Source organism: Pygocentrus nattereri, chromosome 24 (assembly GCF_015220715.1).
Source record: "Pygocentrus nattereri isolate fPygNat1 chromosome 24, fPygNat1.pri, whole genome shotgun sequence".
Taxonomy (NCBI): Eukaryota; Metazoa; Chordata; class Actinopteri; order Characiformes; family Serrasalmidae; genus Pygocentrus; species Pygocentrus nattereri.
Window position 1 is genome coordinate 12762130 of NC_051234.1, and position 230818 is coordinate 12992947.

General features: G+C 39.0%; 6 protein-coding genes and 1 gene segment (V, D, J or C); 4 read left to right on the forward strand and 3 right to left on the reverse strand.

Annotated features, from left to right (window-relative positions):
* Positions 1–66630: 66630 nt before the first annotated feature.
* LOC108431061 (ankyrin repeat and SAM domain-containing protein 6) lies at positions 66631–85042 on the forward strand. Of its 3 annotated transcripts, XR_001858121.2 has the most exons (17): positions 66631–67232; positions 71031–71557; positions 72851–72895; positions 73038–73242; positions 74894–75000; positions 75108–75247; positions 75881–76127; positions 76447–76496; positions 76640–76849; positions 77503–77671; positions 78886–79082; positions 81196–81382; positions 81570–81637; positions 81856–81972; positions 82287–82383; positions 82514–82807; positions 84312–85042. XR_001858121.2 is itself a non-coding variant. In XM_017703956.1 (16 exons), exons 1-16 carry the CDS (start codon positions 66898–66900, stop codon positions 82561–82563), a joined length of 2751 nt encoding a protein of 916 aa, XP_017559445.1. In that variant the 5' UTR covers positions 66631–66897; the 3' UTR covers positions 82564–84305. The 3 variants fall into 3 exon arrangements, 2 of the variants coding, with proteins under 2 accessions (XP_017559445.1, XP_017559446.1); XM_017703956.1 differs by lacking the exon at positions 84312–85042 and having other exon boundaries at positions 82514–84305; XM_017703957.1 differs by lacking the exon at positions 84312–85042 and having other exon boundaries at positions 81199–81382; positions 82514–84305.
* A 5331-nt stretch (positions 85043–90373) lies between these two features.
* Positions 90374–154325, forward strand: LOC108431062. Of its 2 annotated transcripts, none has more exons than XM_017703958.2 (9): positions 90374–90616; positions 91028–91117; positions 93780–93964; positions 138222–138334; positions 145489–145578; positions 149398–149530; positions 149760–149893; positions 150756–150964; positions 151327–154325. In XM_017703958.2, exons 2-9 carry the CDS (start codon positions 91056–91058, stop codon positions 152369–152371), a joined length of 1971 nt encoding a protein of 656 aa, XP_017559447.2. In that variant the 5' UTR covers positions 90374–90616; positions 91028–91055; the 3' UTR covers positions 152372–154325. The 2 variants fall into 2 exon arrangements, with proteins under 2 accessions (XP_017559447.2, XP_017559448.2); XM_017703959.2 differs by having other exon boundaries at positions 93783–93964.
* On the reverse strand, positions 147863–174329 carry pigm (phosphatidylinositol glycan anchor biosynthesis, class M). 5 transcript variants are annotated; one of them, XM_017703965.2, is made up of 7 exons: positions 174212–174329; positions 173953–173999; positions 170422–170468; positions 163351–163877; positions 162965–163223; positions 162332–162433; positions 159325–159508 (listed from the first exon to the last, which is right to left on the reverse strand). In XM_017703965.2, exons 3-7 carry the CDS (start codon positions 170443–170445, stop codon positions 159341–159343), a joined length of 1080 nt encoding a protein of 359 aa, XP_017559454.1. In that variant the 5' UTR covers positions 170446–170468; positions 173953–173999; positions 174212–174329; the 3' UTR covers positions 159325–159340. The 5 variants fall into 5 exon arrangements, with proteins under 5 accessions (XP_037390081.1, XP_017559449.1, XP_017559454.1 ...); XM_017703963.2 differs by having other exon boundaries at positions 170422–170484; XM_037534183.1 differs by having other exon boundaries at positions 170422–170551.
* A 58-nt stretch (positions 174330–174387) lies between these two features.
* On the forward strand, positions 174388–195386 carry LOC108431064 (zinc finger CCHC domain-containing protein 2-like). 2 transcript variants are annotated; one of them, XM_017703966.2, is made up of 14 exons: positions 174388–175323; positions 177115–177229; positions 179031–179101; positions 183944–184015; positions 184268–184368; positions 184833–184936; positions 186260–186325; positions 186568–186628; positions 187118–187229; positions 187772–187833; positions 188012–188109; positions 188524–188640; positions 191107–192516; positions 192884–195386. In XM_017703966.2, the coding sequence occupies exons 1-14, from the start codon at positions 174562–174564 to the stop codon at positions 192940–192942; spliced, it is 3210 nt and encodes a 1069-aa protein (XP_017559455.1). In that variant the 5' UTR covers positions 174388–174561; the 3' UTR covers positions 192943–195386. The 2 variants fall into 2 exon arrangements, with proteins under 2 accessions (XP_017559455.1, XP_017559456.1); XM_017703967.2 differs by having other exon boundaries at positions 188015–188109.
* Positions 195387–201992: 6606 nt separating this feature from the next.
* On the forward strand, positions 201993–209084 carry LOC108431065 (leukocyte elastase inhibitor-like). 4 transcript variants are annotated; one of them, XM_017703968.2, is made up of 8 exons: positions 201993–202197; positions 203024–203204; positions 204903–205019; positions 205497–205637; positions 205996–206113; positions 206646–206788; positions 207880–208047; positions 208179–208586. In XM_017703968.2, exons 2-8 carry the CDS (start codon positions 203037–203039, stop codon positions 208584–208586), a joined length of 1263 nt encoding a protein of 420 aa, XP_017559457.1. In that variant the 5' UTR covers positions 201993–202197; positions 203024–203036. The 4 variants fall into 4 exon arrangements, with proteins under 4 accessions (XP_017559457.1, XP_017559458.1, XP_037390082.1 ...); XM_037534185.1 differs by lacking the exon at positions 201993–202197 and adding an exon at positions 202878–202901; XM_017703969.2 differs by lacking the exon at positions 204903–205019 and having other exon boundaries at positions 202001–202197.
* A 3228-nt stretch (positions 209085–212312) lies between these two features.
* On the reverse strand, positions 212313–215882 carry LOC108431066. The segment is given in 4 exon segments: positions 212313–212786; positions 213283–213320; positions 215005–215314; positions 215444–215882. Coding segments are annotated over 4 exon segments (711 nt in total).
* Positions 215883–224520: 8638 nt separating this feature from the next.
* On the reverse strand, positions 224521–228127 carry LOC108431067 (trypsin-2). The gene is made up of 6 exons (XM_017703971.2): positions 228015–228127; positions 227070–227220; positions 226663–226913; positions 225237–225373; positions 224910–225011; positions 224521–224673 (listed from the first exon to the last, which is right to left on the reverse strand). Exons 1-6 carry the CDS (start codon positions 228052–228054, stop codon positions 224626–224628), a joined length of 729 nt encoding a protein of 242 aa, XP_017559460.1. The 5' UTR covers positions 228055–228127; the 3' UTR covers positions 224521–224625.
* Positions 228128–230818: the final 2691 nt, after the last annotated feature.

A 230818-nucleotide genomic window follows, 5' to 3' on the forward strand; every position in this document is an offset into this window, starting at 1 on the left:
AACAGGTGCTAAACCAGGAACTCAGTGTTAATGACTAAACTACAACTGTAGAAAAAAGCAAATAACTTATTAATGTTGTTCAGCAGAAGGTAAAGTAATGGTATTTCACTGCTGTTGGACCAAAACTTCTTATCTCCAAAATGGCAACTTTACAGGAGAAGGAAAAACACACTTTTAATTTACTTTTAATGTCAGTCGATGGAACCAGAAGTTTTCCAAGTAATTATGGGTTGTTGCTTTTGGTCCATTCATCACGAAATTTACACACAATATAAAGGCCATAAGGCATTTTCAAATTATGCCAAAAATTTCTTCAAATTGAAAACACTCTGAGGATTCTGACTCAGTTTAGTCCACATTTGGGCCCAATCCCATTTCACTCCTCGCCTCTACCACTTAGCCCTTAGCCCTCCCCTCTAGGATTAGGGTGTCCCAAATTTTGTTGAGACAGAGGAGTATGGCGAAGTGTTAGAGCTACATGGCCCTCCAAACGGATGTTTTTCAGAGACACTCAAAATGCAGTATTATAAGTAAAAACAGAAAAACTGGCAAAACGGAGCAGAAGAGACTAAAGAAACCCACAAATGTGAGAATTTCCTCTGTTAAAAAATATGATAACTATTGTTTTATCTTGGTTTAATGTGTTATGGACATTTTCTTCATAGCAAGCACAAAAAATCACTAATAGCATACTATTGTCTTGGTAGCTAGCTAGCTAACTTTTCCATTCCACCTTAAATAGTCCAGCAGTTCTGATGCCTAAAGTGCCAGAATGTAACTGCCTACCATTTAAGGTGGAACAGGAAAATTCAAACAAGAAACTCGTGAATATCGACCTTTTTTCATTGGAGGGTCTCATTTCATATTGCAAGATTTGACATGGTGACCAAATAGACAGTGTTCCTCCAGAATCTTCAGGCTAATGAATGGCTGGTTCATGATTTCTCTGATCGTCTCCATCCACCCTGTAGCTGGTCATCCTCTTTACCTTCAGCTCTTCTCAGCATAATTGACTTTTCCAATTAACTGGTTCTTCTCAGAGTGGGTCCAAAATAACAGCTTCAGTTTGGTCGTCTGCACTTCGAAAGAAAGGGTGAGGCTTGATTTGGTCAAGGATCCATCAGTTTGTTTTCTTTGCTGTCTGAGGTTCTCTGAACCATCGACAGTAAAGTTCAAAGGCATGAGTATTTTCCCTGCCCATAAAGAACCACAGAGAAGACGACAGCCTGGACAATCCGGATCTCTGTTTGCAGAAACACATCATCACATCTGAAGATTATTTCAAGCTCCTTTTTTCTCGTTCAGCCTGGCTATATGTTTTTAAAGGCTCTGTTGTTAATAGTTGATCTGATCTTCTCTCTCAGTGGTTGAGTTTGCACTCTTCTCCACTGTGATGATGTTGTTTTCTTCATATTGAGCTGAAGTTCTTTCTTTTCTGTTATTTATCTTTCTTTATAAGTGTCTTCAGATCTTTGTGAGTGATACATAAAGTAAGTGTGAAGTAATCTATATTAAAGAAGGTTATTAATGTTTCTTCCACAAATCCTGACCCCTCAATCATCTTCTTCCAGTCCAGCTTCACTCAATGTAAGGGTCATTCGACAGAAACATTCACTTTTCTATCTGTCCATAGGAGTCACTGGTGTGACTGCTAATCATTGGTGTTGCACATTATAAGACATTTTTATGAAAGACGTTTTTAATGAAAAATGCACTTTTACAGAATGTCTGCTACAGAGCATCAAACCACTAACATTGTATTCTAATTTTTCACAATAACCTCAGAATAAAGTAGGTCACACCAGCGGCTTCAGCTAAAAGCTTCATATGAAATCATGAGCTAAATGAGAAAATCTCTGATAACTGAAAGACACAGTGGACTTATCATGTGCTTTTCTTCATAGACCCTTAGAAAACGGGTAAAAGGAAGTTGAGTGATGCCATCAGCATGATTTTTATTTAAAAATAAGAGTTTTTTTGTTACACAGTAACACCAGTGACACAACACCTGGGGACCACAACTTTCATTGTATTTTTTTCCTAATATGTATTTGGTATTTATTTTCTTTATGTCATTTAATTCATATATTTCATAGTCATGTTTAAATTATTGCTGTTAAAATTGCAGAAAAATGCTTTTTATGGCCTGTAAATATGGCCTCAGCCTTCACACATGACTGTGAGGATGAGCTCTTCTGTGGTGCTTGGAATTCTATATAATTGATTTAAAAACCAATATTGCTAAATTGAGGCTCAAGAAGGTGTAATTGTTAAAATAAAATATTGTTTTATTTTAAAACAAGTAAATGGTAACTCTAACGTGTTTTTTAAGGGTAATATATCTGTAGGGATATAGGAATGCTAGGGACAGAAAAAAGTTCCTAAAATAACCTGTTACACTGTTATTACTGTTCTTCTTGGAGAAGAGCCCTACAGTGAAACATCTCCTCTCACACACTACACGTGTGTGTGTGTGTGTGTGTGTGTGTGTGTGTGTGTGTGTGTGTGTGTGTGTGTGTGTGTGTGTGTGTGTGTGTGTTTGTGCGCGTATGTGTGTGTGTGTGTGTGTGTGTGTAAATGCTAAGGACACAAAAATGGACGTTTCTGGCAAATGACCCATGCACAGGTTGACCAAGTGTGGTGACAGTGGGCAGCCTTGGCTTAGTCCTTTGCTGATGTGGAACCAGTCTGTCCATTTTTTGCAGCATTCAGTTAGCACCATGCTAATTGGTGGGGTATAAGCTTCTGTTACTTGTTAGCTATATTAGTGCTAAAACTAAAGAAGCTAACTATAGACAGCATATGTTGTCATGTTGGCTGATTGACAACATCTGGAGTAAGGGGTAAATAAACTGGGGAATCAGATGTTTTTCCATTGACATAACGCTTTAAAGCATCACGTACAGACCTGTTGCTCTCAGCCCTGCAGCTGTGTCTGTTAATGACCGTTAATATCCACTCTTCACAGCCTCTTTCTCAGTGTTGAACTCTGCTTTAACACGCAGCCAGCGGTGATCACCTGTCTGTCAGGTGAGGAGACTGGCTCTGATCTCTCTTCTTATTTTTAAAAACCCTGGAGGAGCCCAAAAAAACATAATTACTCAAGGAACAGTGATTATGTGTGTGTGGCATTTGACTGTTTGCAGGGGCTAAAATCACTTGCTATGCTTTTTATTGTTAAATACTTTCTCCAGTCATACTTTCATCTTTGTATGCACTGTATTTTTACACACAGTCACATACCAGCATAATTCTGTCCTGAACTGAATCGCAGTGAAATCCACTGAATCATTTCTGTAAAGAATCGTAAGAATCGTTTTACACCCCTGCTGACCAAACAACGGCCCAGTCATAAATAACATCTGATTTCCTTAAGCAGCAAATGAGAGCAGCTCTTGCAGCGGGAGTTTTGTCTGTGTATGTGTTTTGGTTTGTTTGGTTTAGGAAGGGAAAGGGCGCTGTGTCAATACCCCACCGAACATAGTTAAAACGCCTCTGTTGAACACTTTTGTTCTTGACTTTCCCATCTGCACAGCCAAAAACAAAATCCTCCCAAAGGTCGTAATTCTGTTATCGTGTTCAAACCCAACGTTTAACGAGACGTTTGAAATAAACGCTTTTATTCAAAACTGTGACCTCAGCAATAATATACAGTGGCTCTGATAACAGCGCAGTTCCTAAAATAACCTGTTACACTGTTATTACTGTTCTTCTTGGAGAAGAGACCTACAGCGGAACAGCTCCTCTCACACACTATCATGTGTGTGTGTGTGTGTGTGTGTGTGTGTGTGTGTGTGTGTGTGTGTGTGTGTGTGTGTGTGTGAGTGTGTGTGTCAAGTCAAGTCAACTTTTATTGTCAATTCTACAATAAGTACAGGACATACAGTCCTGTCAGGTCATACATATGGAAATTGCATTAATCTCAGACCCCATTGTGTAGCAATAACATTAAATAGACAGTAAACAGGAAAAGTGTGAATTTAAATAGACACTAAAAACACTAAACACTTAACACTAATTATAAAAATAAACATTAATGGTAGAAAAAGAATAATAGAAAATATATTTATAAATATAAGAAGGTCCTGAAATGAACAGTAAAGTGATGTAAGGCACATACAGATTTAGGTCTGTGGGTATAAAGAGTTAAAATATAAACAGAAGTGCAATTACAATGAGCTTGTATTTGCGTGTGTGTGTGAGTGTGTATGTGCAGTGGAAGCCTGTTGGAGATGTGAAGAATGCAAACAGAAAGGCGGCATGTAGAACTCTGGCTCCACAGCTTATCTGAGTCCCTGCTCCAACCCTCCACAGTGCTTACAGCGCTCTATAAAACGCTGCTTGAGCTCTCTGTAGGCGCACCCTAACCTTCTGTAGCTCAGTTTAGTTATACCCTCTATAAAACTGCTTTATCCATCTATAACACTGCTGTAACTCTCCATGACTCTGCTGTATCCCTCTATAACTCTGATGTAGCCCTCTATAGCTCTGCTGTATCCCTCTATAACTCGGCAGTAGCCCTCTATAACACTGTTGTAACCCTCTATATCTCTGCTGTATTTCTCTATGACACTGCTCTAATTGTCTATAACTCTGATGTAACCCTCTATATCTCTGCTGTATCCTTCTATGTCTCTGCTGTATCCTTCTATGTCTCTGCTGTATCCTTCTATGTCTCTGCTGTATCCTTCTATAACTCTGATGAAACCCTCTATTGCCCTGCTCTATCCCTCTATACTACTGCTGTAACTCTATGACTGCTGTATCCCTCTATAATTCTGCTGTATCCCTCTATAACTCTGCTGTAACCCTCCATAACTCTACTGTAACCCTCTATGTCTCTGCTGTAACCCTCTATATCTCCGCTGTATCCCTCTATATCTCCGCTGTATCCCTCTAAATATTCGCAGTATCCCTCTATAACTCTGCTGTATCTCTCTGTAACTCTGCTGTAACCCTATAACTCTGCTGTATCCCTCTATAGCACTGCCATAAACTTCTATGACTCTGCTGTATCCCTCTATAACTGTGCTGTAACATTCTATAACTCTGCTGTAACCTTTTATAATGCTGTTTTAATACTCAATAATTATGCTGTATCCCTCTAAAACTCTGCTGTATCCCTCTATAATTCTGCTTTAACCCTGTATAACACTGCTGTAAACCTCTAAGACTCTGCTCTAATCGTCTATAACCCTGCTGCATCCCTCTATAACACTGCTATTACCCTCTATAACTCTGCTGTAACCCGCTACAACTCTGCTGTATCCCTCTATAACTCTGATGGATCCCTCTTTTTACTCTGCCGTATCCCTCTAGAACTCTGATGGAACCCTCTGTTACTCTGCTGTATCACTCTATACTACTGCTGTAACTCTATGACTCTGCTGTTTCCCTCTATAACTCTGCTGTAACCCTCTATATCTCTGCTGTATCCTTCTATGTCTCTGCTGTATCCTTCTATGTCTCTGCTGTATCCTTCTATGTCTCTGCTGTATCCTTCTATAACTCTGATGAAACCCTCTATTGCTCTGCTCTATCCCTCTATACTACTGCTGTAACTCTATGACTGCTGTATCCCTCTATAACTCTGCTGTATCCCTCTATAACTCTGCTGTAACCCTCCATAACTCTACTGTAACCCTCTATGTCTCTGCTGTAACCCTCTATATCTCCGCTGTATCCCTCTAAATATTCGCAGTATCCCTCTATAACTCTGCTGTATCCCTCTATAACTGTGCTGTAACGTTCTATAACTCTGCTGTAACCTTTTATAATGCTGTTTTAATACTCAATAATTCTGCTGTATCCCTCTATAACTCTGCTGTAACCCTCTATAACACTGCTGTAAACCTCTATGACTCTGCTCTAATCGTCTATAACTCTGCTGTTCCCTTCTATGTCTGTGCTCTAATCCTCTATAACCCTGCTGCATCCATCTATAACACTGCTATTACCCTCTATAACTCTGCTGTAACCCTCTACAACTCTGCTGTATCCCTCTATAACTCTGATGGATCCCTCTTTTATTCTGCCTTATCCCTCTAGAACTCTGATGGAACCCTCTGTTACTCTGCTGTATCCCTCTATACTACCGCTGTAACTCTATGACTCTGCTGTTTCCCTCTATAACTCTGATGGAACGCTCTATTATTATGCCCTATCCCTCTATAACTCTCCTGTATCACTCTATGACTCTGCTCTAATCCTCTATAACTCTGCTGTATCCCTCTATAGCACTGCCGTAAAATTCTATGACTCTGCTGTATCCCTCTATAACTCTGCTGTAACCTTCTATCACTCTGCTGTAACCCTTTATAATGCTGTATTAATACTCAATAATTATTCTGTATCCCTCTAAAACTCTGCTGTATTCCTCTATGACTATGCTCTAATCCTCTATAACTCTGCAGTATCCTTCTATATCTCTGCTGTATCCCTCTATAACTCTGCTGTATTCCTCTATAACTCTGCTGAAACCTTATAACTCTGCTGTATCCCTCTATAACACTGCCATAAACTTCTATGACTCTGCTGTATCCCTCGATAACTCTGATGTAATCATCTATAACTCTGCTGTATCCCTCTAAAACTCTGCTGTATCCCTCTATAACTCTGCTGTAACCCTCTATGAATTTGCTCTAATCCTCTATAACTCTGCTGTATCCCTCTATAACTCTACTGTATCCCTCTACAACTCTGCTGCAACCCTCCATAACTCCAGAACTGCTGTATCCCTCTGTATATTCGCTGTATCCCTCTGTAACTCTGCTGTAACCCTATAACTCTGCTGTATCCCTCTGTAACACTGCAATAAACCTCTATGACTCTGCTCTAATCCTCTATAACTCTGCTGTATCCCTCTATATATCTGCTGTATCCCTCTATAACTCTGCTGTATCCCTCTGTATATTCGCTGTATCCCTCTATAACACTGACATAAAGTTCTATGACTCTGCTGTATCCCTCGATAACTCTGATGTAATCATCTATAACTCTGCTGTATCCCTCTGTAACACTGCAATAAACCTCTATGACTCTGCTCTAATCCTCTATAACTCTGCTGTATCCCTCTGTATATTCGCTGTATCCCTCTATAACTCTGCTGTATCCCTCTATAACTCTGCTGTAACCCGTTATAACACTGTTTTAATACTTTATAATTATGCTGTATCCCTCTAAAACTTTGCTGTGTCCCTCTATAATTCTGCTGTAACCCTCTATAACACTGCTGTAATCCTCTATGACTCTGCTCTAATCATCTATAACTCTGCTGTTTCCTTCTATATCTGTGCTCTAATCCTCTATAACCCTGCTGTATCCCTCTATAACTCTGATGGAACCCTCTGTTACTCTGCTGTATCTCTGTATACTACTGCTGTATCTCTATGACTGCTGTTTCCCTCTATAACTCTGCTGTAACCTTGTATAACTCTGCTGTAACCCTTTATAACACTGTCTTAATACTGTATAATTATGCTGTATCCCTCTATAACTCTGCTGTAACCCTCTATGACTCTGCTCTAATCCTCTATAACTCTGCTGTTTCCTTATATATCTCTGCTCTAATCCTCTATAACCCTGATGTATCCCTCTATAACACTGCTGTTACCCTCTATAACTCAGCTGTAACCATCTACAACTCGTTTCCCTCTATATCTCTGCTGTATCCTTCTATATATTCACTCTATCTGTCTATAACTCTGCTGTATCCCTCTATAACTCTACTGTAACCCTCTATAACTCTGCTTTAACCCTTTATAACACTGTTTTGACACTATAAGTATGCTGTATCCCTCTATAACTCTGCTGTAACCCTCTATCACTCTGCTCTAATCCTCTATAACTGCTGTTTCCTTCTATATCTCTGCTCTAATCCTCTATAACCCTGCTGTATCCCTGTATAACACTGCTGTTACCCTCTATACCTCTGCTGTAACCCTTTATAACTCTGCTGTATCCCTCTATAACTCTTATGTAACCGTCTATAACTCTTATGTAACCGTCTATAACTCTGCTGTATCCCTCTATAATTCTGCTGTTTCCCTCTATAACTCTGCTGTAACATTCGATAACCCTAATTTAACACTCTACAACCATGCTGTTGGCCTCTATAGACCTGTTCTAGCTCTCTGTAGCCCTACTTTTACCCTTTATAACCCTGTCTTTATAAACCAGTGATCTAGCTCTCTATATCCTTCATCCCTCTATAGGCCTGCTCTTGTACTCTGTAGCCCTGCTCTAGCCCGTTTTGGCCTTCATTAGCTCTGTGTAGCACTGCTCTGGCCTCTATAATTTTGATCTAGCTTTCTGTAGCCTCCCTGTAGTCTTATAGCTTACCATAGCCCCATTTTAGCTTTCTATAGCTCATTCTTTAACTTTACGATGCTAGTATTAGGCCACTTTAGCACAGCACTAGTCATCTGAACCCTGCAAACCAGCCAGAGATTGCAGTGACATCATTAGTGTAGTGGACAGACTGTCGGACTGTGTGTGTATGGGGACATTTGATGATGATGTCATCGCACAAGGCCTTCCGGATTGAGTCACAGGCGGTAACTCCCTGTTCCTCAAAGTGGTCAGACTGTAGGTTTAGTCCTGCAGATCTCTGGAGCTTCTCACCCAGAACTGTGTTTGTGGAGCCACAGAGCAGATTAGAGCGGCTGGACTCCACTCGTCTCCAGCTTGTGTTTTCCCTGACCCTTCTCTCTTATCAAGGACACCAAGGCAGCAGTAATTAGATTAAATGTGGCTTTGTACAGACGTGCAGTTTGAGTGTGTATGTGTGTGCTATATGTAGCAGATGCAGTGATGTATTAAGGAGGGTCTGTAATGGAAACTAGTTTGTGCAGATGCTGCTAGCATTCAAAGCTGCACAATCAGAACTGTGAACTATACTGTGAGTCTATAGTGTGTATAATGTAGAGGTCTGTTTCCTGACTCAGTCCAATGGGGCTCGACAAAACATGCTGGGTTCGGGACAATCATTCACTTTAAATCAGGCTCTGGTTTATTTATTAATGAGTGATTTTTATGTAGTAGACTCACTCACTCATTACTTTGAGGAGTGGGTAGATGTGACCTGAATGAAACAGGGATAAAGTTCAACAAACCATTAGTCTCAGTCACTCTATGAATAATGAAAGGAACATGTCTGGTCGGTAAAGGGTCATAACAGATCTTTCCTCTCACTTGTTCAGCTCATTCAAAGCCGATAAGCATTTCTGCAGTAGCAGCAGTAGCGTGAGGAACTTCAGCGTTAACAGTTGCTCAGAGGAAGGTGGATGCTGTTCTCTGTTAGGTACGATTAGCAATACCACAAACTATGTCCTGATTATAAATACTGTTAATCCATTACAGATGTGAGTAATACAGTTTATTACACTGTGACATTTTCTGTCCACCAACAAAAGCACATAATAACAGCAAAGCTCTGAAAAATAGTAACAGTCCATCTCTTTTAGTGTGTGTGAGTGGGTTTGAGTACCAAACACAATGTCTAGGCAGCCAAAGACAGCATGTATGTAAATTCTCATCCACAGACCCTTGAACTTAGTATTTAATCACTGTGTCACTGTCTACTTAAGATCTACACAGTGTCATATAAACCCTTTTTAATAATCATGAAAACATGGTGTAGCGAATTAATGCCATTTAATTTATGTTATTATAGTTATATAAGTGGATAAAATAAGCTTCATAAGAATTATTATTTTCACCTTTAACAATTCAATTACATTATTTTGAGCACAGAACTTTAACTTGAATATCATGTAATCTCCAGAGTGAACACATATAATTCATATATACATTCAATGGGTGAACATATACATATTTACATATACATCTCATATATGTCATACATTCAGCCAGTGGTTCAGCTGCTCTGTGATTGTATCTCTTGCTCTGGCTCATTTAGCTTGTGGCTTTAGTTGAAGGCGAAGTGAACAGTGAAGAACAGTGAAGGTTCTTTAGGGGAACTGAAGCACCACCAAACTGCTGCTTTTGTTAGTTTGCTGCAGGTTGATTTATCCATAATTCTCCTTTGAGTGTTTGTCCAGCATTGTCTGCTGAAGGTGCTGAAGAATTCACTTTAAAGACCTTTAAAAGCTGTATTTGAAAATATTTAAAATCTTTCAATGTAGTTGATATACAATCTGTTCCTCTCCTGTCTGCATACAATCCCATTTACAAAATAATGTAAATAAAAACAAAATACAAAAATTTAAATAGTACAAAGACAACATATCAAAGGCTGAAGTGGAGAAATTTTATTGTTTTTTGAAACAGGAGAGCAAGAACGCTTAGAAACACAGTCAGTTAAGCTCTTTAGGCTGGTTGATAATCAGTACATGGACACTTTTTCATTAAATTGATATTTAGAAAAAAATAATATGTGTTTATGCTGTTCTGAATAATTAAAAAAATATATTCAAATATCATCTCAAATATTTATAACATACAACATTTAATGATATATTGTTGTTGCCGTACTGAGTCTTGTATATCTCTTTCTATCATGTTTTAATTTTTACAGAATTTGAGGAAGTTTGCTGTTTTAAATCTTCATGATACACAGACCAGAAATCCTTCTCCTGTAAAGTTTCTGTTTGTAGATATGAGCTTTAGTCCTGTCAGTGACGATACGCTGATTCTCTTGGCTTCTGAGTGTGTGCTGTATGTTGGTGTGAGTGGGTGGATAAGGACTGGACTGTGGCGCCGCGGTGATCCTCCTCACAGCAGTTTAGATAGCCTCTCCTCTCTCTCCAGCAGGGCGAACGAGAACACCTACACTCCCAACTTCAGTCTAATGCTGGGTTTGGGTGCTGGAAACTCAGAAATACCCAATTTTCCTACTTTTAAATTTCACTTGAACAGCTGAGAAAGTTGTATTAAAATGCTAAACGTGGCAGTGAATGTAAAAAACACACCTGTTTACGTTCTAAATGATCTGTGTGCTTTTTAATATAAGAAAAAGCAGGACACAAATTCTCTTCCTGCATTGTGGGCATGTCTTCCAACTAGCAAACAGAATAGAGTCCTATTTATTCGTCACTCTGGACAACCACTCAGCCTAGTGGTGGTATAAATGGAAATGAGATGTGACTCTAAAAGTAATTTTAATTAATTTTAAGGAGGAAATATTTTGGAACATTTGTAAAATTATACATTCTATTTCATTTAAAAATCCTCAAAATAAAAAAAAACACTTTTTAAAATTTTCTTATTTCATAGAAAAGTGATTTATAACTTTTCAGTTCTCTCAAAAAATTGATCCTCAGAAGACTGTGTGTTGAGCTTGTTTGTCTAAAGAAGAGGACAGTCAATGACGTTTCTAAAAGCTGACTGACTACTCACACATTCAGATCCAGTCTAGTCGTCATCTTTAAATAAAAAAGCAGGTCTGACCTTAATTTTCAAGACTTTCTGGCTTGTTTTCAGTTTTTTGTGGTGAAGTTAGCAGTTAGCATGGTCATTTACTGCTTATTATAGCCTCAGTGTCTTTCTCTTCTGATCTGCGTTCAGTTTTTGTTCTCTGTTTCTGTGTTTTTGATCGAATGAATGTCGAGACATCCATTAACTGTGGAAACGTCTTCAGTCGTGAATTGTAGCATGATCAACACAGATAACCAGCAGCACAAACACATAAGAAGTGGCCATTGTTCACACAGAGGTTGTGCGGTGTCGCCTGGACGAGCTCCTGCGAATGCTAATCAGCACTGTGGGTTACACAGGGAGACGGCCAGCAGCCGCTTTGTTGCTGAAATCTAATCTAGCTGTGTTATGTTTGCTGGCTTTGTGCTGAGCGGTGGGCTTCATTCCCCCTGTGGTTCACCCTCCATCACTGCTGCATTAGTGAAATTAGCACAAAAGCTGCAGAGGAGAGGAAACACCGGAGCCTTAAAGGGGACAGGAACCACCAGGAGCACCGCTGAGCTTAGCAGGGGCCTAAACGAGGATGAGACACTACTCTAAAATAGATAATAATTAATGGAAGCTAGTATAAGTTAGCATGATCTCAGTGTACATCTAGCAACAGTTTTAAAATGAAACAGTCAGTTAGCATGATCTTTTACTGGCTAAGATTTGCTAACTATTTCTCTCAAATGAAAAATGTACTTTTTAGAAAAGTAACAGGATAGAGAGAGAGAAAGTTGTGGAGACTGAGCTGGTGAGTAAGGGGTGCTGTTGGGCATCTGTTTGTGAGAACATGCTTGATGTCCTTCAGTCGTGAGCTCTCTGCTATGATCTGAATGAGCTGTTAGAGAACCGTTCTGTATGATAAGATTCGAATGACTGAATGGTAACAAATATTATACAGTGTGTTCTACGACTGGAGCATATTTAAATTGTGATTTTTGATCTGGAAAGATGTTTATCTGAGCAGGAAGTGTTTATAAAAATGCTAACATTAAGTCTCTGTTTAACCCTTTCCTCTTCTGGAGAAAGTCCAATATTTACAGTTACCACCCAATACCTGCTTTATCTAATCAATACTTCATTAAATTAAATCAGGTGACGGAACTGAAACTGATCAAATTCATGTGAATTCTGGAGAGCAGCAAGAAGTCAGGAACCGAACATGTATTCTTTCACCCCTTTAAATGGCCAGAGCCTGGCAGCAGTTTAATTACACACTTCTAAAATCTAAGAACAGCTCAGCCAATTTACATTGAAGTCCCTGTAGTTACTGAATAATAAGCTTTAGTATGTAATAAAACTGAGATTTTAAGGATTTAAAACCTGCATTATAGCTGGTTAAGTGTGAGATTCAGTCTCTGTGCTGTGAGGTTCAATCAGTGCTGTGAGGTTCAGTCTCTGTGCTAAGAGTTTCAGTCTCTGTACTAAGAGGTTCAGTCTCAGTGCTGTGAGGTTCAGTCTCTGTGCTGTGAGGTTCAGTATCTGTGCTAAGAGGTTCAGTCTCTGTGCTGTGAAATTCAGTCAGTGCCGTGAGGTTCAGTCTCAGTGCTGTGAGATTCAGTCAGTGCTGTGAGCTTCAGTCTGTGTATTGTGAGGTTCAGTCTCAGTGCTGTGAGATTCAGTCAGTGCTGTGAGTTTCGGTTTCTGTGCTGTGAGGTTCAGCCTGTACTGTGAGATTCAGTTGCTGTGAGGTTTAGTCTGTGTTGTGAGGTTCAGTCTCTCTGCCATGAGGTTCAGTCTCTGTGCTGTGAAGTTCAGTCTCTGTACTGTGAGGTTCAGTCTCTTTGCTATGAGGTTCAGTCTGTGTTATGAGGTTCAGCCTCTGCGCTGTGAGGTTCAGTCTCTTGCTATGAGGTTCAGTCTCTGTGCTGTGAAGTTCAGTCTCTGTGTTGTGAGGTTCAGTCTCTGTGCTGTGAGGTTCAATCTTTGTGTTGTGAGGTTCAGTCTATCTGCTGTGAGGTTAAGTCTCTGTGCTGTGAGGTTCAGTCTTTGTACTGTGAGGTTCAGTCTCTGTGCTGTGAGGTTCAGTCTCTGTACTGTGAGGTTTAGTCTCTGTGTTGTGAGGTTCAGTCTCTGTGCTGTGAGGTTCACTTTCTCTGCTGTGAGGTTCCGTCTCTGCTGTGTGGTTCAGTCTCTGTGCTGTGAGGTTCAGTCTCTGTGCTGCATGGTTCAGTCTCTGTGCTGTGTCATTATTTTGGCTAAAATAGTAATAAATAATCAAACAGTTTAATTAAACTATGCTGAAATGTCACATGTGTGTTTAAACAGGTGAGTAAATAAGAAAAAGTGTAAATATTAGAAAATTCTACTGGGATAAAAAAGACTTTTATAAAGTTTTATATATGTTCATTACAGAGAACCTGAGCTGAATCTGTGAAAGAACGCAATGATTCCCACTGTAGATTTACTGGGTTCTCAGCATTTTCTTGTTTTACAACCACATAGTTAAGTTTAGTGTGAGTTTGTTAGCACTCATGACTCCAATAATGAATCGTTTATGAAATATCTAACTTTTCTTCTCTTCAACATCTATAACCTGTGGTTTGTTTGTGTTTATTGTGATGTATTTGGACCACCTGAGTTCTTACTAATCAGTACCCTGACTCAAAGCATGATGTCATTTTCAGTGTCATTTAGTTACATAATTAACTGCGTGATTACACTGTTGGGGGCAGTTTGTTTCCCACTGATGTTATATTTACACACATGTATGTAAAGATAAAAAGAAAGTTCAAACATAACATGTAAATCAAACCTTTCAGCATTCAGTTCACTATAACTGTAAACTCTACCTTAAAATATGATCATGACAGAATTTAAACAGGTCAGTATTTTGAGTCCGTATTAGAATCCATAAAAAAGCACATTCAGTCCTTAAACATTCGCTCAGTGCTGAACTATTCACCAGCTCACAAATTCAATAAGGTCATCGTCATCATTGGTGTTTTTCTTTGTTTTCAGTTATATTAGTGCCTGATGAGATCACTCTGAAAGATCAACACTGTTACCCAAACTATAGACTGAAAATGATTATATGTTTTTTGCATGTTAATTATATATATTACACTTCTTAATTGAACAAAAATGCGAAGTAAATCTTTAGAAAGTCCTTAATGTCCTGATGCTGTTAGCATTTCATGTATTTGCTAATTCTGCACTAAACTCTGCCTTGTTGCTCATTAAAGCTGCCGTCAGCAGAGAAACCTTGTAAACTCTGAGCTGTTGTTCCGGAGATTATTCACTTATTTTAAATGATTTAAAGCTGTTTTATTAGATTTAATGTTGAATAATAATAAAAACTAAAGTCTTAAGAAAGAATTCTTAAGAATTAAATGGCACGTCAATTATGTAATCACCCACCACGTACTTACACTTAAATGTCTAGTACTTAGGAGGACTGACTCTCTCTCTCTCATTCTCTCTGTCTCCCTCTCTCTGTCTCTCTCTCTCTGCCTCTCATTCACTCTGTCTCCCTCTCTCCGTCTCTCTCTTTCTGTCTCTTGCCCACTCTCTCTGTCACTCTGTCTCTCTCTCTCTTTTTGTAGAATAATTTCTTCCTCTTCTTCCTGATGAACAGATCAGCAGCATGTTTTGAATGAAATATAACAGTTTCTTCCTCTGAACGAGCACTAAAGGTCTAAAATTAGGAGTTCCTGAGACAGGCTTGGCCCCCGAGACCTCCACAATGATTCATGCTGTGTTTTCTCTTGAAACAGCCCAACATCCTGGCATTGTGAGGGGAGCTGCAGTCTGGAGGAGTGAAACGCTCCAAGCGGGAATGTTCCTGGGTGGTCAGGGAGACGTCTATCAACACGTTTGGACACAGCTTTACGCCCCTGACAGCTCTCGTCCAGACCAATTGTTTGTATTTGAGGTGGCAGCAGTTCTTAATGCACAAGAAGAACCACGATGAACACGTTGCCTTCAAATCTTCAAAATCAAAGTTTGTGCTCAGCATGACATCACAACAAGGAAAGAAAATACACTCAAAAATAAATTGTTAATCCTTAATTAAATTATGTCACACATTTCTGTTCGATCAAACAGAATCAGTAAATAGAGATTTTACCTCAACACAAAGTTCAGCTGCTGATGGAAATGCTTCAGTTGATTTGGGCCTTAGAGTGAAATTCTCTTTGGATCAAAATTAACTGTGAACTTTCATTTCATGTAAACCTGTTAATAAAGACATGATTCATTTATTGAATATGGACAAAATTGTCAGTTTGTAATCAGTCTGAAAGCTGTATTCTCAGCGTAGTACTGTGACTAAATTTGGCACAAATACACTATGTTGCCAAAAGTCTTCACTCACCCATCCACATCATTATATTTGTGTATAAATGGTCTATAAAACCAAGCACCTAGGCATGCAGACTGCTTCTGCAAACATTAGTGAAAGAATGGGTCGCCCTCAGGAGCTCAGTGAATTCCAGCGTGGTACCGTGATAGGATGCCATCTGTGCAACAAGTCCAGTCGTGGAATTTCCTCGCTACTAAATATTCCACAGTCAACTGTCAGTGGTATTATAACAAAGTGGAAGCAATTGGGAATGACAGCAACTCAGCCACAAAGTGGTAGGCCACGTGTAATGACAAAGTGGGGTCAGTGGATGCTGAGGTGCGTAGTGCGCAGAGGTCACCATCTTTTTCCAGATTCAACCTCCAAACTTCATGTGGCCTTTAGATTAGCTCAAGAACAGCGTAGAGACCTTCATGGAAGAGGTTTCCATGGTGGAGCAATTGCATCCAAGCCTTACATCACCAAGAGCAATGCAAAGCATTGAATGCAGTGGTGTAAAGCGCTGCCACTGGACTCTAGATCAATGGAGACATGTTCTCTGGAGTGATGAATCACACTTCTCCATCTCAATCCAATGGACGAGTCTGGATTTGGCAGTTGCCAGGAGAACAGTACTTGTCTGAATGCATTGTGCCAAGTGTAAAGTTTGGTGGAGGGGGATTATGGTGTGGGGTTGTCTTTCAGGAGTTGGGCTTGGCTCCCTTAGTTCCAGTGAAAGGAACTCTTAACGCTTCAGCAGACCAAGAGGTTTTGGACAACTTCATACTTCCAACTTTGTGGGAGCAGTTTGGAGATGTTCCCTTCCTGTTCCAACATGACTGCACACCAGTGAAAAAAGCAAGGTCCATAAAGACATGGATGAGCAAGTTTGGTGTGGAAGAACTTGACTGGCCTGCACAGTCCTAACTTCAACCTGATAGAACACCTTTGGGACGAATTAGAGTGGAGACTGTGAGTCAGGCCTTCTCATCCAACATCAGTGTCTGACCTCACAATGTGCTTTTGGAAGAATGGTCAAAAATTCTTCTTCTTAAACCTTGTGGAAAGCCTTCCCAGAAGAGTTGAAGCTGTTATAGCTGCAAAGGGTGGGCTGACATCATATTAAACTCTAGTGTATTTATCTGTGATGTTGTTTCCACTAAATGACCCTGATTAGGCTTTAATATCATCAGTTATTGAAATGTCTTCATTTATAATAAACACATTTAGAAAAACTGGGTGTCTCATCTTTTCATAGACATGTTTTGTTTATTCTTTGCCTGCTGATCCTCACTTTCAATTGCCCACCCCCCTCCCTTCCCCTCACACCCCCACCCACCCAGGCCAGCTATTGATGACCCTCTAACAGGATTACAGCATTTTCTGCTGCCATATTCAGATGATGGAATGGTGAGGTGTTAAAGCCTTAAACCGTTCGATAAGGCCTCCATTAACTCCCCGAATCCCACCATTCAACTCATAACCTTTCAAATACACAGTTAGTTAGAAACTTATTATTAGATTTATTACTGTCTTTTTGATAGTTACACTACTTAATTACATACTTAGGTACACAGTTAATTACAGTCATATTAAGATTCCATTCTAACCAAAAAATGGTTAAAACACCAAAAGTGTAAAGGAATGTTTTTTTTCTTTCTGCAAAACAAAACTGTAAACAGCAACACTGTTTGATTAACATGCCATAATAATAAGATTTCTCCTCTTCTTCACAAACACAACTGCGGTCTGGACTGAACGTTTACAATCTGCACTTTCCACAGTTTCTCCACTTGTTTCAGTAAAGAGTCAGAAAGAATTTGACCAAATGTTAGATGTAACCAGTTCAGTCTGAGTGACAATAAGAGAGACTGAAGGTTGAAGTTTATTGAGTCTAATGCATTTTTTACTCATCTGCAACAAGATCATTCAGAGCTTCAGTTCCTCATTAAGGGAAAATTAAAAAGAAGATTTAACCAGTTTCCCGTCTGCATAGAGGAGTTGAATTTTGCAGTTGGTGAGCTGACTAAAGCTCGACCAATTCCACTCTTTACCCCTCTGGTTTTGGTATAAGGTTTTAGTGTTTCTTTATTTTAGGTTTTGAGGGTATATTTTAAGGCTTTAGTGTTTTTTAATTTTATGTTTTTATGGGTTTTTGGGATTTTGGGATTATACATTTGACGCAATCACATTGATTCACACAATCATATTGTGAATCATCTGCAAATAATATTATTTAGGTGTTTACAGCATTTTATTCTATTAACAAATATGATTGTGTGAATCAATGTGATTGTGTCAAATTTATAATCCCAAAATCCCAAAAAACCCATAAAACATAAAATCAAACAACACTAAAGCCTTAAAATATACCATCAAAACCTAAAATAAAGAAACACTAAAACCTTAAAACAAAACCCTCAAAACCTAAAATAAAAAAACATGACAACCTTAAAACAAAACCCTAAAAAAACACTAAAACCTCAAAACAAAACCCTCAAAACATTAAATAGAAAATGCTAAAACCTTAAGACAAAACCCTTAAAACCTAAAAAAAAACACAAAAACCTCAAAACAAACCCTAAAAACCTAAAATAAAAAGAACACAAAAGCTTAAAACAAAACCTAAAATCAAAAAACACTAAAACCTTAAAACAAACCCTCAAAATCTAAACAAAAAAAAAAACACTAAAACCATAAAAGAAAACTCTCAAAAGCTAAAATAAAAAAAACACTGAAACCATAAAACAAAACCCTCAAAACCTAAAATCAGAAAACTACTAAAACCATAAAACAAAACCCTCAAAACCTAAAATAAAAAACACTAAAACCTTAAAGCAAAACCCTCAAAACCTAAAATAAAAAAACACTAAAACCATAAAACAAAATGCTCAAAACCTAAAATCAAAAATATTAAAACCTTAAAGCAAAACCCTCAAAACCTAAAATCAGAAAACACTAAAACCTTAAAGCAAAACTCTCAAAGCCTATAATCAAAACACCCTAAAATCTTAAAGCAACACCCTCAAAATCTAAAATCAAAAAACACTAAAATCTTAAAACCAAACCCTCAAAACCTAAAATAAAAAACACTAAAACCTTAAAGCAAATCGATCAAAACCTAAAATCAAAAAACACTGAAACATAAAAGCAAAACCCTCAAAACCTAAAATCAAAAAACACTAAAACCTAAAAGCAAAACCCTCAAAACCTAAAATCAAAACACCCTAAAATCTTGAAACAAAACTCTCAAAACCTAAAATCAGAAAACACTAAAACCTAAAAGCAAAACCCTCAAAACCTAAAATCAGAAAACACTAAAACCTTAAAACAAAACCCACAAAACCTAAAATCAAAACACCCTAAAATCTTAAAGCAAAACCCTCAAAATCTAAAATTAGAAAACAGTAAAACCATAAAACAAAACCCTCAAAACCTAAGATCAAAAACCACTAAAATCTTAAAGCAAAACCCTCAAAACCTAAAATCAAAAACATTAAAACTGTCACGATTGGCTCCTCCCACTCCTCCATGTGCTTTGTGTTTTGGTCTTCCATGGGCATTTGTTGTGATTCCTTCCCAGTCCAGCCCCCTTGTTTTCTGCCCCTGATCGTTGCCACCTGTTTTCCATCTGTATCCTGTTTTCTGTCAATATCCCGGTTTGTATTTAAGCCCCTTGCGTTTGCTGTCTTTGGATGTATGTTTGATATGTACTGGTTGAATTATTTTGTTTGGTGTTTCTTCTGGCCTCCGTAGTCTGTTTTTTCCTGTGTTCATTTTTGTCATGTCTGTTCCCCACTCTATCCATATTGGCTCCCTGAACCTGGACTGTCTCGACCCTGAATATGGATTTTCCCTCAATAAATCTGCACATGCATCCGTCTCCTCATTGCTCCACCTTACAAAAACCTTAAAACAAAACCCTCAACACCTAAAAAACTACACCGTCAAAATTTCCCGCAACATCCTTGAAATCTAAAAACAACCCCACCCCCCCCCCCCCACACACACACAAAATAAAATCATTGAAACTTAAAACCTTCAAAACCCCAACAAAATCATCAAAACCCCAAAACCCCTCAAAACTGCAGCCTCCTTCTTATTACTGCATTGTTCAGAACTGACCCTTGCCAGGGCCGCATGTCCTGCCCCCTTGAAGATGTGTTTTAGCTAGTGCACGCTGGTCTATACCAGGTTCCATGCAGATGCCCGTTGTCCAGTTTGGCGCGCACTGTGTTCTCTGACAGTCCTCCTCTCAGCGGCTGTAGGATGCTGGACTTGCACCGCGGATGTTCGAGGTAGAGGCGCAATTCTGTTATGGTCTTGTTATAGAAAAAGTCAATCCCAATAAAAGCAATTGTAAGGTTATTATCTTCTTAGGGTCCCATTTATAGCGAGTAGCACTCAAGGGGGCTCAGTGGGGGGCTTTAATCTCATCGCGAGCTTTCTGGCTCATCAGATTTACTTTGTGCTGCCACGGCAAACAGCACCGCTCTTCATCCTCCTGAGTGAGGATGAGGAGACTGGAAAGTGAACAGGAGGAAGGGCGTGACCTGCTGAGGGGATGTTGAGCACATTTTCACAACAAGGTGTCACACAGTGTCAAAATTCAGGAAGTATTATGAATTATTCAGTACCTACTATAAATTATTCAGTATCTATTATGAATTATTCAGTACTTACTATAAATTGTTCAGGACATACTATGAATTATTCAGTATATATGAATTATTGAGTATCTAATATGAATTATTCAGTGCCTAAATGATTCAGTATCTGTTACAAATTACCCACGACCCTGAGGGAGAAGCGGCTTAGAAAATGTGTGTGTGTGTGTGTGTGTGTATTATGAATTATTCAGTATTTACTATAAATTATTCAGTACCTACTATAAATGATTCAGTATCTATTATGAATTATTCAGTGAATACTATAAATGATTCAGTATCTACTATAAATTATTCAGTACCTGCTATAAATTATTCAGTACCTAATATGAATTATTCAGTATCTGCTATGAATTATTCAGTATCTAATATAAAAGTGCTGCACTTGAGAAAATTTACCAGACTCAGTGTTTAGTTAACTCAGTGTTTATTTTATAAACTGAAAGTTTGTCCACATTGTGATTGTATTGTGCATTTAAATAAAATCAGTATGTGCTGATTATTTTCTATATGATTGAACTTTCAGTTATATTCATTATATTTCAGTTCACATTTATTTCAGTATTTCAGTTATATTATTTTTCTGGGTGTATGAGAGTTCTATGGTTCTGACAATGAGGAACTGAAGCGTGGACCCTACAGTTTTTAAAGGGTTAATGTGGAGCACATTTTACAGCCACAGAGTGTCAAAAGACGAATGAGGCCCTGTCAGCAAAATGAATTATCAGTTTCATTTGTTAAAGTGACAGAATGTGCCATTACAGCCACACGGATCAGTCATTATGTACAATAATCACACTAATAATAATAATTCCATCATCCATCAGTGAACGGAGATGAAAATGTCTCTGCTGAGCAGTGAACACATTTCCCTCCAACCGTCTCCTTTATTACAGAAAAATAACAGCAAAAAAAAATCAAACGTAACCCTCTTTACTCCAAATGTAGTCCACCAGCCTGAAGTTTGCTTCTTTAGCTTTAGTGCTGGAGCTACGAGGCTAATGTAGTTAATGAGTAATGGAAACTTAAGACTCTACCCATTAGCACTGCAAGTTCATATTAAGTTCAATATATCGCTATTAACAGAAGAAAACTTCAATTTTTGATATTTTTCAGTTTTGGACTGTGAAAATGCCTGTTGCCCTTAATATTGTGTCTTACAATATTACAAATAATGTTGCCCTTAACATTTCATGATGAATGGACTAAAAGAAATGGCCTAAAATCACTTGTAAATAAGTCTGGTCCCATTGACTTACTTGAAAAAAGTAAAGTAGGTTTTTCCTTCTCCTGTAGTTACCATTTTGGAGATACAATGTTTTCTTCCGACAGCAGCGATATCTGATAGACTAGATGATCTGGTTTCTGACACTGCACAGGCCTGTAGCCAGTGGGGATCGAAGGGTTCGAAGGGTTTCTGTTGTTAGCTAGTGGAAAGAATAAGAATCAGGGGATTAAGTTACTTGAGAAAATGGGTAAAAAAGAAGACAAGGAGCGAAAACGGAAGAAATCGGCGGCAACATTGTCCCAAAACATTGGTGACTTGTTCAAAAAAAGGCCCAAAATCGGTAAACTGCTGCTGCTGAGTGCAGGGCTTCTATTTCTTTACAACTCCCCTGGGTTAACAGTGCCGGACAGACAATGGTGGGTCATTTCATGTGAAATCAGACACTTTGGGGCCCGACCAACACGGATTTTAATCAAACTTTGTGTGCCTTTTTAGTGGCAATGTAGAACCCCAGAACTGCATTTGCATAAATCTACCACTAATATAAAGGGAGAAAGGGACTAAGAATGTTTTAAGTAAGAGGGTAGGGCACTACACATTCAACCTTGATTATGTCAATTTAAATTACAAACAGATGGTTTTGATGCTGTTTGAAAGCTCTTTTCTGGCTCTACAGAGTACACAAACAACATTGAACTCAACAGTTAGCCAAGTATAAATTATGAGATATTAAAATACTAAAATCTGAATATAAAAAAAACTATTTTAAAATGGTCAGTATCTTTTCCACACATAGCCTGCAATGTCATGAACAACCTCTGAAATATTAGTGCCAGATTCATGCAAACGCAGTTTTGGAGTTCTACCTTGCCACTAAAAAGGCACACAAAGTTTGATTAAAATCTGTGTCGGTTGAGTTCCAAAGTGTCCGATTTCCCATAAAATGACCCTAAAGGAGAGGAAAAACAGACAGACAGTGAAGGCAAGACCCAATTAAAAAATAAAGAAAAAGAAGGCAAGATACAAAAGATGGAGAGGAAAAATAGACAGACAATGAAGAAAAACAACAGAGACAGACAGCAACAGAGATACAGAGGAGGGAGAGCAACAACAGACCTAGGTGAGCAAGAGAGAGAGACAATGAAGTCCCAGCACAGTTGTAGGAAGATTTGAATAAGACGGAACACTTCAATTTATATCATTATTAATTCCTGTTTAAGTTTTAATGACCATACCAATAGTGTACCTCATGAAGTAATTCTTATCTATTTATGTCAACAGTAGAGAGATAGGCAATAAAGGACAGCAACATCAGAGACAGACAATGGAGGGCAGCAACAGAGACAATGGAACAAAGCAGCAGACAACTGAGGTGAGCAACAGAGACAGACAATGAAGTCACATCACAGATGTAGGAAGTTTGAGTAACACTTACATTTATATCAAATTTATGTTAACAGTGGGGAGCAACAGACGAACAAATAAGGACAGCAACAACAGACTCACAACAAACTTATAATGAATAAAATATGTTTAAATTAAAAGGTTTGAAGTGTGCTTGTGTATTTAGGGGGCATTGGAGTAGAGAGCCAAATGAAGTCCACTTTTGGGGGAAAAAGATCCCCCCCCATCACAATGCTGGCTTGATGATGGCCTGCTGCATGACTCACTGTTATCTATAACATGGGAAAACTACATTAGCATAAATTAACTTGAAAATGATGGTGATGAGACCACTGTAAATCAGAAAAGTAAAAGTGAGAGATACTTTTATTAATTACATTTTCAATCAGGCCACTAATTATGCAGTTTCCAGCATCAGGAAAAAAGCAGAAACACATATTTAACAGAAAATTACCCACAATCGTCAGCAGCTAACTCTACTCTCAGCTGTGTGAGGGTCAGTGAGTCACTCTTCACCTTTATTCCAGCTTCCATTCTTTTCAGGAGAAATGATGAATTCAGTGGTGTTGAGGTCTGGACTCGGGGGTGTTCAGTCCATTGTTCAGCTTCTTTGTTGTGTCCATCTCCTGTTCTCAGTGAGGTTCTTCTTGACAGCTACACATCCTTTCAGACCCATAGCGCTGAGTGGTCTTCTCACAGTGGAAGGATGGACAGAAACACCTGTGGATGTTTTCAGATCTGAAGCAGCTTGATTTTCTCCTCTCTCTGAAAGATGAAAGCTGTAAGTGCTGTTTATCTGATGTGGGCAGTTTTGGGGTCTACCAGCTCTTCCAGCTGGTTGTTAGGAGCCTATATATATATATATATATATATATATATATATATATATATATATATATATATATATATATATATATATATAGAGAGAGAGAGAGAGAGAGAGAGAGAGAGAGAGAGAGAGAGAGAAAGAGAGAGAGAGAGAGAGAGAGAGAGAGAGAGAGTCATCTCCACTGCAAGTGGATAATTTCAAATCTAATGTCCTCACAGATGTCTTCTGAAGTACTGAATAATAGGCTTGAGTGTGTAATTAGCCTGATATTTTAAAGAATTAATGGCAGGTCTGACTGTAAATGAATAAATACAGAACACAGTACTGTTTTGCCTCAAAGTGGGCCATGTTGGGTCAGTGTGCATAGTGGGCATTTGTGTTCGTCTGGCGGTCAGTCAAGGGTCCCTCACAGACGATGGATGTCAGAAGTGTCAGACTAAATAAACGCAGCGCGCCGTGGCTTATTTGCGTGGTGTTAACAGGCCGACGAAAAAACCCAAAGAGCTACAAAAGAGCCGGGCCGCCACCCAACACGCAGGTAAAGACAGACCAGAGCAAAATCCCACATACAGAAGAATTTACTGGCAAAATATACAGCGTACAAACACACACATACACGGCAGGGAGAGGGTCCGCGCTCGGGACCGGCCGTATTGATCTTTTAACATAGGATCATACAGTCTGGCTCTATAGGCTTTACCCCCTTTTAATTCCTGCACTAAATAGATAGACTGACTGTGGCTCTATACATATCTGGATCAATGCAAATCTGCTTACGTCCCCGCTGGTTCAATTTTAAACGAATTCCATTAGCCATAAGTAAAAGTTTTCCCGGGTAATGTGATTAGGCTCTCCCTCAGCAGCAGACTTTCTCCTCCGCAAGCAGAGCGGTGAAATGCTCGGCCTTCTTTTCTTCTCTCTCATGCCAGTCACAGCATCACCCCCACCCCGCCTCGCCCATTCGCTGTGGAGGAAGTGCCACCTGTCTTCTCTCCTTTCTTCCTCTCAGTCTGAGGGGATAGCTGGGCTCGGCCTCGTGGCTCCTCTTCTTGTCCTCCTCGCTTATCCCTCCGTCACAGCACCCCCGCAGTGTCACCCGCACGGCTTAAAACGTTTCCTTCACTTCATCAGGCTGATCCCGCCTGGCATCACTGCGTCTGGAACGACTTCAGGCTAATCAGGTTAGCGCACAGCTAAGGCCTCGCTACTGACATTTATTTCCTTTTGTTTACAGTGGGTTTTTTTTTAGTGCACACAAGATCGGAGTTATGTACAGAATTAGAGAGATGTGTGACTTCATCATTAAAAAATGCAAAAGGTTTTTTCAAAAACCCCTTAAACTACAGGCTCAGTGTTCAGGTATTCAATCTCTGACTTAGAATTCAGTGTCTACTTTAAATGATTCAGTATTCAATTATTCTGCCAACAAAAGCTTGTTTTTTTCTTAATGAGCTGAAAATCTCATCTTTTTCATCTCTTCTTTAACCTTTCTCACCAGGACCTTCTGCTCTGTTTCTCTACGAGTCGTAAGCCAGGGTTTGCAAATGTTATGCACAATTTGGAATAATACAAATAAAAAAGTGAATTAATTTGTGTTTCCATCCAGTTCAGTTCTGTGAAGAGACTTTAGGTGACTTAGCTGCTGTGATTCGGGGCTGAAGCGGAACGGAGAGATTTAACTCTGCCTCTGCTCTAGTTACCCAGCTTTGATTAGGAATTTCAAAATGTTGAAAACAGCCTTTAAAAAGCTCTGCACTGCGATCAGGCCGTCTGTAAACCGCAATCGGATCACCTGCAGACCGGACCGCCTGTATACCGCGACCGGATCGTCTATAGACCTTGACCGGACCGTCTGTAGACCGCGATTGAACCATCTGTAGATCGCGACCTGACTGTCTGTAGACCAAACGTTTATCACTTAGGGCTTGATGCCTCATTGTATATTTGAAAAACCCTTTTCCAACATTATTTTCTCATTTTGGCTTTAATGCTATTCTAACATTTCCACTTACTGTATACAAAAAAACTCATTTTGCAATATCTGCCGATACCAAGTACCAATAATGATATAACTCTATCTAACCTAAGTCACCTATAGGTCCTGATATTTTTACAAATACATTTTTTAAATGTTTTATTTAGGTAAAATCTGCGTTCTGGGTAACAAATAACACACACCCAGCTTGACTAGATGATTTACTGTATAATTTTGGTAATTGGTGTTATACAATTAGTGATAAGAACCATGTTTAACAGCTTACATACATGTAAAATATCTTTATTGTGCAGATCAGTGTTCAGATAAAACTGTGTTATTTACATATCAGCACACAGCAGTTTCTCTGGCTCAAAAACAGAGCTGAATGTTGTGTCAGGGCTCTGTTAGCGTGCTTGTCGTCCAGCACTGCTGACATGGTGTTAACTTCTGTCTGGTGATGCACATGAATATGTCAGAAACTGCTTCGTGGCATCAGTCATATGTATCAGTATCTCTGTCACCCATACCAATATGGCATTTAAATGCCAGTATTGGTGCAACACTATAGAAAACCCACTGTAGTCATATTATGCACATATGAAAGGTTACTGATGTCTCGTCCACCAAACCTGAATCCTCAATCTTCTTCCTCCATCCTGCTTCTCACATTATATGTTCTGTAAGTAGATTAAACAGGTGTGGAGATGGTGGGCAGCCCTGTCTGACTCCTTCACTGATGTAGATCCAGTCTCACTGTCCATTTTTTGCCTTGACTGTTGTCTTTTGATCAGTGTAGAGACTTACCATGGTGAGATGCTCTGGTCTTCTTGTTTTCCTGAAGACATTTCATAATTGACCTCTTCCAATCTGACGGAGACGGAGAAAATGGACAGAGACAATGAGAGAAATCATAAACCAAAACAGAGTAAGAATCAGCATGTTTACACACTGCCACCATAAACGAGTCACTATATCTGACCCCAGACTGACACAGACCCGCATAAAACCAGAGCAGCGTCCAAAAGCTCAGCTTCAGCCAGACAGGAATAAAAGGCAGCTGAGAGATAAAAGGAGAGACGTTGCTGAGGAGGATGAGTGCAGCCGCTCAGCCAACGCCGGCAGTCAGCGCGGTGAAAAACGCATTGTCATCACCAGAGAAATAACAAAGAGTCATTCAGTCCTAAGAATTTGCTGACAAGGAAGATTGTCTGAGTCTGAGCAGTGAGGGAAAAACTGTGAAGATGGATTTAAGACATTAGCTTCAGCCTAATCTAATCACCTTCGCTCATTCATAGCTCCTTCAGCTCCTTCAGCTCCTGACTGATGCTCATCACTGAAAATAATTCTCTCTCTCTCTCTCTCTCTCTCTCTCTACCTTACTCAGATCAAAAAGAGGAAAAGGAGTGCTAAAATTCACACCCTTATTACCCACAATGCTCCTCCTCATCTTCTTTTAAGCTTTCAGGGTGTGGATACATATACACAATCGTGAGTAAAAGCCGTCATGTCACTGATGTTTTTAGGTTAATTTATTTCTCATAACAATCTGTTTATGCATTTATAAAATCACACTTCATCTATGGGATTCCTTAATGATAATTTCTGCTGTATTATTCAACTAAATTAAATAGTGACAAAATATTTTTACATTAGACTTTCATTCTGGATGTACAGGTTCAATTTGCACATCTGACTTTTCGGTTTCGACATCAAAACATGAAACAAAAACCACTTAAGAATGTTTTTCTTTCTGCAAAACAAGAGTGTACAGTCATAAGTTTCCATCAAATTCAGGCCTTAAATAAGAGATAGATTCAAGGACTAAAACAGAGCCAAAAATGAACTAAAAGCCAGCGTTTAGTCGGGAGGTGTGGAGAACCGTAAAAAAACAGAAATGTTCCTTTTTACTTTATACACATAACCTGTTCCTCAAACCACCTTCACAGTCCGAGCACTTAGTCTCTGTCATCCTCACATGGCAACAATCACATGCACATGGTGGTTCTGGATAGTAAATAAAATCTATATCTGTGTTGTAGTCATGGCGACCCCTGTACCACCACTGTAAAGACATCTGAACCATTTCACACCAAACCACTCTGAATCTCTCTGATTCTGCCTCACACACTGAATTATGGAGGAATTTCAGAAAATTGTCCTGATTGGACAGCAGCCATCTTCTCTGAGCTGCAATCCTCACAATCCGGTTGTCTGATTGGCTAATAAGGTGAAACTTCATGTTTTATTATTAATCAGTTCTCAGAGTAAAGCTCTTTTAGACACACACACAGACACACATAGACACACACACTGTTAGGAAAGCTGTGGAACCAAACACAGGACATGGTGTGCATCTGTGTGTGTGTGTGTGTGTGTGTGTGTGTGTGTGTGTGTGTGTGTGTGTGTGTGTGTGTGTGTGTGTATTTTATCCTACAGTTTGTGAGAACACAGCCAAATAAAATAACATACTGCTGTTTTAACCACTGATAATAAATGAAATAAAAAAAATAAAAACAATTAGCAACTAAATTTGTATTAAAAAATAAAATATTAACCAAACAACAATTCTAAAGAAAAAAATAAATCTAATAAACTCACTGGAATAAACACATGATTTACTAACTGAAGGACTGAGTAAAAATCAGTCATATAAGATAACATAAAGATCAAACAAAGATCAGCTCTCCACCTGAAACTCTGTCATTTAGTATCATAAACCTACTTACAACCTAATAATAAAGTAATTCTGTACTTTCTGTCATTTCTATAATCCTATAACTACTCTAATCTTACAACTTCTGCAATTATAATTATAATACTATAATTTAGAAATTCTTTCTATAATTCTTTAATTTCGCTAGGTCAGTGTCATGAATAAGTGCTTCTGTCATTTTCTTAAATTCTGTAATTCTGTATTTCTGTAATTTAATATTTTCTGTAATTATGTAATTTCTGTAATTTTTGTAATTCAGCATGATAAATCAATAATTCTGTCATTTCTGTAATTCTGCAAGTCTGTAGTTTTCAAAATTATGTAAATATGCAATTATGTAAGTCTATAATTCTGCAATTTTTGTAATTATGTAATCCTGTAATTCTGTCATTTCTGTAATTCTGTAATTCAATGTCATAAATCAGTAAATCTCTCATTTCTGTCAAATTTCTGTTATTCAGTAAATTCTCTAATTCTTTAATTGTGTATTTTCTGTCATTTTTATGATTCAGTAATTTCTGTTATTCCATCATTTCTGTCAAAAACAAATTAAAATAAATAAAAATGAAAGACTGAATCATCATAAACTGTTAAATAAAGAATGTAGCTGTTGAAGCTGTCCACTGAAGACTCAGTGTGTTCTGTGAGAAAATATTCAAAAAATCATTTTGATTTTAATTAAAGTACATATTTAGGATGAAAACAAAAATCAGGAACAGACAGTGGCAACGTGTTTAATCAGTCTGTAAATGTCAGGTTTGTTTCTTCTATAAAATACCGCTGTTGTCGGAAGAAAATCTCCAAAATGATAACTTTACAGGAGAAGGAAAAAAACGACTTTACTTTTAATGTAAGTCAACGGAACCAGAATTTTATCCAAGTCGTTTTGGGCCATTTCTTTCGGCCCAATCATGATGAAAATTACACACAATGTAAAGGGGAACAGGCATTTTCAAATTATGTCAAAAACTAAAAACCGTCATAAATGGAGATGCGAGGTTTTGTTCCGACAGCACCATTAAAGTAAATATTTATTTATTTATTATTACTTTTTAATCATACAATCTCTGTATTACCATATTAATCTTTTAATGTAATACAAATACTGTTTGTTTACTGAATTGAACCGTTTTTGGGGTGAAAATTAAAGTGTGGAAAAGTTATGGAGCATTTCATATGTTATCTTTAATAAAGAACAATGTTATTTGAGCCGCGACGCTGACGGAGGAGCGGCTTAGAAAATGGATGGATGGATGGATGTTATTTGAACAGAGGTGCCCAAAATGAAAATCTCATTTATTAATGTATTTATTTATTTATCCCAGCTTGCTGCACCTAAGTCTGTCCGCCTGTAAGCATGTAGCTCTGCACTGCACGCGGTCAGTCTGTCCATATGAGGTCAGTAAGTGTTGGTGAGTTGATCTTCCTCACAGATGTTCAAACTGAAGCTGGCGGTCAGTGAAGTCTTGCTGCGCTGATTCCAGAACTGTGGAATATATGTTGAAGTGTCTGGCACCGTCAGTCTGGCACCGTCTCCTGTCCGTGCGGTCATTTATACTAACAACTCTGCTGATCAGCGCTGCTAATGAGCGCCAGCCTGCAGGCTAAACGCTGAACGATCTGAGAAGCTTTATTAAACGTGGAATTGATTTAGCTGCAGATAATTATCAGTTCTGCAGAGTGAAGAGTGTGACGTGAAGACGAAGAACTAAAAGTGGACAGAATGAGTGGTCACTAAAAAAAAAACAAAAAGAAAAAGATGAATATGCACCAAACCACGCGCAGAGAAACGGGCTGTGTTCCGGGAACGGCCCACAGTCCCCTTCTGCTCATCATTTGTCCAGGATGACACCGTTTAGCGTGCTGTGCTGTGTGTGTGTGTATATGTGTGTGTGTATGTGTGTGTGTGCTCCCGATGCCAAACTAAATAAAGACGTTTAGTGACAGGCTAATGAACAAATGGACCTTCTTGATTTAACCTTGATGAATGGTCCGGCCAGGTGTTTTCAATAACGACAATAAGCACTGCTGCCCACAGGCCCACTGATGCTGCTATAATGCATTATTAGACCATTAGAGGCCGGCGGAGAGAGACCACTTATGCAGCGGCCTATCAATAATGCCGTGTCCCAGTGTACATTTAGGCCCAGGGAATTAGTCATACTGATATTCTATTTAATAAAAAATCAGGAGAAGACGCATAAAGAATCTCATTACATTTTAACAGGGTTACAGTAACCCGGGAGCAGCGTGCCTTTAATTTTCATAAGAGCATCCATTCTTCAATTATGTCAGAGTCAGGAATGTAAATGGCAAATGGAATGCTAACAATATCTCTACAAGCGCATTGGCAGATAGGAGCCTAAGGTCTGAGAGTGAGTGAGTGAGAGAGTGAGAGTGAGAGTGAGAGAGAGAAACAGAGAGAGGGACAGAGAGGGAGGTGGGGAGAGGGGAAGAGATAACAGAGAGAGAGAGAGAGAGAGAGAGAGAGAGAGAGAGAGAGAGAGAGAGAGAGAGAGAGAGAGAGAGAGAGAGAGAGAGAGAGATAGATAGAGAGGGAGGTGGGGGGAGAGAGGGATAGAACAGAGAGATAGAGATAGAGCGAGAGAAGGAGAGAAAGGGGAGAGAGAGAGAGAGAGAGAGAGAGAGAGAGAGAGAGAGAGAGAGAAAGGAGAGAGGGACAGAGAGAGAATGAGAGAGAGAAAGGGAGAGAGAGAGAGAAAGGATACAGAAATGAGAGAGGGGGAGGACAGAGAGAGAGAGGGAGAGAGAGGGGGGAGAGAAAAGAGAAAGGAGGGAGAGAGAGGGAAAAAAGGAGAGAGAGGGAAGGAAAAAAGGAGAGAGAGAGAGAGAGAGAGAGAGAGAGAGGGGAGAGAAAAGAGAAAGGAGGGAGAGCGTGGGAGAGAAAGGAAAGAGGGAGAGAGAGAGAGAGAGAGAGAGAGAGGGAGAGAGAGAGAGAGAGGTAGTTTATTACCTGCCTCTATAAATCCAGTAACGGTCAGCATTCTGTGTCGTGCTGATTTTATTCACGACTGATGGATCTGTGGTCACATACATAAAACAGCTTAAATGAATTTTGGCCTTAAGTTTTCCTTTTACCTTAAATGAGCTGCACAAAATCTCTTCAGGGAAATGCTTACGTCAAAAACACATTTCAGACTCTAATTTAGAGTTTGTTACAGTTGCAATTAATTAAGTTGTTTTTTGCCAGCAGCCCCTGTTTACCTAACACAAACACCCTCAGATGAGTGTTTTACTCACCAGGCCTGCCGTCCACTTACTGATCTTAAAACTTATTCAGCATCTACTGTGTTGTATTCAGTATCTGCTATGAGTTTTTGAACACCTACTATGAATAATCCGGTAAAAACAATTAATCATTCAGTAAAAAAATGTATTATCCAGTAGTAACTCAGTTATTCAGATTTAGGAACAGTTGCTAAATGGGAACAGAATGTAACATCTACAGCATCTTAAGGTGGAACAGAAAATTCTGGTACCCAGTTCTGGTAGATACTATGCTGATAGAATCTGGATGTTGGTAGAAGTTCTACTGCAGGTCTGCAGAGAAGCTAGGTGCTCAATGAGTTTTGGACCTTTTTGACCACAGCAACTTTCACTTCTACTGCAGTATTTTTTTTTATGTTTAGGCTGCCCTATCCACCTTTTGTCTCTATAGTAACCCCGACCCCTCTTTCTGGAACCCGGTGTCGGGCCCCTGGCCCCCATGGCGTCAGTAGCAGTATTGGCATGTGGCTATCAGCACTGCTGCAGTCGGGCCTCTGCAATAATAAAGTGCTAATTGAGCGCAGTGCTGGGGGTGTGGGCTGTTAGCAGCAGCTGCTGAAAGATTACAGCAGCACAGCGGTTCGCTAAAGCTGCTGAAAGAGGCTATTACAGCACCTCAGCTCTACCTGCACACCCACACACTCGCTTACTCATTCACTTTCTCACCTAACACACATACACATTCTCACCATAATTAATTCATTCTTTCTCTCTCTGTCACACACACTCAAACACACAAATATACACTCACCAGCCACTATATTAGGTAGACCTGTTCACTTGCTTGTTAACACGAATCTAATCAGCCTCTAATCAGGCTGCAACTCAATGCATTTAGGCATGTAGAGGTAGTCAAGACAACTTGCTGAAGTGCAAACCGAGCATCAGAATGGGGAAGAAAGGTGATTTAAGTGACCAGTGGCATGGTTATTGGTGCCAGACGGGCTGGTCTGAGTATTTCAGAAACTGCTGATCTACTAGGATTTTCACACACAACCATCTCTAGGATTTACAGAGAACGGTCAGAAAAAGAGAAAATATCCAGTGTGCAGCAGTTGTGTGGATGAAAATGCCTTGTTGATGTGAGAGGTCAGAGGAGAATGGGCAGAGTGGTTCAAGATGATGAAAAGGCAACAGTAAGTCAAATAACCACTTGTTACAACCAAGGAATGCAGAATACCATCTCTGAACGCACAACACATCGAACCTTGAAGAAGATGGGCTACAGCAGCAGAAGACCACCCCGGGTGCCACTCCTGTCAACTGAGAACAGGAAACTGAGACTGCAATTCGCACAGTCTCACCGAAATTGGACAAGAGAAGATTGTAAAAATGTTGCCTTGCCTGACGAGTCTCGATTTCAGCTGCAACATTCAGATGGTAGGGTCAGAATTTGGCGTAAACAACATGAAAGCACGGATCCCCCACACGGATCACCCACACCATTACACTATCACTAGCATAAACCGTTGATACAATGATCTTGTATTGTTTCAACGGTTTATGCTAGTGATGGTGTAATGGTGTGGGCGATATTTTCTTAGCACACTTTGGGCCCTTTAGTACCAATTGAGCATTGTTTAAATGCCGCAGCCTACCTCAGTATTGTTGCTGACCATGTCCATCCCTTTATGACCACAGTGTACCCATCTTCTGATGGCTACTTCCAGCAGGATAATGCACCATGTCACAAAGCTCATATCATCTCAAACTGGTTTCTTGAACATGACATTGAGTTCAGTGTACCCCAATGGCCTCCACAGTCACCAATAGTCAATCCAATAGAGCACCTTTGGGATGTGGTGGAATGGGAGATTCACATCATAGATGTGCAGCCGACAAGTCTGCAACAACTGCGTGATGCTATCATGTTAATATGGACCAAAATCTCTGAGGAATGTTTCCAATACTTTGTTGAAAGTATGCCATGAAGAATTAAGGCAGTTCTGAAGGCAAAAGGGGGTTTAACCTTTTACTAGCAAAACCGGTGAGTGTGTGTGTGTGTGTGTATATGACACTGACTGAAAAGACCTGCTTCTATTACTCACTCATTTTATTAAAGCCAATAACATTTGAAACTGCATTTTCTTATTTTTGGAAATTTAGGTTGATGTAACACAAACGCTGTTCACATTTTAAAATGTACTTCAGCCTCCAGTTCACACACTATTCTGAATTCATTGTTTTTTGGGATGTCAGTGCTTTCACAGGTAAGTTTAGATACAGCAGTTTAACCCCGCCCACTCAGCCTACAGCAGGTTGGCCCCACCCATTCAGCCTATAGCAGTTTAGTTCTGTCTGTTTTTCAGTGATGTATAATAAAGGACAGCCAAGGAGAAACAAACAGAGCTCATTTACATATATCAGTCTTAGAGGCACAGTAACAGAAACTGACTGTTTGATTATAAGCCATAAAGAGAGGTTAGAAAATAATCAAATAAAAATTAATTATGTTATGCTGTGCAGAGAACTCAAATAATATGTGGGTAACAATGGCTCTGTGTTCAGAACCTGAGCAGTGATGAGTGTTTTAGAGCAGCTGATAAACTGTACAGCAACAGATCAACTACAGTTGGTAACTGAACACCTACAAAGAGGAGCTATTGGGGAGGTGTTTCCGATAAAGTGCCCAGTAAGCATATCTGCTGTAGACAATAAAGAGATTATTGGTCAAATAATTGATATCATGGCATACTTATTATTTAAAATAAACACTTTACTATTAATTTAAGACAATATAGAGAAATTTACAATATGTACACAGGATATATAGACAACATGTGGAAATTATATATATATATATATATATATATATATATATATATATATATATATATATATATATATATATATATATATATATATATACTGCTCAAAAAAATAAAGGGAACACTTAAACAACACAATATAACTCCAAGTAAATCAAACTTCTGTGAAATCAAACTGTCCACTTAGGAAGCAACACTGATTGACATTTTCACATGCTGTGTGCAAATGGAATAGGCAACATGTGGAAATTATTGGCAATTAGCAAGACACACTCAATAAATGACTGGTTCTGCAGGTGGAGACCACAGACCACTTCTCAGTACCTTTCTGCTTTCTGGCTGATGTTTTGGTCACTTTTGAATGTTGGTGGTGCTTTCACACTCGTGGTAGCATGAGACGGACTCTACAACCCACACAAGTGGCTCAGGTAGTGCAGCTCATCCAGGATGGCACATCAATGCGAACTGTGGCAAGAAGGTTTGCTGTGTCTGTCAGCATAGTGTCCAGAGGCTGGAGGCGCTACCAGAAGACAGGCCAGTACACCAGGAGACATGGAGGAGGCCGTAGGAGGGCAACAACCCAGCAGCAGGACTGCTACCTCAGCCTTTGTGCAAGGAGGAACAGGAGGAGCACTGCCAGAGTCCTGCAAAATGACCTCCAGCAGGCCACAAATTTGCATGTGTCTGCACAAACGGTTAGAAACCGACTCCATGAGGATGGTATGAGGGCCCAACGTCCACAGATGGGAGTTGTGCTCACAGCGAGATAAGATCCTCAGACCCCTTGTGAGACCATATGCTGGTGCGTTTGGCCCTGGGTTCCTCCTAATGCAGGACAATGCTAGACCACATGTGGCTGGAGTGTGTCAGGAGTTCCTGCAAGATGAAGGCATTGAAGCTATGGATTGGCCCGCCCGTTCCCCAGACCTGAATCCGATTGGGCACATCTGGGACATCATGTCTCGCTCCATCCACCAACAACACGTTGCACCACAGACTGTCCAGGAGCTGCCGGATGCTTTAGTCTGGGAGGAGATCCCTCAGGAGACCATCCGCCACCTCATCAGGAGCATGCCCAGGTGTTGTAGAGAGGTCATACAGGCACGTGGAGTCCACACACAATACTGAGCCTCATTTTGACTTGTTTTAAGGACATTACATCAAAATCAGCCTGTAGTGTGTTTTTCCCCTTTAATTTTGTGTGTGACTCCAAAGTATTTTGGGAACAACAGTATTTTTTATCAAATGATATGCTTGTAGATTTGATCACTAATTTTATAATACTAAGTATTACGAATATTAATTTCATTAGAACTTAATTCTTGATGTTCTCCAGCTTTCACAGTGACTGAAGAACCTTCTGCAGCTCTGTTCTTCATTCTGAACTCACATTCTTCTTGTCTTGCTGATGATCTGAAAACTGTGAAGCTGCTCAGAATGAATAGATTACAGTCATTTATACATGTATCTGAATCAGTGTTTGTTTCATATTATTGTAAATTTTGTACAATTAATAAAGACTGCAATCGACTTTCTGTCTCTACAGTTTAACAAACGTGATTAAAGTATAGTCAATAATGATAGTCAAATAAATTCTGAGTCTGTGGTTAATTACATTTCGTTGTTGTTATGTCAACATGTATTAGTTATTGTTTTAAAGTTTTATAATGAGATCTATGTAAACTTCTGATGGGCTGCTGTTTTTTTTTTTTTTGGACAGTGTTCCTGTTCCGGAGAGGCCAGAGCGCCGGTGTGTCGGCCGTCCAGCCAAGCACAAAGCTTATAATCTTTTAATGCAGGAAAGATTAAAACATTTGGGTGTTGACAAGCGCAAGAGAATCTCCTCAAGTGTTTAAGCCATTCTGCAGGAGTCACACACCACCACGTCCCTCCGACTTCATTAAAGTAATTGGCTTTTCAGATTGATCTCCATAGTCAATCAGGTATATCTGTGAGTAAGAGGCTTAGCGGAAATATTTCTCGTAATTGGATGGTTAGCGCAGCAGGCAGGACGGTGGAGAAAAGGCTGGAGAAATGAAGGAAAAACAAACATGAATATGGCCAGAAGGTCCTCCCATATGACAGATCCTCTGATGAACAAGAACATCAACACACTTATTAACCTTCTAGCTCTATATATTTATGTATAGCATCTCACAAAAGTGAGTACACCCCTCACATTTCGGCAAATATTTTATTATATCTTTTCATGGGACAACGCTATAGAAATTAAACTTGGATATAACTTAAAGTAGTCAGTGTACAGCTTGTATAGCAGCATAGATTTACTGTCCTTTGAAAATAACTCAACACATAGCCATTAATGTCTAAATAGCTAGCAACACAAGTGAGTACACCTCATAGTGATCAAGTCCAAATTGTGCCCAAGTTTGCCCAATTGTGTTGTTGTTCCTCCTTGGTGTCATGTGACTTGTTAGAGTTGAATGGGGAGCAGGGCTGTTAAATTTTGTGTTTTGCGTACAATTCGCTCCAACTGGCCACTGTACATTCAACATGGCACCTCATGGCAAAGAACTCTCTGAGGATGTCAGAAATAGAATTGTTTCTCTCCACAAAGATGGCCTAGGCTATAAGAAGATTGCTAACACCCTGAAACTGAGCTGCAGCACGGTGGCCAAGGTCATGCAGTGGTTTAGCAGGACAGGTTCCACTTGGAACAGGCCTCACCAGCGTCGACCAAAGAAGTTGAATCCACGTGTTAAGCGTCATATCCAAAGGTTGGCTTCAAAAAATAGACATGAGTGCAGCCAGCATTGCTGCAGAGGTTGAAGAAGTGGGAGGTCAGTCTGTCAGTGCTCAGACCATATGCCGCACAATGCATTAACTCAGTCTGCATGGCCCAGAAGGAAGCCTCTTCTGAAGCTGACACACAAGAAAGCCCGCAAACACTTCGCTGAAGAAGCATTCCAAGAACATGGATTACTGGAACCATGCACTGTGGTTTGATGAGACCAAGATAAAATTGTTTGACTCAGATGGTGTCCAGCATGTGTGGTGGCGCCCTGGTGAGGAGTACCAAGACAACTGTCTCTTGCCTACAGACAAGCATGGTGGTGGTAGCATCATGGTCTGGGTCTGCATGAGTGCTGTCAACACTGGGGAGCTGTAGTTCATTGAGGGAAGAATGAATTCTGACATTTACTGTGACTCCCTATGGAAACTGTGCCCCATGGCAGTTTTCCAACATAATAACCTCCAAGATGACAACTACCTTGCTGAGGGAGCTGAAGGTAAAGGTGATGGACTGGCCAAGTATGTCTCCAGACCTAAACCCGATTGAGCACCTGTGGGGCATCCTCAAGCAGAAGGAGGAAGAGCACAAGGTGTCTAATATCCATCAAATTTGTGATATGATGGAGTGGAAGAGGATTCCAGTAGCAACCCGTGCAGCTCTGGTGAATTCCATGCCCAAGAAGGTTAAGGCAGTGCTAGATAATGTTGGTCACACAAAATATTGACACTTTGAGGACAATTTGGACATGTTGCCTGTGAGGTGTACTCAGTTGTGTTGCCAGCTATTTAGACATTAATGGCTATGAGGACAGTAAATCTATACAGCTATACTATACTAACAAAATGCACCACAGAGCGCCACAGGTAGTCATTCTTACCTGTGGCCATCAAAATCTATAACTCCTCCCTCAGTGTGTGATTCACAAAGTGTGGTTCATCTGTGCAAAACTCAATACCTAACAGTACTGTTCATATGTGTAACAATAATAATTGTGTGCAATAACTCAGAAGTACAATAATAATTTTGAACTGCTTTATACTAGATGTTTAATATTTATTCTCAGTCACCACCACTTTACTGTATTCAGAAGAACTTAAATCTGTACATATTGTAAATTTCTCTTTCTCTTTGTTTTAAATTATTAAAGTGTTTATTCTTTTACATAAATGGTTGCAACTGTAACAACTGCAATTTCCCTCTGGGATCAATAAAGGATTCTGATTCTGATATACAAGCTGTACACTGACTAGTTTAAGTTGTATCCAAGTTTCATTGCTATAGTGTTGTCCCACGAAAAGATATAATAAAATATTTGCAGAAATGTGAGGCGTGTACTCTCTTTTGTGAGATACTGTATATGCTAATCTGTAATAGAGGTGGGTAACAGTGATGAACACACACCTACTTGGTTTTCAATCTGACACAGTTTGGGGCACAGAGAAGAAGTCAGCTTAGTTTTTCCTGTTCCACCTAAAATGCCAGAATGTACCTGTTGCACTGCTTCACTTCTGAGGCAAGTCTGTGATGATCTTGGCAAGCAGTTAGCACCATGCTAACTAATATAAGCTTCCATTACTTGTTTATCCCTTTGCCTTATATCCCTTAGCTGCAGTCCTAAATCTAAAATAGCAAACCTCGGTCACCAAACATGTCTTAGTTGATGGACTGTGTTTGGGGTAAAGATGTGTGTTATTGAACTTTTACGTATACTGTACCAAAGTATCACTTTAACCCTGCTGTTTGTGTCTTCTGTAGAGTTGTGGAGGTTATATATGTGGAGGTTGCTGTTATAAAGCCCCTCACTGGTTATTCAATGCAATAATCGTTATCAGACTGATCATAGATCACCAAAGAGAGCAGCAGGTGACCTCAGGACAGGTGAGTGGGATTAAAGTGAGGGTCTCTGAGAGCAGGTGCATCCTTTGAAGTCCTCTCAGATTTCATAACATCACTGTTCTGATTCAGCATGAAGACAGAATTAGTGTAAACAGTGAAGCAGTGCTGCTTTTGTACGGAGTCAAATAAAGTCCTGTAAAAAGTATATATTTATTTATTTATTTCTCTGAAATGGTAACTTTACATTCCTTTTAATGTAAGTCAATGGAACCAGACTTTTTTCAAGTCAATTTGGGCTGTTTGTCCACTCATCATGAAATTTACACACAGTGTAAAAGCCAACAAACATTTTTACTTTCTATACACACACACACACACACACACACAATATATATATATACATACATACATACACACACACACACACACACACACACACACACACACACACACAGGGTTGTGATAGCTACTGAAAAATTAGTAGCTAGCTACAATTTAGCTACTTTTCCAGAAAGAGTAGTGGCTACGTTTTAGCTACTTTCAAAGTGTGACTGTCAGAATGTTTGTAGTTGAAAGAAACACGCAATTGAAAAGCTGCAAATATACAAAAAGATCACCCAACAACCATTGGGTGATGAACAATCCAACTTACACACCCAAAGGCATAATATCCAACAAAAATTAAGACTAAATGCAAAGTCAATCATTCCAAGTTTTTCCTAACAAAAATCAACAAAAATAACTTAATATAAACCACAGAATTTCGTTGACATAAAACTGCTCCAATTTAAACATTTCAGCAAGATACACCAATCAGGTATAACATTATGACCACCTTATTTTGATGCTCATTGTCCATTTTATCAGCTCCACTTACCATATATGTGCACTTTGTAGTCCATCTGTTTCTCTGCATGCTTTGTTAGCCCTCTTTTACCCTGTTTTTCAGTGATCAGGTCCACCATGGACAGCAGGTACTATTCAGGTGGTGGATCCTTCTCAGCACTGCAGTAACACTGATCTGGTGGTGATGTGTTAGTGTGTGTTGTGCTCATCTTTAAACACCTCAGTGTCACTGATGGACTGAGAATAGTCCACCAACCAAAAGCTTCCAGCCAACAGCGTCCTGTGGGCAGCATCCTGTGACCACTGATGAAGGACTAGAGGATGACCAACACAAACTGTGCAGCAGCAGATGAGCTGTAGTCTCTGACTTTACATCTACAGGGTGAACCGACAACGCAGGTGTGTCTTATAGAGTGGACAGTTAGTGGACACAGTGTTTAAAACTCCAGCAACACTGCTGTGTCTGATCCACTCATATCAGCACAACACACACTAACAAACAACCACCATGTCAGTGTGACTGCAGTGCTGAGAATAATCCACCACCCAAATAGTACCTGCTCTGTGAGGGTCCATGGGGGTCCTGACCACTGATGAACAGGGCAAACAGGGGCTATCAAAATATGCAGAGAAACAGATGGACTACAATCTGTAACTGTAGAACTACAAAGTGCACCTATGTAGTAAGTGGAGCTGATAAAATGGACAATGAAACAAGGAGGTGCTCATAATGTTATGCCTGATTGGTGTGTGTACAGACATGACATTCAGAGTCTTTGTTAAACTTCAGCAACACATTAGCCTCAAAATCCTCATCATTGATTCTGACTCTGGGGTGAGAATCAGGCCTGAATAGTCTCTCCACTGCTGCTGCGGCTCCACAGCAGAACTAGATTTCTAGGTAAAATAACATAATAATCCTCCTTGTAAAATCGTTATAACACACAGTTCCAACACAGTTTTCACAATAAATGGTCTTAAACCCTTTAGTGTATAAATGCTAATTCACCAACCTTTAACTCTGAAGACTGACGTGCAGACTGTTGGACACACAGCAACGCAGATGACAAAATGGCAAAGACAGAGATTTGAGATGAACATCGATCATTTGGAGACAAATGGACTTATTTACATTTATAAATCACTCTGGTTTGCTGACAAGTTTAATCTGCAGCAACTCGAGAAACAGTCAGCTTCTCGTTCCAATTCTACCGTTCCATCTTAAAGCGTGCAGCAGGACAATCTGGCGCCTCAGGCACTATTTAAGGTGGAACGGGAGAATTCGAATGAGAAGCTGAAGAATGAGAAGCGACTTCAGCCTCATAAAAAGTCAAACACTGAGAGACATTTTACAAGAAACTCGTGGAGAAGTTTCCAGAGAAAAGCGGCTACAGCTGAGCTGAAGGTTAAAGCGGAGCAAAGAAAGTCTGAGTTTGCATTTATATTTTTAGCCTGTATATCAGCACATACTGAGATATACTTACAGCCAAGAGGGTAAAACGGACATAAAATGTCGTGCCTCCCAAGGTGGTTTGATTTTCGAGACCCCTGAGTTAAGCCTTGCTAGTTAGGCGTGATCAGCGCGTGGGGCGTGCTCGTGCACATTTGCTCAAGCTGTCCACGGCTCAGTCAATACTGCACAGTCGCCACCAGCCTGGTGAACGGCCGCATACTGTGCTTCATTTTTCCCGGATTGTCTGAAGCCTGTAGCGAAATTGTAGTGAAAATTTTCGCTACAGCTACTAGTTACATTTCATAAAACTGTAGCGGCCACAGCTACTAGCTACATTTCATAAAACTGTAGCGGCTACAGCTACTAGCTACATTTCATAAAACTGTAGCGGCTACAGCGACTAGCTACATTTCATAAAACTGTAACGGCTACAGCGACTAGCTACATTTCATAAAACTGTAGCGGCTACAGCGAATAACTACATTTCATAAAACTGTAGCGGCTACAGCGACTAGCTACATTTCATAAAACTGTAGCGGCTACAGCGACTAGCTACATTTCATAAAACTGTAGCGGCTACAGCGACTAGCTACATTTCATAAAACTGTAGCGGCTACAGCGACTAGCTACATTTCATAAAACTGTAGCGGCTACAGCGACTAGCTACTAATATTTGTAGCTAACTACAAAAAGTAGCAGCGCTACTTAGCTACTGCCCCATCCCTGTCTGTGTCTGTCTGTCTGCCCTGCGATGGACTGGCGACCTGTCCAGGGTGTATCCTGCCTTTCGCCCGAAGACTGCTGGGATAGGCTCCAGCATCCCCCCGCGACCCTGACGGAGAAGCGGCTTAGAAAATGGATGGATGGATGGATATATATATATACACACACACACACACACACACACACACACACACACACACACATATATATATATATATATATATATATATATATATACAAACACATACACATGCTCTGTCTTACATCACTTAAACAATACAGTTAAATATATGACTTTTAACATGATAACACTCATGTTTGAGACTCTATGTTATGCAGTTGTCCTCCAGTGCATGAAAACAGGCAATAGCGGCTAAATCAGTGTTCTTAATGTACTTGTTTGATCATTTATTTCTTAATTCTGCTGCGCTGTATCTTCTGCTGAGTCCTGAATGAATACATGGAGGCAGATGTAACTGTGTAGACATGTAATGTTTATGTTGGCAGGATTTTAAGGCAGCATGTACAGTATATATGTGCACTCTCCTAAGTCTGGAGTTACTTTTGTGCCAAAAGCTTTGAAGAAAATAATAAAATCCACAAGCAAAATATTCAGTATCAAAATATCCAAAATACTGTGTGTTGCAAATACAGAACAATTTAAATCAAACTCACCTTTTTAAAAAAGATTACTCTGCAGCTCACCTTTCCTGCACATGTGGGGAAAACATGGCAGAGCCGGTGCCACGGATGAGGTCATTCTGGAACAATGAAAAATACTGTAAGTTACTGGACGATGTAAAATTTCTAAATACTTATTTTTTTCTGCTCTGTTTGTCTTGAATTGCTCTGTTCACCAAAATGACACCAGTGTTTGGTGAATGCTGACTGCTAAACTTCAGACACGGGGCTCATAAATCAGATGGAAATGGATAAAAAAAATGTATATTAGCCGCTTGGCAGATTATATGTGATCCTTTTTTTCTGAAAGCATTTTGTTCAAAATTACAAGGATTTTTATCTTTCATGTGTTAGAAATAAAGCAGACTCATTAAGGTGGATGAGGACAGTGAATGAGTGAGTGGCGCTGAGTCGAGTGAATCACGACATATAAAACTGTTTGTGTGTCAGATGTGAGGATAAATTGTGAATATGTGTCTCCAGTAGTTTGAGGTCCCAGTTCTAGGGAGAAGTGTGGATACATGCTGGACTGGATGCTTCGGTATCGGTGGGGTCTGCACTTTCAGGACGGCTGAAAATGTGATATTTCTGCTGTTTGGTGAGAAAACAAATCCCCTCGGTGTGGTCACAAGCTGTGCTAACAGCACTGACGTTTTCAGTGGCACCCTCGCCCTAACGCTGGACACGGGCATGCAGTCTGATTATTGTGTTTAGGTTTTGAAGTCTAACAGCCATGAATCGACCGTGAAGAACCAAAATGGCACAATGAGAACGAAAAGCTGAACATGTTCCAGCCCAGCCTGTCAGCTTAGTTAAACAGATTAGCGGTAAAGGGAAAGATCTGGTCAACAGCGTTTTAAGTAATTGTCCGCTTTATGTTCCCTGATAGATGTAATTTTGTGCACCCAGTATGAGGGAATGAATGTCGCAGTGATAGCTTAGTAAAAACCCCGAAATGTCAACAATGTCTGCGTCTTTAGTTTTAGCAACAAAGCTATGACGCTAATGTAGCTAACACTTCATGGAAACTTCTATTCCACCAATTAGCTTAACGCCGAAACCAACACAGACCGTGTGGAGTATCTCTAATAGATGTGATTCTGAGTTTTCGGACTCTTTTGTCTATAAACATGCACTAGTGCACCAGCCATATTAGCCTTGTAGCTCCAGTGCTAAAACTAAAAACACAAACTTGGCTGAGGGGACTTTTTTCTCTCATTGCTCTAAATATACGTTTTCACAAAAAGCAAAAGCTCGTTCCTTCTGGTACAAAACGCTGACATTTCTCTGGTAGATGGGTCGGCTCCCAGGACGGAGGCCGAGGGAAAACAAACAGCTCCACTCCAGCTCTCTGTTTGCAGAGATGGTGAGAAGCTGTGATGATGTCACCACCAGAACACAGAACATCCCAAGCTGTCTGCTCCGCTCCATTCCAAACACATGAGTTCACCTTAACTCTGCTTACCAACCAATTCATCTCTCTAACTGCTTCGTAACGCACTGATACAATGGCAGTGGGCCTATTAAGTTGGCCAACAGCAAGAGGCAGGAGGTACTCGGCCTGTCACGATCAGGAAATTTTTTAGCTGACGACGAATTTCCATGAATAAATCCACTTTTAAATAAATATTTGTGATCAACAGATTAATTATCTCTTTTAAATGGTTGACTAGCTGTGGCTTCCTAGCTGTCGAAACTTCCAGCTGATGGCAGAAGCAGCTGGAGCTTAAATAAATTTTACTGCATGTTATAACATCAATGAGCCCATATGGGAAAAATATGTTCCAAAAATATTTTTGCAATGTATAAAAATGGACAAAAAATCTATTTGTTAAATGTATGTTTATAAAGTTTGCAGTAAAGGTAGCCGATGTTACTAAACGTACTGACGTCTGTGATCTGCACTGTTCTTTACATTAACCATGTACGTCTGCAGTGAGACTTTCACACACAATGTATTTCACATAAACAAGATATCAGATCATAACTGCATTTTCACAGAGTATCAATACCTACAACTGGAAGGGTTGCAGCGGTCCCGGCCACCAGAGGGAGACGACGCGCTCCTCCCAGAACCAGAGAGCTTGTAGAGAGGAGATCAGAGCCGGTTTTTGAGGACCCTGGCCGCTTCCTATCCCCCCGTTTTCTTTGCTTTTTTAGTGAAATACATCCTCCTATTTAACTAAAGAGACTTTCTAGGCGAGTGATTAGAAGCTATTTTAACTTTTCGTTTTTAGCCGTTGGGCTCCATTTACTCCCATTCATTCACTCACTCGCTCGTGCCCTCTGCTGGTTAGCGGTGATTTTTTTTATAAGGGGGGAATAGGAAGTGGCCAGGCTCCTGATAAACGGCTCTGGAGATCTCCCACTCTGCAATGTCTTCTGGTTTTCTCAAATGCTAGAGGGCGCTCATGAGCGAGTCCAAAATGAATGGGTTGATATGGAGCATTTAAGCAAAATCAGTTTATAAATGTTTAAACATTTTTAAAGTAAAAGAATACGATCATTTCCTGAGCACAGAACAGCATAAAACATTTGATCACCGCTGTTAAATTTTTAAGAGCTTTTAAACTCCATGTATAGGAGCTTAAAATGGTGCCTAATGTCTGTGCGTGACGTCACTGAGCGTGAACAGCCAATGAGCTGCTCCGCTCGCCAATCAATCATCACCCTCTAGCAGTAAAGCCCGCCTCCTGCTGCCTAAAACCCTTTTGCTGTAGAAAAAAGGAAAAATACGAGTACGATTTCTTTGCTGTTTTACTGAAATACATCCATCTACTTTCTAAAATTGAAAGGAGGTTCTGTGAAAGTGATTAGAGATTATTTTAACTTTTCGCTTTCAGCCTTTGCGCCATTTACTCCCATTCATTGAGGACTCACTCGCGTGCGCCCTCTGGTATTTAGTAGTCCTGTTTTTGATATAACGGGGGAATAGGAAGTGGCCAGGCTCCTCATAAACCGGCTCTGGCCCAACGTCCTACACCAGGGCAGAGGGCTTTATAACCGGACAGGAGAGACACATTGCTGTGTCTTTGACTGGTCGTGAGCCAAAAGAAACAGCCGGTAATTTTGGTATGAGGGCTGAGAGTTTCGCGCTCCCCCTCCTCTCACTTCTCTGGAGAAACTCCTCCAGCCTCCTCTCCAGATTTCCTTCTTTGCTCTAAAATAAATAAATAAATAAAATAGATTCAAATTAAAAAATAAAATAAAAAAGAAATAAGATTAAAGAACAAATACAATAAATAATCAAAACTTGTTTTCAGTTCTGTTTTGGTTCTGTTTCTTTTGGGAAAGTAATTTGTCTTTTTTTTTTTTTTAATTTTCTCTCCATTTCTGAGAGCCCTGAGAGTTTTCCCCTGGTGTCCTTTGTTAATTTTCCCGCCTGACAAAAACGGGTGGATTTACAAATTGGGACAGCTTTTCCCCAACTATTTTCGGGGAATCCCATACAAGGGCGCTTCACAGCGCTGTGACGGCGTAGGGGTAGAGCGTTCGCGCAGCACCAATAGGGCACGGGTTGGATCTCCGGACTCATCAGGTGCTGACGTTCTTTAGTTCAGCTCATCCAGCTTGGCACTTGGGTCCTGTGTTCCCAAAACCTGTGGTGGCTCACCTGGTCGGCCCTGCAATATAACCTGACAGATAGCCTGGGTTCACATCCTCAGTCTGGTGAGACACCCTTGTTACAACACTCACTTCTGACCTGTTAAAGGATCATTTGATCATATTTAAACACATTAAATGCATTTACCTACATTTATATTTGTCCACAAACATTTTCAAATTTATGTATTGTAAAGTATATTTGGTTAATATGGCAAAATATTCTGAAATGCAATTTAGTGTTTGGAGTGTATTTCTCACACACACACACACACGCACACATTTTCTAAGCCGATTCTTCCTCAGGGTCGCCGGGGTGCTGGAGCCTATCCCAGCAGTCATTGGGCGGAAGGCAGGATACACCCTGGACAGGTTGCCAGTCCATCGTAGGACAGACAGACATACACAATCACACACTCACACCTAGGGGCAATGTAGCATGTCCAATTGGCCTGACTGCATGTCTTTGGTCTGTGGGAGGAAACCCACACAGACATGGGGAGAACATGCAGACTCCGGACAGAAAGGACCCTGGTCACCCAGCTAGGGAATCGAACCCATGACCTTCTTGCTGTGACAGCACTACCCACCACGCCACTGTGCCGCCTGGAGTGTATTTCAGATAAATCAAAAATAAGTCTGATTTACCAAACTGGAATTTCCTCTTTGCAGAGACAATGTCAACATTTCTACAGTGTGTTTATTGTATGTAAATGCTGTGTGTGTGTTTATTGTGTGTAAATGCTGTGTGTGTGTTTATTGTGTGTTAATGTTCATCAAATTTATTCAACCCCCACTGAAATAAAGTGTTTTGGCCAGTTTGACATTGATTTTGATCATTTCAGTCATCTTATTTACAATTATATCAAAGAGGCACTTATAAATTAGACAAATATAACATAACATTTATGATGAAATAACCACAAATGTCTTTTCTGTGCTCACATCATTATCAGTTTTATTCAACCCCCTAGTGACATTATTTTTTAGTACTTAGTACAACATCCTTTTCCAGTTATGACATCTTTCAAGCGTGAAACATAGCTTGACACAAGTGTCTTGCAGCGACCTATGGGTATCTTAGCCCATTCTTCATGGGCAAAAGCCTCCAGTTCAGTCACATTCTTAGGCTTGCGTGCTGCAACTGCCTTCTTTAGGTCCCACCAGAGGTTCTCAATTGGATTTAAGTCTGGTGACTGCGATGGCCACTCTAGAATGTTCCAGCCTTTCATCTTCAACCATGCTCTATGGAATGGTCTGAGGAAACTGAAGAGGCTCTGAAGGACTGTTTCAGCACAACGGTGTGGGATGTGCTGTGTGATCATGAGGAGGACATAGACAGCCTCACACATTGCGTAACGGACTATGTGAACTTCTGCGTGGAGAACACTGTACCCACCAAGACTGTACAGTGTTTCTCTAACAGCAAGCCATGGATTAACCCTGACATAAAGGCTCTCCTGAAGGAGAAAAATAGGGCCTTTAGATTAGGGGATAAGGAGGAGCTGAAAGCTGTGCAGAAGGAGCTGAGGAGGAAGATCCGGGAGGGGAAAGCTAGCTACAGGAGGAAGATGGAGGAACAACTACAGCAGAAGAATGTCAGTGGAGTCTGGAAAGGCCTTAAAGCAATCTCTGGCCACAAGAAGTCAGACTCTCAAGCAATAGGGGACCAAAAGTGGGTGAACGATCTCAATCTGTTTTTCAACAGGTTTGATCACTCACCCGCCCCTCCCACTACACAGACATCTCTGCTGAAACCCTCCTGTCTGGCACTTCCAGCATGCTGCTCTACCCCCTCTCTCACACCCACCCCCAGCACAACAACTTTCAGCTCACACCCACCCCCCACTGGTTCTTCTACTGGTTGTCGTAACACCCCGTTCACACATTCCAACACTCAGCAACCCCCCTGCTCCAGCCTGACCTTCACAATGGCCCAGGTGAGAAATGGGCTCAGGAAGATCAAGGTGAGGAAGGCTACAGGCATCAGTGCCAGGCTCCTCAAGTCCTGCGCAGATCAGCTGTGTGGGATAGTGGAGCACATTTTTATCACAAGCCTGAAGTTGGGAGAGTACCACAACTGTGGAAAACATCTTGTGTGGTGCCATTGCCGAAAACACAGCACCCAAAGGACCTCAGCAGCTACAGGCCGGTGGCACTGACGTCACACCTGATGAAGACACTGGAGAGGCTGGTCCTTGGACAACTCCGCCCTATGGTGAGCTCATCTATGGACCCACTTCAGTTTGCCTACCAACCTGGCGTCGGGGTGGATGACGTCATCATCTACCTGCTGCATGGAGCTCTTTCTCAACTGGAGAAGCCTGGGGGCACTGTGAGAATCATGTTCTTTGATTTTTCCAGTGCTTTCAACACCATACAGCCTGGGCTCCTGAAGGACAAGCTGGAACAGGCAGGGGTGGGCCATCACCTAACACACTGGATCCTGGACTACCTCACCAACCGTCCACAGTATGTGAGGACAAGGGACTGTGTGTCCGACATGGTGGTCTGTAACACAGTGGCCCCACAGGGGACGGTGTTAGCACAGTTCCTCTTCACCCTGTACACTGCAGACTTCATGTACAACTCACCAAACTGCCACCTACAGAAGTTCTCTGATGACTCAGCGATCGTCGGCCGCATCACAAATGAGGACCACAGAGAGTACAGAGAACTGATTCAGGACTTTGTGGACTGGTGTCTGCGGAATCACCTACAGAACTGGTGGTGGATTTCCGCAGGCGCACACATCCCCCTCCAGCAGTGAACATCCAGGGAACGGACATTGAAAGAGTGGACTCCTATAAGTACCTGAGTGTGCACCTTAACGGTAAACTGGACTGGTCAGACAACACAGCTGCACTTTACAGGAAGGGACAGAGCAGACTCTACCTGCTCAGGAGACTGAGGTCGTTTGGAGGCCAGGGGGCAGGGGCCACTCCTGAGGACCTTTTTCGACACAGTGGTGGCATCAGCCTTCCTCTATGGAGTTGGGCGGCAGCATCTCCACTGCAGACAGGAAGAAACTGGACAAATTGATCCGGAGGGCTGGCTCGGTCCTAGGGACTCCTCTAGACCCAGTGCAGGCGGTGGGAGAAAGGAGGATGCTGAACAAGCTAGCATCCATGCTGGAGAACGACTCCCACCCCATGCGTGAGACTCTGGCAGCACTGGGCAGTTCCTTCAGTGACCGGCTCCTTCACCCCAAGTGTGTGAAGGAGCGCTATCGCAGGTCCTTCCTTCCTGCTGCTGTGAGACTGTACAACCAGCACTGCTCCCAGTGGACCACATACAATATACACTTACATTCAGAATGCGAACATTTTTCATTGTGCAATATGCTAAGTGAAATACAGATTCCTATGCAACTCATTTTATTTGATTATTATCCTTATTTTCCTGTAAATAGTCTAGAGATTTAGCTTTAATTTTTATTATTTATAATGTTGAAAAGGTTTATACTGTTTCCCGTTTCTATTACTGAGTGCCTTACTCCTGTTACTCTGCTGCTGCTGTAATATTGTGAATTTCCCCGCTGTGGGACTAATAAAGGATTATCTTATCTTATCTTATCTCTAGTGGACTTGGATGTGTGCTTCGGATCATTGTCCTGTTGGAAGGTCCAACGTCTCCCAAGCCGCAGGTTTGTGACTGACTCCATCACATTTTCCTCCAAGATCTCCTGGTACTGAAGGGAATTCATGGTACCCTGCACACGTTGAAGCTTTCCTGTACCATTAGAAGCAAACAGCCCCAAAGCATAATTGACCCCCCGCCATGCTTCACAGTAGGCAAGGTGTTCTTTTGTTCATAAGCCTGGTTCTTCCTCCTCCAAACATAGCGCTGGTCCATTGGCCCAAACAGTTCTAATTTAATTTTATCTGACCACAGTACACTGTCCCAAAACTTTTGTGGCTTGTCCACATGACTTTTGGCATACTGCAGTCGACTTTTCTTGTTCTTTGGAGTGGTGCACCTGGGAGTTCTGGCATGGAGGTCTTCATTATGCAGTGCGCGCCTTATTGTCTGAGCTGAAACTTTGGTGCCCACATCTGACAGGTCTTTTTTCAGTTCCTTAGCAGTCACACAGGGATTTTTCTCCACATTACGTTTCAGGTAGCGCACAGCAGTCGCGGTCAGGATCTTCTTTCTGCCACGACCAGGTAGCGTTTCCACTGTGCCCTTTAACTTGAACATGCGAATGATACTTCCGATAGTGTCTCTTGGAAAATTTAACAACTTCGCAATCTTCTTATATCCATTGCCATTCTTGTGAAGAGAAATAACCTCTTCTCGTGTCTTCTGGGACCATTCTCTTGCCTTCACCATGCTTGTAAAAATACCAGTAGATGTCTAGAAGGAGCTGAGTATCACAGTCCTTTTAAATCTGCCTAATTGGTGCTTATTATGCTTGATTGCTGCTCGTTGACATCCACAGGTGGTTTTAATACCTGATTGAAAACACTGGAATGAACTTCTGTTCTTAAGAGTGGTAGTCGTAAAGGGGTTGAATAATTGTGTCAATGAAGAAATCACAAAAAGGCCATTTAATACTTTATGACAAAAACAACTGATGCTATTTTAGTTGCATTTAGTTCTTTAACAAGTCCTTGAAAGATTTAATGATGAACGCAATTACAAATGTGCACTGAATTCCATAAAACCCTTCACAGCATTGGGGGTTGAATAAATTTGTTCACAACTGTAGAAACCTACCACTTCTTAAACTTTTATTTAAAGCTAAGCCAGCACATAGACGTGTTATTTTGCAAACGGCGTCTAATTAACTTATTTTAACTCTCTGTGAAGTAGCTCTGCTGCTGTTTTGCAAAGATATTTAACTATTCCTAAACAGGGTGACATGGAGACCAACACATTAACATGATCCTTTCCACCCACAGATGATGATAAGAAAACAAATGTTATTGTTCAGACTGATGACAAAGACAATGTAATCGATTATATTCTTAGAAATGTACCATCATGAAACAGGAGGTTACATTTAAGTCAAAATGTCTAAGATAAAAAGTCAAATTACGTGTCTTCAGCCGCGCTGTCCCAGGGTTGCATATTCTGAACTTGTTGAAAAGTATCACAATGTCACACAGGGTTCACAACGATGGTAGACCTCAGGGGTGGGCTGAGTTTCTAGACTGAAACGAGCCTCTAGTCTTATATTACCTGAATTGACAAAAGACACGTTGTCCGCATTCTTCATCAGGCGTAAGATTAAACGCATACAGAGTGTAGCCCTGTAGGAAATCTGTCCTATCAATAGGCAATGCCTGTTTTTTCAAATGCCTTCCAGATGTGAGAGCTAACTGATAAAATTCACATAGAGCAGAGCCAGATTGAATTAGGGTTGATGTGGTTTAGCTGGATATTGTTATCCATCTACATAGACAGCAAGAAACTCTATATCATAATGTTTGAATGCGAAAGGATTTTTATTGTATACACCTGTGAAAGCATCATTCTCAGCCATTGCTATTATCATGGACTTTGGTAGAGTCTCCAAGAACACATTTTCTTGGTTAGAAACATATGTTTCAGCAGGTATTGAAAAAATTTCCTCCTATGATAACTGTTGTTGTACCCACACATTATGTCTTGTAAAATATCAATGTACCTTTTGGAATTTACAGCAAACGAGTTAGAGACTTCTAAACCCAACTTATTTTGGGGCCTACGCATATATGCTACATATGTCAATACATGTCAGCATACACTGTATTGCCAAAAGTATTCACCCATCCAAATCATTGAATTCAAGTGGTAAAATCACTTTCAGGGCCACAGGTGTATGAAACCAAGCAGCTAGGTATGCAGACTGCTTCTACAAATAGGAGCTCAGTGAATTCCAGCATGGTACCATGATAGGATGCCACCTGTACAGCAAGTCCAGTTGTGAAATTTCCTCGCAGCTGTCAGTGGTATTATAACAAAGTGGAAGCAATTGGGAACGACAGCAACTCAGTCACGAAGTGGTAGGCCACGTAAAATGACAGAGATGATGGATGCTGAGGTGCATAGTGCACAGAGGTCGGCGACTTTCTGCAGAGTCAATCGCTACAGACCTCCAAACTTCATGTGGCCTTCAGATAAGCTCAACAACTGTGCGTAAAGAGCTTCATGGAAAGGGTTTCTATGGCAGAGTGGCTGCATTCAAGCCTTACATCACCAAGCGCAATGCAAATTGTTGAATGCAGTGGTGTAAAGCACTGCCATTGGACTCTAGAGCAGTGGAGACATGTTCTCTGGAGTGACGAATCACGCTTCTCTGTCTGGCAATCTGGTGGATGAGTCTAGGCTTGGCAGTTGCCAGGATAACAGTACTTGTCTGACTGCATTGTGCCAAGCGTAAAGTTTGGTGGAGGGGGATTATGGTAGGATGTTGAGTTGGGCTTAGTTCCAGTTAAAGGAACTCTCAATGCTTCAGCAGACCAAGAGATTTTGGACAATTTCATGCGCCCAACTTTGTGGGAACAGTTTGGGGATGGCCCCTTCCTGTTCCAACATGACTGCGCACCAGTGCACAAAGATAGGTTCATAAAGACATCGATGAGCAAGTTTGGTGTGAAAGAATTTGACTGGCCTGCACAGAGTCCTGACCTCAACCCAGTATAACATCTTTGAGATGTTGAATTAGAGCAGAGACTGTGAGCCGGGCCTTCTTGTCCAACTTCAGTGTCTTACCTCACAAATGCGTTTCTGGAAGAATGGTCAAAAATTCCCATAAACACACTCCTAAACCTTGTGGAAAGCTTCCCAGAAGAGTTAAAGCTGTTATAGCTGCAAAGGGTGGGCCGACATCATATTAAACCCTATGGATTAAGAATGGGATTTCAAATTCATATACATATGAAGGCAGATGTGTGAATACTTTTGGCAATATAGTGTACGTCACAGGCACATATGAGGTGGCGTTTTAAACCGCTATAGCTTGAGTTTAAAAGCTCTTAAAATATAATAGCAATGGTTAGCATAGCAGAGGCAGCGCCTCCCCCAGGTCATGCTCTCGAATCACAGTCTATTGTGATTTTGGAGACACACAATACATTATAGGTTATTTGAACTAGTAGATTTAGTTTAATAGTAGATTTATTTGGGAAGGGGGAATAATATTTAGGTACACCCTAAAACTAGCCTGGCAAAGCCCATGACCCTTGCTATAGGCTATTCCTAACAGCAGTGCAATGATCACATATTCTAGCACTTCTGTCCTGATACAAAACAATAGCAATCAATTGGAGCATGAAATTCACATAAACATAACAAACCCTGCAGCACCATTCATTATAAAGCACCTGCTCACCACAGACACAACGGTAAACAATAATACAACAGACAGCTGAGACGCACAAAGAAGAGGAAAAATAACGGCGAAACAAAATCTGAAATTCTTTTTGGAAATCATGGACACCATCTCTACCGGGCTTAAGGCCATCCGTACACAATTCAAAAGCCAAAATTCTTGATGGTATGGGGTGCATTAGTGCACATGGCATGAGTCATGGGCACATCTGTGAAGGCACCATTAATGTTGAATGATATATACATGTTTTGCCATCCAGACAATGTCTTTTTCAGGGAATGCCTTGATTATTTCAACAAGACAATGACAACCGTAGTCTGTACGTATAAAGCATTGCTCCATACTAAAAGAGTCCAGGTGCTAAACTGGCCTGCCTGCAGTCCAGACATGTCACCCACTGAAAATATTTGGAGGCTATGCAATGAAAAATATGACTAAGAAGACCCTGAACTGATGAGCAGCTGAAATCCTACATTAAACAAGAATGTGAAAACATTTCACTTTCAAAACTGCAGCAGTCGGTCTCCTCAGGTCCCAAACTCTTACAGAGTTTTGTTAAAAGAATGGATAATGCAGCACAGTGGTGAACATGATCTGTCTCAAGTTTTTTGCAGAGTGTTTTTTAGCAATTCAATAAAGGAATATATTTTTCAAAAAACAATACAATTTTTGTTTCAGCATTTCACATGTTGTCTTTGTAGTATTTCTCTTTAAAATATGGCTTAAATGATTTGAATAGCATTGCATTCTATTTTTATTTACATTCTGCACATGACTAGTGCTCAGGTAGTCACCCTGCCATCTGGTGGTAAGTTTGGGCATTGCCAGTGACCTCTTCACAACAAATGTCTCATAATTTATACATTAATACATCACAATACCAGAACAACACACTTCATCACATTGAATGAAGGCCCACAATGAATATTCTGTAGCAGAATTAATTAAAAATATGTTTAAAAAATGTTTCTTTACAATGGACTGGTCTTCTGTGTATATGTGTGCTGTGGATTTTGGTATAATTTATACTTAAAACATTTACTATTGACTTTGATTCACTGTAATGTGAAGAGAAATAACTTATATCATCACAGATTTCTTGATAAAATGAAGAGATACATTTTTAAGCAGATCTGAGTGCTGTTAAATTGTTTAAGCTGGAGAACTTGACTTGCTACGCAAGTCAATCATGGGTGTGACTAGACTGTACCAAGCTGAGCCCATGGCCTATTTTACATGGTCACATGATTATACAGCCTGTCTTCCATCCATATTTCAGAGCATCTACAATATAGACTGTAAAGTATTTGCCAATTCAAGCTAAAAAAAAAAACAAAAGGTAATACCTATATCTAAAACACACACACACACACACACACACACACACACACACACACACACATATATATATATATATATATATATATATATATATATATATATATATATATATACACATAATCTAAACTGGTTATCCTTCTGTCCTTCTGGGTCACAGGGGAAGCTGGAGCCTATCCCAGTTTATAGTTTATAGTATTTTGAATCTCTTCCTGCCAGCTCTCACCTCCTCTAAAGTTTTTGTTGCCTTAATGGTCAGTTACTGTCCTCTCTCTGCTGCTCTTTTGTTAAACCACACTCCAACCCTTTGCTGATGCAACATTTAATTATTTACTTTAAAGAAGAAATACCGTTAGGAAAAAATAAACTCCATGTACAATTAACAAAAGGCCAAAAATAAATATATGTGTATGAAGTGCTACCTGGTACACTATATTTCCAAAAGTATTCAGTTACCCATCCAAATCATTGAATTTAGGTGTTCCAGTAACTTCCATGGCCATGAGTAGAGATTGACAGTTGACACATCACATAGATTTTATCTACACATGTGCCACATAAATTGAGCATATATTTTTGATATGAGCAAAATATATGTACTTATACTATATTTCCAAAAGTATTCAGTCACCCATCCAAATAATTGAATTGAGGTGTTCCAATCACTTCCATGGCCACAGGTGTTTAAAACCGAGCACCTAGGCCTGCAGACTGCTTCTACAAACATTTGTGAAAGAATGGGTCGCTCTCAGGAGCTCAGTGAATTCCAGCATGGTACCTTGATAGTATGCCATGTGTGCAACAAGTCCAGTCATGAGATTTCCTCACTAATAAATATTCCACAGTCAACTTTCAGTGGTATTATAACAAAGTGGATGCAATTGGGAATGACAGCAACTCAGTCACGAAGTGGTAGGCCACGTAAATGACAGAGCAGGGTCAGCGGATGCTGAGGCACATAGTGCACAGAGGTCGCCAACTTCCTGAAAGTCAATCACTACAGACTTCCAGCCAGCATAGAGAGCTTCATGGAATGGGTTTCTATGGCTCAGGAGCTGCATCCAAGCCTTACATCACCAAGTACAATTCAAACTGTTGAATGCAGTGGTGTAAAGCGCCGCCACTGGACTCTAGAGCAGTGGAGACGTGTTCTCTGGAATGACAAATCATGCTTCTCCAACTGGCAATCCAATGAATGAGTCTGGGTTTGGTGGTTGCTATGAGAATGGTAATTGTCTGACTGCATTGTGCCATGTGTAAAGTTTGGTGGAGGGGGGATTATGGTGTGGGGTTGTTTTTCAGGAGTTGGGCTCAGCCCCTTAGTTCCAGTCAAAGGAGCTCTTAATGCTTCAGCAGACCAAGAGATTTTGGACAATTTTGTGCACCCAACTTTGTGGTGACAATTTGGGGATGACCCCTTCCTGTTCCAACATGACTGCACACCAGTGCACAAAACATGGTTCATAAAGACATGGATGTGCAAGTTTTTGTGGAAGAACTTGACTGGCCTGCACAGAGTCCTGACCTCAACCCGATAGAACACATTTTGGGTGAATTAGAGCAGAGATTGTGAGCCAGGCCTTCTCGTCCAACATCAGTGTCTGACCTCACATATGTGCTTCTGGAAGAATGATCAAAAATTCCCATAAACACACTCCTAAACCTTGTGGAAAGCCTTCCTAGAAGAGTTGAAGCTGTTATAGCTGCAAAGGGTGGGCCAACATCATATTAAACCCTATGGATTAAGAATGGGATCTCTTCTGTTCTCTGTACTGGCATCCAAGTGGTGGAATGAACTCCCACTGGCCGTCCGTACAGCGGAGTCTTGCTGTCTTAACTCAGACTGAAGACACAAAGTTAGCATTCACTGCCTAGTGATAGGTCAAGGCAGTCAGGCTTGTGATGTAAACCTGAAAGACATTTTGCTCACTCAATTTCATATGTGGGTGAAGGCAAATGAGCGAATACTTTTGGAAATAGACTGTATCTCATCAGGTTTTGAACAACTGTATTATTGTGTCCTGATTTAGTTTTTCAAATATACAGTACAATGGAGATATCTAATGATAGTGTCAGTGCTGCAACTGCTTTTGTTTACCATGTAAGGTCTGGATCAGAAGCCTGAGCAACCACAGCACATAAACACAGGAGTCACTCAGCCTGTTTATCTTTATTTAACCTTTCATTTCTGAGAAGTTTCAGGTGAGTAACCACAACTACCCTATAAATATTACATATATTCAATTCCACTGCATGTAGCCACCACTACAAACCACCTACACTACAAGAGTTAGTTCCCTAACTCTTCTTCACTTTTTAAAATAACCATATATTGACAAGAATAAGAACAAGAGACAAATTAAAGCATCCTGGGCTCCGAGCTTATGGCATCGTCCCCTGGAAATCACGACAGGCCAGAAAGATGCTCCACCAGCTCTTTTTCTGGAGTTAGACTGATCTGATTGGCACTTGGCACTTGGACCCACAGCTGAGCGCCTAACCCCAGTGTGTTTTCATACAAGAGACAATTATTCCTTAGGAACAGCCCCCCCCTCCCCACAAACCAAATACACACTTTTCTAGCTGCTACACTTTCTCTTTTATCAGTTCTACACTACCCTTTCGGTCACTCACCATTGCAGCTGACTCGATTTTTTACAGGCCCCACCTTCATAAGTGTCTCACTGCAATATGTGATTCTCATTTTAATTGTAGAAAAGCATCTGGGGCTATTTAACCCTTGTTGCATCTCACCCTAATGTTTACATGTTCCTGACCTCACTGATTAGATGGATCAGGTGTGTTAGATCAGGGTCAAATAATGTTGGAGATGGAGCTGCCGGGTAGAAGGAGAAGAGGTAGACCTCAGAGAGGGTTTATGGATGTAGTGAAGGTGGACATGGAGATGGTTGGTGTAAAAGTAGAGGAGGCAGTGGATAGGGCAAGATGGAGGCAGATGATCCGCTGTGGCGACCCCTAAAGGGAGCAGCCGAAAGAAGAAGAAGGTGTGTTAGATCAGGGCTGGAACTAAATTAGGCAGAGTAAATAGATCATCAGCATCAGGATTAGACACTCCTGATCTAGATAGGTTTAACTATTGGAGTAAAAGAGCTGTTTGAGATCTCAGTGTGTGTTAGACGCATTACCAAACTTGAAAAGGACATTTCCAAAAGCACATTTCAGAAATGTTGAACTAAAAATTTGCTTCCATTGATTCTAGCATCAACACCGCTATGGTGAGCATGTTTGCAGCCAACACATGACCCCTGAATATCAGGAGTTGTTTCTCTGCCTTCTACGCTGTAGGCTGGGGTTCAATCCCCGCCTGGGACCCAACACTATACCAATAACAGTCCTTGGGCAAGACTCCTAACACTGCCTTCACCTACCTGTGTAAATTGATCAAATTGTAAGTCGCATCAACCAAATGCTGTAAATTCATATTTGTGATGATACAAAAGGTGGGAGAAGTTGAAGGTGGTGGGGGTCAATGAGTTTCAAAGCATTATATATGAGTAGAAAATAAGATTCAGAGGATTTTTCTGTGGAAATTCTGCATAAACATTAGGAGATTCTAATTCACATCTTTACAGCACAGCATAAATTACGCAGCAACAGATGAGCTGCAGACAGTTATTCTAGACTACAAAGTGCATCTGTGCAGTAGATGCAGGTCAAATACACTAAAAGTTGAACAGTAGACGACCCTTCTAATGACTGAATTCAGTCACTTTAACTGCACATACAGAGCTTGTATAATCTCCAGAGAAAAGTATTGCCAGTAGCATGGGATGCTCTGGAATAGCTGAACATGAGCCTGAGATTTTAGAAGAAAGGTTGGATGAACAGGTGACATTTAGCGTATCACAGAGGAAAGAACTAGAAAACCAAATTGGAGTTTGTATTCATACAAGTGTCTTAAGAAAAAAAAATCTTCTTAATGTGCTTTTTCCTAAAGTACATACACGAGGAAGAAATGGAATTAGGAATTTCTTCAGGACCCCAACCAGTCTGGCTTCAAACCAGCGCACTCTACAGAAACTGCCCTCATCGCAGTGACCGAGAACCTCCAATCTGCAAGATCAGCCAAACTGCCATCTGTCCTGATACTCCTAGATCTCTCAGCAGCTTTTGACACAGTCAACCAGTCAACTTCTGGACATCCTCACTAACCTTGGAATCAATGGCTATGCGTGGAAGTGGTTCAAGTCCTATCTGGAGGATTGCTCTTATCAGGTAACATGGAGAGGGTTCACATCCTCTCCATGCAGGCTCTCCACTGGTGTCCCACAAGGCTCAGTCCTGTGTCCTCTTCTCTTTTCTCTTTACACTAGCTCTCTTGGTGATGTAATATCTTCTCATGGCTTCTCTTATCACTGTTATGCTGATGACACTCAACTAATGTTTTCTTTCTCATACTCTGACACATAGGTTTCCAGTTGCATCTCAGTATGTCTGTCTGACATTTCTTCATGGATGGCAGCTCACCACCTGAAGCTCAATCCCAGCAAGACTGAGCTGATATTTATCCCTGCAACTACAGGTCCTCATCATGATCTTGCCATCTCATTCGAGAACTCTCTGATTGTTGCATCTGTAGAGGCAAGAAGTCTTGGTTTGACTCTGGATGGCCATTTATCATTCCTGACTCACATCGCGAACCTGACTCGGTCATGCAGATATCTCCTGTACAACATCCGTTGGATCCGACCCTTCCTCACCTGAGAGGCCGCCCAGGTGCTAGTCCAGTCTCTTGTCATCTCGAGGCTTGACTACTGCAACTCGCTCTTGGCTGGTCTTCCCATGCAGGCCATCAAGCCTCATCCAGAATGTAGCAGCATGGCTTATCTTCAATCTGCCCAAGTTCAGCCACGTCACCCCACTGCTGCGTTCCCTTCACTGGATTCCTGTAGCTGCACACATCAGATTTAAAACCCTAAAGTTTGCCTACAAAGTCAAAAATGGACCAGCCCCTGCCTACTTGATGGCAATGGTGAAATCTCAAATTGTACCATGAGCCCTTCGAGCTTTGAGTATAGCTCGGCTTGACCCGCCATCCTTCAAGGTGCGTGGAAGACAAGCGTCGAGAATGTTCTCTGTACTGGCATCCAAGTGGTGGAATGAACTCCCACTGGCCGTCCGTACAGCAGAGTCTCTTGCTGTCTTCAAACTCAGACTGAAGACACATCTCTTTACACAGCACTTAAATGAGCATTGAATTATAAGCTGCACTTATTTTATTGTATTGCACTGTGTATTGTAGTATATTGTACTGTATTTTATTGTATTGCACTGTGTATTGTAGTATATTGTACTGTATTTTATTGTATTGCACTGTGTATTGTAGTGTATTGTATTTTATTGCATTGAATGGCACAGAGTTCTGTGTTTAACTCTGTTCTTTTTCTCTCTATCTACAGTAACTTTTTGCTTCTAGCAGTATCTGAGCTCAGGACTGTCTTTTTCTCTAACCTATTGGTAACTAGCAAAAAGACTTTCTCTAGATAGACAAAACACTTCTTATAAGTTGCTCTGGATAAGAGCGTCTGCTAAATGCTGTAAATGTAAATGTAAATGGAAGTTGTCCACTAACACAGCAATGAAGAATAAGTGATTAAATTAGATTTAGCATTCAAAGTTAACATTCAAAGTTAGCATTCACTGCCTAGTGATAGGTCAAGGCAGTCAGGCTTGTGATGTAAACCTGAAAGACATTTTGCTGCATATATGAGGGTCTTCAGTTCAACTGAGTGGTGGGATGAGTGGCAAAATGCCTTTAAGATTAAAGCACAAGTCCAGCTGCCTTGATGTTCTCCTATTACACTATTCCAAGAGAACATTTAGAGACATCAGCATGTACTGTACATGTGGTTCACAGAATAGAAACTGATCTAAAACTGTGAGGTCATTCCAGGTAACTTACTTCAAGAAGGTGAAGAGCTCCACCAAGATATAAAGAGAGAGAACAGCATCAGTGTTACATGGAGAATAACAGCATCATTTTGGCACAAAACACACACATGCATACATATTCAGTTACACATTAAGATCACTGAAAAAATAAACTACACACTTAAAAAGATGGTTCCTCAGGTGTTTTTAGTTAAGAAAATGGTTCCATTTAGAATCAGAAACACTCAAAGAGCCCTTTGCATGATTAAAGCATTCTTTGCATTATGAAAGGGCTCTTCAGATTGATGGACAATATGCTGTAGATGGTTCTATACAGAACCTTTTTGAAAAGGGTTCTATATAGCTCGAAAATAGATTCTACTTTTGTTACAAGCTTAACATTATAACAGTGTACAGACGTGATCTCTGTAGAGAATGTGGTAACTTATCTTTATTTAGAAAATCAGCAACAACATGTAATTTGAATTTGCCCTGGGCACCCAAAAGTGACCTTGAAGTGAACTTAACCTTTGTCTAAACCAGACCGTGAGTACACTGGCCTCTTGCCATGTCTGCCGCCCTCAAAAACACTTCTAAATACCTCCTTTCATTCCTTCAATCAGAGGGTACATCATTTCACATTACCACCAACTGCATTCATCACAATGAGCAGATCTACTCATCAGCATCAATCTACTTGTGGAGCACCCCTATGTTGATCCTGGCCTTACCTGAAAAGACAACTTTCCTCTGGTTCATTGGAGATTACTTTTTCTCTTTCTCCACCATATTTTGCCAGGACACTGTGAGGTCAGATTTGTTGCTCTGATCTGTTGATGTTGATCTGTGGATACTGCAGCTTTGACTGTGTGAAGAAGATCAGCAAGGTTAACATACACACACCAATGACAAAGAGATGCATACATTATACAATTCCTTCATAGTACACAAGCTAAGAAATATTTACAAATATACAACCCCAATTCCAGTGAAGTTGGGACATTGTGTAAAACAAATAAAAACAGAATATGATGATTTGCAAATCCTTTTCAACCTATATTCAACTGAATACACTGCAAAGACAAGATATTTAATGATCAAACAGATAAACTTTGTTTTTTGCAAATATTAACTCATTTTGAATTTGATACCACACATTCCAAAGAAGTTGGGACAGGGACATGTTTACCACTGTGTAACATCACCTTTCCTTTTAACAACACTCAATAAGCATTTGGGAACTGAGGACACTAATTGTTGAAGTTATGTAGGTGGAATTCTTTCCCATTCTTGTTTGATGTACAACTTCAGTTGTTCAACAGTCCGGGGTCTCCGTTGTCGTATTTTGCGCTTCATAATGTGCCACACATTTTCAATGGGAGACAGGTCTGGACTGCAGGCAGGCCAGTCTAGTACCCGCACTCATTTACTACGAAGCCACGCTGTTGTAACGTGCAGAATGTGGCTTGGCATCGTCTTGCTGAAATAAGCAGGACGTCCCTGAAAAAGACGTTGCTTGGATGGCAGCATATGTTGCTCCAAAACCTGTATGTACCTTTCAGCATTTATGGTACACAGATGTACAAGTTACCCAAGCCATGGGCACTAACACACCCCCATACCATCAGAGATGCTGGCTTTTGAACTTTGCGCTGATAACAATCCGGTCAGACCTTTCCCTCTTTGGCCTGGAGGACATGACGTCCATGATTTCCAAAAACAATTTGAAATGTGGACTCGTCAGACCACAGGACACTTTTCCACTCTGCGTCAGTCCATCTCAGATGAGCTCAGGCCCAGAGAATCCGACAGCATTTCTGGGTGTTGTTGATATACGGTTTTTGCTTTGCATGGCAGAGTTTTAACTTGCACTTGTACATGGAGCGACGAACTGTGTTCACTGACAGTGGTTTTCTGAAGTGTTCCTGAGCCCATGTGGTAATATCCGTTACAGAATGATGTCGGTTTTTAATGCAGTGCCACCTGAGGGATCGAAGGTCACGGGCATTCAGTGTTGGTTTTCTGCCTTGCTGCTTACTTGCAGAGATTTCTCTAGATTCTCTGAATCTTTTGATGATATTATGTACTGTAGATGATGAAATCCCTAAATTCCTTGCAATTGCATGTTGAGAAACGTTCTTCTTAAACTTTTGGACTATTTGCTCACATCCTTGCTTGTGAACGACTGAGCCTTTCAGGGATGCTCCCTTTATAACCCAATCATGACACTCACCTGTTTCCAATTAGCCTGTTCACCTGTGGAATGTTCCAAACAGGTAATTTGTGACCATTCCTCAACTTTCCCAGCCTTTTGTTGCCCCTGTCCCAACTTCTACGGCATCAAATTCAAAATGAGTGAATATTTGCAAAAAAACTATTAGGTTTATCTGTTTGAACATATATAAAACATAAATATCTTGTCTTTGTAGTATATTCAATTGAATATAAGTTGAAAAGGATTTGCAAATCATCATAGTCTGTTTTTATTTTATTTATTTATTTTTTACACAACGTCCAAACTTCATTGGAATTGGGGTTGTACCTCTCAGTTTCACTGTTGGTTTAGAATCTTCTTCCAAGCTGAAATATGTTTCTCACCCTGCTGTTAAATATATTTGTAGGAATATTTCATTATATGACCAGGTTTTTCAGTTCCAGTCCTGGATGGTCAGTGTCCAGTACATTGATTTTGCTTATTTTCCTAATTAAATACATCTGGTTCAAATAATCTGTTTATTGCCGGGTTTAGTGGATGTGTTTGATCAGAGAAATCACCACTCAATGCTAGTCATTTGTTCTCCAGGGCTGGAGTTGAAGAATCCTGTATAAAAATATTATAAATGAGAGTTATTAAAATGATTTTCAAATTTGCTCTTAAGCTAAGACACTTTTTTTTTATTTTGTCACCTTTCACCACACAAGCTGGCATGAATTTCTAAATTATACAAAATAGACTTTAAATGACACAGTGGATCATGATCATTATCACCAGTAAAAGACAAGACATGCGCAACTTATATATTTAGATAAATTAATATTCAGTGAAATTCAGTGATTGTAATCTATGCAGGGTAGGACTCATCTTATAACAGCATTATTTCTAATTTGATCTTACTTTTGTGCTGTATGTACTGGCTGTGCTGCTACTGTATGTATTACAACGGCTGCTGTTGTGGGAAAAAAATGGGCACATCTGTGGATTAATAAAATCATGCATAATAGATGTTAATCATTGTACAACATTGCTGTTATGGGGTGGGTAAGACTGATCTTACTGGATGAATAGATAGAATTGGTTGTACGTGCTGCTGGCATCAAATTCAAATTTTTTCAAAAAACAATAAAATTTCTCAGTTGTAACATTTGGCATGTTGTCTTGGTACTATTTTGAATTGATAACAGGGTTCAAATGGTTTGCACATTGTTGCTGTTGTTTTTATTTACATTTTACAGTTTCCCAACTATTTTGGAAACAAGGTTATAAGACACTTCATGGATGTCTATTAAGTTGTGAACGTGTACTATACCTGTTTCTGCGGGTCCCTTTCTTTAGTTAATGATGGGATAATCTGCCTAATGCATAAACAAGAAAGAGAATAGCCATGTCTCAAAACCGAGGATGCGGTTGTTAAAGGCTGCATTTCTCAGCTGTTATGCCAATTAAGGCTTTCCCATTTTTTAGGGTCACGTTTTTTTTTCCATCAGTAAGCCATGTTGCCAACTTTACAGGAGAAGGAAAAAACATACTTTACTTTTAATGTAAGTCAATGGAACCAGACTTTTTTCCAAGTCATTTTGGGCCAATTCCTTTGGTCCATTCTTCATGAACTTTACACACAATGTAAAGGGTAGCAGGCATTTGTCAAAAACTGAAAAACTGACAAAAATGGAGATATGAGGCTTTGTTCTGACAGCAGTGATATGTTGGTACAGACCACTGAGGCCGTTTTAAAATGTGCAACCACTGATGAGGAGCCTCTGTATACCGATGCTAGTAAGGTCTCTTCTTTGGCTGCATCCTTCACTTGGAGACATGTTAAGACAAGGCTAACCATTCTGCTTCATTTAGAACACCTGATTCAACTCGTCAGCTAATTACAAAGGACTTCCCAATTTACAGTGAGAGCGGTACAAGAGGGGAAATGTTAATCTCCTCTGGGCTGTTTTGGCCCTCTAGTTCTTGAATTTAACTTTCCTGTGTTAAGGACTCTTACCATCTTTGAAGCTCCTCATCTGAGAGTGAGGTGTGACAAAGCCACAGTTTAGAGGTAGCCAAAGTTTTTGCTATCAGATTTATGGTCGGCTCTTTGGAAAAAAAGCACAACAACAACAAGAGAAATTAAAGTTAATGGCATCAGTGCTATCCTTGATATTTTATTACCCATAAATTTGCTGAACAATCCAGAGATGCACTAGGTGTAACAGCAAGTTAGCTATCAGAAAGGGTAAAAGATTGTCCTTTTAGCCAGGTGTCAGTCTCTTTTTGTCTGAGTGCCTGTTTATTTGTTTCCTTTTGTTCTTTTTTATGCAGTTTACTAGGATTTATCAACTTGTCATTACAGGGTTTTGGATATTTTTGCTAGCTTGCTTGACTTGTAATTTTAGGTACAGTAAAAAATGTGTAAGCTGTGACTCTGTATGAAAACAAACAGCATTATTTCATTAAAATGAAAAAAGTTTTTCATTGCATAAGATACTAGATGCCTTACGATTAAGATGTCCTATCATATCTCAAGCACGTAAAGGAAAATTCCACTAATGTTTCTGCATAAATAAATCATTAAGATGTAAATAAAGTGAGTGCAGAATGGTTTCATTTGGAATGCACTATTCTAGAAAAACGTATGGAGTCAGAATTATTCCCAGTGGTGCTGACAGGCACTAGATGTCCAAAGCATTTAATGACTCTAAAAGCTACATCACAAAATAGACACTGCTGTATGATAGTTCTGAGATAAAGTTTTGGCCTAAAACATCATTTCCCATCCTCATTAACAGCAAAGGTGTGCATGTATAGGGTGTTATAAGGCAAAAAAAGTCCCAAAAAAAAACTTAAAGAAAAAATAGAAAACATTTTTGGATATTTTCATAAATTTTAAATGTATTTCTAATCTCTTATCCTTGCTTCTTGTAAAAGCTTGACAAGCAAAAGGTCTGTGTTGCCATACTGAAGACAGCGTGCTCCTTCCACTGAAAAACGGCAAGGGCCTCCCAAAATTGTCCCAAAGTTTACCCAGATAAAAAAAACTCCCACACTATACACTCTTTCTTTATTAGGAATGCCCTCCACTTCATGTGGAGTGAAGTAGGAGAGGGGAGGGATTGGTTTGGGGGAAATAGCAGGAACATCAGGAATACAGTTGGGTGATTTTCACTTCCTGATCATAGGTTTATCAGTTTGAGAAATCAATCGTCATTTTCAAATATGAACTAACTAATTCAAGTAATAGCTTGGCGATAAGGTTTAACGGTGAACAAAAACAGTTCTGTTCACCATGGCTTTTCCCAAGTGGACGCGACATGGTGACGTCAGTGGAGACGGAATTGGGATTGGGCAAAAAACAAACTTCTGAGAGGCAGCGCTGGCGCATGCGCGGAAGCAGATGCAGCGTTGCCGTGGAAGAAGTTTCCAAGCTTTAAGGAGCAGATACACCGGCTGAAGAACGTAGCTAGTTTATCTAAACATAACCAAAAATTGGGTCATATTTTTGATACATCCGTAACTTCGTGTGTTTTTGTGTTCTTCGAGCTGTGGTGATATTAATGTTTGTTCGTTCTCACAATGTATGTTAAGTATGGCCCGCCAGTAAAGACTGGAAACAGCACGCTAAAACTTTCGTGGCATCGCAGCAGAAGTGTACAGAACCACCAGAGATGAATTTCGGAGTTCCAGCCAATTCGCTGTTGTTGTTCCGTGCTTGCGACGAGGGCGACTATGAAAGCGCAAAGCGGATTCTTGAGCCTGCTGGGAATGAATCGGGGAGGCAGTCCAGAACACGGCTGGACTCCGTCTCGGAGTGTAATGTGGACTCCGTCCGGGGAGGACCACCTCTTGTGCCTGTAGACTGTACCGACGAAGAAGGCAACACGGCCTTACATTTTGCCTCCGCTAGTGGGCACGAACAGTTAGTCAGATTTTTACTCCGAAAAGGGGCGTCAGTGGATAGCAGGAATAACTATGGCTGGACACCGCTCATGCAAGCAGCGAGGTGAGGCATATATTTTCTCGGAGGTTGACTTTTGTTAACGTGTTTGTTTAACTTTGTTAAAAGTTATGTAGGTTAGGTTATGCTTTTTTTATTATAACGGCGTCTGACAACAAGTTGTGTTAATATAGTATTTTTAATCCCCAAATTACATTCTTTCGTTACAAATAATGCTTTGCGGATGTATCCAACCCCCCCTTGAAAATGGTCAACCGTTTCTGGGTTACATTTTTTTAACTGTTTTTTTTTTTACCACTGCCTTCGAAGCCAAAATGCTATTCGTTTTCAGATATTGGAAAAAAAAAATGAAAATGCTGTTTGCATAAGTATTCCAGCCTACAGTGCTGTCACCTTTTGCTGCGCTAACAGCTACAAGTCTTTTATGTATGTTCTGGCTTTGCACACTGGAGCACACTGTGGTGATTTCCCTCTATTCAGGTTGGCAGATTGATTCATGTTGTGGGCTACAGTTTTCAAATAGTGGTACAAATCCTCACTGGCATTGATTGGTCCGTTGTAGGACTTTTACCTTTCTATTTTAAGCCATTCCAGTATTGCTGCTCCAGTTTCTTAGCTAACTAGCACACCACCACTGCTGATTCTCCTGCAGTATTTCCCTATATTTTTACAAGATGCCCTTTCCTTGTTGGTGACGTGCATCCCCATAACTTCGTAGTGTCACCATGCTTCCACTGTAGGGACGAGGCTGAAGTTGACCACCTATTCGCCACTTTTCCGTTCCACCTTAAATGGTACCGTCGGTGTATCAGAGCCGCTTCATTAGTAGAAGTTAGGAAAATGTAACGGCCGCACCATTTAAGGTGGAACGGTAAAAATAGACTAAGAAGCTAACTTCAGCTTCATACAGTAGGGATGTAAGGATGGAATTTCTTGAGGCGTTGTTAGGTGTGCATCACCCACAGTGTTCGGAATGAAAGAAACCACTTTGTCTTGTTTTCCCACATTTTAGACGGGTGAATAATGTTTTATGCTACGCGGTTCTTCAGCCATTCTGCAGAAAGGATAAACTCTTAATAGTGTCGGCAAGTGCAGTTGAGGTACTGTTGGCCCATCTGTGGCTTCTCTCACAAGGGCTAGGTGTCTGATAAATCAGTATTCACTGGGATTTCCAAAATATAACATTTTATTTTGTATCCTTTTCCAAATTTTTGCCTTTGATTGATGGAATGTATAACTCAGTTCATGTTCCTTTGGGTTCACAGCTTGCCTAGAATAAATGGCAGTTGCTGTAATGTTTCAGGGAAATAACCCAAATTTGTCCAATTAAGAGCAATATTTAGATTTTATATATTTATCAGTGCAGCAGGAAAAAAAATAGCTGAAAGTGTGACTCACATTAATGTTTTCATTTTATTAGAGCATTCAGCATTACAAATAGCCTCATGCTGTCACATTAGCGACAAGCTAACATGTTTGTCATGGTACAATGATGCATCACTTGTTGATAACTTGATACAGTATAATGCCCTGTTTTATTACATCCCAAATATGTAAGCATCATTTATAATTCAGAAAATGTTTACTTTCTGTGGGGTTATAAATAGATGCATGTTTTGATTTGTACACTTGCTTCATTTCAGTGTTGATATTATTTAGGGGTGTAACGATTTTCCAAATCCACAGTTTGCTTCATATCCTGTTTTTATATTTCATTTATTTTGGGGCAGTCGTGGGCTGGAGGTTAGGGAGCTGGCCCTGTGATCGGAAGGTTGACGGTTCGATCCCCAGGGCCGACAGTCCATGACTGAGGTGTCCTTGAGCAAGACACCTAACCCCCAACTGCTCCCCGTGCACCGTGGATAGGGCTGCCCACCACTCCGGACAAGTGTGCTCACTGCCCCCTAGTGTGTGTGTGTTCACTAGTGTGTATGTGGTGTTTCACTTCACGGCTGGGTTAAATGCAGAGGTGGAATTTCCCCGGTTGTGGGATCAAAAAAGTATCACTTAATAACTTAATTTTGGAGAGTGGGTGCAAATAAGAATCTGTAAATCATATTCTTTACTTCATGGCTTTCATATTTCATAAGCTACATTCAAAAGGTGGGTGTCCAGTGAGAGCTGTAACTGTCTTCTTTCCAGACAAATAGATGGGTAATTAAAAATTTTAATTTTGAATTTTAAAACTGATAATAAAAGAAGCATTCTGGGCATCACAATGAACAGGCCTCTCATTGTTGTAGTAACATTTGACACTAAATGCTGCTTCAATCGTATAGTTTTGAATTTTCCCAGCTTTAGCATGCCTTAACCATTTCATCAACTAAAAATCAAACTTCTGTGAAGTAATTTATGAAGGAGCACTGAAAACAAAAACAATGCCATGCCATTCATTATATAAATTTTTAAGAACCTCCACGCAGCAGTTTGGTTTCATGTTTATTACATGAGCAGAGGTTAACAAAGGTGCTTGCTTTGAGGCCAAATAGTTTTTTTTAGAAAGATTCTGCATGTTTAACCTGTAATTTTTTGACTTTCCTCAGCTGAACCATCTCATATGGTCTTTTAGTTTAAATCAGTTCACTCCATAGTATAGTTTACAGCAGGGTGCCTCATCACCTCTGGTCTTGAAGTCTGAGTCCAGCAGAGATTAGTGAGTTATTTTCTGATCCAACTAATGAGTTATTTATCAGGTTTAAGTGCTGCAATAGTAGGTAATCATCAGACAATACTGGATTTCAGCCCTCAGCTTAGCCACTGGACCAGTGGACCCTGCAGCTCCAGAAGCCCTGGCTCCAGTGTTGGAATTGAAAGTCCTTTGTGCTGTGGCGACTTAGTGTGCTACAGCTACTATGCTGCTAGGAGTTTGTACTGGCAAGGCAACATGTATTCCCAGGGCTGCTGCACACAGTGCCCAGCCTTACTGCACCCTTTGACCTGTGCCCTTTGTACCTTGGGTTAGACCTCCTCAATGAGGTGCCAGTCAATCCATGTATAAACTGCGCAGTCATTCTTTTAAGCTGAGAAGTCTAGATGCTGGGAATGAAGCTGCACTGCCAGAGCCATTGTGTCAAGTGATATTTTTGAGCCTAAATTACATCAAAAAGAAGTACCGGGTGGACCAGGAGCTCCATATCTGACGCTCATCCATCCCTGTCTCGGAAATAGCTCTTATGTCCTGTCAGGGTGTTGAAGTGCTACAGCTCTACTGTGAAGGTGCAGAAGACAGATCAAGTGGTTATATGCTTTTTGGACGCTAAATGGGGCTCTCCACTCTCAAAGCAGCATCTTTCGCACGGGCTGGTGGAGGTGACTGAGCTGACCTATGCAGCTGCCAACTGTCCATTGTCTGGCCACCACGTTCTGCTTGGTTGCCTTGAAAGCGGTTTCTATCATTGACATCTATGCAGCAGCCACGCAGTCTGTGCCCTGCACTTTTTTTTCCTTCAGTTCTGTAATCTTGTCCTGTCCCGTGCCACTGGCTGTGTCTGATGCACTTCCCAAGAAGCTTGAAATGAGCCATGGGATGACCGCCTCTGTGACGTCACATGCAAATGCCACATGGTGACTCATTTGGTATACGTCCCTTGGTCTAAAGTTGCATATGCAGGGAAATATACCCACAGTGAGTTCTGCCCCTGGTGGTCATTCACTACTCACATAACAACATTACAGTCATAACTAGCATTGGATGGTATCTGGATGGTAATCAGACTCCCCTCGACACCACACTATTTGTGAAGATGTTGGGATTTTATCATTTATTGGGGTTTATGTATGTCAGTGACCCATATTTCAGTTTTGATTCATTGAAGTGGATTAACTGTTTGTATTCCTCTGCAGGTTTGGACATCTAAACGTGGCTCACATCTTGCTGGAGAATGGAGCAGAGATTAGCGGCAGGAATCGCATGGGTGCTAGTGTGCTCACGATGGCAGCCCGTGGAGGCCACACCCATGTGGCCAAACTCCTCCTTGAGAATGGGACTTTTGTGGACGATTTTGACCACCTTTCTGCAGTTGAAGGAAATACTAATGGCAATAACAGTAACCACAGTGATAATGGGAAGAACTTCTTAGATATTACATCCTTATTGGTTAGCGCTCAGCATGGTCATGAGGCCATGGTGAGACTGCTTTTAGAGTGGGGTGCTGATGTGAACTTCTCTCAGAAGACGACAGGCTGGAGCGCGCTAATGCTAGCCACAGTGAGCGGGAAGGCTAGCATAGCTCAGCAGCTAGTAGAGCGAGGTGCTGACCCTGACCATATTAATGTTTTGTCTAAAACAGCTTTTGAAGTGGCACTACAGCTTAAACATAAAGAGGTGAAAAGCTATCTTGACTCAATCACAACCGTTCGTCCACAACCAGGTAAGATGTTATCCATCCTTAGATGCGATATGATCTAGAGCAGGCATGGGGTGCCTTTGTGCATAACATTTTCTAGTGTCAAATTTGATATATTTTAGCCCTGTGCAGAATTTCCCCAACTTGGCCAATGTATAGTGTTTAGGTTAATGAAAATTACTAAACTAGTAGATTTGATGTTGTATTCTATTTTCAACTCTGTTCAAAAGTAGTTTTTAGCCAATGTTTATGCGTCATAGACTATACAAGGGGGATAATGTTGCTTCTAGCCAATCTAACAATCACTTCATTGTTATGAAAAATTGACCAGGTCTGTAAACCATAGATCAGTAGAATAGACCTTTCTCACAGTTATTGCATCGTCACACCTGGCTGAAAATAGTAAGGCAACGAAGATTTGTAAATAGCACATTTTATACACAAAGGCAATTCAATGTGCTTTACATAAATAAAATCAAAAGGAACATCAAAAGGCAAAAATGCAGACAAAGTGTTTTGGGTGAAAATCACCCTACTTTAATAACCGACCTTTCTAATGAGCAGCTGGCATCTGTAATATGTGTACCACATCAGCGAAATCTAATTTCATAGTTATAACTGCATTGGGGCAGTCATGGGCTGGGGGTTAGGGAACCAGCCTCGTGACCGGAAGGTTGACGGTTCGATCCCCAGAGCCGACAGCACATGACTGAGGTGTCCTCAAGACACCTAACCCCCAACTGCTCCCCGGGCACTGCGGACTGGGCTGCCTACCGCTCCGGGCAAGTGTGCTCACTGCCCCCTAGTGTGTGTGTGCTCACTAGAGTGTTTGTGGTGTTTCACTTCACAGATGGGTTAAATGCAGAGGTGAAATTTCCCTGTTGTGGGACTAATAAGGGTCACTTGATCTTAATCTTAATCTTAATAATGTGATGCGTATCACATTATGAAATTGCTTACCCAGCCTTAGTTACCAGACCAATATGTACATTTAATCAATGAATGCACCCTTATGGGGAAAGTTCTAGATCACCAACATGTGATAGTGTTTAAATAAATAAAACTGTCACTCTTTTCTGCCTGCTTTTATTTATTAAAATAGGTATCATAACTGATCTTATGCTGAAAAAAATGAACTAAATTAACATCTAATGTTGAATTTCCTTTTAAGATTCTGGTTATGCCGTCCTACTATGCTGGAATCTTTCTATGTGGTTATTGCATAGAAAAAACACTTTGACTTAAAGCATACTAGCATTTCTTTTATAACCCTGGTAACTGACCAACATTTTTATTTTTTTCTTTAATCCTGAATAGATGCTGAAAAGAAAAGACCTGATGTTTTCAGTGCCTTAAAGCTAGGTTGGTAACATTGAGCACATGAGTAGCATCTGAAAAGCATTACATTAATGTAAATGTTGGATAAGTTATACAAATCCAAATACATTTTGGAGAAAAGAATATCAGGATGAATATGAACAATTCATGTGTTTGTGTGTTATAGGAAATGCTCAGCTGGTGAAGGAGATATTAGAAGAGGATCCATTGCAGGTGAACATGGCTAATGCAGATGGAGCATCTCCTTTAATGATTGCAGCTGTGAGTGGACAGCTAGAGGTGGTGCAGCTGCTGGTGGAAAAGAGTGCAGATATCGACAAACAGGATGGGGTCCATGGCTGGACTGCTCTTATGCAGGCCACATATCATGGGTAGGACACATACGCAGTGTATATGCAGAAATAAGAACGATAGATGAAGAAAGGTTGATTAATGTGATGTGATGGTGCCTATAGAGTATATAATATACCTACATTAATATTTTGTTGAACCCATAACGAAAGCTAAATGGTTGCATTGGTACACACACATACACATAAATCGAAATATAAATTGAAATATAAATATATATACATACAAACACACACTCACTCACCGGCCAGTTTATTAGGTACACCTTGCTAGTAAAAGGTTGGACTCCGCTTTGCCTTCAGAACTGCCTTAATTCTTTGTGGCATACTTTCAATAAGGTGTTGGAAACATTCCTCAGAGATGGGTTTGATTGGTTATTTGAGTTACTGTTGCCTTTCTATCATCTTGAACCAGTCTGCCCATTCTCCTCTGACCTCCCACATCATCAAGGCATTTTCATCCACACAACTGCCGCTCACTGGATATTTTCTCTTTTTCGGACCGTTCTCTGTAAACCCTAGAGATGGTTGTGTGTGAAAATCCTAGTAGATCAGCAATTTCTGAAATACTCAGACCAGCCCGTCTGGCACCAACAACCACGCCACGTTCAAAATCACTTACATCACCTTTCTTCCCCATTCTGATGCTCAGTCTGCACTTCAGCAAGTTGTCTTGACCACCTCTACATGCCTAAATGCATTGAGTTGCAGCCATGTGATTGGCTGATTAGGTATTTGTGTTAACAAGCAATTGAACATTTTAAACAAAATTAGCTGTTGTTATGTCACTCTGGTGGTCCTTTCATGTTGAACCTTCAGTTTATATTATTTGCACTCAGAACTGAATTCTATGGGTAGTTTTGGGTTTTGTGGTGCTGCTGACAATTAATATTTTCACTTTAGACTAGTGCCACAGACTGAACAGAAAGGACATTTTGGTTTTAAATTTTAAACAGGAAGGAAAAACGGTTCACTTAGTTGTTTATAAACACTTTTGACGATAGATAACACCTTTCCTTTTTTTTTCGTTCCTATTCGGACCTGAAATAATAAGTAAAATGAAAAATCTGCAAAAATACCAGATATCTAGCCTTATAGTCTCTGTTCTGATGAGCTGCCTTTAGCGAACAAAGTTACATAATGAAGTGAATTGGATAAACGGTAGCATAGAACTGCTACAGAATCCACACTGCTTCATGTTCCTGTATGTCATTGAAATATGACTTTTCATATATGAAGAGTATCTTTGTTGTGATTTTTTTTTTTTTTTTTTTTTTTTTTTTATGTATTGATGGCTGAAATGACTTCTTTCAGTGTTCCTTGTTATGTTGTATGTGGAACAATGTATTTCTGAAATCTTTACTCAGTTGCACAAGCATACCACAGAGGCAGTGGTAGATGTATCCTAAATGGTTAAAAGCAGGCATATTGTTGTGCTGATTTGTAGCCCTGCATGCTCCCTAAACATGTGCCATTGCACATTTGTGATTTACATAGCTATTAATGCATCCCAATAAGAAATTAACTGTGTCGTTTCATGCAATTCAAGAAAATACACTCTCAGTCTGTGTTGTCAGTCTACCACTTGATTTCTGGCTGAATTTTAAACTTCAAGACGTTATTTAATGAAATTGAATTGTACCTCTTTCTTTATTTTGTAATTTGTCTGCAGGAATAAGGATGTAGTGAAATATCTGCTGAATCAGGGAGCTGATGTAAATCTAAGAGCCAAAAATGGATATACAGCATTTGATCTTGTGATGCTATTAAACGACCCAGGTGAAACCCCAATACTATTGGTGAAGTAATAACTTTGCTCTACTGGGCACTGACTTGCAGTTTATGTAGCTCAACAGTTTAATTTCATTGTTATATATTTATTTCAGACACTGAGCTGGTGAGGCTTTTGGCTTCTGTGTGTATGATGGTAGATAAAGACAAGAGTAAACACAGAGGCAAGACGCTGATCAAGAAGCGCCTGTCTGCCAATGTGCCAGAACCACCAGATGATAAAGGCGGCCTGAAGGTGGGGCTCTACACTCATCCACGCATACTTGGTTCACACTGAAATGGCCAGTTTACGAAACATTTATGAATCCACTTTGACCTGTATTTGAACAAAAACAGTGCAAAGGCAAGATATTTACTGTTTAATCTTATTAACTTTATTGTTATTTGTAAATATATCATTGTGAAATTGATGCCTCCAACACATTCCAAAAAATGTATTTTTAAAGGTGATGCAGACATGCCTGGTTATAAAAGAAGCATTCAGGAAAAACCTACTCCTTTATTAGCAAGAGTGGGTTGAGGTTAGTTTGGCAACAATGCATCAGCAAAAAACCTGAGTTTTAAATAGGAAAGAAAGAAAGACTAGCTTGTGAGAATGGAGTGGTTACTGGAGTGAGAGAGAACAAAGACGATCTGACTTTGAAAAAAGCTGATCCATGGCCTGGGAAAAAGACTGCTTGTCACACGCGTGCATGTTATACCCCATGCTCAAACCATGGCTGCCTGCATGGTGGTCAACCAAAGTGGTCTGGATCTTACCTTATATACTTTTCTTATCATACCCTTGTATTGCCCTGATTCTTTAGTTCTTATCACACTATTTACCCTGTGCTTTTCTTTTTCCTTCGGTTCTCTGTGACCTCTCTAGTCTTGGTGGAACCGGATGTCCAATCGGTTTCGCAAGCTGAAGCTTACGCACACACTGAGGCATGGGCTCTCCCCCAATCGCTTAGCTCCTTTCCCTGATGATCCAGATGTTCCACTGGATGCCACTATGAAGGCAGAGCGTAAGCCGGACTCAAACAGCTCTGATCCCAGCGGTACAGTGGCAGCCTCTGCTGGAGCTGTGATCAGTGACATCACCATTGCATGGACAGCTAAGAGCAAAGACAGTGGTATGATGATAATTGTGCTAATTATTAATATTAATTGTGATACTCTTTATTAAAGTAATAACATTTTAGATGGTTAGGGCTTGCATTCCCCCCCCCACATAATTAAATGTTTCAGTCTCAAGTGAGGCTTATGTGGACAAAGTGAATTTAGTTTAATTCTCATATAATCTGGAAGGAAAACATTTGGCAGTGTACATGCCATTAGTGAAGAGAACACTGGATAATAGTAAAAAAAAATGCATAGACATTATAAGCAATATTAACAGTATTAACATTTATGATGCATGTTGGTCAGTTGTAATATTTTCCTTTTTTTAAGGTCTTGGCAGAACCAGCAGTGAGAAGGATGACTTTGTGATTACCACAATGGTAAATATGGAATTTGTTGGAATTAGAGATCCAGTAATACCATGCTTTCTTTTCCAACACAATATTGAAACCTTGCTGGTATCTGCCTGATACTGATACTGTGTATGCGTATATAAGTATCTCTACATTTCCTCCTACTTTAGCTAAGAAATGGTGCACCTCTGACGCGTTTGCCCAATGACAAGCTTAAGGCAGTCATCCCACCCTTCCTACCGCCGTCCAATTTTGAGCCATGGAACTCCGACCGCTCTCGGGTGATGAAAGAGGGTGGCAAGACCAGTGAGCAGCCTCGCCTGCCCATGCCTCAGCGACCCAGCAAAGCCAACTTCAGCAGCAGTGGAAACTCTGATATTGTAAGCATTCCGTCAGTCTGTGATCGTATGATGTGAGGTATTTCACAAAGGTTCTTATCGGTGAATCCATGGCATATAAAAGACAAAGCTATTTTCTGAGATGAAAATAAAAATGGCAACAGTATGAGATTTTTTTTACTCTCGTTTAAAAGAACAGTATTTCATTTAAAGAGTATGAGATTCATCTCATATCAAAGTGATTACATCAGATAGTCCTGGTTCAAAACATCATCTTGATTGATGTTTGAAGCCATTGTATAGATATGACCACACAAGATAGTCTTTTTATAGTATGTAGTTATTAAGGAGACATTGTGCTGTTCATATAAAATATTTGACTGGGTTTCATGGCAGCCATAGGCTTCTGGTAATGAACTATAATGCTTGCCAGAATTTTTTTTTTTTTTTTTTAACACAGTTGTTCTTTGAATCGAATAACTTCTTGAACATTTGTGTTTTTTTGTCACATTTTACTTATAGAAGCTCTGCTTTGCGTTAAGCTTAACAGCCTTTAATTGTGACCCCATGGGAATGCTTTGCCCATTGTGTCTTGCATTTTTGTCTTCTGCTGTTAGTGTTTATGTGTGTGAGCATGTGGTGTGTATTTGCTTGTATGTCTTTTCTAATTGTTTGAATGCTTTCTGCTGTTTTAGACATCCATAAGTCGAGTAGTGAGTAGATCCATGAAGTTTCCCAGCATCAGTAAAGTGCCTTCTTCTTCCCCTTCCAACTCGGGCAATTATAACTCTCCTCACTCATCAGGGGGATCCAACGGAGTAGGAGGAGTCAACCGCCATGCGTCAGATTCGCACAACCGCTCAGGTACTGTTTATAAACACGTGAACCACACCCTCTGTACAGTGCCCTACACAAATATTGGCAAGTGTGATAAGTGTGAACAAAATGAACTGTAAAAACATGATTTTATTGCTTATCCTTTTGAACTTTCACTCAAAATATTAACATCAAACTAACTTTTGTTTGAAGTACAATAATTAAAAGAAAAAAAAATCTTATTATGATATAACTCATTTTCCTTACATTGTCTCCACAGTTGGTGGCACCCCTAGAAATATTTGTTTATATTTAATTTCATAATTTGATATATTTAATAGTGAAACCTAAGTGAATTTTATTATTGCCAGAAAAATAAGCTTGTGAAGGACCAACAAACTAAAGCATGTGCTGTTTTTGCTAGACATTACTGGAATGTTCAGCGGGGCCATGTTCTATGGTCAGATTAGAGCAAAATAGAGTGTTTTTTTTTTTTCTTTTTTTTTTTTTATGGCGTAGACACAAAGATAACAATGCAAATAAGTACCTCATCCACACTGAAGTAAGGTGTTGGATCTGTTATTTTGTGGAGCTGGACAGCTTGTTTGGATACATGATATCACTCGGATATCAGCAAGTACCATCAGATATTAAGGCAAAATCTGACTGCTGCATCTTCCAGGAAGCTTAAACTAGGACGTTGTTGGATCTTCCAGCAAGACTGTGATCCAAAGCAGACTTCAGAATCAGCATAAAAATGTGTGCAGACCACAAAATCAATCTCCCATCCCATGGGCATCCCAGTCTCCTGACCTATATCCCATAGAAAACCTGTGCAATGAGCTGAAATGGTCCACATGTATGGGTCTTGGAATCTGAGGAATGGTCTCAGATGCCTTGCCATGTGTTCTCCAGCCTTTGTTAAGCATCATGGGAGTAGACTCACAGCTGTTATCTTTGCAAAGGGAAGCTGCACAGAGTATTAAATCAAGAGGTGCCAGTGATTGTGGTACACAGATTTGAATATTTATTTCCTTCAATTATTGTGCTTCAGATAATGGTCAGATTTTTCTTAATATTTCAAATTAAAGGTCAAAAGAATAGGCAATACAGAATATTTTTCTTTATCAGTATTTGCAGTGGACATTGTATAAATAAGGAACAGTTTAAGTGTTACATACATACATGGGCACACATTGCCTCAAGATTGACCTTTTCTTTTCTGTTTTATATTTTCTGGGTCAAACCCTCTGACCTCCCAGGAGGGAGTGCATCTGACAGTGTGCTGTCTCAAATTGCTGCACAGAGGAAGAGGGCTGCAGGCCTGCTTGACATTAAAGCTCCGGCCCCAGAGGCATCCAGCCCTGCTCCCACACCCCTGCCAACAGTGCCTGATACTAGCCTACCCAGCCTTCAGAGCAACCCCAGCCTTGTGGCTAGTGACTTCCACTCCAGACGGGTATGCTTCTGCTCAGGATCAGGTCAAGGGCTCACCATGCATAGACACAATTAGTGCGTAAACTGGAAAAAACGAGCTGTGCATTTCAGTGTGTAAAGTCTGATTTATCAGTGTTTTCTTTTGCATGAGAATGTACATACATTTAGAACCACTACTAACCATGGTACACAGAAACTCCTAGTGGTAGAAAAATGTAGTCACGAGTAAACTTGGGCCCAATCCCATTTCTTCTTTTTACCCCTACGTTTGGTTTTCGAGTGTCACCCTAACCCCTTGGAAGTGAGTTATAAGGGGTAGTGATTGAACCCTTCCTCTACGAAATGGGATAAACCTCAAATAATAAAAAAAAGTAAATAAATGCTTCATTAACAGCTATTAGCGGTGCTCTGTAGGCGACCTTGCCCGTCTGCATTGATAGCAGCATAAGGAAACGTTAAGCAACCTCACTGCTGGGCTTTAGTTACGTTTAGGACATCATGTGCTTTCAAAGAGGGGAACTAAGACAACTATTTATTATCTCCCACCGCTAATTTCAACAGCTTCTTGTTCGAATTTTTCCGTTCCACCTTAAATGGTGCAGCAGTTACATTCTGGCGCTTCAGGCGTCGATATTGCTGGACTGTTTAAGGTGGAATGGGAACATTACCTAGCTAGCTACCAAGACATTGCCATGCTGTCAGCAATTTTTTATGCTCGTTATGAAGAAAATGACTATAATACATGGAAACAACATTAAGCTAAGATACGATGGTTATTGTCATTTTTAAAGGAGGAAATACTCACCTTTGTGGGTTTGCCGGTTTTTCTTTTTTTCTCATAACACACCGTTTGGACTGAGTTTCTGAAAAATCTCTGTTTGGAAGGCCATGTAGCTCTAACACTTCGTCCTAACCCTTAATCCCAACAAAAATTGAGACACCCTAACCCTAGACGTGAATGTGCAAAACAGAGGGCTAAGTTGTAGGGGCGAGAGGTGAAATGGGATTGGGCGTTAGTGTCCACCATTTCAGACAAAATGATTGTCGACTGTGCCGCTTATATAAATAAGGTTCATAGCAAATGTAAGGTAAAAAGGCACATATAAACATTGTGGTGATGCAAACAGTGGCTAACCTTGCCTTGCTTGAAGCTCTGTCATAAGTGATTTACTGAGAGCTTGTTGCTGGCAAGGCATTAAAGCTTTTTATCTACAACTTCTTGATACTAGAAATATACTAGTAATATGAAAATAATAATATGAAATTTGAGATGTAAATAATTTCATTCTGAAATGTTACACTTCGACTTTTGATTATGTTGCTGCATGTACAAATTCAGTTAGCACTGGCCTCCCAGTTCATTTTCATGGGAGAAATAATTTTAACATGAAATAATTCTGTTGTTAAAAAAATTGTGACATGTTGACATAGTTATTACTTGTTTCAGTGGAATTAGGGCTTGTAGATAGACAACGTGTACCATAGATGGGAACTTGAGCTGCACTTATTTTATTTATTGTATTGTATCTTATTGTTATTGTATTGCATTGAATGGCACAGAGTTCTGCGTTCAACTCTGTTTGTTTTTCTCTTGGTGTCTGCAGTGACATTTGTTTCTAGCAGTATCTGAGCTCAGGACTGTCTTTTTCTCTAAGCTATTGATAACTAGCAAAGATACTTTCTCTAGATTGACAAAGCACTTCTTGTAAGTCGCTCTGGATAAGAGCGTCTGCTAAATGCTGTAAATGTAATGTAAATTTCCTTATGTCAATGAGCTGGGGTACGAGCAGAGCAGTGTAGAATGTGTAGCATGTATCATTATTATGTCCAAGGGTCTGAAGAAGCTTCTGTCTTGCATTTGCACAGTAATGCAGAAAGTCAAAGAGTAACCTCATAGCATTGATGTTTCATTAAATAATGATGAAGGGTTTATGAAATTATTATTATTATTATTAGGAGTAGTAAGAAGAACCCTTTTTTGGTAGATCATGCTATATTGCTACTTGCGTATTATATATATATATATTGCCTTCAAATGATTTACCAAAAAGTAGAATCTTAGCTTCAGCACAAAGTTGCTTTTAAGCAGAGTGAATCGCCTATTGTTCACTTTTTAACCAACCATTCTCCCCCAGAAGGTGGACCTAAAGAAGAGGCCACAGTCTGGGAATTCTTCCACGTCTAAGAGCACATCCCCGACCCTGACCCCATCTCCCTCCCCCACCCCGAAACCTCCCACTGGGGACACGCTTTCTTCAGCATCCTCCCAGCCACGTTCCAAAAGTAGTGGTGGATCCAGCAGTGGCACCATTACTGATGAAGGTCAGTTTGAGGGGAAATTAGAGGCTTTGGTTGCATAGACTAAATGGTGGTTAGGAATACACTGACATGCATTCCTGGCTTGCTCACTCTTCTAACTGAATGTATATCTATATTTTGTTATTTGTGCTATGATTCATTCATTATTTTCCTTCTGTAGTTTAATACATATTTAACAACCTTTTTACAGATGAGCTGTCGGGGATCCTGAGAAAACTTTCTCTGGAAAAATATCAGCCCATCTTTGAAGAACAGGAGGTATGAGTTTGATTTTCTATGTTGATAAACCTTTTCCACATCATACAATCTGCAGTTTGCAAGCGAGTGATTCAAGCCAATAACGATGTCTGTGTTTGGCACAGGAAAACAGTCCCCAGACTGAGAATAAGCATGTGCAATCCTATTAACAGAGGCATTACACATCTGCATTTATTTATTACTTCTCTGTGACATTACAGTTCATCTTGTAACCGCAGGTAGACATGGAGGCCTTTTTGACACTGACTGATGGAGATCTCAAGGAATTGGGGATTAAAACAGATGGACCCAGACAGCAGATCTTAGCAGCCATTTCTGAACTTAATGCTGGCAAGGTATCAACCCCCCCAATCCTTTTCCCTTTTGTCTTTTTCTTTCTCTTCATATGTGGTAGCTCTGAAATGCTATCATTTTCATTGTTCAGTGTTACATATTTCATAGATGTGTTTGTACCCAAAAAGTACACTTATTTTCCAGTTTATTAGTATTTTTACACTCACCTGCTACCTACATGCAATGGCCATCTGATTAGGTTAGGAAAAGGGTAAAGGAAATGGTACAAGGTTAGTGTTCCCAATAAACTGCCAACTCGGTGTATAGTGTATCTTATTTTCATTTTCTGTTGTTACAATGAAGTATTTCATTTTAGGGGAGAGAGAGACAGTTACTGCAGGAAACTATCCATAATTTCCAGTCTTCTTTTGGGAGCAGTGCCAGTAACCACCGACCGGCAGGTTGTTCACGTTGTGAGTGTACACAAACATTATCCTTCTGACATCTATGCTGTATTTTGAATTGCTCATCTTCATGTAGTTTTTACTATCAGAATTTGTCTGGCAGTTGCCTTATACCTTCCCTTTCTTTTCATTTCCTAAGCTCCAACAGGTTGGGCCAGACATCAACTTCACACCCCTAATAAGAGGTAACGCTTAGCCAGATGAGGAATGCCAGAATGGAGTGTTCTCACAGTGCTGGTTCCAGAACCTTGAGTTCTGTCTGTGCTCCAGTTTTCATTCAAATTGTGAAGGGCAGTGCTGACTGGCTAAGAAGGAGCTACTGAAAGATCTGACTTTTCTGACAATGTACAACCATGACTACTTGCATTGTCCTATCCACACCAACCGCCAGAGGGCACTGCAGTGTCTCAGATGACCAGAACTGGCAAGCTTGGTAAGCAGTCGTGTCAGGGTTTCTAAAAATACATGCAAGTCTTATTTGGGTCAAGAATGTGTGTGTTTGTTGTTTTCCCTTTTCAGTGATTGGGCTGTTAGATGATGTGTCTAGGCCCAATGAAATGAAGGTTTTTATGGATCATGCTTTTAGCTCATGTGAGCAGTCAGTGGGTTATGATGAAGGTGCGCTGTCATGCAGTATTAGTGTTTATTTTGTTTGTCTTTAAAAATTTTATATGGTTTATGTTCAATATCCAGTTAACATCCGGTTAATATCCAGTTTTTCAAGAAACTGGTGGTGCGTACTGAGGATGATTGTAGTTAGGCCATTCACAACATATATGAAGTTGGTTCAAATGATTACAGATGTTTATTATTTCAGTTTGAGATATAAAAAAAAATCCATAACATTCTTAAATCTTGTTTACAGCATAAATGAATACATATCGACATATGCTTTAGTGATACATTGCAGTATTGAAATTTTCAGCACAGTCCTAGAAATGAATGTTCTGCAGCTAGATTAGCTAGGATTTTGTTTTTAAACTGCTTCATAATTGGGATATTTGTGTAAAAGCGGCATGATGAACAGATCAGACATTATCATTTATAGACTGCTGACGTTAGCTTGTCAGAGCTGGACGATTTCTTCTGTTTTAATGAGCAGTTACTTTGTTTGTATTTTATACGTTTTATCTCATAGTATCTTAAATGATTGTGACTATAAAGTATAAGATTTATTTATGAAGGGTGCATAGTATAGTACATTGTGGTATTATAATAGACTACGATTTTACAGTATTACACTTTGTCTGTGTTGTAAGAGTGTGTAGGGCTTTACACCCTTCACAATATAAAGAAAATGCTTTAATTTGATAAAAAAAAGGGTGAATGAGAAACAGAATGAAAATAAAAATGAAAGAACTTGCCATACATTTCTTTTTTTCGTGAAATTCTAGCCCACATTACATGCAAAGCGTTAGCCTGTCTTCTTTCTCGTTCACTCTCACGCACACACATACGCTCTGTCTGTCACTCACTCATGCACTCACGCACTTGCATCCCCTGTATGGTGCCTTGTCCCCTTTCTTATCCATAATTAATTAGGCACTTCACTGAGAAACCTAAAAACATTTTGTGGCATGACATCTCCATCGTGATCAGTGTCAAAAAAGCAAAAGTGAGCATAAAAAAAGGAGTCATTACTCATGAGCTGCTGTCTTTCAGACAGCTGTCTGAAGTGTTTCTGCCAGAACTCCATATCTCTGCCTCCTCTCCGCTGCACATCATAACTAATGAAGACTGATGGAGGTGTTGTGTAGTGTTATGGAATGCAGTTCAGCTATGCCAGAATATCCAATCTAAAGCCAGGGCTTAATGGAAATATGAGGGGTGGGGGTGCATTAGATTGCATACTGACTTCGTCATTTTCCATAATTGGAGAGTGGTGTTTGGGCCCATATAAGATATATAAAAACTACACGTGTTTCTCTTCCTCACAGAGGCAAATCAAGAACATGGCTCCACGGAATGCAAAGTCGTCAGAAGACGCTATTGAACTCTTTTAAAGATCTTGTGATTTAAAAGTGGATATTAAAAATCTACGCACCCTCATTGAATCGCAGGTTTTTATGATGTAAAGCCAGAAATTAAGAAGGTTTTCTATGAGACTGAGGTTTGGGCTCTGACTGGGTCATTGGGCCCAAGACCCTGACTTTATTTTCTAAAACCATACCTTGGTTGGCTTGGATATATGTTTTGGATCATTTTTCATGATTTACTTTGGAAGTTGAAACCCTTTCTTACAGAGGTCAGAAGTTTTTTTTTTTGTTTGTTTGTTTTTGTTTTGTCAAATATCTTGATATTTGGAGCTACCTATCTGTCTTGACTAGCCCTTGTCCCAACTGAAGAGAAGTTTTTCATATGCTTTTACATAAGTTTCCTGATTTGAATCTTTTAACATCAAGATTCTGTAGATGGGGCAGCACGGTGGGTAGTGCTGTCACCTCACAGCAAGAAGGGCCTGCATTAGGTTTCCCAGCTGGGTGACCAGGGTCCTTTCTGTGTGGAGTTTGCATGTTCTCCTGTGTCTGCATGGGTTTCCTCTAGGTACGCTGGTTTCCTCCCACAGTCCAAAGACATGGTGTTGTAGATATTTTACTTTTAATAATTTTTCTAAAAATGATCCGTTTCTTTTTTTGTTTTGTTTTATGTGTGCTAGATCCTATTAAAGATGGACAAAATATCTGATGTGTTTTTTATTTCTGGCTTTACACACAAAAAAAATAATTGTAACAAGGTGGTATAGACTTGTTATACCAACTGTCGGTATACATATTGTGTATTGCTTAATTTTATTGCACTGAACTCATGAAATGCACATCCAGACATATTGACTTACAGACAAAGACATAAATCCGTTCAGTTTGACACTATCGTTGTTTTTGACTTTGGTCAGAAATCAAGTTTACTCAATTTTCCTGTTGCCGCAAATGTAGTCGATCAACAAAAACGTGCCTGAAGCTGGCTGCTTTCATTTTAATTAGAATTCCTACTGCCATATTGATAACAGTATGTTGTACAATGACAAACCACAGAGTCTGCTTGTGATTTTGACATGGTTTGAGGCACAGTGCTACCTGCTGGCTATAAGCTTTCATTACCTTAGACTCTCACCTCTAGTGCAAAACTAAGGAAGCAAACTTGGCACACCAAACATGTTTTAGCTGGTTTATTACATTTGGGGTAAATTTGGGCACATTGTTGACTCCGGTGTAGCTTTAAGGAGTCGACCAAACTGCAGAAAAGAGATCTTCCAAGCTGCTGTTTAGTATTTCAGACTGAGCTCAGAAGCAGCTACTGTACTGCTTGTGAGTGCTGTTAGTGTGTGTCAAACCTTGCTCTCCCAATCACATTAGCCAGAACTGAATCTCTTTTGGCTCTTACTGAATAAAACACAGTCATGGCACCTAACACTGTAACAGTAGCTGCTCAAATCTCATACACACAGGTTCTGTATGTTTATTCTTTAAAGTTATCCACAGCATTTGGGAGTCCAGCTCCAGCATAAGCTGCTTAACTAAATTCTGGATGGATATGCCATTGTAGCTCACATAATGCTTTTCTCCTGCTTCAAACATGATCCACTACACAAAGATGGTTCTTGTTCTTGACTGGTGCGTGACGATGGAACACAGGAATCCAGGTTTGAAACCTTGACCATATAATTGATTACAACCCTCATATACTCCAAGTCTGAAATTTGGTTGGTCCCTGGCTGCCCCAGCCAACCAGAACTGGCTCAGTCTTAAGAGGGTTTTGCAGGATCCAGAATTGCTTTGAAACTGCAAACAAATGTGAAACAGTGGAATAACCTTGACGGTGAACGAGGAGAAACTGAAACCGATGTTCTGAAATTTCTGTTTACTTCCATTCTATTTACTGTAAAGTTTAATGTGCTTGTAAAAGTGTTCTACATACAGGTTAAATGAAACTAAGCACATGTGGGACTGTGTCAGCCCCCGTGCTTTGGAAGTGAACGTAGTTGTTTGCTGTAGTCTTGCATTTATTTGGGAAGTATTGAAAAAAGGGAAAACATTCTGGATAGGTTGGTAAGCAGAACATAGTCATAATTTCAGAGCTGTGGGTGAGGAAAAAAAAAATTATGCTTCAAATATACAAAAACCACCAGAGCTCAAGATTGATTTCTAGTTTGCCGAAGGTTCCAGAAGCAGAATTACATCAAGGTTTCAAGGTTACACCACGAGGTGTAAACATCTAACCATACAAAATAAAATATTGACTTGTTTTTCATAAACTCAATACTTACAGCTCTATTAAACAGTGTAAAGCATTAAAAGTGCTTTAAACTGAACAATTGAATTGAGTCCTGTAGAAAATCAGAAAGTAATTTCAGGTTTGCACATGTTAACTCATTTTAATGGCAGGTTTTATTATAGTGGCAGTGATAGTGATGGATTAGCTTTGTCATTTTTCCCCTAGCCCTGTTAATGTCAAAGCTGTATAAGTACTGTGGTGTATGGCTGTTGCTGTTAGGAACAAAATCATGTGATTTGTCCTGACTGTATTGAGCGAATGTGGTTCTGACTGGCTTCCTGCTTGGCTTTGTGTAGTATTTCATGCATTTGGAGCACAGCCAACTGTGCTGGCAAACTGCCAGATAAAATAATCACTTAACCAATAAGACAGCAATGCTACAACACTGTTCTGCCTAAGGTAAAGGTGGAAGGATTTAATGTTCTCTCAAATGCAACACATACTAATGTTAAAATCCCTCAATAATCATTTGAATCCTTTCCTAACTAATTACAGACATTTAGACATTACTGCAGACATTTTATGTGGACATGTTTTAAATAGCCATGAAGAGATGCATGCAAAACAGTGCATACTCCATTCTTGATGCCATTAAACATAAAGCGTCAACAATGCTTTTTCAAAAGCTGTAAACATACTGTATGTGAAGTAGTGAGATATTTATTAGATGGAACCAAATTATGCAGCGTTTCATTTGTAGATACTGCAAGCACTAGGTTGTCTGAAAGGAATTACTTTGGCATAGGTGTTAATTAGTTTGAGTAAATGAATGTGAAAAAAGCCAATACCTATGAACACATTAAAACTAAAACAGCAATTTTTCACATTTAATATATGTATAATTGCAAAGATTGTCAAATGAATGATTCAAGATAAAAGGTGCACCACATCTCTGCATGAGTCGTCTTACGTTTTACGAATCTGGCTGAGTAATCTGAGTCTAGGAACAAGGCAGAGAAATCCGGCACAACATGTTTCTGTTTCCGTGCTTCACTTGAAAATATGCTTGATTACTTTATTCCATTGTAGTGTCACTACAATTGCAGGTAATGATTGTCACCATCATATTAATATCTTCCAACTCCGTTTGTGTCTTTTCTAAAAATAAAAGTGGGTCAGAATTACTAAGTAAAATAAAATCTTGCTAACTTCACATATGTGAAATGTTTTTTTTCCTGCTCTTCTTCTATTTTGGAGACAACAGCAATGATGCATAGGTATGTAGATGTACACTATATGCCCAAAAGTATCCAAACACGTCTTATGATTAGTGTATTTAGCTCATTTAAAATCGACCCACTGCTGATGCAGGCGTTGAGTTGCACACACACAGCCTACATTTGAGATTGTAGGTTTTATCTGTTTATTTTTTGGTTTCTTTTCCTTTTCTGATAATGTCTCTAGAACTGTTAACACAGTTGTTTCTTAACTATTATCTTGTCAGTCATAACATTGTACTTCATTTTAAAAAGGAAAAAAAGGCATTGTCAATGAAACGGGACATTCTGGAGCAGCCGTACATGAGCCTGTGACGGGTGCTGCTTTTCACAGGCCTGTCTGTGATTTCTGACGTTCCCAACTCGGCTCATGAAGTGCTTGAAACAGGAGTAGAAAACACGGCAGGGTAGCTGAATCTCCAGAATTGGCATGAGGAAGTACTGGTTCCAAAAACTGGTAACTATTCCATTGAAAGCTTTACATAAGCTCATCTAAAACGAACTGAAAGAAGTGGAAGACATGCTTGCTGAGTGCATTTAATCGCTTGCGCTCTCTTGCTCCTTAAATCAGGATTATTTTGTATTTGTGCTCACAGGCTGCAGTGGGTCATGTGATGTTGGTGTCTGCTGCCTTTATGTAACAAGGAGGTCAAACTCTGAATTCTGACCCATGCTGTTTGTAATTATGGCACACAATAATGCAAACAGTGTTTCTGTATTTGCTTGATTTTGACTGTAATTTCCCAAATTGCAAATCAATAAAGTATTGATTCAGATTCTGATGATTATAGTAAGCTTTTAAAAGAACAGTGTACACAGTTCACCCATCATATTGGCCAATCATTGAGCCTCACAGCTGGCAGTAATTTGACAAGATGTCCATTTAAAGGACCATTCCCTAAACACTAGCCAGCTTGCGTGCAAAGGCTTTCCTCCCTGCTCCAACTGCCTGGGCTTATTGGTGCTTAAACCAGGGCTAATCTTCCAGATTCTATGGATAGAGCTGTGCTGGGATTTGGGTTTACATCCTCCCCCAGCTTCCTTGCTGCAATAGCAGTGAATTGAGTGTTGTCAGGCCTTTGCCTGGGCCTGTCACAACATTGACATATCAGCTTCAGCTAACATGCTGGGTTAAGCTCACTGACCAGAAACAATACAGGCCACTGGCTTGTTGTGGGTGAAGGGGGGAGGGGTGAATGTTGAAAGAAAAGAATGAGTAAGGAGAAATGCAAAGTACTGTTTTAGAGAATTCTGGTAAGGTGATTGTGAATAGCTCATTAAGAGATGAGAAAAAAAAGAAGTAAGTTAATATAAAGAGAATGAGCAGTTTTGACATTAAGGCGCACGCTCAACTGGGACATTCATAGTGTTAACATATTAAAACGAACAACATCCTTGGACAAACTCTTACAGAAGAACCCTTAAAAGGTACTGATGGTGATTTAAGAAGAACAGAATGGTCATCTTTCTTGCTATAATTCATAGCAAAGCTCTTAATCAGTCAGAACTTTGAAGAACCAGGCTGTGAGGTTTTAATACTTTGCTCTCACAGTGTAATAATACGGCCAGCTCTTGTAGCGTCTTCAGAAACTCTCCTCAAGCTCGAACGGCAATAATTCAGGTAGCATAGCCTGTATTTCAGACGCAGTGGGCCTTGAGGAAAATGTCAGGCCCCTTAGTGTTTTGAGGGTTCATGAATTCCTTGCTTTTAGTCACGACTCAGAAGAAAAAATGCGTCGAAAGGAAAGAAAAGACAAACTTCTGCAATTTATTTTCATTTTCTTGCTTTATCGTAACTTCCAAAAACAGTCGCACATATAACCGAGGCTAATTTTCAGCTAAAGTCTGAGGTAAAGTCGAGCGATTCGTGCACGTTTGAAAAGTCGACCTAATTTGAAGCACATCTAATGAAAGGCAGCTAAGCGCTATGAATTGTTAATATATCGCCTACAGCAAACTGCATGGATCAATGCTTGACCCTCGCATCAACTTCTGACTGGACTTAGCTGGGAAAACCAAGCGGCTCGTCTTCGGCTAGCGTCTGGATAATTTCTGCCTCATAACCATTAACCTGTAGCTGCTAGCCAGCCGCGCATAAACAGGAATGGAGCGTCATCTCGTCTTAATTGAGTCCGAAGCTCTACATACGCCTATGCTTTGAGCTGAATCTGTTGTTAGCTCTCCGCAGACGCGCCGTCCGTATGAGTCAAAAGCGACCCTTTTCATTCCCGTTTATTTCCAAAGAGTGCCAAATTCCTCTAGTCCGTCCATTCGCTATGATTCCAGTATCCAGTTATGCGCCAGACGTCTTGGACAGCCGTGCGTTACTGCTTGAACACTTTGACTTCTGAAGAGATTTGTAGCAGACTGCTTTGTGTGTAATCCCTCCCCTAGCTCTGCCCCAGTGCGTGCCTGCGCGTGTGTGTGCGTTCTTGTGTGTATGTGTGTGTGTGTGTGTGCGCGTTTGTGAGGCTCAGAGTTGCGTGCGAAGAGACCGGCTTGTCATTCAGAGGAATCCGCCACCTGAAACGCGAGGAAACGAAGGCGACGCAATTGGGTATAAAACATGAACCACATCTGCCTCGAGCTTTGCACACTGATGAAAGCCTCAGTTTAGGACAGCACAGATCGGCACTGGTCAACCCGGCAGAATGATAAAACGTCAATTCAGCCCCGAGTAATAATAATTCTTCAGTTGCTTTGAATGACACGTCGTATATACTGGAACTAAGGAAAACTGGTGGAGTGTCCTGGTGAGTGTTTCTATTTTTGTTTATTTTTCTTATTTTTATTGAATTATTTTCTGTACTTTTTGTCACAACGGCTGTAAGTGTTAACATGTATATTGGGAAAAAAAATCATCATCATGAGATATTCATTATCAGGATATTTCAGCCATTGGCTGGTGAGTGTAAACAAGTCTAGCGTGATTCAGTGGTGACTTAACATTTGGAGTAAATTTGAGCATGCACGTTCCGCACACTCACAGGCAACTTAAACGGTAGCCAAAGCAAGTTATAAACCGACTGACCAGTGGTACTGATGTTGCACAGCTTCGGGGTCATCCACTTTCTACGTGTTTTAGCAAACAGGACCTGCTCACTTGGGTGAACTTGCGTTTGAGAGATGAGACCTTTTGCATGTGTCCCCCCTCACTCTTTCAGCGCACCTGTTACCTACAAAGAGCGCAAGATGATCCCACCGGGGGACTGCATGTACGCCGGTCGGAAAAGGAGGAAGCCCATTCAGAAGCAGTTGAGTATTTTTCTATTTCTTTTAAAAGTATAATCTGGGTCTGATTGAGCTTTCCTGGAAATGCTGCTGGATAAAGTCACTGCCTCATGACTGAAGTTCAGAGAAACGTCTTGATGTAACAGTCTTGTCCGAGCTCATTTTTGATAAGCTGCCGTGAGTCCCCAGCTCAATCTCTCATACACAGACAGGTTACTTACACAGTGTCCAGCTCTGTGTTAACAACTACTCTGTCTAATCTATAGAAAAGTGGTAAACTAGTGATAGGAGAATGGGAAATTGGGAATATTATATGGTGAGAGGACAAACTGTGCATACTGTGCCTGAGCAACAGTTACCTTAGCAGTTGGTTTCTCAGAAAACAAATATATGTGGCTTTTATGGAGACTTCTTTACATTAAATTATAAAACCTGATGACTTACAACTACTACAACAATAATAACAACAATAATAATAATAATTTTAAAAACAATATTAATAATTAACATTATTATTATTATTATTATTATTATATTACTTTCTTATCAGGTGATAATAAAGCTGATCAGGGCTGCAAGGGAGAGTCTGCAGAGAAGGAACAGTTTACGCCGACTGAGTTATCAGTAGCAAATGACTAAGACACTTTCTACTTTAGAATGAAAACAAATCAGTATATGTATATACATATTTATGTGCATTAAAGACCATTTTAATATTATTTAACCTCTTCAACTCCTTGAGACCATCGGAGGTTCCAAAATGCACTTCATCATATTCTTCATAACTTTCATATCTCATAAGCTACATTCAAAAAGTGGGCGTCATATGAGGCTGTAACGGCCTTCTTTCCAGTCAGATATATGGTAATGTAATTTGAAACCTTTATAATAAAAGAAGCTGAACTAATTTTTTTCTACTGAAAGCTATAAACTATAAACAGATGGCGTCTCTTCAGTGATCTGCTCTGTAAAAATTATTTTTATAAAATAATGCAAAGAGTGTCTAAGATTTTTGGCTTTCAGCAGTAAATTGTAAGCGCATAGCAAATGTGTAGATCATAAAACACATTTTCCATTAATTTGAGGGGAGCTTTAAAAATAAATAAAATAAAATAAAAATGTACATTTATTTCATGCAGTTACGGAATAATTTGCCTTATGATTTGGTCATGTAAATTCCGATGGAAAAAAAAAAAAAAATATATATATATATATATATATATATATATATACACCCTGGAGAATAAGAGGTTAATTTGTGTACACAATCAAAAAAGTATTTTGATCAAGACATTATATAATTGTCCGCTCTGTTATGTATTTTTGAAATTCACACTATGTTCATGTATTTGAAGTCTTTGGAACTAGTCAATTGACCTCGCTCTATAGACTGGCACGCTTAAAAGCTAGAAGCTAAAAAGTGACATAATATCGTTGCTGTCCAAAGAAAACCATGTATCTCATCATTTTCGTTGATTTATATTTTTCTGCATCTTTTCAAGACACCAGCTGTGCTTTACATTGTATGAAAATCTCATAATGAATGAACCAATAGAATAGATGGTCTAAAAACACTCTATAATACACAATAAAATCTCTTTACATTGACTTACATTGAAAGGTAAGAGAGTTTTTGCCTTCTCCTGCAAAGTTACTCCTTTGGAGAGACTTGGTTTTTTTTTGGTCAGCGCAATTGTAAAGTATGCTAATGAAATCTGTGGACGTTTTTCATTCATACAGTTGCCTCATTTAAAGGATTACATGGGCTAGCTTTTTTGAGCCAGCTGGCGGTGGGGTCCACAAATGGAAGTTATATGTTGGGTTTATTTAAAGCTGTGGTTTCCTACAGTTGAGCTTTGCTGACAGAAACTCCTAAACCACAACATAGACTAAAACCTGGCCAGCTATAGTCTGATGGCCTCCTGCTGCACATGAGGTTTGACACAGAAACTCTAGACAAAGCACCTGCTGTCAGGCTAGTTGAAGTTTTTGAGGGGTATTCATTAAAAGTAATTATTATTACTCTATTTTTTGCCACTGGTGTCTTGTACTGATCCTAGATTTGAACTTCATTCACCAAAAATGACAGAAGTAAATGTACTAGGTAAAAAAACAGCTATGATTTAGACAGCACTGCACACAGAGTTGCCGTTTATTACCTACCTGTTAGCCACAGCCATATAGGTCTACTTTGTAGGTGTACCATTACTCATTATAGCTGTTTGCTCAGTTGCTGCACAATTTATCACACTCACTCAGCCAGTGGAAACGGACCACTGCTGTTCAGATGTTATTTAGGTGGTGGACCATTCTCAGTGCACCAGTGACACTAACATAAAAGTGGCATGATAAACCACTAGCGATGTGTGCAGTGCTGTTACACATATACAGTTAAAGACAACAGTACCAGTGTTGGCTGAATATTTTTGTGTTGATGGACTGTTTTTAACCCAAAAAAGACACCAAGAAGTTTGAAACCCCACTGATCTGCCCTTCCCATGTTGGTGTTCCTGCTGTATTGGCAATGGTCTATCACCCACATAATATCTAGTGAGTGGTGGTCCTATAGTGGTCCCTTTAAACAGATGAGTGGCAAATTGTGCATAACAGATTGTCTATATGGCAGGTGATAAGCCTGACAAAATGGCCAATAAGTGTATCAACAGTGTATTTTCTTTTGTTCAGCAGAAAGCCGGCACCTGTGACAGAGAAATCCAACCCGTCCAAACGCCACAGAGATCGTTTGAATGCAGAACTGGACAGACTGGCTAGCCTACTGCCTTTCTCTCCTGAAATTATCACCAAACTGGACAAGCTGTCTGTGCTTCGCCTCAGTGTTAGTTACCTTCGCGTCAAAAGCTTCTTCCATGGTAAGCCACCTGCTTTCAATGCACTTTGTTCGTTTATACACAGCAAAAACTCAGTTAGTTGGATTTATGCAAATGAGACAATGGAAAATGATGGCTGTGACTCATCTGAGATGCCATAAGTTTCATTCTTGTATGTTGATCTTAGGGAAGCCCAGATTTTCCATAAAGCTTTTGCATAAACACTACTTGTGTGAGTCTTGCAGTGCGTAGGCAGAACAGTGTCACTAAGATTCAGAGGTTTTTCTGGTTGCGTTTGCTTTTGTCAGTCAAAATATATTCAATCAAAATATATTCTACTTCAGAGCCTGTGTTCAAGTATGAGAATTCTCCAGTGGTGCTTGAGTGATTTGGAATTCTTGGTGGATTTGACCAGCCATTCGTCAGTGTGGCCTTAAACTCATACCTTTCTGAAGCAGAGAGAAACACAGTTAACACAGAGAAAGTCTTGTGTATTTGAAAGTCATAACTCTGCAATGGTTTCAGATAACACTGCCATTGGTGGATAGTAAAACAATACCATATTTATACAAATATATCGCTGTTGTCAGGAGAAAACCTCGTATCTCCAAAATGGCAACTTTACAGGAGAAGGAAAAAACATACTTCACTTTTAATGTAAGTCAATGGAACCAGACACATTTGCAAGTAATTTTGGTCTGTTTCTTTGGGTCCAATCTTCATGAAATTTACACACAATATAAAGAACGGACATTTTAAAATTATGAGAAATACTGAAAAAAATTTAGAAGACTTCTTACTTTCAGTCCACTTCTTTCTGCAGCATAGGTTAATACTCTAAAGTGGGAAACACTGTGCTATGTAACAATGCTCAAAGAATATGATGCCCTTTCAGTTGAAGCAAAACATAAGCACTTTGTTTGGCCAATTTATTTGACCTGTTGCACCCATATAGGTGCTAGTAAGCTACTTATAAATGCACAACTATGACATTAAGTGTTATTAAACAGGATCTTTTGGTTATGTGTTGTTTCCTTAATAGAAACTGTTCATTAAAATAGTATAATAATTAGAACAACTCACAGTACTTTTACTTTTGACACTTTCACTTTTGATAAAAGTACATCTAAAAGCAAGTAACTTAGGTAGAAATGCAGTACTCAAGCAGCATTTTATCATGCATTTCATGAAGTACAGGATTTGAATACTTTCTCAGTCACTGCTTAAAACCAACCTATAACAATGACAGTGATTTTATATAACTGCCAGCCTACCACTGGATCAATTAATTAGCAGCATGAGGCCGCTTTACACATTTTATGGCTTTATCACTGAATCAACAGTGACAGTGAGAAAAGATATTCACGATCAGAGCTCATGCCTGAGGTGCTTCCCCATATTTGCTACTTCCATAAAAGATAAAACGTATAGTGACAGGCTTGCAAGTTATCCATTGTGTTCATGTGTCATAAAAAGTTTCAAACTCATTCACAAACATACTCTCACACACGCTCAAACCCCCCTGTGGTCCTTTCAAATGTATTATTAATCGAGCACTTCACTGCGAAATCTGATAACATTTTGCAGCATAGCATCTCCATCACATTCAGTGTCATATCATAGTGAGTGACCTAGACCCAAACAAGAACTGGCTTTCACACACTTTGGTTCTTAAGTGCCTTTTCAATTGAAGTACAGAAGCTATGGGGTTCACTTTCTCCAAGCATCATCCATCGAGGTAATGTCTAGAGTGCATGCCTTCAGGCTCTTTAAGAGTTACTGCAGGCGTCTGCGGGGATGTCGTGTGAATGCCAGTGTCATGATCTCCCTGTTCAGAAACATTTGAATGTCTGCACTTATATAGATTACTATTACTTCGGAGAGATTACATTTAATAGTCTTTGTGTTCGTCTAATATTAATGTGAAAGCTGACCTTATTAACAAACCGTTGAGGGTCATGGCTGACGGCTTTATAGTATATTACACTCTAGTAAAATATTGTCGCTGTCCAAAGAATAGGTCTCCGTTTTTTTTTCAATTTCTCTTTTTGTTATTATTTGAACTCAGCAGCTGCTGTTTCTATTGTGTGAACATTTAATGATGAATGGACCAAAAAATGTTTTAAAAAATCCTACTTTTTGCTTTTGAAAGGTAAATTTACCATTTTGGCAATAAATGTGTTTGTTTGTACAGCATGATATACGCTTACAACCCAACAAATGAACAGACCCACATGGACAGCTTTTTAAAATGTAGCTGTCTCAGGTGTCTAAAACTTTTGCACAGTACTGTATATATTGAGACAGCTTTGTTTAGCTTACACTTTACTGAGATGAGATTGCAGTCAGTTCTGGGCAACAGGGCTTATACTCAGCTAAAACAAAAAAGTTAGTTTGTAAGACTCTTAAATCCTCTGTATATTTTGCTTATAACCAGACCAGCTATGTGTAAACTTATGGTGGAGCAACAGTGTTACAATGACAGCTTATTTTCATTAATTAATTTGAGATATAATGTTTGATTCTAGCTGAAGAGAAATAAAAAAGGGCTTTCAAAGGATTTACCATGAAAACCATTTACTAATACTCGATGAAAGTGTCTTTTCTTGGTGTGAAGAGATTTGGCCTAAATAATGAGTTCTTTTTAACTGCATGGATTGAAAACCTTTGGCCCAAATGTGGTGTAAATTAAAGGTTTGAGTACCGAGATCATAACAAGGGAATACAATACATGAGGTCTGGCATTATTTTCAAGGTAGCATTTTTGTTGGTTGTTCCTTCAGTGTTGTAGTTTTTGCACAGAAGAATAGCAAGATCTAAACAGCTTTTGTTTAATATGTTACTGTAGACCAAGAAGGAAAACATTCTTTTTTATTTGAAAATTTTTGGAAAGCTGTCTACAAATGTTTGGCAGGTAGTGTGCATGTGTAAAGATGTCTGTACTAAATGTTTTGCCAGGCAGAGCTTTTTGGCAGTGTTTGAAAACTACTATGAGGTCTAAAGCTTCAGGAAATGTGTCATTTTTTTCCCCTCACCAGTAGAGGCTCTGTGTGTGAATGAGGGATAGATAGAGAATGAGAGATAGAGCGATAGAGAGAGTTATGTTAGCTCTCGGCATCAGGGCTTTTCAAATATATACAACCCGCTGTGAAAACATTTTCTGCTGTTAAAATGTAAATAAAAACAAAAAGCAATGATGTGGAAATGATTTAAATCCTGTATTTTATTGAAAATAGTACAAAGACAACAAATCAAATGTTAAAACTGAGAAAATTGTATTGTTTTTTTTTTTTGTGTTTTTTTTAATATATGCTCATTTTGAATTTGATGCCAGCAACGCATTCCAAAAACGTTGGGACGGGGCATCCAAAAAAGTTGGGATGGGGCTGGTAAAGTTGTGTAATGCAAAAAAACATATGGTGGTTAATTGGCAACAGGTCAGTAATATCATTGGGTATAAAATGAGCATCCCAGACAGTCTTTCAAAAGTAAAGAAATTGAGGGGTTCACTATTCTGTGAAAAACTGCACAATGAATTGCAATTCAAGAATAACATTTCATAACTTTTGCTTTGCATCATCTACGTTATAGAATATCATTAATAAATACTTATGTAAAACAGAATGTATGAAAACTGTGTATGAAAACAGGTTGGTGCTGCAGACACAAATACTAATTAAAACTATTAAATGCAAGGAAGAAACTATATATAAACAGGATCCAGAAATGCTGCTACCTTCTCTGGGCCCGAGATCATTTAATGCCTTTTAGAAGAAAACACAGTGGTAAACATGCCCCGTCCCAACTTTTTTGGAACGTGTTGCTGGCATCAAATTCAAAATGGTCATATATTTGTTTTCAAAAAACCAATAAAATTTCTCAGTTTCAACATTTAATTTGTTATCTTTGTACTATTGCCAATGAAATATAGGGTTTAAATGATTTACACATTATTGAATTTTGTTTTTATTTACATTTTGCACAGCATCCCAATTATTTTTAAACAGGGTACTTTGTCAAGTAATTTGTCAAATCCTGGGTGCCAATTCTGTCTCAATACCAGATGTTCAATATTACCTGCTGAGTGAAAGGAGGAGGAAAATAAAGCTGATTTTCAATCCACGCTTGAGAGCCATCTCTTCTTCTGCATAGGAAGTGGTAAAAAAGATGAAAGGCAGAACATAATATGGGTTAGACGAAGCCTTGCATTTGAGTGTAAAAGCCACTGAGCGTTGATCTCGGTTTATTTTCTCCAATTACAGACAATTACATAATAAATACATTTATTTGTGTATTTCTTTGTAATCCTAAACCGGTGTATTGCACCTGTTCGGTTAAACCATGGCTCTTGTACACACTTCTTCAGTAAATGTCAAAACTTGTCTTCCGCTGCTTTGTCTGAAAGGGGTTTTCCAAAGATTTTTCAAAATTTCTGCAAAGTTTAAACACTGAAATTGTGGATGCAGTGCCGAAATGTTGTCATAGACAGTATTTTACAGAAGTGTTTCTCATGCAGTGGATATTCCACTACAGAGTCATTCTGAGTGGTTTGGTGTTCTAGAGAAACTTACTGAGTCAGAATTGTTCACAGTGGTGGTGATAGGAACCAGATATCTGGAGAGTCTTGCCATGAAAAACAGAGTGTACAATAGAAAATATAAGATAAGAATATGTATATAGGGTGTATTGGTGTTGTGCAATAGTCCAGCTACATGTGTGTATGTATAAATAGTCCTAATTGTCCTGCTTGAGGACCCGAACAGCCTGAGGGAAGAAGCACCCCCCCGTTCTTTCTGTCTTGGAAGCATTTCCCTGATCACGATAGAGAGAAGAGTCCATTGTTGGGATGGCTGAGATTTTTCACTCTCTTCCTGGCTTTGTTGCAGCACTGCTTGCTGTAGATAGACTGCAGGTCAGGGAACTCCATTCGGATGATGTGCGCAGTTGATTGCTCCACCCTTTTGAGGGCCTGTCTGTACCGCTTGTTGCTGTTCCCAAACGAGGCTGTGATGCTTCTCATCAAGATGCTCTTGATGTGGCAGGTGTAAAAGCTCTAACATTGTGGAGGTGTTTAAGTATGTAAGTTGAGTGGTAATGATGCTGGTATTGATGTGGCAGGCCCATGACAGGTCCTGCGTGATGTGGACACCAATCTATGACCCTGACAGTATGCTGGCTCCTCTGCTGCTTCTTGCTGACTTTCAAAACGAGGTGGTTCTTCTTGCACCAGTTGTCCAGGTGCTTAATTTCTTTCAGGTAGGCCTTCTCCATCAGGCCCACCACACCAATGTTATAAGCAATCTTGACAATAGTGGTAGAGTTGAAAGTGACCAAACAGTCATAAGTGTACAGTGAGTACAGCAGGGACTCCAGTGCTGAGGGCGAGGGTGAGGATGTCTGTCCACCCATACTGCTTGTGATCTGCGTTTCAGGAAGATGCGGATCCACTGACACAGGAATGGGTTTAGTCTTACTTTAACCTGATGCTCATTTAGTTAAGCAAATGCTGATTGAATATCAGAACCCCTGTTAATATGATCATAATTACTGGGCTATTAAAACAACTTTGTGTCCTCGGCACTGTCATTGAGGTCTAATGAATTAGGGATAGGGTCATCTACTCATAAATGGAAGATGATTCCTAATTAAACTGCCAAATCTCTCCACAGGAGCTAAGAGCTGACATTTAATATTTATACCCTTGGAATTTACTGTATTCTGTAAGTCTGAATTTGCGAGGATTGGTTAGAAATGTTAGTTAAGTCATTCCATGAGAAGAGATTTATTTGAGTTCACAGCGTTCGATGCCATGTACAAGGAACAAACATCTGACTTAAATATGTTAAATCATAGATCAATAAGATGGTGTATACAATTTTTATTGCCAGTGAAAACAGTAAGTCTTAATAATTTTATTAGAAATACAGGCATTTTTGCATGTTTCGGTATTACTAATAAACCTTGTTTTAAGAGTTAACCTTTGCCTTATTTAAACATCACCAAAAAAAATTTGAAATATAATAATTTATCTGTGTCCTTTTGTGTGCCCCCCCATCATTATACCAATTTATTGATAGCAATAAAAATGTACTTCTACATTAAGGGAAATGATGTACAGTAAGTGTTATCTTTTAAATCTTTAGGGGAGACTCCATCCATAACAGGCTTCATCAAGCATAACATCTCCAACCCATCGCACGTAATAGATAAGAGATTTTCTGCAATATACCTTGAAAAAAAGTAATTTACTGTTGAAAAAATTATGTTAGATGGTCTAAACTTTATAGCAGGGAGTGTTGCAGCCAATTTGGTCTGAAATATGCCATCCTATCACTGTCCCCTCTGTCATAAAATAGGCTCAGTGTTTAATACTGGTGATTTGATAAGATGCTGTTAGTAGTATGCTAATTGAATAATGTCTGAATATCCTATACTGACCCCGCGTCCAAGAAGGAGAGGCGGCTTAGAAGATGTGTGTGTGTGTGTGTGTGTGTGTGTGTGTGTGTGTGTGTGTGTGTGTGTGTGTATCCTATACTGATTTTTTTATTTTATCTGTTGTTAATGAAGCACAAAAGATTTACTCTGAGACTTTCAGGGTTTTGTGAGACATTTCATATATGTAGATTCAGCATCAGGCTGGAGTCTGGAATAAATCAAAGCAGATAGTACACTTGAACCTGGTGCACCCAGTAATCCAAGAAGTCCCTCTTTCGGCTTCTGTGTGGCATACGTTTCAGTCTGTGTCCAAGGTTATGATGCTGCTCAGTGTTGACACTAATTAGCTTTTAAATATTCATGATGAGGTGTAGCCTTTGCATTGACTGGATTGATGTTATCTTGTGATTCACTTCAAGTGTTAAACAGGTTTTAAACGGGGAGAAAACTTGACGCAGGCATTTTTTTAAAACTATATATTCTTGAAAGAGGTGCAGTCTACAGTATAGCACAATAGGACCTTTAAAGAGAACTTAAACTCTCCCTAAAGCCTAATACCTAGCTTGAAGCCTGTGTGCACAGCTGGAAAATACTTGCGTCACTGCATTTCCTTGCTGTACTTAAATATTGTTTGGAAAGATTTGCACTTGTATTTTTACTCAGTTACATTTCCGAGAAGGAAAAACATTTTTACTCTTTACCAACTCCTTACATTGTCATTTCCCTTCTTGTTATGAGTCTTTTTGTCAATCAGTAAAAACGGGCATTTAAATTTAAATGTTTTATTCAAACATCATTATGAAAATGATCACTTATCTCCAAACAAATAAAACCTTCAAATTATTTGTTATAATAATTTTAATGTTAATACTTTTTCTCACTCAAGTATATTTTTGGTTTTATACTGTGATTTTGACAAAGTGATCGTCCTTTCACTTAAGCGCACTTTTTCCACTCCTACCTGTGTATGTGATTTCATGTGAACTGGCTTTTCATCCATTGTTTTCTGTGCTATTGCTGCTCATCAGTGTTAGCTCTATTTTGCATTAAATGCTAAAGCTAGCCAAACATCGCTGCTCCTAATGAAAGGCATGCCATAATATCTCAGCCAATATATTGCTAGCTACTGGATGCTGTAAAATCGAGGAAAGCATATGTTTAAACAGTGTGGAGCTTTGTGTGTGTGTATATATATGATATGTATATATATTTCAAGCGGCTTAGAAAATGTGTGTGTGTGTGTGTGTGTGTGTGTGTGTATTTCACTTTTCTGGCATCAATATGGGTACAAAATTCTTTTTTTTTTTTTTTACTTATTTTTTACCTATTTTCAGAACTTTTTCTTGATCTCCAGCATTCGTCATGGCATCACAGCTCGACTCACTGTACGGCTGAGAAAGACAGACGTTGCTTTTTTATTTGAATGCTTTCATTACTATAAAGATGTGAAAGATGTGAGACGTGAGACTTAAATCCCATGACACAGAGAAATCTGGCTTTATAAATGAAATGCAATTAGCAGTTGTTTCCAGAAGACATTTTTAGTTATATTTTAAATTGTGAACATGGTAACATTATTTCGGCTATCATGTATCTATTTTCACGCATTTACCTTAAGTCTAAGGCCATGTTGTATCTCAATATTGTTTGAGAACTTTGGATATTACAGTTATTGTTATTGATAAATTCAAGCATGAACTTGGCTGGGTTAGCTGTTGTGTAGTTCACATCCTGACTGATTGGCTGTAATTCATGTCCAGAAAGTGTGTAGAGAAATGTACTCCACAGTTCACTTACATCTGCTTTGAGTCTGTCATCATTTTATGTGTCATTGTTTTTGACCAGTTGTACAATCATCCTTGCCCTTCTACCATGACTCAATAGCAACAGTTGTTTTTGTCTATGGAGCAAAACACTAAAATTGACTTGGGATGCTCATATTATGTTCCACATCTCCAGCTCTTTGCATGCCTTTGTTGGCCAGATGTTGAAAAGGACAAAATTTGCATACACAGACATGCCTTTACCTTGTTAAATAAATATAAAAGCAACAATGACCCTTCGGATTTTCTCTAATGACCCTTCAGAAGTCCAGTAGAGTTATTATATCATTCTATTATTGTGCCAGAATGTGTGTTTTATTCATCTGAATACACCATGCTAAGTTTAAGGCCTTAGCATGACTCTGCAGTCCTGGGAGGAACTAGTTCAAACTCCCTAGTTCAAAACTAGGATCCAGAAAAAGGAAGGATAACAGCCACAGGAACCGGTCCCTGTGGCTTACACACGTCATTCTCACGTCAAAACCCAGACAGGGGTCCGCTTTCGAAAGGCTTTCCTGTCAGGCCATGGACTCTTGTCCTCAATGGATATGAAAGTGCCAGCACTGGATGTAGGATGTCAGCTATTTGTGTGGAAAAAAAAAAAAAAACAGCAGTCTTGTGAGGCACAAAAGGTTGTGCAGTTGCTATGTAGAAAACATACTTGCTGAACACATGGGGAAAAATAATGCCATGTAATAATGATTCATTCAGCTGTTGAATAGAATCAAACTTCAGTCATGAAAAGTATGTCTGCAACTTACACAACCTGCCTGATATAGTTCACTTTGGGACAGGTATGCAAAACGGATTTCATTTTTCTCAGTGTTCATTTTTTTTCAAAAGTCGTTTTACTGTTTAGCATCACCTAGTTGCACTGAGGTAAAAATATGAGACTCGAAGAAAAGACTATTCCTGGAAAAGTACTGCTTTTTTTTTTGTTTTAAAAAAGTGTAACATAGATGTAACATTTTCAAGGCAAACAAATGCTAAATCACCAGAACAATAGCCTTTATGTTTTTCTCAGGTACCTTGCAACTTTTGCAATATAAATTGTGTTGGAGGCTTTGTGTAATGTTCACATATAAAAATGTTCAGTCTTTAGTGTGTCTACCATTTGCCTTTATTACAGATTCCATTCCCTTTGAGAGACTTGCTTTCAATATTTTGAGGAAAACCGCACTGATTTTCCACAAATCGAAAGTTTAGTCTTAGAAGTTGGCTGCATTTTCTACTTCTCATGATCCAGGTAGTCCCAAACACCCACACAGTGATGTTGAGAAGTGATGTCTGAAATTCTCGTGTTCTGTTGTTCTAAGAACACCAGCAGCTTCTTTGGGTGATTTGCACATTTCCTTTCCTCAGCAACAGCTGCTTGACAGCTACACATCCTTTCTGAGTTATCATCTCACAGTGGAAACGTGGACAGAATTATCTGTCAGATCTGATTTTTTCAGATCTGAAGCAAGAGTAGAGTTTGATTTTCCTGCTCAAAGACAAAAGCTTTAAATACTGTTTACCTGATGATGACAGTTAGGTGGTCTTGATTGTTAGGAGACATATTTCCTTTACATCTTCAGTTCAGTTGTGTTTCATTTATTTGCCATTGGCTTTCGCTCTCCTTAGGTTAGTGGAATACCTTATATCAAATCTCAGAAATACCACTTGAAAATAAGTCATTTGTAATTAATGGCACTTACACATTTAAGGTGCTGCTTAAGTTTTGCACAGCACTGTACATTACCATGTGGTCCATGTTGTCATTACCAGGCTTGCATTTCTATAGCTAAAAATGAAAGGCAATCACTGCTACTAACAAAGATCCAGGAGTGAATTCCACGAGTGCGCTTGAAAAGCCTTGGGGGTGTTGCATGGTCAGTGACCCAGCACTGACACACATTATCACTGAGTAAGACCAGGTTTTGAAGCTCACAACAGGAAATGCTGCTGTGTGCATTTGTACCCTGAGATATGAGGGGAAATGATTTGTTGATCCAACACCATTGTTGGAAATTGTCAGTGGACATAATAGTCAAGAAGGTTGGGCCTAGACACTTGAAATGGCACTTGTGTTAACTGAACCTCCATCGTCCTCCGTTTTTTTTGTGTTTTTTTTTAGAATAAAAAATTTAAATACGTATTGCAAATCAAGATTTTCTTTTTTACCAGTTAAATGAAAATTGTTCAATTTACTAATCAAGGAATTCAAAAAGTGAATATATTGGACAGCACTCTAGCACTAAATAATTTGAATAGTTGCTTTCTTTAATTGAGATGTAGCTGTGAAATCCAACAGCCTGCCACCTCAGTTTATTGATTTGCTTTGACAGTACAGAACCTCAAGTGTTGTAGATGTTTCTTTAATGTCACTTGGATCTTGTTGCCTGGCCCCTTGCCAGTAATCTATACCATGGCACAGATGAAGAGATGTCAGGCAGTGTGAATGATAGGTACACAAGGTTTGCGTTACATGGTGTCGATATCGTATGTGGGCCTTAAACATGTGTCTTCATTGTTTCCATCACATAATTAATCTATCCGATCAGACAAGAATCCCCTGGAAAAGAAATATCCATAAAATGAGCTTCCAGAGAGAGAGCCTTTCAAAAGTAACCTATTAGCCGTACTTACAAGCTGGGCAAGTTTGTTTCAGACCACAGCAGCGACCAGCGCCTCACACCTGATGATTCATCTTCAGCTTAGACCACTGTTGTTCCAGGCCTAGGTATGACAGAGTTTGACTGGGTACATTATTCATTCCACTATGATACATGTTTTCAGGGACATAAACCAAACAATGACTTAAACTCTCACATGACCGAACAAAAAAAAAAGAAAGAAAGAAAGAAAGAAGGAAAGAAAGAAAGAAAAAGCAGAGAAGAAGAGAGCATTCAACAGCACTGACGCAGGACTGCTGATTTGGAACCTGAGGAGATGTTTTAGTGCATCCCTTACAAAATTGATGGCTTCCTTTGGAATCATTATTTGTGAGGTGCTGAATATAGTGCACTTGAATAGCTGAAAGCTAAATAAAATATTATTTGCTGTTAATGTGTGTAGAAAGAATTTCCTTTTGAAAACCAGATGAAGTCAGAACTGTAGATAATGCTGTGACTTTCTGTCGTCAGGTTATTTAGTTGGTCGTATAAATGTATCATTAAATGTGGTCATTTTGTTCTTAATATTTAATTTTCATAATCATTTCATTGTTTTGATAGTCAGTTAGAAATATATGGTGTATGTGGGTTCTGGAAGTAGAAATATAGACCATGCTCATTGTGCCTGCTAGTGAGAAAAAAAGTGTGCACTGGATAGTTGTAACGGGGAGTGAGGAGGCGGACGCACATGCTGAGCAAGATTTATTATGGGCAAATCCAGGGTCATAGTGCCAACACGGATTGAACAGGGGGCAGACATGACAGATAAGCAATAAACAATAAGCAGGTTCAAACAACACAGTAACCAGTACAACCAACAAAAACCAGCAAACACAAGGGGCAAACACAGGGCTTAAATACACAGTGAAAACAAGGGACAGGTGGAAAACAGGCGGAGACGATCAGGAGCGGAGTCATGAAATGAGGGGTTAAACCAACCTGTGTTTATATTTCTTATCCAAGTGATACAATTTATGAATATGTTAAAAACAAAACAAGCCTCTGGCAAGAAACAGGAGCATCTAAACTTACCACGTGAAAATATAGTGATTCTGCCAGCCTTAGGTACAAATTTACGATAGTCCATCGAATACAGCTCTGGCTCGCTCCTGTAATGATCTGGTCTCTGATCTAAGTGCTAAATTAGGAGAAACTCTCGACATTCTGGCTCCAGTCAAATTGAGGAAAAACTTGCATACTCATAAAAATCCATGGAAGAATGTGAAAATACATCAGCTTAAACAAATGGTCACAAATCAGAGTACTTATGAAGGAAAGCTACGTTGCAGGTACATCATGATATTCTCAAAGAGCAGATCTCCAACTACACTATATTTCCAGAAGTATTCACTCACCCATCCAAATCATTGAATTCAGGTGTTCCAATCACGTCCATGGCCACAGGTATAAAAAACCAAGCACCTAGCCATGCAGACTGCTACAGACATTAGTGAAAGAATGGGTCTCTCTCAGGAGCTCTGTGAATTCCAGTGTGGTACCATGATAGGATGCCACCCGTGCAACAAGTCTAGTCGTGAAATTTCCTTGCTAGTAAATATTCCACAGTCAGTGGTATTATAGCAAAGTGGAAGTGATTGGGAACGACAGCAACTCAGCCACGAAGTGATTTCTCAGACCAAGAGATTTTGGACGATTTCATGCTCCCAACTTTGTAGGAAGAGTTTGGGGATGGCCCCTTCCTGTTCCAACATGACTGCACACCAGTGCACAAAGCAAGGTCCATAAAGGCATTGATGACCGAGTTTGGTGTGGAAGAACTTGACTGAGTCCTCACCTCAAATCAGTAGAACACCTTTCGGATGCATTAGAGTGGAGACTGCAAGCCAGGCCTTCTCATCCAACATCAGTGTCTGACCTCACAAATGCACTTCTGGAGGAATAGTCAAAAAATTCCCATAAACACGCTCCTAAACCTTGTGGAAAGCCTTCCCAGAAGAGTTGAAGCTGTTATAGCTGCAAAGGGTGGGCCGACATGATATTAAACCATATGGATTAAGCATGGGATGTCACTCAAGTTCATATGCGTGTAAAGGCAGACGAGCGCATACTTTTGGAAATATAGTGTACAATGATGCCATGAAAATTTTCAGACAGTCATACCTACCTAGGGTAATTAACAAACACAAAGATAATAGGTCCTTTTTTACACCATGGACTGACTAATTAACCCTAACTTTTCTGCTAGTGCATCTCATGGTGATTTCTCTTCTAAAATTTGGGAAGTTTGCAATTTAATTTCAAAATAAAATAACCTTCATGAGCCCTGCGATGGACTGGCGACCCATCTAGGGTGTATCCTGCCTTCCGCCCGAAGACTGCTGGGATAGGCTCCAGCACCCCCCCGCGACCCTGACGGAGAAGCGGCTTAGAAAATGGATGGATGGATGGATGGATAACCTTCATGAGACAGAGCATAGCTGAAGCAAGCTCATATAACGTTCCTGATAAGCCACCTACGTCAGTAATGACTTCTATCTTGTTTACAATTATCAGGATCTTACCACTGTTGTACACAGATTTATGAAAGTATGGATCCTTCCCATTTCTAACCTTTTTCAGTAAAGTCTTAGAAAAAGTTGTTTTCAAACAATGAAATGTGTATCTACTATGAAACAAGTTATATAAAAAGTTTGTCATGTTTTCATTGTGATCATAGTACTGAGATGGCACTGGCTCATGTAAATGACCTCAGGCTCAGCAGTGACGCACAAAATCCCTCTATTGTGCTCTTATTGAATCTTAGTTCAGCCTTTGATACTGATGATCACAAGATTCTACTCCACCATTTTGAATGCTAGGTCATCCTCTCAGGCACAGTAAGAATGGTTTAAATCATATACAGTCAATAGACAGTTCACGGTTTCACTGGGAAATCATTCATCAAAAAATCATTCTTGTAGAGGCCCACAAGGTTCACTTTTAGTGCCTTTGCCTTTCTCTTTGTATGTGTTACCTCTAGATGATGTCATTAGAAAATGCAATATCAATTTTCATGGCTACGCTGACAACACACAATTATACATTTCCATTTACTCTGATGATCAAGACTCTGTTGACAGTCTTATTAGCTGTGTGTCAGACATTTCTCAGTCGATGTTTTCTGCAAGTTTGGCCTTTTCTATTTCAGAGTGACGCAGAGAAACTTCTTCTTCATGCATTTGTTCCAACCAGAGTTGATTACTGCAGTGGGTCCCACTTTACATTAACTGTCTTTAATAACATTCAATATAAACAACAATATGAACAACAAATGCAACAACAATGTAACTCTTAATGACCTAGTCAATGTTACATTTGGGTTACAGAAGTACACCTTATGTAATTACATGTTTATCAACTTGAGTCCTGCCTCATGCAGTTACACAAGTGTATATCAGTAGTTGTACCAGCTTGTTCTCTCTCATGTTATAAGACAAGTTCTCTCTCATGTTCTCTCACAGATGTAATTACATTTGTAACCAGACTGGAACAGCAGAAGTTTCAGAAGTTTTTTTTCCAGCAGTAGAAGGAAGTACATAACTTACATTAAGACATTACTTACACTGTATCTGCCAGCTTTCCTAACATTTAGCTAGCATTTATGTTGTTAGTGCTTTGACATTAAAACCAGTTTCAGCTTTAAACCATTCTGTATGTATAAATACAGTATATACAGTGTGGCATATATCCCCTTATCTTAACATGTAACATTTATAACATTAATTAAATGTGTTGCATTACCCCAAAGCAATTGCTATATAACCACTCCATTATTACACAGTACCTACATAACAACTACACAGGAACTGTCCACTTCTTTGTAAGTATAACTTTAGCACTACACTAAATACACTTGTATGATTACATGAGGCAGAACTGAAGTTGATACATATATATATATATATATATATATATATATATATATATATATATATATATATATATATATATATAATTACATAGGCTATTCTTCTGTAATCCATCTGTATTATTGGCTAAATTGTGTTGTTGCATATGTTATGCATGTGTAACTACACAGTTATTAGAGACACTAAAGTGGGACTCTGCAGAGCTCTTTTTACTAGACTTAAGAACACATTGTGCGTATCAGTGTGTAATGGGAGCATATGAAACTTGAGGGAAAACAAATAAGGTGAGTGAGCAAGAAAAAAAAATCTGAATAGCTAAAACACAGAAGAGCGAGAGTGGATTTGTTCGTTGTGCATGTGTGTGTGTGGGAGGTTGGGGGGAGGGGGTGGGGGGTAGGTTTCCAGACCCATAAGGGAGTAATTGCTCTGAATGTGAAGTGGCAGAGGACAGTTTTGCTGGGTAATGAATGCTCCGTTTCTTCACTGCTTGGCTTGTTGCGTGACTACTTCTTGGCAGCGAACCTCTCGTGGCCTGAAGCATAATTTGTAAGCCAGAAGAGAGGAAGGTATGTCTTAAGTCTTCTGCAGTAAACAGAAGGTTCTCACTGACCCCCAACACTGCAGCTTGAGGTCTGCAAAGGTCCGACACACTTGGTGGTGTTTAATGACATCATGGTGCACTTGATGAGAGAGAGAATGCTTCACAGAGTGTTATAGGTCAGATAAAATACATTCAGAGACAAAAAAGGGAAGTGAGATGAAAAAATGTACACAATTTCTTATGAATATAATATTTGTTAAAAATGCCCTCTTATTTATGTTTTACCATAGCTTTTAAGGTCATATGAGTCAAGCTCATCACTTATGACTTTTCTCAATGGGGTACATACCTGCGGTGACACACATGGCAAAAACCAGAGGGGTTAATAAAAAAACGATAGCCTATTGCAGAGAAGAACCCAACTACAGCAACTAAGTATGCAAAGTTTGCTGCAGGCCACTTGAAAATGCTTAATGTAATGATGTAATTTCCTCAAAAAACTCTGTTTTATTGACTCAAAAACAAATTACAGGCATATTATTTTCTTTTTGAAAAAAAAATGGACAGAATATGCAGAGAACTGTCTAATATTACATTTACAGCATTTGGCAGACACTCTTATCCAGAGTGAGATGCAATGTGATCATATCTCTGTTCAGGCAGCTTGTTTTAATTATTGTATCTCCCTCTCAAAGCAAAAAGTGTCTTTATAGTATAGTTCACTCGTAACAAGCATAACTTTTTGGTGCTTTAGAGAACCGTATGCAACAGGTTTTCCTTCAAAGAGAGCCATTCCACCGTGCAAAGAAGCATTTATGCATTCAAATGGTTCTGTATAGAACCATGGCCTTTCTAAAGAACCTTAGAAACAGAGTGATGTGGCACCCTGATTTAGATACCACAATCACTCCATTAAGTTATTTCCAGTGTCCCAGGGTTCTATAATATATTAATAAATAAATAAATAAATAATAAATTAATTCAGATGTGCTGGTGATGGAATTGATCATATGCATGCAATGTGCATGTACAGCTTGACAAACTGATTCATTGATGAGTGAATGAATGAATGAGTGAATGAATGAATGAATGAATGAATGAATGAATGAATGAGTTGTTTAACCAACTAATTTATCAACCTCCTGAGAATCTAAACTGACCGCAAGAATTTTTTCTCCTTTTTAGTGGAAGACATGGAAACATCACCTTATAAAACACACATGAAGGAATTTAATGTATGTATGTCCCTGAGTATCAAGTTTAAATATGCTTGTCACATGAGAGAGAGAAGAGAGAGAGAGAGAGAGAGAGAGAGTGAGTGTGTGTGTGTGTGTGTGTGTGTGTGTGTGTGTGTGTGTGTATGAGGACTGTTGTGCTCATATTCTGCAGCTGTCGATGCCTGGCTGGCATCTTAACTTCACCATCACAACCTCGCGTGCGGAGCAAGAAATTCTCTGTGCTAATGGTGCGAGGGTTTGTTTTCATCCGATGCCTCATTTTAAATATGCCTTGCGCACATACACACACACACACACACACACACACACACACACACACACACACACACACACTCTGCTCAGTCTTTCCCAATCAAGAATCGGATGCTTCCCAGATGGGGAGAGTAACCATGAGATTTTTATGGGGGCTTACTGCTGTAGAAACAGGAGCTATAGAATTTTTTAAGAAGGTACTAATAAAGAGCCTTTTGGAGCAGGTTTTTGATTTAAATTTCCCCTTTTTTTCTGCCAGATTTACACTCTCTCAAACCCTCAGTCACACACTGTAACAGTGTAATTTAAGGCCAAGAAGAGCAGAGGGCATGGACATGACTAAGCTGGCCCGTTATGATAGACCATAATAACAGCAGTTCACAGTGATGGCCCTGTTTGAAGTTCCATCACCCCCCATTAGAGCATAAATGCAGCCTGTCCATGGTTGCCGCCACTCAAAGGACACATTCATGAAGATGCAGCCTCCCTTCCAGCAGGCAACCGGATCTTCAGGATAGCCAGGCCTTCGCACGCAATGTTTTGTAAACTTGGGTCAACAACCTCAGTATGGCATAAAATACTATAGTTAACGCTATTTTTTTCTCAGTCAGATCATAGGGTTCATACTGGTGAACCACAGAGAAGTAAGATGTTATGTCAGTCCATCTTTTTTATTCTGTACTTGATCTTGAGATTACAATATATATAAAAAAATCTTGTCATAACTGAATTTCTATCTACAGGTACTGACAAATGTGTGCATGCAAATGTGACTGACATTGCACATTCATGCAAATGAGCACAGAAGTTAACATGGTAGTCTGCACTATAAATATAAAAGATTTTAAGGTTGTCTCAATGCATAAACAGATTTGCCCCTTACTGACACTGCTTTTCATTGCACATGTCATGTTAATACAACACTATCAATTCACTTTTAATTAATTGTATAATTGTAATTAACATATTGCCACTCTTGTAATTAAACCTCATATCTCTAAAATGGTAACTTTATTGGAGAAGGGACAAAACGCTCTTCACCTAATATTTGTTGATGTGAAATACATTTCTTCAGTTAATAAGTTAATTAATGACTGGTTTTTGTTTTCCATTCATCATCAAAACAAGGTTTTCATACAACAGTAGCTACAGAGAAGGTGTATACAAACTAATGGAAACAGCTAACAGTATATTCTTATTTAATACCTATTAATAAGTAACTCCTCTTCTCCCTTTTACTTTAGAACAGCTTCTGAACAGAATAGTTCTTTGAATGCAGCCAAATTCTGAAGTGTGTACAGGGTCATTGGAAAAATTACTGAAGGACCAAAAAACCTCTTTGCAAGCCAGAATTTCCCATATTTATTCAGTACTATTTAGAAATGGTAATTGGGAAGGTCATGAAAGGCACTAAACTTGAAGGTGTGACGGGGCGTAGAACAATGCAGAACAGTTATTGAGCACAATGACTTCCAAGAGATGGTGGCCCATAACATTATTGATCCAATAATGATTGATACAGCATGTTTAATAATTGGATACAGATATTGTAGACAAAAAGTGATGAAGGAGAAACTTTTCTCTAAATGTTTAATTGGCTCTTTCTCGTTGTAGTGAATGAACAGGGCCATGACTGATCTGGTGGTATAGGAGGATGTGTATGTTTTGATTGTTTTGGCACACAGAGAGTAGTTTCAGAGCTACTTTGCCCTGTTGCTGTGATGCATAGACAACTAGTAAAGAGTTAGGAAAAGGGGTACCATTTTACTGAAGGGTGCTAAATGACACGTACATAAGCTTGTCATGACAACTGGCATAATCTCACATAAATGTTTATAAACGTTTATTTCAATACACGTCATCTGTCACAAGGCCTGCTTAAGCTTAACTTTGATCAAAATTGGTAAATGTAACCTTTGTAATGATGTAATGTAATGATGTGTATTGGAATAAGCATGTATAATGGCAAGCTTGTGTAGGTTTCATGTAGCCTTATGAACAGCACACTACAGAAAAGTGTTACTGTAAAAGGAAGCTAAACAGCATACTGTTTTCTACTGTATGCTGAATACAAATGAAGTGTGGTGATTTTTTCCTAGTTGTCTCTCAGTGGCATAAAATGCATTTTCAAACATATTTGCACACATATATATATCTGTGCTTGTGTGTCTGTCTGTTTGTTTATTTTCCATACATTTGCAGGAGGAAAACGTCCTGACTTTGTGGGAAATGCAGAGAAAAACAGAAGTAACCAATTTATCAAAACCAATGAAACGGTCCCTGCAAAAGCTACATGTATTTATTTATTTATTTATTTTAATTGCTTGGCTAAGACCTTTTATTTCATGGTTGAATGGCAAGATTAGGTTTAGGGTTTGACATGGAACATTTTTATTATATATAGATATGTATTATATATAGATATAATACATATGGGACATATATTTGACCCCATGTCCTGATAAGACATAAAAACAAGTGTGTGTGTGTGTGTGTGTGTGTGTGTGTGTGTGTGTGTGTGTGTGTGTGTGTGTGTGTGTGTGTGTTTGCGTGCACAGTTAGTCAGCTGGGGAAATGACTCATTTGGTTGTACATTGTTTAGATCACACCATGGAAAAGAAGTTAGAAGTTCAATCCTCTGGGATATGCTGTTTCATCCATGGCTTCCTCACTGAACTGGACTTTCCCAGCACCTGTTTTAGCTCTCTTCATTCTCTCTAGGCCTAGATAAACAAGGAACAATCGCAAATATTTATTCCAAAATTTGTAAAACCTTGACTTGCTGAAAAGTTCAACCCAAATAATAATAGATCTCCAACGTACTCTGAACGGAATTATTGGTGCTCTAAGTGTATATATTCACAGTTTATTATCTGCCACCAACAACTACTGAATTAGAAAGGGCAAAACTGACCTTTATTATTCCCTGGTAATATTTTGCCGGACTATTTGATTCCCTACTTCTTCTTGAGAATTTCTATCTACACAACAAGCCTTGTAGTTGTTTATTCGGTGTTAGGGAAGCGTTAGCATTTGTCATGCAGCGATTTCCCACAGGAACCACATAAGTTTTCACTCCTTGGAATGAAAGTTTACTTGAGTAATGATGTGGCAAAGCAAACAAAAGATTCCTGTACATAAGTTCTCCAAATGATGAGGAACAACAATACCAGTGCTCAAAACCACATTTACATACCCTTGTAGTTGAGAAACCTGGTCGGTTATTTGTTTGGTTTAAGTTTTTTGAGACATTCTTCAACAGAATTTTGTTCAAAAACAAACAAAGAGAATGATTTTAATAATACAGGCTCTACAAGTCAAGTTGTGCTATTTTCAGAGAGGTGTAAAATGCTTTTTGAAAGAGCGAATGAGGGATTTCGTGCAGACAGGACATTACTGTAAATAACCGACTTTTTTTGAGGGGAAGGAGAAGCTAACAGAATTAGCACAGAAATACTTCAAACGACTGTAGCCACTGTGGTGCAGTGTGCGTTGTGAGGCTTTGGCTCTGCTCTGGTGTGGAGTTTGGATTCAATTAAGAGACTTAACTCAGGCACATGTGACATTAGCCTCCGTGCTCACACGCAAGCGTCTCAAATGACCACTTCCACCTTCTCTTCCCCTTTCCATTTTGACCATGAATGCAGCAAGAGATGACTCAAGAAACTATTTGATTGAATACAACATTCTTTGTTGCCATGGCTGATGGTCTGTCAAGTCAATAACATATAGCATTCTTTGAGTTGCAGCTATTGTGTTTGCACAGCTGGACAGGGGACGCTTAAAGATTACAGTAACAATATTTATGAATAACTTTAATTAGTGAATTAAACTTCTCTGAACATGTAAAATGCATCCAGGTCTTTAGAACGCCATGTAAACTTTTCCAGTGTGGTTTGGCTGTTATGATCAGATTCATAGTTCAAAATGTTTGTAAGATGATGTCTAAGTGGTACATATAGCACTTAAATATGATAATATAATATAAGTCAAAGTCTAATTTAGTCTTCTCAGAACATTAACCCAAGATTAACACAAGATTAACCCTGGTTTTAAATTTAGGCTTAATCTCTATCTGGGACACTGACCTTATATGTTTAGATTTGGCCTGCTGGCTGCGCCTTATGTATATTTATTAATAGGCCTTTTTGGCCATGCCTATAGAGGGCCTGTAAGGCTCTGTTTATACTGTAGTGTGCAGAGAAAGAGACAGCGGCACCAACGGCAGCAGGAGGTCAAGGCTTAACGTGCAGTGGCAGGCTGTGAGGGAAATAAAAGTTCTGTCGCTTTAAGAGTGTGTGTGTATGTGTGTGTGTGTGTGTGTGTGTGTGTGTGTGTGTGTGTGTGTGTGTGTAGTATTAGCGGGGGAAGAGGGAGGGGAGGATTGCGTGACTGCAGCAGACGAGGAGCTGACCTCAGAGAAGTGGTTATGAAAACGATCTGTCGAACGGCGCAGGAGACCAGCCTTGCAAAAATGACGGGGCACTTCCTCTGTGTGCACACTTTTACATGCAGAATTCTAAACTGAGACAGAGAAGAAGAGGAACGTCCTGCTAAACACAAACACTCGCCCAGCAGTTTCATTAAATAGAGATGAATGTGGAGGTGTTTTTATTTCTGAATATTCAGGAACACATGACACTGGTAAAGATAGTGTGAGATTCTGTTAACTGCCAGCTGATCTTTATCTCGTTGCCAAAACAAACCATGACCACAAAGGCAACAAAAGAGGGTGCTTTAAAAAGAGGAAGTCAAAAAAAGGTGTCGAAGCATGTACACTAGCTTAGGCTGGATATAATATGACCGCGATAAGCAAAGCAGTATGGGATTAGTGCTCAAGTGTCAGTATTCACAGGTCTGCAGGTGTCCAATTCCTGGCCTAACCAATAACAACGGCCCTGACCTGCGATACGTACCTTTTGTCCTGGAACTGCATAGCCCTGTTATGTAATCTTAACTACTAGAGAAAATTACAGTTACTTATAGAAACACAATGAGATTTATTTATTCATGTTATGCTGTGCATGATCTATTTCAGTTTATTTAACTGTTCGTCTTATTTGAAATCATATAATAAACATTGTAACTCCAAATGGAACTTAGGTTATAGGAGAAGGAAAAAACATTTTTTAGATGATTTTAAAATGTTTTTTTTATTTTAAGTCTCTTTGTATATTCATTGTAAAATAGAAAAAAGTGCAGCAGACAATTTCAAATGCTGTAAACAAATGTGTTTTGTGCTCAGTTCTTTAAGGTGTTTTTTCATGAATGATACAGACGTTGAAAACATTTGACTGAATGGTTCGATTTGCTGCTCATCAACAGTCCTTGGCCTTGTGCTTTACCATAGTTTGGTTTTTCAGCAGAGCCTGGAACTAAGGCTCTTGAGGATGTTTCCCTCTTTTTTTTCCAGCTGTTGTTCACAGTGATGGAACATTGGCTGCACTGAGCTACTACAAGTGTATGAGGCACGGTAATTGTATTACTTATTGGGTTTTTTGTGTGTTTGTTTGTTTGTTTGTTTTTTTTTTAGAGACTCTTATTAGTCCCACAACAGGGAAATTTCACCTCCGCATTTAACCCCTCCATGAAGTGACACACCACATAAAGTGAGCACACTTGCCCGGAGCGGTGGGCAGCCCTATCCAGAGCGCCGAACCTTCCGGTCACAAGGCCGGTTCCCTAACCTCCAGCCCAAGACTGCCCCAGTTTTATCTCTGTAAACATCTTATATTTAAGAGCTTCTGTTACAATTCATGACAAGTTCGAAAAATGAAAAGGTTATTTTGTGCTTGTTCATGAAATGCCAATTTCAGATCAAACAATTAATTAAAAGCTAAACTGTAGAATGTTCATTTGTATTTGATACTTATTTATAATAATAATAATAATTATTATTATTATTATTATGCATTTTAAAACAATGTAATCCAGATATGAAGTACAATGAGGATAAGACTGATTAAAACACTAATGACTGATCATTAATTTTTGACTGATGATTAATTTCACACAAAAATAACAGCTAGATAAGACATTACAATTATTGTAAACCTTTACAGTATTTTATGTAAATATTTTACATTATTTAGCAGATGCTTTTATCCAGAGCCACTTACACTGACAGGTAAAGGTAATGAACTGTTAGTCTTTGTTTTGCTCTTTTTGACTCTTTTTGTAAAAATTATGGTTAGTGGGAAATTGGTGTTATCCACTATGCTCTGCATTTGAATGAGTTGAAAGAATGGAATTACCCACATTAGATCATTGTGCATCAGTCTATGCACAAGCCAAAATGATGGCATTAAATTATGGGCTGTAATTCCAATATTGGACCAATAATCATATTTTTCCCATTTTTACTTTGTTGGCTGATATATCAGTGCATTGTGCATCCCTGTCACAGGTGTTTTTATTTCTGACATGCTCTGCTTTCCTGTAAATGAGCCCACATTTGTCAGTGTATAGGTAAGTTTGAAAAGGCTGCTGGACTTGGCCATTTGAGGTTATGAGGAAAAAGAAACATTATAAAATTACATCTGAAGAACCTGCAGACAGTGTGAAACTATCATGATTTGAAGATCTTATCAGCACCAGATTTCCAGAGAGGTCGAGCCAGCAGGAATTCTGGAACAACATTTCAAGAGCAGACGATGTTGAGATAAATCTTTATCAAAACGATAAAAATAGGGAGATGGAGAAAGAGAGAAAGGCGACATCATAGACTGAGTATGCATTGCTGTCTCTGGGACCGAATCACTGATCTGTATGATTCAAGTTAGCAAGTTCTTTCAAGAGGATTGTGCCATCAGCAGAGCAAGTGGTGTTACTGCAGTAATTTTAGGGCCACAGCTGGCCTTCACAGCTCTGTAAAGGTTTCACATGAATCCACTGCCTACTGCGCACTTAAAAATGAAAAGGGTTCTGTATAGCACAAAAAGGGTTCTATTATCACAGTGCCAAGCTTTGTGGTGCTATATATAACCCTTTCCAAAGAGCTTCTATATAGAACCATATGCAACACATTCCCCAGCAACCTGAAGAACCCTTTTATGATGCAAACAACTATTTCTTTGAGTGTTCATGATTTTGTGCTCAATCGTTTTCTTTACTAAAGAACCCTTGAAGAACCATTTTTTAGTGTGGTTACCTCTGCTTTGCTGTAGCCTTGGATGCTACAGCACACACACACACATACACACACTCTGCATTACTAAAGACTTGGATGCTACAGTACACACACACACACACACACACACACAAACACACACACACACACACACTCTGCATTACTTTAGCCTTGGCTGCTACAGTACACATATACGCACACACACACACACACAAAACACACACACACACACAATCTGCATTACTATAGCCTTGGATACTACAGTACACACACACACATTTTAAAACTAAAATGAACTTCAATAGGGTTATATCTGCTACACATAAAGAAGTCACAAGGCAAACAGCACACACATACACTATGTATGTTTTAAAATTTCCTGCTGAATACGTTAACTGAACTTATCCACAATTCATGCAATTATTATTCAAAATAAATTTAAATATTTGTGACATGTAGATGTGTTTTGTAATAGTATTTTCAAGCCACTTTAAGTCAGTTTACATTGGGCCTGACAATACTGTGATGTAATGTCTTAGCTTAATGCTAAAAGCTTGGTTTTATTCAGTGAATGTTTGTTGTAGGTCTGTGAATAAAGGAGTAACTGTAAAACTGCTGCATGCAGGGTAATATAAATCAAATTAAATAGCTTTTTTATCTCAATTTTTCCACTGATTTTTTAAATGAGGTGAGAAGATCATCTGTAGACAGAAACCAGAACATGACTTTTCCCCTTGGATCACTCTGATAAGGAGTCCCCTTTTGAGTGTTGTTTTCTCTCAGTGTTCTTCCTCATGCATTTCAGGAGTCTTTCCTGATACTCTGCCCTTGGTTTGCTCATAAGGGTTTCTGGAAAGTTGCTTTATGTCTGCTGTGAAAATCTAACTATTGCTGAAGATTTTTTCAGATTCAGTTGATGTCTTACTTAAGACCTTCAGCACACTTAGTGTCATGGGTGTGAGTGTTCAAGAACAATGTAGGGAAGCGTTACCCTAGATATTTCACCCAGAAACCCCTAGACATATTTCTTCTGTTCAAAAATAAACGAAAACTGATAATGACAAAGTATTTCACCTGTAACACACATGCAGGTACAATATTTGCCCTAATATTTTGAAGTTCATACAGTCTGAGGTTTACAAGTGTAGAAGAAAGAAGGAGCTGGTCAATGCAGAAGCTCAAACCCAGAGCAGGACAGGTACAATATGTCAAAACTATCCCCACGGTTTGCGTGCCATTGTTTGATTTGTATGTAGGCCACATATTTGACCATTGCATAACTCACCAGCAGTTTATAAATCTTAGCATATTTGGACATTTTTTCTCTTCTTTCCTGACTGTTTTTTTCTCTCTGTAAACATGGTGGCTTTTTTTTTGAACACCAAACAGACCCTAGAGAAAACATCACTTCATAGTGTTCATGTGCTGCTAATTTGTATTAACTTCAGGCCAGCTTCATGTTGGACACCTCAGTGGATCTGTTTGTACAGGTGTTTTCTCTGTATTGTAATGGCAGTTGGGGGGCTCCTACTGTTGCGAACAGAGAGAGGGAGAAAGAGAGGTAACCGCTTTCTCTAATACTCTAGCAGAAGAACTTAAGTGATACTATTTTAATCCCACAACCAGGGAAATTCCACCTCCACATTTAACCCATCCATGAAGTGAAACACCACATACACACTAGTGTATACACACCCACTTAGGGGCAGTGAGCAGCCCGGCACTCAGGGAGCAATTGGGGGTTAGGTGCCTTGCTCAAGGACACCTCAGTCACGGACTGTCGGTGCTGGGGATTGAACCGGCAACCTTCCAGTCACAGGGCCAGTTCCCTAACCTCCAGCCCACGACTGCCCTATGGGCTTAAATGGGGTTACACAATTTACACACTGTTTCAAGCTTAATATTAATTGCTAAATAATGAAGTTAAAGTGATTGTGGTGTTTTTTGTCTGTGAGGGGTCATTCCTTCAATATTAGTTCTCATGAAAGCAAACACCTCCAACAAAAGTAGTGAAGACACTTGAAGAATCATCTAATGTTTTCCTGTGCATGCCATTAGAGGTAATTGCAGGCCTTAATGCTAAGTCCATGAATAATCAGACTTGCAGGTGTAGACCTGCCTTTTATGAGGAATTACCTGGGACTGTGAATTTAGTGGAGAACTGGTGTTCACTTACCCCCATGGTAGCTGTTCATATTTATCTCAGTCAGAGAGTCTGTGTTTAAACATAATAAACAGAGAGCTCCACAAAGGCATTGTTCTGCAATCGAAAGTTCTGTTTTTCAGTTTCAGTGCACCCAATCATCCACTCCAAAAAATCCCCCATGGTCCTTTGGGAGAGAACTGATCTTTTTACATAGTTGACCTTCTTAAGACAACATTTTCCAAACTAATTTTCCCTAAAATTCAGAAGAGATTCAGAAGCACATTGGTTTTTGGAATGAGGCCACAGTACAACCACATTTGGTACAATGGAAGAACTGTGATATGTGAAACTTCATACCAGTACATATCCAAAAGACTAAAGGTTCTACACCAATTAAAGTTTTTTTTTCTTAGAATTTAATCTTATTTTTGAGAATGTTATTATATTTTTCTCTCTATCTCAGAGTGACTTCAAGACACAAGATCAGTCTCATTGTCAAATCACATATGATGAGTAAACTGATCCTAAACCAGCGTTCTTACTCAAGAAAAATCAGTCTTAGACTAGACACTGTAGGCTTGAAAGGAGGGTGTGCTGGAGAAAGAGTTGGGCTGGGCAGGATCTCTTGGCTGTCCATTTGGATGGGTTATGCCAAAGTATTAGGGCCCCACCTCCATGCACGCAATGTTCAAGAAGCTGAATTGCTTTGCAGATATGTTTGACATTCCTTACCCTCCCTTCCGAAGATGTCACGGGCAAAATATCTCTGGTAAAAGTGTGTATTTACACTAACAGTTACAAAAGACTTTATATGCCTGAAGTACAACATAAATCAACTATTATTTCACAGAGACACTTTAAAAATACATTTAATGTTATTAAAAGCATAAGGCATTAAAAAAAAAAGGCCATTCAGCAGAGGATCTCACCCGCTGGGTCATGTGACCTCCTCTGAGGCATGTAAATATTTGGACAGCTTGATCCTTCAGTTTGTGGAAGCTGCGAGATAGCTTAGAGGGATTTATCCATTCACCCGACTCTGTTGGCCAAAGCAACTTACAGTAGCCAACTGCACAGTGTAGAATGGGGTTAAGTGCTCAGCTTAAGTCTGCAGTGACCAGTGCCATCAGCGGGGACTAGACCTCCTAGGTCATAAGTTCTAGGCTTTCCCTGTCCAAAAGAGAGACACAAATCTACTTTTATTTTTTTTACAAATATTTTAGTAACGTGTACATGTCAGGTAACCAGGTGTTCTAGCTCAAGCAGCAAACTGAACCATGGTCAGCTGTGTGATGGGCAGCGCTGGTAACCACTATACCACATCGACTTCTTGTACAGTACAGGACAGATACTGATTTGACAGGCTAGTTGATTTTTCATATTTGTACATAATGGATTATATGAAAAGTCATATGGCCTGTCTGTAGCAGTATCTGTTCTTAGCATATGGAGTGTAATTTAAATATCCTGCATTAAATTATGTCTTTTTTTTTGACTGGTTATGCAGGGATTGGTTAAGTGTAGCACTGCTGCCAACCACATTGCAGATTAGTGTCCGATTCTGTGCTGCATCAGAAGTCATTGTGCAAGATTCGTAGCACTGCATTTATCTACCTCTGTAGCATGTATAAAAGTGTATGTCTCTATGAATAAAAAGATTTTAAAAGAAATGCAATGTTAGTATGAAAAGAGAAAGGCTGGCATGACTCAAAGAGCTTTGACTAGTTGTATTTCTTAGGACAACAAACATAGATAGATAGATAGATAGATAGATAGATAGATAGATAGATAGATAGATAGATAGATAGATAGATAGATAGATAGATAGATAGATAGATAGATAGATAGTAACTAATTATTTATAGAAGTAAACAAGACAGAGGTTATGGATATTGACACTAAGATTTAATTTGTTGTGCAAACTCAAATTCTTTAGAGTGCAGGAGCAGTTCCATAGTTAGTAAGCCTCTGAGATGTATGTAGGAGCATGAAAAGCTTGGCCCATTTGCTTGCCAGCCAGTGATATTACCAGTCCAAAGTAAAATAGCCCTTTGCACGCTTTGGCCTCCCTGCCCCTCCATTCTCCTTTCCAGTTATAAGAAAAGCAGTACACTGAGAGTGCTAGATGCTAAGATCTGACAAAGCTGGGTGTATTCACAGATGGGTCTCATCACATATAGAGATAAAGGTGAGCACTGTCATCAAGTTCATTATACAACACCTTTTCATTTGAAATTAAGAAGCTTTATTTGAATTTGTACACAGTTGAAGAATAAAAAATTAAGAAAGGGGTCATAGGGGTTAAGTACCCTGAGTCAGTTGCAAAATGTAGGTGTGTGTGATGGGTGTGTGTTTAATTCATGACTTCATGATTCACACCGTTTACACCATTCACAGATATGGAACTTTGTGGGCCAGCTTAGCCCCCAACTCTTTTAATATCATGCCATGCTTTTGTAATACGTGCAGAATGTGGTTTGGCATTGTCTTGCTGAAATAAGCAAGGCTTTCCCTGAAAAAGACATCGCTTGGATGGCAGCATATGTTGCCAAAACATGTATATATCATTCAGCATGAATGGCCTTTTCATAGATGTGCATGTCACCGATGCCATGTACGCTAATATATCCCTATATTTACATGAATACTGCCTTTTGAACTGTGCACTAATAATAAGCTGAGTGGTGTTTAGCCCAGAAGACACTGTGTGCATGATTTTCAAATCAAGAATTTCAAATGTTGACACCAAAGGACACTTTTCCACTACTGCTCAGTTCATCCTAAATGAGCTTGGGCCCAGAGAAGGTGGCAGTTGAACCCTCCTTCATCTTTACTTCTGAAAGACTCTCTGAGGTGCTCTTTTATACCTGGTCATCTTACTGACCTGTTGCCAATTAACCAACAGGTGGTTTTTTAGTATTACTCAACTTTTCCAGCCTTTTGTTGCTCCCATACCAATTTTTTTTTGGAATGCGTTTTTTGGCATCAAATTCAAAATGGGCAGATATTTTTCAAAAAACACTAAAAATTTCTCGGTTTCAACATTTGATATGTTGTCTTTGTACTATTTTCAGTTATGCACAGGGTGTAAATCATTGGTACATCACTGCATTTTGTTTTTATTTACATTTTGCACAGCTTACCAACTTATTTGGAGCTTTCACTTTCAGTTTTAAACTTTTCTCTTCCTACATTGTTCCTGTATATTGAGCTAGACTTCAGAAGCCTTGCTGTGAGACAGAGGAAGATTGGTCACATTGAGACAAAAGTAAAGCCAACTGCTACTCTTCTCAGTGGAATTGTTTTGAATTTTCATGAGGAACTGGGGTATTTTCAGAATGGGTATTTCTGAGCTACTAATGCATTGCAATATCAGCATTGCTCCCCCTGCATGGTAACACATACTGAAGCCATTTGAGAGAAATTCCTGTGGCAGTGTCATAAATCAAACTTCCGCTAAGGGGAAAAAAGCCAGGCAATGGGCTTTGGAGAAATTATGTGCCTCTCACAAAGGCCCAGGGGTCATGAGTTGCTTGCTTATAAACTTAACAATGACATTGATGTAAGTTTTATTAAATCAATGGTTTTATTTTTTTATACTATAGTACAATTTTAATTCTCTCAGTGTAATAAGCATGAATGTGCTAGAGCAAGAGATGTTGGGATCCATGCTCTATGGCTTTGTTGAATGCAGAACTTTGGCATGAGCAACATGTGCTGACACCTGAGTAGCTTATGGGCAGGGATGGTGGAATAGCTAAGTAGCTACTTTTTGTAGTTAGCTACAAATATTTGTAGCTAGTAGCTGTAGCTGCTACAGTTTTATGAAATGTAGCTAGTAGCTGTAGCATATATAAATTTTTGTGTAGCTATAGCGAAAATTTTCACTACAATTTTGCCACAGGCTTCAGGCAATCTATGCAAAATCTGGATCACAGAACGCGGTCGTAAACTGGGCTGGTGGCCTGACTGAGCCGCTGACAGTTCGAGCAAATGGTCATGCACTGATTAGCTTAACTCAGGGGTCGCAACTGAAATGTTAACAAGAGCCATTTTGTCCTTTCGACAAAAATGAAACCACTTTGGTAGCCACAACATCTTATGTCCATTTTACTATCTTGGCTGTAAGTATGTCCCAGTATGTGCTGATGTTGTAGCAGGCTAAAAATATAAACAAAAATGCAGACTTACTTAGATCTTACTTTAGCTCAGTAGTAGTAGCCACTTTTCTCACATCTCAGGGAACTTTTCCATGAGTTTCTTGTAAAATGTCTCTCAGTGTTGTACTTTTTACGAGGCTGAAGTCACTTCTCATTCACCAGCTTCTCGTTAAAATTTCCGTGTTCCACCTTAAATGGTGCCTGAGGTGCCAGATTGTACAGCTGAACCATTTAAGGTGGAAAGGAAAAATTCAAATGAGAAGCCAGAGAATGAGAAGCAACTTCAGCTTCATGAGTTCTTGCAGATTAAACGTATGAGGAAACGAGCTGAGAGATTATAAATGTAAATAAGTCCATTTATCTCCATTTGCTGTTTTGTTATCTGTGTTGCTGTGTGACCAGCAGTCTGTGACCAGCATCACTCTTCAGTGTTAAAGCATTCCAGCACTCCAGCATTTAAGACCATTTATTGTGAAAACTGTGTTAGAATTGTGTGTTATAACGATTTTACAGCAAATGAGAATTATGATATTTTACCTAAAATTTTTGTTCTGCTGTGGAGCCGCAACAGCAACAGTGGAGAGACTATTCAGGCCTGATTTTCACCCCAAACAGAGCCGTAAGTGTCGCTGAAGTTTATCAAAGGACTCTGAATGCCATGTCTGTATCTTGCTGAAATGTTTAAATTGGAGATATTTTATTTAAAAAGTTGACAACACTTTGCACAAAGTTGTTTGGTTTGTATAGTTATTTTTGTTCATTTTTGTTCGGAAAAACCTGGAATAGTTGACTTTGCCTTTGGGCTAAATTTTTGTTGGATATCAAGCCTTTGGATGGTATGTTGTTTGATTGTCAGTTACACGTAAAGTCACTTTTTGTGATCTTTTTGTATATTTTCAGCTTTTTAATTGTATGTTTCTTTCTGGCAAATGATTAAATGCATGTGTCAGGTGGAGACAGACATTCATAGACATTCTGACAATCGTGCTTTGAAAGCAGTTAAAAAGTAGTGCACTACTTTTCAAAAAGTAACTACAAAGTAGCCATTATTCTTCTGTTATAAATATACTTTATTAAGCATCTTAACTTAAGGCATCTGAACTCCACTCCAAACATGCTAAAAGTCAAGCCAGTTTTGTTTTTGAAGAAGTGTCACTTCATGCCATCAGTTTTGATGGCTGTAGATGTCACATCCTACCATGCTGACAGCAGCATGGGCCTAGATTCAAGCCTGTCACACCACAGGCATCTGCCTTCTAGCAAGCCACCAATATCCTGTTTATTTATTCAGAGCACTATAGGAAATTCATTACTCTGGTAGCAATAAATGCTACCGGTATCTGCAAAGCGTGCCACGAATTACTGCCATGTGCGCCACTTATCCAGCTTCCATCCATTTTAATCTGCCCCTGAGTGTCTTTGAAGTCAAGGGAACATGAAGGCTTCATGGTTTCAATCATGAAATCAAACTGACTGCTGCTGTTGAATAATAGAATCTTTCTTGATGGTGCCCACAGCTTTGGCTGGTACTTGACAATAGCCATTAATATAACAGTACTAAGGGAATAGTGATCCAAAGGAGTTGAAAATTGGATTGCGCAGTTAGAAAGCAACGTTGAACTGTCTTCCCTCTCCAACTCTCAACCCCCCTTCTTCACCACTCTTTCTCCTCTCCAGTTATAAGAAAAGCGATATATGAGTGCTAGATGCTGAGATCTAACAAAGCTGGGTGTGTTCACAGATGGATCCCATCACAAGATAGAGGTGGGCACTGGAATCAAGTTCGTTATCCCTCACCTTATCATTTGCAATCCCAAAGCCTCATTTTATTTGTACACAGTTAACAAATCAAGAAAGGGTTATAGGGGCTAAGCACCTTTAGTCAGTCAATCAAACAGTAATCAACTATCTTCATATAGTTCGCCAAAGAAAAGAAGTCATAGTTATTACCAGCACATTATAATTTTCTTGTAAGTTCATAACTCATACTCATAACTGAAACAAGTATCAATTGATACTGCATTTGTGTTCAAAGGTATGATATGTTTTATTATGATTTGAAGTTGATGAACATTTACTATTGTGCATATAGCTTGTTTTGCTGGAAAAAAATGAAAAACAAAAAAGTGACATAATGCAAATCAAATAAAATGAATTCCATGACTATGTAATCATTTAATTGTGCGCTTACTCTTGACCTCTAGGTGTTAGCATTTCAATTACTGCAAATCCGTATCACAAAAGGAAGGTCTGTTGATCAACGTTAGAAAACAGTTACCTTTACCAAACAAAAGCAAAACTGAATTGGAAGCTCCATTCTCTTTTGGATAGAGAATGCTAACACCAGGAGTATTGGGAATGCAAGTGTTTGCCAGCTTTCCGGCCCTTTTCTGTGTAGATGCAGGTGGGTCATTTTGTTGACAGCTCAAGGTCAGACTGTGTTCAGTTTTCCAGAGCCTCTCAGGATACAGCTGTCAGGACAAAGCCAGCTAGTCCATGGAATCCATGGAGTCAGACCTTGAGCCTGGCAATTGACTGGAGCACCTAGAGTAAAGCCCTTTGGTGGGTTTGTTGCCTGTGACCACATTCAAAAGCATACATTATTTAATGAGCATGCATTTAAATATACAACATCATCTCCATTTTGTTATATACCTCAGCATGAAGTACAATTGCAATGAACCTATTTCTTGTTTAATTTGTAATAACCCCCATGATTTGTCTTTTGAGAACCATGAAAGTTCATTTTCAGTATGTTTATGAGAATCATAACAGCACCACGTGTCATATAATGTAGTACTTATTTTACTATTTTAAATTACTGCTCAAAATATACAGTATCTACATGGTTCCCTCTGTATTTGTTATCTATGTAAAGACTGCATTTGATTGAATAAGAGAAACAGTGGGATGTGTAAAAAAATGTTAAATAAATAAATCTAGCAAACTCAAGGGTCTGTTATTGTACAGAAGGTTTATTGTTAATCTGGACTGATAAACCTTATTTTATATGTGTATATGAGACTATTGGCAAGCATTTTGTGAGATGAAATAAGTGTTTGCCCGACTGTCATACAGCCTAATTAAAGCATGCAGATTGGGTTTTAAGTTCAGCAGGGATCAAGTGAGAGCACTGATCCATATCTGCATAGCTGATTAAAGAGCATTATTAATGTCAAATTGACATCTCACCCTAGAGTGTTGGGTGACAGTCTTTTCAGTGTGACTTCACACTGCACTTGCCGAGCAGGTGTTTTTTTTCTGCGGGTATTGTAAGCCTATTGGCCAAAATCCAGGAAGTGTCATTTAAGCATTAAGCCTCACTCCTTTAAGCATTCTTAAATCTGCATTTTAGAACACTTTCTGCACAATGATATGCTTGCTGTTTAATCATGTTGTTCTACTTCTGTCCATATCATTCATACTTGATAAATTATTAGTATAATGCTATTTCGGAAAAGCCACAGAACAAGAGAATCTGGAGACAATGGCTTACTGACACCCAATACAACTACCAGTTGCATATTACAGATTACATATTTACAAATATCAGCATTTGTAAATTTTAATGCATAAACATAATAGGCTAGCCTTTCCATTTAACTGTAATTATTAGCCTTACTGGGCAGTGAAGACCGATAATACAACTTCTGGGTCGGGAGACATGCAAAAAAAGGTGGCAGTGACTGTATCAAGTTTGGTTAGGTGGTATTTCTCCAACAGGTGCAAATATTGCTGTTGTTGTTCCTCAAAGCGTGTAAAGGAAGTGGCTGCTTAAAACAGAACTGGTCGCTATACAGAGCCATGAGGTACTCCTTTCTTGTTTTTTATGTTGCCAAGATTGGGACGCAAGAGCCACACTATTTTAGTCATTCTCAAATCAAACCTAAAAATATGACTCATTTGAGAAAGTGTTAGTCAAACTAAGCTAAATCAACTGACTAAACCACAGTGTTTTTGCTCTTTCAGTCTTGAACTTATAGGCAAATGGCTCATGTTAAAAATATTACACTTTCTACTGATTGTCAAACTATAACTGTACATGGTTTTGCTTTCTTTAGTTTTGACTGATTTTCAGTTGAACCACCACTTACAATAGATCATAAATTGCAAAGGCATATAATTGATTTTTAACAGATTTTTTATAATCACACACACACACACACACACACACACACACACACACACACACACACACACACACACACACACACACACAAACACACACACACACACTGCTGTGGGCTTGCGAATATCACTGAATCTGAGATCTTCATTTAAGATTTTGAAACATCATAAAGCAGCTCCTGGACATGTGCAGTAACAAGAATATATACAGTGTTATAGTGACACATGTGGAATTACAGTGAAGGAGTTAAAAGAGATAAGCTACTCCTTTTGACCGGTCTTTAACCTCACAACTTTTTGCCATCTGTTGAGCAGAAAAAAAAACAGAAGTTATATTTTCAGCAAATGTATCTCAGGAAACTGTGTATTTACTGTGAGTGGAAGTGCTGGCTGAGTATAGAGAATGGGAGTCTACTGTTAAGAGCCAAAAGGCATCCAAAAAAAGCCTTTTCACCCAGTGTTATACTCTGCACTTTTTGATTATGATACTGTACATTCCCAAGCACTGACTTAGGCTTTGGAAGCTGTTTAGTTTTCTTTAATCTCAGTTATTTTCATTAGCTAATTATTCCCTCTGAGAGTTTTTATGCAAAATTGTGAAAAAAGAACAAAGAAGAACAAATGTTATCAATCAGGATTTAAAATGAAAAAAATGCACAAAGCTCTTAATGTTTTTAATTATTATAACTGCGCAAGGTGCAACTGAGAGCAAGAAACAGTCCCTTGCACGCGACAGAAGTACTGCAGGATCGCAATTTAATGACTGCATAGGAAAATCTAGCTCTTCATCCCTCTGGCCTACTCTACTTTATGTAACTTAGGCCTGTTCCACTACCAACTTTACTAGTGGACGTTTTTTCCAAAATATTCTCTAAATGTAGCACAGTAGTGGCTGCTCAATGAAAACCAGGAAGAAGAATAACACTGCCCAGCAGAAATTTATTGTATGTACAGCTTCAAATACATTGCTAAAAATTTAAGAGAGGCCTCAACATCTGACTTATAGCTGTGTGTCATGTGTTCATAAAAATAAGTAAATAAATCATTTAAATAAAACCTAAAGGAGATAATGCTACTTTGAAGGATTGTTACTTCTCATTTTAATATCAGGAGACAGTTGCACCCCCAACCCCGGCTTACACTGTTACTATTACTGTTACCATAATGAGCTTGGTGTGAACAGTTCTGTGTGAACAAGTATCACTTGTAAGTGATATTACAGGCTTTCTGTTCATCTTGGTGCTCTTTTAGGCGTTTAGCCACTTGTAAATTATAAACCAGTATACTCTATAAATCTAATCAATTATTGTATTTATAGCTGATTGAGGACACTTACAGTATACAGAAAGATAAAAATAAAGAGAGAGAAAGAGAGAAAGAGAGAGAGAGAGAGAGGTCCCAGGAACATTCTTTAACATATGTTAAAGAATTAAGTTCCATTACAATGCAGGCTTAACCTTTTGCGATGAGCATTCATGCCTTGCCAGTAGTCATCAATATTTAACAGCTGTTGTTCTTATGAAATTCTTTATAGGCTAATGTGGCTTTGCAGGCTTGCACGCAAGGGCTTGGCTGGGTGCCAACAGTCTGTCAGGGACGCTGGGAGATTGACAGAAGGCTTGTTCGCGTGACAACAGTACTTTGGTCAGCCAGATCCTGGCTCTAAAAACAGCATTGGTTCTCTCTCTCTCTCTCTCTCTCTCTCTCTCTCTCTCTCTCTCTCTCTCTCTGGCTCATTCTTTTGCTCTCTCTTTCTTGCTCTATTCTGGATTTCCTGGCCTGGTTGAATGGGGGATGGGTTACTGGGGATTGAAGTTTAAGCAAAAGAGATGGCTGGCAGCCAGTGAACCCACCCCATTGCCTTGAGACAAATATAGTGTGTGTACAGCATTTTAGTCTATGAACAGCAAATGGGGCACAAAGGACAAATGATCTGCTGGTAGACACATGAAAATTCTTATATTTTGATTATTGCTGTGAGGAGCAGTAATTACAGTATTTGTAAAGCACAGTCTTGTGTGTACACACACACACACACACACACACATATATATATTGCTGCTGTCAGAACAAAACCTTGTATCTCCAAAATGATAACAGAAGAAAGAAAAAACTACTGTACTTTTAAGTCAATAGAACCAGAATTTCATCATGAAATTTACACACAATGTAAAGGGCAACAGGTACTTTTGAATTATGTCAAAAACTGAAAAACAACAAAGATGGAGATATCGTTTTTTTTCTGAAAGCAGCGATATGTACATACTGTACTACTAAAACTTGAAAAAAACAAGGAAGCCACAAAAATGCCTGTTTACTGAAATTCGATGTATACTTTAATGCTTTCCAGCCTAATCTCTTATCTGTCGTACCTGTAGCGTATGGTTGATTATCATGGACAATACTTGTCTGTACTTAGAAAAAAAAACAATATTTTCACTGGCTCATAACTTCTTATAAAAGCCCATGCTGTAATTTTCTGTCCTTTTATAAAGCACAAAGAAACAAATCATAATTATTCTTTATGATAATACATTGTATGATACAGATGCAGCAGATTCCAATTCAGCTGAAAAATGCAGAAGTTTTCCATTAAGGAGTTAAAACTGCTAGAGCATGACTGCTAGCCATTTTAAGTAGACACTGCACCCATCTTTCACTGCAGTTCCCAAAACTTTAATCTCTGTCACTTCATGCAGTCAGATATTGCATGTAGCTTTCCTCCAATCTGCATGCTTCAAAGCAGTTGGATGAATTAATGATTTGTTTTTGCGACTTGATGTAAGGGAGGGTGAGAATCCAAATTGAGGAATGTGGAGATGGAGTGTGCGTGACCGAGAACGCAGATGTTACTGAGAACCTCAAACCCCGACACCCCCCTGTCAACCACCACCTCAACCCTGACTGTTCTATACCCTAAGCAGTTTTCTCAGAGGCCAGATGCTTTGCGCCACACTTAACACAGTCAGTTCAACAAATGTCACCCACATCACGGACAAGACAGCACAATGCAAGTACTTAGTAATACTAAGTGGCAAAGCAGGCTCATTCATTCATTTACACCTAGCATAAGGAAGCCTACTAAGCACATCAACCTCTCCCATCTCAGCCCTTTCTTTCAGACTGTTGACTGGTTCATTATTGATGTATAAATCATTCTAACAAAATGGTTCAGTCACATTTCACACTCTTAATTGACTTGGACTGAAATTCTTTTGCTTTGAATATTGTATGCCTTAATAATTCCATCCTATTTATTGATACCAAAACAATCATGACATTACTGAAACTTTACCAAATGTTTTGACACTACCAATTTCAGCTCATTTTGAACATGACTCAAAAACACTAGCCAGTACATGGCTAGCAAACACAGCTTTCAACAGTTACACACATAAAATCATATTATTTAATATATACTTTCTGCTCTAAAATGCAAGGGTGCTGTTAAAATAAGGCTCTGGCCATAAAACTTTTTTTTCAGTAGTGACTTGAAGACATGGGACAGCACATTTTAAATAGAGTTTTTTTTAAACCTTTAACTAATCATGAACCGAAATGTTCTCAAACATTGAAAAAAAAAAGAAAAAAGTGAAAATATTATTTTCAAAAGTTGAAAATTAGGCACTAGGGTTCGGGACAGCCACCTCCCAGTAGAAAGTGTCCTGTGAGTGATGAATTTGTACAAACTCAATTCTAATTTATTTATTTATTTATTTATTTATTTATTTTTAATTATTTTTACTCAGTTTTATCCCCGATTTGGTCGTCTCCGCCAGTTATTACTCCCCCAATCACACGATGCTACCAACGCTAGGAGATTGAAGGCTAGCACAAGCTTCCTCCAAAACCTGTGAAACCAACCACCGCTTCTTTTCAAACTGCCGCTCATGCAATGTCACGGGAATGCGCCAATCGCCAGATCTGTTACATCAGCTAACAGAAGCCTGCATTAACTAGTATCGCGTTGAGTGATTGGGGGAGAAGTGGGGGCCATCCTAACCACCGAGAGAGAGCAAAGCCAATCGTGCTGTCTTGGGCTCCCGGCTACAGATGGCTGTAGCATCACCAGGGATCGAAAGCATCTGAAACAAGAAATACAGTCATGCTCAGATATAAAAGGACCATCTGGGAAGGGCCTAGTCCTTTAAGCAAGGCTGGGCCAAGGCCTTCCAACAGTTTGAAAATAATATTTCTCAGCAAGAAATTTAGGTACCTCACCCTCTTTAGTGCATAATATCATGAAACGATTCAGGGAATCCAGAGAAATCTCTGTGTGTAAAGGAAACCACAACTGAATGCCTGTGTCCGTCAACCCCTCAGAGTGTACCACATTAAAAATAGGACTGTTTCTGTCTTGATATCACTGCATAGGCTTGGGAATGCTTTGAGATACTACTGTCAATAAATGCAGTCCATAGCTGCATCTGTAAAGGCAAGTTAAATCGTATGTCAACAATGTCCAGAAACGCTGCTGATTTCTCTGAGCACAGGTTCATCTGAAATTGACTGATGCACAGTGGAAACATGCACTCTGTGGTCTGATGAGTCAACCTTTTAGATTGTATAAGGAAAATAATGGATGTCATCTTCTCTGGGCCAAAGAAGTCCTGAACACATTTTGGAGCAACCTATGCTGCCTTCAAGGCATGTTTTTTTGTTTTGTTTTGTTTTTTTCTTTTAGGACATTCATGCTTATTCCAACATGACAGCAAATCACTTTCTGTAGATGTTACAACTGCATGGTTGCATAATTAGCTCGTGGGGTGATTGTCTGGTCTTTTCTCCATTGAAAATCTTTTTTAAGCTCAGAATGCAACAGCATAGGCCTTTTACAGTTGCACAGGTGAAGAACAGAACAAAAGATTCAATTTCAAAACTGGACAACTTATTATTACTGCAATTTATTAAGTGTTGTTAAAAGGAAAGATGATGTAACACAGTGGCAAAGGTGCCTCTGTCCCAGTGTTTTTGGAACTCATTGCAGGCATGTCATCATTAGCTAAAACATAACATATTGTTGTTTTGTAAGATTTATAAAACAATACAGGTCAAAAAGAATTTACAAATATATATATATATATATATATTTATATATATATATATATATATAAATATATATATATATATATATATATATATATAGTGAGAGAGAGAGAGAGAGAGAGAGCGCATGCGAGAGAGAAAGATTAATTCAGTGAAATTTAATACAGTATAAACCTACATTTATTAAAATTATTATCATCATCCCTTTGTACAGTACCTGTGCAAAAGTTATGGTAATGAAAATAAGGTTACATGTCCAAAATTAAATATATAATTTTCTGAACATTTCAATGCACAATTTAGATTTATTTGCTTCAGATCCTCTACAAAATTTGGAAAATCTGCAATAATACAACATAAATGTGTTGTAAGCAAAACTGGCTAGACATTCTTGAACTTGGCTTTAACCATTAGTAAGTCTCAGTGAGTTAATTGACCTTTTGCAATTTAACACTGAACTTGGTGCCACTTACACTTGGTTTCCATGCCAACTTCAGTGTCTGACACATGGAAACAGTAGCAACCTATTCCATACTGGTCTGTTGTTTGGAACAGTGAGTTCTTAGAAATAGCCTTCTAGAGGACACCTGCGTCTGGTTTGGCGGGATGTTGTGTCTCTTGTTAGGAGTCATTACCTCACGTTATAGAAAAGCTCCACAGTCTCTCAAGTGTCGCGTGGACCTTTTCTGATGTCATCCCACGCCAAACACTCCCAAAACCCGCTATCTGAACACTCAGCCATTAGCTTCCCCATTTCCCAGTGAAAAGCATGAATAAGGTCTGTGTTAGTGAGAGGGGGAAGGACCCAATGTTTAATCTTCCTGTATGTTTACCTTTCCTGACCACTCTGTTATGCCACAGTTTCGGAAGGTACAAGTGAACAGCAGGGTGGTAGAGAAGGTAATTTGATTAATTTCCTTCTTCACTTTCTTTAATGACCACAAAGGTTATTATACTTCTTTAAAACTATAGGTAGGTAGGAGAGTTCTTTGGAGCAATTGCATGAAAAGAAATGCACGTTGTTCCCTAAAGAACTTCTTTAAAGAAATACCCCAGTGTTTTTCAACCAAATTTCTACCTGCCATATAGTTAATTAACACAAATAATAATTTAGACATACTGCCCTGTATTTAGTAAAACAACAGACCTGTTGTCCCAAAACACACTTGGACTGTAAGCCAGGAGTTGACATCTAAGTGTGTTTTGAATCTATGGGCTTCTATTCTTTGTCAGTAGTTCCTTATCAGTAGTCACCAAAAGCTTGCTACAGATGCGGCAGATATTAGGTGGGAAAATGCTCTATTACTCATTTAAAGAATCATCCATTCAAAGATTCTTTGCAGAACCAAAAGTGATGACATTGTATTCCCTTGCAAAAAATATTGCATTCCTTCACAAATGTTTTGTATTTCCTCTAAAAATTGCATTCCCTCACAAAATATATGTTCGTCAGACAGCACGCAAACATAGGACCAAAGGTGCCAAATGACATTGCCTGCATTAGAGCTTTGTTTTTAGCATAGTTAAAGTTAAAAGCTGTTTCCCCAGTTTCGAGTTTCAAGTTTGACATTTGCACAACATGTCAGGACATTTCTGCATTGAACAGCTTGTGGTGAGGCTCAGCTAATCACTCTACAGAAGTAAATAATTAAAAGTAATAAAAGACAAAAACAAACTGAATTATATTAAATATACACAAAATATACAGAAAATATAGAGACAATATGCATTTTAAAGTGACTCATTGTTATTGTTCTTTAAAGTGACTTATAGCAGAGATATAATATAATAACAATATATTATATCGAGATATGATATACAAACAACTCCATAGCAGAGATATGATATAATAAAAATACTGACAGAGTGACTTGGGTGAAATAATAGTTGGGGAAGGACCCACAGCTTCACAGCTTGTTCAGAAGCCCGACAGCCTATGGGTGGAAACTGTTTATTAACAGGGTTGTTCTAGCCTGTATACTGTGAAAACTTCTGCCTGATGGCAGGATGGTGAACAGGCCGTGTGCTGGGTGACGCTGTCTGACCAGATCTTTTTGAACTTTCCGAGGCAGAGGGACTGGTAGATGTCCTGTAAGGCTGGTAGTTTGTTGCCTGTGATGGCTTCTGCCGTCCTCACCACTCCTCTAAGGGCCTTGCACTCATAGGCGATGCAGCCGCTGTACCAGACAGCGATGCAGCCCATCTGGATGCTCTCTATGGTGCACCTGTAGAAGTTGGTGAGGATCTGAGGAGGCAGACCAAACTTCCTAAGCACATGCAGGTCTATTCTGAGATTATTCAGCGATTGTTCTCTGCAATCTCTGTAAATGTAGCAATGTAACAATCTCAGTTTCAGTTTGTGCTTACTAATAGCTTAATAATGTTTGATTTTAAGAAGTAACACTATGTCTTTAGATTTCAATCCAAGATCAATGTAAAATTCAATGAGATGCTCCATGCTTGAGCTTAAGCAAAGCACACCTTTCTTTTGCAAGCGAATGCAAACCGTTTGCATCATAAAAGCAAAACATTTGCAAGGGAACACACATTATTATTAGGGCACCTTTTTGACACCTTTATTTTTTAAAGCTGTAATTCCAATGCACATGGGAGAGGAAATAAAAGGGGAGGAAACCGGTGAGTCTCTTTAATGTGCTGGCCTGAAATAAATTGCTGAGATGACCTGAATGGTCTAGTATTGCCCAGAACTGGTGGGATATGATGAGGAGTAAAGTGAAGGATTAGAAACAAGAGGGAAAATAAGGAGCTAATTACGTGCTGTGGTTGGATGTGTATCAAGAAAGAAAATTGTCAGAAGTCACGGAAGTAGCAGTGAAGGGAATGATTGAAAGGAGGGGCATATAGAAGCTTTTGGGTGTTACTGGGCTAGATTGTGGGCTAGAGTGAGTGTGTGTGAGGCAGGAGGTTTGTATTGGACAGGTTGCTTCTAGGGGTTGTTACTAGGCAGTGACAGTTGCATGACATAGTGACCAAGTGGCTAATGTTTGGCAGTGCTTACTGATGTTTCGTGACTAATCCAAGTTGTGCACGCATGCGTGCATAAATGTGTGTGTGTGCGTGTGTGTGTGTGTGTGTGTGTGCAGGTTTTTGGAACAGACATTTCAACTCCTGTCTGGATTACCGAACAGTAACTGACATCTTTTGACATGGCATCACGCAATGGCATATTACATGTGGTGTGGTTTGACAGAGAGTAGGAGAAGAATATAACTACCTCAAGCTTTAAATAAGCAGGTGGTTATATCCAACCCATATATCGCTGTTGTCAGAACAAAACCTTCTAAATCCATTTTTGTTGTTTTTTAGTTTTTGACATAATTTGAAAAGGCCGTTGTGTGTAAATTTCATGATGAACAGACGAACAGAAACGGCCCAAAAAGACATGGAAAAAACTTTGGTTCCACTGACTTACATTAAAAGTAAGGAAGTTTTTTTCCTCCTGCTGTAAAGTCACCACTTTGGAGATAGGAGGTTTTCTTCTGACAACAGCGATATATATGTTTATATATATATATATATGTGTGTGTGTGTGTGTGTGTGTGTGTGTGTGTGTGTGTGTGTGTGTGTGTGTGTGTGTGTGTGTGTTGTTTTATTTATTTACTTGTTTTATTCCAGGTGTATATATTATGATGTCTATTGATCTTTAATGTTTTTTTTTTTTGGTGTTTTATCAATATTTTATATACACCACCTTCTCATGATACCACTTTCCCCCTTCCAAACCACAATGAGTGAAAGCCTGACACATGGGCCCATATTCATAAAGCTTCTCAGATTAGGAGTGCTGATCTAGGACAGGAACAGACCTTAGATGAGCACGCCTACTCAGAGAAGCATCACAATTTGAGGCCCTGATCTCAGGTCAGTGCAGATGTTCATCCACATAATCATGAAACATTTTTACATGGAAATGTAAGCCATGACTGGTTTTACAGTTAATCAGTTTCATGTAAGATTGCTTGCTTTGTTAAGAAGTAGTCAACATATTTATTTCTAAATTGCATTCAGCCTTTCTTTATTCATGTGTTTATTTGACGTCTTTATTTCTGATTTCAGCCAGATTTCATCCTTCATCATTGCAAGCAGAAATCCTTTGGATAATCAGTAAAATATGACAGTGTTTTACAGTAATATTTATTGTCTGGCCTGCTGATGGAGTACTGTGTCTTTAAGAGCCACTGGGAAAGAGCTAGATTAAAAGATGTTTATTATCCCGAGCCTGGGAAAAATCCAAAATGCATGCCGGGTCTCTGCCAATCAGATGAGAAGGTCAGATGTTCTAGATGCCAGTAAAGGACAATTTTTTTTTCAATATAAGGAGGAAAGCGTGATGATAATGGGAAAAAATTAATCCTTTTAAATCGTGAAAACCTAAAATGCTGCTTTTTTTACACTTCTTCAGACTTTCAAATTCATTTCTAATTACTAGCATGTATATATAAAACGTTTTATTATTGTTTTAGTTGTTAGGTCTTTTTCTTGGTGGTAATTCAATGCATCCACTGATAGACACTTTATGGCAATTATATGAAATCCTTCGCATGGATGGACCACCTTGAATATGAATAACACTTTGACATAATATTTGTAAACAGCAAACCATTTCTTACACCACAGCAATTCAAAGTACATTTGTCCTATTCCAATATATTTATAGATGTATGCATATTGTCCTTATTGCTTTATACACAAGTGCATGCACTGAGAATATTTCTTGAAATAATGTGAAAAGGTGAAATACAATGAGAAGTAGGCTGAATGGACTCATGCTAAGTATCCTGCATATACTGTTGCAGTGCAAGACATTTTTTGATTCCTGATTGATATTAATTCTTTTGTTCTGTGTTTTCCTGACAGCCAAACAGGAGAAGCCATCTCGGAGGCACATCGGCCCTTCATCCGCTCAGGAAGTCAGAAAGGAGAGTGTGTCACCCGCACCCATCATCTCTGAGAGTGAGCTCCTACTGGAGGTGTGTATCTGTTAAATTTCCGTACTTTAATATTAAATGCAATCTTAATGAGCATGAAAGTGGATCTCGTGTATTTACAGCTGTACAGGCACAAAAAATAATATATATAACATAATTCTGGGTCTATTGAGGTACATTAGAGATGGAAAAGGTTGTAGGTGTTCAGGTAGTGATGGTGATTTTACAGAGATGTAACACTGGGCAAGAAGCTTTTCATGCTCCTGCAGATTTTGGTTTTGATGGGCCTTTTCAAGGGTTAAAGTCTTAGAAAATGCCATGACTTTAATGTGGAAGCTGAGAGATTGATCAAAAATAAAATAAAATTAAATTAAATCTGCTTGCTGCTGGTTAAGGGTCTATTTAATCCTTTCCATGATGGTTTAATTGGGTTTTATTTGGTTACTGATTTATTTTGTTCATTGATTTCAACTCTCAAACATCCCCTGTTTGATCAGAATGTTGTTATTAATATGTTTTATTTAATAATAAACAGTTGTGGTTCATATTCAGTGAACTTTTAGAGATGAAGGGACAGTGTGAGAGTTTTGTAAGGTGTAAGGTGCATTCTGATTGGCTATCTGCACATCCATGTGTCTAATGGGAAACATTTTTTGCAAGCAGTTGCTTTCTCAGAAATGTCTTGTCGTAGAGCTGTTCTTAAAACCGTCTGCCCTACATGTCAGACAAAAACAATGGTTTGTGGTTGGTTATTTTCTCAGTCAAGTGGTACTTTTATGTCAAAATAGGCAGTTCTTGGTCACATTCAGCAACAAAACACAGTGGAAAAGTCAGGCTTACAAGACCATGGAGGGAAATGTGCTTAGCCATCAGCAGTCTAACGGAAGTCCATAAACAAGTTTCTGGCCTTCATGTCTGATGCTGCAGCACAAAGTCAAGGCCCAATGTTTCTGACTTTGTCCTCAAAGCTGTTTGTCCTTTATTATCGGACTAATTCCGAATCTGTGCTTTGAGAAAAATCATACTAGTCAGCGTTTTATTTCAACATGACTGTTTAAGGTTCACATGTTATCTTACAGTTCGGTACTGCCTATTAACCATCATACTTTTTCCCTCATCTTTAACAAAAAAGATTGAATCAGGAGTCTAATATGGCTGCGAGTGAAACGCTGACCTCCTTCAAAGGAAAGCAAAACACTGGAAAAACAAAGAGGAATTTCTCAACAGCTCACAGGCCTGGTGACATTTAGCCATTAAATGCTTTGAATAGACTTTCAGTTAACCATGGTAATGTGTTGCCCCTCATTGCGTGACTTGAAAAACCACTGATTTTGGCCTTGCACTATTGTGTGCGCCGGAGAGGGGTGGGGGGGTGGGGGTTGCCTAGCCTCCAGAGAGCAGGAATATTCCAGAGAGTCCCCCCACCTCCTTCCTTCAATGACTCAAAAATGCTTGGAAAGCCTGGTGATGTTCTTTTGAAGTCCCACCAACAATGTCATGAAAGAAGTAAATGGCCAGGATGTCAGCTCAGCTGGTGGAAGAAAAGGAAAGGTTTTTAAAACTGCCTGCACAATTATTCTCTGATTTCTCATGACTCGTAGTTTCCGACCGTTTGGCAGTCCTGGCATCTCAAGCAAAAACTGTCACTCTTGCAAAGAGTTCAAATCATAAAAACCAGAAGTACATAAACTAGAAATCAAACTCCTGTAATGGAGTTGGAACTGTACTTTGCTCTCTGTGGTCAAACAGCTTGCTTTCCAAGGGCTAATCAAATCAGAATTCTGTGAGGCATGGATATGGAATTCTTAGAGACATTGACATTTTGTTTTGAGGCTGGAAGAATGGCATGTAGTTTGAGACTGACATTAGAACAAAACTAGGGTTACAAAACAACCTGAAGTGATCAGATCCAAACTGTCTAGGGTGGGGAAGGCTGTAAATTAGAGCAGTTTATATGATTGCCTTAAATAATGGATTTATATATATCCAGACATTCACTTACCTGTTTTTCTCCACCACTGATGGTTTGGGCTATGTGTTCCCTGTTTTTATAACTGATTATAACTGATTGCATTTCAACAGCAGCATTTTTATTTTTTAAGTATGCAAGAGAGTGTGATCGCTGAAGAAAGGCATTATAGGGACTACATATTTCATTTTTATACAAACTTAATGCACCCTAACGCAGGGCATTGTTTTGTTTGTGCAGAATGAGGTTCGCAGGTTTTTTGAGGCTGTCTTGTGAAATGCTGTCTTGGTAACAGTTTTAACATGATGATGCAGAATTGGTCTATCAAAGAAAAAAGGTAGTTCATCAGCAAAGGAGTCAATTAGTAGAATGCAAGACAAAATATAACAAACAGAAAAAAGGGTAATAAGGCAAAAGAGTTTCAGTTGTTTGTGATGCCCCATGAACAAAAAAATCACCAGCTGCACTGATAGAAGTTTGAATAATGATGGTACAGTGATAGGGGCAAAATGAGAGGAAACAGCAGAAAGTACAATGATCGATTAATCAGTTAAACAACACTCGTACTGCAATGTGGAAAGTTTATAACACACCACACCCTTCATTATTCCTTGTATATAGGTATTTTGTTTAAGTCACATGGGGAATCATGCTGATTGCATGACTAATCTGTGGGGCCAGTTAGTTCTGATTGGAGTGAAATGGAATTCTGGAAGAAAGCAGATCATACAGTCGAAGGCCAACTCAGTGTCCAGAAGGGGGGGGGGATCAAAGAAGGGAAACAGAAATATGGATAGGTAGATATATGCGCAGATGGGTGGGCTAGAGGGAGGCAGACTTTCAAAAGTTTTGTAGTATGAAAAGTAGTATAGGGCCTCAAGGACAAAGAGAAAGAAAAGCAGAGAGAGAGCTAGAGACCATCTAATCTCTTCAGACACCTACATGCTCTCACTAACAACTCTTGCACATCTACTCTTGTAAATGGGTTTACATCCTTCTGTAGCAAGAAATGTATAAAAAGGGAATCGTGTTCAGTTCCTGGTAAATGTATAATGTATTTTCCTGCTAGGAAAGCAAATGTATATGATTACCTAGGAAGTGTACACATTTCCTTGGAAATCTACTTCCATCCTCGTCAAGGGAAATAAAAAAATAAATGATAAAGGTAAGCTGTGCCAAAATGTTAACATCCAGTAGCAGCATTGCGCACGAACAAAAATGTTTGGTTATAAAAATCATGTGTAAAAGAAAAAAAAATTTTAAACACTTATTGCACAATTTGGTCAGCCATTCTAAAGCTGCATTGGAGTATGCACAGTTCATAGGGTTAAGTCTCTTCAAATCACTGGTTTTGCCTCTGTGCCTTTTTTTTCTTAATGAGTGTTCATTAAACACTGTAGCTCCAAAATGATAATAAAATTCTATTTCCTGCATCAAATAAATTTGCCTATGTACTCGCTAACACACCACATGTTCAATATCTTATGATTCCTTGTGGCTAAGGAATCATAAGAGATGATTCCTCAGCCAATTTGATTTATTTGCATAGCCTGGTAAGTGCATTTGTCAGCAAGACTGTGCTTGTTCAGCACCAAGTTTGGCCAGACTTTGTTCTACCATTCAAGCCAACTTAAAAAGCATACCTTGCGGAACTGTCACTACAGGTAGTTGTGCCAGTATTAGATGACATGTTATGATTGGTTTTACCTTAATGAAATATGGAAATCTGGAGCCATTCTCTATCTCTAGCCATTTTTTTCAGATAACTTGTTTTTGTCCATGCTAGTTGCTAGGTTATGCTTGCAACCCATTTTGACATGTGACGTTGTCAGTTCTGATGGCCTCGCTAAACTAAGAATCTTGAGTATCGCCGTAAAATTTCTCATTAAATATTTAATCGTATGCATGTCTGAGCTGCAAGACTGATATAGAGCTCGTTTTTGAGCACGCATGTGGTTGGATGCACTTTCTAGTTTAATATCTGCATAGCAACAGACATCAAAATAGATGTGGAGACAAAGTGGACGAGAGGACGATTAAATTTTAAGAAGAAAGGGTAATTTACGTCAAACTTCTAGGTAAGAACGGCCGGATTCTTTGTTGCTGCTAGCCTAGACACTGAATTCATTAGGCACGAGGACATGTTTTTGAGTGTTTTTTGCATCCCCTTTTCAGACATGTACATAAACTGGAATGACAAAAAAAAAGAACAAGAATTGGATTGACAGAAATGGGCAAAGTGGCCTGGTGATTTCATGATGTCTGTAGTGCTGAAATGATTGCTAACACTTACTTTCATGTCAGCGGTAATACAAATTCATAGAAGCTCTTAGTGGTGGCATGTCTGTATGTGTTTATTTCAGGAGAGACCCATCATCATCAACATAATGTATAGCAAGTTTGAAAGGCTCAAACCTCCTTACATTCTTGCTGGCCTTGCAGGCTACAGCAAATTCTTTGTATAAGTTAGTGTCTGACCAGTCTAAGTTCTCTCCAGTGTCCATCACATTTACCAGGAGATCTGATGATTTTTCACAAAAGAACTGGAAATCATTTACATTTACTGGTGAATGACTAGCGTAGTGGATAGCAAATGTTTAGCCATTTAGGCCTTACACTAGATTAAAAAACTGTAGAGCATGTCTGTGAAGATTTGATTGAATTCAGCCATAGAGCATTAATGAAATCAGGTACAGATGCTGAATGATTAGTTCTGGATTGCAAACAGCAGATATTCGATATAATTCGATAGAAATTTCTGTGTTAAATATTTGGGCTACATTTGGATGGCTTATAGGAGCTTTGTGATTAATATAGAAAAGTAAACTGAATTACATTCAATGCTGTTAATTAACAGCAAATGACAGTTTTTCACATGTACATTTTATTGGTGTAACTTTAAAGGATGAAACAGCACTTTTCAGTATTTTCACTTATAATTATCTGCAGGAAAAAAACAAACAAACAGAAAACATAATGGAAAATTGACAGTGCTTTCACTATGAAACTATTTTTTTTCACATTGTACAAATATGACTTAGTGCCATACCAGTGCTTCAAATTCAGTTTAATTCTACTCCAATAACATGATGTTCAACATCACAACAGACAGGCTTATTAGACTTTTGTGTTCAGTGTTTATGGCTTTTGCAGCACACACACACACTTGGCAGGGGAAGAGCCTAGTGGTGCTGACCTGTTCTGTCTCACATTAAAGTGGAGGTGACAGGGCTTGGCCCACAGCGCACTACAACTCACGCGATCGCCGGCAAGTTGGCGGTGGAACAAACGTTCTGGCAAGTTAACAAACGACTATGCTCAGAGCCCAAACCTCCATGATTTCCTCCCTTCCTCGACTGCTACAGGCCTACTACAAGCATACTGTCTGAATGACTGGCACTGAACAGTGAGGAGAAAGTGGAGTTGGCATTTGTGGAAGACAAAGTGTTGTCAAAAATATCAATAATATTACTTATATAGAGAGGACAGGGTTGGGCAATATGGCAAAAATGCAGTATTGTGATACTTGAAAACATTTTCATGACACATGCAATGTATTACAGTATGTAGTATTTTCCACTTAAAAACACTGCTGGGGAGACACCTCAGGTGAATAGGGTAATTTTTGAAAAAATAAATATCACCATTGACTTTTGCCAGTTGATTTTAGAATTTAAAAAGGTTTATTTCCTTGTGAAGACACACTCCAGAGAAAGGATTTCACTGAACCAATGATTAAAATCTACCTATTTTATTATTTATACTATATATGTTCATATAAAACACTTTTCAGGTGAATTCATAAAACAGGCTTGCTATGAGCTATGAATGCATTATCTTTCTGTAAAAATCTTCAGAATATAGTAAAGAATGTCAAATTTAATCAATATAGGTGTTCTAGAAGCTAGTGAGATTTTTGTGTGAATGTTGTCAAAATTGCAAAAGAAATATTCATAAATGAATCTATTTAGATTCTACAAGAAACAGGCTTTTCAGAGATACTGTATATAGCATGATTGGGCCAGGTAGGGTGGAGCTAGGCCTTCACTGAATTTGTAATTTTGAGGAAAAAAAACAGATGGAAGTGGATGTAAATTGACTAAACATGTTAAAATAAATTTATTTCTTTTGTGTTTTGAAATCTTTATGATCACAATTCAGAGAAGTCATGTTATAAATCATCTTAAATGTCAGTAGTATCACCCCAAAGCACAAAAAAACACTCATCGAGCACTTTAGTAGCGACACCTGTATGCCTACTCATTCAGGCAATTATCTAATCGGCCAATCGTGAGACAGCAGTACAGTCAATAAAATCAAGTATGGACCCGCAGCTTCAGGTAATGTTCACATCAACTATCAGAATGGGGAAAATGTGATCTCATTGATTTTGACCATGACTGTCAGTCATTTCCAAAACTACTAGGATTTGCACACACAACAGTCTCTAGAGTTTACTCAGAATGGTGCAATAAAGAAAAAACATCCAGTGAGCAGCAGTTTTGCAGATAGAAACACTTTGTCTATGAGTGAGGTCAATGGAGAATGGGTTCGACTTGTGTCAGCCAAGAACACAAAGCTGAGGCTGCAGTGAGCACAGCCTCACTAAAACTGGACAACCAAAGACAGGAAAACATCTGATGAACCTTAATTTTTGCTGAGGCAGACAAATGGTAGCGTCAGAATTTGACACAATTTTTGTCCATTAATACCAATCAGCCGTAGAATGCTACAGCCTTTTTGAGCATAGTTGCTGACCATGTACATCTCTTTAAAAAAACATACAGGAATTGCATGATGCAATAATGTCAACATGAACCAGAATCTCCAAGTAATGTTTCCAACATCTTCTGGAATCCATGCCTTGAAGAATTAGGCAAAAGTAGGCTATGTGCAGTACTAGTACAGTGTTCCTTATAAAGTTCTCAAGAAGTGTATATCATACATGCAATGATTTTTATTTTTACTCAGCATAATAAGGAATATGAGCTCCCTCCTGTCCCATATTAAGCTAAATAATAAATACAGAAAATAATGACACAATGGGGTAATATCCAGTTATCCATAGAGTTCTTTATTACCAAACAGTTTTTGCAGCTTGACAGAGTGGCATCACCAGCAGCTCTCTACAATTGGTCTCATTGTCTATTTTTTCATGATAAATGCAATGTACTCAGGAAAGCATCTCATGATGTAATTCATCTGTATTTATCTGTTTTTTTTTCAGTCCCTGACTGGATTTGCTCTGGTTGTGAGCAGTGATGGAATGGTCTTCTATGCTTCCTCCACAATAGTGGACTACCTGGGCTTCCATCAGGTAAGTTATAGATGTAATAGAACTTCTCTTTTCTCTTTGTCCCTGATGCTATCTCTGTACATTGACACTCAGGGCTTAATTTGTGCCAGAATAAGTCTGTTTTGTTGGCCTCTAAGCACTTCATTCACATATTAAATACATTATTGCCAGAAACAGTAGAAATGTGTAGAGAAAAATCATAATATTTTCTAGACTTCTACTGTATAACCCTGTGCTATGGCACACATGCACTCTGTTTAGGTGCCCACAGTTACAGAAACTAATAAAAAGAACACTAACACTCACAAATGCTTTAATTTAGCTTAGTGATTTTGAGCAATGTCTGTTGGTCCATTGATCGTGAAATTATAGTTTGCCAACTATATACAAACTGGCATTTTACTGTAAACAAATACCAAATTTTCCCAGTGGCTTTCATATGCAACTATATGGGTATATATATATATATATATATATATATATATATATGTGTGTGTGTGTGTGTGTGTGTGTGTGTGTGTGTGTGTGTGTGTGTGTGTGTGTATATCACACTCTACTCTTACATCTGTGTTGACCCATCTAACTTTCACTGTAAACCTCATTCTCTCACTCTCTGTGTCCCTCGTGCATTTGAGCTTATAAGATCATGTCACCTGAAGTCCTTTTCAGGAAAAGATGAGGTCACCATAAAGTCAGGGGTCCTGAGGGAGTCTGTTCTCTGTAAAGGGAAGGCCAAGTCCTGGAGTACTAATCTAACATCAACTCTTCACTGTCCACAAGAATTCAAGTCTAAAATCATTCAAGTGCTTAACAGCGAAACTGATCTAGCAACAGAGGTGCTAGACTCCCCAGGTCGTGCTCTCATTCGCTGGTCTTCCAGGCTCCTTAATTATTGAGAGTATCAAATCTGGGCATATGCACCCACACCATCCACTTAAATCACGCACACACACCCCGCTGCCGGCACCACCTAATGAATAAAGTGCTCTACATTATGAATCCAGCTCTCTCACTCCAGACAAGTAGGGAATTATTCCACCATGACACTCTGCCCGACGCCCAGGGGAAGAAGATTCACTGATACCGACATTAAAATGAAATCTGAAAGGAGCACTTAAGTGCATCGCAGGTTTTTCGTGCTCACTGTTGCTGAATGCTTCCACTTTGAGGCTGATGAAACTTTGCTGTTTATATCAGCAATGGAAGGAGATGGAGGGAGATGGATATATGTGTGAATGTTATTACAAAGTAAGAATCTGTTTTAAAATTGAAAGCTCTCTGAGTTTTAGGCCAGACTAGGCTTAGCCTTTATTTCAGAGAATATGTAGTGCAGGATACATTCCGATAGACATACATTTCTATGGATTTTTTTCAGAATGGAAATAGCTGCACAAAAGTGGTAGGATTTCAGGATTTCACTAAACATTTGTCCATCTCATTTTTGCTGGTTACATGTGTGTGTCTCTGCAAAGTCTTACACAACCAAAACAACAAGACACATTACACACACACATACACGGTCATCGGTCATCGGGCGGAAGGCAGGATACATCCTGGACAGGTCGCCAGTCCATCGCAGGGCAGACAGACAGACATACACAATCACACCTAGGGGCAATGTAGCATGTGCAATTGGCCTAACTGCATGTCCTTGGACTGTGGGAGGAAACTGGAGAAACCCACGCAGACACGGGGAGAACATGCAAACTCCACACAGAGAGGAACCTGGCCGCCCGCCGGGGGAGTCGAACCCAGGCCCTCTTTGCTGTGAGGCGACAGCGCCACTGTGCCGCCCCAGACACATTACAATAAAACCAAAATTACTGGGGTCAGGCTTGACATAACAGTGCCGCAGTTAGTTTTAAAGAATGTCGCCACAAGAAGGCATCACAACAACATAATGCCTTTTTGCCCCATCTGTGACCCAGCAGTGATGCTTTGAAGAACAATGACTGTGGGGTCATAGAATTGTCCTAGAGAAGAGAGGTTCCCAAAACAGTAAATGTGGAGAAATTACTTTCATGAGACAAATGTTTAACAGCTTAAAATCTAAAATCGGGACAAAGAGTGTTTATTTACTTTTCTGTCATTTCTGTCAACAAAAGCTGTTGCTTTTGAGACAGGATTAAACTTTTCTATCATTCTTCTGTTTTTCTGGTTTCTTCATTGATATTTTTGTCAGTACTACTGCTGTAGGGTCCTGTAACACTGACTCAACAACAGCAATAAATCTCCAGGAATCTCAACTGTGTCGGGAGTGGAAGTAAACAGAGTAAAGTCAGACAGAGACACTGAAGAAGCCAAAGATATTGAAATCATTTACTAAAATAATGGATTTACGTGTAATATTGTATATACACATCACAGTAATGACATATTTTCACTGGCCACATTATTAGGCACACCTACGTTTATTATTCGCATAATAATTTATTAGCCTTTCTTTACCCCATTTAACAATGGTCAGGAAGCCAACAGGACCATCACTGAGCAGGTATTATCATTCTCGGTACTGACATGGTATTTGCATGTTAGTGGGTGTTGTGTCGATATTAGTCACCGTAATCAGACACCTTCCACATTTATTCACCTTTTAGATGTAAAGTTACAGGCTATAGTACATCCATTGCTGCATAGTTTGCTTTTGTCATCTTCTTGTCCTTTATCAGGGGTCAGCATCTGGTCAGAGAAAGCTGTTGACTGGATATTTTTGGTTGGCTGGCTGTTCACAGCCCAGCAGTGACACTGATTTATTTAAAAACTCCAGCAGCACTCTGTCAAGAGCGCACACACACTAACCTGCCCTGTGGGGGGGACTGACCATTGGTGAACAGGTTGAAGAAAAGACTAATATATTAGGCAGAGATACAGATATCGAACTACAAAGTGCATATACTGTATCCTCATACATAATGGACAGTGAGCATAGATACAAGGGTCGTGTACCTAATAAAGGAGCCAGTGAATACTATCATATCTATTATATAAGCCAGTATCTATCACATAAGATAGGCATTCTGTGACCAAAGTAAAAACCAAAACTTAACTTTTCCAATGTAAAGCCAGCGGTCAGCATGAGAGTTATCATGGGTCAGATGTCATTGAGGTATTGCATCATACTACCTTCCCCTTTCCTCTCTCTGATTCACGGAAGTGGTAGAGAGGTTAAGCGACAGGGGCACCAAAGAAAAAGCCCTCATTAACACAGCCACCACCTCTCTTTCAAACCTTTTGCCCATTTATTAGGTATACCTACCAGAAACCTAGTCATTGGTTATTTTATCAGGTACATCTACCATTAGGACGATTACAGACCGCAGACAGTCTACTACTGTGCACAATGTGTCAGCCATCCAGACCACCACAGGACATGATTTTATTTGGGTGGTGCTTAGCACAGCAATGACGTCATATAGGTAGTGGCAATAACTGCATACCTACAAAGTGAGCCTATATGGTAAGTGGACCCGATAAAATTAGTGTCTTTATTAACATCTTGGAGATCTACTCAATCAAAAAACCATATGAGGGGTGATTTTTCACTCGCAAGTCAGGTTTGCCTTGGGCCTGTTTTCTAATGAGCGAATTTCTCCATAGTTTCATGTGAAGAGCTCTAGGACTGGGTAAATGTGCCCTTGAATGAAAGATTGGATGATGAGAATGATGTGCAAGTGTGCCAGGGTGAAATGTGTGATATGTTAACATTATAAGGTTCATGGGCTGGATAAAAAATATACCAGGCCAGGCAACACCTCTGGTACCTAATATAGTGGTCTCCCTCTCCATCTTATTGTACGTCCTTGCCTCACTCTCTCACTCTCTCACTCCCTCTTTTTGTAGACTGATGTGATGCACCAGAACATCTTTGAATACATCCATGTAGATGACAGGCAGGAGTTTAGGCGACAGCTCCACTGGGCCATGAACCCTTCACAGCAGATGGCCTCTAATCAACACCTGGCCACAGGAACTGGTAGGTTATGATTTACACATCATTAAACATCATAAATACTTGGGATACATAAACACTAATTAGTTAACCAAAGTAGAAGGATTGTGTCAGTATTGTCTGTGCACTATACATGCTTCATATACTATATTAGTATTTCTCTTTACAGTAGTTGTTTTTTCTTCCTGCTTGGCCCTGCAACAACAGATGACCTTCAGCAATGACTTGTATCTGTCAAATGTTTGACTCATAGGTGAGGATTTCGTGGTCAGCAGCTTATTCCACTCTCAAGAAACAGGTGGCGTTCCTCCAGAGTTTTCCTCCTTCCTTAATCGTTGCTTCATCTCGAGAGTGCGTTGCCTCCTGGACAGCACCTCAGGATTCCTGGCAAGTGATGGCCTGCTTAACCCAGAGACATGTTACTTTAGATTAGTTACAGAAGTGGAAACAACCAATATAATTAAGACTGAAAAGGACAATATTAGAAAAATGTCTTTATAGAGAATATATACAATCTATTACAGTAAACCTCTAGTAAAACTCCACAATATCTCAAGATTTCTATATTAATATGTTTGTTTACCCAAGACCTGGATGAATGAGGAACAGTGACTAGACCTGTTTGAACCTCCAAAATGCTGCATACACTGACTTGTTTATTAAAAAGCAGCACTGTTGGCTCCTGAGCCCATTTTCACATCGTACATATCGAGAATGACTCAGTTTCATTGCACATTCCAAAGAGATATTTTTTTCTATAAATACAGTCAAGCTACTGAGATAAAACACTAGAGAATCTTATATAGACTCGATATGGGAATCCATCTCTGTACAGTTCAATCTGGTTTAGATGCAGTTGGAGGGCTGAAGGAAAGAAGAACCACAGGCAATTTATTCAATGTAGAGGCCTCAGAGTGCGGTTTGGAACCATTAGGAATCATTTGACCAGTAAAGGTGCTCTTCCTCCACTTAGTGTTATTTGCTGTGATTAGAACTGCTCTTGGCTCATAAAGAGGAAAGTATGAATCAGCTAATATGATTGAAGTATGTTTGCTGAAAACCACCAGGGTGGGACTGGTTGAATATGTTTTGCTGATAGTGTTCTTATTTTTTGGAGAATAGGTCATATTAGGTTGGTTAAGTAGGTCAAATATTGAATTCAGTGCTCTAGACACATCAAAAAATAGGATATATTTAAGAGGACAATGGATAATTAAGCTGATTCTTCATTTGTTTCTTTCCTTTGAAGACAATGCAGTTCCAGGGGCGTCTGAAATTCTTGCATGGCCAAAAAAAGAAGACGGCATCAGGCACCCCTTTGCCACCACAGCTGGCTCTGTTCTGTGTGGCCATGCCTCTGCTTTTACCCTCAATCACAGAGATGAAGATGAAGAGCATGATGATGAGGAGCAAGCACAAAACCACAGACATGAACATGATCACAGCATTAGATCATAGGTATGAATCGCCATCTTACATTGAGTTCAGTTTAACTGCTGTTCAAACCAAGAGCAAATTTACCTGTCTTCCGTGTACCTCCAAATTAATCAATCAAAACATTTGGTTTTGCAATAAAGTTATTAGGCTGATTTACATAACAATTAATAGAAGCTTATTCTACACCACTTAGCACTGTACAATGTGTATAACTAAACCTTTGTTGTACATTTCTGGCCCTTGGAAAGTCACTGTTTTTGCTCTGATGATTCCTAAAATAATGTAAATCTACAGGCATCAATTTTTTGTCTGACCAAGAAAGCTGTATATTCTTTTATGTAAAAATATTTTCATTCTCCTTTTGTGTTTGCCTGCCATGACAGAGAAGAGCACATAAGACGACAGTCAGCAATGAATGAAGGTGGAGACCCACTTTTCATTAATTGCCCCACTCCTGCCACACGCCACCATACCCCATGGGCACCTCTTTCTAAAGACAGCTTCAAGTACAAGATGGAGGACTACTACAGCCAGGAGGAGCCTCTAAACTATTGCAAGTCCGCTGTTGGTGGCCAGAAAATCCGTCACATGGACACCATGTGGCCCCTGAGAGCCTCTTGTGGGTCTGTTCGCACAAATCATGGTGTAAACATGTTGCCAAGTGGTAAGCCAGGCAAGTACAGTCACTATGGGAAGCCCTACAGAATGTCTCCAGGTTATCACAACAACAGGGCAGAACATTATGTTCCAAAGCTCTATGGCGGTCTACAACAACTAGGAGAAGGGGATGGTTGTTATGTAGAGAGCATCAAGAGCGAAAATGGCTGTTATGAAGTCCAAGGTCAGGGCTATGATGAACGTGTAATTGGTGAGTTTCCAATTAAGGTCGAGCAAGACTCGGACTCTGAAAATGGATGTGATGTTTATGGCAGGACGTGGACAGTCAGAGAGAGTTATCCAAACTCTTATGATGGCCTACAAATGAAAGCAGAAGGTAGCTACTATGAACAGTACTCGCCCTGCCAGAGGGGCAAAGGGAGTAATGGCCAGGCATACAGCGGCCACTATCAAAATGTCTGTGGAATAAATGTACGGCTACCAAAATGTGGGTTTAATAAAGATCTAGAACCTCTCAGCCCCCAAAAACTGGGACACCCAGACCCACTCTGCAGCAGCCAAAGCACTAACTGCATGGACAGTTATGGTGGTGGGCCTGTAGAGCACAAGGGCTACATACAGCAGGATTACAAGCTTGGATATGAGTTCAAAGGGCAGGATCTACTTCATTCCATCAAGCGTGAGCCCATGGATTCTCCACCCTGGCATGATGGTGAACATGAGCAGATGGGCGTACAGAGGAATATTATGCCAAATTGCATAATGAATGGTGGGCAGCCCAAAACTAATCCATATATCTATATGCAATAATGCATAACTATTCAGATCACATCCCTCAAGGTCTGGGTACTACAGATTTACCACCTGCCCTTTAGCTAGGAATCAGGTGTGTTGCACAACTAGGTTAACTGACTTTCCATACTCTGCCAACAAATGTTCAAACATTTAAATTTTAAATCATATTTGAATCATATTTATTTTGTATGCATATGAAAGTGGAGACATGCCAATGGCGACATGTATAAATAAAAATGTACGTAATAAAACGTGGGAATGAGATTCTAATGCATGGCGACGACTTAGTAAAACTGGGAATTAGATGATTAAGTTGTGGCCATGACTTAATCTTCTTGTTCCCATGACTTACTAAGTCATGGCCACACATTATTTTTATTTTACAGGATGTCACCAGCGGGGCTACGTATGGTTGGGGATAGATTGGGTGTAGAAAAAAAATAAAAGACACTGGTGGTCATTTGTAGCTTCCAAAGATTTGATTAGCTAAGTGATTAGCTAATGTAACATTTTTACCTTGAAAACTCAACCTTATGTAGTGACTCTAACAAAGAGTGCCACAGTTTCTCATCAGATTGAAGGGACCCAGCTAAGCATCTGTGGGCAGAGCATGCATAGGTCAGTTAACTACTAGCAATTACTTAATTAAGGAATTGAGGTCTAGATCCGAATACCTCAGCAATAGTAGAACACCTACTGGATGCTTGTCTGTTGAAGTGAAAGCCACCTCTTTTGTCATCAACTAACGACATACTTGAACCAAAGGTTTACCACAACAGCATTTTTAACTATGACTGGTTTGCAAACACTTGTAAGGAAGAATGAAGATTTTTTCCATTGACCCAAACTGTATTTGCATCAAAATCAATATTTTCGGTAGCCCGGCTAAAACAGACAAGCATACAGAACTAAGCCATTTATACGCACACATTCTTTACATTTCAGGACATGGCTCAGGGGCAGGGATATTTTGTCATATTGTAGTAAAGAGTGAGCTTCAAGCTTTCTTTTAATGAAAATGACTTTTTTTCCACATATTTTTATTGTATGCACTTTTGATAGAATGATATCCTACTATTTTTCTGGCTCTCACATTATGTCTGTGTTAGTATTTGTACTAGTTTTTTTTACATCTGACTGCTTTGGTTCTTGAAACATGACAAACACTGTGATGTGGAAAAATGTCTTGCAAATATCAAGTTTTACACTAATGTTACTGGTAGGGTGAGTAAGTACGTTCGTGTGTTGCATGCTCGCTTTTAAATAGTATTTCAGGCAAAAACTGTTCGGATAAGTTTTAAAGGTACTAAAAAAACTTTTTTTAAACTGCTATTTAATTTCCAGATGGAAACTTTGGAGAAAGGTGCCCTTAGCACAATGTATATAAGCTACCCAAAGGCTAAACCGAGAGTGAGGGTTATTGATAATGCTATTCCCTGCCATTACTGTTATTTTTATATATAATACTGCACATTAAGAGTCCCAACTAACCCTACATGGTTATCATAGTGATTAGATACACCCTCTCTCAAACACCCACCCACCCACATACAACTTCACATATTGTGTTTGCTGCAATCATTAAATAATTCATTTTTAAAGTTGCACTACTCAAGACTAGTAAAATTCTTCATTCAGTGTCCAATTAATATGCACAATTGTAAATTTGGTCTCCCTTTCTGCTTTTCTTATTTTTGCAGTTTTTATATTGTACAGCTCATTTGATATCCAAATATTTGTATTTATTATCTTACCAAAACTATTTAGGGCCTTGCACTGTTCCAGGAAGTTTTCAAAAAGGCGTGTTACCCCTTGCTATCTGTTTAGAAGAATATTACCTGAAGTGACACGTCACGTCCTTGGGATACTGTAGCTGCAAAGCAGCGACTCTTAAACTGCATGTTCTCACTCTTTTTCTATCTCCAATTTGTCAAAATTTAAATGATGCAATAAAATTATTGTACACAAATGAGTCATGTCATTTTGCTTATTTCCCCCTTGTAGTCTCCTAACATTATACTCTAACAGTGTCGCGTATCTTGCATTTTGTAATACTAATGCCTATTCCAAATCCCCAGACACCATACTTGTGTACTCTGCTCACTTAAACTTCAGGTTGCTTCCTGCAATGTTTATTGAAGTGCCCAATGTCATTATTCAAACATCACTGCAAATGTCTGCAAATGCATAAAAAGTGCTAATGAGAGGGAACTTCAAACACTTAAAACTGAATTAATACAAACAATTGATCAACCAGCATCTGAAAATAAATACACAATGAAGGCACATGAATTGTGTATTACTTACACTGGAAGACCTTCTGCATTCCAAATTGCTCTGGAAGTTCACAAAAAGGCCACACAGTCTCTCAGTATGAACGAGATAAATCACAGATTTAGACAGATCTATGACCTTGTGGATTTCTTCAGTAGCACATGTCCAGGTAAGGCCAAAGATTTACACATAATTCTAATAATTAAAATTCACACACAGAGCTCTTGCCACATAGGCCTACAGCCAGTATAATGATAAATGTAAGATTATTGTATTAAGACAATGTACTCAAAGTTTCATGTCATATATTGTAGGAAATGTAGCATCTTGTACTGAAGCTTTTGTTTGTTTTCCACCCTTCTTTAAACAAGCCTGTGTGTGTGTGCATGTCTGATGGATTTCATGACTTTGAATACTGCAACTGCAGAGTTTAGTACTGCATCCAAAACACTAAAGAGATTAAGTGCGGTTCAGCAGGTGTGTGTGACTGGAAAACAAGTGATAGGCCAGGTTTTAGAGGAAAGCATGGTTCTCTGAGCCAGGGGAGCTGTGCCACTTATACTGCAACAGCAGGCTAGCAGGTAAAAGCCCTGCATGCTCAGTGGAAGGGGGGCTAAATGATCCTTTCCTCAGGCACATTTTGACCTTCATATCAACTCCCAGAACCTTTAAATACCACTCAAAAACCCTGAAGGAGCTGTACTGCTGGCCTCCCCACTGTTAACTGTTCTAATGGTCACATCTCTACTAAATTCTAGAGATCACATAGTCTGTGTGTGTCACACATTTATTCCTTTGTAGCTCCCTTATACAACCCCAATTCCAATGAAGTTGGGACATTGTGTAAAACAAATAAAAACAGTATATGATGATTTGTAAATCTTTTTCAACCTATATTCAACTGAATATACTACAAAGACAAGATATTTATTGTTCAAACGGATAAACTTTATTGTTTTTTGCAAATATTCACTCATTTTCAATTTGATGCCTGCACCATGTTCCAAAGAAGTTGGGACAGGGGCAACAGAAGACTGGGAAAGTTGAGGAATGCTCAAAAAACACCTGTTTGGAACATTCCAAAGGTGAACAGGTTAATTGGAAACAGCTGAGTGTCATGATTGGGTATAAAGGTAGCATCCCTGAAAGGCTCAGTCGTTCATAAGCAAGGATGGGGCGCAGCAACTGTGTGAGCAAGTAGTGAATTTAGGGATTTCATCATCTACAGTCCATAATATCATCAAAAGATCCAAAGAATCTGGAGAAATCTCTGCAAGTAAGCGGCAAGACAGAAAACCAACATTGAATACCTGTGACCTTTGATCCCTCAGGCGGCACTGCATTAAAAACCAACATCATTCTGTGACGGATATTACCACATGGGCTCAGGAACACTTCAGAAAACCATTGTCAGTGAACACAGTTCATCGCGCCATCTACAAGTGCAAGTTAAAACTCTGCCATGCAAAGTGAAAGCCAGATATTAACAACACCCGTCGGCTTCTCTGGGCTCGTCTGAGATGGACTGACGCAAAGTGGAAAAGTGTCCTGTGGTCTGATGAGTCCACATTTCTGTTTTTGGAAATCATGGATGTTGTGTCCTCCGTGCCAAAGAGGAAAAGGGCTGGCCGGATTGTTATCAGCGCAAAGTTCGAAAGCCAGTATCTCTGATGGTATGGGGGGTGTGTTAGTGCCCATGGCATGGGTAACTTGCACATCTGTGAAGGCACCATTAATGCTGAAAGGTACATACAGGTTTTGGAGCAACATATGCTGCCATCCAAGCAACGTCTTTTTCAGGGATGTCCTGCTTATTTCAGCAAGACAATGCCAAGCCACATTCTGCATGTGTTACAACAGCGCGGCTTCGTAGTAAAAGAGTGCAGGTACTAGACTGGCCTGCCAGCAGTTCCCATTGAAAATGTGTGGCACATTATGAAGCGCAAAATAAGACAACAGAGACCCCGGACTGTTGAGCAACTGAAGTTGTACATCAAGCAAGAATAGGAAAGTGAGCACACTCGCCCGGAGAGGTGGGCAGTCCTATCCATGCGCCCGAGGAGCAATTGGGGGTTAGGTGTCTTGCTCAAGGACACCTCTGTCATGGACTGTCGGCACTACGGATCGAACTGGCAACCTTCCAGTCAAAGGGCCAGTTCCCTAACCTCCAAACATGTACCTGTCCCAACTTCTTTGGAATGTGTTGCAGGCATCAAATTCAAAATGAGTGAATATTTGCAAAAAACAATAAAGTTCACCCGTTTGAACATTAAATATCTTGTCTTCGTAGTGTATTCAATTGAATATAGGTTGAAAAGGATTTGCAAATCATCGTATTCTGTTTTTATTTATGTTTTACACAACGTCCCAACTTCATTTGAATTGGGGTTGTAGGACTAACAAAGTTTTTAAAGTTTCTAACTTAGTTTGTTGGTATGCCTGTAAGTGTACAGCTAGAGACTATAAGTCATCTTTTTGTAAAAGACTGACTAACAGACTAATAGAAAAGAAATGGAGAAATTAACTGACTTGGATTTCTTTATGATGGTGGTGATATAAGCCAGGGGTTGCAAAACCTATTGTAAATAAAATGGCTTTATTTGCTATCCAAAAAAAAAAAAACACTGAACCTATATGTATCATCTGATTTTCTGATCTGATTCATATGCACTGCTAAAAATGTCAAAATACTGGTCAAAATCTGAAAGATTATGCATTCTTTGGGCACAATTTTTCTATACAACTCCCTGATGGGCTCACTGATGGACTTTTTAAAAATATTTTAAACCAAAATCTTACATCTAAAAATCTTAAAACAACGTCCCAGTTATCAGGCAAAGTATTCGTAAACATTTCCTGCGTTTTTTCTATGTGAGGGACACAGTTGAGGCTCACTTTTTCACCATTTTTATCAGCAAAAACACCTAACAACGCCAAATGTAGAGAGTGAACTGTTATATTTACTTAAAGAGAAGTGCCTAAAAGATTGCAGTTCCTACTGAAATGCTGGATGTATTAAGAAGTGGAAAATCCTACAATACATTGTAAAGTGTACTTTGTAATTCATTTTGTCTCTGTATTAGTCACTTTACTACCATTAGGTGGCAAGTTTATGTTAAAAGACAGGATACAGGATATTCCTTACTGGCAGTGTCTTTTTAGACGTACTAGTTCTATTGTACATATCAGGCTCCAGTCCTCGCAGGCCAAATCACTGCAGACTTCAGCTCGCTGCCTCATTACACACATCTGATTCAGCACATCAGCTAATTAGCAAGGCCCTCATGAACTGAATAAAGAACGTTGGATGAGGGTAAATGCTGTTCTCCACAGCGCTTTGGCGTAAAAGGTCCCCAGTTTGGCTTTCCCGTTCTATTGGAATCTCAGTACTTAAGTCCTTTTTTTCCCCTCACTTGATACTTTTAAAAACGTATTTACTCTTACTCTAGCTGTTTTCGCAGTATTGGAGTATTTCACTTCATTATTTCATTACGAAGTTCCAATACTTTTCCTTGACACTATTTTTAGGCTTTACCCACCTCTGAGCAATAAACTATGCTTGATTTAATGTAGGCTTTCAATAAGGCCATGGCAATTTATTTGAACAGTTGTATGCATGTTTTCATAGAGACAAGCTAGCTCTGATAAGTTGCAGCTAAAAGTTTTTTATTTCTATCTTATTATTTTAATTATCTTATTGTCTGAATTTCAGTGCTCAAATGTATTTGCAATTTCATGAAAAATTGTTTCCTAATAAATGAAATTATGAGATCAGAGTTACATCCCAAACACATGGTCACACAAACACATTAGCATCTACTACTGTACCTACTATTTATAGAGGAAAAATCATATTGTAACTTTATAATCCAAGCTGAAAAGAAGCAGTCTCTATTACTGTTTGTTTTCCTTCATTTTGAGGGATGCTTGCCCTCAATTTGACACGGGCGTCTGAGGATAGGTCCTACATCAGCCTCATTAACTGCTATTGATCGCCATCTGCTGCCATGGTACAGGAACTGCAGCTCAGGGAATATCCTGCATTGGTGTCTTTTGACCTAAACTTCTATGCCACCTAATGGTAGTGAGTAGAGAAGCAACTAATTTACAAAATACACTAACAGTCCAGTATAGATCTGAAAATCACACACACACACACCAAATCGATATCATTAGTAACCTACAAGAAGAACCCTCCAAATAATACATTTCTATCATTGTTTTTAAACAAATTTTTTTATATGAAAAGCCTTTACAGTCTGGAAGCTCAGCAACGAGCCATTTTTGAATGACAATTTGAATACTGTATTATTATACTGTATTATTATTAGCTGGCAAAAGTCATCAGTGTCGTTGCCCGACTCAGAAGTAGAATATGCCATTTTGCAAAGTTTGTTCGAAGATGGTGTTGTATTTGTATCACCAAGATCCATCTGTATCACTCTCCTTTAATGTAACTAAATGTTATTGAATGTGATTACTTGGATCATGAGAAGTAAATGCAATTGATGCCCAACACTGAACTTTGGAGGTGTGCATGTTACCTGCAAAAGCTCTGGCACCTCATTGTAGCTGCCTGGTTTTATGCTGCATCATTTGTTGGGCTTTTGATTGGGTATTTATTTTTATTAATAATACATTTTAATGCTTCATAATCTGAGACAGACAGACAGACACACACACACAACGACAGCTCCATTACATAAAAGTTTATTCAGTTTTTTTTCTTTGCTGGACTGTCTCTGGTATGTAGTGGGAGATGATCTGGACCATTATAAACGAGTTGTTGAAGAGAAACAGCAGGCCAGCCAACCAAATGTACACAAATGTGTTGTGTCCTTCAAACTCCAAGTAATAAGCTGGCATCAGCCACAAACCCTATTAAGGCAAATAAACCAAAAATAAAACCAATGCAAATTTCACCCCATGCCAGAGTAAACACACAAAAAGCGTTCAACGGACATTTCCACATCCACTGTAAAGGACGATTTAGCCAATTTTTCAAAAATTCACAAAAAAGTTTCAATAGTGTATTGAAATTGACAAGAACCATGTTGTTTAATGGGTTCTTTGTGGATTTATAATTGCAATGAACCAATCCATAATTTAAGCTCATAAATGATTAAATATTGATTTTATAGTTAAAACAACATAAATGCCTATTTATTAAAAAGCTTGGCCCACACAGTAACAATTGGAACCAAAATATTATGATTTTATAGTTGAATGGCATAACAGCCAATTTATTAGAAAGTACAACCCCAATTCCAGTGAAGTTGGGATTTTGTGTAAAACCTAAGTAAAAACAGAATACGATGACTTGCAAATCCTTTTCAACCTATATTCAACTGAATACACTACAAAGACAAGATATTTAATGTTCAAATGGATAAACTTTATTGTTTTTTGCAAATATTCACTCATTTTGAATTTTATGCCTGCAACATGTTCCAAAGAAGTTGGGACAGGGGCAACAGAAGACTGGGAAAGCTGAGGAATGCTCAAAAAACACCTGTTTGGAACTTTCCACAGGTGAACAGGTTAATTGGAAACAGGTGAGTGTCATGATTGGGTATAAAGCGAGCATCCCTGAAAGGCTCAGTTGTTCACAAGCAAGGATGGGGCGAGGTTCACCACTTTGTGAACAACTGCGAGAGCAAATAGTCCAACAGTTTAAGAACAACGTTTCTCATTTGCAAGGAATTTAGGGATTTCATCATCTACAGTCCATAATATCATCAAAAGATTCAGAGAATCTGGAGAAATCTCTGCAAGTAAGCGGCAAGGCAGAAAACCAACATTGAATGCCCGTGACCTTCGATCCCTCAGGCGGCACTGCATTAAAAACTCACATCATTCTGTAACGGATATTACCACATGGGCTCAGGAACACTTCAGAAAACCACTGTCAGTGAACACAGTTCATCGCTCCATCTACAAGTGCAAGTTAAAACTCTGCCATGCAAAGCAAAAGCCATATATCAACAACACCCAGAAACAGCATCGGCTTCTCTGAGCCTGAGCTCATCTGAGATGGACTGACGCAAAGTGGAAAAGTGTCCTGTGGTCTGACGCGTCCACATTTCAAACTGTTTTTGGAAATCATGGACATCGTGTCCTCCGGGCCAAAGAGGAAAAGGACGGTCCTATTTGTTATCAGCGCAAAGTTCAAAAGCCAGCATCTCTGATGGTATGGGGGTGTGTTAGTGCCCATGGCATGGATAACTTGCACATCTGTGAAGACACCATTAATGCTGAAAGGTACATACAAGATTTGGAGCAACATATACAACGAGCAACGTCTTTTTCAGGGACGGCCTGCTTATTTCAGCAAGACAATGCCAAGCCACATTCTGCATGTGTTACAACAGCGTGGCTTCGTAGTAAAAGAGTGCAGGTATTAGACTGGACTGCAGGCATTGAAAATGTGTGGTGCATTATGAAGCGCAAAATATGACAACAGAGACCCCGGACTGCTGAACAACTGAAGTTGGAAAATGGGAAGTAATGGGAAAGAATTCCACCTACATTAGTGTCTTCAGTTCCAAAATGCTTATTGAGTGTTGTTAAAAGGAAGATGAAGTAATACAGTGGTAAACATGCCCCTGTCCCAACTTCTTTGGAATGTGTTGCAGGCATCAAATTCAAAATGAGTGAATATTTGCAAAAAACAATAAAGTTTATCAATTTGAACATTAAACATCTTGTCTTTGTAGTGTATTCAATTGAATATAGGTTGAAAAGGATTTGTAAATCATTGTATTCTGTTTTTATTTATGTTTTACACAACATCCCAACTTCATTGGAATTGGGGTTGTAGTACATATCCATTTTTTGAAATCCAGTTTCCTCCTCCCTCAACTAGTTAGCTATATAGCGGAAACAGCAGACCTACTCTTGCTGCCCGGTAACAAGTGATAAGAGGATATGAACCATTACTGGGGTGAATGCTATTACAGTGAACACACAGAGACAATGACATTTGCTTGAAATATTCAAAACTATGAAGCAGAAGCAGCATAAAGGTGATGCAGGTCATTTGATGAGAGGATAATCCATTCTGTCAGCTTCACCTTCAGTAATATCATTAGTTTCCAGCTATGCGTTACCAGACAAATAACATTAGCTGGCGTTAATATTAACGTTAGCTGTTGCCATACAGAACTTGATTTTGTCACCCAATGGCAAGCCAGCTCCTATAGCTAGAGTTAGCTACCTAACACTCATGGCAATCATTATTTATTAATAACAATTATTTATTTATGAGTATAATACTTATTAGTTATTGATAATGATTTTTTATTTATAACAGCATTCAGCTTTTTGTATGCGTGAAGTCTTCTCAAATTACAACCACACTGTTGCCGTGTTATTCTATGGAATATTACATTTAATTACAGTAAATAAAACAGCTTTCTCGCTTCCCTAATTATATGCAGAATAAATGATTTTAGAAATTGGAGTCTGTCACTGTTGCCTGATCTAAATAAACTAAAAACTATAATTCTCTACAGGTTTTCAGGAATTGTTGTTACGTCAATTCAATAAAGTGCCAGAAAAATGCTGATAACTGTAGCACCAATGAATCAGTGACAAAAAAAAAATCTAATTTCATAAACAATAGTAAAATTTGCCCACTACATTTTCAATCATTCTACAGGACACTATCGACCTAATGTAAAGTAGTAATTCACTTTATACCTGGCCAGCAAACCACAGCAGCAGAAGTCCAACCCCTTGCTTTTTTGAGAGCCTCAAACGCGGCAGGATGAGTGGCAGGAAACACAGGTACCACAGAAAATACTGTGAACACAAGACATTCCAGAAACTCAGTTCAGATAACAGCAAACTAGATATAGTGTGCAAAATTAGTCTTGGAACACTTTCTACATACAATTTATGGCTTGTTTATTTAATACTTTCAAAGCTAAAATCATCCTTTCTCCATTTGTATCCTTCAAGAAAAGTATAACAAGCAATAACAGCCAGGTTTGCTAACTGAAACTCAAAATAATGTTGGTAATTAACTTAAATAAGGTAGTAAAACTACACAAATATTAATGAGACAAACATTACAGTCTATTCATTTACGTAGGTCAGTGTGTAGTATTTTATTTTGCTTAGAAATTTGTTGCATATGCCTTTTTTGGATGATAGCCTGAAGTCTTCTAGACATGAAGTGTATGCATGACTAATGCCCAGTGTTGACCATTTCCTGTATCTTTCTATGATTTTCAAGTACATTTATCACACTTAATTTTAGAATTATCAGTACAATTTCTGTTATATACTGAGCTGACACTTTATCACTTTAGCACATGATCATGACACTACCTGTGAGGTGCAGACTTTATTGAAACTGACAAAAATAGCTGTGTTGAGAAAGCAGCAGAAGGGCAAGTCTGCATGGAAGGCCAGAGAGGTGAGGAGCACAAGGACAAGCTGGGGTAGGAAGGACACCAGGCCCAGAACCAAGCTCCATTGGCTCTCCGCTGTCAAGTAAATCATGTAGAAGTAGGGAGAGAAATTATGACGGATGTCCCGTCTTGTTAAATGATAGAGGTAGGTTTCATGAAGGGAATCCCAGCCATACCTGAAGAATTACCAGAGATAAGTAAATTAATTCATGAAACTGACCACAAGCGCCTACAGTAATTCAATGCACAATTATTTTTCCTTTGTAAAACAAACACCCAACATGTTTTCCCATTTTTACTTACAAGCAATAAAAGGCTAAAGTTAGCCAGAAAAACACAGCTCCTGCCACAGCTGCGAACAGGACCAGTTCCTTATTGAAAAGCCTTTGCAACATCCTGAAAACACCTCTCTTCTGAGCCTCCAATTTCCCATGAGTTGATATGTAGAGAGCGATAGGAAGGGCATATGTTACAGGGTAGATTTTCATATGGACAGACAGTCCGTAGAAAAATGCTGCCATAAAAAATCTCTTTAGCTCAAGACACAATAGTGTGGCCAGGACCAAAAGAGACAGGAGTGCCTCAGCGTTTCCACGTGTGGACACACCTATCGGTAAAGGGTTAAGCAGCCAGAGAGCACAGAAACGACAGGCTGCATCACTGGATAAACCTCGAAGACACAAGATGTGGTACAACAAGACCCCTGAGAGTACATCACAAGTGACAAAGAGCAGCTTCCCAAAGTGTGGGGTTGCATAGATATTGGGCAACAGCATCCATGCGAGGAGAGGAGTGTAGCGGTAGGTGGACCTGTTGTATGGAGACTCACCCTATGGAAATATAAAGAACAGTGTCATACAGTGATTTCAGTGCATCTCAATTTTTAAAGGAACACTGCAGATTCTAATATCCATCTCCCACATCTGTAGTATACAGTAGATCATCTGAGCAGGTTAGACAGATTTTCCTGTACATAGGAAAAACACAGAAAACTTGTGGGCCTGAAATGCAACTACAGAGTGATTCAAAGAGATTCATCTGATTTCAAAGCGCCACATGTTTATAGCTGTGAGGCACCTAGGAAGCAATCGCACACCAATTGAAACAGGGGGTCACAGAGTTTCTGACTGTTATTGGAAGATGGCTCCCTTCAGTCTGAGATGAGACGGCGACCCCTGAGCAGAAAGCGTTTTGCATTGTTCACTTCAATAAGACTGAATTCGTCATAACTGTGCAATGTTATTTTCACTCGGCAGTGAACCTCCAACAGCTCAGAGTGTTCGACGTGATGCTGAACATGCTCAACTGAGTATGGGATCAATTTGACTATTGCGTTGATGTTGTCCGTACAGCTGGAGGAGATCATGCTGAACTCTTGTAACATTACAAATAAACTTTATGCTCACTTAAACCGTTTACAACTTTAACCATTTACAACTGCAGTGTTCTGCAATTTTTGAGCAAAATAAATAATTTTGAAATCAGATGAATGTTTTTTGATCACCCTGTATAATAGAAGCAGTTGCTGAATTCCATCAGTAAAAGCGTTACAAGCATAGCTATGCAAAGACATTCTCATTTACCGGTCTCTTCTACTGTCACTACTGTCATAGCTCAGTTTCAAATTTATATGAAATATATAAATTTATTCTAAATGTATAAATTTATTTAAAAATATATGCATATTTATATATATGCATGTATTTCAAATGTTTACTCATAGGATTTTAATTAGCAAGTTTCAAATGAACAGTTTATTAACTGTTTTCTAAATACAGAGAAGCAAATCAAATTATTCTATGTAGCAATTCACTGTATAATACAGACACAACAGATGGAGACGCAATTTAAAAAGCTTAAATATTCCTTTAACCCATACCATAACATAACATGGTGGAAAAAAGGCATTCCTTGCTTTTAGAACGGTTAAATCCTGTAGTGTTCTGAAAATCACAGATTTCATTCACCTATAAAAGGGGAATCCCATACTGATTCTGATAAACAAGGATGCCTCTTATAAAAATGTTAAAATTTGCGATAGATCTAACCTCTTGTTCAACGCTGAAATAAAGCATGGGCCCTCAAAAGAAGAAATGGGGACAGAGACCAATGGTTTACATTCAGGCAGCTAAGGAATAAATATACTTCCTACATCAGAAAAGCTAAAGCAGAATTTTACCTTCAGTTATTGACAAACTCCTTCAAGTTCTAGAAGTGAGTTACTCAAAACAGATAGGTGCCTATTCCAACCTGTATCTTACTTAATAACCATCACGTTTCTGATCAGAAAGAGCTTTGGTAAGCATTTAATACTCACTTTGGACATCTATTTTATCAAGCAGAATTCTGGAAAGTTTCTGGAAAACAGCACATGTAATTCCACTCCATAAAGGAGGTGATGCCTCGGAACTTAATAACTTTAGACAGACCTTGAAATTGCCATGATTAGCCAAACTCTTAGAATATTTGTTGAATGACCCTCAGACATTTCTAAACTGTTTTGTCTGACAACCAGTCTAGTTTTAGAGAAAAGCATAGCACAATATCTGCTGCTAGACTCATCTTTTTACTGCCACAGATAAAAAGAAACATTGTGCAGTATTTTTCATTAAGCCTTTAATATAGTTGAATATTCCTGACTTTTAAAAAGCCTGCAAAATATTGGGTTTGAGCATAGTGCTAATAACTGGATTAGAAATTATCCCTCTAAGAGACAGCAACATGTGGCCCTGGGACAAAGTAAATTACACTTACTACTGATAACCAGCGTGGTCTCTCTGAGAAAGAGTCCCTTGGGAAAAATAACTCCTTCATTTTAGCTGGGATATACAGGCCTCCCTCTGCTTCATCTTCTGCTCTTTGATCACAATATACCACAGCTGAAATGCTGGTCCTTGGGGATTTTAATCTTAACTGGCTTTCTAATACATCCGATTACTTAAAGGAAATATGTGGAAATCTCACCCTCAAACAATTGGATCAAATCTGAAGGATCCCACCAAATCTACCCTACTAAACTTAATTCTGTCCAACAAAGTGGACAGAATTGTTGTCTCAGCAGTCTTTGACCTTGGTATTAGTGACCACTGCCCCATTGGATGCATTAGAAACAGTTACAAGAACAAAAGTGGCTGTCAGATGGTGGTTAGAATAAATTTTAAACATTTTAGTGAACAAGCTTTTCTATCTGACTTAGCAATGAGTGAAATCCACCTTACACTAGAAATTTCAGATGTTGACCTGGCACTAAACCACTTTAGCAAATCATTTCTAACAGTGGTAAACAAACATGCCCCCCACAAAAAGCAAAGAATAAGAGATAGATTACGTCCCTGGTACACTAGTGAAGTTTCCTCATTGTTTAAAGCCAGAAATAAAGCTTGGTCCACTGCTAGACGCACGAGCGAGAGAGGCCACTGGCTCACATTCAGACAACTGAGAAACAGGTGTAACTCTGCAGTTAGAAAGGCCAAATCAGATTATTATCTCAGCCTGATTACCAGCTCTACAAACACTCAGATCTTTTGGAAAACTGTAAAATCCCTTAAAAACAATTCCTCTATCCTTCCAACTAGCTTTATTGTTGATGATCAGCTGATATCTGATCAGAAGGAAATCTGTAGAGTTCTTAACACACATTTTACTGCAGCTGGGCACATTTCTGTAAATACAGACTCAAATCTGCAGTTAGGTAAAACTGACACCTCTACTGCTACAAAGAGCCATGGTCTCTGGACCCTTACTTCCTGCATCTAGCAGCCCCAGTTATTTTAGAATACATAACATATATTTTTAATCTCTGTATTTTATCATGCAGAATTCCCAGGACCTGGAAAATAGCTAATGTAACTCCCCTGCATAAAGGAGGTGAGGCAGCAGGTGTAAATAACTACAGGCCAATCTCAAAATTGCCCTGTTTAGCTAAAATTTTAGAACTTCTAATAGTCAACTTAAATCATTATTACACGAAAATTCTGTCCAGTTTAACTATCAGTCTGGCTTTAGAGAAAGACACAGCACCATTTCTGCTACCACACTGGTTCTAAATCATCTCTACATGGCCACAGGAAGGAGCATTGTGCTGCCATTTTTATTGATTTATCAAAAGTGTTTGATACGCTTTCCGGCCATTTGCCAGAATATATTACTTCAAAGATATCTGTAAATAATGGTACTTATCAGACTCAATCCTGTGGCTGGATCACATGCCAGGTACCAAGGGTTTTTACTGAACTAGTTTTATTCATATTTTTCATTTTACTAAATTTGTTTATTAGTATTTTTCTTATCTTCCTCGTTTTATTTTTGACTTGACTTTATTAACCTTTATATCTTATGTATGTTTAACTTACTTTATTGTTTTTTTAATGTATTTTTATTATTATTAATATTTCACTTTTTATACTTACCTGATCCGAGTCTTCATTTATTAAATTTACTTTTATCATTTGATATGTTCTTACACATTCCCTTACTTATCAATCCCTTACTCTGTATTAACTCGGCAACATTGTAAATGAGGGGCACCCTCAATGTCCTCTGACACTAAATAAAGGTTGGTTGATTGATTCATTGATTGACTGCGACCACCTCAGACTAGTATGTGATATCTGTATTAATGACATTGCCACCTCCATAGATTTGTGATCAACTTTTTATTGCATTTTTCATCATGTTTTACAACAAGGGTGGGGAGGAGTAAGGGGGGGGGGGTGCCACCTCCATTGTTGATTGCAAAGTACATTTGTATGATAACACCATTCTGAACTGCTCAGCCGACTATACTGGTGTGGCAGTGGAAAAACTGCCATATTCTTTTTATTGCCTTACAATGATTTACAGTCCTAAATGAGTCTTATGAAGAAAACTTATGTAGTAAACTACAATACCAAAAAAACGCATTTAAAAAAACTACAATTTCCAAAAAAAAGCTGGCATGCTGTGAAAAAAAAAAACCTAAATGCAATGATGTGCAAATCATTTAAAACAGTACAAAGACAACAAATCAAATGTTGAAACTGAGAAATGTTATTGCTTTTTGAAAAATATATGCCCATTTTGAATCTGATGTCAACAACACATTAAAAAAAAAGTTGGGATGGGGCATATTTACCACTGTGTTTCATCACCACTTCTTTTAACTATATTCTTTAAACATTTGGGAACCGAGGAGACAGTCCAGGTTCTCCATTGCTGTATTTTTAATTTCATAATGCGCCAAATGTTATCAGTGGTGACAGGTCTGGACTGCAGGCAGGCCAGTTTAGCACTTGGACTTTTTTAATACAGAGAAATGTTGCAATACATGCAGAATGCGATTTGGCATTGTCTTGCTGAAATAAGCAAGGCCTTCGCTGAAAAAGAGGTCATCTGGATGACAGCATTCGTTGACAAAACATGTATATATCGTTCAGCATTAATGGTGCTTTCACAGATGTGCACGTCATCCATGCCATGCTCACTAAGGCACTTCTGTACCATTATGAATACTGGCTTTTGAACTGTGCACTGATAACAAGCTGAGCTAAAACTAATGCAGTACCTTAGAGCCCAAAGATCACAGCCAGCAAACTGGTTTTCAGCCTTGTCTCTCGCATACAAAAAATTTCTCCAGATTCTCTGAATCTTTTAATGATATTATGTACTGTAGATAATGAAAAGCAAAACTTCTGTGCTATTTTATGTTGAGAAACATTAGTCTTGAATTGTTGCAATATTTGCTCATGCAGTTTTTCACAGAGTGGTGAACCCCTCATGGTCTTTATTTCTGAAAGCCTCCTTAAGATGCTGTTTATACTCAATGTTACTGACCTGTTGCCAATTAACCATCAGGCGTTTTTTTAAGCATTACACAACTTCACCAGCCTTTTGTTGCCCCATCCCACCATTTTAGGAACATATTATTAGCACCAAATTCTAAATGGACATATTTTCAAAAAAACAATAACATTTGTATTTTACTTTGTTTCTATTATTTTATCCCCATTGAACTCTTCAGATGTCTGGCTCCCATCACTAGCACTGTGAACAATTCTGACTACAGAACAGAGCATTTCATATCAAACCACTCTGAATGACTTTATTTACATCTTACTGATTTTATTATGGGGATTTTTAATTGATGTAACTCCCCTTTAACTGTCAGTCTATCTCTAAGAATTAGCATTCAAGCTAAAAATGACTTATCAATGTAGTGTTTTGTCATTTTGTCCACCCATGCACACTTCAAACCAAGAATAAGAATTGGCTTCATACATACATACGTACATACTACCATATACATATACACACACACATAAAATCGGACAAACCCACGTATACATGACTGCACAGCATGCCCGTCCATTACTCTACTATACAGGTAACGCTAGGTATAGCTACCCGTGCATATTTCTGTGTTTTTCCGGCTCCTATCACACCCACTTCAAGTCATGAAGAGCTTGTTAATGAGAAGGTTAGTAACTCACCTGTGTCACAAACCGTGAAGCATCTGTAAACACGTGATAGTCAATATCAGTGTATTTGACCACCATGGTTTTGTCTTGATAAACCCCATAGCCCACCAGAAATAAGCGTATGACGAGCGCGAGGCTGTTCAGCACCCGCAGATTAAACAGTTTGATTAAAGAATGGTCAGCAGTGTGTGCCATAGTGCTTTGGACGTCAGTTTAGAAAGGAATAACCAAACGAAATATCGTTGTCATCCTGCGTATGTTAAACGTTCATATAGCATTATCTAACGCGTTCGCGGTTCTGTACACCTTACACCCACAAGCCTTGAAGGAACTCATTTCTGTTGCCATGTTTGTGACGTTCCTGAAGTCTTACGTTTCAAAATAAAAGTCTGAGAACAGAACGCCGTTCGTGTGTGTTGGAGAACGGGGATGGGCCGTTTTTTGTGATCTGAATCTCTCGAAATAATAATAAAATCGTGAGAACAAGAAACATTGTTTAATCTGTCAATCAGTATTTTATTTTAATTAAGTGTAAAAATTATTTTATATTTTTTTTATTATTTAAGTATAATTATTGTATGCCTTAACAAAACAAACTCTTTCTCTCCCTGTGGATAAAACTCGAGAGCCACCCGTGTGTTTATGCAACTATTACGGCCAAACTAATATTTCAAAAAAAGTCAGGCAACATTTATGACTTTATGTTTTTAATCATAAATTAAATTATATAAATAACATTTTTAATCTCTGTATTTGAATTAAACACACCTTTGGTTCCAAGAAATCAGTTGTTTTGTGACTTAACATTTTTTTCCCCCCATTAGGTCAAGTCTGTCAAAGACCTGCACCTCACTGTGTCTTATAACAGCATATTTTCAGGGACAAATTATACGTGAACTGAATTTAGATGTATACTTACATGTAATGCCCAAGGACTCCACATCTGATCACAGTGAAGCGGCGGCTCTGTGAATGTGATATACTGACATATACAGTCAAACAAACCATTCTTCAACCAATCATCATCATTTGATTCCAAGTTTTTCATTCTGGAAGTGAACATTACACATACAACCCATGGCAAAAATTATGGAATCACCACTCTTGGAGGAAGATCTTTCAATTGTTCAATTTTGTAGAGAAAAGTTTATCACAGAGACATGCCACAAAATTTTTTTTTTCCAAAAGTTCCAACCTTCTGGCATAAAGAAAACTATGAAAAAAGAAATACATTTAATTGTTCTAGTCACAATTGTGTTTTTAGATCAAGTAGAGAAAAAAAAAAGTATGGAATCACTAAATTCTGAAGAAAATGTTATGGTATATTATGGCATCAGATTAAATATGCTAATCAGTCTTCAGTTAAAAAAAGAGTGCTCACACCTTGGAGAGCTGTTGCACACAGTGGATTGACATGAATAATGGCTCCAACACGAGAGATGTCAGTAGAAACAAAGGAGAGAATTATAAAACTTCTTCAAGAAGCTAAATCATCACGGAATGTTGCAAAAGATGTTGGTTGTTCCCAGTCAGCTGTGTCTAAAATCTGGACCAAGTACAAACAAGATGGGAAGGTTGTAAAAGGGAAGCATACAGGTAGACCAAGGAAAACATCACCACCTCAAGATAGAAAACATAAAGCAATATGTCTTGAAAACGGAAAATGCACAGCAAAACAAATGAGAAACAGGTGGGCAGAAATGGAAGTCAATGTCTGTGACAGAACTGTAAGAAATCGCCTAAAAGAAATGGGATTTGCATCCAGAAAAGCCAAACGAAAGCCATCATTTACACATAAACAGAAAAGAACAAGGTTACAGTGGGCTAAAGTAAAGCAATCATGGACTGCGGATGACTGGATGAAAGTAATCTTCAGTGATGAATTGCGAATCTGCATTGGGCAAGGTTGGAACTTTTGTTTGGTACTGGTCCAATTAAATTTATAAAGATGACTGCCTGAAGAAAACATGTAAATTTCCACAGTCATTGATGATATGAGGCTGCATGTCAGGTAAATTCACAGGGAAGATGACAGTCAATAATCTTCAATTTATCTTCAATAAATGCCAAAGTCTACATTGAAATGATAATGCATCTTGCCATAGGGCAAAGACGTTTTCAATGGCATGGCCTGCAAATAGTCCATATCTCAATCCAGTTGAAAATCTCTGAAAATGGTCAATGACAATGCAAAGCTGATCTGGCAACAGCAATAACAGACATTTGGAGACGGATTGATGAAGAACACTGTTTATCATTAGTTAAGTCCATGCCTCAGAGAATTCAAGCTGTTATAAAAGCCAGAAGTGGTGCAACAAAGTACTAATGGCGCAGTGTTTTCCTCATGATTAAGTGATTCCATATTTTTTTCCTCTACGTGATCTAAAAACACAATTGTGACCGACTAGAACAATTATATTTATTTCTTTTTTTATTGTTTTCTTTATGCCAGAAGGTTGGAATTTTGGGGAAAAAAGTTTTGTGGCATGTCTCAGTGATTAACGTTTTCTACAAAATTGAACAATTGAAAGATCTTCTTCCAAGAGTGCTGATTCCATAACTTTTGCCATGGGCTGTAGCAAGAAGCTGGCAAGCATTAAAGTAGCCCTGCTCTACTTGCCATTCTGTCCATGTAAAACTATGGATGCAAGTAAAAATATTGCATAAAGTATGCAATCTTTGTGGCTAAATGGACCATGTTTACACCTATCCATGCTTTCACTAATATTTCCATGACATTTGATGATTTTTTTAGATTTTCCATGACAAAAAAACTAGTCTATAAACTTCCAGGACGTGTGGGAACCCTGACCTGATAAAACAAGTGGAATCAGGCGTGCTGGATTGGAAAAAAAACGTAAAGCCTTTGCAGACAAGACCTATCATCCATAGTACACTGCTCAAAAAAATAAAGGGAACACTTAAACAACACAATATAACTCCAAGTAAATCAAACTTCTGTGAAATCAAACTGTCCATTTAGGAAGCAACACTGATTGACAACCAATTTCACATGATGTTGTGCAAATGGAATAGACAACAGGTGGAAATTATTGGCAAATTAGCAAGACACACTCAATAAAGGAGTGGTTCTGCAGGTGGGGACCATGGACCACTTCTCAGTACCTATGCTTTCTGGCTGATGTTTTGGTCACTTATGAATGTTGGTGGTGCTTTCAAACTCGTTGTTTCACACAGCGTAGTGTCCAGAGGCTGGAGGTGCTACCAGGAGACAGGCCAGTACACCAGGAGATGTGGAGGAGGCCGTAGGAGGGCAACAACCCAGCAGCAGGACCGCTATCTCTGCCTTTGTGCAAGGAGGAACAGGAGGAGCACTGCCAGAGCCCTGCAAAATGACCTCCAGCAGGCCACAAATGTGCATGTGTCTGCACAAACGGTTAGAAACCGACTCCATGAGGATGGTATGAGGGCCTGACATCCACAGATGGGGATTGTGCTCACAGCCCAACACCGTGCAGGATGCTTGGCATTTGCCAGAGAACACCAGGATTGGCAAATTCGCCACTGGCGCCCTGTGCTCTTCACAGATGAAAGCAGGTTCACACTGAGCACATGTGACAGACGTGACAGTCTGGAGAAGCCGTGGAGAGCGATCTGCTGCCTGCAACATCCTTCAGCATGACCGGTTTGGCAGTGGGTCAGTAATGGTGTGGGGCGGCATTACTTTGGAGGGCCACACAGCCCTCCATGTCCTCGCCAGAGGTAGCCTGACTGCCATTGGGTACCGAGATGAGATCCTCAGACCCCTTGTGAGACCATATGCTGGTGCGGTTGACCCTGGGTTCCTCCTAATGCAAGACAATGCTAGACTTCATGTGGCTGGAGTGTGTCAGCAGTTCCTGCCAGATAAAGGCATTGAAGCTATGGACTGGCCCACCCGTTCCCCAGACCTGAATCTGATTGAGCGCATCTGGGACATCATATCTCGCTCCATCCACCAATGCCACATTGCACCACAGACTGTCCAGGAGTTGGCGGATGCTTTAGTCCAGGTCTGGGAGGAGATCCCTCAGGAGACCATCCACCACCTCATCAGGAGCATGCCCAGGCGTTGTAGGGAGGTTATACAGGCACGTGGAGGCCACACACAATACTGAGCCTCATTTTGACTTCTTTTAAGGACATTACATCAAAGTTGGATCAGCCTGTAGTGTGTTTTTCTACTTTAATTTTGTGTGTGACCCCAAATCCAGGCCTCCATTGGTTAATAAGTTTGATTTCCATTGATTTTTGTGTTTTTTTTTTTTTTTTTTTTTTTTTTGGTTGTCAGCACATTCAACTTTGTACAAAAGAAAGTATTCAATGAGAATATTTCATTCATTCAGATCTAGGAGATCTTTTTTGAGCAGTGTATATAGACAGTGACTGATTTGTATGGGGCAGACCTTTTCACTGTTAATACCAAACATTTTGTGAAATGAACACTCACCAGAAGGACACTAGCATCCATTACACAGCATACATATTTGCTGTCCCCTGAAAATAATTCAGCATAGTCATCGTCACATGATCACCCAGCAAGTAAAGATGTTCTTTAACGTAAGGATGAGTATTAGCACACGAGTTAATCTTTATCTAAGAAACGAACTCATTGCGTAATAGCATTTGTTTAACTGAGTAAATGTTGTCTGTATTCAAGCTACAATCATCGAGATTCAACATGGTGTTTATGGAAAGGTGTACATTACCAATATGTGAAGAAACCAAGCTTAATTCTGCTGCATACGCCTTCATTTCCAATGCAAAGTCTGTCCCGGATTTGGGATTTTAGGACCCAGCGTGACCGGGATAGGGGAGGAGCTTGTTAATGATTGACAGCACTTTTTTTCAAGAAGCCAGAGCAGAGTGGTCGAGTGCTGGCGTAGATGGGATGTAGGGCTCCACAGACGAATGACATTTTAATATTAACACAACAGTTGTTTAACCGTCTAATAACGTCTGTATTTAACGATTTTTTAATTTAATACCGAGCTAAACGACCGAGCAATGCACTCACAGCCTTAATTTTCTCATCTGTGGTATTGTCGTAGAGCTGATAATGCTAAAAATGCAGCTACCCATGAAAAAGGCGGAGGAGGGAGGCGATACGGCCGAGGACGAGAAGGAACACCCCGAGCTTCTTTCCGAATCGGCCTTTACAGCGGCCGCTGACAGACTTCAGGAAACTACTGAGAAACCGGGATTTCCCCTTTTGACTAAAGAAGCTGTTTATGAATGGTTTGGCTTGCACCTGAAGCCTGCTAAGCGTGTCGAGTTTATGTACGGATTGCTTCATATGTGCCAGCCTTTAGAACTTCGTTTCTTGGGCTCCTGTCTGGAGGACCTTGCTAGGAAAGATTTCCACGTTCTTCGAGACTTTGAAATTAGAGCGAATTCTCCAAACGATCTTGGTCTTTTGACAGATACAATTGACCCAGTGACGAGATCTAAACTACTGGTCTGTCTCTCTCTCCTGGGATCTGATAACAGGGAATGTGCTGGGGTACTATTTCGGATACTGAGCCATGTGGATCCCGCCCTTCTAGTGTCTTCCTACCCAGACTCTCCGTTTGATCCGTTTCGTGCACTGTCTGGGGATTCAGACGGAGATGGCACACAGAGCCGTGGTTTCGGACCATTTATTGAATCACGGTCTGGATTCTTGGAGCAGCTAGCGGTCCTTTTCACCATGGCATCACTTCACCCTGCCTTTCTTTTTCACCAAAGAGGAAAACTGCGAATACAACTTGAAAAACTCGAGCATGCTCTTCTTGAGGAGCAGACCAGACAAAATTACAACCAATATAACACCCATACCCAGGTGTGTGTGTGTGTGATAGCACTTCACGAGTCGCAGAGAAACATGACTCTGAGTTTCTGCTCAACTGTTTAGCGGTGAGGTTACTTAACCGCTCAGCGTTCATGGTGAATTACAAAGTAGCCGGTTCGCAATTGGCTAAATCAGGCAGACCACAAATTAACATGAACAAAGTTAACTAGCTACATGTTCGTAATTTAGTCAGAATTAGTTGTCTGACTCATGACCTACTCACTGTCCGTTTATTAAGACTCTTAAGTGTTTGCTAGGCTGTTATAACGGCTAAGAGGTCAGTTGGCTAATATTAGCAAGCTAGCCAGACAACTAGCTTTAGCTTGGTAGTTAGCTAGCTAGCTGACTAAGTTAATCCGTGTACGCTGGCAACAGAGTGCACAATTTGTCAAATTTATGCTCGTTGTGGTTTCACGATCATAACACAAAAACGTGTATAGATACCGCAGCATGGGCTAACTGGGTCTAGCCGGCTAGCAGTGTAAATGAAACTTATTGGGTGGTCACAAGAAAGACCGTCTCGCTAGCAAGATACCCTTCGAGGTAGGTTAGCTGCTTAGCACCTAGTTTGCAGTAAGATAATAATAAGATTGTTCAGTTGTGTAGAAAAATCACTCCCTGTTTTCTAATGAACGTATAATAACCCAGAGAAGTAAATATATTAAGGTTAAATGTGCATACTTTAGTGGTGTGACAAGATTGATTGACATGGCATTTTAGACTTGTTGCATAAATTAACCTATGTGAATAAGAAAAATGCGTGAAAAATGTCTTCAGTTGACAATAATTCACAATTATGTCTTTAATTTAAAGTTTTCTATCAAAGTTGCCAATCAAAAGGATGCCATTGTGTCCTGTCTCTGGTAATTATTTGAACTACTGAATTCTATTGAGACCATTTTTTGCATGAAAGGGCAACAGTGCAAAGAAAAACTGCCCGAGATATCATGAAGGTTTTTGAGAGGAGACAAGAATCTAAAAGGGGAAAACACGGAGTTCTCTTGTTGAAACACAGACAAAGGAGAGATGGAAGGGATTTGGAGGCATTTGGATGATACAGAATAATGATGTGAGCCAGTGAAATAAAGCAGTATGCAGAATCACCTGTTGGTTACATGTTTTTAGTTATTAATTTCCTAGCACCTCCCCTAGCCCTTTCTGATGCACAGGTGGTTTTGTGCTATATATATATATATATATATATATAATGACCCATCATTAATCTAGTGTGCCCTGTAGTGTTCACGTTTGATTTTCTGTAGTATTTAGTGTTTCCTTCAGCAGTCGCTGTGTTTGTGCAGCTTGCATTTGTTCATGCATCTGCATATGCTACTGTCATTCTTCGGGAATACCTTTTTTGGCTCTTTCTCAAACTATCCCAGAATGTAACCTTGGGCTACATCAGAGTATTAAGACAGTACATGTTTTTGATAACTCAATTTTTGACACTGAATATACTGCAGGACCCTTATAGTGCTTCTAGTTTAAGTTTGCTGTGATTGGCTGTAAGTAAGTATGGAAGAAAATTGATCTTTTTATAAAAAATTATGACTTAACTGTACAGAGATTCATTACCTGGAAATTGGTGTGCAGGTCAAAGATCATTGGTCAAATATTATTCATAATAGATAATAAACTAGCACTTGACACAATGACACTCAAATTAAGACAAATTTTCATAAATACATTTAAAAATGTGTAGATGTATTTTTTGCATTGGTGTCATTATGCCAAATTCCAGACATATTAAACTGTACACTGACATTTCTTTTCTTACCCCAGAGCAGGCCACAAAAGCAAGAGTGCCTCTTTGCAAGCACAGAGGTCTGTGTGAACGAGAAGATACAATCTCATGACCTGACATCTCTTCATCACAGTAGAAAAGCAGAGAGAGACGGTAAAGCTCACGTTTTATTTGTATTATGATTTATGAGTTAGCTGTTCAATTGAAAATGGAATAGACAGGTACACTGTTGTGGTACAACTTACAAAAGTGCAATCAGTCATTTTTGTGAGGTGCTAATCTTATTAATGTCTCACTGTGTTGTAGCTGTCAAAGACCTGTGTCTAGTTTATTTCTGGTAGCTTTTTAGTGGTTGATATATATTGCAATGACTGTAATTTAACATTAGGGCACACTCAACATTTTTACAACGTACCCAAACATTGGCTTGTGGTATACCTGTGTGTAGTTGTTGGGATAATTTCCTCTATTCATGCTATTCCAGAGTATTCTCCTCCATATTAAAGCAATAAGCTATGAGAGGCTGTGGGTTACTTTGATTTTATCACAGGAAGGGTGTTTCTAGGCACATGAAGTGGAACTCCTTTCCCTGTGATAAAATCGCAGTAACGTAGAAACTAATTAGAGTTATTATTATTAATAATTAATCGACATAAACAAGTACTCCGCCAAGAAGTAGTTCCTATACAGTATGGTATTGTTACTAAGCAACCATGGGCGACTGCATGAGGACAACGTTTGGTCGCCCATCGCTGAATATTAGTCATTTCATGACTTTTTAAAAACTTTTTGCCGTTTCACTATGATCATATGATAAAGCAACACTTTTCAGTACAAAAACTTTAACTTTATCAGTACTTTTTGGTCACCAAATGACCACCATGAACACTACTCCAGGGGCGCACCTCTTTTCGTGCTGTGGCTGAATCTCAAATGGCTCCCTGCTCTCTACAAAGTGCACTACAATGAAATTTAAACACTGGATCCTGCACCCCGATGCAAATATGCAGTATAGCTAAGAAATAGTAATTTGGGACTCATCTGTAGTCGAAAAATAGTCGAAAACATGACTATTTGGCTGTAAAGGCTAGAATTTCTGAACATTCATAGCTAGCACACTGGGAGTACAGAGCCGTTTGGGATTCAGCCTGGGCTCGATGCTACTTCTGACAGAAACACAAACATTTTGAAGTGTGTAATCCTTCCAATTTTTATATTTTTAAATATATATATATATATATATATATAAAAAATGCTATTTCACAGTTTAATCATACCATAAGTGCTTCATTTCAAGGCTGTGATATTAATGATGGAGTGGTTTAGGCTGCTGGAAATTTGTCATTTAACATTTCTTTTCTCACATTTGTTTTATCCTTGTTGTAGTTTTGAGTGAGCGTTACATAGTCACATTTCAAATGTTTTTTTTCAAGGCCCAAGTTTTGAGTTAACAGCTAACTGCTCATTTTTAAATCTGGGAAACTTGTCAAAAGGATTTGTAGTTGGTAATCAGTGGTATGGGAAATGGAAGTAAAACATCATCACAGACACAGGTAGACAATTTTGTTGTATAGTAAATGCTATATGATTAAAAAAAAAAAAAAAAAAAAAATATATATATATATATATATATATATATATATATATATATATATATAAAATTGTCAGCCTTGTTTTTTTTTCAGAATCATTAAAAGGTCATCTTTTTTATTTAAGAGGGTTTGGTTATTTAATTCCCTGTTCATTTATTTAGTTCCCTATTGTTGCACACCTCTGTATATAACTTAATGGAAGACCTAAAACTAAGTAACAGAAGTTCTTATCCACATGCACTTGAATACCAAATTGGAGTTGGTCTGTAACTTAAAAATAAATAGATTTTAAGAACATACAACTTGGGGCTTAATATGAACTGCTCTGGAATTATTGTCAATCTTGTGTTTTGACATTTCAGCAGTCCACATAGAAAAGATTGTGTTGAAAGGCATCTCATGGGGCAAGACAGATCGGGAATACAATTTTGAGGTATGTTCAAGATTGTATGTGCATGCACATAATTTAGGTAACGTAATAAAATTATGTAATATGAAAGTGTTGAAACTTTTAGTAACTACATTATTGCAATTTTAACTTTTCCATTTTTACAAAGGATACTTATGAATGGCTCAACAGTTAGATCAGTACATTTTGATATACTTTGTAATACTTGCAAGTTAAAATGGTAATTGATTTTCCTAAAGTGACAGTTTTCATATAAATGGTGTTATTGTATCTGCTGTGTGTTGTGAATATATCGTAAGCAAAGGTGTATTTTGGTAATATTCACAATACAATGAAGCATCTGATCTGTTTGGCTGAAGAGTAGAGATTTGCATAGTTATTGAAATATACGTATATCCAAATTCATCCTTCTACTTGACTTAACTGGGTTTTGAATAAAATTAAATAGTCCTTTTTACTGTCACTCAGAATTCATTGTAATGAATTTTTGCAATTATCTTTTGTCAGAGTAATCACAAATTATCACAAAGGAAAATAAGAAAAAAAATATTGAGTCCTTCTAATACTACTATTCTTCTTTCAAAGCACTTCACACAGAAAATCCACTTTGACTTCAGTCCCCACATTCAGTGCTCCACATTCTAAAGTGTATAGGAGTGAGAAATTATGTTTATGAAATCTACAACCCCATTTCCAAAAAAGTTGAGATGCTGTGCTGAAAGTTAATGAAAACATAATGTAATGATATGCAAATCCTATATTTAAATGAAAATGCTACAAAGATAAAACTTTGTTAAAACTTTGTCTTTTCTGGAATTCTATGGAGCTGCTCTGTGACATCAGTAGAAAGCGCTATATAAATAAATTTGATTTGATTTGACAACATATCAGATATTGAAACTGAGAAATTGTATTTTTTGAAAAATATTTGCCCATTTTGAATTGAATGCCAACAACATGTTCCAAAGAAATTGGGACTGGGGCGTGTTTACCACTGTTTTTCATGACCTCTTCTTTTAACAACACCCTGTGAGCATCTGGGAAGTGAGGATATCAGATTACTTTAGTTTTGAAAGTGGGATGTTTTCCTATTCTTGCTCAACATAGGATTTCAGCTGTTCATCAGTATCTTTTGTCATATTTTTCATTTCAAAATGCGCCAGATATTTTCAGTGGGTTCAGTTCTGGAGTGCAGGCAGGTCACTTTAGCACCTGGACTCTTAATACCGAGCAATGCTGTTGTAATACATGCAGAATGTGGTTTGGCATTGCCTTGCTGGAATAAGCCTTCCCTGAAAAAGACATCATCTGGATGGCAGCATATGTTGCCAAAACATTCAGCATTAATGGTGCCTTTGCAGATGTGGACATCACACATCCCAACTTTTTTGGAACATGATAGCATTAAATTTAAAATGAACATATGTTTCAAAAAACAAAATTTCTCACTTTCAACATTTCATATGTTGTCTGTGTACTATTTTCAATTACATATAGAGTTTAAATGATTTGCACATCATTGAATTTTGTTTTTCTTTACATTTTGCACAGCATCCCAACTTTTTTGGAAATAGGGTTGTACCTTAAGTGTGCAAACGGTATCTGAGAAATATTAAGGGATCCATATCGCTAAACCATTGAGATCATGTAATGTTCTCCAAATAACTGAGATTACTCTTCTGTGGTGTGTGTGTGTGTGTATTAATTTATTGTTATTACTAATAATTGCTACTAGAGTAAAACCTCTACAGTTGAACCAGTTTACGTTGACTGGTACATGGATGGAATAAGTTTAAACTCAAAGGCATGTCCAGCTCTGATCCCTCTCTTATCCTTACCCGTGCTGTGGAATCACCATGGTGTATAATTGGAACATTTAACTAGTGAACTAGGTATAATTTTCAATATTGAGAAATGCTACTACAAGTAGGGGTTCTTTTTTTTTTTTTTTTTTTTTTTTTTAATAATTTAGAAGGAGATGTTTTGGCATTTTGTCAGAAGATGCATTGCTTGCTTCTGATAAAATATTTGTGTAGATGGATTGTTCAAATTTTAGCTACATTTTTTTTTTCTTTAAAGTGATCTTTTTGAAATCTCAGTATTATAGTAGTTTTGGGTCAATCGGCAACATATTTACACTTGACACAGTGACCCATACATGCACTTGCCCATTTTGTATTTTGCTTTGTGACCTCTCTAGTTATAGCTGACTAGTGTGACTGCTTTTCTTTGCAGAAAGTGTGCAGACCTACCTTCAAGAATTGAAAAGGCTGATATGGACCTATTAGTGTGAGGGGTTTTCTTGCCTTGTGTAATTATGTTCTCTGTCATTTGAAACAATATCTCCAAGATGATGTTTCTGTCTTGTTTTTTCCTGGGTGTGAATTAAGATGGAACCAAAGTTGCAGTGACATACAGGGTTATAATGAAACAGCTAGGCTCATATCAATGTTTTTGGAAACTGGAAAACTAAATTTATGACATTTTAAAAAATGTTTCTCAAATAATGCAGAGTACTGCTTACATAATCTACTTAAATGAAGGCGTGAACGAAATGAAATTAATGAAATGAAATGAAGTTTGTTCTCTACTTAAATTTCCAAAAAGGTCTTAATCTTTGGACTGTAGTACAGCCATGTTTGGTTTAGGCACCAGCCCTGCCATGTAGCTTCTGTGATAAGATTAGACAAATAAGAGTGGAATGCATGAATAAGCTTTGACCTATTGTGTAGCTGTATGTGAGGTGATAGAATCTGACGGGGCATTCATCTTGAATACAGACACACAAACACAGCTACGCCCTGGTCATTCACTCTCCATATTTTAACTTTCTGTACTTGGCTGGTGGAGACAGAGGATTGCAAATAGATTTGTTTATAGTTTGTTACCAAATCTGCCAAATTTGTTAGAAATTAATCCAACATTATGTCCCGACAGTACATATAGGTAAAACAGACAACTGCTAGTATTGTGTGACAAATGCTTTTTATTGCCCACCCCTAATTCTTGTGATATGAAGCTGGAGTCACCTATTTGCCAGCTTAAAATTTTCCTGTTCCACCTTAAATGGTGCAGTAGTTAACATTCTGGTGCCTCAGGCAAAGTAGAATGGGAAGTTTGGCTAGCTAGCTACCAAGACATCAGCATACTGCCTGTGGTTTTTTTTTGTTTGTTTTTTGTTTTGTTTTTTTGTTATGAAGTGAATGACGATAATGCATTGAAAAAACATTAAACAAAGATAAATCAATGGTTATCGTACCTGTTGAATTGACAAAATGCCTAAATTTGTAAGCTTCTTTGGTTGCTTATACAGACATCATGCAAGTTTTCTTGGTCTATATCTTTTTATTGTTTGTTTTGTTTTTCTCCCTGAATTTTCACCCATTAATTAGGACTCTCCTAATCACATGATGCTACCAGCAGTGCTAAGAGGGTGGAGGCAAGCAGAAGCTTCCTCAGAATCATGCAATGGCTGACTTTACATCTATTCAAACTAAGGATTAACGCAGTGTCCCTGGGCAGCTGATCGCACTTTGAGGAGAATACTAACCCCTGTTCTGTTATATAAGCTGGCAGATGCCTGCACTGGCTAACATCACACATGAGTGATGGGGGAGAGGGAGGGCCACCCAGAGAGAGCAAGGCCAATTCTGCTTTCGTGGATTCCCAGCCATGGATGGTTGTAGCATCACTGGGGATTGAACTCACAATCTCCTGATGATGGGACCAATGCCTTGAGTATTCATGCTTTTTTTGAGCATTAACTGTTTTAATAAAAATCTTTTGGACATTTTCTGTTGATACAGCACTTAAGCTATACAGAAAGTACTGCAAGTTTTACTCGTGTCACCTATAATAGCCTTTTAAAGGCCCCACGATAGCACAGTGTTTTAACAGTAAAAGTAAATAAAACATTGAGTACATACTATTCAATATTGTTTGTTACCTTTTGTGAGAACACCAGTTGTAAACAGGGATCAGAAGAGCCTTCCCTCCAGGTTAGAGGCTGCTCTAGAGTAATATCCAGTCACTTTTTAAAAATTTTGTTTTGTTTTTTTGACTAGCAGTCAAAGTAGAACCCATGCGGTAAGGCTAGCATTACAGCGCTTAGCAGAGAGAAGCTTCTTAACACCCCCCTGCACACATGCAAAAAAAAAGAAAAAACTGACGATTAGCATACTTGTAAATCTGATCCCCAGTTTCATAACATAGAACATATTCATAAAATGTGTACATGTTTATTCTTGGTTATCTCTTATGCTGCAGTTATTTTATGGGTTATTTCTACAAGGACTCTTATTGTGAAGCATTATTTCAGTGTGTTGATTCTTCAGGAGGAGGATGTCAGCTTCCATTGGCAGTCAAGCAAGGCTGACAGTGAAGGAATAACTATTTCGTGTGTGAGACGAGGCTGGAGCTAAACACAGCCTTAAATAAAAATCAACAGTTTGCATAGAAACCACTGTCTTGTTCTGCAGCGTAAAATGCTACAATATTTACAAGCTGTTTAACGGTAAATTAGTCCTCTTTAGTTCTCTCTCATCTTTAACGCATCACTATAGGGTATACTTATCAATCATCAATGAAATTCCATTACATCGCCTTGCTACCAAGGCTTAATGTATAAAGCTGTGCATAAGTTTCAGTGTGTACAGGACGTTCTTGCACAAGATTTTGAGAATGTTCTGTGTATGAATTTCTGATGGTTTGACCCCCCAACAAACAAACATGTCTTACCCTTCCAAATGTCTGACAGGTGTTTTGCTATTTTACAGTGTTGGTATCAGAGGATCAATACAGTTCAGTTGGTAAGAATTTTGATTGACAAATCAGCTCAAGTCCTCTTATGTGACCATTTTCTTTTAGGTGAAGTGGTCTGATTTATCGACAAGTTCAGTCACAAAAACGCATCTTGAACTGGAGAACTTCCTGCTGAAGGTATTTACTATATCCTTAATCAGACAACCGGTTTCACATTTGTTTTCTTTCAAGCTAAACCTAAAGATTAATAAAATAATAAAATAAATAGCTTTGGTCAGGGTTTGGTCAAATATAATAAATGCAAATGTAAATGCAAGTCATATTTTAGCCTGTGATGTTTTCAGACTGTGTTGTGGTACCAATTTTATATAGTAGTCTTAGACTTTTCTTCCTTTTAGATGTCATACCTTCTTGTTTCTGTTTTTTCAGCTTCCAAAAGAGCACTCCACAGACACTTTTGAGAGGGGTATATTACGATTACTTAACCAGGGGCAGAAGCGTGAGGGCAGCGAGGTGGAGCAATCACTAAAGCAAGTGCAGTTGAACTCATCAGATGATCTTTATATTTGCTTTGTGTACTTCTGTTCTCATAGACTCTTAGATATTCCTAATATCAATATTACTGCTGATAATATTAGTAGTATAATCACTTGTAGGTAGTTTGACCAGAGGAGGATGGGTCCCCCCTGGTGAGCCTGGTTCCTCCCAAGGTTTCTTCCTCAGTTCTGAGGGAGTTTTTCCTTGCCACTGTTGCCCCCGGCTTGCCCACTGGGGGGGTTTCTGTACATTCTGTACATTCTTACAGTCCTGTGGAAACTTCTTTTCTGAAATCCTGTAAAGCTGCTTTGTGACAACATCCGTTGTAAAAAGTGCTATACAAATAAATTTGATTTGATTTGATTCTGAGCTATAGAAATAAAATAATAATTTTGTAAGTGTAAGTTTGTACACATTGTAAGTGAACATTGAGCAATCTTTTTTCTCCTTATGCTAGAGAGAAGTTTCTGGCTGCGCCACATGCTTTCCGTCACACAGGGAAAGTTTGTGTTTTCTTCCATTGTGGTTCCTCGTCATCTCACAGTCTCTCCTGCAGCCTATGTAAGTTGTTAAACAAAATGTCTTTGAGATGAGCCTTAGACACATTCTGTGATTGCTAGTGTTACAAAAAAAGCACCAACAGAGAATAATCCATTGTAGCAAGTTCTGGATTTTTTTTCAAATGCTAATGTGAAAATGCTGGTTAAATTGTGTATTTATAATTGGGATAGTGTAGTGGTTAACACCTCTGCCTTCTACACTGTAGACTAGGGTTCTATTCCCACCTGGGCAAGCACCCTACACTATACGAATAAGAGTCCTTGGGCAAGACTCCTAACACCGCCTTAGCCTACCTATGTAAAATGATCAAATTGTAAGTCGCTCTGGATAAGAGCGTCAGCCAAATGCTTTGAATGTAATGTATTGAATGTATTAATTGCTTTTCCCATGTATGCATTACACATATCTGAAATACAAAATGCATTTCGTGTATGATGGCTGTAAAAAGCTAATATGGAAAAGCAAAGTGCTTTTGACATTTTTCAAATACCAAAAAATTTACAAATGCCAATTTTTCAAAAACCAAATAAAATTAATTGGTGGTTAATTATACATTTATTATCATGGCATATATATTAATGGGGGAAGTCGTGGGCTGGAGGTTAGGGAGCTGGCCCTGTGACCGGAAGGTTGGTTCAGTCCCCAGCGCCAACAGTCCATGACTTGGGTGTCCTTGAGCAAGACACCTAACCCCCAACTGCTCCCTGGGGGTTATGCGCTGTAGATAGGCCTGCCCACTGCTCCAGGCAAATGTGCTCGCTGCCCCTAGTGTGTGTATTCACTAGTGTGTATGTGGTGTTTCACTTCACGGATGGGTTAAATGCGGAGGTGGAATTTCCCCAGTTGTGGGATTAAAAAGTATCACTTAAAAAGTATCTCTTAATATATAATGTTACATTTTATGTATTTTGTGAAATATAGCAATACGTAATATATAGACTCAAACAAAATAAGTCATTATTTTTATTATTATTATTATAGTGTTAGTCAGACTTTGCTTTGATCTATGTTCGTTTCTTCTCAAAATGTTATTGGAAGTTAAATGAAAACATATTAGTACTAATATTCTGTAGCTACAATAGTTGTAGGGAAAAGTTACTTGCTTTTGTCCATGTGTGGTATATTGGTAGATTCAGGTGTATTTTATGCAAGATTTGATGTGGTAAATGTTTATTGTTTTCAGCATGTTAGCCTAGCAGGAGTCCTAGATGGTTACTTGATAAATAAATGGTCTTATACCAGACTGATGTTCAAATGTTAAATGGTGCAAGCAAAATTTTTCATGTCTTTTTCATTGCTTTGATGCTTTTTTTCATTGCTCAGGTAACCAGGTCTCTTCAGGGAAGCCCTATAAAGAGGACTGCTCTGAGGCATCAAGTCAAGAGGAAGGTGTGTGATCCTGTAACGGTTTTAAATCATTAGCTCATAGGTCAGGCTTAACCATAAATTGAAAATTACATTTCGGAATGCACTTTTAAAAGTTCTCTGTACTCATGGGAAACTATTTTCATAGTTCCCTAAGGACTAAGGGAAGGACTATGGTTCCCTAATTCCCTAAGACTTGAATTTTTTTAAATCACTGTTCATTGATTTGATACACACGATGATCCTAATTATCAGTATTTCCACAGATACGGAACCATATGTTCAGGGGCATCGTAAGAAACCTGGCAACAAAAGTCCCAATCTTAAGTAAGTAAACATTAATTCTAATTAATTTTTTAATATGTATAAATACACTGATTTTTTGCCATATTTGTATGAATGTTCTTAGTTAATTCATTCTTAGTTGTAAGTATGGAAAAATCAGTGTATTTATGAATAAAAAAAAGAAAATTGGAATGAATTAATTCACTTAACAATAAAACATGTATAGAGTATACTACAGAGCCAACACATTAAAAGTGGTAAATCAGTACGTACAGTCTATACTGTGGGTTTTCTTGGATATAAGATGATGAAAAGTGTGAGTTATGTGTGGCTGTCAGTAGAAACTTAACACACATACATATATATATATATATATATATATATATATATATATATATATATATATATATATATATATATATAGTATTTTCAGAGAGAATTTCATTCACAATATTTTTTTTTCTTTTGCACTATCGTTTGGAGTCTTTTGGATTGAGTACCTGCCTACTTTTTATTTGCAAACTATTTCAGCATGTGGGGTGCAGAGGGCAAAAGGATGGATCGTGGCTCAGATAACAAAGGTCTAGCAGAGTGGAAGAAAAAGAGCTGTGCTCTGAAACCAACTTTCAGCCAGAACATGAAGGTATGTCTATGACGTCTGGTTTTTGGACCAGCATGGTGGTATTTAAGAATGTATGTTATTTAAAACTGAAGTTTTAATATATACAGATTACTAGGGTGAAGTGGCATCTGATAACTTTGAGAACTGTGTGAACGCTAAAATGTCTGTTCTTTTCAAATCAAGTCTAAGGCCCCCATTGTTGTGAAATGTTGGCAGTGTGACAACAATAACTGAATTAGTGTGTGTGTCCTTATTTTTTTTCTTTTTTGACCTAATCATGAACAGCTGACTGGATAATCAGAGCAAATAATCTTTGCAGAGAAGGCTTATGCTGCCAGTTTGTTCATGTTTCTTGTGTTGTGCATGTCACAATGACTGGATATAGATATGCGTGTAGAGGTTGTTTCAGTGAAGACAGATAGAAACATGCTTGTGATAGCTACACACAAATGTGAACCATCAAGACAGGACAATTATAAAAACTTGAGAAATAAGGTTGCAGACAACAGAAGACTCAAGTCACTCAAGTGAACTGCAGTGAATCTGTTTCTTTCGTAAAACAGCCAGTAGATGCAGAAGGAGAGAGTCCAAGCACCAAGCCAAACGCCAGAGCTGCCCCTGATGGGTAAGACAAGCAAAAAGATATCTTCCCTAAAATCTTCCCTAACAACTGGAGTATTTTCAGTTCTGATTCTGAGTCTCTGAAACACACTATCCTCTTTAAATATTTGATTACTCAAACAGTGTAGGTGATGTCTTTAAAATATAATGAATATAGTGGATGCTCCCCACCTTTTCCTAAGCAGTGAGAGAGGAGAGAGAAAGGTTGGAGGAGTCCATTACATCAGCAATGGGACAAAGTCACAGTTATCACCACTGGCTCATAACTACAAGGGAAAAGGTAGACCATTGTTTTTTTTTTTTTTCTTATTATTATTATGTTGACTAGAGTACATTTCACATACTATGCTGCTCAAAATCCAACTGAACTGGACTAATAATGTGCTCTTCTCAATTATGCATGCAGACTGGTGTCCTTTATTACCATTGATATCCTAGATATGCTCAGAAAAACACATTGAGACATAATTTATCACAATTTTACAAATTAACATTTTACTGTTTTGACATGTCTGTAGTTCAGTTTTGTCATTGATTGCCAAGGTATAGTTATTTGTTAAGGTTGCTACAGATTCTCCCTCAGACTGTAAGAATATATACCACAACATGGCACTATAGGTAGAGCAAAATCTTTGAGCATATTCTTCCACATCCTATGTGAACTTGCATTTATTTTTCTGTTATTTATATACAGACAATGGCCGACGTCAGAACACATATGGAGAGACGTCATCTGAGAGCTACAGTTCACCATCCAGCCCTCAGCATGATGGCAGAGAGAGCTTTGAGAGTGAAGACGAGAAAGGCAAAGGTAAAGTGATCTGTAATCAAAATCCTACATATAGGCTGTGGGGTGAGCCTCAAACATTTATTTTGTCAATCCGTGGTGAGGACCTATGTCCTTTTTTTGTATTTACTAAATATTTTTGGGTAACATGGGAAGAAATGTTTCCAAGAAAGATGTGTACTCTGTCTGTCTGTCTGTCTGTCTGTCTGTCTGTCTGTCTGTCTACATTAAACAAGTTTAAATCATTGTACTGGCAAAATGCCAGGACAACTATACAGAGAGCTCCAATCAGAGCTCAGCTATGATCCATCGAGAGGAAGCAGGTAATCAGATTAGCTGTCGAGATGGAACAATACCAGAGCCAGACCATGATTACATGTTAAACACAAAAAATATGGCAAATCTCATTTTGCTTTTGCTGCTAAATTATATTATATTTATCATCTTTCTGATTTCCAAGAATTGTAATAGGTAGGCTAAAGAGGGACTGATATAAAGTGTCAATGTTTTATATTTAAAGTCTTCTAAAAAGATCTTTGACCTACTTTTCACTCAACTTTGCTGCTGTCAATGCAGTAGACGTCACAGATGTCTGCCTATAGAATTTCCTCGTAAGTGGTTTCATTCTGTTCCATTTGTACATTAAGAGATGTGTTTGAGAATCTACAGTTCACATAGTTTCTTTTTCTAATTAGTTTATTATTTTACTGAAAATGTAGGAAACAGCAGAAGTTGAAGTCTTTTTGACATATATATTGATGTAAAATATTGATTTTGTTCATCTAAACTAAAATTAAAGAATTGAGTTGAATTAAACCACTCAAATTGCTTGTTACCACATGAAATATTTGACAAATCGTTTTGTACAGTGAATGAAAAAAACAATAATTCAATCAGAGAAACATTTAGAATGGCATAGCATCTTTATAGCATATCTTTATCTTTATAGCATTGGAACAAATGAAGTAATAGAAACTTAAAATTCCAGTATATAACCATATTATCTAGCAAAGAAAAAAGTCACAGGTGCTGGAAATGCTTAGCTTATTTGTTGTGTATTATTTGGCCATATTCTCATTTGTGTCGCACATAATGTCCTGTCTTGCTTATACACATCAATAATCATTTGTTTGTTATGTTATGGGCCTGTAATGGACTGTCCAATGTGACCAAAATAACTTGCACATGTTTCTGTAGACATGATTCTGTAGTGGACACCACTTCATGGGCTCAAGTACTGAAGTGGAAGAGTGTCCTGTGGTCCAACAAAACAAAATGTAAAATCATTTTTGGAAATCATGGATGCTGCGTCATCTGGGCAACAAAGAAAAGCTACCATTCGGCATGTTGTTCACAAGCCAGCATCCATGATGGTATGCGGGTGCATTAGTGCAGATGGCATCAATGTCTTTTTCAGGGTAGGCTTTGCTTATTTCAGGGAGACAGTGCTAAACCACATTCTGCACGTATTCCAAACAGCATGCTTTTGTAGTAAGAGGGTCCAGGTACTAAAGTGGCCTGCCTGCAGTCCAGACCGGTCACCAACTGAAAACATTTGATGCGTTATAAAACAAAAAAATAGGACAAAGGAGACCCTGAACTGTTGAGTGGCTGAAATGCTAGATCAAGCAAGAATGGGTAAACGTAATTTTTAAAACTGGAGGACTTGGTCTCCTCTGTTCCCAGACACTGGCAGTGTGTTGTATAAAGAAGGTGCTACAACACAGTGGTAAGCATTTTTTTAATTTAAATGTGTTGCTGGCATCACATTTAAAATTAGCAGGTAAAAAAATCTAAAATTTTCTCAATTTCAACATTTGATATGTTGTCTTTGTGCTATTTCCAATATAGGGTTTAAATGATTTGCACATTATGGCATTCTGTTGTTATCTGCATTTTGCTCAGCGTCCCAGCTTTTTTGAATTAGGGTTGTATTTAGCATAATATATCTGCTCACACACTGCAGATTAAATATAACATGCTTTTATGCTGGCACATCACTGGTGCCAGTTTAACCTTGATTTAGTGGTCCCAACCCCTGTGGTATGATGAAATGCTCAAATACACATTAAGTGGTATTATTATTATTATTATTATTATTATTATTAAATAAATACTGATTTTAAATAATATTTATTACAGTTGCATACCTAGTGTATCTACCCCTCTGCACTAGTGCAGCTCCCAAGGTGTTTATTGCTGTTGTTTACTGTGCTGACTAAAAGGAAAAAAGGTGATTAGAGATATTTGATTGACTTTCTTTAGTAGTTGACAGCACTTGCCTGATTAGCTTTGTGACAGATTATACACTTTATGACAAAAGGTTTAAAAAACTGAGAATGCCAACAATCGCCTTTGTAATCACAAAAAATTGTCGTAGTGAGTTTTCACTCAGTCCAGAGCCAGGGAACTTACCAAACTAAACTCATGTCCTGCTGTGGCTGTGTTTATGAACTACCTAAACTAAGCTTTTCTTTCTTCCTTCTTCAGACACAGACAGCCATTCAGATGACTCAAGAAAGTCTGTTGCAGATCCTGCCCTTGTCTGTCCAGTAACAGGGGAACCTACTGACGCCCTTCACCCACTCATTCCACTTGAACAAGGAGGACAGGAAATCCATCCTGAGGGCACTCTGCATGGCACTGCTGTGGAGTTCCACCAGCTCCATTTTGCTCACCATGTACCATTCCCAATCCCCAATGGACCCGCCATTTTAGCAACTGGAACCTCTCCGCAGCAGCCAGATACCAAAGTAGGCACCGAGCTAATGATGCCACATCCTGGGGTCGTCCCCACCCCATCAGTAACTTTAGATGACCCAGAGAAATGCTCATCAGAGGCCCCTTCTGCCATCCAGTCTTTCAACACCTCAGTTCTTGGCCTCCAGTCTCCTGGCAGTTCAGTTTTGCAGCCTATTCTGCAGCGGTTTAAGACAGCTGGGGCACAGTCTGGTACAGAGAGTGGGGTGTTGGTCCCTCCACCACACCAATCTCCCATGGGTGCCATTAGTGTTGTTCCGTCTGGCACCCCTTTTCCCCCAGCCCTTCAGGCAGCCTATGCCAGGGCAGACCAAGTCCTGAGCTCAGTTACTCTGCCAGAGTCTCATACCAAACCGCAAGGATTGACTCTTCCTTCTGCTCTGCCACCTTCTTTCAGCCTGTCAGTCCCCTCCACTGGCATACCCCCAATGGGGACTGTGGGCTCAATAGGCACAGCTTCTTCCAGTCAGGTGCCAGCTCCAGTGGTGCCCACCCATACACCTGGACCTGCCCCAAGCCCCATCCCTGCTCTCACACATAGCACTGCTCAGAGTGATGCTAATTCTTACATAAACAGCAGTGCTAGCAATAGCATACCCCAGCTGCAACAGCTACCTGCTGCTCAACAGGTTCTTTGCTGCAATGCCTGTGGGTGTCGGGGCAGTTGTGGAAGCAGTCATGCCCCCAACTACTACTTCCCCACACAGATTGCTCCAAGACAAGTCTTCAATATACCACCCATCTTTCAGCTGACATCACTGTGTAGCAGCAGCTACATCAACCAGCTCACCCAGGCTACACAGAGCAATGGTGCCTCCCAAGTGCCATTCTACCCAGGTGCCCCAACTGCTTTTGCAGGGGGCACTCTACTGCACCCTCACAGCCACACACATTCAGATCATGTGCTAAGTTCCCAGACGGCCAGCTTTGGACTACAACAGATGACTGCATTCAACCGCTTCTATCAACCCATTTACACTACAATGGTGCAAGGAACTGGCAGTGGTCCAGCGATGGGCCTTGGCGCTGTGAGTGGAGGAATCAACAAGAAAAATGGCAGTATCTCTTGCTACAATTGTGGTGGAGGTGGCCACTATGCACAGGATTGCAAACAGCCACCCATTGATGCTACACAACAAGGTAAGCAGCAGTGTGAAACATACAGAAATAAGAAAACACATTTTGAATAATATGAAATGGGGGCCAGGAAAAAAAAGGCTAAACCTGAAGTGAAATTAGGTACCTGGAGACAAGCACCTTTATAAAGTGGATTTAGAAAATGGAAGGTTTATCATCACCTTTTTGGTGTCATTTACAAAATTTTGGCTTCTTGTTTTGTCATGAAGTTACAAGTTGTCATTATTAGCTCACTGTAGAAGTCTAATTAAGTATTGATGCTTGAAGGAAAGTAATATATATGTCATCTACTCGTAATTTTTGATAACATATGTAATGTGCACTCTTTCTGTTTCCTGCATCACTTCCGCACTCGTTGTTTCTCTTTTAGGTGGCTTCCGGCTGAAGTATGCACCCCATTCTGAAGCACTAGATAACAATCCTGACTGAAAGTCACAATCCTTAAAGCCTTGTTTTTTTGTTTTCACTCAAGTACCCCTGGGGTTAATGCAGAGGTCTTTCCACTCATGGCTGAAGTCTTGATGTGGTGTAGTGTACTGTACATACACATTATTTGTTCTTGAAAAACACTGAGGTCTTCATGAACCCAAGTATTTGTGCCTGTGGGGTCCTCACATGGACAGAATTGTGAGAAAGATGACAACGTGATTCTTCCAGAGTGATAATTCACTGAGGTAACTTGCACTGAGGACTGGCACAGGAGCAACAGCTCATGTTTACTGATCTAGGCTAGTTCTTGAATTTAAGATTGAAGATTGTAGTGAAAGACCATGGCTCTATAGGCCAGGGTACAGTTCAATTCTTTAAAGCAGTAAACGGGTAAACTCATAGCATCAAAGCATATCTCACTGTAACCCACTTTTAGTTAGGTGAGAATAGGATAGCTTTCAGAGGGGTCATTTTGTAGTGGGGTGAACAGTGCTGCAAGGGCAGGATGATGATATTAATCAAACTATGTTTGTCATCAAATAGTTCTTTGTGTCATGGATAGATTTGATTTTATTTTTAGGTTTGTGAAAGAAAAGCCAATATTGTAAATTTTTCCCATTAAGAAATTACTTGTATGCAAATTTGGAACTCCCAGTGTGAATAATGAAGTATAATGGATACCTGTAATGAAACCGATTTTAAAAAATATCTTGGATGATTTTCCCCAAAGACCCTTGGGTATTTGTTTTAACTCAGGTTCACATTAGTTCCTGCCATATGCGGTGTAGTTGGTGTTCTCTCAGTTAGTGGCTAAGTTAACAAGATATTGAAATATGCCAAAACTGAGTACAAAACTGTAATGGTGGTTAAATGTTTGACCCAGCTTTTACCCCAGTAATCAAACTATGTGTCACATGAACAGTTTGGAAAATGTTCTTTCATAATTGAAGTCTCCTTCTCATTATTATTATTATTAAGCTGTTAAATATTTGCAGGAAGGGGAGCTACAGCAAGATGGTTTTTCCCCTCTGCTGCATTGTTTGAATGTACATGTTGGTTTTGTAAATGGTATGAAACATTTTAGCAATGGTAGTATTAAAATAACTAATCTTTAGAGCATTTTCCAGTTGATATAATGTGAAATGCATATAAGCATCATATTTATGTCCAAGTTAAATTCTGCTGGGTTTTTTTGTTTTTTTTTTTGTTTTGTTTTTCAACTTTTGGTTGTATTTTTATGGTGATGTGCACTATACCAACCACAAATCCTAAAGCCTTGACATGAAAAAAAGTTAGGAACCACATAACTGCATCAGTAAAGCTCCTTTGTCCTACTGTACCATTTTTGCTGTGAATATAATTCATAGCATAGAGCTCCCACAAGGTGGTGCCAATAAGAGCTGCGTTCTTCTATGGGTGGGCAACTTCAGTCCTGGAAGGCAGAATTCCAGCACAGTTCCACCCCCATCCACGCTTGCTTCAGCTATTTAAACAGTGCGAACAGTGCTGGAGTCTGTTAAAATGGATAAAATGTCGTACCATATTGTCATGTTATCTGTGAAAAGTCATTTCCTAAACATGAAGATAGATAACCTGCTGTGTACCATTTGATTATGCTAAGACAAAGTGGAAGAAGCTTCGCAACTGCCTTGCATTCTGTAACTGCAGCCATTCAGCCTGATGTTTTTCATAGTTTTTTTTTCCCTCCTACAAATTTGTTGCATGGAGGTGGAATTAGCTTTAAAAAAAAAGCTAACCATTCTGAAAACTTAATTTACTGTCAGTCAATTGTTCGTTTTAATCCAACATGCAGTAGTTTTGGTGGAGCACATGTAAGAACTAAAGCATACTCCCAACAGTGTGGCTCTATGTTGTGCAGCAATAAGGCCGTGTCTCAGTATGGTCAAATCCCCCCAACCACATACACCACCACCACCACCATCCTTTTCTGAACTGCTGAGGAAACCTGTTGCAACTAGTAACTTGGGGAAAATGCACAGACTTCTTGAGAAAGAGGTAATGGAAAAAAGTAAAATGGGAATGTTGTACATAAACCTAAGAACCTGCCACTCATACTTGTTAAACTTGCAGTTTGAAAAATGCTGTGCTGTATCATAAGATGGTACACTGTTACCTTCAGTTGTATGTTTACTGTTACCTTTGATACCTAAATGTTATGTATTGAAAAAATAAAAAATCTTTCAATATTTGCATAAACTTTGGGTTTTATGCAAACTGTTCCCTGGAATTTAACAGCAATAAATTTACAACCCCAGGTTGTTGCCCTGTTTGACTCAGAAATGTAGTATGGGGTCATATGAGTATACCCTAGGTGGCAGAAAAGGGTGCATATGTTTCACATATACATTTTGTATGTGGTTTTTGGTGATTGACAGATTTAATAAAGGCTTTTTAATAAAGAAAAGGGACATTTTGAAACAGTTTCCTCTGTGATTAGTAACAGTTTCTTCTTTGTTTTTAATGCTATCTATGTGTAATATATATATATATATATATATAAACATAAAGTGTGTATATATATATATATATATGTATATACACTGCTCAAAAAAAAGGAACACTCAAATAACACATCCTAGATGTGAATGAATGAAATATTCTCATTGAATACTTTGTTCTGTACAAGGTTGACTGTGCTGACAACAAAATCACACAAAAATCAATGGAAATCAACTTTATTAACCAATTGAGGCCTGGATTTGGAGTCACACACAAAATTAAAGTGGAAAAACACACTACAGGCTGATCCAACTTTGATGTAATGTCCTTAAAACAAGTCAAAATGAGGCTCAGTATTGTGTGTGGCCTCCACGTGCCTGTATGACCTCCCTACAACGCCTGGGCATGCTCCCGATGAGGTGGCGGATGGTCTTCTGAGGGATCTCCTCCCAGACCTGGACTAAAGCATTCGCCACCTCCTGGACAGTCTGTGGTGCAACGTGGTGTGCTCGATCGGATTCAGGTCTGGGGAACGGGCGGGCCAGTACATAGCTTCAATGCCTTCATCTTGCAGGAACTGCTGACACACTCCAGCCACTTGAGGTCTAGCATTGTCCTGTATTAGGAGGAACCCAGGGCAAACCACACAGCAGTCTCACAAAGATCTGAGGATCTCACCTCGGTACCTAATGGCAGTCAGGCTACCTCTGGCGAGCACATGGAGGGCTGTGCAGCCCTCCAAAGAAATGCCACCCCACACCATTACTGAACCACTGCCAAACCGGTCATGCTGAAGGATGTTGCAGGCAGCAGATCACTCTCCACGGCGTCTCCAGACTCTGTCACGTGTGCTCAGTGTGAACCTGCTTTCATCTGTGAAGAACACAGGGCGCCAGTGGCGAATTTGAAAAATCCTGGTGTTCTCTGGCAAATGCCAAGCGTCCTGCACAGTGTTGGGCTGTGAGCACAACCCCCATCTGTGGACGTTGGGCCCTCATACCATCCTCATGGAGTTCTAACCATTTGTGCAGACACATGCACATTTGTGGCCTGCTGGAGGTCATTTTGCAGGGCTCTGGCTCCTCCTGTTCCTCCTTGCACAAAGGTGGAGGTAGCGGTCCTGCTGCTGGGTTGTTGCCCTCCTACGGCCTCCTTCACGTCTCCTGGTGTACTGGCCTGTCTCCTGGTAGCGCCTCCAGCCTCTGGACACTACGCTGACAGACACAGCAAACCTTCTTGCCACAGCTCGCATTGATGGGCCATCCTGGATGAGCTGCACTACCTGAGCCACTTGTGTGGGTTGTAGAGTCCGTCTCATGCTACCACGAGTGTGAAAGCACCACCAACATTCACAAGTGACCAAAACATCAGCCAGAAAGCAGAAAGGTACTGAGAAGTGGTCTGTGGTCCCCACCTGCAGAACCACTCCTTTATTGAGTGTGTCTTGCTAATTGCCAATAATTTACACCTGTTGTCTATTCCATTTGCACAACAGCTGTGAAATTGATTATCAATCAGTGTTGCTTCCTAAGTGGACAGTTTGATTTCACAGAAGTTTGATTTACTTGGAGTTATATTGTGTTGTTTAAGTGTTCCCTTTATTTTTTTGAGCAGTGTATATATGTATGTATGTGTATATATATATATATATATATATATATATATATATATATATATATATATATATATATAAAATATAGGTGGAACAAAAGTAAATACACCGCTCATATTTCTGCAAATATTTGATCTTCATAGGGCAACACTATGGAAATTAAACTTGGATATAACAAAGTAGTCAGTGTACAGCTTATAAAGTAGTACAGATTTACTGTCCTCTGAAAATAACACAGCCATTAATGTCTAAATAGATGGCAACACAAGTGAGTACCAGGTGAGGAGTACCAAGACAACTGTCTCTTGCCTACGACCAAGCATGGTGGTGGTAGCACCATGGTCTGGAGCTGCCAGCACTGGGGAGCTGTAGTTCATTGAGGGAAATGTGAATTCAAACATATTCTGAAGCAGAGCATGATCCCCTCCCTTTGGAAACTGTGCCACATGGCAGTTTTCTGACTCCATAACGACTCCAAACACACTTCCAAGATGAAAACTGCCTTGCTGAAGGACTGGCCAAGTATGTCTCCCACCTAAACCCAATTAAGCACCTGTGGGGCATCCTCAAGCGGAAGGAGGAGGAGCGCATGGTGTCTAACATCCACCAGTGGAAGAGGATTCCGGTACCAACCTGTGCAGCTCTGATGAATTCCATGCCCAAGAGGGTTAAGGCAGTGCTAGATAATAATGGTGGTCACACAAAATATTGACACTTTAAGCACAATTTGGACATGTTCACTGTGAGATGTGAGGTGTTGCCAGCTATTTAGTTATTAATGGCTGTGTGTTGCTGTACACTGTACACTGATTAAATTATATCCAATTTTCATTTCTATAGTGTTGCCCCATGAAAAGATATAATAAAGTATTTGCGGACATTCGTTTCATGAGTTATATATATATATATATATATATATATATATATATATATATACATTTGGGTTTCTTGGCCATTTTGGTGGTCTACGGTCCAATTCTGAGGGCCAGTTGTCAGTAGTGGGCCAGTGATGGTACTGGCATAAAAATCTGTGAAAAACTAATTGGCCCATTTTTTTAAAAAAGGTAAACTATATTAATGCAAGCCAAACAGCAAAGCACAAAGGCAGCTGTATTCATTTTTGTCTTTAGAAAACAAAATACACTATAACAATATACCAGAATTCATACTTGTCCACTTACAAGCAACTGGTGTCAAAATTGTGTTGTTGAAACATTCTACTTATTTCATCACTTTCCTGCCTGATTTCTGGCAAAAATATGCTTACATTAGTATAATCTGTTAAATGTTCAGTGATAGACAAATCAGGCAGCATGGTGGTGCAGTGGGTAGAACCAAGAAGGGCCTAGGTTTGATACCCCAGCTGGGCAACAAAGGTTCTTTCTGTGTGGAGTTTGCATGTTCTCCCTGTGTCTGCGTGGGTCCTCTGGGTTCTCCGGTTTCCTCCCACTGTCCAAAGACATGCAGTCAGGCCAGTTGGACATGCTACATTGCCCCTGAGTGTGAGTATGTGAGTGACTGTCTGTGTCTGTCTGTCTGTCTGCCCTGAGATGGACTGGTGACCTGTCCAGGGTGTTTCCTGCCTTCCGCCCGATGACCGCTGGGATAGGCTCCAGCACCCCCCAACCCGCGACCCTGAAGGAGAAGCAGCTTAGAAAATGGATGGATTTCCAGCACACTGACAAGTCTGATCTTTCCCATGTAAAAATATTGGCTAATTTGCCTAATTTGCATTTTGCTGTTCTCATGAAGAGCATGACGCTACTCATAGGAATTTAATGGAATTTCACAACACACCTATTTCTTTACACCTAAAACATCATAAGGCCAGTTGTGTGTGGTAAAATTACTTGGGGACATTTTCACATTCTTTTCACACTCATCACATTTTGATTTTCAAGTTCACACTTTGTTATGGCTGCTCATTGCAAAGCAGACTGATCTAATTGTGGGATTCAGCCTTGGATACAGCTTTTTGATTGGATGCATGGATTCCGTGTAGCAATGGAATTTTGCTGAATTTTCCCCATGGGAATGAATGGCTCTCTGTGTGGAGTTTGCATGTTCTCCCCATGTCTGTGTGGGTCCTCTGGGTTCTCCAGTTTCCTCCCACTGTCCAAAGACATGCAGTCAGGCCAATTGGACATGCTACATTGCCCCTGAGTGTGAGTATGTGAGTGACTGTCTGTCTGTCTGCCCTGAGATGGACTGGCAACCTGTCCAGGGTGTTTCCTCCCTTCCGCCTGATGACCGCTGGGATAGGCTCCAGCACACCCCCCCACGACCCTGAGGGAGAAGCAGCTTAGAAAATGGATGGATGGATGGTTGGATTTCCAGCACACTGACAAATCTGATCTTTCCCATGTGGAAAATATTGGCTAATTTGCCTAATGTGCATTTTGCTGTTCTCATGAAGAGCATGATGCTACTCATAGGAATTTAATGGAATTTCTCAACTCACCTATTTCTTTACACATAAAACATCATAAGCTAGTTGTGTGTGGTAAAATAACTTGTGTGAGTGACTGTCTGTCTGTCTGCCCTGCGATGGACTGGCGACCAGTCCAGGGTTTATCCTGCCTTCCGCTTTGATAGGCTCCAGCACCCCCCCGCGACCCTGAGGGAGAAGCGGCTTAGAAAATGGATAGATGGATGGATTGATGGAATGAATGGGATGAAAAATTGCATGACGATCTACTGTACTTCTGCTTGACCAAAAGACACCATTTTGCATATGCTATCTCAGGACAGGGCCCCAAGCACAAATTCAGTGTTGTTCATCTGCTCTGATCTGCTTGTTGTTTTATTTTCCTCCCTTGTTTCTGCCAAAGAGTCCCATTCATTTTCATCACCACACAAACTCTATCACTTCTTTGCCAGTTACCACACTATATGTCCTCATTCAGGACAGGTCCTCAAGCTCTAATCCACAGCCATACTGACTCGCACTCCTCCATGTGTTTTTTTTAATCCCTTGTGCCTCCCATAGAGTCGCATTCATTTTTGCTCACAACAAAGCCCTAAGTTTTCTTTTTCCAAACAACCACCAAAGTATATTTACTCACTCAGTGCATATCTCCAAACTCTAATCCACAGCCATACTGACCCACACTCCTCTATGTGTCATTTTTTCATCCCTAGTTCCTCCCATAGGGTCCCATTCATTTTCACCCCCAACAAAGCCCAAAACTTTATTATTCCCAACAGCCACCAAAGCACATGTACTCACTCAGGGCAGATCCCCAAGCTATAATCCACAGCCATACTGACCTGCACTGCTCTGTGTGTTATTTTTTCATTCCTCTTTCCTCAAATAGACTCCCATTCATTTCCAACAACACATAGCTAACACTTGGTAACTCGTTTAGTATGAAAAACTAAATATACACCCTGTGCACCATGGCAACTGCCTAGCAGTAATTAAGCATCATCAGCATGGAATACCATAGCAACTGCCTAGTAACACTTTAGCAACCACCTGGAATATCAGAGTAACTAGCCACGTTCACATGCAGGATAATAATCAGTTAGTAATCAGACTACTAGAATAGCTCGATCGGAATAGAATACATCCATGTAAACACCTCAATCGGAATAGTCTAGTCCGATTGATGCCATTCGGAATACAGTTTCTATCCGATTGAACGAGGTGGGTAACCCTCTAAATAATCCGTTAAACAGAAGGATAATGTTTGTGTAAACGCCGATTACACTCCAATCGGAACGTGTATGTACGTTCTGCGCATGCGCGTCGTGTCACAGCGAAAGGTTTATAGCGTTCAGCATGGCGGAGCAGAAACTGGTCTGCAGATGAGACGAAGTTTATGCTCTGAGCTTTAAAAGACGGCGGTGGGACGGACGTCCAGCTTATGTGTCTCAGAACACGACGTCTTCCTCTCGCCGCTACCTTTATAAGTACATGTGAAGGACGTTTTACTGAGTCTAACATCAGTTTAAAGCAATTAAAAACTCATCTCACGCTGACCGGACCTCACGTGATGTTCGCTGCCATGGTAACGTTTACTCTAAGCGCTACTCCACGCATGCGCATCATTTTGCATCGGATTAGTTGTAGTGAGCATGTAAACGAAGATTTTCATCAGCTTGTTGAATAGAGTGAGCATATAAACACCTCAGTCTGAATCTGTAAACCGATTGTTATGCTTACTGCAAAATCGGCTTAGAGCAGAGTTAACCCTTTCACCGATTGTACTAAATCGGATTGGCAAAAATCTTTGCATGTAAACACAGCCACTGTTGAGCAGTTATTCTGCGTTTCCTTGAGGAAACGCACATTTCTAGTTGTAATACAATCTTTGGCCTTGGGAAAACAGACCAGCACCTAACATAAAATTGTTACTTGAGTGTGGTTTGGTCAGTTTGTATGGATGAATAACCCTTGAAACGCCAGAATAAACTATTCACCTCTGTAGAAAACTATGTACATCACACTTCTGCTTTGTTAATGACATTTTGACCATGTTATCATGATGTGCCTTTCTGCAGTAGCAGATTCTATCTGAAGGATGTCGTAGAGCTTTTGGTTGTGAAGCATTAATGTGGTTCACCGCTGTATTTTGTCCATTCACTGTTGTAAGCGTCGTCTGCCAAGTTTGTTACCACTTTACCCTTTACCCATTTTTTTAAAAATACTTTTTAAAAAAAAATCTGTTCAAACTTCCAAGCTCAAAAAATAATATATTGTGATGCATACCGTGTATCGGGAAATGTCGTTAAGTATTGTGATGTTGCAATGTTGCCAAATCACCCATCCCTACCCCACACCCTGAAAAGATGAGGCTCAGCACAATAACTTGTAGTCCTACTTTGATAAAGTCACTTGTCCGTGTAATCAGAGACGGGTAATTGTCTTTGTGTGGTAACAGTCTTTATCTCCAGGAAACAATGCTGCTCCTAGTGAAGCATTCGCCTTCTGGTTCACCCCTAAATTCCGTCCAGTCATCGCCATACTAGTCATCTGCCATTCCTCTGTTCGCAGCCACACCCCATACCGGAGAAGAGGGCAGCTTTTACGTCGCCTTATGGGATACGGCTAGAGTTTAACCTCGTGATGGCTCCACCTCTGTCACAACAATATATAGCCACGGTGTTCCTCTCCATATTTACTGGAACACTGAGTTAGCTAAGCTTGAAGCTATAGTGCCGTAGGACCATACGCTGAGGTGAGTGTCCTGAGGTTCTTTCCCTGGACTTACGTAGCTAACTAGCTGTAATAGAGCCCAATGAATGTCTTCATGTGACGTGTTATTGGAAAGTTGAAGTAGGCTGTGCTCGATTGAGCTAAAGCTACAGGGCAAATGAGCAGCATTTATAGCTAGCGAATTCGGCGGTTCACTTTCGGAGTGCAGACTTAAGGAAATGGCAGTGTGTTTGTGACAGTATTAGACACACTTTATTTAGTTCGCGTTTGAACGTCATCGTGTTAGCTAGCGCGCGTAGCTAAGGCATTGTATTCAAAATGAAAGCATCAGTCATCTGAGTCCTCATGTCAGTCAGACGTGATTCTGTCTCCAGTACTTTTGGCTTGCCGTTTTATCTTAGCCCAGGCAAGTTCTGACTGAAGCATCTGACTGAATTTTGTGAGCATGTAGGGCCTGGCGTGGATTTTTTCCCCCTAGTTAGGTAAACAAGGCTATGGAGGGCGTAGACCGAGAGTGCTCAAGAGACTCGACTTCTAATTTCAAACATCCTGTCGTGTTGTCAAACATTCAGTTCTACTCTCTGTAGTACATTTGCATTCTGTTATGAAGCTTGCGTTCGCCTCTCAAGGGTTCCAGCATATTATATACTGTACCTTGTATCTTTCCCTCTTCCAGTGGGGTCGGAAATATTGACTTATAAAGTATCATGAAGATATGTTCCTTGGGTAGGAGAACAGTGTTTTAATTTTGTAATGTGTATTGTCCTTGCGTTTTCTTTATCACTTCAATATTACTATGCTACATTGGGCTTAATGGTCTAATGGACTCATTTGTGTTTCTTCCTTAGAATTTGATCAAAAATGGAGTCTTTGTCAGTGGCAAACACACATTTTGCCCTTGACCTGTTCAAGAAGATCAGGGAAAGCAACAAAAAAGGCAATGTGTTCTACTCTCCACTCAGCATCTCCTCTGCGCTGGCCATGGTGTCTCTAGGAGCTGCAGGCAACACTGAAGCTCAGATGTCTGAGGTTAGAACTTATGCTTTGAATTTGAGCAGTGCATCGTCCTTGTTTAACAAGCATAGATATCACTTTTCTTGTCTGGGATAAAGATCTTAAAGCCAGCTTTTAGATTTTTTAAATCAAGAAAAGTTTAATCTAAAACTAATGTTTCCTTTTTTTCCTTTTCGTGCAAAGTTTTGATGTGTTGTGATGAGATGTGAGGTTTTCTTCCGACCACAGCGATTTCTGTTAGTTGGGATCTAATAACAGATTTAGGCTAGTTCAAAGATTAAGCTTTACAGCGCAAATTGATAGTCTTAAAAATAAGTTTCTCAGTAGGTCTTGGATGTATTATTAGAGCTTACATATTTTTTAATGCAGAACATTTCATGGTGGTTCTATAAGCTTTTAAAAAGCTCCTTACATTCTCACACATGGGATATATAAAATGGTCTTTAGATAACTATTAGTTAAAAAGATCTTTTAGGAATCAGAAGTGTTTTGTTTTTTTACTTCATTGCCACACAGAACCCTATTTGGCACGTTTATTTAAAAAGTGTTTCTCATTTTACTCCCCTGAAGCCTTCTGATGACTCAACCTTAGATACACCCATCTGGCCAAACCCTGGTTGTCTCAACTCTTTCATCATACTGTCTTCAGCTGAAAGTGATAAAGTGACATGGTTACAAAAGGCGTAATGCTTAGACAGCTCATGGTTCCCAAAAGGAATCTGACCTTTGGTACATGTACAGCATACTGTGAATGTGTGTATACTGTCATTCAGTCATTTACTTCTAACTATGTTATGTTCCTATAGCAACATCACCTATGTAACAAGCACATCTCTGTCTACCATAAAATGTCTTATCTATCTCAGGGTTAGTCGCTGATAGTTTAGTTTGTTGCCATTGGTTTGAGTGGGCAAGCCTTGGTCAGATCGTAATTATTGCACACAGGGGTGAGGAGAAGAGAATTTCTTGAAGTAACTAGCCATGTGTACGTTGACTCTGAGTTGTTCAATACAGAAATGTTTGTTTTATTTAACCTCAGATTACACTGACAAAATCTCTATCTTTGGTGATAGCTACAGCAGCAATATTACTAATAGCATTAACATTACAAGACAATGAAATTTTGCAGATTAAATTTTTTACAGACAAACTTTTAATTAATTAATTGTTTATTGAAATTTTATAAATGATTTTATAAATGAACTTACAGCCTCAGTCTCATTTCTGGAAATGGCAAATATGAATCACAGCTGATGCATACAGACGTTTCAGCCATAATGCAGAAGTTGTATTGTACTGTACCCTGCACCCCTGTGGGAATTCTCTAATATTGAATACTAGGGAAACATTTGAGTCTCAACAAATACAAGATGCAATATTTTAACATGGCTTATTTAATATGTTTATTCAGAAAGTGCCAAGCCATTTATGTGCATGCTTAGTCAGTGCTATCACATGTTGTTGCAAAACTCTGCTCATGTAGGCAAACCACAGGTCATCATAAAAGGTAGTACAGAGCAAGGTGTGGCCTCCTTAATTCCTGTTAGATCAGATTTCTAGTCTCATTTTTTTAATGTGAACTGGAACGCAGGTTATGAACGTCTGTTTTTGTAATACAGACCTGGAAGAGAATATGTGCCTGTGTAACTAATATGTAATATGAGTTAAGTGAACATAAGTGGTTCCCAATTTTTACTCAATATTGTGCTATAGGTCTTATGCTTCAACAAACCAGTGAAGCCTGAACCTGCCCAAGCAGCAACTGTTCAACAGGCTCAGAAAGCCCAGAAGGCCCAGAAAGCCCATTTGCCAGAAGCACTACAAAAACAGGTTGCTGGATATGAATATTCACCAATACCCATGGTGAAAGGGATTTATTACGGGAATAACATTGGTGATAGCAGGACTTTATGGCATGCATTGGTGCTTTTTATTTTGGTGGCGGATAACTGGGATTTTCAGTGTTTGTTACCATTTCCTTTCAGGTTTGCTCATAGCTTACATATTTAACAAGGATATAAAGATAAGGGTGTATTGTTGTATATACAGTTATCTATACTGTATTATAAGCATGTGCTTTGCATTTTACAGGTCTGGGGGTTAATAAAAGATATTAGGCTTGCTAAACATTAACCCTGTGAGGTCCATCATTGTGCTGGCTGAATTTGTATATCTTTCTTGAGGTTAATAATAAAGGAGTAACACTTGTCTTTAATTTTTCTCAACATCTTCTGCCTTTATAACTAAAATTGTGTCCATTTTTTACATGCACTCACTTACTTTTAAAATGTATCCACTACCCCCTAGTCTTTACACTTCAGAAAAGCCAAGGATGACATCCACATTGGCTTCAACAAGCTCACAACCAAACTGAACAAACCAGGAGCTCCATACGCCCTCAGCTTGGCCAATCGGCTTTATGGAGAGAAGACCTACCGATTTGTGGAGGTAAGATGTTTCTTTACAAGAAGTGTTTGGCTCGATCACTGAGAATCACTCTCTAGACAAGCTATGCAAGTACTGGCTAAACATTAATACATGCTAAAACCAAGCATGCTAGAACACATACACACAATTCTCTGCATGGCAAAACATTGGATCACTGCTGAGGGGCCAACCACTGATGACGCACCCTTACGTAAACCTCTAATACCATTGTTGTAAGCGTTGTAAGCGTTACAAGGGTTGTAAGCGCAGAGAAGTGCAGTTTTCAGACAGATGTGTTTCACAGGATACGCCTGCTATTATATAGGTGCTATTAGTCAAATCCAGTGATCAGTCATTGCTGTGTGTTCTTTTGTTATAGAAATTTCTAGGTGATACAAAAACACAATACCATGCTGAGCTGGAGACCGTTGACTTTAAATCAAATGCAGAGGCTGCTCGTGTAAATATTAATACATGGGTGGAGAAACATACACAAGGTAAGTACTCTTCCAAAATTTTTTTATATTTTGTTTTTTACTTTCTTTGTAATTGTAGAAGATGATTCATGAGGAGGCATATGTGACAAAGAATCCTAAAGAAGACTTTATCTCATTTTTTTTCACTTTATCAAACATTCCCAATAATCACAAAGCTAGATACTAGTCAGCTGGCTCAAACTTTACACAAAAAATTCTATATACTGGCAAATTGATCCACAAGCACCTCTACTAAACCTAGCAATTAACAGATGAGTAAAACCAGGTCACCAAACTGTGCTGGACATCAGCCCTCCAGGTCTGAAGTTGAATAACTATAATATACAACATAATCTGCAAAGAATCAGATTTTGTCATACAACACCACAACCCCCCCCCCTCCCAAAAAAAAAAAAACCCAAAAGCAGAGAAAATATGGACCATACCTTGTCAGAAGAGCCATTATTTGTGGCACATCCAAAATGTAGTTCCTCTTAAAATGTTTCAGAATGTGCCTTTAACAGTAACTTCTGAAATGTCTTGTCAAATATAGAAAAGATCAAGGACTTGCTGGCAAAAGGAGATGTTGACGATTTGACCAGACTTGTCTTGGTGAATGCCATCTACTTTAAGGGCAACTGGCATAAGAAGTTTGAAAGCACTGCGACCAGACAGGTTCAGTTTCAGCTGAACAAGGTAACTGGGGCCCATACACTCCAAAAAACACCCACTTAATGAACAAATAACCACAGCTGGATGAGTGTGGTTAGTATAGTGTAGTGGGTAACTCCTCTGCCTTCTACACTATAGACTGAGGTTCAATTCCCCACCTGGCCAAGCACCCTATTCTGTACCAATAAGAGTCCAAGATTCATAACATTGCCTTTGCCTACCTGTGTAAAACGATTAAATTGTAAGTCATTTTGGATAAGAGTGTCTGCCAAATTCCACAAATGAATATGCACAAGGATCTTTATTAGTGTTTTTTAATTGGTCTTCAAGTGAAGTGTTTTATGTGAGCCCTCAGAAAGATAAGCAAGCAAGTGAACTAAAGTGTTTACTTCGGTAGTAGAGCTTGCCCAGAAATCATTGTGACCTGATGGACAAATCTGTGTGAAAGCCATAGCGTAACTAGTTTGTTGCTGATACAACTATATCAGTTACCATGCTACTTTCCAAAGCACTTTCCAAAAAGAAAGGCACTACACCATGGTTCCGCAATAAGACAAAACATTGTCATACATGCTATGTAAGTTAAATTCAGGCTTCTCAACAACAACAACAAAAAAAAACATTTTCCATTGAAAAGTTAGATTGGCTCACTGTTCTTTTCTCACCATCACTGTGATACACATTCAAGTGTTGAGTCGAAGTGGGTGAGGGTCTTTGACACCTCAAGAAAATGTGGCACTGATGCAGAGCTCTAGCATTCATTTTGTAAGAAACTGTTTTTTTTTTTTTTGTTTGTTTGTTTTGTTTTTTTTTTCCATGGCCACATGTTTGCACAGCAATAATATAATAATACTTAATTTGTATACTGTAGTTTCCTAAACCCAAGGTCATTTTACTGAGCATCAAATAAATAAGTCACATATCACAAAGCAAAATGGCAAAGATACTACAGCACAGTATATACTTTTAAGGGTTGATGATTATTCAAATTTAGCTGACTGTGGAGGTCAGAGGAAAGCAATGTTCCCATAGTTCAGATAAAATCAAAACAATTTCTTATGTACTTTACTGTTTCTTTTCTAGGTATATTAATGCAGTTTTGTTTTGCCACACAGAAAGACACTAAGCCAGTTCAGATGATGCACCAGAAAGCAAAGTTTGACCTGGCTTATATCCCTGAAATGGAATGCCAGATTCTAGAAATGCCATATGTGGGAAATGAACTTAGCATGCTAATTATGCTACCTAAAGAGATTCAGGATGACACTACTGGGCTTGAGAAGGTAAAGTATAAAATGGCTGAATTAATGTAAATCTGGGTAATTGATACATAAGGCAAACTGGTGGACAACAGATTAGTGCCATTCACATTGACTTTAAACATGTGCAATCATTTGGAATTTTATTTTCTCAGCTTGAGCAAAACCTCACCTATGAGAACTTCATGGAGTGGACACAGCATGATATGATGGACCATGTGGAGGTGGAGGTGGCTTTGCCTCAGTTCAAACTGGAAGAGACCTATGACATGAAGGGGCTACTCATCAGCTTGGGCATGGTGGATGCCTTCGACCCAATCAAGTGTGATTTTTCACACATGTCTCCGTGCGATGATCTGGTGCTGTCCAAGGTGGTGCATAAGTCTTTTGTGGAGGTGAATGAGGAAGGTACAGAAGCAGCTGCGGCTACTGCAGTCGTCATGATGTTGCGGTGCGCCATGCTACGCCCAGAGAGGTTTGTTGCAGACCACCCATTCCTCTTTTTCATCAGACACAATGAAACTAAAAGCATTCTGTTCTGTGGGCGGTTCTGTTCTCCTTAAACTGCCTGATGTATTAATCACATATTTACTACTGGTCTTTTCAGGAAATGTCAGCATGTGCAGTGGAAAACGAATGTATTAGTCTGTTTATAAAGTTGTTAAACAATACTATGCTGAGGAAGACATGATAAACATCAAGAATGAAAAGCAATTTTCTGTTTTTATTAATGAACTCCTGTGGCCGCTTTCGTGAAATCCTAAGTATTTCTTCTGAAGCTAAATGCTTAATCACTTTTTTTTTTTTTACACAGCTCAATTAAGGTAAAGAGGGAAAATTTAAAGCTGAGTTTCACTTAAGATGCTTTAAGGCAGTGATCCCTGGTCTTACTAGTGTGCCTCATCCTATATGCCTGTGCCTTAATCCTACTATATAATCTGTAGCTTTAAGCTGAAATGCCTTATGTGGTTAACAAGAGTGATGTGCAGTTGTCACTATTTTATGCCATGAAATGAAGCACTGTTTAACTGAACCTTTTGACTAATAAAAAATACATGAAATTTCTCTGTCATTTCTTTTACTTCTGAAACAATGGAAACCTCTCAATATTAAGAGTACAACAGAAGAAAAGCAGAAATTCTTGTTTATTGCTGTGGAATGATAATTCTTAAATACAGTGTTCACTACTTTTTTGGCCTGCTAAAGCACTTTTTGGACTGAAAATTAGAGTGATGGCCCTTTTTTAGATGGTCAGTTTGTGTGCAACTACATGCTGTGCTGTATGCTACAATTAGTAGTATATGTAGCAACCAATCACAAGGTCCAAGCACTTGAATATACAACTTTTCATCACCAACTTGCATCTTGTTCATCATAAGATGCATCAGCTTTTTGTTAATGTGAATAAGGCTGCAGTGAGCAGAGCAGTTGTTAGAGTGTGGATGGCAACATGCAGTAATATTCTATGCATAAATATTCTCGCACACTTAAGTAAGTCTGTCTTCTGTGCTTTTTGAATAATTGGCATAGTGGTCATAACATAATAGCAGAATAAAACATTGATGAAGTAATAAAATTAAGTTCAAATTAGCATGCTATTCTGCATAGTTCCTAAAGCAATGGTCAAATTTATACAATGGTCAAGCCTTATGACAGCTAAAAATGCATTATACATGTGTTTTATAATTGTATGTTTTGTTTTCATTATGAACCCAATCAGCTGAAAGGAACTAGGCCCTACCAGTTCACTACAGATGTTTGTGAGCCAGATTATTCCAGTATAATCACAGAACTACACAGCATACATTTAGGTACCCCCACAAGTCCAGTAGGTGGCAGCATCACTCAATTCATTTCCCAAAGCAAAAACTTGAAAGTGAATGTGTACTACACCTGACATGAATAGCTTTCCCCACCATTCACCTTCTGGAATGATCTTCAATGCAGGTTCTGGTTCTCCAAAAACAATGTTTACTTCATAGATTTATATATAAATTGTGTGTGTGTGTGTATGTATGTATATGTATATATAATATCAATCATTATGAGCACCTCCTTTTTTCTGTGCTCATTGTCTATATTGTCCATCTATTATAGGTGCACTTTGTAGTTCTTCAATTACAGACTGTAGTCCATCAGGTTCTCTGCATTCTTTGTTAGCCCCTTTTTACCCTGTTCTTACCCTGAGCCAATTAAATCCATTTGAGAGTCATCTGATGAGCTCATTGTCAATTTTATCATCCACTTACTATATAGGTGCACCTTGTAGTTCTACAGTTACAGACTGTAATCTGTCTGTTTCTCTGCATACTGCATACATCTCCCATTTATCCTGTTCTTCAGTGGTCAGGACCCCATGGACCCTCACAGAGCAGTTACTTTTTGGGAGGTGGTCACAGGATGGTGCCCACACGATGCTGTTGGCTGGATGTTTTTGGTTGGTGAACTATTCTCAGTCCAACAGTGACACAGGTGTTTAAAAACTCCAGCAGCACTGCTGTGTCTGATCCACTCGTAACAGCGCAACACACACTAACACCATCACTACCACCACGTGTTACTGCACTGCTGAGAATGATCCACCATCCAAATAGTACCTGCTCTGTGAGGGTCCCTGGGGTCCTGACCACTGAAGAACAGGATAAATGGGAGATAACAAAGTATGCAGAGAAACAGACAGACTACAGTCTGTAATTGTAGACCTTCAAGGTGCACCTATATAGTAAGTGGATGATAAAATGGACAATGAGCTCATAATCAGATGACTCTCAAATAGATTTAATTGGCTCATAACAGGTATTGCACAAAACGTTGCGGAGTTCATGCTGACATTAATGCAAAAGGGTGACGTACCAAAAGCTAGGAACTTCTGTAATATGCAAGTATTCAGAGGACTTATAATTTGCACTATTATGATAATATAATTTGTAACAAAACTATGTATTAAATTAGAAAAGACTGCAAAATAAAAGCATTTTTACTAGTTTTCAAGTATCTTCAACAGAGGTGTCATAAACATTTAAACACACCTCAGATTCTGGTTACTTCTGGTTAACAAAGAAAGTTTAGCCAGCATTAGTAATGAAAGAAGAACAAGGACTCGTCACTGGACTCTAATCTATGTACGACTGAGTAAGATTAGGAAACTAAAACTAAAACTGCTTGCTTTATAAAAGTTACACCACTCCACCTCTTCAGCTCTACCAGTATTTCAGTTAGCCAAGTATTGAAACTTAAGAGTGAAGTACGAAACTCACATTTGCATAGGCCTGGTTTAGCTGTGCCCAGAATAGTGCAGCTCTATAACCAGATGTTCATCATTCTCCAGAGTATTCAACAGAACACACCAAGCAGCTTTATACAGCCTGTAAATCAATATTAATATTACTAATATTATTTATGTAATATTTATTCATATTAAAATGGTTTTAATTGATATTTGGCAAAGCAGTCCTCCCAAAAGTCCTCAACAAGACAAATTAGTGTAAGGCACTTTCTTCCTTGGACTGAAGAGGTGATATTGCATGGCTAATGTAAGGGTCACTGAATAATAGAATACCTAAAGGGAATGTTGACTTATTGTTATTTATGTTTTTTTTTTTATTGGGGCATTTAATAGCCTGATCAAGTTGATGATGGGGGTATATTAACGAAGGCTGGGTTTCCCAAAAGCATCTTATTACAAAGACGACTCTTAAATGATGAATCTCTTGAATGGTGCAAGCATCACTCTGAACATTCACTTTAGCAGTTTAGATGATTTTGGGAAATGGAGCATATTTATTTTGTCATGTAGTATTTATTTTTCATAGCGTAGTTTATATTTGATCTTACATCCACCCTTCATGGTTCATGGTGCTATTTGTGCTGGTGAATGTGGAGTGTGAATTAAAAAATAGGCCCTTAAAACTGGCTGAACCTGGGACATTGTCCTCTCATGTATATAGGAGAGTGTGTGCTTTCAGGGAAGATCACTGGGATATATGAAGAGATCATTTCCAATGCAGCATTAAAATGAAGTGATTCTTATTACAACTGTCTCACTCAGTGACTACTGAGAATTCTTCCAGTGCTCTGGATAGCCATTTTATTAGTACACCCTTGGGGATTTCTTCAAAACACACTGCAGCGACTCAGCAGGTGTTGTCATGGCTCAGCGATCAGCCATCTATTTATAAAACAGAGTATATCTAAATGTTGTTTTACATTTACTTGTAGCCATGCATTCTTAAATTGATGTCACATATAAGAAGGATTTCAAAAGACAATGTAGGGAGAGATCAAGCAAATTAATGGATCAAAGACTTTATTTATATTTAGTAAATCAAAAGCAGCATTACATAATGAAGAGCCTGAATACAGTTTGCTAAAAGCAAAGTGAACAGCTGATAAGAGAAAAAACGGTTTAGATTGGATACTGAAGCATTCAGAGAAGTAAAGGACAACGCACTATGCAACACATTGCTCTGCCCTGACCTCTATGACGGCAGACCCACCGCTGTGGGTGGCCTCGCACAGCACTGAAACCCCTCTTTCCCACTCCTGCTGAGTTAGAGTCAGGGTGCTGCTCCAGCTGTACAGGCCGTCCTGCTGCAAGACCTCACGGCTGGCCTCCTGAGCTCTGCTTCTTCCGTCTACTTTCCAGTTTAGGCTCCAGTCTGAAGGGAAGCCCTTGTTGGCGAAGCACATCAGCGTAGCTCTGTGCTCCTTTGTTAGCTCTTCAGTGGAGGGAGGCAGGACTGTGAGTTTAGGAGAAGTGATATCTGAGAAAGAGAGTTCGGCAGATTGTTAACTGGAATCACATAGCAATCAATGCACGCAATGTGCATTTAAATACCTTATGCTAGACATCAAAAAGAGTTTTAAGATGTATTCAATGGTTTACATATTTTGAGAACCACAAGAATGTATTAAATGATAAATAATATACTGTAATTATCTGTTTATGGTTATTTCTTGATAGATATGCTGGTTATTCTTTTACTCTCAATGAAGCAGATACATAATGAAACCGCAAAATTCTTCCTAAAGGGGAAAATAAATTATCTTTAAATATAAGCATTTCATGTTAAGAACATTTTAGATTGAGCTCACTGACAGTTTAGACGATAACAATGATATAGAAGCGGAATAAAGAACAAGCATTTAAAAACATTTTCATGAGCATGAAATGTGTTAACTGCTTCTTTACAGTTGAAGAAATAACAGTAAAAATGCAAGAAACATTTGTAACGAAGGGTGAGAGAGAATTTTACTCACGTCCAACATCGAGTCTCGTTCCACCACCAAAAGTGTACCACAGCGATTCAAACACCATCAGTGCTTGTACAAAAACCTCTAGCACCGACCACCTGCTGAAGGGAAACATCCCATCACAACAATGGAATCATATTAGTAACCAGTAAACATATTACTTCATAAATCATACAGTTACTGAGTGATTTTGGTCAAGGACAGTTATATTAAATGCAAAATGAAGCCCATGTGAGAAGATAGAAGATGCACATGTCTTCTGAAGCCATTACCTTTAAGACAGAATAGACGTTATCTAAAGTAATATGGATTTTACTGCAAGTGCTTAACAGTAGTGTTAATCTACTAGTCTTGTTTAATAAAAAATAAAGTTGGATCCTTTATGAGATGCTTTATGAAAGCCTTACTAAATACCAACAACCAGTCTGTCCTTTTTTACGAGTTTAGAAAAACCTTAATATTCCATAATTGAAATGAACTGTCTCTATGAATGAACTATCGTGAATGGAAACAATGTTTGAAAAGTTTGTAAGTTTGACCATGGTATAAAATATAATCAATGATATGAAACTGCACTGCCATTCAGTCAAAACAATTGCACTTTGCAAGAGGAATTGTAAACCTACAACATAGACACCCTAATTCACAATGTGCAAAAGTAAAATTATCTGACAGGCCGACAAAGACAGGACCTATAGTGAATACCCTGTGAGTTATATATAGTTTACACAACCACTTTGTCTAATATAAATATAATTAAATAAAATCTGACAAAAAAAATCTGTAATACATAAATTTGGCAAAAAAATATTTTCTAAACTATTACTTGTGTTTGGACAGTAAATTATTTCACTCCAGATTCCTCAACTGTAGGCCATATAATGTTGTGAATGACATACTGAAACTACACATTACCCTATTATGTAAACTGAAACTACCCATGAGCCCACTAACATTCGTCCTGTCTAGTATTTAAATAAACTAACAGAGGTAACCATCCAACAATCCCCTGACAGGGGAGATGTGTGTCCTGCAGTGTTTAGTTCTAACTCAAATGTAACACTCAGTCAGTTAATCAAGACCATCAGCAGCATTTGAAAATTTGGCCAAGATATGCTGAAACTAAATCTGCCAGGGTTGAAGTTATGCACCCTTACCCTATTATCTTATATCAGGTGTGTCAAACTGAGGACCTTCCGGGCGAAAGTGCTGCATAAATTAGCATTACTTCTCATCTAACACTCTGAATTCAGTTCATGAAGGCTTTGCTAATGAGGTGATGAGCTGAATCAGGTGTGTTTAATTGGGACTGTGCTGAAGACTGCAGTGTTTTGGCCTGAGAGGAGTGGAGCCTGACATCTTTGTCTTATGTCATTGTCTCAACATAATCAAATTGGAGGTTTAGAGTTTTCATTTGATGTTCTTAGATTAGGTTGTGTACAACCTCTGGTAGTTGGTAAATGCCAATATATGACATATTTATACTAGTCACTAGTAACTAGTTTGGAAAGCACTGTCACTAGTTCAGAAACATCATATAGAGACAAAAATGCCAGTGATGTTATACCTGCTTGTTGTCTATTGTAGAATGTTTCAATCTTGAAATACTAGTGCTGTGTTTCTCTGTGGTGTATCACATCTTGCTCCTCAGCAGCTGCTGTATGGCCCAGTGCACTTGCTGTGCTGTATGAGGGAGGTTATTGTACAGCTTTTTATTACTGTGTGAACACTGGACCAGTGCTTGATAGTAGACAGTAGTAGTCACCCATATCTTCAGCCTGGACTCCGGTGATGGTCAGAGTGAAGTCTCTCCCAGAACCTCTGCCACTGAACCGAGATGGAGTCCCAGACTGAACTTTACTTACTTCGTACATAAGGAGCTTTGGAGCTTCTCCAGGCTTTTGTAGGTACCATGACAGACAGTCAGGGTTGCAACCAGTTGTATAGTAACTGAAAGAGCAGACTATATTAACATTTTCTCCTGAGGAAACAGATGCCACCGAAGGAGTTTGTTTCACCGTAACTTCTCCTGTGGAACCTAAAAGAGATTTAGATTCATGTGAAAACGTGATTGTGCTTCTTTACAGAATACGTGGTTCTAATGTTACATGTAGTTTTATACAAAATTCTTTATACTAACTCTCTAAATTTTAAAATCTTTACATACCTTGGATGCAATTAATCAACGTCCAGATTAGGATGATGATGAAGTTCATTTTGGTGGTTCAGTTATTGTGAAGATCACCTCTTGTTCTTGAAGTTTTAAGTTTGCAGGGCTGTAAATACTCACATGCATTGAACCGTGCACTGCTAATGCAAAGTTGAACTGTTTTTCATAAAGTGTGCAGAGTGACATTCAGTGAGTCATTTCCTGTGCTTCTGAAGTCACACTCCAGTCAGGTATTTTGACCCTGACACTTTTAAATTAAGAGGATTAACAACAGGCTCTTTAGTTTTGCCATGCATTTACGACCCCATTTCCAAAGAAGTTGGAACGCTGTGCAAAATGTCAGTAAATGGAGCAAAGAATTTAGACCCTGTGAGACAACAAATCAGATGTTGAAACTAAGAATTTTTTTTTTTTATATAATTTCTTTATTGAGCAACAACAATACAAAAAAAAGGATGGGGTGGACCCCAAACATAAAAATTGCTCACTTGTTTTACAATATTCAGAAGAAAAGAAAAAAAAGAAAAAAAAAACCACACCCACCCACCCGCCCCTCCCACACACGAATCCCAACAACCCCATGTTTAAGCACGGTGCAAAATTAAAAGTAAAATTAAATCACAAACAAGAGGACAGGAAGAGAAAGGGAAAGGGAAAAGAGGACAATAAATGAAAAAACAAAAATACTAAAAAATTTGTAGAAAAAAAATCTAAAGGGGACAAAAAAATAAATAAATAATAAAAAAAAAATTTTAATAAATAAATAGACAAACAACTCAGACCTGTGTCTCTTCTGGTTCAATGTCTACAGTGTCTATGATGGACAGCAAGGGGTCCCAAGTCCTGTTGAATTTACTCAATGCACCATTAAGGGAAAATCTAAGCCTCTCCAACTTCAGATTGAACAGAACTTCCTTGACCCAATGACTATAAGAGGGGGGTTCAGTATGTTTCCAGTTAAGCAAAATTAAACGCCTTGCCAGTAAAGAACAAAAAGCCATGCAGTGTTGGGCTTTGCTTGAAAAGGATTTAGTTTGAAGAATACCAAAAAGAGCTGGGAGGGGGTGGGGATCCTCCCCAACATCATAGGCCTTGTGGAGGGTACCAAATATTTCAGACCAAAAATGTTTCAACTTAGGGCATGACCAAAACATGTGCATGAGGTCAGCAGGAGACTGGTTACATCTATTACAGGTATCTGCGACATTGGGGTAGAATTTTGACAGTCTATGATTTGTATAGTAGATCCTATGTATTGAAACTAAGAAATTTTAATGGTTTTGTTTTAACATATGCCTTCCGCCCGAAGACTGCTGGGATAGGCTCCAGCACCCCCCCGCGACCCTGACGGAGAAGCGGCTTAGAAAATGGATGGATGGATGGATGGATGTTTTAACATATGCCCATTGTGAATTTGATGCCAACAACACATTCTAAAAAAATCAACAAAGGGCTGGTAAAGTTGTGTAATGCAAAAAACCCCCAAAAAACATAAAGAACATCTCAGATAGGCTGAATCTTTCTATGAACACTTTCAATGAATGTCATGTTTGTAAACATCTATAAACACATTCATAACATATTATAATGCGTTCAAAAGGCATGATAAACATGGCTATAAATATTTATTAAAATGCATTACACCTTATTGCCATGCTTATTATGCATTATAAATTGTTAATGCGTTATGTTAGATTTTGGGCAGGAAGAGTCAGGAGACTGGAGCTTCGGCGTTGACTGGAGTTTTATTTCCACATACAGAATATGGGTTCAACAGTCAATCAGCAGTATCAGGAGTCTAGTCTAATTCACCTGCATGCAGACAATCATGCACGGGCACAGCTTGGTCATCAATGTGCCACCAGAATGCTCTGAACATGAGTCCATTCTAGTCTAGCTGGTCAGCAGTCCAGTCTGGTCAGTACTCCAGTCTGATGAATACATGGTCTGACATGGGTTAAGTAGAAATACTTGGGGTTGGGGGAGGAAGATGACAATCAAAAGGTTTGGGAAGAAGGGAAAGGGGGAAGGGGGTCTGGGGTCAGGGGACACCCCTGGAGTAAGGTGCGGTTGTTCTCACTTCAGGGGAACAATGCAGATAAAACACCAAAAGGCACACAACTGTAAGTCAATACAGCTGACACAACAAAAAGACAACATAGGTTACAGCATAGGAGAAAGCTAATGTGAAAAGACCTATACTTTTTCTCAATTATAAGTACTGTTCTTAACAAATTATAAGAGCTCATAAGTTGTGTTTGTCTGCTCTAAGTAAAGTGAAGCATACTGTACTAAAGCCACCTCTAGTGTTAAGAGTGAGGCTTCAAGTTGAAGTATTTACTGAAGAATTTCCTGAAACACTAAAACATACACAATAAAGCGCATTACAGGCTTTAAATGTCCGATTTTAAACCAGTGCTACCATCAGTGTATTACCCAATGTGGGAAAGTCAATGTACACCACCGTTAGCTTGGCACTAACTTAACACTGCATGTCTGATAGAACGCTAGCAGAAGTTAGCTTTACTGTAGTGTAGTTTAGTGTTACAGAGTGAAGGTTTGTAGCGCTTAATGTTAGAACCACTGAGGGAACAAATTTCAATGACATCACTCTACTAACTTGCCTCTCCCTCTCCATGCCTTCACTCAGAACACATTGTCAGTGCACATTCTGCATGTATTACAGCAGCATTGCTCTGTATTAAAAGAGTCCAGGTACTAAACTGACCTGCCTGCAGTGCAGACCTGTCACCACTTATAATGTTTGGTACATTATGAAATGAAAAATATGGCAGAGGAGACTCTGAACTGTTGAGCAGCTGAAATCCTGTGTCAAGCAAGAATGGGAAAACATTACCTTTCAAAACTACAGCGGTCAGTCTCCTCAGGTCCCAAACTCTTACAGAGTGTTAATAAAAGAAGAGGTGATACAGCACAGTTGTAAACATGCCCTGATCCCAACTTATTTGAAACGTGTTGTTGGCATTAAATTCAAAATGGGCTAGTATTTAAAAAAAACAACAAAGTTTCTCAGTTTCAACATGTATTATGTCATCGTTGAAGTATTTTCCTTTAAAAATATGGTTTTCATGATTTGAAGATCATTGCATTCTATTTTTATTTACATTCTGCACAGCATCCCAACTTTTTTGGAAATGGGCTTGTATTTGCTAAATGATCTTACAAACAAGCTATTTGAAAGGTGTGCCAGAGGGAAGCCTTTTCTTTCACCTCACTACAAATGTAAGCACCTGGAGCTGCAACAAGACACTACTGGAACTAGTCTCTATGGCCAGATGAGACAAAAATAGAATTTTTTGACAAAGAACATCTTTGGTGTAAAAACAAGGATAGTTATACAGAAAAAAAAATCTAAAATGGTTGAAAATCTGTGACGTTCAGGCTTTTTTCCTCCAAAGACTCTGGGAACATTAATGAGATACACAGCATCATGAACTCCATAAAGTGCCAGGAGATTTTACAATCTTATTGTTTCTGACAAAAAGCTTAAATTGGGTCATGGTTAGACCTTCCATCAGGACAATGATCCTTAACATGTTCCCACACAAAAATGGCTCATTGAGCACAGAATCAAGCTTTTTACATGGCCCTCCAGTGAAAAAAGGTGAAAGAAAGAACTTACAATTTTGATGGATCTAGTGTTTTCTGTAGTGGTCTCGAATTTTTCTTTTATTAAATTATCATCTTTATCCATCAATTTTGTTAAAGATGAAAAGCATAGATGAAAAAAAACTTTTTGCACCACAAGATATACTGAATAATGAGGCAAATATAACAGTTTTAATGTTCCAGTACTTCTGGAGTGCATTGTTACTTACTGTCTAGATATTAATCTAGGCTGATGCTGATGCTGGTGCTGCATATCATTTGCCACACTTGTGGCGAAAGATGGTTAGGGTTTTTGCACAGCTCTTTATCACTGTGGAACACTCCTCTGCTGTTTATCCAGTGGTAACTCTGACAGTAGTAATCCCCTGCATCTTCAGTTTGAACACCACTGATGGTCAGAGTGAATTCAGTTCCATAGTCACTTCCACTGCCTACAAACCGAGATGGAGTATCAGACTGAAGTGTTGTGATACCGCGGATGAGAACTTTAGGTGTTTTTCCATCTCTCTGATAGTACCACGCCAGGCATGACTTGCAGTCTCCGTCTGAAAGGCGTCCGATATGGGAACTTGTCTTACAGCTCAACACCACTCTCTGTCCCGTCTCAACAAGTGCAAACGCAGGAGCCTGAAGGGCAGTAGCGTCCGCTCTGGATTCTGGAAAGGAAGACGGAAAGATGAGATGAGAAAGATGAGGAGGTCTTGTAGTCATTTATTTCAAGACCACATGATGGTTATTACAGCAATAATACCTTTGATGCAGTTCAGAGCGGTCAAGATGATGATGCCAATCAAAATCATTGCTGCTGCTTTTTGTTATTGTGAAGAACAGCTGCAAGTATCCAACTCCCAGGCCTATAAACACTCCCAGAGCACTGATGCGTGTGCTATCTATGCAAAATGCCCTCTCTTTATGGAAATGCTTTTTGGGGGAATTTTAAACAAAGTGTTCGTTGCATTTTTTAAATGAATGAATTAAGTAATTTAATCATTCATCAATTAAATGTTGCTCTGCTTTCAATTTAAATGGTGCAACTCAATAGACGAGTGAACTGTGAAGTGTTCTAAAACAAAAAGCAGTGTTGTTATTGGCACCTGAGAAAAGTTTTAGCTATAATAATCAATCAATCAATCAACCTTAATTTTCACTCAGAAATGCTTCAAAGGCTTCATTTTCAATACAGCTGAGCATTTACAATGCAAATGTATGGGGAAAAAATTACATGAAAAAATTAACATTAAAATCAAATGAAATTAAGCAAGAAAAATGAAAAACAAATTAAGAGAAAAACCTTAATCCACCTTGCTGGTGCACTGTATTACTGGTGTCATTATTTACAAGACACAAGATAAGACACAAGCTGGCATATGGAAGGAAAGAGATTTATAATTAAAAATATGCCAGAATACAAAAACTACACACACACACACACACACACACACACACACACACACACACACACACATGCACCATCTAAGCCACTTACAGCGGTGCTTGAAAGTTTGTGAACCCTTTAGAATTTTCTATATTTCTGCATAAATATGACCTAAAACATCATCAGATTTTCACACAAGTCCTAAAAGTAGATAAAGAGAACCCAGTTAAACAAATGACACAAGAATATTATACTTGGTCATTTGTTTATTGAGAAAAATGATCCAATATTACATATTTGTTGAGTGGCAAAAGTATGTGAACCTGTAGGATTAGCAGTTAATTTGAAGGTGAAATTAGAGTCAGGTATTTTCAAAGAATGGGATGACAATCAGGTGTGAGTGGGCACCATGTTTTATTTAAAGAACAGGGATCTATCAAAGTCTGCTCTTCACAACACGTTTATGGAAGTGTATCATGGCCCGAACAAAGGAGATTTCTGAGGACCTCAGAAAAAGAGTTGTTGATGCTCATCAGGAAAAGGTTACAAAACCACCTCTAAAGAGTTTGGACTCCAACAATCCACAGTCAGACAGATTGTATACAAATGGAGGAAATTCAAGACCATTGTTTCCCTCTCCAGGAGTGGTCGACCAACAAAGATCACTCCAAGAGCAAGGCGTGTAATAGTCAGCGAGGTCGCAAAGGACCCCAGGGTAACTTCTAAGCAACTGAAGGCCTCTCTCACATTGGCTAATGTTAATGTTCATGAGTCCACCATCAGGAGAACAATGAACAACAATGGTGTGCATGGCAGGTTTGCAAGGAGAAAGCCACTGCTCTCCAAAAAGAACATTGCTGCTCATCTGCAGTTTGCTAAAGATCACATGGACAAGCCAGAAGGCTATTGGAAGAATTGTGTGTGTGTGTGTGTGTGTGTGTGTGTTTCTGTGTGTGTGTGTGTGCTGGTAGCCCAATGTTTTTAATAATTGTTACACAATACAAACTATAATACAATGGCTTGGCTCAGTTGATACTTACATTACATCAAGTGTGCTTGTGGTGGAATCCGATAAACCTATGTGACACCTAGGGACATTAGGTGGAAATGCAGAATCAAACTATACATTGACGTTATGTTATAGTTTAACATGCAAAAACACACTTACTGCCCAGATAAGTGGTTTTAGACAACTCTAGGTGTTTGTTAGGTGACTGAGATTATTGCAAAGTGCTTTATGTGCACCTGTCATCCATGATATTGGCAGAAAAAATATCTTGATCATGGATAAATTTGCTTCCACTAATTCAAGAAAACAGAAATTATGCATATGCAGCTTTTAAAAAGCTGAGATGGAAGTAAGGGGCCCCAACTAAGATGTTGCTCAGGATATGATCATATGATCAGAAACAAGCCAGACATTTTTTTAAGGTTCTCCAGGAAAATACTCATGGTTGTGAATGCCATTGATGTACTTATTTTAGCATGAAAATGAAATTGCATCAGAAATGACTGTTAATGTGTACAAATACTTCTGCATCTTTAAAGCATGATATCTTTTATTTATGAAAATGTACTTCTTGGTAAGATAAGAAAGTTTACATTATACAACCCCAATTCCAGTGAAGTTGGGACACTGTGTAAAACATAAATAAAAACAGAATACGATGATTTGCAAATCCTTTTCAACCTAAATTCAATTGAATACACTACAAAGACAAGATATTTAATCTTCAAACGGATAAACTTTATTGTTTTTTGCAAATATTTACTCATTGTGAATTTGATGCCTGCAACACATTCCAAAGAAGTTGGAACAGGGGCAACAGAAGACTGGGAAAGTTGAGGAATGCTCAAAAAACACCTGTTTGGAACATTCCACAGGTGAACAGGTTAATTGGAAATAGGTGAGTGTTATGGTTGGGTATAAAGGGAGCATCCCTGAAAGGCTCAGTCATTCACAAGCATGGATGGGGTGAAGTTCACCATTATGTGAACAACTGCGTGAGCAAACAGTCCAACAGTTTAAGAAAAATGTTTCTCAATGTGCAATTGCAAGGAATTTAGGGATTTCATCATCTACAGTCCATAATATCATCAAAAGATTCAGAGAATCTGGAGAAATCTCTGCAAGTAAGCAGCAAGACAGAAAACCAACATTGAATGCCCGTGACCTTCGATCTCTCAGGCGGCACTGCATTAAGAACCATCATCATTCCATAATGGATATTACCACATGGGCACCTGAACACTTCAGAAAACCATTGTCAGTGAACACAGTTCGTCGCTCCATCTACAAGTGCAAGTTAAAACTCTGCCATGCAAAGCGAAAGCCATATATCAACAACACCCAGAAACACCGCCGGCTTCTCTGGGCCTGAGCTCATCTGAGATGGACTGACGCAGAGTGGAAAAGTGTCCTGTGGTCTGACGAGTCCACATTTCAAACTGTTTTTGGAAATCATGGACGTCATGTGCTGTGGACCAGAGAGGAAAAGGACTGTCCGGATTGTTATCAGCGCAAAGTTCAAAAGCCAGCATCTCTGATGGTATGGGGGCGTGTTAGTGCCCATGGCATGGGTAATTTGCATATATGAAGGCACCATTAATGCTGAAAGGTACAAAATGAGTGAATATTTGCAAAACACAATAAAGTTTATCTGTTTGAACATTAAATATCTTATCTTTGTAGTATATTCAATTCAATGTAGGTTGAAAAGGATTTGCAAATCATCGTATTCTGTTTTTATTTATGTTTTACACAACGTCCCAACTTCATTGGAATCGGGGTTGTATGTATAAAGGTAATGTTAATGTAAGCTTGGTATTAGTGACAAGAAGAAGAGGCCAACAGAACAGGGCAGGTTTATGCTTGTAACAGTCATTCTGTGTTTCCCTCTAAAGGCCATAATCATAACAGCAGCTTGCTCTGGAATTATTTATACATCAGTCTACACTTTCATTGTTCACTGGAGATGCTGTTCTACATGTTTGTGTCTTGATCAACACAATGTGCTTTCAGGCAACAATTTAATAACAAATAGTTTAATTTAGTGTTATTGCTATCTACTGTACTGGATAGGGTTTGATCAATTATTATGGATAATATTGTAGTGTCAGCATAAGAAGAAGACATGGAAAACATTGCGGTATACTGAAAAAAAATCCACTTCAACAGATAGCAAGAAATGCCCAGCCCAGCGCTAGTCCATCAGGTAACATGGCTTCTCAGCTCAGAGTTCCTTGCCATGGTGTTTGTACAGGGTTTGGCTGATGCCAGGAGAATGCTATCTACCAAAATGTCACCAACAGTAAAGTTTGGTAGAGGAGGGATAATGGCCTCTAAAGCCCCTTAGTTGCAATCAGGGTAATATTAAATCTGTAGCATGCAAAGACATTTTAGAAAATTGTATGCTTCCAACTTTGTGGCAGTTTGGGGATGGTCCTTTCCTGTACACAAAGCAAGATCTATAAAAACATAGACTGACGGAATTCCAGTGGCCTTTCTCAGAGCGCTGACTAGAGAGCTGACTATTTTACAAATGGTTCAAAATCAATGCCTGACCTCACAAATACTCTTTTGACTGAATTGGCACAAGTTCCCACACGCACACACTCAAAAATCTTGCAGAAGGTCTTCCCAGATAATTGGAGGCTGTTATAGCCACAAAGAGGACAACTCCATATTTACCTGTGGTTTTGGAATGGAATGTACAACAAGCTCATATCGATGTGATGGACAGATGTCCACATACTTCTGCCCGTGCAGCGTATATTAAAAATGCTTGAGAAATAAATACAATATTTTGTTTTTTTTCTTTTTCACTCTGATTCAGATAACCACATGAATACCATTTTGATTAGAACAGAGGTGAAATGAAAAATAGTTCATTTTCATTGTATTTGTAATCCCCAGTGTAAACAGTTTATGTCCTGTGTGGCACATGATTTCTTTTAAAATGGTAAATTTTTCACCAATAAATTTTTTTATAGAAAACACAGCATTGCAAAATAAACAATCTAGTGTGTGAATGGCCGATTAAAGAAACACAATGTTTTTTTTTTTTTTAATGTTTTTAATTTTTTAGGTTTTTTTACAACTGGCTGGTGACAGATGTCAAACTAAGAGTTTGCATTCTGTGTGTGCGATAGATGTAGCATCCTTGTGAAAGATTCAGTTGCTGGCCATGGTCTGCTGAAGCCAGGTGGTGAACTTGCAAACCTGAAAAAAGGGGAGAAGAAGTGACTTTTGCAAGAGTTCTGTGGTTCCAAATGTTTTAAATCATTAAATGTTTTAAACAGTTTCACTGGTGAAACTAATAAAAGCATAATCAGAACACTGACTTGAACACTTTGTGGAAAAAGAATGTTAATTATAACATAGGATGGTTGATACATGCAACCATACTGCAAATGAGAGACACAATATCCAGTAAGAAAATAAACTTTTGAGAATACCTTGGCATAGACACCAGGCTGGTTCTTCTCAGCACATCCAAAGCCCCAGGACACAACACCCTGCAGCTGATTATTGCACACCACAGGACCACCAGAGTCACCCTGAGAGAGAGAAAGTGTGTGCATTAAAGCATGAGCAACATTTTCTTTAGCTTAGGAGACCAAAAACAATCTACATAAAGATAACGTGAAGTTTGTATTGTAATGTAATGTAATGCTGTAAATGAATAAAAGCTTCCTTTGGTCAGATTTCAGTGGTAAAGCCATATTCTGTCATGAACATGTAAACAAAATAGAACATTGTGTTGAGACAGTGCCACAGTGTACCTGGCAAGAGTCCTTGCCTCCCTCCAGATAACCAGCGCAAAACATGGTATCAGTAATCATGCCAGGGTAGGAGTTCTGACAGTCAGCGTTAGATAGGATGGGGATCTCCAGACACTGCAGCTTGTTGCGGTCAGCAGCTGCAAACATGACCAAAACAGTGCAAAAGTGAGAAAGCAGAGAAAATAGCACAGACAGAGTAAGGTCATAGCTGTGATGTGGTTGCCATGCTGATTGTTGATTTTTATGGGATGGTTGGCTGTTTGTGAGTTCAGACCATGCCCTCAATGTTTGGTGAAAGTACAAGAGAAGATCGACTGAAGAAGGGGCAAGAACTCTGAGAATTGGGGTGGATTTCTGGGCAGCTTCTGGCATGTAGCTAGAAGGCCAGACTCCCCTCACAGCTGTAGCAGGACTGAGGAACAGGGAAGAGATGGGGTGGCGGTGGGGACTGCAAACACTACGTCATGGGAACGGTAGGTGAGGATGTGGCTTTATAGGGCACTAGATTGGAAAAAGGAGGGGTTTCATGTTCTTTCCCCCTTCAAGTTTCAAGTTTATTTGTCATTTGCATAACATGTCAGGACATTTATGCATTGAAATGTTTGTGGTGAGGCTCAGCTAATCACTCAGAAAATAAATAAGTAAAAAATAAAAAATCTGAAATATATTACATATACACAAAATATAGAGAAAATATGCACAAAATATAATTCTTAGACAATATACATTTTAAAGTGACTTAGTGTTATTGTAATTTAAAGTGACTTGGTGTCCATACTGCTATGGACAATAACACTTTAACACTAGGTCACTAAGATATATATGATATGATATGATATGATATGATATATAAAACACTAACACTAAGATTTGATATAATAACAATGCTGACAGAGTGACTTGGGTGAAATGGTAGTTGGGAAAGGCCCCACAGCTTCACAGCTTGTTCAGAAGCCTGACAGCTTGTGGGTAGAAACTGTTCATTAACAGGGTTGTTCTAGCCTGTATACTGTGAAATCTCCTGCCTGATGGCAGGATGGTGAACAGGCCGTGTGCTGGGTGACACTTTCTGACCGGATCTTTTTCATCTTCATAAGGCAGCAGGACTTCAGTTGTAACAGTTGTAACTGTATTTATTAAATTTGACAATGGATAAAGAATGGTATTGGAACATGTCAATCAATGACTTTAATGTAACAGTTCCAGACAATATGTGATGTAGTCTAGTCTAAAATAATGAATATACTGTAACTAGCTATTAGCATGCCCAGCCTGACATTATTTCCATGTACATTCAGAATTCAGGGTTTCAGTGTTGATTCAACACTATTGTTGTACTGAATGACATTTATGTGATTATATATATTATACACCCGATAACAATAGCAGTGATAACAATGTTAATAAAAATGAGATGTGCACTCACTGGAGCTCATGGTGTTTCCCCAGCCAGAGACTCTGCACATGGTTCCAGCAGGAGCACATCCACTGGGCAGGGCCACGGGCTGCACATATGCGTTCAAGGTGGCAGGCTTGCTCAGCTTGATCAGCATGATGTCACTGTCAAGGGTCCAGGAATCATAGCCAGGGTTTTTAATGACGACGGTGGAAGGGATGAACTGCTCAGTGTTCTCGGTAACCTGGATGTTGTGCTCACCCAAACGGACTTCGATGTGACTGGAAAGGGATAGAAATAGTATTATAGTCCAAATGTTTCACAAGGAGCAACGTTAGATATGAACAGTTTCAAGTTTCTGGTTAAAACAGAACTGAAGGCCTGTTAAAGCTAAAACAGTAAAGCCATAAGTATTAGTCCCAAAATAAATCACTTACGTCTTGTAGCAGTGAGCAGCAGACACAACCCAGTCCCTGTTGACCAGAGAGCCACCACAGAAGTGATAGCCAACATTCAGAGACACTTGCCAGGGCTGGGAGTGGGCTTTGCACTCATACCCTCCGACAATCTTGTCATCGTCCAGAGCAACTGTACAAAAATAGCAACAATCACTGTGTATCAGAGTATATGGACCATTCTACTGACAAACCACATTTCCACTGTAAATCTGTTTAAAATGGTGTTTATAACTATTTAAACTAATTATGCCTTAATAGAGATAATAATAAGCTAAATGTATATAAAGTCACAATAGATTACTTTCTGTTGGAAGGTGGCCGTTGCAAACCCTGACTACTAAATTAAACTTGCGAAAAGAATATTTTTTCTTTTTTTTTTTTTTTTTTTTAGCCACACATTTTAGAGCAGGAAGTGAGGCTGCATCCCTGTCCCTCATGACCACATTATGAACAGTTAGATCAAATTGTTTTGAAGTAAATGTGTCCCAAAGTCTAAAAATCAATGTGGAATAATAAGTTTTGTTAATACTGAAACTCAAATTTTCTGCAATTATGATTTAAGGAAAATTCAAAACTGTGTTCACTAAGCATGTATTAGCTAGTGATTATTAATTAGCTAAAATTAGCTAAAATTGTCACGATTTAGACATTTGGTAGACTTTCGGAGGCATTATCATTGTTTTTTTGTTAGTGACAAACTTGAATGTTCAATTATTAATGTTAACACAATAAACATTATGTAGGTGTAGGACTGTTCAAAGCAAAATGATTTTAGTCTAAAATCCAAATCAGTTAAAAGCAAAGTCAGTGTTTTTAACTTTGTCTTTGAACCAATTAGGCAGAATGATCCATATTCCAAATACTTTATGGTTGACTATTGAGCAAGTAATAGATCTTGAGTTTGTCAAAGAAGCTTATACTTACAAGCAGCTCCCACAAGCAAGAGCAAGACCAGAGACCTCATGATGGCTGTATGATCACCTTCAACACATACCTCGCTTCTCCGTCCTATTTATGCAGACCAGCAGTACCATATGGACCAATCAACCGCTAGTACCTTTAGATAATCTAAAGCCTGATAAGTAATGCTGTAAATGAATAAACCCTTTATACTTTTTTGCAAAAAAAAAATCTGTGCTAAGACATAATCTGTCATGTTAGTGGTGGATAGTAATGAAGTAAATGTAATTCGTTACTGTACTTAAGTAGTTTTTTTGTGTATCTGTATTTTATTAGTATTTTTTTGAGCGACTTTTTACTTTCACTCCACTACATTTCAAAGTCAAATATCTTACTTTTTACTCTACTACATTATGTGAAATCTGTCATTTATGTGTGTAGAAAAACTTATTGTCAAAACAAAAGAACCGTGAAGCAAGAACACCCATCAGGGCACAGTGCACACTTTGTTTTGAGCTTGTTTTGACCTGTTGGACATACCGACCCAGTGCAAGCGTACAGTTCATCATCAGTGCAGCAGCGTAAATTTTTTAATTTTAAAACCTAAATGATGGAACTAACATAACTTTGTGTAAATAGACCATAATATATAAATATGTACACATATGAAGTGACTGGCATGTGTCTTTTTTCTGAATTTATGCGAACAATTTCATTTTATAGTAGATTAGTTTTGGTTAGTTTATGTTTACAAACAGAAACATATATCGCTGTTGTTGGAACAAAAAACCTTGTATCTCCATTTTTTTTGTTTTTCAGTGTGAAAATGCCTGTTGTCCTTTACATTGTGTGTAAGTTTCATGATGAATGGATCAAAAGAAACGGCCCAAAATGACTTGGAAAAATTTTCATTTCCACTGACTTCCATTAAAAGAAAAGTAGGTTTTTAACTTTTCTTGTAAAGTTATTGTTTTGGAGATACGAGATACAACAGCGATAGAGAACTTACAGATATAGAAGGAAAAGTCATTTGTGTATCTGTTTATAAAGGAGGTTTTTATTGAAATTGTAACTAAGTTGCAAAAAAAAAAAAAGAAACTTGTAAAAGTGATTTCAGAGCCACTCGGTTCTAATGGAAATTGTTTGCCTTCAGTGTTTTGTGCTTCTGATCATTTTAATAGACATCAGCATCACTAATTAATGACATTCTATTAAAAGATTGGTTTAACAAGAGAGACACTGGAGTATTTTCACCTAAAATGAGTTTATGAAGCGAGTCTTGTTATAAAAATGATAACAGAACATTAGAGCCATTATTAATATTTTAGTACTTTTACTTTCAATACTTAAGTACATTTGAAGGCAAATACCTTTGTACTTTTATTCAAGTGGAGGTCTAAAGGGAGGAACTTCTACTTTCACTGGAGTAATATTTTACCTTGGGTATTTCTACTTTCACTCAAGTACATGATATGTGTACTTCGTCCACCACTGTTAGTGGCACAATGTGTTCTGCAAATCCATTGCCCATTAATTGAATAGCCAGTTACAGCTTAGTGCATCCTTGGTATGGCACATGCATAAAAGTGTATGGTACACACATTAAGAGAACATACTTCTGCACATTTTAATGCACAATTACTGTTTATTTGCTGAATTTTACATAATGAGGAAAAAAGGGCCTGTGCTCAAGTTATTACACATGTAATATGTTATGTTTCATTTTTAATATGTTAAACTCAGCAAATCAAAAGAAATAGTGCACTACAATTAGCAGAAAAATGCCAAATTTACCAAAACATGCAATTTGACTTGAGATGTTTAAGATGATAAGTTTGCATACAACTGTACATTATGCATAAACATTTGCAGATAGTCTAGTGCACAAATGCATATGACAAACCATAAATATGCTAGTCATTTTCACAACTGAACTGTCTTGTGTACCATGAATCAAGATTTAAGAACAAATTGTCACATTTAAACAAATGTATTAATTCATTAAGTGATATTTTCATATTTAACAGTCAGTTCATCATTGAAATATTGGATGGCCTAAACAGCACGGCATGTGACATGACGGGTTGTTTCCAGTTGTTGCTGCGATAGCCTGTAATCTTCATAACCTTGAGCAAGTGTTCCAGCTGGAACCTCTCCAGTCAGCAGATGGTGGTCTTCACACCATCTAGCTCTGTGTGTTGGTATTTCAATAAATACAGAATATGATGAAGTGCTTTTGGATAAGGATATGTATTTCAATGGAACATAAAAGAAAAAAAGTATGAAACCCTGTTATGTGTACCACTCTATGCCATAGCATCTATGCCATAACACTGGCCCAGTGTATAGCATCTTTGATACTGTCTACGACTACGTAAAGAAATGGTAAACACAATGTGTAAACACTTACAAGAGACATCTGAAATAATCATTTCCAAAATTGCTAAACATACTGATCTGTAATCAATTGACATATTTGGGGTGACAGAAAGAATGCCAAAGATTAACATGACCTACAAAAGCACAAACTTCTACAAAAATTGGTAGAAAAATGTTTTCCCTCTAGAAAACAGAATAAAGGATTTCTAGTTTGTAAAATTATCGTAAATAACATGTTGAGCCAAAACTCTGATCAGCTGTTCACATACCTCACTTTCCTCATCACATAGTCTGAATTGTATATGTCCATACATTTGTAAAAGGCTGACATATACTGGGACGAGTTCAAAGAAAAATATACACATCTGGGACGCTTTCACTGATTATCATAAATTTGAGAAAATATCGTTTTTTTCAGTTTTTGATATAATTTGAAAGTGCCTGCTGCC

Bases quoted from the DNA above. Each gene is read 5' to 3' on its own strand.
- LOC108431062 (XM_017703958.2), top strand. From the start codon at position 91,056: ATGATCCCACCGGGGGACTGCATGTACGCCGGTCGGAAAAGGAGGAAG. The intron at 138,335-145,488 runs GTGTGTATCTGT...TTTTTTTTTCAG, and splicing joins AGAGTGAGCTCCTACTGGAG to TCCCTGACTGGATTTGCTCT. The intron at 149,531-149,759 runs GTAGGTTATGAT...TTTGACTCATAG, and splicing joins ACACCTGGCCACAGGAACTG to GTGAGGATTTCGTGGTCAGC.
- LOC108431064 (XM_017703966.2), top strand. From the start codon at position 174,562: ATGCTAAAAATGCAGCTACCCATGAAAAAGGCGGAGGAGGGAGGCGAT. The intron at 187,230-187,771 runs GTATGTCTATGA...TTCGTAAAACAG, and splicing joins CTTTCAGCCAGAACATGAAG to CCAGTAGATGCAGAAGGAGA. The intron at 187,834-188,011 runs GTAAGACAAGCA...CCTTTTCCTAAG, and splicing joins GCCAGAGCTGCCCCTGATGG to CAGTGAGAGAGGAGAGAGAA.
- LOC108431065 (XM_017703968.2), top strand. From the start codon at position 203,037: ATGGAGTCTTTGTCAGTGGCAAACACACATTTTGCCCTTGACCTGTTC. The intron at 206,114-206,645 runs GTAAGTACTCTT...TGTCAAATATAG, and splicing joins GGTGGAGAAACATACACAAG to AAAAGATCAAGGACTTGCTG. The intron at 206,789-207,879 runs GTAACTGGGGCC...TTTGCCACACAG, and splicing joins TTCAGTTTCAGCTGAACAAG to AAAGACACTAAGCCAGTTCA.
- LOC108431067 (XM_017703971.2), bottom strand. From the start codon at position 228,054: ATGAGGTCTCTGGTCTTGCTCTTGCTTGTGGGAGCTGCTT. The intron at 225,374-226,662 runs GTGAGTGCACAT...TCATGTTTGCAG, and splicing joins GGGAAACACCATGAGCTCCA to CTGCTGACCGCAACAAGCTG. The intron at 225,012-225,236 runs GTACACTGTGGC...TCTCTCTCTCAG, and splicing joins GAGGCAAGGACTCTTGCCAG to GGTGACTCTGGTGGTCCTGT.
- pigm (XM_017703960.2), bottom strand. From the start codon at position 169,697: ATGGCACACACTGCTGACCATTCTTTAATCAAACTGTTTAATCTGCGG. The intron at 163,878-169,514 runs GTGAGTTACTAA...ATATTTCCATAG, and splicing joins CTTCACGGTTTGTGACACAG to GGTGAGTCTCCATACAACAG. The intron at 159,509-162,331 runs GTATAAAGTGAA...TTGCCTTAATAG, and splicing joins TGCTGTGGTTTGCTGGCCAG to GGTTTGTGGCTGATGCCAGC.
- LOC108431061 (XM_017703956.1), top strand. From the start codon at position 66,898: ATGAATTTCGGAGTTCCAGCCAATTCGCTGTTGTTGTTCCGTGCTTGC. The intron at 81,638-81,855 runs GTATGAGTTTGA...TTGTAACCGCAG, and splicing joins CCATCTTTGAAGAACAGGAG to GTAGACATGGAGGCCTTTTT. The intron at 82,384-82,513 runs GTGAGTGTACAC...TCATTTCCTAAG, and splicing joins ACCGGCAGGTTGTTCACGTT to CTCCAACAGGTTGGGCCAGA.